General features: G+C 41.1%; 8 protein-coding genes across 14 annotated transcripts; 3 read left to right on the forward strand and 5 right to left on the reverse strand.

Annotated features, from left to right (window-relative positions):
- Nucleotides 1-10,673: 10,673 nt before the first annotated feature.
- LOC127379892 (C-type lectin domain family 1 member A-like) lies at nt 10,674-22,014 on the reverse strand. The gene is made up of 5 exons (XM_051608128.1): nt 21,882-22,014; nt 18,268-18,366; nt 16,721-16,807; nt 16,282-16,436; nt 10,674-10,762 (listed from the first exon to the last, which is right to left on the reverse strand). Exons 1-5 carry the CDS (start codon nt 22,006-22,008, stop codon nt 10,718-10,720), a joined length of 513 nt encoding a protein of 170 aa, XP_051464088.1. The 5' UTR covers nt 22,009-22,014; the 3' UTR covers nt 10,674-10,717.
- Nucleotides 22,015-24,616: 2,602 nt separating this feature from the next.
- On the reverse strand, nt 24,617-33,098 carry LOC127379887 (C-type lectin domain family 12 member B-like). Of its 2 annotated transcripts, XM_051608121.1 has the most exons (7): nt 32,907-33,098; nt 29,887-29,985; nt 29,026-29,169; nt 27,779-27,933; nt 26,208-26,323; nt 25,185-25,379; nt 24,617-25,083 (listed from the first exon to the last, which is right to left on the reverse strand). In XM_051608121.1, the coding sequence occupies exons 1-6, from the start codon at nt 32,995-32,997 to the stop codon at nt 25,214-25,216; spliced, it is 771 nt and encodes a 256-aa protein (XP_051464081.1). In that variant the 5' UTR covers nt 32,998-33,098; the 3' UTR covers nt 24,617-25,083; nt 25,185-25,213. The 2 variants fall into 2 exon arrangements, with proteins under 2 accessions (XP_051464081.1, XP_051464082.1); XM_051608122.1 differs by lacking the exon at nt 29,026-29,169.
- Nucleotides 33,099-91,191: 58,093 nt separating this feature from the next.
- DYRK4 (dual specificity tyrosine phosphorylation regulated kinase 4) lies at nt 91,192-132,602 on the reverse strand. 3 transcript variants are annotated; one of them, XM_051608082.1, is made up of 14 exons: nt 132,568-132,602; nt 125,169-125,371; nt 123,518-123,659; nt 112,405-112,540; nt 111,059-111,222; nt 110,542-110,678; nt 109,581-109,721; nt 106,921-107,059; nt 103,179-103,260; nt 100,217-100,389; nt 99,034-99,094; nt 98,339-98,468; nt 96,645-96,799; nt 91,192-96,186 (listed from the first exon to the last, which is right to left on the reverse strand). In XM_051608082.1, exons 3-14 carry the CDS (start codon nt 123,539-123,541, stop codon nt 95,951-95,953), a joined length of 1,578 nt encoding a protein of 525 aa, XP_051464042.1. In that variant the 5' UTR covers nt 123,542-123,659; nt 125,169-125,371; nt 132,568-132,602; the 3' UTR covers nt 91,192-95,950. The 3 variants fall into 3 exon arrangements, with proteins under 3 accessions (XP_051464042.1, XP_051464043.1, XP_051464044.1); XM_051608083.1 differs by lacking the exon at nt 132,568-132,602 and adding an exon at nt 132,083-132,122; XM_051608084.1 differs by lacking the exons at nt 125,169-125,371; nt 132,568-132,602 and adding an exon at nt 124,892-124,960.
- Nucleotides 132,603-141,424: 8,822 nt separating this feature from the next.
- RAD51AP1 (RAD51 associated protein 1) lies at nt 141,425-151,375 on the reverse strand. Of its 2 annotated transcripts, XM_051608113.1 has the most exons (9): nt 151,211-151,375; nt 150,438-150,487; nt 147,816-147,954; nt 146,904-147,013; nt 146,509-146,583; nt 145,649-145,798; nt 144,369-144,521; nt 142,951-143,097; nt 141,425-142,137 (listed from the first exon to the last, which is right to left on the reverse strand). In XM_051608113.1, exons 1-9 carry the CDS (start codon nt 151,315-151,317, stop codon nt 142,010-142,012), a joined length of 1,059 nt encoding a protein of 352 aa, XP_051464073.1. In that variant the 5' UTR covers nt 151,318-151,375; the 3' UTR covers nt 141,425-142,009. The 2 variants fall into 2 exon arrangements, with proteins under 2 accessions (XP_051464073.1, XP_051464074.1); XM_051608114.1 differs by lacking the exon at nt 146,509-146,583 and having other exon boundaries at nt 151,211-151,374.
- Nucleotides 151,376-151,472: 97 nt separating this feature from the next.
- C1H12orf4 (chromosome 1 C12orf4 homolog) lies at nt 151,473-174,378 on the forward strand. 2 transcript variants are annotated; one of them, XM_051608080.1, is made up of 14 exons: nt 151,473-151,548; nt 152,720-152,914; nt 153,195-153,340; nt 154,346-154,527; nt 155,760-155,859; nt 155,948-156,069; nt 158,674-158,780; nt 159,495-159,692; nt 163,194-163,322; nt 164,506-164,574; nt 166,088-166,290; nt 171,209-171,266; nt 172,452-172,519; nt 173,471-174,378. In XM_051608080.1, the coding sequence occupies exons 2-14, from the start codon at nt 152,737-152,739 to the stop codon at nt 173,561-173,563; spliced, it is 1,653 nt and encodes a 550-aa protein (XP_051464040.1). In that variant the 5' UTR covers nt 151,473-151,548; nt 152,720-152,736; the 3' UTR covers nt 173,564-174,378. The 2 variants fall into 2 exon arrangements, with proteins under 2 accessions (XP_051464040.1, XP_051464041.1); XM_051608081.1 differs by having other exon boundaries at nt 163,194-163,301.
- A 22,004-nt stretch (nt 174,379-196,382) lies between these two features.
- Nucleotides 196,383-204,124, forward strand: FGF6 (fibroblast growth factor 6). The gene is made up of 3 exons (XM_051608126.1): nt 196,383-197,032; nt 197,929-198,032; nt 200,042-204,124. Exons 1-3 carry the CDS (start codon nt 196,693-196,695, stop codon nt 200,216-200,218), a joined length of 621 nt encoding a protein of 206 aa, XP_051464086.1. The 5' UTR covers nt 196,383-196,692; the 3' UTR covers nt 200,219-204,124.
- An 18,089-nt stretch (nt 204,125-222,213) lies between these two features.
- Nucleotides 222,214-229,362, forward strand: FGF23 (fibroblast growth factor 23). The gene is made up of 3 exons (XM_051608124.1): nt 222,214-222,849; nt 224,928-225,031; nt 226,296-229,362. Exons 1-3 carry the CDS (start codon nt 222,630-222,632, stop codon nt 226,731-226,733), a joined length of 762 nt encoding a protein of 253 aa, XP_051464084.1. The 5' UTR covers nt 222,214-222,629; the 3' UTR covers nt 226,734-229,362.
- A 12,198-nt stretch (nt 229,363-241,560) lies between these two features.
- On the reverse strand, nt 241,561-256,671 carry TIGAR (TP53 induced glycolysis regulatory phosphatase). Of its 2 annotated transcripts, XM_051608119.1 has the most exons (6): nt 256,556-256,671; nt 252,499-252,536; nt 249,194-249,315; nt 245,957-246,034; nt 243,388-243,498; nt 241,561-242,984 (listed from the first exon to the last, which is right to left on the reverse strand). In XM_051608119.1, the coding sequence occupies exons 1-6, from the start codon at nt 256,585-256,587 to the stop codon at nt 242,526-242,528; spliced, it is 840 nt and encodes a 279-aa protein (XP_051464079.1). In that variant the 5' UTR covers nt 256,588-256,671; the 3' UTR covers nt 241,561-242,525. The 2 variants fall into 2 exon arrangements, with proteins under 2 accessions (XP_051464079.1, XP_051464080.1); XM_051608120.1 differs by lacking the exon at nt 249,194-249,315.
- Nucleotides 256,672-265,411: the final 8,740 nt, after the last annotated feature.

Raw genomic sequence — 265,411 nt, forward strand, 5'->3', positions numbered from 1 at the left:
TCATTGGAGACAGGGTCAGGCAGTGCTGTAAATTAACCTGTATTGGTCTGTCTGTGTCTGCCCAGATGCCGGAGTCGAAATCATTGTGCTCAATTTTCCCATTGGAAGATAAAAGCCTGGGAATGCCTTCTGCCCTATAACCTAGGGAGCTTTGGTCTCCAGCAGCCTGAGTTGGCAGAGGCTGGGAAAGCCCCCAGTAAGACAGTGCTGGATGACAGTATTCTGTGCTACCTGGTGCTCATCCTTGTTCCTGAGTTAACTGCTGGTGATACCAGTGCAATTCTTGGACTGTGTGCTCATATGAAAAATGAGCTATAGGAAATAAACCTGAAAGTTCAGGTCTCATTCCTGTCATTTTGCAAGAAGACTTAGAAATATCAGGAAATGTAGGACTCAGGCTCAGAATTTGAACTTGACAGAACTTGCTGTAAAGCAGCTTGCCACCTCCAGAGGTATACAGTGGTGGGAAGATGGTGGTTCCATCATGTTATAGTAGCCACAGGTTGATTTTTTTATATCAACCCTATTGAGAGGAAAAATCAGAATCTCTAAAATTGTCCCAAATTATTTAATTTAAAAATAAATTTCAGCTGAGTCAGTCAAAAGGCTGCCTTTCTATTTTGATAATTTTTAAAGTGTCCATAGTTTTGAAATGTGTTTATTGAATTTTTGTAATGGAGCTGGTTTATAACCTAAACCAAACGCTTTAATTCAGAAAATGCCATGATGATGACTCCTCCCTTTTTATTTGTCTTAAAGTGTTTCTAATAGGTAAAGTAACTGATGCTAACATTCCCTCTTTCACAGTCAATTTCAGTGAATTATAAATAAACAACAGCAAAAAAAAGATGGAAAATTCCTACTGGCTTTACTTGTCCAAAATGGTTTTACTTCTCAGGACAGCTACATTTTGTTATGCCTTAGTTGATGCAGCAGTGGAAAAACTTCTGCTCTCTACCAAATGGGATTCTATTCATTGACTATAACAGTTTACAGACTGTATTCTGAAGGTTTGTGGGTTTTTTTCTTGTGTGAAACTTTAATGATAGGTGAGCTGGATATGCTAGATTATCATACAATGGAAGAAAGAGAATAATAATTTACTGTCATGTGAGAGAGTGGCAAGGCTATTATCTTTGTAAATGTCTACATTTGAATTCGGCACAAGCCAGAAGATACTTCAAAGAGTCAAGTGCGCTGTGCTATCTGTTGACATAGAATCATAGAATCATAGAATCATAGAATCCTAGGGGTTGGAAGGGACCTCGAAAGATCATCTAGTCCAACCCCCCTGCCAGAGCAGGGTCACCTAGAGTACATCACACAGGAAGGCATCCAGGCGGGTTTTGAATGTCTCCAGCGAAGGAGACTCCACAACCTCTCTGGGCAGCCTGTTCCAGTGCTCTGTCACTCTTACAGTAAAAAAATTTTTCCTGATATTCATCTTAAACCTCCTATGCTCCAACTTGTATCCATTACCCCTTGTCCTATCACTGGTCTTCACTGAAAAAAGCTTAACTCCATCGTCTTGACACTCACCCTTTACATATTTGTAAACATTGATGAGGTCCCCCCTCAGTCTCCTTTTCTCCAAACTAAAGAGACCCAGCTCCCTCAGCCTTTCCTCATAAGGGAGATGTTCCACTCCCTTAATCATCCTTGTGGCTCTGCGCTGGACTCTTTCAAGCACTTCCCTGTCCTTCTTGAACTGAGGGGCCCAGAACTGGACACAATATTCCAGATGTGGCCTCACCAATGCAGAATAGAGGGGGAGGAGAACCTCTCTTGACCTACTAACCACACCCTGTCATGTGTTATGTGTTCCTCTAAGACATCTATCTTGATAGTTACTCTTGTCACATCTGATCCAGCTTTTGATTTCTCAAATCAATTTTCCATTCTGTTGCAGAATTTCACAGCTGGAATAAATATTGCTACTAGCCACCTTTTCTGTAGTATGTCTTTTTAGTAAGTCACTGTGCATAGTAGGCTCAGCAACCATCAGATACTGGGCCTTTAATGAGGCAAAGCCTCCTGCCACTTCGCTACTGTTTAAGCTGCTGTTCAAAGAGAAGACTGCATCAGAGAGAGCATCTCTCCTCTATAGCACTAGCACACAGTAGAGACCTTGGAAATATCTTAGACACAGTCAAGTTTAGGACTTTAGTTTCTGTGTGTGTTTTGTACTAATCTGAGACATTTGATGAAAATTGGACTGGAAGTCAGGGAGGGTGGAGGTATTTAGGCAAGCCTCTAATTCTGTTTGTTTCAGACATAAAGCTGTGTTTCAGAAGTCTGCAGTAGCAACAGCCAATGACTTCACTGTATCCCTTTTTAAATGAGTTTTTAGCAATATGGTAATTATCTCAACTGTGGATATGAAGAGGTAATTTAGAGGAGCAGGAACAACAGAGAATGTCACACCACACAGCTATCTCATAGTCTGGAAATGCTGTGTTCTCTAGTCTAAGCATAGGGCCTTGGCAGCATGCCTGGGATCCCAGCTCTGGCTGGTCAACAAGGGGATGCAGGTACCATGTGAATGATGGTAGGAGTTACCCATATACAGAGGTTGCTCTAACTCATGCAGGGCATGGTTGGAGGCTGCATTTTATGACCCTTGCTAACCAAAGAATCATAGAATAGTTTGGGTTGGAAGGGACCTTAAAAATCATCTAGATCTAACCCCCCTGCATTGGCAGGGACATCTTCCACTAGATCGGGTTGCTCAGAGCCCCATCCACCCTCGCCTTGAACGCTTCCAGAGATGGGGCATCCAAAACTTCCCTGGGCAACCTGTTCCAGTGTCTCACATTCCTCACAAGGAAGAATTTCCTCCTAATCTAAATCTCCCGTCTTCAAGTTTTAATCCATTGCCCCTTGTCCTCTTGCTACAAACCCTAGTAAAAAGTCATTCTCCATCTTTCCAGTAACCCGTTCAGGTTCTGGAAGACCACTGTGAGGTACCCCCAGAGCCTTCTCTTCTCCAGGCTGAATCCATTAGCCTTTCTTGTCCCACTGTCTGGGGCATGGAACACTTCCCTGTGCCCGACTGCTGAATATTCACAAGTTCAGGAACTTGTAAAGCAAGGAACAAGTTAATGGTTCTCATTGCTGCCTAGATTTTTTCATTTTGTACCCCATTTTCAAGCCTCATTGACTTGTAATTATAACTGCTTCATAATGAGCCTAGTTGCACATAATAGAAGAGCATGTGACATCCAGCAATTTCCCTGAGATGTGCAATGTACAACCTGTTACTGTGTTTGTTTGACTAATTCATAACCATAAATTTCCTTGTTATGTAGTTTATATCCATTCTTGTATTTTTACTTAAACCAAGAGAGAAAAATTTAGCCTTATAAATAAGATGATATTTTAAGTTACAATACAATAATTACTTTATCAGATGTCATATCTTTTGTTATGTGAAGCTTAAATGTTCAGAATTGTAAAACAATTCAGAACTAAGCCATTTCATGCATGCATCTTCTGCACATTACCCTTTCCCATGGCCACCTACACACATTGGGCTGTCTTCCAAATCACTCTGTGCTTTCTTCATGAAGTTCTTCTTAAGTAAGTCCTTTTGAAATGTCCTCTTCAGAAATCTTTCTCAGATCACCTACTATCAATTAAACTAGTTGACTAACGGGAGTCTCTTCTGTACTACTGAGTAAAGGGAATATTCTCAGTGAGCAATGAGTCTTTCCACTTAGCTTTGCAAGTCATGCTAACCATTTCCTTTTTGCACAGCTATCTGTGAAGTTTGGTCCTTCAAAACTAAGAGAGATGTCATCTTTACAGTCATTTGGCTGCAGAAAGCATTTTAAACTGACTAAAAGTTCAAAAGGCACCATGCAATCATAGTTTGAATTAAAATAACTGAGTTATTTCAAGTCATACAGTGCTCATAGGGAAATCTTCGGGTTTTGTTGCATACTGGAAAAGACAAAGGGTGGGGTTTTTTTATAGGCATAACTAGATTAGATTAGTTGCAGTCTGTTGTTGCCATAAAGTTTTATTAGCACACCCAGTTTTGTGTTCTTGATGTTCTGTTGTTCATAGTGATAAAAAAAATCTTGAGTCTATAATTACCTTTTTCACTTTAACACAATGTACATTAAAATTAGCGTACAAGCATTGCACCCATGCCATGTTGTTACATAACAGCCTTCAGCTCACGAGCAACTCTCAGTGCTTCTTGGCAAATAATTTCCCTGCTGTTCTCAACATCAGTATTTGTCTCAACAGATTTACTGAAGTCGTGAATGTTTTCTTCATAGTGCCTATATACCTTAAAGATACATTGTTTTGCTTACTTAGTTTTCTTACATTGCATTCAGCTGCTCTGTATTGACATACAGCTGCACAAGTAGCTCGTTTGTCAACAAAGCTCAGAGGTGCAATCTTGAATGTCACAGCTTTATGAGTTTTCTTCTTGGCATTGTCATGTTCTTTGCCCTTGTGGCACACAGTCAGTAAACCACCTGCATCATAAAACTTAAGCAAACCCAAATGGGAAAAAATGTTATTCCAGTAAGATACCAATATTCATAATTATCAGAGAAAATTGATGTGTCTCTGATTTCATGTGGAGGCAGAAGCTGCTGTCTTTAAATAGCATGCCTTATAAAGCATACTGTCTTTTTTCAAGTTGCACAGCCACATGATGAATGGAAAATGCTGCTAAATCACCTCTGTTGAGGACTGCTGTCCTCAGTAAATGCACATTAAATTATCACAGTAAATGAATCTGCATATTGGGTATTCTGTGTGAAATATGCAAGTTTTCTGAGGTTTTCAGTTTTGGTTAAAATAAGTGTTCATATTCTAGATCTAAAATCAATGTTCTAAACAGCCAAAGACAAGTCTATATCCATATGCCTGGAAAGTCAGTTATGCAAAGTTGAAATGTATATGGCACTTTATGGGTCACATCCACATTAATTCTGTTTGTTTTGTTATTTAAAAACCTCATTATTTAATCTGATATAGCTTATAACATCCTTATTTGATTCAATATAAGGCCTAGCACATATATTTCAGGCTGTGTGACCTGTAGTTCTACTAACTGTCTTTCAGACCAGTGGCCCTCAGGGCATTTGACCACCTGAGATGGAATACAAGGATGGAGAGCAGAACAACCCCCCCACAATCCATGAGGATGCAGTCAGAGATGCAGCACCTATACATAGACTCAAAAGTCTATGTGGCCAGGTGGGTTCCACCCGAGGATACTAAGAGAGCTGGCAGAGGAGATCACAGGCCTCTCTCTATCATCTGTCAACAGTCCTGGATAACACAGGAGGTCCCAAATGACTGGAGGCTTTCCAATGTGATGCTTATCTACAAGAAGGGCTCAAAGAAGGATCCTGGGAACTACAGGCATGTCAGCCTGACCTCATTACCAGGGAAAATTATAGAGAGGTTCATCTTGAGTACACTCACATGGCAAGTGCAGGATAGCCACAGGATCAGGCCCAGCCAGCATGGGTGCAGGAAAGGCAGGTCCTGCTTGACTCACCTGATCTCCTTCTATGAGCAGGTGACCCACCTGGTGGATGAAGGAAGAGCTGTGGACGTTGTCTATCTGGATTTTGGAAAGGCCTTTGACAACATCTCCCTCAGCATTCTCCTAGAGAAGCTGGTGGCTCATGGCATAGACAGGTACACTCCCTGCTGGGTGAAAAACTGGCTGGCTGGCTGCCTGGCTGAGCCCAGAGAGCTGTAGTGAATGGGGTTGGATCCAGCTGGTGGCTGGTCACCAGTGGTGTTCCCCAGGGCTCAGTTTTGGGTTCAGTCTTGTTCAATCTTTACTAATGACCTAGGTGAGGGGATGGAGTGCTTCCTAAGGAAGTTTGCAGATGATACTAAGCTGGGAGGAAGTGTCAATTTGCTTGAGGGTAGGAAGGGTCTGCAGAGAGACCTGGACAGACTGGACCAATGGGCCAAGGCCAATTGTATGAGGTTTAACAAGGCCAAGTGCCGGGTCCTGGAATTTGGTCATAACAACACCATGCAAAGCTACAGGCTTGGGGAGGAGTGGTTGGAAAGCTCCATGATGGAGAAGGACCTGGAGGTGCTGGTTGACAGCCAATTTAACAGTGTTGTGTCCAGGTGGCCAATAAGGCAAATGACATCCTGGCCTTCATCAGGAATAGAGTGGCCAGCAGGAGTAGAGAGGTGGTCGTGCCCCTGTACTCAGCACTGGTGAGGCCTCACCTCGAGTGCTGTGTGCAGTTCTGGGCCCCTCACTGCAAGAAGGATGTTGAGTTGCTGGAGCATGTCCAGAGGAGAGCTAGCAAGCTCGTGAAAGGTCTGGAGAATAAGCCCTGTGAGGAGAGGCTGACAGAACTAGATTGTTTAGTTTGAAGGAGGCTGAGGGGAGACCTCATTGCTCTCTGCAGCTACCTGAAAGGAGGTTGTAGGAGTGTGGGAGTTGGTCTCTTCTCCCAAGTGAATAATTGTAGGACGAGAGCAGATGGCCTGAAGCTGCACCAGGGGAGGTTTAGACTGGTTATTAGAAAGAATTTCTTTGCTGAAAGAGTGGCTGGGCAGTGGAACAGGCTGCCCAGGGAGGTGGTGGAGTCACCATCCCTGAAAGTGTTTAAAAGAAATACAGATATAGTGCTTAGTGACATGATTTAAGCACTGAATAGGTAAATTGGGTTATGGTAGGGGCTTTTAGGTTTTGGTTGGACTTGATGATCTTCAAGGTCCCTTCCAACCAGGATGATTCTATTGATTCTGTAACTATCGTACTTAATGTTTGTGTCACCTGTCAAGCACAGTATCTCCTTTAGTTCTTGTAACCTTTTGTTATGTCATGTCCCTCAGGTGCCTCAGAACCTCTGAGACCTGGCGTTTGAAAAGATACTTTTCATGAGGACGAAAAGCTGTGATAATGTTATGATGTTGCTGCCTGATGCTTCATCATATATTGCAAATTCACTTCTGGCAACAGCGTGCTCCCATGCAACTCTGATCCTAGTGGTACATATTGTGAGAAGGTTAGTCGATGAAAAAGCGATGGAATAAGAGATTTCCGAAGTTTAAATGCAGTTCAATCCCAGTGCCATTTTAGACCTTTGGTAACCTAATAAAAGACTAAAATAATGCAAAAAAAAGACACTTAGGAAGAACTACCCTGCACTAATCAGCCTCACTATCATGCTTATCATCTACCCCAAAAGGGGAAGCGTTGGGTTCCTTCTTATTATCTATAGTAGTTTTCCTTTTCTCTCATCCTTTTGTATCTCTATACACTAGCATCCATACATGCTCATCTACAGTAATATAAAGCCCAGTACAAACACACACCTCAAACTCTTGATGCATCCCATGTTTTCCATTCCCTTTTCTTTTAAGGTTGTTGAAAAGAAGAGGTTCAATTAATTTCACAGAAACAGTGAGAAACAGACTGGATACTACTTTCTCTATAACTAAAATTATCTGCACCACCCAGCTACAGTAAGAGCTCATTTTTCTTTCTGCAGAGCCTGGCTCACATCTTGCTGACCGTTCTGCCCAGTGTTCTGCACTCTCCACTTTTTCCAAAGGAGCGCTTGCTGATAAAGAGATGGTCCCATGTCTCCCATTACAGCTTTGCTCCTGGGCTCTTGTTGTCTTATAGCAATGTTCTACTGATTTAAAAGCATATCAGTGAAAAATGTTTTAATAGTTAAATGTGTTAAGATTCTGATTTGAAATAGAAAGAAGATCCGGGGACAGATGAGCATTAAATTCTTTAATAAATTGGCTGACTTTCACAGGGAAGGAACTTTTTTTTGTTGTTTTTTTGCTTTCTACAGACAGTGTCTGTGAACACTGATTTTCAGTATATTATTTAGTATCTTGCTGACAGTGCATTTCAAGCTGTGAGCACCGGCTTCTATGTCAAGTCCTGACATCCATGAACCCTATTTTTCCCTATCCAGCAGCTGACATTTAGGGTCCTCCCATTTTACTCTCATGGTTATCTTGTAGATAGGCAAACATGAAGCTGTCATGCTCCTTCCACTTCAGAACAGCACTGGGGGCTTATTCCTCCAATGCACCCCTGTATTCACTTCACTCCATCTTCTGAGTTGTCCATGTCTGAATGGATGTTGATGCCAACAGCTTCTCTTTAGTTCCCAAACCTTTTAAGACTTATATCGCAGGCTCTACCAAGGACTTTACTCTCACACTTAGTATACAATACTAGCCTTTATTTTCCATACAAAATGTGTTTCAAATGAATCCCTTCTCTGAACTTCCCAGTGCCATGGAAGGATTATGAACCTCCTCTGTCCCCAAAAATAGTGAGTGGATATTCCTGAACAGCCTGTGTCTTGGGCTTCCCTACATGTGTAGTCAAGAGAACTTTGATAGCCTCTGAGGTAAAAGGCAGACTGGATGAGATAATGAATTTACTTGAATTTAAAAAAAAATAGATACCATAAATGCTTCTCTCTGAAATACACCATTTTTAACAGGGGGAAAGACCTTCCCAAGCTGCTGGGGCCAAGATTTGTGCTGAGACCAAATGAAGATATGGAATAGTTCACAAAGATCTGCCACAGAAATGAAAGAAATGTCCTCTGCAAGTTATCACCATTAACCTGACTTGCCTGCAGTAACAGTGAATGCTCCCTAAGAAGTCCCACCAGACAGGCAGCAGGAAACCCAGATATTAACATTCATTTTCAAAATTAACCATCAAATAAAAGTGTATAACAGATTGCTAGGAAAAAAGAAGTTATGGGAAGAAAAAGAAGTAAAATGTGCCAGCTTAGATGCCTGCAGAGATTTGTATTTTTTCAAGTTGAATGGATTGAAACAGATGAAACACTGTACCTTAGGTGCATTGCATCTTGCACTTCCTACTGCAATAGTAAGGAATTCCAGATAGTTCAACTGGTACTTGTGCCTATAAATTAGGACTTGGTTTTACTGAGTGTAATGAATTTACTTAGTTCACAAACATCTTTCAGCACATTAAGAAAGGCATTATTTTTTTTTTTTTAACCAAGGTACTGCTTCAGTATTTCCAAATATTTTCCACTGAAACATTTAATGTTAAAGACATATTATTGTTTTGTCATTTATTTTAAAGAAAGTGTCCAAATAATAAAGCCTATACACACAGATACAAGTTACATGTATATAAGGAATAAATGCATATGTAATGCAAAACAAACACTGACATATGAAGCTTCAAGGAATGCATTCAGTGAAACTCCAACCAGAAAAGCAGAAGCATTATTTTCTTTCAAGAAGTAGGAAAAATACTTTGATAACACATGATGTGTAGTGTGTACCTTGGACTGCAGAGACCCGAAACAGTGCAGATATAATATAGTTTGAGTATTGGTTGTGTGCAGCTCTGAATGCAGCATGCGATTTTTATCCTCTCTGCTATTTGCATAGCAATGAATGTTATGGCAGCACTGAATTTATTAATGTAATATTTTAATCCAACCAGAACATTTGACTCTACTTTCCACAGAGATTGCTTCCAGGGATTCCCTGTAGTCTTCTAAAAACGGCCTTTTGTTTCTATAAATATTAATGCAAATGTGAATAGAATTTGATGGATAAAGAGAGACGTGTTCTTTCTGTATCCCTGTGCCTCAAACAGGGAAGAAAAGACTTAGAAAAGAAGGCGTGCCCAGGCAAACTGCTCTAGAAGAGGATTATGGGTGAACAGTAGTTATTGTGTGCGCAGTAAGTAATTCAAGGATGTAGTTGGACTGGTTTATGACTGACGAGTGTTAGTGTAAAATGCTGACCAAAGCTCAACAGAGGTCTGCAAGAATATGTGGTTGTCAACCTAGACAGTCATGCAAGATTCATTTCTTGACTATAGCCAATTTTTTCAAGTTGATTCCTACGCATGTATTTTTTTTTCTCTCATTTGTGAGTCTAGGAGGGAAAATGCAGGCAAACAAAAATATTTAGTCTCTAATGACCTGTTCATTTGAAATACCATTCTGAGAAAATCGTGTGACAAACAGGCAAAAATATATTTAATTATATTTAAAATTTCCAGTTCCTAAAGTTGTTATCTTACAATGGCAGATCCGACATCCCTTCTTGTAATGCTGCTTCAGGTGAGATGAAAAGGCAGTTTCTCACAGATCCAAAATTGCTTTGACAAACAGGAGGGGCTGGCATAAATAATCTGTCCATATACAGCGGCACAGAAGATGTTATCATATAACATAACCCTAGGAAATGAAAAAATATCGTTTAATGATGTTCTGGTGACATCATGTGATCTATATTTGAACCATTTGTAATCATATTGACTTGCCCCTGGAATGCAGACCCATTTTCTCCTTGAAGATATTTCATTTGTGTCAAGTGATCCTTTTGAGTTTGGTGCATGTGATCAAGCTGTACTTTGCCACCCATTGTTCCTTTTTTAGGATACAAATTTGGAACTTTATAGCAGATACCATGGTCTCTGTGCCCCTTTGTCATGACACATGTGACAAACATGGGAAAGTAAAAGGAAGCTCAAATTCATATAATTTCCTGGGGCCCATCAGATAGAACTAGAGTGGCCCTAAGGCCAAGCTTACCAGCTTGTCTCTTGTTTTGAAAAAGCTGTTCCATCCTCCCAGTACCAGCCACTTCTTTCAGATATATATGATAATCCAACCCAGTAAAAATTTGAGTCCCGTGGCAGAAAAACCTGTAGGTATGGGAAAATAATCACAACCATATTTCAAAAATAAGACTGAAGTTCCTGTATCTTCCAGCTGTGAAGGTTCTGCAAGAAAATGAGAGAGCTTTCTTAATAGGAGAAGAACATGTTGTCCTTACTTGCTTTCCATGAGGCAGTGCTAGCTGTTCTGATTATAGGATCATTCAGATAACAGTTAATTGCCACAAGACAATGGCACTGCTTTTTCAAATAAAAAAACCCCACAAACTCCAGTTTTAGCTGGTCTGCCTTTAGGTGTCTATACTGCCTTTAGATACATGCAGCTTAGCTATAGATATGAAAGTACACTTTAAGTTCCAGTTAGTGAGAGATCTGGCCAACAGTTCCGATGGAGCCTGAGAAATTACTCATCCCACCCACTGGGATTGCTACTGCATTGGTCACAACTGCCACTGATTAACTGAGTCTTAGGAAGGAGCTCTGAAGTCACAGACTGCTTACACTGTAGGTGTCTGAAATTAGGCGAGATGAATCCCAGCCTACAGGGCATAGCCTGTTGCCTAAATACAAGCCTCTAGCATCTTTTGGGATTCCTCAACCTGCCTGAGGTCTTCACATATGGCTGACAGACAAGACCCAGAACTTACGGGAGAACTTTCTGAGGCATTACGTGCAGGTCAAAGAAAAAACCACTGGGTGCCTCAGATTGCCCTAGAAACCTACTCTTAGACATCTGATTAGTTCTGCAGCAGTAGAGATTCTGGAGGATCTGAACATGTTTAGAAGTTACCCAGCACTATTGCTGCTTAGTAGCATGTTTAGGGACTGTTCTAAACCTAAAATCCACACCTGGCTCAAGATGGTCTGGCCTCAGCTTGGCTGCAGGTGCATGCATCAAGGAAAGAAGAAAAAGCAAGCACCCAGACATCTGGAATAAAACTAACCAGGGATTTATATCTCATTAAAACAAACAAACAAACAACCAACAACAACAAACAACAACAAAAAAAAAACAACAAACAAACAAACAAAACCACCACAAACTCAAATTCAGGTTTGAATTTGTGGTGTTCAGATGTCTTCCACCAGTGAACCAGGATTCTGACCTCAGGATGTCACTAAACTCAGTAACAAACCATTTCTCTAGTTTCTATTTTTTCTCTACTCATCTGATTTTCACTTAAAAAAATAATCTAAAAGGGCAGCCTTTATGCCTTAAAGTAAGAATTGAGAATCCCCATTTGAAACTGAATCCACCTGGAAAAAGAAGCAAGATTCTTCAACTAAGAAGAAAAGGAGAGTAATTGTGGTGGGTGACTCCCTTCTCAGACCTCCCCAGAAGGGCCTATTTATTGACCAGACCCATCCCACAAGGAAGTCTGCTGCCTCTCTAGGGCTTGGACTACAGATATTAAAAGGAAACTTTCTGATCTGGTGCAGCCCTCTGACTACTATCCACTGCTGGTGTTTCAGGTTGGTAGTGATGAAATTGTTACAAGGAGTCCAAGGACAATGAAGAGAAACTTCAGGGCCCTGGGACGGCTGGTTAGGGGGGTCTGGAGCACAAGTAGTGTTTGCCTCCACATCTGTTGCAAGAAAGGATGAAGAGATAAACAGGAGGAGTCTGCAGATCTATGCATGGCTACGTGACTGATGCCAAAGGCAGGGCTTTGGGCTTTTCAATCACTGGCCGCTATAGGAGACACTTGGTCTGGTGGTGGCAGGTGGGATGCACCGGCCCCAGAGGGGCAAAAGGCTTTTGGGGCAGGAGTTAGCAGGGCTCACTGACAGGGCTTTAAGCTAGATATGAAGAGGGATGGGGAGGTAACTGGGCCTGTTAGGGACAAGCCCAAGAGAAACATGCCAGGGCTTGAAGGATGGTGGACTAGGGAGGATTCTCACTCTGTTGTTTCATTTGAGGAAAAGGACAGATGTTTAGAAATCATGGAAGCACCTGAGAGGAGTCTCGTAGGAAATGGAGCCTACAGTGGAAAAAAGGTTTTGGAATCATTAGCTCATCTGAAGTGCATCTATACCAATGCACACAGTATGAGCAACAGACAGGGGAGCCTGAAGCCATGACACACCAGGAAAACGATGACATTGTGGCTATCACAGAAATGTGGTGGGATGCATCACACAACTGGAGTGCCACAATTGATGGCTACAAGCTCTTCAGGAGGGATAGAAAGGGAAGGAGAGGGGGTGGAGTGGCCCTAAATGTTAGAGAATTCTATGAGAGCTTGGAAATCAAGTATAGGCCTGATGAGGTTGAGAGTGTTTGGATTAGGTTAAGGGCCAATAAAGATGATATGGCTGTGGGAGTCTGCTATAGACCTCCCAACCAAAGCACTGAGGTGGATGAAGCTTTCTACCAGCAGTTGGGAGAAATCTCCCAGTCACTTGCGTCTGTTCTTGTGGGGGACTTTAACCTCCCAGACATCTGCTGGGAGTACAACACAGCAGAGAGGGAACATTCCAAGAGGTTCTTGAGATGTGTGGAAGATAACTTCCTCACACAGCTGATAAGTGAGCCAACCAGGGAGGGTGCCCTCCTGCTTCTGGTGAACAGGGAAGATCTTGTGGGAGAAGTAAAAGTTGGAAGCCATCTAGAGCACAGTGATCATGAGATGATTGAGTTTTTGATCCTTGGGGAAACAAGGAGAGGGTTTAGTAAAACTGCCACCTTAGACTTCCGAGGGTGAAGTTTGACCTGCTCAGAAGCCTGATTGACAAAGTCCCTTGGGAGGCTGCCTTGAAGGATAAAGGAGTCCAGGAAGGCTGGACGTCCTTCAAGAAGGAAGTTTTAGAGGCACAAGAGCAGGCTGTCCCCGTGTGCTGAAAAATCAGTAAGTGGGGTAGGAGATTAGCCTGACTAAATAGGGACCTTTGGCTGGACCTTAGGAACAAAAGGAGAGTCTGTGTCCTTTGGAAGAGGAACAGATCACTCGTGAAGTCTATAAAGATGAAGTGAACCTGTGCAGGGTGAAAATTAGGAGAGCCAAAGCACAGCTAGAGCTCAAACTGGCTAAAGCTGTTAGGGAAAATAAAAAATGTTTCATTAACAGCAAAAGGAGGATTAGGGAAAATCTCCATCCTTTATTGGATGCAGAGGGAATCTTAGTAACAAAGGATGAGGAGAAGGCTGAGGTGCTCAACACCTACTTTGCCTCAGTCTTTAGCAGGGGAACCAGCTGTTCTGTGGATACCCAGCCACATGAGCTAGGAGACAGGGAGGAGATGCAGCATGAGGTCGTCACAATTAAAGAGGAAGTGGTCAGAGACCTGCTACACCATTTATGCACACACAAGTCTGTGGGACCGGATGGGCTACATCCAAGGGTGCTGAAAGAGTTGGCAGATGTGATCGCCAGGCCACTTCCCATTATTTACCTGGAGTCCTGGCTAACTGGGGAGGTCCCAATGGACTGGAGGGTAGCAAATGTAACACCCATCTATAAGAAAGGCAGAAAGGAGGATCAGAGAAGCTATAGACCTGTCAGTCTGACCTCGGTACCAGGGAAGGTCATGGAGCAGATCATCTTGAGTGTCATTAGAAAACATATAGAGGGTAACCAGGGGATCAGGCCCAGTCAGCATGGGTTTATGAAAGGCAGGTCGTGCCTGACAAACCTGATCTCCTTCTATGACATGATGTCCCAGCTATTGGATGAGGGAAAGGCTGTGGACATTGTCTATCTGGACCTCCAAAAAGCATTTGACACGGTTCCCCATAGAACTCTCATAAAAAACCTGGCTGCTCATGGCCTGGATGAGCACATGATCTGTTGGATCAAGCACTGGCTGGACAGTTGGGCCCAAAGAGTGGTGGTCAATGGAGTCAAGTCCAGATGGGGCCAGTCACAAGTGGTGTTCCTCAGGGCTCAGTGATGGGACCATTTCTGTTTAACATCTTTATTGATAATCTTGATAAGGACATATAGAGTGTATTAGCAGTAAGTTTGCAGATGACACCAAGCTAGGCAGGAGTGTTGATCTGCATGAGGATAGGGAGGGTCTACAGAGAGACTTGGATAGATTGGATTGTTGGGCTAATGTTAATGGTCTGGGCTTCAACAAGGCCAAGTTCTGGGTCCTGCACTTGGGCCACAACAACCCCAGGTAATGCTCCAGGCCTGGGAAATTGTGGCTGGAAAGTGTCTGGCAGAAAAGGACCTGGGGGTTCTCATTGACAAGCGGCTGAACATGAGCCAGCAGTGTGCCCAGGTGGCCAAGAAAGCCAGTGGCATCCTGGCTTGTATTAGAAATGGTGTGACCAGCAGAAGGAGAGAGGTGGTTGTCCCCCTGTCCTCAGCACTGGTGAGGCCACACCTGGAGTGTTGTGTCCAGTTTTGAGCACCTCAATTCAAGAGAGATCTCGAGGTGCTGGAGCGAGTACAGAGGAGGGCAATGAAGCTGGTGAAGGGCCTAGAGAATAAATCTGATGAAGAATGATTTAAGGAGCTGGGAATGTTTAGTTTGAGGAAGAGGTGGCTGAGGGGAGACCTCATCAGTCTCTACAACTACCTGAAAGGTCATTGTAGAGAGGTTGGTGCTGGTCTCTTCTCACAGGTAATTAGCCACAGAGCAAGAGGGAATGGCTTCAAGCTGCAGCAGGGGAGGTTTAGACTGGACATTAGGAAAAATTTTTCACAGAAAGAGTGGTTAGACACCGAAATAGGCTGCCCAGGGAGGTGGTGGAGTCACCATCCCTGGATGTGTTTAAGGGTTGTTTGGATGTGGTGTTGGTGGATATGGTTTAGGGGAGAACTTTGTAGAGTAGGGATGATGGTTGGACTCAGTGATCCCAAGGGGCTTTTCCAACCTGAACAGTTCTATGATTCTATGATTCTGTGATTTCCAGGAAAGCTTCTTTCCTTTGAAATGTTTTATGTAGCAAAAAGTAAATAAGGATGTTTGGGCTTTATGTGAGATTAAAAGCTGCTGAAAAAGAGATTTCCAGATATGTGTACACAAAGGAAAATATGTTCTTGACAACAAATTACAGACTTTTTATTAGTCAGAACTCCCTCCTCTCAAATTAGTAAGACTACTTAAAATTATTAATTCCCTAAACCTTATTCAGTCATCCTGATATAATTCTCAGCTGTCTAGCCTTTGTGCCATAATTAACACCACTTAGTTAAGGTATAATGCAAGGTCAGAAAATAGCCTTGTATAAACACTTTGCACTTTAGTGCTCAATGAAGGAACCATAATGAATGGTCTACTCTCTAGAGTTCACGTAGATGGGCATTTGATGCTGTGAGACCCCAGTAACAAAACTTGTGGAAAGAGATAATAAAAACATGCATTCTGCTTGTGGGGTCTCTACTCCATGCTGCTAATATGCCCTTTGTTGTCTCTCTGGAAATGTAAGTATTAGTTAATTAAGGTATTCTATATAATGATTTATTCTATTTCTCTTATACATAATTTCAGTATTTCTCACAGAACACAATTTAAAAAGTGTTGCAAGGGTTGTCAGTCTTCTTGCAGGAAGGCTATTTGACCCAGAGAAAATGAGATACATACACTGTAAAAGACCAAACTATCTTCTGCCTGCAAGATTGCTGAAAATTAAAACATTTGACATAAAGGAATGCATGAGATTAAGACTGTACCATCTTTGCTGTGTCTTTTAGCACAAGAAGAGAGGAGTTTCGCGAGGAACAGAACTTCTGGCTCTGCTTCCACGTTTTCTTCTGCTTTGAAACGTAGAAGCAGTTGTCATCTCCACTGTTTTGCCAGCTTGCTGGACACAGAGCACATTTTGTTTCTAGAAATTAGAGAGAGTATTATGCAGACTTGCAAGGAATAGAGGGGCTTTAGCTAATGGCTTGACTTGGAAAAGAAGATTCAGGGTAGCCATGAATGAGCTAAGCTCTTGAGAGGTAAGCGACAACTTGTTTTGCATGTTGGTATACATATATCTCAAATATTGCTGCAGTTAAAACCAGATACTACTGGATCAGATATTTTCTCTGTGATTTTATAGTCTCTCAGTCAATGGGCTCTGAAAAGGGGTAATTTGTGTTTATTTACATAATTAACCACATTCACCATTTTTCTCCTTCCCTTCAAAACACAATGCTTCCCTCATTTCCTGCAGCTTCTTTCCTTCCTCAGGATCCTTGGAAACCTGAAAAACTGAAAGGCATGAAAATGCTTATCAAAGTTTGTTTTTTAAAATTGACCTTTAATTGCATCTTTAATTTCTAGCTTTTGGCATTCTTTTATTATTTTGTCTACTTCATTTCCATTTCCACCATTGTGTGAACATCATCCACATTTTCTTCACCAGTAGGTCTGTGCAGCACTGGAAAAGGTCTCCTGGGAAGGTGGACACATCTCTGCCCTTGAAGATTTTCAAAAGTAATCTGGACAAAGCTACAGATGATTTTATCTGGTGTTGGTGATAGTCCAGCTTTGAGAGGTGAGGAGGAAAGGGTGGGCGTCAGACTAGAAACCTGAAGAAGTGCCTCTGAACTAACATATCTGTGACACCAGGGATCACCCAGAGTATTTCTCCTGGGCACTTGCAACTGCTTCCCTCCTGCCAAAGACAGGCTGGGGACTCTCTGTCTCTACTGCCAAATGGAACGTGGCATCAACTTTAGTTGTTAATTGAAAAGTTTCTATGGAAAACTGCTATAATGGCTGACAAATGCACCAGTCACAATGCTTTCATGTGAGCATTGCCCTCCCCACAAAACGCAATCCAAGAAAAAGAGGCAACTGTGAAATCCTCTGTTAACAGTCACAGGGTGGCACTACTGCTTAGAGAGTGTGGATAAGAGCTGAACTTCCGGCTCTGAAAACTAAGCAGTTCAGAAACGGGTTTGGCCTAGGAGTTAAGGTTAGTCAGTGGTTAGGGCTAAGGTTAGGGTTATTGCCATTAGGGTTAAGGTTAGATGTTAGATGTTAGGGCTGAGGTTATGATTAGGATTAAGTTTAGGTTTAGAGGTTAGGTTTATGCTTAGGGTTAGGGTTAGAGATTACCTTAGTCATTAAGTTTAGACTTAGGGTTTAGGGTTTGGGTTAGTGTTAGGGCTAGTGTCAGTGTTTAGCCTTAGGGTTTGGTTTAGGATTACATTTCTGGGGATATGTTTAGGGTTATGGTCAGGAGAGTAATTAAGGGTTTGGGTTAAGTTTAGGTTAATGTTAAATTTAGGGATAGGGTTTAGTGTTATGTTTAGGGCTTGTATTAGGGGTGGTGTGACCTTCAGGTTTACGGTAACTAAAAGCGCAGATATAATAATTCTCAAGTGATCTCTACTGACACTTAATGGCAGAGGGACTGCTGTGGTTTAGAGTTATGGTCTAGAATTAGGATTAGTCAGTGATTAGGGTTAAGGTTAAGATTTTTATTAGGTTTAGTGGAACCGTTAAGGTTAACTATACATGCAGATATTAGTGATCCCAAATGACCTGTGCTAACACTCAGTGTTGGAGGGACTTCTGTGGGAGAGTTGTACTGTTGACCTTCTTGCTGTATTATTTCCACTGGGGAAACAAGGACATCAAGAACAATTTGCAGGGGAAGATGAAGCAGACGCATAGCTGGAATTCACCCCCACAGCAGCAGCTCAGGTCACCATAGTACTTACACAGGGCCAGAAGGGCTACCAGACCCATGAGCAGCAGCAGGCACAACACAAGGAAAGCAAAGGCCACCAGCTGCCATCTGGAAGATGAGGCAGAGGCTCCTGTGACAAACAGAATACCATTCAGCAATAGAATCATAGAATGGTTTAGGTTGGAAGTTGCAACCCCCCTGCATGGGCATGGACACCTCCCAACAGATCAAGCTTGCTCAGAGCCTCATACAACCTGGCCTTGAATGCTTCCAGAGAGGGGGCTTCCACAACTCCCCTGGGCAACCTGTTCCAGTGTCTCACCACCCTCACAGTGAAAAATTTCCTCCTAATGTCTAATCTAAGTCTCCCCTCTTCAAATTACCCCTTGTCCTCTCGCTTCATGTCCCTGTAAAAAGTCCCTCGCCAGCTTTTTTGTATGCCTGCTTTAGAAACAGAAGCTCTCCTCACCACAAGGTGGTATTACCTCCTTTCTGACATCACCAGTTCACCTTTTCCTGCAGAACCTTTTTTTTTTTTCATACTGGAGTTATTGCTATCACTGCTCTGAATTTCCTGCATTAATTTTGAGAAATATCTATTTATTCACTGAGAATGTTTATTAACTGAGGCTCTAGTATTTTAGAATAAAACTTCTCATGAAACAGTAAGCACAATAGATCTTGCAATTCCCATAGTCCTGGAAATAATAAAACAATTTTTAAGACTTCTCCACCTTGAAGGGGAAAAAATTACCATTTGGTTTTGGAAAATTAATTCTGGCACTTGTGATTGGGATTTCTAAATTATTGGAATGTTTCAATATTAAGCTGTGCTTTTTTTCTTCAGGATCTTTCTCCAGATTTCTCCAGATTTCCACTGTAGTTCAATATCGGAACAGGAACATAGTTCCTCAGAATATATCTGACTATCCCCTTACTGAAATATTTTCTATTATATATATGCATTTTCCCCTTTCAGAAGCAGTGCTCTGCAATTATCTGTAATACCCTTTCATACCTATTGAGAGTGTTCAGGTTATTTTAAAAGTACTATAGACATCAAATATTTTACTTGAGTCCAGTACATCAAAGCAAGCACCTCCAGGGAACTAACCTTGTTAGGTGAGAAAAGTCACCCTCTAGACATGCCCAGAAGTCCAGATAGACATAGCAACTAAATCTTGCACAGACAAAGTTAAGCAAGATGACCCTAGCCCTCAACAGATAAAGTAATTTGAAGAGACCACAGATGACACCACACTGATAAACCAGAGGGTGGGGCTTCCTTTAGAGGGACCTAAAAATCCTAGGAATGAGCTGTAAGTGCAACAGTGTTTGGGCCCAACACTGTTTACTGTCTTTAGTAGTGATCTGGACTATGGAATCAATTATATCCTGATGAAGCTTGCTGATGATACAAAACTGAGTGGGAAAGTGGAAAATTTGGAAGGGAGAGCCACCCTGCAGGGACACCCAGATAGGCTGGAAGAGTAGGCTAACAAGAACCTTGTGAACGTCAACAAGGAAAAGTGTAAGGTCTTGCACCTGGGAAAACATAATCCAGGAGAGCAGCACAGCCTGGGATCCACCTGGTTGGAGAGCAGCTCTGTGGAAAGGGACCTGGGGATCCTGGTGGCCAACAAGCTCAACATGAGTGAACAGTGTGCTGCAGGGGCAAAGCCAACAGGATGCTGGGCTGCATCAACAAGGGCATCACCAGCAGAGACATTATCCCACTCTACTCAGCACTTGTCAGGACACACCTGGAACACTGTGTTCAGTTCTGGTCCTGACTACACAAAAAAGATGTGGACAGGCTGGAGTGGGTCCAGAGAAGGGCCACAAGGATGGGAACCTGGCCATATGAGGAAAGGCAGAGAGAACTGGATTTGTTCAGCTTAAGGGAGACCTCATCATCATGTTCCAGTACTTGAAGGGTAGCTGCAAAAAGATGGAGGCTCCCTTTTACTAGGAGTCATGTGGAAAAGATGAGGGGTAATGGGTGCAAGTTACTCCTGAGGAGACTGGAATTGGACACAAGAGGAGATTTTTCACAATGAGCTCAACAAAGACAAATATATAGCCTGGCACCTGTAACAGTATAATTCCATCCACTAGAATAGATACGGGACTAACTGGTTAGAAAGTAGCTATGCTTCAGCGTCCTGGTGGACAGGCTGAATATGAGTCCTCAAGTATGCCCTATGGCAATGAAAGCTGACCAACACTGGCTTGCATTGGGAAGGTTGGAGCCAGCAGGATGAGTGAAGTGATTACTCCACTCTACCTGACATCCATGATGCCAGTTCTGGGGTATTTTGTCCAGTGTTGAGCTTCCCAGTTCACAAGACATGTCAGCTCATTGCAGAGAGTCCAGCACAGGAACACTGAGTTGGTTAGGGTCCTTTAGAGTGGCTGAAGAACCTAGGAGTGTTTAAGCCTTGAGAAGGAGTGCCTAAGAGAGGACTGATTTTCAGTCCTTTGCTGCCTAAAAGGGTTTTATAGATGGAGCTAAATAATTTTCAGAGAGACACAACAAAAGGACTCAATACAACAGTCACAAGTTGCATCAGGGAGACTTCCAGTTATATGTGAGGAAAAAAAATTCTTCCCATTCAGCACTAGAAAAAGTGAGATCTCCACCCCTGGAGGTTTCCAAAGCTCAAGTGGAAAAGGCCCTGAGCAACTTGATCAGACTTTAGACTTGCCCTTTTGAGCAAAATACTGGAAGAGATGAACTACAGAGATCCCAGCCAACCTGATTTAGTCAAAAGTCTATCTAGTTTAAATGTTCTTTGTGCATATCAAAAGGCCATTTCAAGAATTTTCTGAGATTGCCAGCCTGTTTCTTTCCAGAGAGCTCTGCCCCTATATATGCTCTATAGTATTTTATCCTCAGTTTTCTGGCTGCTGCTTTTTAACAGCTTCTCCTTCATCCTCCTTGTCAAGCTGTCATTCTCAATGGATAGCTCTGTATCTTTTCCAGACAGGACCAGAGTGATGTTAATTTAGTGTTTGTCTACTCTGCTCAACCTGCAAATAGCAGCAATGACATTTATTTCACACCTAAGCCACCTGGTGAATTTTTGAGCTGAAGCAAGTAATCATTTTATGGTCTCAGGCATTCTACAAGCACAATCTAGTTAACACGCAGCTTATTTATAGAAAAACTTTTAAGTATAAACAAATAAAAATATATACCCCTGTCAGGGCTTACATTCACTATTATGACTGATAAACAGGGCACTTTTCTGCTCCCCATAGCTGAAGAAATTGCTTAAATATCCAAGGCCTTAATTATCTGATATAGTGCCTTCCTCTCTTGTAGTGTCTTACTGTAATAAATGAGTCCTACCAAAATTTAAACAAACGAACAAACAAACAAATTTAAAAATTTGCCTTCTGTGTTGAAATAAATAGAAAACACAATTGGAGTATAGATAGGCTTCAGAAAAAAATATAGTCTGTGTTTATAAACTATAGCACAGAAGACTGCATTATGATTATTGTCTCTGCTGTTTCTATGAACATTTATCTAAGAATATACTATGAAGTTTAGAAGGATTCTAAAGCAATCAACATGACCATGCAAATTCAAGTTATTCCCTGTTGTAGATAGAAAGGCTGATTTCCATCTGTACTTACGGTCTACTGTAACATTTGAGGCTGGAGCCTTAAACGTAGAACATTTGTTGCTGCTCAAATGTCCAGAGTTAACAACTGAAGCTGAGGGTCGTAAATTTAAAGCGGTGTAACCTTCCTCGTCCTCCATTTCCAGTTTGTCACACTTTTTTCCTGCAGGAGCAGTACTTTGGGAGTAAGGGTACACTGCTGAGGTGATGGGAATGGTTCACATTTCAGCACTTCCAGTGAAACCACAAAGGAAGCTGGCTCTGGTCTGATTACTGTGTCATAGCAAAAGTGTTGAGTATTGAAAGCACATTAAGGAGTTAAAGTGGCACTGTCAAGGATGTGTGGTTTTTTTCCTGGATGTGAATATGTGGAGTCTTGGTTCCTTGCTCAAACATAACACTATTTCATTTAACTACCCACCTGATCTGGCTCTGTAAATATGGCAAACATCAGCATTTTCTACCTCTTTAAAATAAGATGCTCTAGAAATAATTGCTATTTTGAGTTAAAGTAGGAAAGATTCATGTCTCAGGGCACAAGTACAAGAGAACAGCAGCATGGAAAGCAATAGGTTGTGCTTCCATACATTGTCATTAAATAAATGAATAATGAAATTATTTTACAAAAATTCACTGAAATAAGTACTAGACGGGGAAAAGCTGAGCTGAACAGATGGTGAGGGCAGGAGTTTGGCAGGTTTCAGGTGACCAATCAGCCTGTGTCAGAGAAAGACCAGACGACACTGAGGACTTCTGCTATTGCACTGTGCAGAGAAGTCACTGTGCAGAAATGGCTTATCCAGTCCCCACTCTCCAACTCTAGCTCATTGCAGTGCCTTTCTCCACTGCTGAGCTATAGTTCTTAATTGACTTCTGTGACCCACCCTTAATCCTTAACAGAGCACTTGCCCAGGCATGATGAGTCATGTGGTCATGACTGTGTGAGTCAGAAGGAAATTGCAAGAGGAAATTCTGTGGTAGCTATTCCCGCTCTTGTGAGTAAAGTTCAGAGTCCCCCATTTGCAAAATAACATCAACAGACTGGAAACACACTATAATGACTGGGCGAGTCTTCCTGCCTTAGATTTTTTCAGAGCAGAAATATCTCTGGCTGCATTTATTTCTTGAATTATATTTTACCTGTATGAAAAGACAAGGTGTGAGGGAAAAGTTGGGAGTAAAGGGTGCCCACAGTCAGTTTTGTAACACAGAGAGGAACACAAAGAGTAGCATTCACTGTGTATTCGTGATGTATCCATAATATTCTCATAAAAACCTCATGCTAAATATGGTGCAAAAATCTCTGTCTGTTGGGCCTGAATACTGCATGTTGACACATTACCGCAAAAAGGGCTTTCCTGAAGAGAACAGTGTTAAGTGTGTCTATGTTACAGACTTTTGTTGCATGTTTCCATGAGGGTCGCACTGCAGGACAGCGTACTCCTCTCTGCCTCCTCTCTTTCTTATCTGGCGTGACTTCCCTTCCTTCCTCCCTCCCTCCCTCCACCAGTGTTACCACAATAAGCTCTCTGGAATGCAATTCACAAAGAATTCACAAGCCTCCAGAGGGTACCAAGATAGGAATTTTTGGACTTTTTTCTCAAATAAAAACATTGTTGTGGGACTGAGATATTTTATTTCAACCTGACTGTCATTGCTCTATGGAGATGTGGAGGGAGACATTTTGTTCACTGCTTGGGCTATTTTCACTATGGTTGGGTTTGTAGATCCTTGCTCAGCACAATAAATTAATAGTATGGCATTCATAGAAATATCCTAAAAATCCACGAAAGGAGGTTCTCTTCATGCCTCTGACTGAACGCTAGTGTAACTCTTGCATTAGATCAAAAGAGTAGAAAATTAGATAATGAAGACAAGAATTATAGCTAGAAAAAAAAAAAAAGAAAAATAAAAAAGAAAACTAACAGTGTCAGGAAGAATTGTAGAGCATGGAAGGGAGCTAGACATTTATAGCTAAAGCATATCTTATCCTGTGACACATGCACAAGTCCTTATAAGGACTATGAATCCCTCTGCTCCAGAGCAAATATGATTATTGATACAGTTCAGGAACACTCTGGCCCACATTCTGAGGATAACTGGATTTGTGTATTGTATACTCCAGCCTATCAGTGTATTAAAGCAGTGTCCTGGTTTGAGCCAGGATGAAGGCAATTTTCCTTATACCGTTTGTTTTGTTTTGTTTTGTTTTTCCCTTGAGAGAACTCACTTTTAACTAGCAACAAGTCTTCCAGCTAGTGGACTGATAACACTGGAAAGTTTATGTTACTGCTGAGACTTCAAGGTCACTCTGCTCTATTTGTTGAATCTGCAACCTCAAATGCTAAGGGAGCAGAAGAGTTGTATCAGCAACCCTCCCATTGGACAGTAAAATTAACCAAAGTATTCCATTCCATATATCTACATAAGGTCAGGGATCATGGAAGTCAAGCCTCTTCCTGCTTCCTCTTCCCTTCTCTTCCATCTGTGGCCAGGGCCCAGGAAGGACTCCGTCTGTCCATCACCACTGATCCCCAGGCCCGTGCATTCCTGACCCTCCTCACTCTCCCCTCAGCTCCTGTCTGCTCTGCCACTCTCTCTGGCAGCTCCAGGACATTTTGGAACTGTTCACAGCTCAGGAGATGTCATGGGAGTTGCTTGGGGGTGGGGGAAGGTAATAGGGTTTTGCACATTCCTGAACACACTTGTATATAATTGTACATATTTTATTTTATCATTGGTATTTAATTAAAGCTGTTTGGTTCAGTTTTAAATCCAAGAAGTCTTTCTCCTTATCTGTCTCCTTTTCCTACCTGGGTGGGAGGGGGAGGAGATGAAGAGCATAATTGTCACTGGTTTAATTGCTGATCCTGAGTCAAACTGTGACAAGCAGTCAGATCAATAAGATGTCAGGAATATCTCTGGAGTGAAAGTGTTTAATCCTCATAACTTTTCTTTGTTACAACTGTACAGTTACTAATCAACAAGTAGTATCAGTGGATCCTGGGAGAGGAGCAGTATCCATCCATGTTTGCCTTGCCACTGTGCTTTTTTTTTTTCCTGGCTATTACTTTGGGCCTTTTTGTCCATCACTTGTGTTGGCTAAAACTGAATAATCATTTGGCAGTTCTGGATCTGGAATGACAGTTGTGGGTTGCTCTTTCAGCCAGTCACCATGCATGTTTCCTTAGTATGAAGATATTTTTTATGTATGTCTAGAAGAGAATGAAAACAGGGTAATGTAATAGGTGTGATCCAACATATTTAAACACTAATGTGGTAGTTCTGAAAAAAAAATAAATTAATAAATGCTAACCTTGCAGGATGTCTTCTAGCTTATCAAAATCATTTTGGTCTGACAAACCAGTCCTCCTGCCAATGGTTGTTACCTCTTTGTAATTGGATGGCGGGCTTTTCACAGATATAGTTAAACGATCTCTTACATGATGTGACATATATGGTAGCTTCATAAGAATATCCACAATCTTCCGGGAAGTTTCTATCCTTTAGACTAGGAAAGAAAAATCTTCACTGGTACATCTCACCTCATTCAGATGGTTTATCCTTGGCCCTTACAAAAAGAGCTGTCTTTGCAAGAATTACTTACGTGACTTTCACAAATAATATATACCCCCAGCAAAGAAATAAAGCATTTAGTGACATCATGCACCAACTTCTAGAAGGCTGACCCTGTCCTGAACATGCCAGCAAGCACCCTCAGCAGATTCTAGGTGTGGATCCAGAACCATTTCTTGTACCTGACAATAAAAGATGCTAACTCTTGGGTATTGACTGGAGGGTTTTAGTGGCTGTTTCAACAGAAATGTTAAGAGGAGAGAGCCCAATAACTAAAAGGAATATTGGCACAGGAGGTTTGAACTCAGGAAGAAAAATATATTATATTTCTAAAATAACATGTTAAACTTCAGGGAAATTATTCTAGAGAGTAAGTGCTGTCTTATATAAAAATAAAAAAGTATTAAAATCTGCTTTTGCATGCAATGAAACACCTTTCCATCAGAGTTTTTTTCATATGTCCTCACTGAAACAAGATACAAAATACAAGAGAAATATATTACACTTCTGGTAAATCTGAAAATAAATTGTGGAAATAAACTTTCAGGGTCATTTTTTTTTTTACCCAGCCATAGTGCCTACATGACCCTCAAAGCAGTCCTGGGTGAGGCCAAGAAAAATCTGAAATGGAAAAGTGAGACCTGTAACACAGAGCAAAGTGCATAAAATTTGACTGTTCAATGTACCTTTTGTGTCAGAGAAAATGGGAGTTGTATATGGATGAGAACCAACAGTATGTCCTGAAAGAAATCTGCCCACTTACTGATACTTTTGTTCTTCTGTAAGAGTTGTGTTGTCTGCCCAATACCAGTCTCTCCGATCAGGTCTAAATATTAATCCAAGCCAGTATGTTTTTACAGGAAATTTTTTTACCAGTTCCTATGCAGAGTAAGCACAATTCAAAACAGATATTCAGGAAGACAGTAAAAATAAATACAATTATTTAATCTTGGAAGTTGAATGCATTGATGGAAATTGATTAAAGAACATAAATACCACAAATCGTTAACCTATCAGGACAAGTTCTGCCCTTAGAGGAAAAGCCTAGTATCAAAGGAGAAATTGTAATAGAGGTGTTTTTAAAGGCAGAGAAGATACATTTATACCTCTGAAGAGCAGTATCACCCCCATTAACCTGATTTAAACCCTCTGGGTAAAACACTGGCTCTTTCTCCCCCTTTTAGTCATGAATCATTCCTCTGCTGTTACTCTGTCCTTAGCATTTGTCAGCTGTGAAAAATAAGTCTCTACAGACAGCTGTTTGGTTTGCTCTATTGAACCTTCCCAGGATCTAGCATTGTTTACTTATTCCCAAAAGCTGGACTATAAGCAAGTAAAGGAGGTCTTAAAGTTAAGCATTTAGCAACATTCTGTTTTTTAAAAAACATTCTGAGCAGAATAGGTAAGAACAAATAATGTTGCCTGTCTCACTGCTGCTTCAGGAAATTCTCTGAAGATTTGTATTAGATTTTTTCTGTTGTTCTCCTTCCTTCACTTATCATTGCCACTCCCAGTGCACTTCTCTATTTTCTGTTCTTCATACCTCTCGATGCTGTGATTACCATAGCTAGAACAGAATGCACCTCACAACTTTTGCTGTCACCAGTTTGGAATGGTGGGAATAAAGCTGCTCCCATTTCCTATTGGGAGAAACTTTATGGCCTGCCACTCAGTGTGAGGGGAACTGGCATTCTTCAAGTGCTGAAGAGCAGGCAGGAGCAGCCCTGACTGCTAGCTCTTGAGACATCTTTTCTGTCTTCAGTCTTTGAATATGTCTGCTGGCATCCAGAGGTAAAAGCATTATCTATACCTGGCATTTTCTCTTCCCACCTCAGAATTTTTTTCATTTAATAAAAGGTCAGGTCAAGTTTCAGCAACTTGCTGCCAAGTGGTTTGGTTTGGATTTAAAAGATGAGATCAACATTTGTGGAAAGACATTCCACAAAATGGGGAGGACTATAGCTTGCCTATGGGGAGACCAGGTTAAAAGAGGTTTTCACACTAGTGTCTTACCAAATCCTTATACGGATATGAAATACTTGTTAAATTAGTTAAATCAATCAGCACGACAAAACAGTCATGAAGCTGTTTTTACCAGTCATCCCAGTAAGTAGCCAGCCATGGCAAGCAGAAGCAAGATGGGCTGTCTCCAACTACCAGCTGCTCGAAGGCTAACACACTGTATGGCAATGACCAGTCCTATGTCTTTGCCATGCCCGGGACAACCTGATCACTGCAGAAAAACTGCTGCTCACAGTGCCATGTGTGAATTGAGTAGCTGATAGGGTGTATGAATGTCCTCCATGTGAAACGGCATGAGAAACCAGTCCATACCTGTTTTGCTGCCTCTTTCATCAGAAGAAGAGTAGAATTTTGCTCCTGACAAAATTTGCGACTCTGTTGCCATGTCTTCTGTTCCTGGGCGTGGTAGTAACATGTATCGCCACCATCCCACTTCCAGTTTACAGGGCAGAGTACACATTTCTGGCCTGGAAAAGGAGAACCCCCACTCCGTTTCTGTGCCCAGGCTGTACCTTACAGAACATCACTATTGGCCTGTGATGACAAAATCCATCGGGACTGAGGGTGTTTGAGATATCCTCAATTGGTCAAAATCCCACTGTGGTCTGAGAACATTCAGGAAATTAAGAAGATGAAAACTGACTCATACCCCTGTCTCACATTCTTTTAACACTGGGAGGGCGTTCATGCCTTGCAAATGGGATTTATTTTGCCTAATTTTATTAGTCTGCAAAGGTGATACAAGTGAACCCATCTGGATTCACACTTTAGTCAATGGACAGAAGAAGATGTAACTCACTCATTCTTTTTCTGTCATTTCAGGTGTGTATCTTGCGAGGAAACAGATTGTATCCTTGCATGCAAATTTCTCTTAATTGACTAAAAGGGAGACCTAAATAGTTAGCTTGTCTATAGAACAGTATCTGGACATATGAAATCCCATTGCTCAACAGTCACAACAATGCCCCTACTCCTCAGATTATAATTTCTGAAAATAACTAATTCTCTGTCTGACTTATTGTCCAATGTCATTTAAACAACCAAGCTGCAGCCAGCTGATTTCAGAAACAACCCTGCACTGGACACAGTCAAGAGATAGTGGGGATGAACCCAGAATAAACTTAGTCTGGGAGATTCCTGTCTTGCCTGGTGTCAGTACTGCTGTTCACATAAAGTGAAGTAAGATGTTTACTTCTCAGGCCACTCTTAGGTCGTCTATTAGATGCAGATGAGCATCTCATAGAGATCCATGAACTAGTGCTGATGGGAAATGGCATATCCAGAAGGCATCCCACAAAACCCTTTTATTATGGAAATTAAATCCTGACACCCTGGTACCACTGCCAGACCCCAAACCAGTGCAACTATGGCCAGGCTGGGTGCCTCCTCTCCAGGTGCTGCATGAGGCAGACATGCTCACTGCCTACTTTCTAGGTGGTCACACCTGAGAAGACACAGGCTCATCAGAGGTGTCCGACCTGAGTAGACACAGAAGGCACATCTCATTTCCTTTTTTGCCACATTTAATTACAAGCTTTCATCAAAAGTTGTTAATTTACCATTATTTTTAAGGCTTTTCTCCCCTTCCAAGCAGAGCTGATTTCCTATTGCTTGCAGCATATTTGAGAAATTTGCATGCAGCTCATTCTTTGTCATGTTGAGGTCTCTAAGCTGTGTCATGTAGTCCTTGGGAATCTGGAAAACTGAAATTGACAGTAAGGCATTTTGCCGTTTTCCAGTGCTGTCCTTCAGAAAGGGTGGGGTGCAGATAAGGAATGACTTAGCATATCATTAAGGGCTAATAAACCATTTGAGATAAATATTATTCCTCCCTGAACAATTGCATGTACAGACTGCTGAGATGGAGAATATCTGCATAGCGAATTTCTTATTGTTTGGCTGTGAGTGAACAACAAAATGAAAGTGTCACTTTTAATCATGTGTTTCCATTGTGTGTCTTTCTCTTATATGGGTTTCCAAGCTTTTATTTTTTCCTAAAAATGTGAATTTCAGCTCTGGGTCACAGTGGAATTGCTACTGATGGGACTTAATGGGCACAACCTGTTTACCCGGACACAAATTTTTTCCCTTCCCTCCGATCCAGCATTATCAAAGAGGAATTAACTCCACCATTAGGCAGTACAGGGGGATTGTGGATAAAGGGCTTAGGAGACCAGACAATGGCATCCAGAGCAATCAGTGAATCTCCTACTCCACCCCTTCCCAGCTGCCCTCCGTGTTGCTAATTTCTATCCTTATCACATCTAGAGGAGGACAGTGATGCTGTGGTAAGGGAAAATACCTGGTTTGCCTGGTTGCCTGTTCTCAGCTGAACCAGAAATTGCACCTGAAGTGGATGTCAGTCTTGTGCTACTCAGTAGCTTGAGCCCCACAGCAAACAGAAATGCATTGGTACTTACAGAAAACTGCCAGGATCACCAGCACCATCAGCAATGCCAGGCACATAATGGACAAAATCAGGACTACTGGCTGGCAAGAGCAGGATGAAGTGGGAGGCCCTGGGAGGAATTCAGTCATGAAATGCATTGTGATACAAAGGGAATGGTGAACACATTATATCACAGCCCTCTTTGCGGTGCATTGGTGAATAAATAATTGCTTTTACTTTATGGTTGTATATTGCTGTTGTAGGGTCTCTGCACACAGCAAAAGATGCCAAAACAAAGTAAGAGAGTGAGGAATCTTTGTGGAGAATGTGAGCAGCCTTGGTCATTTCAAAGGCCATAAACCGTGGCAAGAAAGATATGAAGAAAGCAAGATATAGCAAGATCTAAACAGTTGGTAGCTTAAAACTAAAAACAAATACACACTGTATTGTTAGTGGTAATTTGTGATGCATGGCATATATCGGTGGTAACCTGGTTAATTAGAGTGCTATATTTAAGTCTGGTACTTTATGGTAGTTTGAAATTTCTAGCTAGGAATTCACAGAGGATTTTTCTGTAATAAGCATTGCAGCTTAGGTACAGAAATAAGCCCTCAAAGAGGAGGAAAGGGAAATTGTTAGTCTAAAAAAAGGAAAGGGGTTTTTTAAATCAGGAAGTGAATTGTTGAAGGAAAACTGAAATGTGGAAACTGCAGTGGACCTCTTCTACAAATAACTTGTAGCCAGCTTCTGTGCTGAAGCAATCCTGGGCAGAACCTTGTGCAAGACCTCACTCTATAGAAACTGAAGCTGATGAATATTCAGGAGAAAAAAGATCAAGCAACAGATGTTGTCTGGAACTGGGACACAGATCACTACTGGCTTAACTGGTGGAGCTCCATGGGGTTTCTGTTCACCTAGTCCCCAAGGTACTCAAGGTTCCTCTGTTTTGAAGCTCTACCACTTGGTAGCATCAGCCACTAACCCTAGTTTAGTATTGCTATAAATTTGCTGAATACATTTGTTGGACTAGATGATCTTTCGAGGTCCCTTTCAACCCCTAGGCTTCTATGATTCTATGAATACACACACTCTGTGATTTTTCAGGTTGTTGATTAAGATATTAAACAATATGCACTCAGTACCAACCCCTGAGGGTCTCCTGAGAGATTCTGCCATTACTTACTTTCCTTTGAGCCTGGTAGTTCAGTTTTCAATGCACCTAATAGTCCACCATCCAACCCACTAACTTTCTCAGCTTTAAAATGACAATAATGTAAGAGACACTGAAAGAAGTCTTGCTAAATATATATTACACGAGTCACTCTTCTTGCACCTACATTTCATCACAGAATGCAACCCCAGTTCACGGAAGTGCTCTAACTGCTCGGTATTTGCGTAAAAGTCAAATACCCAGACCCTACATGAAGAGAAAGACCTTGTCCCTTGAATTATTTTCCAAAGTCTGATCTCATAGACATGCAACAGATACACTCTTAGATAAAACCTGCACAGGAGAATCATATACCTTGTAGATTCTAATAAGACTTAAGGATGCTTACACATGGATATTTTTAATGTCAAAGTGCTTCTGTACGTGCTCTGAAGCTGTGTATTAGGTGCCTGGAGAGCTTCAGTAACAAAACTTTGACTCCCTAAGGCAGGCTGCTAAATGGACTCATATGAATTGGAGCTAAAGAGCAAAAAAAATAATTGTTCCTACCCCTACGAAGTCACAGCCCCAAGCTAAAGACCAAAAGCACTATAGTCCACACTTCCCAGAGCTTTTAGATGAGAAGAGACGAAGATTTTGTATTTTGAAAGTGAGATTTTATAAGCAAATAAAAAAATATTCCCTGGGCACCAATATGAATCAAGATGAAGCAGTAGTTTTAACTTCAGCTGTTTTAATTAAACTATTGGCCAAAGCATTTCTTTAAGTAATGTTTCCCTTCACTGTGCTTTGTAACCTCTCACTACTGCTGCTACATGTAGCGCAGCTGAAGGGACCTCAGGCTTGGTCTTTATTCCTGTCTAGTACTCCCATGGTCCTAGAATGATTATATTGAATTATTTGAGTTGTTTCAATCTGATGTTTGTGAAATAGTGTGCCCTCTCAGAATCACGGTTTCTCATCACAAAATATGCGTTGTCTACCCTGGGACATAAAAGCAGGACATCTGGAGTCATATGAGGATACTGGTGTAATTGGATGTTATAGGAAAGAAGCCCAGAGCTTAAGACAAAGACGGATCAGATTTTTATTAATTTTGTTGTTGTTCTTGTTTGTGGTGTTGTGTTTTTAGTTTGTTTGGTTTTTAGCTCCTAGAACTTTGAACATTTGGCAGTGTTCAAAACCATAACTTAACATAACCATGTTCAATAAACATACGTTCAAAAAGCATAACAATGTTTGAAACCACAGAATTCTCCTGATAATTCCTTCTATTTAGAAGTTGTCCTCGTGTTTGTAAACACCACAACAGCTAGTACTTTCTATGTTCTTTATTCCAATGAGTTGCACCTCTCAAATCTAGAGCTCATCTCTACAGGCACTTCTAAACAATTAACAGAAATTAAGTAAATTTAATTTAAAATGAGTACATAAAATACAGTATTTAAAATGCATTCAGTTCCTTAACAGATACAATAATTTCAGAGACCTATGCCTTAATTCAGGCTAGAACTTTAGAAGTGAGATAAAGGGAGTCAGTTAAAACTAATTCAGTTGTAAGCTTAAATGTAAGTGCATGGAAAAATTAAATGGAGCCAATTCACATTAAAAATTAGTTCAAGTTAATACTTTTGAGGCTTAGACAATTAGTAGCTTATAATATGCTTTTCTGTGAAATAACATAACTATTTTAGTTATACCTTCAAACTCTAAAAAGTTCAGGCAAATGACAGCAACAAAAAACAGGGCACATTGATAACTAGTATAACTTTTCTGAGAGTAAGGAAGGTAACAAAGGCCCCGGAGCATATAATTGAAAGTATTTCCTGTCCCATCTACTTTAGCAATAAGAAATCAAAAAAGCTTCATAGATACTGCACCTTTTTCCTTAGTATCTTCAGGCTCTGTGATATTATGCAGTGCATGGCTGTTTCCAAATTTCAGATTAGCATATGTTATTTCTTCTGTCATAGCTGGTAAAAAGCATCAGAACAAAAAGGTAGAAAAAAAATCTAGCATTTGCAGCTAGTAAGCTAGGAAGAAAATCTACTTCTTTCTGGGGTTTCTTTCAATATTGGCAGGCTGAAATGAAGCAGTACAGACAACAAGATACGTCTGAGCTTCCTCAATCACATTACTTCCACAAAGGCAGATTTACCAGACTCTTGTGAGTCTATTGGTCACTGCATTCCTCTGGAGAAAAGCCCATCTTTGTTATCGTGGTAGGGCACTGCTTTGCTGGACTATTGCTATTATCCAAAGAACTGTCCAGGGGAAATTTTTTAACATGTTTAAGTATCGTAAATGGAATAACTGAGACCATGAGACGATCTTCTAGAGCAAGAGCAAAATATTCAGTGGATGATGAAATGCCAGTGATTCTACCTGGACTAGACAGGCACACTGGCACACTCCTTAATGAAAACAGGATCAGGAGATTATATTATTTGAGGAATTTTTCTCCCCTCTTAATGATATTTTTAAACACTTCCACAGTTGTGTAACCTGCATGATGAAAGCAGGATGTCTGCAGTTTCTGGTAAAATTCATGCAACTTAGTAAAAATGATTAATGGAACAGAAAGAGAGAAGACCCCAGAGAGACCTCGTAGCAGCCTTCCAGTATCTGAAGGGGACCTACAGGAAAGCTGGGTAGGGACTTTTTACAGGGGCTTATAGCAAGAGAACCAGGGGTAGTGGATTAAAATGTGGAGAGTAGAGATTTAGGTCAGACATTACAAGGAAATTCTTCACTATGAGGGTCGTAAGACACTGGAACAGGCTGCCCAGTGAAGTTGTGGAAGCCTTATCACTGGAAGCATTCAAAGGCAGGTTGAACGGGGCTTTGAGCATCCTGGTCTAGTGGGGGGTGCCCCTGCCCATGCAGGGTGGGGGTGGAACTAGGTGATTTTTAAGATCCCTTCAAGCCAAACCACTCTATGATTCTCTGATGTCCTGATTCTATGATTATCACCTAAGTGATTAATGGTAATGGGCTAGAGGCTTACGTACACTATTCTACCCTGTGTTAGAAGCATAAAGTATTATAAAAATGAGCAGGAGTATAGACTAATCCTCCTTTGTGCTTCTGGGCTTGCATAACTGGGACTTAGGCATTCATTTTCTGTTTTGATGAGAAAATTGACCAAATGTCATTCTTTATATTAGTGCTAAAATCAATATGACTAGTCTAAATTGGCAAAAGAAATTTAGATTATTAAAATACTGCATCAGCTATGTAGCTGGAACATAAAAAAATACATTTAATACAAAATATCCAAAAACCAGGCAAAGTTTCCAGAAACCAAACTCTACTATAAATCAGCCTGATTAGTTTTTTTGTTGTTTTTGTTTTAGTTTTGTTTGTTTTTATTTTTTATTTTATTTGGGGGGGGGGTTGTGTGGGGTTTTTTTGTGTTGTGTTTTTTTTAACTCCACAAGTGTGTTGGTTGAGGGAAGTGTCATTGGTAAAACGTATTTATTTCTAAATACCTGAAGTGACTCATGAGCTTTGTGCACCAAAATAATTCTGGAGCTTTTGAAAGTTGCCACTTAGGCACTGACTCAAAGGATTTCAACTTTCAGAGGCTCTTCATTGAGTTAAAGGAGACAAGCCAGCACCCAACACCTGTGAAAGTTGTAACATTTTCATATAACATGCAAGCATTCAGAAAACAAGCATCTGTATAATAATACCCCTTTTATTTATTTGTTGCCTATTGAAACTAAATGTTGGACTATTGCTCCAGACAATCGAAAATTCTACTCATTTAATGTTACGGTTTGACTGACAATCAGCAATTAAACCAGCGACAATAATGCTCTTGATCCCCTCCCCCAGGTAGGGAAAGGAGAGAGATAACAAGGAGAGAGACTTCCGGATTGGAAACTAAACCACACAGCTTTAATTAAACACTATTGACAAAAGAAAATATGTATAACTATATACAAATGTGTACAGGAATGTGCAAAACTCTATTGCCTCCCCCTACCCCCAGCAACTCCCACGGCATCTCCTGAGCTGTTTTGAAATGTCCTGGAGCTGCCAGAGAGAGCAGCAGAGCAGACAGGAGCTGAGGGCAGGGACAGGAGGGTCAGGAGCACAGGAGCTTAGGAATCAACGGTGATGGATAGACGGAGCCCTCCCTGGACGCCAGCCATGGACAGAAGAGACGGGAAGAAGAAGCAGGAAAGAATTTGATTTCCCTGATCTCTGACTTTACACTGAGCTTACGTAGATATATGGAGTCTGGCCAATTTTGCAGTCCGTCTAGTTAGACATACAAGTCTTCTGCCTCAGTAGCCTCTGTGGTGGCAGAGCAAAGAAGCAACCTTGGAGTCTCAGCAGTAACATAAATATTCCAGTGTTATCACTTCACTAGGTGGAAAACTTGCTGCTAGTTAAAAGATAGTTTACTTAAGGAAAAAAAAAAAAATCAGTAAAAGGAAAGTTGGCTTCATCTTGGCTCAAACCGGGATAAAACCATACGTGAGGTCTAAAATGAAGAAAGCAAGATAAGGCTCTAACAGAAAATCTATATAATTATCCTGCTGTAGTATGACCATTTGTCAGCTGACAAATGCTGTCCCTTCTCCATTTCTTAACTGATCCTTATACAGAGTGAGAAAAGTTCTGGCTGTTTGAAGTATTAAAAAATGGTCTAAATGTGAGGGTTTCAATGGTTGTTTCATCTAGGTGGCTGACTAGAAGAAACTTCTGGACTTACAGGAAGAAGCCCTTGCTGTTCATTTAGCTGATATATAATTTGTTGTGCTACATCACCAAAAGTCATGAGGATTGTCCACTAGTTGGAAGTGCTGAAGGTAAATTGGAGAAAGATTTCTTGACTGAATCTAAAACATAGACTGTTTCTCATTTGTTGTAAGCAAATATAGCTACAGTTAATTCTGCTGAAAGTTTTATGGAACAGAAAAATCAAAATGGGGTGAAATTCAATAATGCAAATGGTAGGGCCACATATTTGGGAACTGTCAGCCAGGGCTGAAAAATAGAAGGACCTGAGTATAATAATATTCCCTGTGAGTTGTGTGGAACTAGGAACATACCATATCTGTTAAGATCTCACACCAGTTACATAGAAAACGTGTCTAGATAAGAGGCAGTGAAATTTAAGTGCTGGTACCTAAAGCAGTAGTGACAACACACCCTCAGAATACCCTGCATAATTTTTTTGATCACCAGGTTTTAAGAATGTTCTGATCTGTTTGGAACAGGTGAAGAGAAGGGCTGTAAAAACAGTTGGATATTGTTTCTCTCATACTTCAGGAGACTAAATTATCTTGGATTGTTTATCCTTGCTGGTTAAAGGCAACTAAGATTATTGCAGGAGAGTGCTGAAGAGTATCTGCCTAGGAGCAAAGGATTTATAACCTAGTTTATGAATATTTGAAAGATATAAGTTAGAACAAAAATCTCTTACACAGGTTAAGTGAGATTCTGTAATGCTTTCAGATAGGAGTGTCCACTATAATTCGGCCCTCCATGTAAGCTGATTTTACACTTCCAACATTCTGTTTGGAAAAACAGACCTTTACCAAAATATAGGTTGATAGCCATACATAAGGTTCATTAACTGCAGCTTTGAAATGCCTCAGACCCCACAGAGCTGTCAGAGTTGGAAGGGACCTCTGAACACCCCCTAGTCTAACCCCCCTGCTAGGGCAGGATCCCCTACAGTAGATCACACAGGAACATGTCCAGATGGGCTATGAATGTGTCCAGAGAGGGAGACTCCACAAAAAGGTAATAAGTGATGGAGAAAACATAATTAAGGAGGGAAAAGGAAAGAGCAATCAGTTTGAGAACTCTGGTGCTAATTGGTCCTGGAGCTCATAATCAATTTCAGCGTAGCTCAACTTTAACATGGATGTAAGAGGGCTTCATGTTGGTACAAAGACCTGCAAAAGAGAAAGTTAAAGCATTTTAAAAACTGAAAATCTTAGAAGACATTATGTGCAGATCAATTAAAGAGCATGTGTTTATCTGGGATAAAAGTCATTTAATTAATTGCTTTAGTGAAATTACTGATTCCAGAGAATCTCTTTGTATTGTAGCAACGTTGTGACTAAAAAAAAAAAAAAGCTCAGATCTTTATGCACATTACTGCCTAGTCAGGGGTAGTTCATAAGAAGATACCAGTACAATGGGGAATCTCTTCCAGTTGTCCCTGATAGGAGGGAAAAAGAAGTAGTTTTGGGTTTTAAGATTAAGAAGCTAGAAGTGGGAGGGGATTAATCATCTGAAAGCATGAAGATCAAGATTTAACATAGGGGAGATAATGAACTTCACATTAAGCAGCTGTCACAAGACAGACACACAGAAGGCACCTGGATACTGGATGTCATATAAACAAATCTGTTGACCTTAGACTGACACTGCTTTTTATTGACATAAGAAAAGATGTAATTGTAAATCATAGTTTGGCTAGAGAATTGATGACAGGAGGAACAGTGCCACATGCTCTTCAAAACCAAATCAATGCAAATACAGACTTAAGTATCACGTGCATACTTGGCTTTCGAAGTTGAGTAATGTTGCATGCTCACTGGGCAGCAGAGGATTGACATTTCTTCAACTCATTCAGTCCAAACTTCATAAAGTTACTACATTTACTCTTTCTTACAAAAAGATTTTAGATATACATTTTATTTTTTTTTCTCTTCACTCTTTCTCTAGAGGATTGATTGTTACAGTTCCATTCAGAAGAGATGGTTTCACATTTTCTTTCAAATAAAGCTGAATTTGCAAATCTATTTTCTCGCATCAGACGCACTTGTCCTCCTCTTTTACACTGGGCACACATAGACAGCAGGGTGGTGCAGAATTTTCCAACTAACACCAGTCCCACTCACTTTCTGGAAGCAGTTACATTCAGTGTTTTGCATGTACACTGCAGTTACAAGGGGAGAATTCTATAAGGTTATGACAAGCCCACTTACTATACCATAGCTACCTTTTGTAGAGCATCTCAGATGTCCCTGCATTGTCCCAAAATGCCCAGCATAGCTGCATGTGATGAATCTAGACAGTAGATGTAGCCACAAGTTATAAAATAAAAACATCAAATAGTGTCCATTTGCCATGCAGAACATGACATATATTGAAAGAGGATCTGAGACATTCAAATTCTCGGTTAATAAGGATCTAAGTTGTTCCTGTTTAGTTTGCATCAGAGAAATTGCAGGAAGCTCAGTGGAAATACGAGCAGCTTTCAGCAGTGAAACCTTGGGTTTTCCAGAAAAATGAGTAATAAGTAATTACTTGTTTCTCTTCTATGTCCCCACTTTACATTTGCATAACACTTAAAGACTAAGAGTACTTTCTAAGTCATTACTTCACCTGAGATGAAGTACAAACAATCCACCCCACGATACAAAACCTCTTTTATTGTTTAGTGTCTTAAAAGCAAGCAGATGTGGAGCCAGAGCCCCAGCTTCCATTTCACTTACGCAAATACCCTCATCAATAGTTTCAGACTATTTTGATAGTCTGGGATCTCAGGAAATTCTACTGTAATCTGGTAAATGCTTACCCATGACACATTTATCAAACCCACTCTGACAAAACACATTGTTTTAAAAAACCACATATCTCTGAATAGTACTTCAAATGTCTCTGTTTGGAAATTTCAGAGTAATTTGCCTATACAGCCTTCTACTCTTCCAAGGCATATTCAACTCTTCAAGCTTTAGGTTTGCAAGTGATGTTATTTCTTAGAATTTTCACTGGCAACAGACAGCTTGTAGTGTGGTTGTAGCATATGCTGTAACATTTCATGTTGAATTGATGGAACATTTTTCTGATATTGCTCATTTTCTGTAATAACAAAGATAAGGTAGTATTAAGCATTGTAACACTGATAATGAGAACAGAAAACAGCACACTGTTCAGTCCTTGCAAGATCTTTGTTACAGATAGGCCAATAGTAAACTAACTAGTATGCTGTCAGCATCATCTTTCTAGAACAGATTTTAGCCCTGCTTATGAAAAATGAAGTATTACAACCTCATATGGCATGAAACAATTGAAATACCATCAATTTTTCTTTATTTAGAAAGTGTAACATATTTAGACATCCTTGAAAAACACCTGCTGTGTCTAAATTATGAAAATAGGGCACAAACATAGCAAGGCAGGCAAAAAAAATAATCTAAAAGACTACCAAAGGCAATAAAAATTAATAATTTATCTTTCATCAAAAACAACAGGAATAGGAAGCCTGTTAGAGAATCCACATGGACACATCAGAAGAAGGATAGAAGGTAAGGTTAAGAAGAATACAGGAGCAGTATAAAATTTACTCTCTATTGTTTTCATTACTCTAATAAGTATTAAATATTACTGTATTTAAATGAACCATTTGATATTAAAAATTTATCTCTCTCAAAAAAACCCAACCCAACAATGCAATTCTGATGCAGTAATTATATTGTTGCCATTCTGAACTAGCTCAAAATCTTGAACCAATAATGTAACTATTTAACGTAAAATTTTGTTATTACAGGCCTTTGTCTTAAGGAACCAAGAGCACATATGTCACTTGAACACAAGAGAAAATGTGTGTCAGGGAGTCCTGTAAAGGGTAAAAATAATTTTTCGTTTAGTAGAAAAAATTGTCCTTATCTTCATTATTTTCCTTGTTCCCTTATTTATACTGTTCTACTTTAGGTGGAGATAGGCAGGCTGATGCAAAGGACTTTAAAACAGGCAAACAGTAGTTGAATTGAAATAGAGAAACAGATTTGAGAGCTTCCTTTCTGAAGTGTCAGGATGTCAAATTTTTTATTCTATTACCAAGAAAATTAATCTGAATCAGTTCCCTTCAGATTCTAAATAACCTCTCACTCCCTATGGTTAAAGGAGTTCATTTGGGTTTCATGTCTATTTGTGGTTGGTTTGTGTTTTTTTAAAGAGAACATCAGTCCCTACACTAGCCCACTCAACCATCTCCCATTTCATGTGAGCCCCTTGTTTTCACCCTTTTGGAAATATCCAGACCTTGTAAGTCAAGGGTCTATTTTGCAATCACAGGAAAGCCAGGCTTGAGGCCTTAGAACATTGTTCCTTTTCCTGTTCTGGGATGATTCTTGCCAATAGAGATATGCTCCATTTCACAGGGTGAAATGCTCAGGGTGAAATTGCAGTTGGTCCATGTGCCAGAGAAGACTCCCACTGCTAATTCTATAGCATCAGCCAGAACTGAGTCAGAACAGGCACGTGAGAGCTACAGCTCCCAAGTTGAATGGCCTGATGAGCCACTACCAAGCAAACAAAGACAGGTGGACTACCACATGCAGCTAACCAGGCAATTTGATAATGAAAACTATAATTGAAAACACTGCAAAGACTAGATCTTCTCACAGATAAGTTTAGAATTGATTAATGCAGTTTTACAGGCTGCTAGTGGTTCAGGAGAATCAGCAGTTTAAAGACATAAGAGATACCATATGAAGTGATGTCATCCCCATTTGTATTTTAAGACCTTATTTTCCCAGTCCTTTGAGTAATAGCTCGAACACATGCCTTACAACTCCAAGACTTCCATTTAGTTCTAGTTTACTAGGTGTATTACTTAGTATAACAGGCTTACAGGCTGCTGAAAACTCACTCCTGGTGATATGAAACCCCTGCAGTAGCTACGTGTATCCACAATGACACTCACTGTAATTTTGCAAGGACAGCACTCCGTGAGCTAATCTGTAAGCAACAGGAAGGTGAAGAAGCCTTCAGGAGTGACTCTTCAGGTAGCAAAATAATGACTTTATATTCCTCCCCATTCTGCCTTTAAGAACCAGTCATTCTTGCAGGGACCAAGGACCAAAGACTCTGCAGCTCAAATCACTTTGTGTGTCCATGTCACTTTTCTCAATGAATGGGATCACTCTATTCCCTTTAAGAATTCACATTTTTCAGGATATGGAACCTTTGTAACCTTAGGTACTACAAAACCCTGAGAGGATTTTACAAGCCTTCCACCCCTGTGTACCTTCATGCAACACCACTGCCACAAGTACAGCTCACATGCTGATCCCCTGCCCATTTAGCTAACACCTCACCTTCTGGATATCGTCTGCACTACTAGATCACTAGGCTCTCATGACCTGGTTCATAGTTTCTCCACCCTGCATAGACAGCAGTTCATCACAGGGAACTACTTGGAATGAACCAACTTGTTCCCTCCAGGGAGAAACCTAAGTACCATTCTGGAGACAGCTGATGGCAGGAAGAACTACTGATGGTCATGGTGGATTGGACCAGAGCAGGGTATGTCCCATTTAGCTTTGTCAGTAGGCCTTGCACTTCCAGTCACCCCCACAGACAACAGCTGGTAAGGAGAGAGATGGGGAAGTGTACTCAGGAGACAGAGGAGACAGACTGGTGGCACTTTGGTGGGGATGACCCTAGGCAAATCTCCTGGAAGCACCCTGGGGTAAGCCTTGGGCAAGTGATGTATCAGGGAGACCAGGAACCACCTGAAGATCTCCTCAGAAAGACCATGGCACCTGCAACCTCCCTACCATGTACCTGTGGAGAGATCTGGTTTTCCAGGCAGCAGGCAAAGCTCGTCAGTCAGAAGAGGAGGGAAGCACATGTTTTCCTGTAGCAGTACATGGACACAGTAGTCTCTGTAAACTATCTACTTCTCTGTTAGTTACTGCCCCTGAAGGGAACTGTTGGCCTGCGGGGAGCCACCAGGCTTGATGAGCTGCTCCTCCCTGTGTGGCCCCTGGCAGCTGAGGAAAGCCAAGGGAGCCCCATGGAGATCCCAGTGGAGCAGCTAGGTAGACTAGGCAGACTCCCAGGGGACCTGGGCCAGTTCCTATGACTGCTACTGTGGGGAAGCACCCAGGACTGGTCTGGTGGGGAGGGACACAGTAGGGCCAGGTTGGAGGTGTGGTGGCTACTGGGGGGGTGATCTGTGCCCTCTGTGGGTCTTTTGCATGGCTGAGGGGGTGGGACCTTTTGGAGATGATGTTTCCCTGAGCTGTGACCTGGCACCTGGCCCCTGCACCAGCAGGCCCTGGCACAACAAAGTGAGGCTCATGTAGGAGGGGGAGGCCACTCTCATGATGGGGCACCAGTGTCCTGAGAATCCTAGCAAGTGCTTTTACTCATTCTGAAAACATGCACTGTATTAAATCAGATTTTGGAAATGGCAATCTTCTTTTTTCCTTAAAAGATGGAGGTAGCACTGGCAACAGGCTCCCACCTTTCCCATAAGTCTGTGGAAACCATAGTGCTGTAGGTGAACTACCTGCAGAAGGCCTGCAGGTGTTCATCCTCTCCCTAACTTTTCTTGGTGTAGCAGCAGTTTTTCTGCTGCAAATTGCTCCTAACCCATTGGATCTGGGATTTGACTGCTGAAGGATATTAATACAGTATTTGGGTTTAAATAATTGCTGAGATCCAGGAGATAGAATGATAGCGTATCTGTATAAGGCATATATGTGATACATCTTGTGCCAGTATTATTTTGATCCAAGAGATATTGCCCCCTCTCTGAGTGACTGATGGAACTGAGTCACAACAAGATTTAAAGTTGGGAGCTAAGATTTAAGAAAAATTTGCATTTCAGTTGGCTTTTAGTTTCTCAAGCCTAAGGAGTATAGGCTGCTCTTCTGAAGGCATTCTGGAGTCAATCTTTCCTTTTTCAGGCAGGAGTCAAAATGTCAGATGCAGGCTGGCATCTCTGTAATCCTTGTTGATCTGCCATGCTCATTAGCAACACTTAACCAGAACATCCTAATTTTCGTGCATTCAAACGTTGTCACTAACTGTCTAGGGCAACTCAGAAAGATTCAGATTGGACTCCTGCTCCTGTTCAGCCGCCTGTCAGTTAACGCCCCCAGGTCCCTCTCTGCTGGGCAGCTCTCCAGCCACTCCTCCCCAAGCCTGTGGTGCCGCTGGGGGTTGATGTGGCTGAAGTGCAGGACCCAACATTTGGCCTCATTGAAACTTGTGCCATTGGCCTTGGTCCATTGATCCAGCCTGTCCAGATCCCCCTGCAGAGCCTCCCTACCCTCAAGCAGATTGAAACTCCCACTCAACTTGGCATTGTCTGCAAACTTGTAGAGGGTGCACTCTAGCCCTTCACCCAGATCATTGATAAAGATATTGAACAAAACTGGCCCAGTTTGTGGAGGCACACAAGGGGAAGCATCAGCTGTTTTGTGTGGCTTAAACTTGTAATAGAATTGCAGCTTTCAGATGTGAGTCCCTGGTGGAAATTTGGTTGTTGAGATTAAGCACTTTTTCATATTTGTGTGCATGGCCATGGATTCCACTCATTATCTCATACTCACTGTCCCAGTTTTGGCTGGGATAGAGCTAATTCTCTTCTTAATAGCTAGAACAGTGTTACAGTTTAGACTTAGTATGGAACTTGATATGAGAAGAATGTTGGCAATACACTGATGTCCCTAATTGTTGCTCAGAAATCAAGGACTTTTCAACTTCCATGCTTTGCTAGGGTGTGAGTGCACAAGAGGCTGGGAGGGAGCATAGCAATGAGTCCAAAAGGCCAATTGGATATTTGATATCATGCAACATCATGCTCAGTGTATAGATGAGAGGTGACCAGAAAGTTCTCTCTTTCTTACTGAATTACATGTTTAAAATTTTCTCTCCTCTGAGAGCAATTGTCAGGGATGGGCCAGGCATTGGTCAGCAGATGGAGAGCAGTTGCACTGTGCATAACTTCTTTCTGTATTCTTCTTTTTTAGTAGTCGTAGTATGACTATGACTATGACTATTATTCCAAGTTATTACATTATTTGTATCTCAACCCACAAATATCTTACCTTTACTCTTCCTATTCTGTCCCCAGCTCCCCAGGAAGCAAGGGAGAGTAAGCAAGTGACTGCATGGTATTTAGCTGCCTGCTGGGTTAAAACCGCATTCAGAAATGCCAAGACGTGTGTCCAGGCAATCTGGGAAGGAATAATAGCATCTCAGGGGAGAGGTGTCAGCAGCTGCTGAGTTCTCATCATGTCCCTAGGGTTTCTTCTTGACTGGAAATCACTATTAAATGAGTTATTTTTGTCTCTTTTGCATCTGAACGTAAGTAGAAATTTACTGAGATCTTTTGCCTGACGATCCTCTCTTGCCCCTTGCAAATCTCTGGAAAAATTGCTGAGTCCCAGTGTTCTTTATTTTCCTAATTGAGTAGGAAATTTTTTTGCTTCAAGTATTTTTTTCTCCACTCTTTGGCATCTTTGCAGCTTTGAATTGCTGCTGTTCTTGTCTGGTTATTTGAATGACAACTTTCTGCACCAGTTAAGGCATACCACGTCTCATTTTTACCAGTTAATGCATGCCGACTCTCATTTTGCTCTTCATAGAGATGTCTTTTCATCCATTTTTCCCTTCATATGCCATTCAGACCAAATTTCTGATACAATGATCACCAGTTTAATGCAGTACTTGCCTCAGAAAAATACATAAAGCAAACATGGTGTGCTTTTCATTGATGTGGATGCCAACTATAGAAAGCTCATATGTAGAGGACCTGTAAACAGATGTGTAACATACTCAAAAACTACTGTTTTCTGGAAAAAAATATTTATTGTGACATAGCATTTGAACCAGCAGGACTTTATACTTAGAAACACATCCTATGGTTAGCAATTCTTAATTATTTTAAAAACACACTATGGTATAGCATAATAATATAGTAAGTTTCGGAAACTAAAGCTTCTTACCAGAATGTTATCAAACAGAAACTGAATGCAGTATGAAATATGCTGACTTTTAAACCAAGGTACAATACACCATAGCTAATCAGTGGAAAATTTTTATTTATATAAGACCAGGAGTGAATGAAAGATAAAACAGAAACTGAACTTTTAAGACAAGCATTTTCTGTATCCCTATGTCATGCTTATAACTGCTTGTAGCACAGATACCAGTAAAATTTGTAGGACACCAGGATCTCCTAATGGAAACGGAGGGCTTTAGATAGTCTCAGTGTTGACCTGCTGCCACCTTCTGGTCATAGAATACACTTAGGTTGGAAAAAACCTTAAAAGATCCATCTAGTCCAACATTCAGTCTAACACTGCCAAGCCCACCACTAACCCATGTCTTTAAGCACCACACCTATCCATCTTTTTACATCTCCAGGGATGGTGACTCAACGTCTTCCGGGAGCAGCCTGTTCCAATTCTTGACAACCCTTTCAGTGAAGAAATACTTCCTAATGTCCTGTCTAAACCCGTCCAGGTGGCCAAGAAGGCCAACAGCATCCTGGCCTGCATCAGAAATAGTGCGGCCAGCAGGAGTAGGGAAGAGATCATGTCTCTGTGCTCAACACTAGTGAGGCCACACCTCGAGTACTGTGTTCAGTTTTGGGCCCCTCACTGCAACAAATACATGGAGGTGCTGGAGTGAGTCCAGAGAAGAGCAGCCAAGCCAGTGAAAGGTATAGAGAACAAGTCTTATGAGCAGAAGCTGAGTGAACTGGGACCATTTAGTCTGGAGGAGTCTCAGGAGAGATCTCATTGCTCTCTACAGCTACCTGAAAGGAGTTTGTAGTGAGGTGGGGGTTGGCTGCTTCTCCCAAGTGAATAACAATAGGACTAGAGGAAGTGGCCTAAAGTTGTGATAGGGGAGGTTTTAGACTATGGCACTGGAATGGGCTGCCCAAGGAGGTGGTTGAGTCACCATCCCTGGAGGTCTTTAAAAAAACAGGTACATGTGACACTTCAGGACATGCTCTAGTGGGCATTGTGGTTTGTTTTTTTTCTGGGTTGACGTTGGACTTGGTGATCTTAGAGGTCTTTTCCAACTATGATGATTCTGTGATTCTGGCAGAACTTGGGGCCATTCTGCTGCTCACCAGGGGCTCTGCTGCTTACTGGTGGTTTGCATCAGGATGTCACTGAAGGACTACCAAAACTTGTACATCACAGTGACTATTATCCACTCCTGCTGTTTTCTATGGGTACCAGTGTACACTCAGAAGCAAGATGAAGACCATGAAGAAAGATTATAGAGCTCTAGGAGCAGCAGTGGAGGACTTGGGATGGCAGATAGTCTTTCCATCAATCCTCCTTCCTTGACCACGAGCAGCCAGCATCACCTGCTCTGCAGCTCTCCTCTTCTGCTACAGCAGCAGAAGGATCCAGGCTTTACCTGTGTCTCTCACCTGCCTATCCACCTAGGGACCCTCAGCAGGTTTGTACTGCCCGTGCGTAGGGGAAAGCACCTTGTCACTTGTCCGCTCTTATGTCAGTCATAATTATAACCCTTGTACTGTTTACAGACACATGCACAAATGCGCCTTCACCTTCATTCCAACAGCAGCTGGTCAGGAACAAAAGCTCAGCTTGTGCCAGTGTTAGACTGAATCAAAAAAGTGTTGCTGTGGTTGGGATTGCTAAACATTTTTGCACCCTCCACCCACCTTGAAGGCTCTGTGCCCACATCCTCCGTTGACTGGGCAGTCCCACACTTAATGGTTCTCCTCCAGTGCCTCAGACAGTGTAAACAAGCCTCCTGGTTTGGAGATGACTGCTTCTTACCATCCCCGCCATGCTTGAGAAAGAGTGCTGTTCTTCTCACGTCACATAGAATGAGGACAAACCTGTGGTGAGGACTGAGATCCACTGAGACAACTGGGCCACCAGCAGAAACATTGTAAGCAGTGATGGGGCTTGGAGTGGAGCACGCACAGCACTGGGGTCCTTGCAGCCTCTGGCATGACTGAGATGGCACAAAAAGATCCCAACCACAGCCGGGAGCTCCTCTGAGGAGTAACTCCTGCAGGAAGCCCAAGGGGTCCTCTTACAGACCCCACGGGCAAGTGGCCAGCCCCACCCCAGCAGAGCCCCAGCCAGAAAGAGAGGAGGAGAACCCACACCCGGGAGAATCCTATCACATGGGCAAGGGGCTGACGGAGGACCTGATCCTCTGCGGTCAGTGTCAGGTGGCACCTTTATCCCAGCATGGCTGTGAGAAGGCTGGCAAAATAGCAGGCAAATACCAAAACACAGGCATGCATCCTGAGCTATGTCTCCATGGGCTTTTCCCCACTGCGGCAGTACTGGGTGTCAGTGCTTAAACAAAATTCTCAACTGACAGCATGCCCTGTCCCACTGGGAGAGAGGCAGTTGCTGTCTCCTGCCTGACACCTGCATGGCACATTCCAGGCACTGCGTGGCATTGCCAAGGCTTTTATTGTACGTACCTTTAGGCCACAGAGCTGGGTTTGGCTGAAACAAAGCAGGAACCAAACTCTGACTTCAAATAGTTAACTGCTTGTAGAGTGTAAATCTCTCATCTGGGCCTACTGCTAGTGAGATGTAAAAGCCTTTTGTGTGAGCTTATCTGTTGTTTTAGGGAAGAAATACAAGGGTCCTTGAAGAAGAAAGAAGCCATTCTACTGAGACTAGGGATGCCTGCTGCAGCCAATTCTACTGCGAGTAAGCACGGATAAACAGGAGAAGAGACAGAACTTAGTCAAAGGTTCCTGTGAGGAAGACTCAAGGATGAAGTAAAAGACCCCCAAGATACCCTAATGGACTTAACAGGCATGTGATAATGGGTGGACACTTATGTAAATGAATTCTCGGGAAACTAATGAATATGTAAATTGTTTCTTAGAAATATTACACAGAATTAAGTATCAGCTGTATATATATATCTCTCTCACCTTACCCTGTAAGGCGCGCACATTTTTGGAGGAGCTATCCCCTGTGTGTCCGACGCCGTGAATAAAGATACTGACTGAACGGTACTTAGACTGTTGGGTGAACTTTCTTTGTTTCAGTTTGGCACCCCAGATGGGACACTCTCTGCTTGGCTGCTGGACCCGTTGAGGACAGGACTCCCTTGGGTGCCCCTGGGGATTTCCCCAATGGGACTCCTCACCTCAATTGGATCACTGGGGGGGCAGACAAGGACCATCTGGCAAAAAGGTATTATTTCATTTTACTCTGTTCTGTTCTGAGACCAGTCATCTGTTCTGGGTGCTATCCATAAGTCATAAGGGAACTTGTGCAGGATAGTGTATGTGGGATAGCTAGCACCCCGGTGTACATCTGGTTTGGTACATCACAATTGTGTGCTTCTGTTTCAGTGTATCACAAAGGTGTACTTCTGCTTCAGTGCTCCACTGCAACACAGTGGTGTGCTGCCAGTACACAGTGGTGTGCTTCTGTTTCGGTATTGACATGAATTTGGATTGTGCACTGGATGTGTGAGTGAGTGAGTGAGACGTAGCTGCGCTGCGAAGCAAGTGTGGAGTTCTGATCCACGGTTCTGTAGTCCCACAAGGGGCACGGCTGGAGACAAATGAAGCAAAAGATTTAGTTCTGTCTTAAAGCCAAATCTGTCTACTGTAATTGTGTTTGTGAGCCATAACTGTGTTTGTGTAAAAGTGGGATCCCCTGTCTTTGTGGTGTGAGTGAGTGGAAAACGGCTGGAGAAACAGTGTGACTTTAATATCTAATGGGTAACGGTGATGATGGTTTTACCTACCCATAACAGAACTAGGTTTTGAGTGTGCAAAATGACTAGTGGAATTACGTAGTTAAGAATCTGAATCCAGATTGGATAGATATAGATCTGATGCTGGATGCCTTAACAGAAACAGAGAAGCAAGTGGTCGTAAGTACAGCTAAAACCCATGTCCAGGCACAAATAAATTCCTGAATGTTGGCAGGACCTGTAGATACATATATTCCAACAACTGATCCAGGGTGGGAAGCCAAGGTAGCAGGGGAGTATGAAATGTTAAAAGGCTATCAAGGGTGGATCAAATGTGGATTTGAGTGAGCTATACCTAAAGCTATAAATTGGGCTAATTTATATTCGCTGAAACAGAGACAAACTGAAACACCTCCGAGTTTCTTGATCGGCTGAGAATGGCAATGCAGAAATACACTGCTCTTGATCCATCCTCTGAGGATGGGAGAGAGCAATTGGCTTCTCTGCTTCTGGGACAGTCAGCAAAGAATATAAGTAAGAAACTACAGAAAATTAAATAACCAGATGTTTGGAAAAAATAATGGAAGAAGCATGGAGAGTGTATAGGAATAGAAAGGGAGATGTAGTAGAACAAAATCAGGTGCCTTCAGGAAAGGAAAAAGGAGTGACTCTGAGGGGAAGAGGGAATCAGCATCAGCCCCTGAGGTCAGATCAGCGTGCATATTGCAGAGAAACAGGACATTGGAAAAGAGATTAGTCTAGGTGTGGAACCCCCCAGATGGCATGGCTATGGCTGCTGCACAATGACGGGGACCTGGGGAATCTACGTTAGCGGATCCACTGGTTAAAGTAAAGCTGGGGAAAAAGGGACAAGAAGCAGAATTTTTGGTTGACACTGGTGCCTCGTTTCCTGTATTAAACCAAGAATTAATACCAAAAGATCAGGATTGTGTGACTGTAATGGGAGCTACTGGCCGACAAGAGAAGGCATTTTTTTCTGCAGCCTCTGAAATATAAATTAGGGAAGCATGTGGGCATTCATAAATTTTTATACTTGCCAGGATATTAATAATTTTTTATACATGCCAGGATCACCTAAACCATTGTTGGGTCGAGACCTGTTGGAGCAACTAGGGACAAAAGTAGTATTTGATAAAGGGAAAATTGAACGGAGAGTTGGAGAGGATCAGCTAATTGAAATCCTAAGTCTAGCCCTAATACACACCTCAGCTAAGTCAAATTTGCCTGAAGAAATAATAAATCAAGTGTATCCTGGAGTACGGGCATCTGAGGTCCCAGGGAAGGCAAAGAATGCAGCCCCAGTAGTAGTAAATTGAGATCAGCCCATGAAAATAAAACAGTATCCATTAAGATTGGAGGATCGAAAAGGGATAAAGAAAATTATTGACAAATTTCTAAAGTATAAACTATTGACTGAATGTGAATCAGAATATAATACTCCCATTCTACCAATATGGAAAACAGATAGCAAAAGTTACAGGTTAGTGCAGGATTTAAGAGCAATAAACAAAATCACTGAGGATATACATCCAGTGGTGGCCAACCTGTATACTTCGCTAACCAAACTTAAAGATGATCTGATTTGGTTTACTGTTCTGGATTTAAAGGATGCCTTCTTCTGCCTGAGTCTAGCTAGAGAGAGCCAGCATCTGTTTGCATTTGAATGGGAAAACCCTGATTCAGGAAGGAAATCTCAGCTGACGTGGACAGTGTTGCCACAAGGATTTAAGAACAGTCCTACTATTTTTGGAAATCAATTAGCAAGGCAACTTGAGAGTTGGGAACCTCCAGACCCAGGAGGAAAGTTACTCCAGTATGTGGATGATATACTATTAGCCACTAGAACAGAAGAAAGCTGCATGAACCGGATTGTGAGTCTGTTGAACTTCCTGGGTCTTAACAGATATCGAGTCTCTCACTAGAAAGCCCAGCTGATACAAGTCATCTATTTGGGATATGAGGTTTCCAGAGGATGAAGTACATTGGGAAAGGACCGAAAAGAAGTCATCTGCCCAACACCCCTGCCTCAAAAGGTAAAAGAACTGCAAACATTCTTGGGAATGACAGATTGGTGTCAACTCTGGATCTATAACTATGGAATTTTAGTAAAACCACTGTATGAATTGATAAAAAGGAGTCAGTTCAAATTGGTATGGACTGGTGGGACACGAAGGGCATTCCAGCAGCTCAAACAAGAGCTAATGAGAGCCCCTGCACTGGGACTGCCTGACATCTCAAGGCCCTTCACGGAAAGGACACAGTGGAGAAGATGAAGATGATGAAGTAAATGACCACCAAGACCACCAAAAGCCAAAGTGTGCATGTGTGTGTAAGGTAGGACAGTATGCTAATGATTTCTTGGAAAGCCATGAATCTGCTGGAGGGTAAGAAGCTGCAGAGGGACCTGGACAGGCTGGGTTGATGGGCCGAGGCCAATGGCATGAAATTCAACAAGACCAAGTGCAGGGTCCTTCACTTTGACCACAATAACCCCAGGCAGAGCTACAGACTGGGGGAAGAGTGGCTGGAGAGCTGCCCAGCAGAGAGGGACCTGCCTGGTTGACAACCAGTTGAGCATGAACCAGCAGCGTGTTCTTCTCCCAGGCAACTCATGACAGGATGAGAGGGCATGGCCTGAAGCTGCACCAAGGGGAGGTTTAGGTTGGATATTAGGAAGCACTTCCTCACACAGAGGGTGATTAGACATTGGAATGGACTTCGTAGGGAAGTGGTGGAGGCACCATCCCTGGATGTGTTCAAGGAGAGGCTGGATGTGGCACTTAGTGCCATGGTCTAGCCTATGTAGTGGTGTTAGGTCATAGGCTGGACTTGATGATCTTAAAGTTCTTTTCCAGCCTTGGTGATTCTGTGATTCTGTGGTAACTGTGTCTGTCCTTTAATATCACAAACACTGAGATATTTTTGAGGCATTAGCTCACTTCTGTGGGATTCCATGTTTCTAGGAAATTAAAAAATGTAATTTAGGTGAAAACTCACCAAATATCTTTGTTATTCCTTCCTCAGTAAACGATTGGGTGAAGCCTGGTGAAACAAAGAAAGACTCAAAAATAGCTGGAAACATTTTAGAACAAAATTACTAAATTTGTCTTAGTTACATCTGTTATATGTTTCATATTTTTTTCCTCAATGAGAGGAAATGAACTATGGGAAATTTTGCCTATGAATTTATTTGTGAACAGTTAGTTTCCAGTTACACCATTCCTCTGGGAAGAGGCATGATTTCTATTACTCGAGTCTAATGATCTATACTTAGGTGACAGTATGCATTGTTTCAATCAATCTTGCAAAGACCACAATAGGATCAAATCAAATATATCCCATTTCTAGAATACTGTCTTGCTTTTCTTGAGCATTTTTAAAGACTTTAAACTACTCTAGATACTATTTTCACCTAATTTAAAACCTAAACCAAAGTAAAACAAGACTCAGTACATGTCTAAAATTCTCCCTAGAGAGCTTGTGGTCTGGATGCCCATTCCTTCTACAGCTGGTTAAGGGGAAAACAAACTCACCAGTATCTTCCGTGGTTTTGTCCTCCAGGGAGGAAGCTGTGATATCTGACAAAGATAATTATGAGAAATAATTAAGTAACTCCTGTATACTGAGAGGGCATAAACACTTTCTGGAAATTTTACTCTTCACAACACTTAGCATGTATCTGAATAGCCCAGTCCTCTCTGTTGTCTTGAAAGACCTTCAGCTGTGGGTCCCTAAGAGCTGTTTTGATCTCAGGCATACACAGTGATGAGACCAGCTGACTTTTCCATCACTGCTTTCCAACAGTATCTTGGGTCTCCACGCTGACTTGTTTTATCATAGAACCATAGAAAGGTTTGGGCTGGAAGGCAGCTTTACAAGTCAGCTAGTCCAACATGCCTGCAATGAGCAGGGAGATCTTCAACTACATCAGGTTGCCCAGAGCCCCATCCAACCAGATCAGAACCGCTTTCAGCAACTGGTACATGTGCTAGAAAAAGTTCCTGTGCAGATTTCATCTTAGAAGAACAGGACTTAGCTATTGCATTATTTACCTCAACTGAGGGGGAGATGGATCGCATCAGGCAGCCTCTGTTGATGGGGATGCCAGGGAAAGGTCCCTAGCAAAAGCACAGTAAGAGTAGGAGACCTCCCAGCCATGCTTGTCTGGGGAAAGCTGCTCTACGCAAACAAAACACATCCTGCTGGGTGGACTGCAGGCCCTCTCCTCCCTGCCACCACACGCACCGGCGAGGCTGCTGGCCACACACCACCCTGCGCCACCCAAGTGGCCTCAGGCGGGCTCTCCGGGCTCCCACGGAGCGGCCGTACCGCCTTCGCCCAGCCCGCAGGGACGGTCCTGGTGCAGCGCTGGGGAAAGCCAACAGTGGAGCCAGCCTGGCCAGCAGGAGCAAGGCTTCGCTCGCCATGCAGCCTACCCTGGGCGGGAGCAGCACAACACCACCCCGCCGATACCTGAGGGGCAGCCGGGCGGGCAGATACCAGGCTGAGCGTGCACTTTCCTGCATTTTAAAGGCAGTGGAAATTCCCCTCTTTCACCTGGCTGGCAAGGGCGAAGCCCCGGGGCAGCGCTCCGCTCTCTCCAGAGCCGTGTCTCCCCCGGGCCGAGGGCAGGGCCCTTATGAAGCACAAGACTGGCAACTCTGGCAGCACGTATGACCTTATAACCTCAGCTTGGGAGGATGTGTTAAGTTTTCTGGATGAATCCACACAGATGACCACCTTTGGAGAACAACCTTCAAATTCTCTTCATCAGGAGGGAGTTGTCTTTCTGCTGTGGGAAAAGGAACTGCTAGAAATCAAGTGATTTATCTTTAGCAGCAATAACATACTTTTTACACGTGGTAGATTTTGCCTGCATGAGACACACATATGGTGATTAAAATGTATTAATTACAGGCTAGATGTTCTTCAGAAGACACCTTTTCCTGGTCTAGACAGGGTGAGGTGGTAGTTATGTGGTCATAAATGTCAGACCTGGGCCCTGCATGGTTAAAGAGCAGTACAGAGTTGTGCACAAGGTCATATTTCTGGTGAACCAACCTGGGACAGCATTTAAGCTGGTGCTTTTTTCCAACTGTGAAAGATAATATTAGATAATGACTGATCTGGCACCAAGCCCAGTAGTACAAAGTTGAGCCTTCAATATTTGTAATCAGTTTCAAACAGCATGAAGTAAGGATATTTTGATGTGGCCTCAGGGCAGATTTGCTGTGATGCCAAAGCCTGGTCTCGGTTTCTTTGCATACCAGAAAGTATCTCTTCTTCCTGCTTGGTGACAGGCTGCAAGGACAATTTTCTTAAGTCTTAGGAAAAGAAAGAAACCCTGAAAACACTGGATTAACTACATGGAAATTCTGAAGAGTTTTGATGGAAATCCAACATCAGGAGATACTAGTAAACAGCAGTATCTGCAGAAAAACACAACTTCAAACTGGAATCTAACAGACCCTATGCAAACTCTGTTGTGGAATACCACAAATTACTCAGCACAGCCTGTATGAGAGAGGGCGTGGACTTCAGCCACTGTGCACCATTTGTTTGCCCAGGTCATTAGTATTGTTAGGATGAAAAATAATCTCAAACTATCCCTGAGAGCAACCAGGCTGATGAAACAGAGCTGATCAGGTGAAGTGGCTCCACCAGCCAGGAAGTAACTAGAGCTCAGCTGGGATCTACAAGAACCTGCTGCACACCTGTCCATCCATCATCTGTAGCTTTCTGTCTGCCAGGAGCCATCAGCCAGGAAATACTTCCCATTGCAGAGGTGCTAAATAGGTTATAAAAACTGCCAAACTCCTCCAAATTCAGTGACCTCAGTTGCACAGTCTGCCCGCAGAGCTTCGGATTGAAATTTGTTAAACTTGCCTTAAAGGCTGAAGTGCATTGCTAAAACCACAGACCAGTGTTCCAAATTCTCAGTTACCAGTAAAAAAACCCAGTCACCTTGGTTTTAGTTGACTTCCCATTTTAAGCAGAGTACTTTCCCTCCTTCAGAGTCACTAGGCAGTGTATGGATGTTTCTCAGCCAGTTACCTACGTAATGCAAACAGATGCCTTTCAGATGCTTGGACCTGCCACCTGCCACTGAAATTCCTGGAGATCTTTCTGCAGCAACTGGAGACCTAGTTATCTGCAGTGAGTGAACCAGCGATGATCTCTAATTGGTCCTGAAATACCTGTATTTGCATATGCAGCATCTCAGTGGATGGGTGTTCAGTTTGTCTCCTGGCTCTGAAGTGAAGAGTTTCTGCTTGGTAGAGCCTCTGTGCCAGGAACTAATGACTGCTGCTGTTTCACATCCCTTTTCAATAATCTGCTATTATCGAACAAGCTACAGATGTAAAATGGCATCTGTTTACTTCTCTAAGTCTGCAGAATTTTTCTTGCTTTCAGATAAAGCTGCAACTGATTAATTTGGACTGGTAATTTAATTTGGTTGTAGGGGTTATCTGAGAGTCTAATGTGAGAGAATCTTCCAGCTAAAATCAGATCATGTTAGGGAAGCACAACAACATGCAGATCCGTTTCAGGTCAAAATGTCACCTGCCACCTCTTCTATTCTTATCTCTGATTTATAAACTTATTTCTCCATGGGTATCTGAAAACCTAGATTTATCCCAGAGCAACTAACAAAGAAAAGGATAATCTCAAGAAAAATATAAACATTTTATTCTACTGTTCCTTTGGTGCTCTGCTCTGTGGGGCAAGGATTCTGTCTCTAGGCCATACTTAGCAGAGCAGTATCCTTCTTCATGAGAACAGCTCAGAGGTGTTACAGTCATACTGTTACTAAATGTTACTTCTAGTCTGACTAACATAAGAACAAACACCAGAATGCCAAGTGGTTTAGTAAATATATTTCTTGATTTCTGATGCATATACTATAAAAACGTGGTACATTATGAACGGCAACAATATGGCTTCTGTAGAGATAAGCTTAGATACAGGGAACAATTCTAGAAATAATTGTTATACAGACACGTTCTGCTCAGCATAGCCAAGTCATTGATATCACGCTGCCCCAGAGGAGTTATAACATAACTTATGAGAGCTGAGTATAATATAAAAACAGACAGCAAAATAGTCATTACAAACAAATGCATTTGAACCTAAGGTGGCTTAGTCCAGTGGGGGACTCAGGCTTAACTGAAGCTACAGCATTTAGGAAGAAAACAAAACAAAACAAATACAAAATTAATTTCTACCCTAAGACAGAAACAATATGTTGTATCTCTGTGAGATACTCTTCTGCACAAGTATATCTGTATGATTTGATTCAGGCTAATGGGGAGGTGAGACTGAGAATTTTACACTAAATGAATATAGTTTTTTGCACCTTCAATACCTCTTTCATACAAATCCTACTAAAGGCTGCCAGGAGAAAAAATCACATCCAAACTTGGTCCTCATAAAAAAGTTCAGTGCAACGTTTCACATTCCCTGTTTTAACCATTAATTTTTGCACTTGGACATATGGAATCAAAAACCTTATCTATACTGCAAATAACTGCAAAATCAAGTCAGGTGTGAATTCAAAGTGATGTCTCAAACCAGTTCACCTGGTCAGTTGTGTTGTCTAGACAAGACCCAAATCCAACTTCTCATGCCACAGTTCAAATCCATGCCTTCATACATGCACCGATATAATTGGATAGTTGCTGGTATTACAGGATTAAGCAAATTCCAAATAGAAGTAATAGTATATGTTCTGTCCATACATGGAGAGGTTAGAGGCGTAATGGAGATCCTGGAAGACATAGCTGAAGAGTGATCAGATTGATGGCGTGTCTTCTTTCATGAAGATCTCTTCAGAGAAAATAATGTAAAAGTAAACAAGCATTATGTCTTTTTTCATTGAAGAAGCAGAGGCTTTTCAAGTTATCTACAAATGAAAGAGACAAAAGCTAACTGAGATAGAGCATCTTACTGAAGTTCATCTTGCTGTGAGTGCCCTATGAGCAGAGAGGACACCCATATGCTATGAGGACATGGCAAGACATGCTGTGCCTCAGGGTGGAGGGTTGGTAGTGCAAAGTATGACTAGTGACCCACTCAGTGACAGAGGCACTGGTTCTGGACACGGTGTCTTCAGCACAGGAAGTGACAGCTTCCCAGGAAAGCAACCTGAAGGAGTGATTAAACACACATTGTAGCTCTACAAGAAGCACTAGATGTGGATGAGAAGGTTTTTTCTGAAGTCCTGTTCATTGCTATCCCTAGTCCAAGTTGGACAACAGTTTTCCTGGTTTCCTTCAAATTCCAGACTGAACAACACAGCTTGCCTATCACTTCACCAGTTCACTGTCAATCCTGGCCCGCTCTGTTAGGTGGTTCTGATTCTGTCAAAGCTGCTGAGTATTCAGACATCCTGCATTGAGTTCATCATGCATCCATGGTCAGGAACAACATGTTATCTAGTGTGACCGTGAATTGCTGGCTGGTTAAATTTGTGATGGTAACTTTATTATTTAGTTTGACAAGTTTCCTTCTACCTCCTCTGAGAAATGCGAATGTATTACATGAGAAATACAAACATGGTTAAAAATGGCTTACCCTCTATGTCAGCAGGAAGCCCAGGCCTTCCTCAGAGGTGGTGACATTTCACCGCCAAGAGGACGACAGTGATGAGCAGAATCACTGCAGTGAAGTACAGGGCAACAGCAACATAATACCAGCACGAGTTCTCCAAGCAGGTCACTGCCAAAGGATCAAGGGAGAGGGGGCTCACCACAGACAGAAGTAAATTTTTGTTCTGAGTTATGGAAGTATGCATAATCATTTTAGTTAGGCCTTCAGCAAGAATATTTTACACTGTGTGCTATAGATCTAGCACATGTGCAAAGCAAACAGCAATTTTATGAGGATATCCTCGGTATGCTGTAGACGCAACTGAAAACATTCTGGAGTTGTTTCAGCTAAATGTATCTGTAGAAGTTAAATCATAGAATCATAGAACTAGTCAGGTTGGAATAGCATAGTGGGGTAGTTATTAATATGGAATAGTTCCAGCATCTTGTTTTGGAAAGAGTTTTCTTAACCAAAAATCAAATTTCTGAAAACTGGGAAGCTAAGGGTCATAGGATTTTAGTTACTAACTGCAAATAAAACTTTTATATATCTATATAGGTTTATATGTGTGTATATATATAAACCTGTATATATGTATGTTTAGGGAAATCACATTTTCAGGATCAGAAGAACCCTTTTCCCAGACAGTATCAGTTTTTATCATCATAGCTGTTGAGAAGATGCCTAAAAATGTGACCCCTCATCCTCTGGGGGTGACACTGCTGTGTCAACATTTTGCCATGCAGTTTGCCTGCTACTCCCGCACAGTGCTGCCAGTACTTCTTGCTCTGGAATATATCCTGCCTTTCCCTTGGAGAATAGCTTACAGTGGTCATCCTCTCATGGGTTATTTTCTTGAGGTTACACAATTGAAGAGCAACAAGGAAATCTTAAAGTCCACATTCAGGCTTTAAAAAAAAGTTTGATAGGTAATTCTAGAGACTCTTTCTCCAGATTCTCATCCTTTAAAAGCACAACAAAGAATCATGTTTTTAATTAGTCATTAAATCCCTGCCTCTATCATTTTTGCTCCTACTACAATCCTGTCATCAGCTGTGTTCTTTTGGTCCTCATTCCTTAACACTTTCCAGGTTGATATGTACGGCAAAAAAAACCCTAACGCAAACCAGAATTAGAACTAACACTTGACTTGTAGTTTTAAAGAGGTTTCAGTGAAGAATGTGAAGGGACATGGCTCACCTATAGCATTTATCCATATTTATTTACTAGCAGCTGGAAAGGTTTGAAGGTCTTTTAATTTTCCTAGATCATATAAAATCTCTTTGGGTACCTACCCCTATGCAACTCCTCCATTATAGGTAAATTTGTCATTGTGATGGTATACGAAGAGGATAAAATATAAAATGTGAAGTGTCCTGCAGTGTTGCAGTACCTGTATGTGTAGTCTCAGGCGTGCTGTTGGGTCTGTCAGATTGCTGTATCACATTCGCCTCTGCATAGGTTACTGGATTACCTATAGAGACAAAAAGTGCTTCTATTAGAGAACCTGCCCAAGGCCAGCCCTAACCATTCTCACTGTGTCTAGCACCCTGCAGCATCAGACCTTCTCTGAGAAAGTGGGAAGAGTGAGAACATGAAGAGGTTGTTTTCGTTTTTTAGAAACTTGCATGTCGCTGAATGAATGTGTCCAAAATAAATTGCAAAAAAAAGTTCATGCAAATAATCATCCTGTTGTGCAGTTTCTCAAAGAAATAAGAATAATGTTTTTAAGTTATTAAATTTTAGAAGTTTTTTAAAACCCTCTACATGCCTGAAGATTATCACACTGAACTACTCTATTATTCTATTTTTTCTTATTATTCCATCTCTTATACACACATGCATGCATTCTGTCAATCGTTAAGCAGACGTTTATTAATGTCAGCTTTTTTACTTCTCAAAAAACATTTCATCTTAGTGAATTCAGATCTTGCACATGGTGGGTACAAGATGTGCCTGTTTCCTGCTGTTCCTTCTTTCACAAAGAGAAAAACAGTTCCTGTTATGTGTATGCATGGAGCAGAGACAAGGTATTTTTCAATCACTTATGAAGTAAACATAATTTTTAACAAGTCATAGTAAAGCACCAAATGCGAAACATTATGCAAAATATAAAAATACAATTTTCATTTCCTCCATAGATTTTTTTTTCTTCAAGTTCATTCTTCCAAGTTTTAAATGAGGTTTTAATTAATGGTTGGTCATCACCACTGCAGACAGAGCACAGGTTTTCAGTACAAACCATTAATTCCGTTTTCTCTACAAAAAGGGGAAAGGAAAACCTGTCAGTAGTTAATTCGCAGCCAGAATAGTACAAAAAAAGCTGTTTCCCACCCCACCACCCCACAACCACCCCGCCGACGCGTTTTAAGTGACAGAAGACAGAAAGTTGGGGTGAGAAGAATTAACAATAGACTTATATGAATCTTTGCTAACTTGTTAATTTATGACCATTCTCACTTGGCAGCAGAGGAGTTCCTCTCATACATCAGCGCCCTGGACACATTCTTGCCATGACTAAGAACCATTTGCAAGGGAAGCTTTCTGTATTTGACACAGAGGTGGCATGTCTGCTCTAATTGCAGCAGCCTTCTTCTTCACTGAGAAGAGCCACCCATTCTTCTGAGTTTGGAAATTCCCATTTCACAAACCAAGGCAACGAAGCAGGTCTTTTTCTCAATGTGAACATTTATGGGTTTTGTTGTAATGAGGTCTAGAAGGCACAAGGAACAACTGCTTTCTTCTCTGTTTCTTCCAAGTGTTCTTCGTGTTTCTTCATGCTCCTTCCCGACTTTTTTTCCTTTTGTCAGCTGCTCATCAGGATAAAGATTTTCTTGTACTCAGATACCTGTTTTTGAGATCTATTTTGCAAAAACCTGCTCCTCTATCATTACACTTAATCTGGATGCCTTTACAGATGTCAGGAACAACTCTTTGTTACATGCTTGTGTCTCAGAGCATGAACATGTTCTCTCTGAAAAACTACCTAACATCTCCAGACTACTTGGAGAGTAGTCTAATTGGCCTACATTAATTTCACCAGCCTAAGACATGGCTGCACTGAAGAACTGCCTTGAGACAGAAATAAATAAATATAAAATAAAATAAATAATAAAATAAAATAAAAATAAAATAAAAAATAAATAAAAATAAATAAAATCAAATAAAAATAAATAAAAAAAATAATAATAAAATAAATTTAAAAAACCAAGATGGCTTTTCTGTTAGTGGGAGACATTCCTTCCCAGTGCAAGAGGCCTGTGGCAAGCACTCCAGGACTTTCCATAGCACTGTGTCACATTAGGCTTTCAAAGGTGACATAGCAAAGATCAGCACACATGATGGAGGCTGCTGGAAATCTCCCTGTTCCACTGTCTGGTGGTCAGCCAGCAGAAAATCCTCATATGCCCTGGTAAAAACTAACATGGTTGTGACAGTCATGACAACCACAAAAAAAAAAGTGTTTTCACTGTGTGCAAAAAGGTTTTGGGGACTAATGTGGGACATAAAAAATGTTGTCATGGTGGGTTTCCCCAAAGGCATGGGATTGCCCGACAGACTGCACATTCCATGCTTTTCCAGCCTCAGCAGGGGAAAATTCCCATCTGCTGCACTATCAGCAGTGCTTGATGACCTGGGTAGATTCACTATCAATAATTCAGGCTGGGCTGGAAAGGGAACTGACTATGAAGTTTCCAGGAGCAGCCATTCTCTTTCCCAAGAAACGGGGTTTGCTCAGATTGCTTTGCTTTAGCACAAAGAGCATAAGCATTGCTCTCTTTCTCCATGGAGGCCTTCCCTACACTTGTCTATTATTATGTATGGATGCTTACACTGGCCATCTGCATAACAGGAAAGGTCTGTTTCACTATCATTGGAAATGCAATTCATCAATGGCCAATGCTAGATGGAAAGCTCTTGAGCTTTACAGGCAAAGATGATGTTTAGGTACCTGACCTCTATTAGGTGGAGCTGCATCATCATAGGCAGTGCTTTCAAATTCATATACTTAAGGGTATGTCCAGAAGACATCTCACTGCCCAGAGGGTCTCCACAGGACTATTGTCCCAAATCAGCAATACTGTACAATCTGAAAAGCTCCTGGTGAAGAGCAGCCAGCAGCAAGACGACTACAGATGTAATAAGGTGGGGACCTGCCCAGTGACACAGTTTCTCCTCCATCTTGCAATATTAAATTCACAGATGGATTGTGAGGGTGGGAGGGAGAGGGAAAGCAGGGAGTGACAGGACATTCCTAACTGACTCCAGAAGCTTTTGGTGGGTGTAGCAGCAGTAGAAAGGAAGCAAGAATCTGAATTTTTATATAAACTGCAACACACTGCCGTGTTGGTTGCTTGCTTTGCATGTTTTGCCTCACTCCCCAGGAGCTACTTACATCATATTTGCTTGCTGATAGTGTATGAAATAAGATAGGCTTTTTCTTAAGAGAGAAACCAAACAGATTTTCCCTTAAGTGCCATGAGGAAGATGAGCAAGTGCAAATTTCAGCAGTGTAAAATAATAGGACAAGTCCAGGATTGTGGAGATTAAAAGCCCTATCCACTACATGCGAAAACACAAAGAAGCAGAACAGGGCTGAAGGGAGAGGAGAAATGGGGTGCAGCCTAGCCAGGGCACAGACATAGTGGCCATGAGGTAGCAGACCAAAGATTGAACTATGAATCAGGTACAACAGCATAAACTTGAAAGTCTGTAACAAAAAAATGCGCAAGGGAGGGGCAGTATGAAAGTGTTTTTCTTTCTTGACCTAGGCTATTTTCCTATCTCACAGAAGCAACTCTGGCCTTTTCCAAGTCTTGCTGTATCAATGATGCAATGTAAAATATGCATGGATTAGACAGCAACTGCTTCCTTTGGGCTTTTTCAGGCAGATGAGTGACAGCCAATTTAACTGCTCTGAACTCAGTGTGGCATGGCAAATACCAAGCTTCTGCCTGAAGAAAGCAACCTCCTGAAGTGAGCTGCTGAGATCTGCCTTAGACTTATGAAAATCACCAAATCAAAACCATTTTGAGCACCAAGCATTCTCAATCCCTGTCACGTTGAATGCAGCATTTTTCTTGTGCGGCAGCCAAGGTGTCAGAACAGCGATGGGCAGAAGATGAGGACCACAGTTTCCTGCAGTCGTGCTCTCAACTATAAGAGCAACAGAGCACATGTAGAAATCAAAGATAGAGATTATAAAAATGTGTAATATAAATTTATATATATAAGGACACACACACAAATTAATTCTATGGACAGGTGTTTTTCACTGACAATATTAACAGGTGGCAAATTCAAGATTGATGTAAAGTATTTCTTGATACTAGAATCAGTCTGTAGAAGTCATTGTCTTAGAATGTTTTTAAAGTAAAGTATTTATTAGGACATGAAAAGGGATGCAAGATTCAAAGAAATGACAATAATATAGATATGGCAATTGAGAACATTTTTCAAAAAAAACGATGAAAGGGTAAACAACATGCTGTCATACTGTAAAACACAAAAAAAGCAATTTGCCTGAAATTTGGTTACTTAATTAGCTCCATAATTGGCCATCAACATTTTTTAGACAGTGTTTCCAAGCACCTCATCCTGGAGACTTTTAGACATATGTTATTTGGTTAGAGGGTGTCATGGTTTAAGGGTCTCAGGATAGCTTCAAGCAGCAATTTCTAAGCATAATTCATTGAAGTGTATTAAAAGCAGTGTGAAAGCACTTAATTCTATAAACTGTAACTGGAAAATTAAAGGATAGATTCAGGTGAGGAAACAAACAGAAAAAATTAGATCTCAAATTTTCAAACATTTTGTATAGATGATTGTACTGGGCATGTGTGGGCATCTCCAACAAGCACTCGAGGGGTAGTTCTACACTAGGGTACTGAAAATTGTCCTAGCAATGCATCTCTCCTAAGTGACAAACTAAGGGACAAACAGAGGTAACATCATACCTGCACAGACGCTTTTAGTACTGTGTCCCAAGAAGCGAATCTAAAAAACCTTATTTTTATAGAATGAATGATGCTTTGCTTGCATATTCAGGACACATTTTTCTTTCAGTAACTTCTGAATATTATAATTTAAAATATATTCTCCATATTTAATTGTCTTATAACTAGTGAAGATCTATTTTTTATCAGAATCTAAAAAATATAACTTGAAGTATTTGTTTTAAAAATGTTACTTATTTCCTACTTGCATGCATTAATGGATTTTTTTTGCAGTTTATTTGTTGAAAATAAAGCAAGCAGGAAAGCAAGCAAGCAAGCAAGCAAGAAATGCATGGTAACTGCAAATGAGTTTCCAGTATTTAATACAGATAATACAAATATCTTCAATGTCTGATAATTAAGGAGTTTCATTTCAGCCATACTGCTGAAATTCATTCTTCTGCTTGGATTCAGTATTCCTTCTATTAATAAACATGTAACATGTAATAAATAGAAGTGGATATTAATAGTTACAAAAATGCTTTCAACATGACTTCAGCTTCTTATGAATGCTTCAATTTAAGAAAGAATGAAAATTTTAAGAACATGTCACTAAGCAAAAGAAAAGTAACTGATATTAAGATGACCGCTTTTTACCTGTATCTGAAGTTTGTGAAATAAACCGCACTCTCTCCTTGCGAAATAACTCTGCATAAACCACCTCACTTGCCATTTTGAAAAGATGTCTTCTGATCTGCTATCAAAATGGACTCATTGAAGAAGTAGTTCCCCGTACTACATCCTTTCTGCCCCCTTCCCCCCCCGCCACACCACATTAAGTCAAAAGATATGTTTAGATGTCTGTAAAATGAAAGGAAATGAGATACTTTTTTTTTTTTTTCAAATTTAAATTCTCACCTTGTAGCTTTTGATAAAAAGATTTTGTTCTTAGCCTCTTCTGTTGGTGTATTTTCTGTTAAAAACAGTATGGTTGCGATATGCTCAAACCAACCAGACATTAAAACATACTTCAAGAGAAAGCACAGATCATTATTGTTAAATTGCTTCTCTTTGTAATGATCTGATCACTTCCTCTTAAGCTTCATTAGTTTAGGGTTGAAACCAGAAAGCAATGGAGGCAATATCTGACTTTGCTGAAACATCTCTTTTCAAGACTTTGGAGAGAAAATTTTTCTTTTTAAGATTAATTTCAAATTAATTGCAAAAACTATTTTAATTATTTTTATGTATTTCATATGGAATAAAATTAATTTTTAAAGTTGGATTTGAAATAAAATGTTACAATTAGGCACACTTTCTTTTTGTCTCCAGATTTTCCTCCATATAGGAATTTTTTGGTGTTATGGTAACTTAAAATTATGCTGAACTGAATTCTTCTCCCAGAGGAACTTCTGCTCTTTGACCAGCTCTAGACCACATGCTAATCCTCATAGCCCAGGGACATTACTAAGCTCAGTATTAAACCACAGCTGAGTCTGACTTGTGACTGCTCTGCATGTTGGTTATCAAATGTTCTCACTAAAGGCAGACAACATGCTTGCTTTTTGTTTTTTTTAAGTTAGTAGTAGTTAGTTGTAGTTAGTTCAATATGAAGCCAATGTAATTATCATGGTAGTAAGTAATGAAGTTCAATGTTTTGTCTTCTTGGGACCATTCATGGAAGAGTGCAGGTGTCTCCATCATATACCACACTAATAGCTCACCCGTGTCATGCACAAACACCACTGTGCCACCATGCTCCTCATCTGGGTGCTACAAGCAAATGCATGAGCTCTGCTCTTGCTCAAGCTTAGGCACATGTCTCAAGATCTTTGGCTAAACAGACCATGAAGGTGGTGTCAGGTCAAGCAGCACGCTAGCAAAGCTCGGCAGGAAGTCAGGAATGTCTAGCTCCAACAGCTCCCTCCCAAGGGCAGCAGCTATCCAGCCAGCCAAGACTGATCTGTTTTGATTTCTTGCATTTCTGCATATATGCCTGCTCTGTCTCAGGAACTGAAGCACTGATATAACTCCTATTTAAAGGAAATATTCTGGTTTAGGTCAAAAGAAACAGCTCTTTCATTTTTTTTTTATTTTTTTTTTACTCTGGAAATAGATAATAGTACATTGTTGTCCCTGCACTGGGGCAGAGTGGGCATTGAAAAATCTTTGGAAATACTTTCTCAACTTTTTCGAATTATTTTTTTTTTCATGGTTTTGGACTCCTCACTATGGATAAAAGAAATATAATTTATGTTCAAAACAAGTAAAAACTTGTGTATATAAAACTTCAGGAATATAAGCCACTGTATCACTTTCAGTAATCCACTTTTGAACATAAGGTGATGAGCTGACTAAAGCTAACTAAGAAAAATACAGGCACTGAGAATAAATTAAAATAATATTTGGCTTTGTTGGAGTTTTTTTGTTTGCTTGGTTTGTTTTTGCTGGGTTTTTTGTTTGTTTTGTTTTGTTTTGTTTTGTTTTGTTTTTAAGCAATCTATGTGAGGTGACAGGTGCAAACATAGTATGCCTCGGAAATGTCACAAGGGCGGAGGCCCTTCAATCTCAAAATTAGCCACCACTTCCCCTAAGAATTACGTTTTCCTAGAAGAGGAATATGAAAATAGTTTTATTATTGTTTCTGACTGATATGTCTCTTAAGAATGTAATCAAAAGTATTTGTCAGAGTTTGACTCAAAATCATGGACAAACCAGGACAGTATTGTAAAGTTTTTTAGACTATCAGCAACTTGATTTTTTCTCTCACACATACTCCAGGAAAACATGTAAGACCAAAAGTCATTCTTTTCATAGTAATCAAGTCAAGAGAAGTGTTAATGCATGAACTTTCTCTCTTTAGTGCCTTACTAACTTATCTTGATTCTTAGTAAAAGCAACTCCAGCCCAGGTGTGGCGGTTGACAAAATTTCTAGGAAAATATATTAATGAAATTTTTAGTAGACAAACTGAAAGCCCTAATACTGCTGTGTTGTTTTTGCAGAAAACATTATAGCAGCTTCTTCTTCTCCTCCTCTTTCTCAATTTCTTTTTATGGCAGGGTAACCCACCTAGTTGATCAAGGGAAGCCAGTGGATGTAATATTTCTGGACTTCAGTAAAGCTTTTGATACTGTCTCACAGTATTCTCTTGGCCAGAATGTCCAGCACACAGCTGGACACATGTACCATATGATGGGTGAACAACTGGCTCACAGGTTGAGCACAAAGAGTGAGAGTGAATGGGGTAACATCAGGATGGCAACTGGTCACTAGTGGGGTCCTGCAGGGCTCCATCCTAGGCCCAGTCCTCTTCAACATCTTCATCAATGATTTATATGTAGGACTCGAAGGAATTCTAAGTAAGTTTGCTGATGATGCAAAGCTGGGAGGAGCTTTTGACTCCCTTGAGGGCAGGCAGGCCTTGCAGAGAGACCTCAACACGTTAGAGAGATGGGCAGTCACCAGCCACATGAAGTTTAACAAGGGCAAGTGCCACATTCTGCACCAGGGACGGGGCAACCCAGCTGGTAAATACAGACTAGGCGACAAGTGGCTGGAGAGCAGCACGGAGGAGAGGGACCTGGGGGTCCTGGTTGATGGCAAACTGAGTATGAGCCAGCAGTGTGCCCTGGCAGCCAGGAGGGCCAACCATGTCCTGGAGTGCTTCAAGCAGAGCATTGCCAGCTGGTCGAGAAGGTGATTGTCCCACTCTCTTCTGCACTGGTGCAGCCTCACCTTGAATACTGCGTGCAATTTTGGGCACCACGATATAAAAAGGACATCAAGCTATTGGAAAGTGTCCAAAGGAGAGCCACGAGGATGGTGAAGGGTCTGGATGGGAAGTATCATGAGGAGTGGCTGAGGTCACTTGGATTATTCAGCTTGGAGAAGAGGAGGCTGAAAGGTGACCTCATTGCAGTCTATGGCTTCCTCACGAGGGGAAGAGATGGGGCAGGTCCTGATCTCTTTACTCCTGTGACCAAAGACAGGACCTGGGGAAATGGCAGGGAGCTGAATCAGGGCAGGTTTAGTTCAGATATCATGAAGAGATTTTTCACCCAGAGGGTGACTGAGCACTGGAACAAGCTCCGCAGGAAAGTGGTCACAGCACCAAGCCTGCCTGAGTTCAGGAAGTGTTTGGATAATGCTCTCAGGTACATGGTGTGATTCTAGAGGTGCCCTACAAAGGGACAGGAGTTGGACTTGATGATCCTGATGGGACCCTTCCAACTCAGCATATTTTATGATTCTTCTCCTTCTTCTTTCTTCTTTGGTATCTTTTTGATTGTATAATTTGTAATGGGTATTAGTTACGTATTAAGGATTTGAAAGTAAAAAAAAATAATTCTACAATGAATAAAGCCCATTACGTTTCAGGGGATGCTATCCTTCTGTTTCAATCAACTAGAGCCTGAGTGGCTCCAGTAGCTTAGAAGAAGGCATGTGCCATAAATGCCAGAAAACACCAAAAGTGAACCTGCTGAGAAAGGCAGGTACTCCTACTTTTCCCTGTAATTTTGTTTGTTTGCTAATACTGCCCTAGACAGATATTTTCCTGCGGTATCCCGAAAAACATGCACAGAGGTGTTAAAGACAATGAATCAGCTGAACAACCACTTTCCTCTCTCTGTCCTCCACTCTGACACCTGCCCTAGATGTGACATTCTTGGTCTGGACAAGTCCTTTGGGGACTTCAAGTCATGGAGAGGTGGATAGTCCATCTGACTGAGTTACACATTTATTCTGATTCACATCTTCAAGATAGGCACAGCAATTTTGCCTTTCTCTGTTAGATAGCTCAGTCTGCCTGCCCCCTTAGTTTGGGACACCACCTAAGGAAACTTCTTGAGGTTGAGTGACCTCATCTTTGATGAATGATATATTCCTTCTAGTTATATCTATTAGTGAGCCTTGCCCCTGTTGGGAAAGTGATTCCAGGTACCCAGGTATCCCTCCCACCTGAGTGGGAGGCTTTCCCTTCTGTCTGAGTGTGTACATGTGGGATTATTATTTTTTTATTATTATTGTTATTGTTATTGTTATCCATGTTAAGATTATCTATGTTAAAACTAGTCAAAAAGGCTCAGAAATTCTTAAGTAGGTGTCATGTAGTGCATTAATATTCCCGACCAACATCTGAATCTGTGGTATTACTTTTGATTGATTGGAGGGCTAACTAGCATTGATTAGAATAAATACTCATTCCTATTAAGCTCCTTTGTGGTTTTGGGTGCCTCTGTCACACCATGATGATGAATGTCCCACACAAGCCATGTCCTGAAAAGAGATGGTCTTAATGAGACAGAAGTGATGTACACAAACACCTCTATGAAAACATCAGTGCCATCCTGTGGTTTGGTGGACTCTGAGATGTGAGGAGCAGTAGGGACACTCTGATTAGGGAAAGGGGACAAAGGAGTCAGCATGAGGCAGAATTAGGAGAAACAAAGGTATGGGAACAAAGTGGGACATGCTATCGCATATAGCAATTGATATGGCAGTGATAGAGTGTGAGCAGCTGCCCTAAAATTTTAGAGGCTCTGAGGGAAAACACATCACTGGTATTGTAGTATAGGATACTCGGTCCTTGGAGTCACTGGTCTCTCACTACTAGAGAGGAAGCTTAGACTTAAAAATCAGGCTACGTGCCTACTTCTACTGGCTTCTCTAATGTTAAGTGAGAACTATGCCTGGGGTCTGATTCTCCAACTTCCTATCTCTTTTCATAGAATCATCAAATCATTTTGGTTGGAAAAGACATTTAAGTTCATCAAGTCCAACTGCTAACCTGTAACAGAGAGAGCACCAACTAGAAATAAACTGTGGGTTAAAGAACTTGTTCTGTGACATGGTAGGTACTGCAAATGGAAAGCCTGTGTGAGCACACAGAGGAGACGGGTGATTTATCCAGACTGTAGACATTTCTAATGCCGATTCCCAAGGCTTCAGCTTCAACTTCGTACCAATGCTCCTGCCAGTCAGCCCTGATGCAGCTGCAAGGCAGTGGATGCGACTGGCAGTGCTCAACTCAGCCCTGGCACAGAGACAATAGAAACTGCCCATATGTATACACAGCCTCCACTTCCTGCAGCAAACATTTTCATACCACTCAGAGTCTTAAAGGTTGCTGAAACCACAGTGTTATTTGCTGGTAGCTCAAATCAGGTAATCTATAAGCTTCCTCAAACACTAATTGCATTGTTTTTCTTAGAATCACCCACCATTAAGAGCAAGGCTACTAAATGTGGACCTAATTCTCAGGAAGAAGCAGCCTGCTTAGGAAACATAACACGTTACTCCAGGCTGCTTTGAAGAAGGCAAATTGAGATGGGACTTGCAGAAGCAGTTCAAAGGCAGAGTAAGGGACTGTATGGAAATAGATGGTGTCAGCCTCCAACTTGTGACACAAGGAGATCTGCCTGTGATCATAGTGCTAGCAGAGAAGAATAGTTTTTGAACTTGTGAACACAAGGCTACAAAAGCATTTGTAACCCAGTAAGAAGTGCTTCAGGAGCTAGTACATTGAAACATTTGCAAAATTTCTTTGCGCTCGTTTTTATTCTGACTGTATGAGAGCATTGACAATCTATTAAAGCACCTTTACTGTCCTTTGATCTGTATCATAAAGTCTCTGAGTAGCTTCCTGCTTCTTTACACAGCGTCAATACCCCTTACAGTAATTTTGACCTTAATTTACATGAAACATGTTTTGAAGTAGAATTTTGAGAAATGTGGTTTTACAACTTGTCATACTGTAACAATGTGGACAATGCCATTAAAATATTTACAAAAATAAGTGTTGTTATGTTGCAGACTTATTTGAGTTTATTTTCCCAACACATCTGAATGATCACAAACCACTCAGATCTACTAAAAACACAGTTGTTTTTAGGCATGCCAAGATATTTCTCACACATAAAGCCCAAACAATTGTGTAATCAGAAACTCTGAGTTCTTGTGGTTCAGGATTTTCACAGAATTTTCATAGTTTACAGGAGTTATGTCATTGACCTAACACAATATTCTAGCGTCTAGAAATTGGAGTCTGGCTTTCTCGCTAGGAGAATGAAATAGTATCAAAAGGATCTATTCAAAGAGGAGCCTGTGATCACCAGTTCTCACCAGCATTGCTGAACACCTTTTGTTCCTACTGATCTGAGACGCAGCAGTAGAAGGTCACCGATGTGAGCAGTGGTGCAGAGCTTGCTCTACACTGTCTTTTAAATATACTGAGTATCTGTGCTGGTGCCTTGCTCAAGCCAAAAGCATTGTGGAGCAACCCAGCTACTACAGAAGATAAGACCTCAGCTGTGCCTTTCACCTCAGAGCTCAGATGAGTGCTCTGTTCATAGCTGCACCTTTGTGTCTTCCCTGCCTTTCCAATAACATGACTGTCCTCTGCTGGTGTGGGACTAAAATCTTGGTAATAGCTTAGCAGATATGGCTAAGAGATCACCACCCATCATGCATAGTATTATTGGTTTATCCTTCTTGGGGTCCTCCATGCTTCTCCATTTTCCTTCTGCATTCATCTCTTTTTGTAGAACTACCTAATAAGCCTTGACGAGGTAAAATCACCAACTTGTCATACATTTCTATGGTACTCACTGTTCTGGGACAACACTGCTGCAATACACAAAATTAATAGTAATGCCATCTTTGGCAGAGTAATGTAAAAAATCCCAGATCCTTGAAAATACTTCAACACAAAGAGCTGCTCAAATATGACTATTTTCACAGAATGACAGAATGTTAGGGGTTAGAAGGGACTTCTGGAGATCATTGTGACCAACCCCTCTGCCAGAGCAGGCTTACCTAGGACAGGTCACACAGAAATGCATCCAGACAGGTCTTGAAAGTCTCCAGAGGAGACTCCACAACCTCTCTGGGCAGCCTGTTCCAGTGCTCTGTAACCCTTACAGTATTACCTCATGTGGAGGTGGAATTTCCTGTGTTCTAGTTTGCACCCATTGCTTCTTGTCCTGTTACTGGGCATGACTGAAAAGAAACTGGCCCCTCCTTCTTGACACCCACCCTTCAGATATTTAAATACATTAATAAGATCTCCTCTCAGTCTTCACTTCTCTAAACTAAACAGCCCCAGATCTCTCAGCCTTTCCTCATAAGTCAGGTGTTCCAGTCCCTTAATCATCCTTGTAGCCCTCTGTTGGACTCTTTCAAGTAAATCCTTGTCCCTCTTGAACTGGGAAGCCCAGAACTGGACACAGTACTCTACAAGTGAGGTCTCACCAGGGCAGAGTAGAGAGGGAAGAGAACATTCCTGGACCTGCTGGACACACTCTTCTTAATGCACCCCAGGATACCATTGGCCTTCTTGGCCACAAGGACACATTGCTGCTCCATGGATAACTTGCTGTCCACCAGGACTCCAAGGTCCTTCTCCATGGAGCTGCTTTCCAGCAGGTCAGCTCCTAACCTGTACTGGTGCATGTTGTTATTGCTCCCCAGGTGCAGGACTCTACACTTATTCTTGTTTTGCTGAATGACCCCACAGCCTTCCAGTGAATCAGCAAATCCTCCTAGTTTCATATGATCAGCAAACTTGCTGAGGGTACACTCTGTCCCCTCATCCAGATCATCAGTGAAGATGTTGAACAGGACTAGACCCAGCACTGATCCCTGGGGGACTCCACTAGTTACAGCTGGAGTCTGCACCATTGATCACTACCCTCTGGGCTCTATTATTTAGCCAGTTCTCAATCCATCTCACTACATCCATTGGTCTCCCTGCATCTACCCATTTGGTCACAACATGACAGAAGGCTACCAGGTTAGTCAAATAAGATTTCCCATTGGTATATCCATACTGGCTACTCCTGATAACCTTCTTTTCCATGTGCTTAGAGATGACCTCCAGAATTAGCTGCTCCAACATTTTTCCAGACATGGAGGTGAGGCTGACTGGTCTGTAGTTTCCTGGATCATCCTTCTTGCCCTTTTTGAAGACTAGAGTGACATTGGCTTTCTTCCAGTCCTCAGGTACCTCTCCTGTTTTCTGGGATCTTTCAAAAATTACGGAGAGTGGTAGAGAAACATCAGCCAGCTCTCTCAGCACTTGTGGGTGCATCTCATTGGGGCCCATGGATTTGTGTATATTCAGTTTACCGAACTGATCTCTGACCCAATCCTCATTGATCAGTGAAGAATCTTCTTTAGTCCAGGCCTTCTCTCTTACATCCAGGGTCTGGGATTCACGAGGGCTGGTCTAAGGAGTAAAGACTGAAGCACAGAAGGTATTCAGTAATTCTGCCTTCTCTGCATCCTCTGTTATCAGGGGTCCCACCTCATTCAGCAGCTGGCCCACATTTTCCCTATTCGTCCTTTTAGCACTGATATATTTGAGGAAGCCCTTCTTGTTCTCTTTTACTTCCTTTGCCTGGACTAGTTCTAAGAGGGCCTTCCTTGTTGCCTTCTTACTTACCCTGATAGTGTTCCTGTAGTTCTCCCAAGTGACAAGTCCCTTCTTCCACAAACTGTAAATTCTTTCTTCCATGTGCCTTTTTTCAGGAGCTCCTTGCTCATCCATATAGGTCTCCTTCCTCCTCTATCCAATTTTTTTACTCAGGAATGCACCTATCTTGACCTTGGAGGAAGTGACATTGGAAAATTAACCAGCTCTCTTGGGCCCCCCCTACCTTCTAGAGTCTTAGCCCACAGGATTCCTGCAAGTAGATCTTTGAAGAGTACAAAGTTAGCCCTCTGGAAGTCCAGGGTAGTAATCCTACTTATTGCCCTGCTTCTTTCTTCCTTGTAAAACACTAACCTCTACCATGTCATGATCACTGTCACCAAGGCTGTCCCCAACCTTAATGTCTCCAACTAGACCTTCTTTATTGTTAATACAAGGTGCACTAGTGCACCTCTCCTTGTTGGTTCTTCCACTACCCGCATCAGGAATACGGACTTTAGTATGAATGTTAATCATCTGTATCGTTACTGGATGTGTATGCATATATGCATCAATTGCTTGGTAATTTTATTTTCTTTGGGAGGTGTTATTGTGCGTAGCCTGAAGGACTGTTTTTCTTCTCCTTGGGTGGATTTTCTGCAATCTTTATGTGCAGATATATATTTTAGTTCTACTCCTAATATTTAAAAACCGCTTTGAGAGTGTGTAAAGTGGATTTAGTACAAGTCTCCACAGGCAACTGTGTTTTTGATTTGACTATTTTCTGCCCAGTTGAAGCTATTCATGTGACTCTGTTTTTCAGGCTTTGGTGGTTGCTACTGTTCTTCATCCTGTGCACTTCCTCAGAAGAACTAATTCTAAATCTGATATACTTTCCCTGACCTACCCAGGATTAGTGGTGATTTTATGCAAAGATCTGTGGCCTAGGATCATTTCCCTTTTGGTGAATCACATTTTAGCGCCACAGGGTCTGGTATCCAGTGTGGGTTTTTTTTAACAGAGACAGTTTTTTACAGATTAAGGTATATAAGCACACACATTTGACTTTTTCCTGTCAATCATATTTGTGACACATGGCAATGAGTGTGGTTGCACTTTTCTGAAAGATCCAAAATATAAATGTGTTAACCTTCACTTGTGGCTGCAGGGAAGACCAGTGCATGGCAAGGCTTTGAAGTGTCTCCTTGTGCACAAGCAGGACTATGAATGTGTGGGTAATATATACGTGTCTATGAGAGACAGGATCTGTTTGTGATCATACCTGTCGCCGAGGTTGGACTCACATCACCTAACAGTGGCTGCGTGAAAGTGAACCATCTGGTATGAGCAAGGCACTTGTAAGGGTTCAAAAACAAAAACAAGGGGGGTTGAGCGGTTAACACCACCCCCCCCCCCCTTGTCTTTACTGGATACCTCTCAAGGCCGCCCCGCGGAGTGTCCGCACTTCCGCTCAAAAAAGGGAATGAAGACACGGAGTGAGGGGTTTCCAGTCGCTGTTGTTCTATTACACAGAGAAGGGGTGTACAAATGTAAATATGATGCAAGCCACGGAGAGGGTGCAAAAGACAGGGGCTCGGGCGCTCCTCAGCTGCCCCCGTCTTGGTCGGCGCGGCGGGGCCCGGCTCGGTCCCCGCTCCTCCCGGCTCGGTCCCCGCTCCTCCCGGCTCCTCCCGGCTCGGTCCGCGCTCCTCCCGGCTCCTCTCGGCTCGGTCCCCGCTCCTCCCGGCTCGGTCCGCGCTCCTCCCGGCTCCTCCCGGCTCGGTCCCCGCTCCTCCTCGCTCCTCCCGGCTCTGTCCCCGCTCCTCCCGGCTCCTCCCGGCTCGGTCCGCGCTCCTCCCGGCTCCTCCCAGCTCGGTCCCCGCTCCTCCCGGCTCGGTCCCCGCTCCTCCCGGCTCGGTCTCCGCTCCTCCCCGCTCGGCCGGGCTGGGCTGGGCTCCGGTGGCTGGAGGCAGAGGCACGGCCCGGCCCGAGTGGCTCTTCCTTTCGTCTTTAGGAGCAGGAAGGGAATCTCAGCTCTCTGCTCTTAAAAGACCGATAGGATTTCAGCCTTCAGCTCCCTCGGATTCCACGAAGATCTGGCAGTAAAACAGCCATCTCCCATAAGGCAGGAGCAGCAGCGGAGCGGCGTGCCCACAGCTATCAGTGGTTTCCTCTCTCATTTCAAGAGAGCCAGAAGCCCCCCGCGCTGTCCGGTGACTTCTATCCCAACTTGGGAATGAATGTGCTAAGCTTGGCAAGGTGGCTAGAGGGAGCCTGGAAGAGTCCCTTTGACTAGAAATTCAGGCAGCTTAAGATAAATGAGAAAAATCCCATCCGCCATTCCTACAAGAAGCTGGGGATGACATTCCTGCCTGGATCCCTTGTTTTTAGCTCTCTGACGTTCTGAAATGTCTGCAGCTCGTTCACACATGCTTGGTGTTGTTGAGGATCCACTGCAAGATGTGGTTTGTACTTTGCCATATCCAATGACAAGGTAGAAATAGTCGGGAAAGTGTCCTATAATAAACCTGAATGGAAACAGAAAGTCAGATTTAGTTGCATTCCTGACCTAGCTGGATGCAATGTCATCAGTATCACGTCCATGAAAGACAGAGTAACACCTGGCCATGCTGCTAAGCTGTATTATTGTCAATGGGATTAGAAACTGCCTTTTTAGAATCTCACTCCCAGTCCTTAATTTTCTTCCCCAGACCTCAACAGAAGGATATGAACTATTATTTCCTATCCAGAGACCTTCCCCTTCTTTGGTTGCCTCCATTCATTGTTGCTGACACCACATTCTCTCTCTTCCATGCCTTGTACCACCTTTCTTTCCCCACTGGACTCCATATAATCAGATTCCTCCCTCCCCACCAGAAGTGCTGCTGTGTACTCTCTTGACATCCTGATGTGACATGCCTCTGTTCTCATGTGACTTACAGGCTCCATTTGGCTTGTCACAGGGATGTGCTAAAGCACCTGAATTGCTACAGATTGCAGTCCCTGATCTTGCCTGGACTCCCTGTTGTTGGCTCTGAGGTGTGGGGTTTGGTATTTTGTTTTTACTTGTTATTTTTGTTGGGTTTTTTTTACAGTTTACAGAAATTGCATCGCAGTGACTTCCTTCAATAAGCTTACATGTCTTTGCTATGTTCCACATTGTTATTCCCCTTCCACTTTTCCTCACCCTTAGAGTTTGTGAGATCAAGTAAGTAGTAATGACCTGCTGATTGTGAAGTGAGATAATGCTAGAAGGAAAACAATGATAATACATTAAAATTACATTTTCCTCACCAGAGGTCCAGAGAAAGCTAAGTAGCCAACAAAGAATGTACAGAGTGCATCCAGCTGCACCATCTCTTCCCACAGCTTCAGAGGCAGAATTTTTCAATTTTTATTTAATCTCATCTCTCTTCCTGGGAGTTCTTAAGGATAGACTAAATAGAATAATCAAAGAATCAGAGATTCAGAGAATCATAGAACGGTTAAGGTTGGAAGGGACCTTAAAGATCCTCAGGTTCCAACCCCCCTGCTATAAGCAGGGACACCTCACACTAGATCAGGCTGCACAAAGCCTCATCCAACCTGGCCTTAAACACTTCCAGGGAGGGGCTTCCACAACATCCTTGTGCAACCAATTCTAGCACCTTACTATCCTCATGGTGAAGAATTTCTTCCTGATGTCTAACCTAAATCTACCCTCCTTCTGTTTAAAACCATTACCCCAATAATTCATCTGTGATACCATTAAAGCTACACATTGTTGTTAGCTAGGTCTAGCTAGTGGAGACACTTTTCTATTCTGACTGTGACAGGAAAGCCTTTTCAGTTTTCATCAAGGCAATGGCTTTCACAGATAAGTGTCTGTTTGACTTGCTTTATCTTGCTTTATGTGCTAAATGTCTTTAAAACGTAAGTCACCTAGGCAGAGACCATGTTCCTTCCCATGGGAGTATGCTTGGGGAGAGAAGCTTTCAAATGCGAGACTTAACCACCAAGATGCGTCTTCCTGTGAAGGTGCTTGCTGCTATACGGTGTACATGGCTAGCAGCATATTATAGGCACCCAAAGGCATCTAACGTGAGAAGACAAGTGTAACCAGTCAGTCCTTTGGCATTCAGCTCAAGCCACCCTAGAAGCAGCTGCATTAACTTAGATCTCGCCAGTTCTTCCCTGTTTCCAGTGGTCACCAGGTCTGAACCTATGTCAGTACCTTCTTTACGGGACACATTCCAGTCATTTTTTTTCTGCATTTGAAAAAAGAATTAGCATTTTCCCCCATTTTTTTCCCAGGGTTGAGGGCAGCCTGCAGGAGAGAACAGATGTGGAAAAACCAATGTTCACAATAACAAAAGGATGTCATTACAAAATAAATATATGAGAGTAGGTTAAAAACAGAAAAGTACCTGTGCTGTCCTGCTTAAAATTTTCAAAAGACCACCTGGGTTCCTTTCCAGTCTCTGTAGCTAATACCAGCCCAGGAGTCACTAGGCATGAGTCAGAAAAGCAGACTCACATATAACATTATCCAGCTTTTTAAAGCTTTGGTTGAAAGATAAAGAGATGTTATCAAGGCACAAAACAGCTTTCAGTTTTCAAGTCTTATTTGCCTGCTGCAAAATACAGTCATAGAGCTGCTGCTGAAGAAAGAACATTTCTCTCCTTTGCCAGGCAGGGTACTGGGAGGAATAGATGGTGGGACTTGGAAAGGGTGATATGATTCAGGGAGACAGGGACTGTGTGGTATAGTTTTGTTGGTTATCCAGCAGCTGCTAAGCCGCAGAAGGGAGTTACACTTAGTACACACACATTGATCCATCGTGAGCACTGGATATGCTGTGATACTAAAGGGAACGTCATATTCATGTCCATTCACCAAGCTCCAGGCTACCCTGCACTATCATGAGAAAGTAATCGATTCTTCCCTTCAAGGCAATCTTAATAGCTTTCTGAAAGCTGTTTTTGGCATGACAGAGGATTACCTACATTGTGCCTCTTCATAGGTGGTGGAGAATGTTTTTGAGTCAGGTGGGCTGATTGCAGTTAAATTGTCTGGAAATAAGAATACAATTTCTGCTTTAAATGGCTGACTGTTTTGCCATACACTGTCAGAGCTTTTCTGGACCTCTTTGACCCACACCATTACCCCACACAGAACACCTACTCCTCTCCTTTTTACTCCACCATTGAAAAAAGCCACAAAACAAACCCAAAACTGTAGTACCATTCTATGGAGCAGATTTCCAAATATCCTAACTAAAAATTAACAAAAAATGCTGGAAGCTTCTCCCTCAGACTAAACGAGACAACAGTGTTCATTTTAGGTTTTAAAGCAGATAGACATGCTGAAGAGGCCTTGATTTCCCTCTTTCTTCTGACACAGTGGTTGTGAGGTCTTTGTGCTCCAAAGGAGGCTTCTGAGGGCCACAAGGCTGATGAAGGGTTTAGAGGAGCAGCTAAAGGCACTTTTGGTCTGTTCAGCCTGGAGAAGAGGAGACTGAGGGGAGACCTCATTGCAGCTTACTGCTTCCTTACTAGGGAAGGAGGAGGAGTAGGTGCTGACCTCTTTTCTCTGTTGACCAACAATAAAACCCAAGGGAATGGTAGAAAGAGGTGCAGTGGAAGGTTTAGGTAGGAGATTCTTCACCCAGAGGGTGGTGGAGCACTGGAATAGGCTCCCCAGGGAAGCAGTAATGGCACTGAGCCTGCAATATTCAAGAAGCATTTGGACAACGCCCTCAGCAACATGGTATGAACTTTAGGGTTGTCCTGTTCTGAGGCAGGAGTTGGACTGGGTGATCCAGGCTGTCTGAGGAGGTGGTTGAGCCACCATCCCTGGAGACATCTAAAGAGACAGATGTGGTGCCAGGGGACAGGGTTTAGTGGTGGATGTGGCAGAGTTAGGGTAGTGGTTAGACTAAATGATCTTGAAAGTCTTTTCCAACCACAGTGATACTGTGATTCTGTGATACTGTGACTCCCAGAAAAAGTGATGGTGGAGGATTACAGTTTCATTTTTGTTATCTGATTACAAGCTAGAGTACACAAATCTGTCATAGAGAAAAAGGGGAAAAAAGAGTTTTGAGAGGGTGAAGAAAGTAGCTGAGGTTTCAGATGAAATTTTGTTGTTTACTGAACAAGTTAATGTGATATTCACATATTTTTCATTTCTTTTCAGGGCTTTGTTTTTATCAGTTTAGAAACTCCCTCAAGAGTTTAGATCCTGTTGAAAGTATGGAGTTCAGGAACTGCTCACATTCAACAGGCTAAAGGAGGATTATGATTTTCCAGCTGGTTCTGTTAGCTGGAACATCATAAGAAATCTTGATTTTCTTCCAGCTTCCCTGTTTAGGAAACATCAGCTTTCCAGACACAGTTGCCTGTGCCACAAATGGGTATTACTGATGCAGATGACTAGAAGTTACTAAATTGTCTATAGTAAAGTTTAAGGAGGTATTTTTAAGGTTATTTGAAGTTGAATAATGAAAGGATTAATAGTAACAGGAAAGAGACATTAAGCTAAAAGTGGTATGGATAGAATTCTTATACTTGAAAGCAGAACTGATAAATTCCTTTTAAAAGGTAATATATAAAATGAGAAGAAAGATTGTATTAAAGAAAGTTTTAAGAAAGTTGTACCAATACAACATGGAGCATGAAAGAACTGACATCCCTGCAGACTTCACACTAGAGGCAAATGATAAAAGAAACAGAATATTTAAGGAAAAACCTTGTTTACAGGCAGTAAACTCAAAAATAAGATGAGGAAAAAAAACCTGGAGTGGCAGTTAGACTAGGTGACAATCTATTCTGATACTGATATTAAAACTACCTAACATAATTTTAAAGCATTTATTTATGTGAAAATTATAAATTAATTAATACTGGTACGCATTACAAAATTGACCACCACCACACTGATTCTCCTACTTGATGGAAATCAATTTACAACATATAAATGGTGGATCAAGCTTTTCTCCTGGAACACTGTCACCTTTAAGTTTGAAATCTGCCTGAGAGATTCAGACAGCAGCATTACTGAAAATGGTTCCAAGGAGCCGAATCCTAACAAAACAACTATGTGTTATTTTCTTGCTGGAGCAATTTAACACTGAATTTTTTTTTCATGAGTTAGTCATATGCTAATTGCAAACATCAAGGCTTTCTTTGACTTTACTGAATCTCTAGAGCAACAAGGAAAAATAAAACAGAAAAATCAGTTTCAAATTGTATGCTTTTCACGCATATAAGCATTTATATGCATATATCTTGAGGCTGGTTGTCAGTTCCTGTTTTCAGAAAAGAGCAAAGTTTAATTCATATGAAGGAGCATTTGAAACAATGTCAGAACTGCCTGTTCTTAGAAAAACAGCTCACTTTTTTGCATACTAGCAGATATTTTCTTTCAAGAAAAAAGAAAATAATATGACACCACTATAAAAAATAATACAAATTTCTGGTCAGATTTCACTGAATAAAATTGCTTTAATTTTCATGAACAGAAATGGAAAATGCCTTCTGTCCTGCAAAGCTCTTGTATGATAGAGCAATATCAAGAGATGATAGTTAATTTAAGCAAACTGTTGGTCAACAATGGTGTATTTGGCAAAACAAAGCTGTACAGAAAACTCATGTAAAATTAAAACTTAGAAATAAAACAGTCAAAATAGGAACATTTTTCATTTGGAGTACAAGTAAAAACTTCATGCTATTGAAGTTAAAAACCAATTTGACTTAGCTTATCAAGTCGATCAAGTTTCTTATGAGTAGTTTTTCAGTTCACTGAGGCAGTACTGAACCCAGCAAAATAACTGTAACTGAAGCCAACCCTGAATCAACGTCTAATGAACTCTCATTCAACTCCTGATTTAAAGCTCTATCAAATGTTCATAATTTCATTTTGTTATGTTGTGTTGGTTTGTTTTAGTTTCTAAATTTTGTTCTTCCTGTGATAGTTTGCATTTTATTAAGGCCCAAGCACTATCAGGCATCTTTCCTTTGCTCTTTGCTGTGAAAAAGAAAAAAAACCCAATTCCTTCCCCTAACCCTATTTTTTAAGTTCCACGGATAAAGGATTTTGGCATGTTTTCACATGTGCATGTGTGGGTAGGTGGCAAACTCTGGATCTCAAGTATGATTGAATGTGGAAACTTCTTAAGTCTGCTGAACTGTCAAAGGCTGAAAAGAAAAAAGCAACCACATCTGAAATTTAAAAATTACTCTTTGAAAATGTTCAAAGGAAAGTACTGTGTGGCTATATTAAGATTTGTGGGTTTTTTTCTAGTGGAGATAAGAATGCTTCTTTCTAAAATATGTGTATATATATATAGTACACTTCAAAGATGGTTACAAGTTCAGTGATACATATGCAAAGAGACCTGGTACTAGGCTTTTATTTGAGTAAGGTGCAAATTCCTTTAAGTTTTGACTTAGCTACCTCTTTTGAATGAGCTTTTTTCATATTTATTTAAAGGTTTTTGGTGTCATGGACATTTTGGTGACAAGATACAAGTTAATCACCTTGAAATATTGTCATAGATAGCAATCATAATACTAATAGGTGTTAACTAATCTTGACTTGTTTCTTCAAAGCATTTGTAAAATAAATTATTTATCGTTTGAACATTGTCCGTTTTTTGAGTTTTGACTTTTTTTCTTCGGGAATTTTAAACTTTCAAACCATTCAACTCTTTTATGAATTTTCTCTTTTGGCCAGGACTCACAACTCTTTCAATTTAGGCAAAGCCCTTTAGTGCTTTACTTTCAGACTAGGTTTTAAGTAACTTTTAAAATTACTAAGAGCAAGCTGGCAGGGCCTGAAGGTTGTAAGTAACTCTTAAAATGAGGAACAGGAAGCTGACAGAGGCTAAAGAGAAGTTTAGGAGATATTATCATTACATGTGTCTTCAAAACCACTGTGTCCTCAGGAGAAGGAAAGGTTGGAGTGTAGAAATAGTCAAGCAGAAAGTGCAAACAGAAAACTACTCTTAATAGCACACAATAAACTCTCCTTCACACTTGCACCTTAAAAAATGAAAAGTAGACCTTATAATAATTCCCCCCCACACTTTTTTTTTTTTTGTAAAAAAAAACCTACATGGAGACCCTACCTGTGCATTTTTAATGGCACTGGCCCTCACTTTTCATTTCCTTCAATCTCTTTGAGGCTTTGATGCTCCATGGCACTCTTTCAAAATATGTGGGAAGGAAGAATACAAAGCAAGTTCAGTGCAGACCAATTGACCTACCTTGGACATCAGTGACTTGCTGTAACCTGGTCCTAGCTGATTCAGGCGAGTTCAAGTCAGCATTAACAAGACTTTTGGATGTTCTTTCTCCCTCTTTTTGCTTTTTCCACTCACTGCTGTTTTTTAAATGGTACTCTGGACTGAGAACAACTCATAGCTGCCTCCCCTTCCTAACCTTCAGGTGGTAGTTCTTTCCTCTTTCTGTCATACGGAAACTCTTACTGAGAATGGAAGTGTACTTCTAGTTGAACTTTTGATAGTAGTGTGTGAAGCGTAAGGCTGTGACCTTGAGGCAGTCACATTTGTTGGGGAAGTAGTTTTGGGATTAGTAGTATTCTGAGTTTCCTGATTTTGACACCCTTCCTCCCCTCCCTCTACTTTGTATTTGGAAAAGACAAGATTTATTACATTAAATGGAAAGGAGAAGAAAAGTTCAGAGGTTCAGAAGTCAGGCCCAGGAAGCAGAGTGAAGCTTTCAGGGTGGATACATGGCACATCATGGTGAGCAGCACTGCAGAACCCAGAATGCAACGCTCTCAGAAACAGACATCTGAAAGCACAATACACGTGCCTCTGGTGTACTCAGCACTGCTGAAACAGGTCCTGCCACACTTCAGGTCTCTGTCATGTGTCTGCAGCTCTTCTAAGACAGAACCAAGCCGACTTGGTGTGTCCTGAGTAATGTGAGTTTTGTGCAGCTCAGAAACATGTTCTTCCCCTCTGTAGGAAACTTCTGATGACAAACAGAGATTCATAGAGTGGGATTAGTCCAGACTGTTTCAGGAAGGGGTGAAGCATGCTTATTATGCAAAGGCAGCAACTAGAATAGATTAGTCTAAACAAGAAAAGGTCTAGGCTTTCCAGACTTTTAATTCCTGCGTGACTAATGCTTTCACAGAGCAGGAGAAGGCAGCTATATAGACATCATGCTGTCAATCATTGTTAGAGGGAATCAATCAAAGATCAAAGTAGCATTTGCCAGTTGAAAATGGCAGATTTAGTTTTTGAGCTGATGGCAGATGTAATTTTCCAAAAGAAGCCAGATCACCCAGCCTTATCTGCTGATTGACAGCAGGCTCTATTCAAGGCAGCAGTGCCCTCACAGCCCAGAGGGCAAACTGCATCCCAGGGGGATATTAAACACTGCATCACCAGCTGGACAAAGATGGGATTATCCTGCTGTATTTAGCATTGGTGCTGCCCTGTCATGGTTTAACCCCAGCAAGGAACTAAGCTCCACACAGCCCTCACTCAGTCCCTCCTCCAGTGGAATGGGGGAGAGAATCAGAAGGGTAAAAGTGAGAAAACTCGTGGGTTGAGGTGGACATTTTCATAGGCAAAGCAAAAGCTGTGCATGCAAGCAAAGCAAAACAAGGATTCCATTCACCACTCCCACGGGCAGGCAGGTGTTCAACCATCTCCAGGAAAGCAGGGCTCCATCACATGTAATGGTTACTTGGGAAAACAAAATGCCATCACTCTGAATGTCCCCACTTCCTCCTTCTTCCCCCAGTTTTTAATGTCATATGGTATGGAATATCCCTGCAGTCACTTGGGGTCAGCTGCAATCCCTGCTGTGTCCCCTCCCAGCTTCTTAAAATTATTGAATCATAGAATCGTAGAATACTAGGTTGGAAGGGATGCCAAGAATTATCTGGTCCAACCTTTCTTGGCAAATGCACAGTCTAGACAAGATGGCCCAACATCCTGTCCAGATGAATCTTAAAAGTGACCACTTTTAGGGAATCCACCACTTGCCTGGGGAGATAATTCCAATGGATAGAATAATGGAATTCCAGGTTGAAAGGGACCTTCTTGTGCAGCCTCAGCCTACTTGCTGACAGGGCAATGTGAGAAGCAGAAAAGGCCTTGATGCTGTGCCACTCCTTCAGCAATTACTCCAGAAACAGCAGAAGCAAAGCCCAAGGCAACAACACATACAGGGTCTCTTTCCCAGCCACCCACTGGGGGCTGGCACAGATTAACAGGAAGGCCTGCCTATAGTCTCAAATGATTCTTGTAAAATCACTCCCCACTTTTGTTTCCACTTCTGTAAAATGACAGCAAATACCATGGTGGCATTCTTCATCATCTGTCATAAGGTGAGAAGCCTCGTGGGATTATTAGGCTCTCAGGACTTCATCCTGACCCTTCATACACCTGTTTCTCCATCAGCTACTCCATCCTTTCCACTCCACTCCTTTTTTCTCATTATGGCCACATTTCCCTGACATTTTCCCTAACACTCCCACTAGTATCATAGCAAGAAGATGTGCTCAGCCTGTGCATCAGGCAAGATGCATCTAATAGAAGAAGGTATAACTATCTGTGTTTCTAAGGTTAGTTTTAGTTCTTCCTGAATGGGAGCCCAGTCCAGTTGACTCTTACTGTCCTGAAGGTTGCACTGAACAGAATATGAAAGGATTTCATGCAGAAGCTCATTTCTAATAAGCATGTAGATAAGGTCTGAGACTTGCATCCTGAAGACAATTTTTTGTCAGACAACAGCTGAGCATTACCCAGCAGGTAACAAGTCAAAATTGCTGTAGTGGATTTCTAGTCGGACATCCTGAGGGTCTCAAGGTGTCCCTATGGAAATTGCAGCTTCATCTGGAAACTGGTAAGACTAAAGAGGAAGAGAAGGAATAAAATTATATTAATATGTTTTTTAATAACATTTCTCTGTTGTTTTTTTTTTTCCTTAATTGAAGACTTACAAAAAGGAAGGTTTTATTTTCTTTCATTTCTGAATATTTATTCAGACATTGTTAGAAATTAAAATGTTATGGGAAATTCTGCCAGTTCCATTTCTTTTCCTTCAAAATTAGAGCAAGGAAGAATTTTCAAAATTATTTTCCATTTATCCTTTTGATTGGTTTAAGGTTTATGTTATAATTCATATTAAATGTTATAGCACATGTACACTCTTTCAGCGAATTTCATATCAGTATTGGTACTGAATAATATAAAGTCTGAATAAAATTAGTATAAGGTTTTTGCCTAAAATATATGTTCTTCCCCTTTCCATCCCCATGTGCATGCATGCTATAGAAATACATAATACATTTTGCTCTGAAAGGCAAGTTGACCATCACAAGATAGATGGTAAAATTTGTGCAGCGCTGACTGCTAACTAAGCTACTCAGCCAGAAGCACCAGTTTCACTGAACTTTGAATTTTGCTCTGCTAAAAAAGAGGCAGAGCCAGTAGAAAAAAAAGCAGAAAGTAGGTAAACTTCTTTCTGTTATGCAAGACTAGAAGAAGGAGAATTTTGTGAAATTAAGGGCAACATTATCCGAAGGTAGGATGAAAGCCTTTCTGTGTGACATATTAAACTTGTTTAATGCAGGTATGATAATAACACACATACATACACATGCAGAGTATTGACACCTACACAGAAATGGCCAGCATCACCTGGTGGAGCAGAAGTAGAGTCCAGTATGAGGGAACTTCCCCGGTTTTGTTTTCAAAACAAGAAACTGGAAGGGAATGGGCCCTGCAGACTCACCTCTCCTCCAACAGCCCAGCCCACAAGCACCTGAGAGCACAGGGCAAGATCTGGATTGGCTCCCTAGCAATCATCTGTGCCACTGGGTAACACGCTGGCATTGCCACAAGCATAAACAAGAATGTGATGAGCCAAGGTTATGTTGTGGGGTATTATGACTGTAACCAAGAGAAGGAGTGAAAAAAAAGTTATTGTCAACCCCCCTCCCTTTCTGCTTCTCCGGGCAGCGGTCGCGGGGCAGCCCCCCCCCTTCCCTCTCGGCTCCTCTGGGCAGCGGTGCTGGGGCTCCAGGCAGGTCCAGGTGCTGCAGCAGGGTCTCCTCCCGGGCAGGCAGAGAGCAAAGCCTGCGGATCTTGCCCTCTTTTAATAGATCAGAAATCACTGTTTGAGAAAGTACCAGTGTTCAAATTAGCCAATTAGCACTGGCCAGGTATGTACTCTGTCAGAGGCATCTTTCACATATTGTCCCTTTTTCTGCCAGTTATCATAACCCTTATGCTGTTTTTCTTGCTGCGGACTTATCTGGTAGAGCAAGAGGCCTGTTTCATTCTGTCCTTGGCTAAATTAGTAAAAAGACGCCACTCTTGCTTTGCTGGCTTGAAAGGCATTTTGTTTAGTCTTATGTGGGGGGAGAGAAGATGGACTGTTCCCCACAATCACCTGTTTTCTGGAGTCACAAGCACAACATGATAGCAATATCCCCATATATCTTTTCATAAAAATAGTGCCCCTTTTTACTCCAGAATATTGCCCACACTGATCAGCAGATGCTGCTGTGTCTTGAGTGAGTGCTGACTGTGTGGGCTGATGCTGTTTAAAGAAGGAAGGTGTTAATGCAATACCACACCGAGCTGGTTCTTTTGGACTCCATTTGAAAAGGATGGCACATGTACCATGAAGTGATGCTAATAATGGGCTCCAATTCTCCTGGTAAATCCTTATAGCCGACACTGAGATAGTGTGTATTACATTTTCTGAGCTCTTAGACAGACTTGTCACAAAGCATTTAGATATATTCCCATTATTTCTCTTCTCTATGATACCATGTAGTTCCCACAAAACTAAGATGAGAATCAGTAAATGTCACCACTATATTACAGCTAATTTTTGGGGTCTACATGGATAATAGACCTGTATACATACATGCCTGAGTTACTTATGTTGCAATACAATAGCACCACAGCCTGCGTTTAGCTACTAAAACTCTAGTCGAGGGAACAAGAATACCCCCTCACCACGCTCACAAATTGTTACTGAGACCAATGTTTAGTTTACGAATCAACCGGTTTATTAAGGGTTAATACAAACTGAGGGACCAAGGTTCAGGAGAGGCAGCCTAGGTATATATCAGGAAAATAATTCAAAGGTACTGTGGTCTTATTGAATGTGCACTCCAAGGCAGAGATGTGGAATGGAGTAAAAGGGTAGGAGTTGAGCCCTGCAGGAAAGTTAGAGTGTGTGTGTGTTTGTGTGTGTTGTGTGTGTTGTGTGTGTTTGTGTGTGTGTTTGTGTGTGTGTGTGTGTGTGTGTGTGTGCGCACGCGTGTACCCTTCCGTGGCGTGCTGCTCCCGGGATGCGGCTGTCAGGGCTCGGCCGAGGGGAGACCTCATTGCTCTATACAACTACCTGAACTATACAACTAACTGAACTATACAACCACCTGAAAGGAGGTTGTAGGGAGGTGGGAGTTGGCCTCATCTCCCAAGCGAATAATGACAGGATGGGAGGAAATGGCCTGAAGCTGCGCCAGGGGAGGTTTAGACTGGACATTAGACAAGATATTAGAAAGAATTTCTTTATCTAAGCGGTGGTTGGACAGTGGAACAGACTGCCCAGAGAGGTGGTGGAGTCACCATCCCTGGAAATATTTAAAAGAAATATGGATACAGTGCTTAGCGACATGATTTAAACACTGAACGGGTAAATTAGGCTGTGGTAGGGAATTTAGGTTATGGCTGGACTTGATGACTCTCAAGGTCCCTTCCAACCAGGATGATTCTATGATTCTACGATGATTCCATGAATTCACCACTGGGACAACTGGCCACTAACCAGCAAGTGGGGCTCATTCAGTACCATGTACAGAACCACCCAAAACACCATGACGGGAACCTTAGGAAGCAAGTAGCTGTGCTCAAAGGGCTCTGATTTTTGCAAGGAAACCGTGTATATATAGGGGAGTTCAAGTGTATGAGTCACACAGTTTGTAACATGAAAAATTCACCATGAGTTAAAGGCAACTGAATTAAATGTGAGATATTTTCTAAGAGTAATGTTATACAAATGCAACAAAAACCCTACCAAAAGACAGTTTAAAAAGTGATGTTAAACAAATGGATATACAAAACAACAAAAAATATTTAAAAGTATTATTAAAAAAATGCAAATATAAAACATCCAAAACCATTTTCTAAAAGTAATGTTGAACAAATGCACTTCAAAAAACAACGAAACACAGTTTTTAAAAGTGATATTCAGGACTGCAACTTGAAATGAGCTGCTTGTTATACCTTTGTTTGAGTTACCTTTATCTGATCATTAATTTTTTGCTTCTCACATTTGATTTAGTTGCCTTTACCCAGTCTTTTTTGTGTTACAAATCATGTGACTCCTACACTCCCCTATATATACACCCAGTTTCCTTGCAGAAAGAAGTAAATAAGCCCTGTTGAAAAATAGAGGTGGTTCGATAGTAAAATATTTTGGGCATACCAAAGCTTCTACTTTAAATCTTATGTTCTCCATGCCACCTAGAAAATGGGCCTGGTTGAGGATGCTAAGCTTTTGTAGAAACTACAATCTAACCAATGCCTTTAGCAGCCTTAGGCACAGTGAATAAGACAGATAATGTGTGACTGAGATCATCAAATGCAATTATTAGCTGGTAAAAAGGCACAGAACCATGCAACAGTTGCATTCTATCTTTTCGTCTATATAATTGATAAAGATGCTAAAAAGAAGTGTTCCCAGCACTGAGCCCTGAGGAACCCCACTTATGACCAGCCACCAGCTGTATTTAACTCCATTCACCACCACTCTCTGGGCCTGGCCGTCCAGCCAGTGCTTTACCCAGCAGAGCGTGTGCCCATCCAAGCCATGAGCAGCCAGGTTTTTTTCAACAGAATGCTGTGGGAGACAGTGTCAAAGGCCTCATGGAAGTTCATATAGACAACATCCACAGCCTTTCCCTCATTGAACAACTTTTTTAAAATACTCCATTAAAAAAAAAAAAAAGTCACAGTTTTAGAAATGTGGAAAGTAATGCAACTTTCATCTCATATATCACAAGCCGTCAAAACTGAATATCTAGTCAAAGGCATTTATTTATGTTGCTTTAATGAAGGAGCCTAGATTAACCTACACCAAACAACTCTCTTTTAAATTACTTAAGTGACATGGAATGAATCCAAAATGCAGCATTTCTATACCTTTTAAACGTCTTCTCATTTTTTTAGTATAAATCTAATCACTCATTTTGATACATTAATTCTTATCCCCCCATACTCAAACTCAGTGTGAAAAACCTCAAAATCTTGCTGAAGATTAGCTATGAGACTTTGAGGGAAGGATTCAGTTTGAGAACAACCTGACTAGATACATAGAGCTCTGAATGTATACAGGTGCATCCCTACTCATAAGCTGTCAGTGGAACCCTGAATTAGGAGACCTCATTCAGTTGCTCACACACAGGTGCCTAGTGCTGTTTGAGATGCCCACTTGTACTTCAGCCAGCCTCACCAGCTGCTCCAAGTGGGCATGGGTTTCCTGCCATACCTGTCCCAGCTCTGTCAGGTCTATGTGGATAACCAGTCATTAGGCTATCTAAAATAGCTGTTCATGCATACGTTAAGACAGGAGATTCATGCCTGCAGTTACAATAAAGAGTCTGGACAACAGATTTACATCTAGTCAAAATAAGGGATTAATGAGGAAGAAAGGCAGCATTTTACAAACAGCTATTTAAACCAGTGTTCATGTGTAAGGTTAGTCATAGGACCCAACAACTAATACTTTTGACACCTGCTGCAGTGGATGATAGATACAAAACTGAATATTGCTGTTAAATTGGTTAAAATTACCATTTTCTGTCTTTATCCTTCTTTTTTTCAGAGTGTTAAGCATCACTGTTCTGCAGCTATGCTCAGACTAAGATTAAATTCTGCTTTTGTCTTTACTTTTTATATTTGTCTGGGGGGAATATGGGAATTATGTAAATATGCTAATCTTATTTTAGAGCAAAACGGTGGGAAGACCACTGCCTATTAGGCAGTATATGAAGCAATGGTAAAACAGTAGAGTTGGTCACTTATTTTTCAAATTAAATACTTTTCTCCATAAATGTGGATGTACTGAAACCACAGCTTTTCACAGACATACTACACTGCCAACAGTTTGGCAGGGAGACCTTACAGTTCCAAGTGGAATTAGGGACTGGGGAAAAAAAAAAAAAAAGAGAGAGAGAGAAAAAGAAACAATTGCCCAAGTGAGCTAATAAGAAAGAACATTTGGTATGTTGATATCCAGCTTCTGAACCGTGTGTTGTGGTATTTGGAGCAAGGCTTGAAGCTGAATCCTGTATCTCAAGTGCAGGCAGCTCAACTCTGTGCCTCATGCCCCAAACAAGGTTTGTTTGACAGAACCTGTTACAGTGCTTGCAATTATAATATTCCTTACTTTCTGGACAAAGCATATTGGTATGGTGTGAATGTGCAGATCAGTGGTATAATAGCTTATCTGGATAAAAGGGCAGAATCAAGGCTGCATTAGAAAATTCACTAACTTTTCATCCTGCTTCTCAGAAATTCAGGTTTCAAGTATTTGTCACACTTCTTGTCCCTCCCCATCTCCATCCTTCCCAATGCCTGTGTCCTCTGGAACACCTTAAGACAATGCAGGATTACTTTCATTTGGGAAATGCACTATGTTGCATTCTGTAGCACTATGAGCTGCTACAGTTCAGATTGCTGTGGTGCACAGTACTATATCATACTGAGATGGGTGTTACTCTCTGAGAAGCCATTGTATGGTATGTTGTTATATTATGGTCTCCATTTGAAGTCAAATTAACCAGCAGGTTTAAAAATTACTGGAGACAGATACCCAGACAGATGCTCTAAGAAAGTAATAATATGAACCTTTGGTAGTCAGGCTAAAAATACCCCTGCTTCTTTGATATCCTTCCTTTTCTATGTTTGGATTTTTCCCAGATCCTCTAGGTTTCAAAAAACTGTAGACTTACTTGCCTTTTGTCACACATCTGCAGGAGTGCTTCTACCAAATCATATGGGGAGGGCACAGCAAGAAGCAGAGGGGACAGAGACTCCTCAGTGAGTGAAGCACGCAGTCCCAAAGGAAAGGTGCTGGCAGAGATTTTTTTCATGAGCTGTCTTGTGAAAGGACTTCACCTTTGCTTGACAGAATTTCTCAGAGTGAAAAGCTCTACCTTTTTTTTCACAGGCTGAAATACTCGGATGCTCAGAAGAAAACTGAGAGTAGAGAGGTGATAATTCAATTTATATTAAATTATTTGCAAAGTGGGCTGGGAGTGAAAGAGACAGTACAAGAGCATATGAGGGATATTTAGGGAGGAGGGAATTGTAGAACTGTAGTTCTTTTGCTCACTTTCTCTTCCCAAGCTTCAAAGGGGTGAAAATAGTACTGTTGAAGGCAGTAGGTCTTGGGTAAAGGACTTTTGGAACAGATACAAACAATACAGTATCTAAATAGTAATTTTGTTGACAGGCTTGTAATTTGAAAGCTAAGAGCACTGGGAAGAATAGAGTGTCAAAGATGACCATTTTCTAGGCTTACAAATTGGCTTTTGCGTTCTCACATAACAAATAGGAGGGCACATACACACCTATGGCCACAGAAATTTATGCCTGCTGATAAACCCTTGCACTGTAGACCAGGAGTAATCAGGAGAGTCTCTGCGTGCGGAAGTCACAGACCTGGGCAAGTAGCAAAAAATACTCATTTCTAGCAGGAAGAGGTTGTTTGAAAATAGGCATGGAATAGTGAAAGTGGAAAAAGTCGCCTACCACAAGACTCCAGCCATGCCCCAGGAAGCTGAAATCCTCACACAAAAAACACACAGGATCCCACTAAATAAATTATCAGTTATTATTGCTTGTTTCTTCCTAGCAGAAGCAACAATTCACTCAATGATCAACCTTTTGCATGGACTAGGAGTTTTAATGTGTTTAAATGATGAAGAGTGACTGCAACAACTTTTTTAGATTTCTTGCGCAATCTGGTTCTTTTTATATAATCTGCATTACATCCACCCAATACAGTGCAGTGCCAAAAGGATGCTGGTGCTAACACAAAGGAACTCCAATCCTCCAATCAAATAAATTACAAGACAGGATGTTTTCTTGGAAATAATTCTTAGTGCTTTGTCTATTCAATACTCCTGTTAAACAAGTGATTGTTTCTCACAGCATGCAAATAATATCCTTGGAGCATGAGCTTACATACCTGACAGTTTGGCAAGATTTCTTTCTAAGAGCTTCAATCTTCCTAGATTTTCCTGTCACAAATTACTGTAATTCTTCAATCTGATTGGCCTACCAATAATTTTCCTGTAGCAATTCTGCTTTAAAAAATAGATAAATATGGAAACAATGTGACCAATCTCTTAATTTCTCTATTAAGTCTCTCTGCAGATTGAAAAATTCAAATGGCTTAATCCCATTCAGTCTGACAAACATTAACTTTTTTTTTTTCTCATATATAGATAGTAAATGTTTGATATGTAGATAAAACCCAGCATTACAAGTAATATATACTCCTGGTTAGCACCTTGCCCCAGGGCAGATGATCCCTGCTCATTCTCACAGATGTTACAGAAGTCACAGAGTGTTATATGCACATCCTGCATTGTGAAATCAAAACAAGGGCAGGGCAGGGCATGGCAAGCTGCAAAATCTCTGTTTTAGATTTTTTGTACTTTGTTCTGAGAGCTTCTTAGCTGCATTGATTTAGTGAAGCAATTGCTACTTTTTAAAGTGTACTACAGACATGCTGCTGCACTCTCATGGCTCAGGTCTACCCTTACATAACATACAGGGCTTTTTTGTTTTGTTTTGTTATTTGGGTTGAGGTATAAACCTGAAATCCCAGGTCAAGATACAACATTCTAGATATAAACAAGGACCCCCACCTTTGCACATTTTTTATATGAAATGTATATGGTGGACTTCCTATTCTTATGTAGTAGGGGTGCTAAAGAAGAGCCATTAGTAATGCATTCCAAATGGAAGAGAGGCAACCTGTAGTGACACTAGATGGCATTGGAACATTAATGAAGCAACACCTCACAACCAGTTGCACCTCTATGTTACGGAATTGGGATTGTAGTGTTTCAAGATGGTTGCAGATGATACCTTTATTAACCCTGAGTAAAAGAACTAACTTCAGGATGCAGCATGAGGAAAAGCATGGTGCGGCTGTTAGAATCTCCATTATCAGGTCTGGGCTCCAGCAGTGACTGTACATGTTTGACTTATAGCAATTATATTTAGGCAGCATCCTAGGAAGGTGGCAAAGTGCAACAGTGCTGGTTTCTGCAACTTCTCTTCAACACAACACAATTTCCCAGCACTTTCCCATACCATGATGTCCCTTCTAGCCTTACACCTCAAATCAGCTGTAAAATGCCCAGGTCTGTATGTCCCACACTCCTTAATGGCTTTCATTTGGCTCAGCTCCTGGGCAAGGGCCACCACATCCTTACAGTGATATAGAAACATGCAGGTGCTCCCTGGACAGCCAGTGCTCTCATTGGTCTCAGTGGGCCAGCAGAACTTACTATAACCACATTCTCCTGCCTTTCTCAAAGTGGTAACACTAACAGGGTTTCACTTCCCTTGTCAACTGTAGCATAACAGAAGCAAAATACTTTTGAGAACACTGTTCCTCTGTCTACCTCAGCTAATATCTGTTAATAAATTGAGGAGCTCAGGGGAAGAGGACACCAACTGGAAGACAGGCAGGCCAATGTGCTGAGACAGAAAGAAAGCAGCTACCTAATTCTCTTGCCAAATGTGGATAAAAACTGGCACATCATACAGAAAGAGCCCATGATGCATGGTTTGGGCTTCTCAATTAAGTAAACCAATCACTAAGAGTCTCTTTTCTCTCTGAGTCTGCTCTGTTACCAGTCTGCAGGTGGCTCAAGCAGAGTGGGAGTCAAAAGATTCTTCTCAACATTTTGAAAGCTGTTCTTTTACAGCATGGAGAAGCGGATGCTACCTCTGTATGATGAATTGACTTCTTTCTGCAGAGGAATGTGAAAGCAGAAGATGGGCTAGATCTTTCTGCCAAGTAATTTCTATTTAATCCTATCATCTCTGAAAAAAATACAATGGTTATCTAAAAGAGCCCTCATTAGGAAAGATATTGAATACGAAAATTACTGTGGAGGCTGAAGGAATTAAAAAGTAACAGAAGGTCAGCAAAGAAGACAGGTAATACATGGCACCCAACTAGCCACAGTAAAATACCATCCATCTGCCTTCTGAGAACAGCAGGATAGTCAAACTGAATTGCAGTTTCAGTTGGCTTTATCACTTTTCCCTCAACTTTATGAATGCCTTGAAAAACCCATCAGAATATAACATGAGAACATGGTGCTGCTTACTAGCAAAAGCTATTGAAATGTATTAATTGTGAAGAAAATGCAACTCCAGCACACAAGCCCATACATTAAATAAGGTTTCTGGCTTCATTAGGACTAAGCAGCACTAATGAGAGCAGCTTAATATAACTGATCCCAAACTTTACCTCTGAGGTAGAGCAGACAAATACACAAGCGCACAATTATGAGAAGACAAGTATTTTAACATGCAGCAGCCTAAGCAGTCAAGTGAATGTACTACAACAGAGATGGAAAATGAACAACTGAATCAAAACTTTATAGTTCCAAGAATATAAGGATCTGACATTTTATGTCAAGTGGTATCAGAATAAGTACTTTTGCTGGTTTTAGTCCACATTGAACACCTGTTCTTAAACATAAACCCTTCGCTTTTTATTTTCTGTGTTACTTGCAAATAATCAGCCCAAATCTTTTCCAAATACCTGCAAAAACCTATCTGAATATTTCCTAAAAACTGATGGTTTGTTCAGCTCCTCCAAGGGGTGGGACTCCTCTGTGAAATGTGATAAGGGCTCTACCCACACTCAACAAGATGCTCAACCACCCTGATCACCAAAACAGCAGCGCATAACAGAACTCACTTTTCCCAGTATATCATTCTGGTGATAAATAGGATCTTCTCACAGACTCCAGGAGGGTTCAGCTGCAAAGGAGTCTCTCTGAAGCCAGAGAAACAGATAGTTCTGGTACTGCAACCTGGCTTGCTGGTCAGTAGTGCTTGCATCAGAGCAGGATAGTATTTGATAGTATTTACCCTTGTAATTCGCTGCTCAGTTACACTCAAAAGTGAGCTATTACCCTGCTGGCTCTTTCATCTTCCAGGCATTTCTTCACCAGTCTCAGGATTTGCCTGAAGCCAAGAAGGTGGTCCCAATGCATTGTGCTGTCCTTTTTCTCTGAGATGACTGTTACCATTAATCACAGAATATTAGGCGTTGGAAGGGACCTGTGAAGATCATCGAGTCCAAGTCCCCTGCCAGAGCAGGATTAACTTTCTATTCAGTAGGACAGCACACCTGCTATAGGGCTTTTTTAATGCAGTCACCTCTGTACCCTGTCTGATGGCTTGTTTATTCACTGTTAGAATTGTGTGAGGATCATTTTGATGTCCTTTGGGTTTTCCTTTTACACAAAGAGCCTGTGCGAGTTTGCTGTTATGGTGAGTCTTAACACCTGTGAACCACTATTTCTCTTGGGATTAACTGCTGTTACAGTAGAGGCTGCATTTTGTAGGACAATTTCCTCATTATTTCTTTTTATCTTGTGGCACTATCTATAAGCCACGGTAAAGTATAAGACTCATAACGGGGTGGGTACTTTACAGATGCAATGAAACTACAGTCTATTGTCCAAAGAGCTAAATGTTTAAATTAATTAAACATATAAATCATAGGGCTCACAGAAATCTGGGTTTTTTTCAGAGTATTAAGTTAAGCTTCCCATGGACGACTATTTCCTGAATCAAAGCAGCTTCCTTTAATCCATCCTCCTTGTTGATAGGAATATTGAGTGGAGATCTTGCAGAAGTAAGCCCAGAATACCAGTCTTCTGTGTTGCTGCTAAAGAGCTAAAGAGCATAATTTACATTTCTAAATCTGCTGTGTGACAATGTTTCCTATTTAGTGCTTCACTATAAAAAAGAGAGAGAGAGAGAAGGAGGAAAGCGAAGATGCTGGGTTTGATTTATCTTATTATTTACACAAAAGTAAATGCAGTGATCCTCTCCATGAAATATTCCTGATTTACCCTGAAATAAGTGAAAGGACTCGAGATTCTTCAAACAATGCATTTCTTCTTTTAGCTCCAGGAAAATCTAAAATTTGAATGTCTGTTGTAACATCAAGAATAAGCCACCTCTACAGTCTCCATTTTATTGCTGCCAGTTTTGAAGTATCTCTGATGACAACAAGGATGTAGATGAGGAAAAGGAATTGTTTTCAAATTCTGTTTTGGTTGCCTGGACTATTTCAGGGTAAAATGAACATTAAAGATACTTACAATGTGCACAGCCCATATACAGCTTATTTTCCTGAGTACAAAGAATACCTACAAAATATACCACGTGTGCAACTGAACCAATCATCACATGTGCTGTCTGTTACTTAATTGGTGGGAAAAAATGAGAATTTTTTGGAAGAGCTGTTTCACCAATGTGTTCTGCTTGATCATTTTTTATACATTCTTCCATTTGGGTCTCCAAGTGTTTCTCTGGAATAACACATTTCCTTGTATCCTGCACATCATTTTCTGTTGTGCCTATTAAGGGCACAGTGGGAGTCAGTCTTTCAGCCAGTTCACATTCCACTTCGTAGGCTGTATCTTTCCAGCTATCTCCTGTAATAATAAATAAAATGATGGTGTAATACTGCACACTTTTAGCAGCAGACATACACAAGATAGCCACAAATTCACAAAAAAAACCAAACCAAACCAAACAAAAACACAAGAAACCAAACAGTTGAAATTTTTCTCTGGAATCTTACAGTTCTTTTGCTCAGGAAGTGTAGTGCATGACGGTGTGGTATCAGACACCGTAACTATTTTTCTGTCAATAGGGAAAAGATAATTCTATTTGAATCTTTAGTACTGCTGTTCTTGCTGGCAGCAGCTACAAAACATAAGCAATGGGTTTCTACAGAAATGAGAAATAGTGGCTCTATCCACCACATTCCAGTGACCACCTGCACATTGTGTACTGTCACCTCACATTACTCAGACAGATGATATCAAATGTAAAGAAATACTAAACACTAACACGAAAACACATATTTCTCCAGGTAGCACATGCTTACGAGTATTGTCTTTTTTCTTTTCTGTTGTACAGAAAAAGTCATCACTTAGCTTCACTGAAGTCTGTGTTTTCTGTTTTGTTCTGTATATTTTTGGTTCCTGGATCCATGCATGCTTCAGGGCTTCATCAGGAGTCATGCGCAGGGCAGGTTCCCACCTTAAATCCATGGTAGACAAATAGTTGCTTAACTGAAAGTTTAAGCCAAAAGATGCAGTATGGTCTTCAGAAAGTCATGTCATGAAGACATTTTAGGAAACATAAGAATTTTAACTGAAAACAAGCAAAAATCTTGTGTGACATTCTCCATCCTAAACTTTTTATTACCTGCAATACTGTGTGCGTTACTGATCAAACCTGCTGCAGCATCAAGCCATTTTTGTTATGTAGTTCATGGTGTTATCAGGGTAGGAACCCTACTGAATATTTATTTCAAGGTTTTCACATTCTGGAAGCTCCAAGAAAGGGAACATAAATGAGAATGGGCAATTCATTAAAAGATATATCTTCCTTAATTTACTAACATAATCACCAATAAAGAAGAACCACAGAGATGTGATGAGGACTCAGTAGTTGACATCCATTGCCCTCTACAGGAATTTAATGTGCAGTTAAATTAGGACATATACAGTCTTTAGACAGATCTTTTATAACTCTTAGGAATCACCCACTGTTTGGGCATAGTCCTTCACATCAGCACTTAGCTGACTTCAGTCTCCATAAATGTTAGGCAAGGTAGCCAAACCTGGTCTGTTTTTCCTTGTATTTTGGAATAAATATATGTTTGTTTTCCTTTTGGGCCAACAGGCAAATAAATGGCACACATTATATTCTGCAGCCTTGTTGCCATGCAGTTGCTGCGAGCTTTGAGATTTTCCACTGCTGGTCACCTGTGCTGTGGTCTCACCAGAGTGCAGGCTTCCTGGCTGTAACACACTCTCCAGTTTTACTAGTGGAAGCAGTGTCCTGGGTACACTGGCCTTTGTTACTAATACATGCCATTCTTTCACCCCCTGTTCTGCTATTTCCTCCAGTGTTTAAACACACATACATTTCCAGTTGCACTGCTTTCACATAAATCCCAGTCTTTCTGTTACTAATCTCTACATCAGTTGCAGACTACTTCATTATGATTTGTTTAAACTCAGTGCTGGTTAGAACTGTAGAGAAATAATTTTTTTTAAAAAAACAAAACAACAAACAAACTCTTGTCATCACAAGAGTTGAGTGATTTTTTTGGGGATCTGATGTTTTCGTCTGCAAAAAGGTATATACAAGTTGAACAAAACTATTTGTGAAGTCATGGCAAATGTATCAGGGTGCTTTGGGCAAACACAGATTGGCAACTGAAAAAGACAAAATAGTTAAATTATTTTTGTCTTTAAATGAATTTTCATTTCAGATCTTAGATATGATAATGTCAGTTCTCTTTTGCACCTTGGACTAATGCCATCTAGTAATTTTAGTTATCCAAATGGTATTGTAAAGAAAAACCAAACCAAAACCAACAACAACAAAAATAAAAAATAAAAAACTCCAAGCCCCCAAGGCACACCCCCCCTCCACGAAAAAAACAACACTAAAAAAACCCAAACAAACCAAAAAAATTCCACCAGATACAAAGATTTTAAAGACACAAGAGAATGAAAGCAAAGCCAAAATTAGCCTGCTGCATACAAGTCAAAACCATCAACTCACATCAGACATCCTTTCAGAAAGTCCAAGAAACCAGCATCATGGGTTTTCAGCACTGTACTTAGATCCTTAGAGTCTGGGCATCTCTTTTTTCCCTTGCTGTTAGTTATGGATTTAGGAAAACCTTTGGAATCTTGAAAGAAAAAAATACATACTCAAAAAAATTACGTTAAAAATCCTCACCAAATCTTTAAGAGTTGCAAAAACAGTAACCATATCCATCCCACTAACTCCAGTTTTGCTCTATTGTATTGATAGTCTGCCAACATTGTGACAAACAGTATCTTTTACTTTCTAAAGACTGCATCCTACATTGTGGGTTTTTTTGTTCATTTTGTGTAATTTCCAAAACCAAATTAGAGGTATTAGAGGAATGAACTTTACGTGAAGTAGTTCCCAAAGTCCACTGCTTTCCTTTCAGCAATTTTATTTTAAGGAATGCCAGCAGAATGGATTTTCCAATCCTCTCCCTATCACCTTGGCAATGAGAGGCCCATATGACATGAAAAATACAGCAACAGGTTCGTTTGTAGTCTTCGTGTTACCCATTTGCTTATTTTCAATACCTCTTCCTGAAAAAAGCCTTGTCAGCTAAGATGCAGCTAAGGTTCTCTGACCCTCCTCTCTACCAGTGATATTAACTAGTGATTAACTAGCAGGGAGAAATTCTGCAAGGACAAGCAATCAGGAGCAGTTACCAAAGAACGTTCGCTTTCTTGATGCAGCCTGGATAAAATCAGCTGGTGGAAGACCCAATACCTTCAACATAGAAAATGAATTCATGGTGTTACTCATTTCACAAGCGTACATAACAACTGTTAGGAGAGGTCAGGTATTTCGCCCTCCTCCATCTGTAGCACTTTACTATGAAACATCTACAAACCATTTCCTCTTTCACCATTTGTTATGGAAGGAATTAAGGGATTCCTTAGAGAGTTCTTAAATAGAAAATGTAACCTTACAAGGGATGACACTGGGTCTTCACTACCACAGAAGACTCTAAGAACAAGCATCTCTGTTAATGATACATGGAGAAGTCCACATGGAGAGATGCTGTTTTTGAAAAATCTTATATAAGCAGGGCACTAGAAGGATCAGAACTTGGGGCTGGGTTCAACATTGCAGTTCACTGACTGGTATGGAGCAACTACATAACTTGCTTTCATGGCCCAGTTTTGAATTTTCTCTAACATTTACACAGGGTGGGTGATCTGAGGTAGGAGATGTCAAAGTACCTTCCTAAAACTCTTTGAAAACAAGTTAGAAAGATGACAGAGACAAACTCCTTGGTAGGAGCAGACAGTTTAAGAATGAACAATATCCACAAATGCTGGTTGAAGAAGTTCAAAGTGACTATTATGAAAAAGTTTTTCAACAGGAGAACAGAGTACCAGTTGAGCAGGTCACCCAGAGAGTTTATACTCAAGCTTTTGATGTTTTCAAGATTTGCTAGACAATGACACAGCTGACTACTCAAATGCAAGCAAAAATCTCTCCCTCAGCTGGAGTTTGGACTAAAGAGATCCTATACAACCAATACATATTTGATTTCTAAGAGAAGAGGAGCCTGTTATAATTTGGATTGCTTTTCCTTCTCCTTAGATATGCTTATTCTGTTCTAACTTCTCCATACAAATTCTAGCTAGATTAAAAATGTTTCCTTCAGAAGACAGCGAGTGTACAAAGCACTGTTTGGCACATGAAACAAAAATAACTGTTTTGCATTAGAAGCCATCCTTTCAAAGAGCCCTCTGGCTCTAATAAACCTCCCTCTTAATGGCAAGCCCACAGCCAATTATCTTTCATTATCTCTTGAGACTTCTTTGTTGCTGGCAGTTTATCAAATGAGTATGCAATTCAAAAGACAATCCCAAAAGTTACCTCCATGATGCAGGCAAGTTGGTCAACTTCATTTTCCCCTGGAAACAGTGGGTAGCCTGTGTAAAGCTCAGCTATAATACAGCCTAAGCTCCACATATCAACAGCCATAGCATAAGGATGACCAAGAATCACTTCAGGCGAGCGATAAAACCGGCTCTGAACATAGGTGTACACTGTATCAAAACAGAAAATTAGACAAGAAGCAAAATATAACTGGGACAGAACTGTGGATTCCAGATTTCACAGAAAAGTGAAGTACATGTCCAGGCATCATATAGGTACTTTACCCACTAGCTGCCATTAAGGGCACAGGCTTTGAAAAACCTTTCTAATCCCATCCTAAAATCAATGGGTGGTATGCCTTCCCATAGTGGAAATTGTTCTTCAACAAGTTTCACGGGAAGAAATTACTCTACTAATGCTGTGATTCAGCTTCCTCCCTGTTCATTTTCCTATTTAGAGATCTTAGCCTTGCATCAATCAACAGTTCTCAATTATTACAGACTTGCACTGTATGAAATACTGGTTTCACTGACACCTAGGGGACATCCCTTGCTCCCTTCTGATTTCCCTATTAATGCATTCTAGCTCCAGAGCAGATGTCAAAAGATCTCATTCCAAGGTTGGGACCCGTCATACTGAGTAGACTACTTTTACCATTTTACCAAGTTATCACTTAAGCAACCGAATGTGATTACAGCATGAAAACTCTGTTATTTTCTTTTTCCTATCTCTCTGATGGTCACTTTGCTTATATTTCTGCACTTCTTTACATCTACATATATTTAACATCTTTCAGGAAGAAAAGTGCCCTGAAAAATAAGTGTTGTGCAACCTGTGATTTCAATAAATCTGTACAGTTATAGAGTGTCAAGGTGGCAACATGTGCCCTTGTGCATTTGACCAAAAGATTTTTGTCATTATTCAGTAAAGCATTTGACACTGTCTCCCACAACATTCTCATAGATAAACTAAGGAACTGATCTTTATGATCAGGTAGTGAGGTGGATCATGACCTGTTCGAAAGGAAGAAATCAGGGAGTTGTGGTCAATGGGACAGAATCTAGTTGGAGGTCTGTGACTAGTGGAGTCCCTCAGGGGTCGGTACTGGGACTGGTACTATTCAATATTTTCATCAACGACCTGAATGAGGGAACAGAGTGTGCCCTCAGCAAGTTTGCTGATGACACTAAACTGGGAGGAGTGGCTGACACACCAGAAGGCTGTGCTGCCACTCAACGAGACCTAGACAGGCTGGAGAGCTGGGCAGGGAGAAACTTGAAACAAAGGCAAGTGTAGAGTCTTGCATCTGGGGAAGAACAACCCCATGTACCAGTACAGGCTGGGGGCTGACCTGCTGGAGAGCAGTGTAGGTGAAAGGGACCTGGGGGTCCTGGTGGACAGGAGGATGACCATGAGCCAGCAGTGTGCCCTTGTGCCCAAGAAGGCCAATTGCATCCTGGGGTGCATTAGAAAGGGTGTGGTTAGTAGGTCAAGGGAGGTTCTCCTCCCCCTCTATTCTGCCTTGGTGAGGCCACATTTGAAATATTGTGTCCAGTTCTGGGCCCCTCAGCTCAAGAAGGACAAGGAACTGCTTGAAACAGTCCAGCACAGAGCCACAAAGATGATGAAGGGAGTGGAACATCTCCCTGATGAGGAAAGGCTGAGGGAGCTGGGTCTCTTTAGCTTGGAGGAGACTGAGGGTTTACAACGTTTACAACGTTTACAAATATGTAAAGGGTGAGTGTCAGGACGATGGAGCCAGGCTTTTTTTAGTGATGTCTAGTGATAGCACAAGGGGCAATGGGTGCAAACTGGAGCATAGGAGGTTCCAAGTAAACATCAGAAAAAACTTCTTTACTGTGAGAGTGACAGAGCCCTGGGACAGGCTGCCCAGAGAGGTTGTGGAGTCTCCTTCTCTGGAGACATTCAAAACCCACCTGGACACGTTCTTGTGTGATGTACTCTAGGTGACCCTGCTCTGGCAGGGGGGTTGGACTAGATGATCTTTTGAGGTCCCTTCCAACCCCTAGGATTCTGTGATTGTGTGATTCTGTGATCTTTCCTTTCACTTGTTTCACTTTCAATCTGTTACTCTGCAAATATTTAAGGCTGCATCTCATATTACATTCTACTCAAACACCAGCAAGCCTAAAATTATTCTGCACTCCAACAAAACAAGGGTGTAAATCTAATGGTCTGAATCCTAAAATATAGATGAACAGGTTTGGCTCAACTTAAGTATCAATCCTTCCTAGGAAAAATAATGACCCATTTAAGACCAGTTCTGTTTTTCCAAGTTAATAAAATGCAGTCCAGATTTCTTTCTTGGGTTTTGTTTTTTGTTATTGTGCTTGGTTGTTTTTTGTTAACAGATGATATTTGCATTCCTAATGATGATATCATTCTTTCCTTACAATATATCTACTAATTTTAAGATTTATTATTAGGTGAATTTTTATACATTCACTTCTCCTTTACAAATTTTGTTCTTGTTATCTCCTGCACATGTTACTTAAATCTTTGATTAAAAAAATACCAAACTGAACTTAGACTTTCTAAACTAAAAGCATAGTTCCCACTACTCCCATTGCATTAATCCAAAAAGTATCAATTATATTTTAAGCATCCCACTGAGAAAGGCTCTCTGGACCTGATAAACTCCTTGTTAAGTATTTGGATTATGCTCGTAAGTCTATTTCAGCCAACCACTCTTGCAAATGCCACTCTGATTTCAACAGGAGTTGAGGAACTTACCAGGTTTGGGACAAAGAAAAAGTGTGATAATAGGTTACTTTTGTCCTGCCAGTATTTGTTCCACAACCAGTGCTGAGCAGTTCATCAGATTCTAATTAGGCACATAGATCACTATATTACCTCAATCAAAGAAACAGTTTTTGCAGATTACTTAACATTATGAAAGCTTATTGAGAAATTACATCAACTTGACTTTTCTGCAAACCTCTTTGGTGTTCATAGCAGCTTGATCCAAAATCAATAACTTTTACTGAAGCTTGGCCTTTGTGGTACAATAGTATGTTCTCCTAAAGAGGAAGAAAAACCACAGGGTAAAAAGGGAAAGTTACATTAAATTAGTGAGCACTTTAGAAAATAAGCAACACATAATGCATTTGGTTTACACTTAACTGCATAATAAAAGCTTCAAAATACAACTTCCTTGAGAATGCATTTGCTAAGTAAGTATCCAATATGCAATTAACCAAGAAGAGGGAAGTTTTGTAAAGGTTCCCCAGGTTGCAGGTTAGCTAGGCAGGGACACTACTCTCTCTTATACAACCCCAGCTGCTGCACTGTGCAGTGTGTGGTGCTGTCTACGCATCAGGCAGTGAGACTGCTTGCCCTGGGAGCAGAGTGAGTTCCCCAAAACTCATTGTTGTTAATCCAGTAACAGGCAAACTGCATCTGGTTGCACGCTGTGCTAAATTAACCAGAACCATCCTTTCGTAATCACAGAAAGCCCCTCCAGAGAAATCACAGAAAGCTGCACTTCACAGTTCTTCCCTCCACTACTTTCAGCTTTCTCCAGACTCTCTGTAAGCATCTCTCTCTCCACCTCATGATGTGTGATGCAGAGATCCCAAGGTTGTGATGAATGAACATGATAGGGCCCTATAGATTATTACCTGGCTGCAGATGGGTACAGCTCTGTGTGCCTACAGTTCCAGCTTAAGAAGTGATTCTTTAACAGCTAGCTCAGGAATATTTGCACTGATGAAGAAACAAACATAACCTATTAGCTCATTTCTGCAGAGCTGAATTTTACCCTCATTAAAAATCTGCCTAAATTAAGAATTTCCTTTTATTTCCTTTCTGATCATACAATCTTTTTCACTTCTCAGCAGAAATATGGCTACCTTTATAAACCAGTTTTAAAGTGATTATACATCAAAGCTTTGAAGGACTGAGCAGTTTCCAGCATAATGCCAAATAATGACAAAGTAGTTTATTGGGTAGTTAGTGGACTCATAAGGAAATACTGTGCGTGCCAGAAGGAAGAAGCTGCTATTGATGACAGTCAAGACAAGAACTGACTTCCACTTCACTTCTACAGACAGCTGAAAGTAGCCTCAAAATCACAGGCCCTGGTTCTCATGGGGAATTTCAGTTACCCTGACATTTTCTGGAAAGTCTACACAGCCAGGCGTGCACAATCCATGAGGTTCCTGCAGTGCATTGATGATAACTTCATGAGAAAGCTGGTGGAGGAGCCAGCAAGGAGAGGAGTACTGGTGGACCTTGTACTGACAAATAAGGAGGGATGTGAAGGATGGTGGTAGTCTTGGCTGCAGTGACCATGAGATGGTGGAGTTCAGGATCATGTGCAGTATCCATAGAGCAACAAGCAGGATCACAACCCTGGACTTCAGGTTAGAAGACTTTAACCACTTCAGGGATCTGCCTGGTAGGGTACCATGGGATAAAGATCCAGATGGGAGAGGAGCCCAAGAAAGCTGTTCAATATTCAAGAATCACCTCCTCCAAGCCCAGAATAAATGCATCCCAACAAAGAGGAAGGCAGGCAAGAATGCCAGAAGGCCTGCATGGATGAACAAGGAGCTTTTGGACACACTCAGATGTAAAAAGAAAAGTCTACAGAGCATGGAAGCAAGAACAGGTAGCCTGGTAGAAGTACAAAGATGTCCAAAATGCCAGGGATCACATTAGGACAACCAACACCCAGATTAAATCGGGCCATGGACATCAAGGGTAACAAGAAAAGCTTCTACAGGAACGTCAGTGATAAAAGGAAGACTAGGGAAAACATGGGCTCTCTCCAGAAGGAAACAGGAGACCTGGTCATGCAGGATATGGAGAAGGCTGAGGTGCTCAAATACTTTTTTCCCTCCGTCTTCACTGGTAAGGGCTCTGGCCACACCACCCAGGTTGCAGAAGGCAAAGTCTGGGACAGGGAGAAGGGCAGGTTTGAGACTTCTAAAGAACCTGAAAGTGCACAAGTCCATGGGACCTGATGAGATCCATCTATGACTGCCAAGGAAACTGGCAGGTAAAGTTGCTAAGCCACTAGCCATCATATTTGAAAAGATGTGGCAGTCCAATGAAGCTGCCATTGACTGGAAAATGAGAAACATGATGCCCATTTTCAAGAAGGGAAAAAAGAAAGACCCTGGGAAATACAGGCCAGTTGTTCTCACCTCTGTGCCAAGCAAGATCATGGAGCAGATCCTCCTGAAGGCTCTGCTAAGGCACATGGAAAAGGTGGAGGTGGTTGGTGGCAACCAGCATGGCTTCACAGAGGGCAAATCGTGCCAAACAAACATAGTGGCCTTCTACAATGGGGGCACAGCATTGGTGGACAATGAGAGAGCAACTGACATCATCTACCAGGCCTAGTGCAAAGCGTCCAGTGTTGTCCTACACAACACCCTGGTTTCTTTTTCAAATTGGAAAGATATTGATTTGACGGATGGACCACTTGGTGGATAAATAATTGACTGGCTGATCACAATCAAAGAGTTGTGATCAACAGCTTGATGTCCAAACAGAGAGCAGTGACAAGTGGAGTTCCTCAAGGGTCAGTACTGGTACCAGTGCTGTTTAACATCTTTGCCAGTGACACAGAGAGTGGAACTGAGTGCACCCTCAGCAAGTTTGCTGACAACACCAAGCTGTGTGTTGAGGTCGACACACTGGAAGGGAGAGATGCCATCCAGAGGGACTTTGGCAGGCTTGAGAGGTGGACCCATGCCAATCTCATGAAGTCCAACAAGGCCAAGCCCAAGGTCCTGCACACAGGTTGGGAAATCCCAAGCACAAATACAGGTTGTGCAGAAAATGGATTGAGAACAGCCCTGAGGAGAAGGACTTGGGGGTGCTGGCTGATGAAAAGCTGCCAATGTGCACTTGCAGCCCAGAAAGCCAACTGTGTCCTGGGCTGCATCGAAAGAAGTGTGGCCAGCAGGTCAGAGGAGGAGATTCTCCCATTTTACTCAGCTCTCGTGAGACCCCACCTGGAGTACTGTGTCCAGTTCTGGAGCCCTCAACACAAGGGGGACACGGAGCTGTTGGAGGAAGTCCAGAGGAGGGCCATGAAGATGATCAGAGGGCTGGAGCCCCTCTCCTATGCAGACAGACTGAGAGAGTTGGGGCTGTTCAGCCTGGAGAAGAGAAGGCTCCAGGGAAGCCTTATAGCAGCCTTCCAGTACCTGAAACCTTCACTTCCCATTTCAAATTGGTCTGGCAAAGATGTTGGCAAGACAATGGGTAGAGGCAGTATGTGACTCTTTAGACTTGTGAGAACTCTCAGAAAATTGCAAAAATTTGGCTTAAGGAGAAGGGAAATATTTCATCTAGCATGAATACATAGCAGATGTAGCAGATACAGTGGCAAGAATTGCATCACAGTCTGTCTTGTGAATATCTCCTTGCATTATGATGTCCCTAATATTGAACTACTTAATTGCACAAGTAGTTTTTTTCTTTCTCCAAGCAAAAAATCATTACATGAATTTGATTCATATTTGCATACATGTTGGCAGTGATTGAACTGAATTAACGGAAAGAATCACTTGATTCTGGTATTAACAGTCTGAAATAAACTATAGCTTCTGTACAACTACCCTACTGGGTTGTAAGGATTCTTCTGAGAGTTCCTCTTGATCAATAAAAAATAGGCTGAAGCTCATTCTGTACAGAATAACAGGTTATGAAATTACTGTACTTACAGGCTTCAAATCACAGTGAATTATTCTTTCCTGGTAGAGCACTTGTAAACATCTCAGCACACACAGAGTGAAGTGTCGAATTAAAGACAAACTGAAACCTTGGAAATTGTTCTTTTTGATCAACTCATACAAATTTATTCTGTGGCAGTGGAAGAAGACAGAAAGCAGAAAAGAGATCAGAGAACATATTTTTAAAGGCATTATTTGTTTACAGTGCATAAGAGAGTATTGAGCTTGTCTTCCTACATGAGGGAGGACACATGCAGTGGAAAGTGACTTAGATATTTTCCTCCTTGAGAATGCTGTTCTGCATGTGATATACACAAACATCTCCCTATGCCTCCAGATCTAAAGAAGACATAACATCAGTGGGCTTCTGTGCCTGCTAAAGTCAGCACTGTTACACAGCTGTGCTGATTTTCACCAAGAATAACTATTATTCAAGAGCTCACAGTAAAAGATTTTCTACAGTCTCCTTTCACTCTCATTTGTCTTTGTTTTGGCACTTTGTGTAAATCCTCTTAAACTAAAAAGTCCTTTTATCAGCAATAAATCTTTCTAGATATATACCCCCATAAATTCAGGTATTTTTAGGTTTTTATATCCCTTCTGTCACCATCATACCATAGCTCCTTCCATTTGGCATTAAATGATGTTTCCAACTTCTGCTGAGTGTGGCTGACGTCGTGTGAAGTCTGCCCTGAGTCATTGAGGCCACCACCAGCCCCAACAGCCTTTCCCAGTGGTTTGGGGTTCCTCCACCTGCCCAGGACCGCATGTCACCCCGGGGCCATCAGCCTCTGCCACAGAAATGGTCTCCAGCTCTCCATGGCCCTGATACAGGCCTCACCAAGCCAGGCCCACCTATAGCCCTGCATCCTGGCCCAGCCTCAGCCTGTCCCTGTCCCCAGGGAGGTGCCTGATGCTCTGAGCTGGGGCTGCTCCGACGTCCCCCAGTTGCCCTGCTCCTGGCTGCCAGGCCCTTCCCTAATGGACTCAAGGGAGCTGCTGGTGTCAGAGCCCTGAGGAGCCCCCAGCCTGACAAGTACTGATTGCTTCATTTATGGGCATGCTTGAGGAGTAAATGGTCACAGAGATGGTGGTTCGCCTTCAGTGAAGGGAACGACAGGCATATCCTCAGCAATGTGATCTCAAGAAGTGTCCGCAGCAGGACCTCACACATCTGCAAGGACATAAAGAACAGCTGCTTTCTGCTTTCCCTGCCTGTGCATCCACTGATGTCCCGTAAAGCCCATTCCTTCAGAAGTAAATGAAGTTACCAGGACTTGATGGAAAAGAATTTTCACAAATGAAGGGGTTTTAAACATATTTTAGAAACACTGTATTCACTATATTTTAGAAGCAATAAAAATTTCACCAGATAATTATTTTTATATGACAACCAGTCTTCTATAAAGAGTTGAACATAGTGGCTACCCCATGAACATTTCCCCACAAGTTTTCATAGTAGCTTTCTGAAAAGACTGGTCTGTGTCTTCTCTGGAGAGAAGAAGTCAACACTCATCCTGCGTGTTTGTGAGTGACAGACTCAGATGCAGCAGCAGACTGGATTTATGTCTCTTTGAGATCAAACCTTCCATAGCATGATGAATCTTCAGCAAGGGCTATAACATGTGCAGCAATGGGGGGTTTACTTTGAGGAATGGGACACTGTGGGCAATCTCCATAATTCCAGTTTGATGCCCTGATTGCAAGGAGATGTGTCTCCCCCTTTACTCCACTCTCATGAGACCTCACCTGGAGTACTGTGCCCAGTTCTGTAGCCCCCAACACAGGAAAGACATAGAGCTGTTGAAGTGAGTCCAGAGGAGGACCAAAAAGATGATCAGATGGCTGGAGCCCTTCTCCTATGGAGACAGGCTGAGACTTGGGATTATTCAGCCTGGATAAGAGAAGGCTCCAGGGAAGCCTTATAGTGGCCTTTCAGTACCTGAAAGTGGCTACAGGAAAGCTGGGGAGGCGCTTTTTGCAAGGGCACATAGTGAGAGGCAAAGGGGGAATGCATTAAAACTGGAAGAGGGGAGGTTTAGATTAGACATTAGGAGGAGATTCTTTAGTGTGATGGTGGTGAGACACTGGAACATGTTGTCCAGGGAAGCTGTGGATGCCCCATTCCTGGAAGAGTTCAAGGCCAGATTGGACAGGGTTTTGAGCAACCTGGTCTAGTAGGAGGTGTCCCTGCCCATGAAGGGGGGTTGGATCTAGATAATCTTTGAGGTCCCTTCCAACCCAAGCCATTCTATGACTCTATGATTCTATATCCTAAAGTTTACTAGTCCTGAACCCATTGGTTTGTTTGTTTGTTTGTTTGTTTTTGTTGGTTGGTTTGTTTGTTTTGTTTTGGTGGTTTTTTTTTGTTTGTTTTGTTTTATTTTGTTTTGTTTTTTTCAGGAAAGAAAACTTCAATACACAGCACAGAAGGGATAGATGATGTCATTGCCCATGTGAAGTCTGGACAAGGCCTTTTTCCATTCACCTTTGGTGATCAAAGTTCAGTTATGTAGTCTGTATTTAGACAGTATCCCTTTCTTGTTACATTAAAAGCTGCAAATTCTTCTGAGTAAGATGGAAATTAGAGCTTGTAAGACACAAGATCTACAATGCTCCTTAAGAGCTGTGCAAAGGAAAATATACTTTACCCCAGCAGTTCAAAGGAAATACAGAAGTGATTGCGAAAGTAGAAGTATTCCTTCATGTGGATGATATTATGAGTATCATCTTTGTCCTTCTTCAGGAGAGCATCAAGGATCTTCACTTCTACCAAAGCCTGGCTGTGAAATCTGAAATATCACATGACATAGGAATGATATCAAACACCACAATCTCACTGTAAACTCAACATGTGGGACAGTGGTTAAAAATTTACTATTCACCCCAATGAACTACTGTAACTGATTCACTGTGGTTATTTCCTAGTCTAAATATACTGGTCTTACATAACATTTAAGAGTCAGTATTTTGACTTGCCTGAAAAAAAGTTTAGTGAAAAAGTTTCAAATTAGCATTTAGAGTAAAATCCTAGTTTTTTCAAAGTCCACAGGAAGGTTTCCTGAATCAGGCCATATTTCACACTTACCGCAATAAGACAGTCAGTTTTGAAAAGCATCTTTACACTTATTGTTCACTGAGGGAGAAAACTGAAAAGCTAAAACTCAGTTGCTGGAGCATCAGTCTCATCTGCTTCACTGACTTTGTTTCAAGCAAAACCCAACTAAAATTTTGTAACCAGTCACATAACAAGAAGAGGTTGCTTAGGGTATTATTGTAGAGTTCATGTTAAAATGATTCTCTGGAGCCTCCCAGTGTATTCCTGTGGTTTTGGAGTCTTGAGAGGGATTGTAGGCTCTCAGTCATGCAGGGTTGGTTACCTGGGCTGAGATAGATTGAGACCTCCTTGTAAGTCTGGAAAAATTGTGTATGTTTTCATAGACTGTGTCTCCACTGAGTCCAGGCCAATTCCAAGTCCCTGACATCACCTTTCCTCACTCTATTCTCACCGTGTTTAAAGAAAACCAGAATACAGGGGGGTTGATTTTGCTTTGTTCACATTAACTCAGACTGTCTATGCAAAAAAGAGCTGGCTGTACTCAGATGTCTCACCTTTTCTTATTCCTTATTATTTTCAATGCCACTAATTCATTTGTTTTATGATCCAAACATTTAGCCACCTGCCCAAATGACCCTTTCCCAATCACCTCCAACACTTCATATCGGTATGCAATATGGTCATGTAAAACCTTGAAAAGAAAACAAATAGTTCAGATTCAAATAGTATGACAAAGATCAGGCTTTAAAGTAGTTCATATACATGAGTCTACACACAAATCATGCTGGAATATTAGCAAATGAAATCTACATTAAAGAAGGATGACAGAGAAAATAACAAGAGCATGATCCTTTAATCCACCTACCTTGCAACAGTCCTGAACAAGATGCAAAGTGGGTCTCTCTTTAGGGTTCTCTTCTGGGATTTAAAGTGATTGGTACTGATGTTTTAACTATGTGCATATTTATATTCTAGAAACAGCATTTCTCTTGCATTGATCACTTAAGAGTTGGCAGACAGTAACTACAAACTTACTGAGCTGAAAATGAATACCACAGTTTTTCCACTTACCTTTAAGTAGGAACCATGCTCATCATCATAACAATTATTATTCTGGGTTTCAGGCAAACCTTCAATCTTTTTAGCTTCCAGCCCAAGAAACCATAGCTCTGTATAATTGAAAATTTCTTTTTGCTCATAAACAGTTAACTGGTTTCTAAAATTTTTCAAGGCTTCTACATCAGAAAACAAGAATATAAAAGCAAAAATTAATAAAATGTCAGAAACCTGATGGTAAATTGCTTTTATAGTGGAACATTTTACAATATAGCATGCCACTTTGAACAGGAGGCTGACTGTCCCTTCCAACTGACTGGTCCCTTCAAACAAGCATTTCTATGAGTTTACAATATTGACATTTTGCACAAATTTATGTTTGTTTTTCTTACAGTAGTACTTTGAACAGAGCATTCATCATCTCTCAGCAAGACTTTTAAGACATCTGAGGTAAAAATTATTTTATTCTGAGCAAAGTTCTGTACCTAGATGATTTTGAAAATTCCATCTGTTGTCTATCTGCTTCAGCTAGCTTCATAGCTTACATTAAAAAATAATATGTTTTGATTTTAATTGATAAAATGGCAGTAAGCTTTAGTTAACCAAATCTTTCGAATTTTTTATAGAAAATGTCAAGTTCAGATGCATGAGGTTAGGAATGAAATGGGACCCAAATCTGAAGTTCTCCTAGCTCTGATTCTTCCTGCAAAGAAGCATTTCAGCTACCCTAACACCTCCACTTACATGATTTAAATCTAGATAAATAGTCAGACGGTAGCATTACAAACCCATGTGTTTTCTAGACATGCATGTTTCTAGGTGTTTGTTAAACAGTGGCAGATCTCCATCCACTAATGCAGGGATGCTAAATATTTTCAAGGCAAAAGGCCACTGTTTGTTGTTGGGTTTTTTCCTAGACTTCTTCTAAAAGTAGATTAACTATGCCATAAACTTTCTAGATATGAGAACTCCCAAAATGCAACTTAGACCACACAGATAAAACGTGACACAGCTACAAGCAAGTGGGAAAAGTGTTTAGCACTGTAATAGAATACTGCTGTTACCTTTGTGACCCGTCATACTCTTAGACAAATATATATTCTTTTGTAGAATGTGGACTTCTCTCATTTATGTATTTGTGTCAGTCTATTCATCTTCCTAATGCATACATCCCCAAATTGGATTTTTAGAAACCACTGAGCCTGTCAATATTCCTTTCCTCCAAGTTGTTTTTATTTTAATACTTCAGCAGCCATTTAGCATAGGGCCTCTGGTCCCTGAGTATCCTGACTGCATGCACTCCTCATCTGTACAGGCAGCCTGTTGCTCCAGCCTTTTTAGCATGTTCTGTTACAGTCTACCTGAAGCTGTCATAGGCAGTTTGACACTGATGCTGGTGCTTTCCAGTTCTGATGGTTTTGTCTGGCTTCTGGTATCACTTTCAGGAAGACTGTCTGGAAGGTTAAATTGGGAAAAATCGCCTCGAGTTCCATTTTCCTGCCAAACAAAACCAAACCAAAACAAAAAGGTAAACTTTGTTTTCAGAAAATTTCATGAACATTCAGCTGATCTTCAATTCTATAAAAATGTACAAAAATCAATTAAAATGCTACATTAAAAAAAAAAAAAAGCTGCAAGATATTTCTTTTGGATTTGTTGAGTGATCTCTATGATATTCTAGACTAGAATGCCCTACTTACCCAGAGAGCAAATTCTGCCAGTAGAACTAAAGGATCATGGAAAGATAAATCTCTGAAAGCAAGAAAGAAGTTCATCTTCCATGTTCATTCAATATGTGGGCTCTCACTTTGTATAAATTCTACAAACTGCTGTGCTTTCATTAACCGCGGGTAAGTGGGCACATCCATTGGTGACTTGAAATTACTTGTGAAGCCCCCAGGACTGCAGGGACACCAGCTTGGGTCTGCACATATGCACATAAATCACAGAAAGATCAAGATTGGTATGAAAAGGGAATGAATGGCCTGGTGTGGAAGCACTAGAAGGAGGAAATTGCAGAAGAAAAAGATACAGAGATGTCACCTGTATCAGCCAGTCACCAAGATCTCCCAGCACATGCAGATTGTCACTGTACCCAGAATTAGAACAAAACAAAGGACAGACTACAGAATCAAGCTACAAAGCGATGATGGAAGGTTGGAGATAAAAGAGAGCTAGATAAGGAGTCAGAAAACAGTGTCCTCTGGGATAAAGATGTAGGAGCCCAGGTCATGTTCTCTTCAGTCCCTTCATTGAGGGGAAAAGACTCAGCTGGAAACAATGGATGCAATAGATCAATACCTGGCTGAAGCTATGGCTGCTACGAACATAGGAGGAACAAGAACTGCTAAGCAGAAATAGGATCCATCTGACAAAGCAAGGAAAGGGTATCTGCAAACAGATTTGCTAACCTAGTGAAAATGGCTTTTGATTAGGCACATAATGAAAAACTCATAATAAACTAAAGGCCCTATCAGGCCTTATGGGGTAATTCAGTCACCTCAGTATCTATTGAAGTAGCAAAGGCATTCTAGGAGATTTCTGGACTGTGTTCTTAATGCAGGTGATCCAAGATGCACTGGACCTGTTATCCACACACAAGAACAATTGATTGAGGCTGTGAAGGTCAACAGAAGGGCAGCTTGGTTGAATTGACCATTTGATTGTGGAACTTAAAATCCTAAGAGAAGGGACTAAGATAAGCAGTAGAACTACAAACCCTGATCTTCAGGAAAGCAACTTTTGGTTTGTTCATGGATTTTCTCATCATAAATGCATGGAAGACTGCCCTGGAAGGCAAAGGAAATCTGGAGAGCTCACTGATCTTCAAAGTAAACGTCTTTAACACACAAGAATAGTCCATTCCAATACGGAGAAAGTTGAGCAAAGATTGCTGAAGGTCAGCATGTATGACGAGGGGACTCGTGACCAGACAGAAATATAGTAAGAAGCACAAAAAAGGTAAGGACAGGGATGGGTTATCTGGGATATATGCAAGAGACACTACCTGAACATGCAGGTATGTTTAGGAAAGCCAAAGCTCTGCTGAAATTGCAGCTAGAAAGGGATGTGAAAAACAGTATAAACAGTATCTGTAAGTACATCACCAGCAAAAAAGGAGGGCTAAAGAAAATGTGAATGCACTGCCCAGTGGAACTCGGAACCGAGTGACCGAGGATTTGGAAAAGAACAAGGTACTCAATTGTTTTCATTGGTAAGTTTTGCTAAGTCTAGAAGTAGTGTTTGTGTAAAGAATTATCTGCACTAGAGGAAGATATCTAGGGCTCACTTAAGTAGTTGAGTAACTAAGTCTGCAGAACCAGAGGGAATGCACCTGAGGGTGTGGAAGGTGCTGGCCAATGTCACTGCTAGGCAGCTTGCTATCATCTTTGAAAGTCAATGACCATCGAGCACTGTTCCTGACCATTTGGAAAAGGCAAACATCACACCTATCTTCAAAAAGGGCAAGAAGAAAGCTTCAGGAAAATACAGGCTGGTCAGCCTTACCTAATTTCCTGGAACAAGTCCTCTTGGAAGCCATTTCCAACCAAATGAAACACAATAAGTTATTTTGGAACACTCAGTATGGATTTCCCAACATATGTTGTGAGCAGATGGTATCTGAACAACTTGACAGCTTCATCACCGATGAAGTGGTTGGCTTGGTCAATGAGAGAAAAGCAGTGGATGGTGTATACTTGACTACAACAAGACCTGTGACACTGTCTCCCACTATATGATTGAAGTCCAAAGAGTGAGATATTAACTGGATAAATAGATCATAATGTGAGTGGAAAATAGGCTAGATGGTCATGTTCCAAGGTTTGTGATCAATGGTAGTTTTTTACTGGTGGCATTCCTCAGGGACCAAAACTAATCTAAGTATAGGTTAGTGTCTTTGTTAATGACCTGGACAATGTATGGGTACATCCTCTCAAATCTACACACCATAGCAAGGCTGCAATCTAAAGGGACTTCAGCAGGCTGGTAAAAGGGGCTGTGGGTATCTTCTAAAGTTAAAGACAAAGGTTAAGTCTTGCACCTGGAACACAATATACCCATGCAACAGGACAGGCAGAAAGGATGCAGCTTTGCCTGACAACAACCTGAACATGAGTTAGCAGCATGCTTTTGTAGCAAAGAAGGCCAAACACATGCTAGGCTGTATGAGCAATAGGATAGCCAGCAGGGTGAGAAAAGTGATCTGTCCCTCTACTCAGCACTTGTGAGGCCATGCTGGGAGTACTGTGTCTGGGATTTCCAGTACAAGAAAGACAGTGACCAACAGGAGCTAATTCAGTGGAGAGGTCAGGAGATAGTCAGGAGTCTGGAGCACATGATGTGCTAGGGGAGGCTCCAGGAAATACATGAACCTGCAGAAGAGGAAGCTTCAGGAGTGATCTTACTGCTGTCTAGTTACTTGAAAGGATGGTATAGACAAACCAAAGCCACAGTCTTCTCAGAGGCACGTGGTCCTAGGACAAGATGGGTATGTGGTAATGTACACAAGTTGCAACACAGGAAGTGCTGATTAAATATTAGGAGAAATATTTTTTACCATGAGAGTGGTTCACTATTGTAACAGGTTTTTCTAAGAAGTTGTGGACTCTTGAGCCTTTCAGATATACAGAACCCTGTGCAATCTTCTCCAAGTTTTCTCTGCTAGGAGTGGGAAGCTGGGTTAGATGTCTTCTGGAGGTCCCTTCCAACCAAAATTTTTGCTTAATTTATTTATAATTCCTCACCCTTTCAGAAAGGCCTGATGACTCACAGAAGTGAGACAGGATGGAGACACAAATATAAGTCTCTCTCAGTGTCAGAAGGGTGCAAAAGCCGTATTAAAAAAACAGCAGATGGTTGCCAAATAAGAAGAATCCAGGCAATGTGATATGGACTAACCAGTGGGCAATAGTAGTCAGAGAATCACAGAATCATAGAATCAAAGAATGTGTGGGGTTGGAAGGGACCTTTAGAGGCCATCTACTCCAGCCCTCCCTGCAGTGCACAGGGACCTTTTTAACTAGATCAGCTTGCTCAGAGCCTTGTCAAATCTGTCCTTGAATGTTTCCAGGGATGAAACCCTGGGCAACCTGCTCCAATGCTTCACCACCCTCATTGTAAAGAACTTTTTCCTAATGTCTAGCCTAAATCTACCCTGTTTTAGTTTAAGACCATTGTCCCTTGTTCTATCACTACACGCCCTCACAAACAGTCCTTCCCCATCTTTTCTGTAGGTCCCCTTCATGTACTGGAAGGCTGCTATAAGGTCTCCCTGGAGCCTTCTCTTCTCCAGGCTGAATAGCCCCAACTTTCTCAGCCTGTCTTCATAGGAGAGGTGCTCCAGCCCTCTGGTCATCTTCATGGCCCTCTTCTTGACTCCCTCCAACAGCTCCATGTCCCTCTTGTGTTGAGGGCTCCAGAACAGGACACAGTACTCCAAGTGGTGTCTTACAGGGAGGAGTAAAAGGGCAGAATCACCTCCCTGGCCCTGCTGGTCACACAGATTTTGATGCAGCCCAGGATGTGATCGGCCCTCTGGGCCAAACAATCATATGTTTGGTCATATCCAACCTTTCATCCGCTAGTACCACCTTTCTGCAGGGCTGCTCTGTACTGCATCATTCCCTAACTTGTATTGATAACAAGGATTGCTCCTACCCAGGTGCAGCACCCCTCTCCACTGGACACCAAGCCATTAGTGTCAATCGATGGCTTGATGCCCAGATGTCCATCCGCTGGATGTGACCATCCAGCCAATTCCTTATCCACTGAACATGTTGCGGGAGACTGTGTCAAAGGTCTTGCAGAAGTCCAGATAGGTGACATCCACTGCTTTTCCCTTGTCCACTGATGCAGTCACTCAATTGTAGAAAGCCACTAGGTTGGTCAGGCAGGACTTGCCCTTAGTAAAGCCATGCTGGCTATCTCAAATCCACAACATCCTTGCAAGAAGTCCTGACTGGTACTACTTGGATACATATATCTTGGTGCTTGTGAGCTTTGGGTTAATAATATGTAAGTGCGAGTGAAAATGGGTTTTTGCACAGAAAATAAAATGGGAGGATGGTCCATTTTCAGATGCAAAGCTTGATAATTGGCTTTTGTAGGAGCTAAGTGCAGGTTTGACTTAGGAAGGCCAAAGAATTAAGCTTTAAAGAAAATGTAAATTATTTTTGAGACATTCTACTTCATCAATCATGCTACTTTGCATCTTGTAGCTTCATTCAATGGTACACACACATCCCTAACCAAATTAAATTATTTGTAGTAGTAGCAAGCAGCCAATTTCAAAGTCGTAGTATCTGAGAAGACCTTTGACTTCAAAAACAAAATGCATTATGTCGGGACTTGCAGTGCAGGAGATCTGAAAAGCCTTCATATTGGAGCTCTGTAGAACCTGTTAAGTTTCTCAATATAGAAACTCCATTGAAGCAGAGGGAAGGTGAAAAAAACCATGTTCAGGGTAGTGGTGGTGAATAGTGCAGGTCCCTGATTTTGAGGAGAGAAGCAGCAAAGGAAGAGGAGTACAGATAGGGGATGGCCATAACATTCATGAAAAAGTGAGGAAGGAGGAATGCCAAAAGTGAAGATGACTTCAAAAACTTCCTGCCATGTTTGGTATCCATTAAAATGTCTGGAGAAACACAACAGCATGCTGGTAGGAAATGTATGTATTTGACTTTTTGTAGTTCTTCCTCTTTTACCTCTCTAACTACAGCTGAAAACAGAAACTGATGTAAATGCTGACACTAATATATTTCTCTCTTCCCACACACAAACACACTTCTGACACTTTGACACTAACACTGCTGCCTTCAGCAGTACTTAGAGAGAAGTGAACCAGGCAAACACAAGATGTCTAGGAGCCTTATAACTCACCTGAAAAGAGGGAAGGACATTCTGCAAGCTCTTATTTGTTATCTGAGGCAAGCTGCTTTCAAAGGAGGGAGGGTCTGCAGTGCCTGCAACCAAACCATTCAGATGGTTTGGTTGCTTGACCTTCAGATGAGGGAGAGAACACCACGACTGACTTTCTAAATAAAAAGCATAAGTAGATCTTACATAACAGCCTAGCAAGCAATTCTGTGTAACACTAGAAAGCAGGGATTTAAAACCTTGGAAACATGTCATGATTCTGTTCTGACACATAATGGCAAAAGGAAAAGAGCACATGCTCTCTGGCAGCTACCAGTTTTACTAATGGGCAGGAGGAGGTTGTCCAAAACAGTCAGGCAGCCTGGCACATTTTAGGGCATGAAAATTTCCTCACAAAAGCAGCTTCATCCAGCATCAGTGCAGTGACTGCTTCAGCAGGAAAAGGTGGTTGGGCTTGGAAACTGAACAGACATTTCAGGCAGCTGGACTCCCTTGAGTGCAGAAAATAAAGCATATGTAGGGTAATAAGCAGGCACAAAGAGTAAGTGGCAGGCAACATCATTAGCTATTCCCAGTTGTAGAAGAGGAACTGGGACTGGACTGCTGCCAAACACCAGCAGTGGAAATAGTGTGTGGGGGGGCTCTTCCCTGCACTGGTTTCTCAATATTTCCTTCCCCATTATTTACCACACATGCTTTAAAGTAATTTGTTTAAGAATGTAGTTTTATAATGTTAGGACCTCTAATATTTTTAGACATCTAAAGTGAGAGAAATCACACTCATAATGTTACTGAATTGACTAAATTTTAATTATTTACAAGGCTTAGGCCTGGTCAGGCCTGACCAAGAAGAGGCTTTTAGGAGAAACTAAGGAAATACTAGAAGAAAAACTAAGGAAACTAGGAGAAACAAAGGAATCATTTTGGGAAGGGGAGTGGGTGATCATGTTTTACTTCAATAGTCACAGAAACCACATGTACTAGACAAGTAGCTAAGGTCTAGCGTTACATAAAGAGCAAGATATTATGCTTAAGCAGCTACTTTGGAAGGAATAAAACAATTATAAATTCTGAAGCTATCACACAGTGGCCAAGGTCATAATAACCAGTTATGCTGCTTGAATATCTCCTTTCCTCATCCCAACCTCCTTTGAATATCAGGGACTACAATCAATAGGGTGACCAATGTTTTTTGTTAAAAACGAATATATATGAAGTTATGTAACTTGAAGGGGCCAATCAGTGCAAAGGTTAAGCTTAATGAATAAAGAAAAGTAAGCACTATATGCATTTTTATGCTAAATAATTTAAACAATAGAAATTGAATATATAAAAACCTGTTGATTATAATGCAACTCAGGACACACTAGGAAGAGTTATCCCCCATATCCTCACATGCTAATAAAGAAGTGTCTGCTTATCTACATCACATTGGTGTTGATAAGTTATTTCCCCCATATTTGGTGACAATATCAACAGAGAAAATTTTTGAGGTAAAGTATTTGGCAAACAACAAAATATTATTTGAAATAGATGTGGAATAAATCAACAATGTGCTTTTGAATAAAGAACAAGGTCTAGAGAGCGAAAGCTGCAAGCCATATAAGCCTGTGCAATTTCTGTCATCGGGAAGGAGAGAAACTAGTTTGTCAAGCTTTTGAAAAAAAAGGAGCGGTTTGGTATTTTATTAAAAAATAAAAGAAACAAAACTCTGAATCCAACCAGCTTGAATTAATAAGTTTTCTTTTCCAATACTAGAGAAAATTCTTTACAACCTTAGGACTGAGATTCCAGGAGACTTTTCATGAAAGCTTCAAGAAACAGAAGTGGCTGGGCAAAAGAAATGTCTCAAATGCTACTGAACAGCTAGTAAAAATTAAGTACTCACAGGCACACAGGACAGTGTTATGGTTTGGGCCCAACATGACAACAAACAGCCCCATGGCTGCTCACTCACCTCCCCCCCTCACACACACTCTGCGATGAAGAGGACAAAGCTGATGGGTTGAGACAAAGGACAAGGAGGGTTCTTCACCGATAAAGGTCCCGGGCAAAACAGACTCAAATTGGGGAAAAAATAATACTTTAATTTCACACTGATCACACACACCCAGGACACAGACACACACAGAGCAGGGCTTGCATATGTTACCCCATCTTCCCAGGCCCAAATCCCTTTGTTCCCGGTTTCTCTCCCTCCTTCCCCCCAGCAGCACAGGGGGACAGGGGATGGGGTTTAGACTCAGTTCACAGGCTGGTGGTTCCTGCTGCTCCTTCCTCCTCAGGAAGAAGGATTCCTCACAGTCCTGCCCTGCTTCCCCACAGGGTCCCTCCCATGGCAGAGAGTCCTCTACGAACCTCCCCTTCATGAGTCCTTCCTATGAGGTCCGGAGCAAACTGCTCCAGTGTGGGCTTCCCACAGAGTCACAGGCTGGTTTGGGAACAGTCATCTCCCCTGGTGCCTGGGTCTTCCAAAGCTGCATCATCAGAGTCCACTGGCAGCAAATCCAAGTCAATCCAATTACTTTTTAAAGACCTTTATCGCAGACTTCAGTTAATCCACATGAGAATATGTATGCATACTGAAGGAGCAGGCTTAATGCCTTTTGTAGTGGCTACTGCCCTAAAACATCTGCCATGATGCAGCCTAACCATGCTGAAAGGGACTCTCTCTGATCCTGAAAGAAGAAGGAACAACTCAGATTGGATCGCTGCGTCTGTGCCAACACTCTCTCTCTCTCTCTATATATATATATATAAGCTGTAATGTGTGAAGGATGCTTGTGTACAAATTGATCCATGCACACACATTGACATCAAGATATCGAAGGCACACTCGCGCTGCTACAAAGGTGCAGATACATGTACAATGCCTCTGATACATCCTGCTCTGTAAGCATGGAATAGGTGCTTAGAGAGGCTGTGGGATCTCTGTCCTTGGAGATGAGGTTAGATTAGAGACCTCTAGAAAACACTTCCACAATAAACAATGAAAGCATCTGAAGGGGAGAGCTGGGGAGGGACTTTTTGCAGGGGCTTGTAGTGAGAGGACCAAGGGGTAATGGATTAAAACTTGGAAAGGGGAGATTTAGATTAGGCATTAGGAGGAAATTCTTCACTCTGAGGGGGGTGAGACGCTGGAACAGGTTGCCCAGAGAAGTTGTGGATGCCCCATCCCTGGAAGTGTTCAAGGCCAGGTTGGACAGGATTCTGAGCAACCTTATCTAGTGGGAGGTTTCCCTGCCAATGCAGAGGGTATTGTTCTAGATGACCTTTAAGACTCCTTCCAAACCATTTTATGATTCTATGATTCTAAGTACAAATCTACCTGATCACATGAAGAAAATCCTGCCCTTCAACATGCAGGTTCAACTGTCTCACCGTCAACCATGAAGACACCTCTAAAGCTGGGCAGACCAGTTATAAACTACCCTTCAGACAACTGTACTGTTAGTGTCCATAGCAGGTATTTTCTCTTTATTTCAAAAGTCAAGGAGGAAAAAAAAATAAAACCAAACTAAAACAAAAAAATCCCCCACAAATAAATAAGCCCTCCTGCAAGCTTAAAGGGTAAACTTCAGATTCAGAATAAACTGGGAACAACAGCTCTTGGTTTAACCTTATTATGCTAACTGGGTACTGTTTGAGAGGAAAGGTCATGGGTATCTGTGAAGTAAAGGAGTGTATTAGGAAGGCAAAAGGAAATAAGACCTGTCTTTGCAGGACATAGTAATTCCCATCATTGGAACTGGAGATGAGCTAGCCAGGGGTAAGGGATTATGTGCTGTAAATCCAAACCATCCCCAGAGCCCATACAACAAATGACCCCAGAAGAAAACCACTGGATTATTTTATCCTACATATGAATATCTTAGAGCATGATACACTTGGCCCGGTGCACCCAATGTCTTTGTGGTTACTATCCTCCAGTGTGAACTTACATAGATGACCTGTGGAAAACCCAGTGCCAGAATATTTTTACAGGCAAGCACTTCACATGCAAACTACGTCTCCTGCATTTCAAGGGAGAATCACATTTGTTATGAAGATGAGTCTGGGATCCACATTCATGATTCTGCTAGACATATGAACCCAGGTCTTAACATGACTGTTAAGCTCGGTGCATATTACACATTTTCCCACACTCTACCAGTACTTTACTCCTAGACTAGCTTTATTTTTTAGTTTCTGAAGCTGATGAAAATACTACACTCCTTTTAGAGAGAGTTTCTTAACCACTTTGTGCTTTTCTAACTACAAGTCAATGCAACACCCTGATTTTAGAAACAGCTATCACTGAAAATCGAAGATAGAGCAGACTTTGCATACTTCTACAGAGTCTTCACTCCAAAATGACAGAGTATTTCTTTTAAAAGGTTATGCAGTGATGTCTGTATTACTAAATATAAAGTTTAAAGTATTTACTAGCAGAGCACAAGCAATTCACTATATGTCTTTAAAACTCAGCAAGAGCTAAGGAAGCAGATGAGTGAGCACCAAAAAGGTGCAGCTAGAATTTGGAATCCATCTAAATTCATTCACCAGGGAAAGACTGGCAGGATTTTAGAGATTCACATTTCTCCTTCACATTGCAAAAGTAAAATCAGTCTATAAGCCCATAGGTGTGCCTTTTTCAATCATGGAAATTTCTGATTCTCTTTGTCTCTCTTTCTCAAAACCTTCCTATTAAGGTTTTATATTTCTTCAGCTCTCTTTTGGCCATTTATTAAAACACTTGCAAATCAATAATAGATCAATCCACATAACATTCCCCCAAATAGGTAAATAGAATAATCTTTGGAAATAATCAGAGGAAGAACTTTTCTGTGCCCACAACATTTCTGCCAGTGGCTGAATGGGGAACAGGTGGATTGATCAGTTAGTCCTCAACAGTGACTTATTTGATGGTCTTCATACAGGTGACTCATCAGCTGCTGCTCCAGCAAAACCAGGTACATCCAGTATGGGATCTACAGTGAAGTTGTTGTGACTGGTTTAATTCCAGCAGATGCACTCTAAAGAAAAATTGCAGCAACTGTTAACTACTCCATTTCCCTCCTGGTTCTCCTACTCCTGTAGCATTCAGCCTGTCCTACAGATCCAATGTTGCACTTAAAACCCAAACTATCATATCCTGCTATTCCAGCCCTTCAAATCATGTGTTATTGGTCATTGCCTTGTTAATTCCAATTATCACTCAAGAAACAGAACAATATCCTCATTTACTACCTAGTTTGCAGTCATAAGGAGTATTAGGTACTGAACATACAGCATTCCGCAAAATCAGAAATTGTGACACATTTTAATAATTCCCAAAATGCTAGCTTATTTTTTTCAGTTCCCTGTAGACCAGAGAAATCAGAAATTAATTAGAATTTTAGAAGTTAAAAAATACATAACTATATAAAATATAGACTCCATTGTCTCCTCATTTAAATGGGTATGTTCTCTCTGTCCTTTATCAAAACTGAAGAAAGCCTGTAGAACATATAGAGAGGATGCAATCTAGCTGTTAAATCATGCAGTATATTAAAAATCCATAGCAAATGCAGTTTCACTCACTCAAAATACAGTAGAAACATAAAATATTTTCCCCACCTTGTCAACTATTTCTGTCAGCATAACTGCAAGAGCTGTTAACTGCAGGATAGAGGTTGTTTACTCCATGCAGCAAATGCATTTCAGGAAGCTCGCCTTCATCTAGTCGGACCACTGCAGGATCAGTTTCATACACAGTACCCTGATCAGAAAAAATATGGATAACCCTTCTGCTTAGCTTCAAATTTAAATTTTTATCCCAGAAATATGCCAGTGACTATTAGCTGCTTTAGTATTGGTGGCCATCTGTTCCCTTTCTCAGTCTCCTTCTAGCCAAATATAATTTTCCATATTTATCATGGCAAGTCAGTAATAAGAAAGACAAATATAACAGGATTGGCTGTTCTCCTTGCTGTCTCAGTCTGTTCTTTCTCACTGAGATCATGTGCTTGTGAAACCAAAAAAACACTTGAACTTGTATTTTTTCAGAATTTGTCACACCGATCTTGCTATACAGAGGGTAAAATCTATTCACCAAGATTGCCAGCCTGGAAAAATGAAAATAAATTAATACCTCAATGATTGATTTCCCATTGGACATTATATTTAATTTTCTGAAGATCAAACTGGCAACTTGGTCTGTGGTTCTTGTTGGCATCAGTGCAAACCTGCTCTGTCTTGTGAGATAATGAGGTTATCATTTTGGTGTGCACAGTGAGACAGAGCTTAGCTGCCATCCTGTCTTTCTTTTTTCCCTTTCTCCTCCTTCATACAGCTAAGGAATGGCATGGTCCCTGCTGGTCTTAAATCTGTTGACAACCCAGAACTACTTTCACTCAGAAACCAGAGTAAAAAGAAGAAATATATCATCACCCACAGAAGCTATTCTAAGAGGCTGCCGCTTTTACTGATGCTCCTGGAATAAGCATCACTTTTCACAGTGTGGTCAAAGGACAAAAAGCTATTCCTTTGCATTCATGGCAGTCCAAGCAATGCCCTTGGCTAATATAACTTCTGGGATGCACCATCCTAAAAGGCACATCACTGCCACTTCCATCACTGTCCCGAACAGAATGGACGGCAGATGAGGTGTATATGCACCAATCGAGATTTACTGCATATGACGTTGGGGTCTTAACTCTTCAGGGTGCAAGGCACAAGTACAGCAAACTTGTAGGGAAACTGGGACATTGAAACAGAAGTGTTGTTTGAATGAAAAGGGTATCTTAGCAGTGAATTTTGCTACTTATAGTTAAATAAACCAACAAAGGTTAACCATTAAAATGCTGGCAACTTACTTATTATGAAATTCTATACTAGGCCTAGAATATTAATTATCACTCTTAAAGGATTCTGCAGTCTTAAACTTAATGATAAAGATTACTTAACATTAAGCTTACTAATAAAGACAGTGAAAGAGTTAATAACTCTCACCCTTGCCAGGCCACAGCTGAATGGATTGTAATTCTCAAGAATTAGTCTCTCTGGCACGTGTCCCTGCTGGAGAGGAGAAGATCCAGCAACCTTCTGGGAAAGTGTACGGAAGTCCTCCCGATCAAAAATGGGCCCAGGCTTTTATAGAATAAAGCGGATTGACTGCTGTCATTTAACCATTAGCCATAACTCCAACATCTCTCATTGGAGAATAAAAGGAAAACAGTAGAATAAAACATGAAGGCCCTGTTCCCACCAAGCAAATGCTTTTGTTTACCTGTTTGTTCTTACTTTATCTCCATTTCAGGGCTAGTTGTGGCTGGGCTTGGCTCCGTGTTCTTCAACACCAGAGCGCAGCTGGTGTTATGAACATCAACTTGGCCTCTGTTTGTATCGTTCAAGGATGTTACCAGCTCAGAGTTTGCTAGGCCATTTCCTTTCTCATGGGAGTCTTTCCAGTTCAGGCCTGGGCCTGCGAAACTGAGAGACAAAAGCAGTTGAATTATAGAGTAAAATTGAGGCAGGCGTATTGAGAGATGGAGCGTCCTGCTACAATCACTCACACTTTTCCATTTTCCCAAGCTTAGCAACTCTCTAGTCAACAAATCCTCCCCAGTATTACACCTCACGTACAAGAGAAACTTCTCATTCTTTAGCCAAATAACCACACAGAATGTCTTGCCAGCAGGGCAGGTTCAGCCCTGGGAATGCATGGAGATGTCATGTGCCGGAATACAAATAAAACAGCACAAACATGCATCAAGTATATTGAAGTTAGATCACTCCCACACAAACATGCACAGAGAACCAGGCATCTGTGAGCACACACAGCTAGTTACACTTCACCTCTTGTATCCCGCTTAGCACAAGCACATCATGTTCATCAATTAGGCTCAGCATCATTGCAAAACCATCCCTTGAGGCTCTACAAGGTGCATAATTTACTTTCTTTTTCTTTCTTTTTTTTTTTTTGCCGTTCTCAAAGACATAGACATAGCTTTAGCTCTCCTACTATAAACATAAGCTGTCTAATTAAGGTAATTCAAAGGTAATTCAGAGTTTTCAATGAGAAATGCTCCCAAGCATTTTCTCTTAGCCCTCAAAACTACTTGTAATCTTGGAATGATTGTTTCTAGCTAGTCCTGTGTCTGCTTAAAATTTAATCCTCTACGAGCCCTGACAGCCTTTTAGATATTTCATCAGCAAAACAAATGCTCACAGAAGGAACAGCTTCAGCTTGGAGTATTAAGGGAACAGACTTCAGTGATCTTTTATTCAGTATGATGTAATCTATTTTTGTACTCCTGACAGGCTCCATGGAAGAATATTTAGTCTCCATTACTTTTCTTCTAAGAATGATAAAGTGTGATTCATGTTTCATAAAGAGCAGAAAAATGCACTCAAAATCTTTGTCAAAGTAAGGGAAAGATTTTAAAAAGCAGAAGTGCAACACAAGCCTAATGACAAAAAAGACATAGTTTGTTTGGAATAAAAAAGATAAAAGAAATCTTCAAACCTGCTTTTTGTAAAAAACTAAAATGAATACAAGTTAAATTTCATACTTTTTATGTTAAAAAATCATTTTACAAACACAAATATTATTCTTTTTTCAAAATGTGTTCATGCAAAAAAAATGTTCAGGACCAGAGAGACATTGAAATAATATTCTCTCCTTATTCAATTTTTATTATGTTTTGAAATTAAAAAAAAAAAAAAATATGGGAGGGAATGAAAGAGGAGGGTGAGAAAAAAAAAAAAAAAGATGACAAAAGATAAATGCCAGGGAGTCGAAACCCCAAACTGTTTTAATTAAAACAAAACAAAAACAAACAAAAGACAAAAACAAACCAACCAAAGAAACAAATAATAAAATCTGAAGAGCATAACTTTTCTTCCAAAACAAACAGAATCTCAAAGCTTGAGAAAGATTTTAGAGAATCAGTGAAGAGTTTGTTCCACATGGCAATAAACAATAAATGGAAAGGCTTGCACTATGAAGATTATCATTAACAAATTCCACCTTTGCCTTCATATCCTGCTCCATTTTACATCAGTGAAGTGTTCTTCTGTTTCCAGAAGTCACAATGAAAGGAGGTAAGGAAAGTGATGAATAATGGAGAAACTGTATGAAAACAAATTTTGTAACTTCTAGTGGAAGATGGATTATCCCCCAGATTCTTACCCACAGTCACTAAGAACTGAGCAAGTCAACAAGGGAAATGTGAGCTTTCATTCAAGCATTTAGAAACTTGTCATGACTCCTCTAGTTTATTAAAAAAACAGCACTTATGAACCTGACAATCTAAAGGTGCCAAATAACTGATCATTTTAGTGTAGGTTGCAGTACATGCCAAATTAATTTGCAAGTGTCAGGAGGGGGAAAACTGACTGTGTTCGGGTACTTGAAAAAGTTAAATTTATTTGAGAGGAAAGGACAGACAGCTAAATGAATTTGCAAATGCTCCTTTTGGAGCTCAACAAGTGCCAGTAAACAGCAGTGACTTCACGTTATTATACTATTAGTGGAAATCCTATTGACATTTGGAAAATACATTAGGAAGTCCTGAGCCTGTGTGTAAATTTAACTTGTACCTCCTGCAAGGGCACTTGTGGAAAATTGAATGGAAATGTATCACAAATGGGAGTTGGAGTGGGGCACAGTCCAGATCTCCCCATTTCCCAGCATGCATCTTCCAACCAGGCACGTCCTTCCCCAGACCTGCTCCTGGCAGCACTGTGTTTGGCAAAAGGCAGAGTGAGCAAGCCTGGAAGACCTCCTTGATTCACCTCTGTGTTGATGTTCTTCATTGGCTGACTGGCCTAAAAAGATACTTCTCAGTGCCTGGACGCTATGGGAAATTCCTGGGATTTAGGCTGCAGTCTGCATTTCACCTGCTGTTATTAATCCAAGCAGTCAACCGTGATCTGAATAGCATGTGAGTATGGCAACACCTCTGTGGGGGTGACCTGAGTTAATTATCAGTCTGAGGCAGTGATTCAGTAGCTTATTTCAGAACACAGATAATTTGAAGTATGGAAGTGGTTCTTTGTACTTCAACGGTGAGTGCTTAACATCTTTGCTAGATCCAGGTACTGACACAATCTCAGTAAATATGCTGAATTTTAATACATTAACATCACTGTATTAAAGATAGATGTACCAAAAAGGCCCTAAGAATATTTCCTACTGCGAATTCAAATAAAAGATTTTAAGTATATAATTTGCCTTGCTTTCTCTTTGGAGAGGAGGAACGTGTTAGAAATCATGCCCTGGTGGCATTCCAAGTAACTTCCCTATTGTTTGGGGGAAACATTTCAATATTTAGTATTTTAATAATGCTTCAGGTACATTATACATTATATATATACATATACAAATTATATATACATATATATATACATATACATTATAAAAATACACAGAATATTAGGGAGAATCAAAGAAGAACTAATTTGTTAACCATTACATATTATCATACAGAGAACAACTAGGGTTGAAGTAGATTACCTCAACAAGTGTCTTCCAACTTAAGCACTTCAGTGACTTTAATATTTCAGTATCACTGCTGACTATACACACAGAAGTTGTGCTGACTTGTCTTCTTAATGATGTTACCACAGTCATGTCTCACACTTTGGACAATAACACTTATCTTCTTACCCTGTGTCAAAGACACCCTGTACATGTGAAACTACAGAGTGTACAATAATGAAATCAAAAGAGTAGTAAATCCTATCACAGGTTAACAAAATAATTTTTTTTTCTCATAAATCCTTTTTCTCTTACAGAGAGATGCACAGAAAACATGATTAGTGGACAGAGGAGGTACCACAGTGCTGGTTAACATGTCTCAGGAATGATAGGGATCAAAATTTGGGAGTTAGGCACAGTTCCCACTTAGGAACAGGCTGGCTGTGATGTGTGGAGGACAGAATGCTTCACATCACTTCACTAACACCTTTTCCCACTCTCTCAGGAGCAGCTGGAAAAATATGACTCCAAATTTCTTTGGCAAGAAAAATGAATCAAAGCAAATGAAAAAAAAAGAGAAGGAAGAAGGAGCTGATCTCAAGGGAGACAAACTTGCTTATGCTCAGAAGTGTACACAGTTCAGCACAGTTCAGAAGCATACACAGAGAAAATACACTCTATTATTACTTATTATTACAACCTCACTGGGACCAATGAAGATACATAGCACAGGGGTGAGAAATGAGGAGAATCAGATTTTCATTATACAATCACATCCGGAAGAGGTGGAATATCTATTCCATATAGACCATGACTTTTCTTTAAAACGTTGTTTCAAAGCTATTCAGTGCTATATCTGTATCTTGCCAATGTAGATGTTCCCAGGAACTCTGGCAGCTCTCCACGTTTCAGTTCCTCTGCAAGCAGCCTAAATTCAGCCAGCTCTTAGCGAAAATATCACATCTGCCTTGGCTTTATGGGCATGCCTTCCCCTTCCTAGAGAAGGCTATGGGCCATGGTGTCTGCCCAACACTGGCTGCAGGGACCTCTCGTTATTGTTCGGGAAACCCCAGCACGGTGTTGTACACTGATAGAGGGTCCTTGAAAGGCTGGAAGGGTCAGTATTCCTGCCCACTTCCTGTCACAATCTATGAAAGCCAAGAGAGCCAGAAGCTGATCCTTTCTCCCTTCCTGCTCCTTTCCCCCTGTCAGGGCTGCTGCTGGTTCCTTCAGTTTCCCATGTGCTTGCTCCAGAATCCAACTGCATCGGGTGCTGGGAGGAGCCGTGGGTCTCTCCCCTGGAGCAGCCCTGCTTGTCCCATATCCCTGCCATCATCAAGATCGGTTTTGTATATAAATACTTACCTGATATTTCCCCACGTTTTACCCTTTTTCCTTGTGTTATAGCAAATTTTTTTCTAGTTTAAATTTCCAAAGTTTAAGTCTTAACTTCTTTATTCCTCTTCTATCTTCCCTTGGGAGGGTGGATGGGGGTGACAGCAATTCTGTCATCTGTTTTTTTGGGGTTTACCTTTAATATTTAAAGCAGAACACCTGTAACAAGGGCAGATGGAATGGGTGAGGGCAGGCAGGCAAGGGCAAGGAGTGCTAAGACCCATCCACGTGACAGGAAAATGAGCTCCAAAGTGTTCACTTCAGGATCTTTTTCTCAAGCATACCAGCTGGTCTGCCTCTTCAAAACCTCCAATGGCTCCATGGTTACTTTTGCACAGCCATGTGAATACAGCCAAAGAGAGCATCTTTTACAAGAGATTTGAATTCTACCTAAAACCACTAAAGAACTAGGTCGTTGTTGTTGTTGTTATTATTATTATTCTGCTAGGTCTTCATATACATGGGCACAGAGCTTCAGTATTCATCATGTCCTAATGAAAATCGATGCCTTTTATGTAAGATGTGACTAAATTAAATGAATGCTGAAGTAGTCAAGGACAAGTAGAATAATTCTAATGGCTACAGATTATATAAAACTCTCATACAACCTTTATATAACCTTTACATATAAAGTTTAATGTTCCAATATCTGTTAAAGCCAGAGTTACACATAATCAAGCACACTATACACTGGATGCAGTGATTGTCATCAATTTCAATAGAATTTCTATGGATGAGGTGCTCTAGTCTTTTACTGTATTTCCAAAACTGCTTAGAAGATTTCAGAATGCAATAATTTCCTTTGGAGCTCTCCAGGTTATGGGATTTAAATAGGGGGTCTGGGAAATAAAGCAGGTTACCAAAATTGTTCATGCTGAAGTTTGAAAACTTATAACAAAGCATAACTAAGTGTGATTTGTCACTGTAAATGGGGAAATAAGAAAATCTGATTTTTCAACTAATAATCCTTAAGGGCATTTTAACAAAAGTCTTAGGACACTACTGCAGGAAGCAAGAAACTCTGCACCTTTAATTGGTGTAATTCTATTGTCTCGCTACATTTGAGACCAAAACAGTTTTCATTGTCAAAGGCACTTTTGTCCTCTTGCCATAACCTGATTAAACAAAGGCATATTTCATGCTCAGCCAAACTCTTCTACATTGAAGAGGAGGCTCGGCCACCCTAAAAGGCAACTATTCCATTCAGTTGGCTCCCTCTTAAACACAGATACCCCAGCATGCCAGTAGAAATTACCCATCTTGTTAAAAAAAAAAAACAACCAAGTGCAAAATATCACAGATCTCTACATAAGATCGCAGGTCTCTACATGTCAAACAGTGAGCACACAACAATGCCTTGTTTTCAGTTTTGCCTAGGGTATCCACCATTGATCAGCCCAGAATTGGTCCATTCAGTGAATTCTGCTGGGCTTTTCCAAGATCACCAGGAAATAATTTATTAAAAAATAAAAAAATAAATTACTATATTTGTTATTACAGGGTATTATCCTCGAAAGACCTAGCTAAAAGCCTCCTGAACCAAGGCTGATCACCAATTAGTTGGCTGTGAAGCAAACTTCAAAATTCTGGACTTGGTAACCTAAATCATGTTGTTCTTAAGAATGAGTTTCCTGAATTGAGTTGGTTGAAATTCAGTGTCATGTTCTCACACCACATCATGTCCTATTGGGATGTGTTATCACAGATAAAATGCCAAATGCAGAAGAAACTGTAAATATCCAACACTGCTATTGTCTGCTCTCCCCCATCATGGGTTTAATTAACACACACGTCAAAAAACATGACTCTCTCATACACCAAACTGACATTTAGAATTAATAGCAGCACTCTGGATAGGTCCTGACTGAGAGCAACTGAGAACAAGGAAATGTCCCAGGTGCCTCTCCATGCATTCTGAGACAGACTGCAGCAGGAGCACCGTAGTTTCATGAGCATTTTCAACCAGCAGTGTGGGTAGAAAGGGGCTGTAAGGGTTATGCCCCTTACTACAAAAAAAGATATGTCTCACATAAAACTATTTCAACGTATAAGGGCGACTAAATGGCCATCATTCCTGCACGGTGCCTCTGGCACCCGGAACCGTCCAGACTCGAGACGCTGGCTCCTTGCTGAAGGGGTCTGTCTACCCCCCTTCCTGTGGGTGGTCTGTTCTGCCCCGGGACTCAGGATTGACTGGGACAGGGCTGGCGTGCAGATGGGATAATGCACGGGGCATCTGGAACTCACTGTAACCTAAAGAGAAGTCACCGGACAGCACGGGACGGGGGGCTTCTGCCTCTGTGAAAAAGGAGAGTGGAACTCACCGGTAGCCTAGGAGCCCACTATTGCACTGCGGCCTGCCAGATCTTCGCGGGATCCCAGGGGCGGAGTAAAGGCTGAAATCTCACTGTTCTTTCAAGAACAGAGAGCTGAGACCCCTGCCTGCAGCCGAGGGCAGCGCCGGGCAGAGCCAGGAGCAGCAGCAGCAGCAGCAGCCCCGCAGCAGCAGCAGCCCCGCAGCAGCAGCAGCAGCCCCGCAGCAGCCCCGCAGCAGCAGCAGCCCCGCAGCAGCAGCAGCAGCAGCAGCAGCAGCAGCAGCCCCGCAGCAGCCCCGCAGCAGCAGCAGCCGTAGCCGAGCCGAGCCCAGCGCCGGGCCCAGCCGGGACCGCCGCCCCTCGGGAGCCCCGCGGAGCGTGTCTGTGCCCTCCAGCCCAGGAGCCGCCGCTGCTGCCACCTGCAACGCCTAAGAGCCCCATCCGCAAGCCTTCGCTGCTTTTCTCCCTCTACAGAATTCGCTCCCCATACTCACACGCACAACGGCGACCCCAACGGGGGGGAACTGCGACGCGTTGTAAATCGCCTCCTTTTAACATAATCTTCTTAATAACAATCTTCACCTCGTCAGTGGCTTGTACTATAGTTATATATTTGTACATCTCTGTTTTGTTTATAAAGTATCAACACGTATAAACCCTCCCACTCCGTGTCCTCATTCCCTTTTTGAGCAGAGGTGCGTACTGCTCGTGGGGTAGGGGGGGTCGGCTTCGGCAGGTACCAACTAAAACCTAAGGGGGAGGGGTTGTTCCGTTGTTAAACCCTTAGAGGAGCTAGGGGAGCAGGATGGGAAGTCCGCTTCTCCCTTTGCTATTTATTCTTAATCCTCATCTGTCCCCTTCTTCACGCCAGCACACACGTTCATTAAGTCCCACAATAAACTGGGTCAAAAAAGAACGGGTTAAAATTAAACCAGCAAAGCAAACTCAAACTTAGTTTTAACCTGCATCAGTCTTCTTCCAGTTCACCGTCCTGTGGCAGAAATGTTCCCTGAAATTAAAGACAATTGGTCAGGGCAGCAAGGGTCATGGAGGTATTTGAGTGACTTTTTCAGCAGCGGCTGTCAGTTTATGCTTCCTTGCCACGCTGATGGAGCCACTTTCTTGGCAACACCTCTGTTGTGCTTTGACTGCCATTACTGTCTGATGTTAAACTGGGAGTTTAGAAATATCTCAGTAAGCTGCAGCCTCTTTTGCTGGTATTTTTAAAAGTGGCATAATGGATATTTTCAATTCCTAAATGCTTGTGGTCTCCAAAGCAGCCATAGCAGGTGAGAAAGACAGATGTCATGAGAAAATAAATAAATAAAAAAATATATATACTGTTTAATAGCTAGTGAATAACTCTTACCCGTTAATTCTGTGTCCACCTAAAACCTTTCACCCCTATATTATTTTAAAATGGACTTTTATTAAATATTGAAATGCTATCTCTCTTGTGAATACATTTGGAAGCAATAAAAGCTTGTGTCCTTTGTCTGTAGATCTGTGATGCCCAGCATGTATTAGCTGAAGTTAAAACTCTTAATTCTTACTTAATTTTGAAATGACTATACATCATGTTGTATATAGCAGGAACTTGTTTAGCTTCTTGTTTCTTAAGGTTTTTTCCTTTCTTGTTCCATAAGACTTAGCTATTCACTAGGAAGGTCCACACAAGCATTAGTATTTCCAGCAATCAGTTCACTGGATGACTAAATTAACAGATCTAAATCTGTGCCTAAATGCTAACGCTAATTAAAATAATAACTGTCAACACTCAAGCAGAGGCTATTAGTCTAAAGAAAAGGAGGCTGAAAGGACATGGTAGAGAAGTAGGTGCTGGTCTCTTCTCATAAATAAATAGTGATAGCACAAGAGGGAACAGCCTAAAGCTGCACCAGCAGAGGTTTAGGCTGAACATTAGGAAAAATATTTTCTCTGGAAGGGTTGTCAGGCATTGGAATAGGCTGTCCAGAGGGGTGGTTGTGTCACTGATGTGTTTAAAAGTCATCTAGATGTGGTGCTTGTGGCTATAGGTTAGGGCTGAACATTGCAGAGTAGGGTTGGACTTGATCTTAAAAGTCTTTTCCAACCTAAATGATTCAGTGATTCTGTTTTTACTGTCCACGATCAACATAATCAGAATTTGAATAATTAATCAGGACTTGAGTAATCCAGCTAAAGTAAAATCACAAGTAGCACCAAAAAGACATAACAATATTGTGAAATTAGCTCTGTATCCCACATTTAATGACTTATTACTGAAAATGAACTGACAACATCAGGAATACTGTCACTACTGGAGTTCAAGTAAGACCAAGGCAGCTGCAGTGTCAGTGTTTTAGACACCTGTGAAACTGCTGATACGTGGAAGTTGTCCCTTATGTCAAATTTGATTGGAACAATCATTTAGAAAAAAAAAGCTGCAATACTGAATTTTTATCTCATTCTATTGCTGCCTCCACAATTCTCTCATTGACTGATTCCCCAGCTTTCATTGTCATTTAAAACAAACAAAAACACTACATGTTGCATATGGATCATCACTCTGCTTGTAGTCCTCCAGCAAAACAATACTTCCAATTCCCTTTTTAATAATTCAAGTCATGTAACATGTGGCAAACCATGGCTTACTACCATAGGCTAAACTTATAATTTTTTTATTTAATTTTTTTTTGGGATGAGAGGATTATTTGAGAATCTCCTGTTACTACTGTCACTTTGTGCTTTCACACAGGGACCCCACAGTTAGCAGTTTCCCTGGTCAATAGACTTCTGAATCCCCTTCAGTCATCAAGGAGGCAGATCAACACAACACATCTTTGAAAACTTCCGACAGTCTTTGGGCAACAACAGTAGAAGGTGGTCCACAACATGTTGGCTGTGTCACAGAGGAGGATAGGAAGTGCCATGTACAGAAGAACATGGAGTGCCAGACTGTGAAGGAGACTGGGAGCCACCTGCTGTGCTCTTCTGAACATCCAACACAGGCAAAACCAGGGGAGAAGTGCCTTCTTGAGGCAGCAATGAAATGTACATTAAAGCTTGCAGCTGAATGAAATAATGCAGGAAATGCCTACTATGCATTATTACTTCATCTATGAAAATGTATTAGAGTAAAACTGTGTCATTGATATACTTTGACAAAAGGTAAAATAATTAATGCATGTTAAATTTCAATTTGCTTTTCTATGCTAGATAGTTTCAATTAAAATAGATAGTTGGAAATTAGAATACCTTTTTTTCTCTGTCATGTTCAAAGCTGCAAAAAACATCAGGGTACTAGTACTCTAATGAAATGTAATATTTTATTTATTAAGTCATAATTGCATTTTTTATAAAACACCTGTGTTCAAGGAATCAAAGACATAAAATACAGAAAAAAATTACCTTCAAATAGGTGTATATTTGTTTTCTATGGAAATTAGACTTGAATCTCATTTAGAATTCTAAGACTCACTGCCACTGGATAATCAAATGCTAGGCTGTTGATAACTGAGAAGCACCAGTCACTGCTGATACCAACACAGTATAGATACCTGAATGTCTGCATTCTTTCTTTGCCTTCTGCCAAAATACCATATACGCTCGAAGAATCTGCAGCAGACCTGAGGAACAGTTAATGACACTGGCCACTACCACCTCGTAGTTTCACTGTCTTGTTTTTATCTTTTTTTCTTAATTTCACTGTAGTGCATTATTTTTGTTTACATCCTCTGGTACTCACTTGTCATCCAACTCTTTGATATGTGTACACTTCACAAATACAAATGTTAACCATATACCTCTGCTGTACTGGAAGAATAATTTAATTTACTGCCCTCTAATGTTGATTTTCAACACTTACAAGCTTCTGCATTCAAAGAAACATGCATCTATCTTCTGACATTTCTGCTGAGGTGGGCTTCACAAAGCATTTGTAAAAGAACTACCTGATTATAACTCTCTAGAATCCTTTTGGTTAATGAATCCTGCAAAACTAACAATAAAAGGAAGATTTACACAGATTTAGTGGAAGTGAAAAAAAAAAAGTGAGATACTCCAGTAAGATCTCTCATCTGTTTAACAAAGGAAACAGAAAGATAATTTGTTATCTTTGGCTCTAGTTTACATTATGGTCTATCTCCAAGTACATAAATATAATCTTTCTTTCATGTTTGATCAGTTCTACTGTCTCATATTTCAGATAATTTCTTTATTCTTCAGAGTCTTCAAATTTTTAATGATTCCATAAATATGCTTACCTTGGCCCAAAGGACTATAATTAGAAAAAGAATTTGGTGAGAGGAATTGATCTGCCTGAATACTAGATTGATGTTTAAATATACTAAGGAGCATGAAGATCCCATCTTTTCCACACAAGGACAATTAGTCAAGCTCCAAGTCTTTTTGTGCTCATATTCAGTTAAGGCTAAGGAAAACTAACCTTTAACTTAGAAATTAGAGTTAGCTCCAAAAGTAATTAAAAATTTATTATTTTTTTTTTAATGGTGGGGAAAAAAAGGTTAAGAAAATTAAATTTCAGATTTTCAGTATCCCAAACATATGGGAACAACATATGCTCAAAATCTTTTGTTTAAAATGTACATGAATATAATGAATATTTGGTGTGTGAAGAGTGAAGGACTCAGCACAGCAGAAACAGCCTTAATTCAAATAAAATCTGTTTTTTTCATAGCTTTTTGGCTTCCTCTCAAGAGAACAATGCCACACATGAGTGGAGACAGACCAATAATTCTTTGAAGTAGCAGGACAAACTGTTTTAAAATGCAAAGATCAGGTTTCTGCACAAGAGGATTACAGGAAGTGTACAGTGTTTTTTCATCTTTGTGGTTTGCACTGATATGCTGTTACTAGTTCATTCGGCAAAAGCAAGTAAAGACAACAAAAGTGACCAAAAATGAAAGAAAGATGGCGTCTGTCTAGAGATGGTGCATCTTGTAACTTAAACCTATCCCCTCCATCAAAAATTAAAGAGCAGTGTAGGGAAGAGCAGCCCATGTATGTAATTTCTGATGCAACTGATCTCAGGAAATGGCATTTAGGCATTATTGTTCCTATTAAAATAACAATGGGAAAAGGTTTGTTTCCCTTATTGAATCCCATAGCTCTGAATAAGCATTACATTACACCTTTATTATTTATTTACACCAAAGATACAGGATTCCCCATTGACAGAATATCTAAGAATAACCAATACAGACCAGGAAAATGAAGGCTGGGTTTCAGCCCTCAGCCCTTTTGAATCTTATAATGAACTATTCACAAGCTGGGAGTTTCTCAATCAGAAGTAAATTCACGGTTTTTTTTCAGAAATATTGAAAGTTGAAATAATGATTTTTTGCCTCATGATGCTAACATGATTAATAATGTAGCGAGAGCAAACAGACAATGAAACTGCAAGCAAAAATTAGTGAGAAGCTATTAATGTTTCGCAAAGGCATGGATTGAAAAGGATGGTAGCAGCATGTTTATTTGACTAAATACTTAGTGGTAGCTAATGGTTTTTCATATTTCATAGCAATATTAAACATATCATCCTCTGCACCTGCCATATTGTACAAGATAATGCTAAAGAACAGAAGTGATTGCTCACTGAGAAGTGCTGATGAGTTAAGTTGCATTCATTTCTCAGCTGCACGATTTTTATATTCTCCCATGCTGCTTTTTTTTTTTTTTTTTTTTTTTTTCAGACATGTTACCAGAAAACGGGAGGGTAAAACAGAGAAATACAAAAGAAAAAGTCAGACTGATAAAAAACACACTAAAGCAACATCCATGAGTTGGTTAACATTTTGAGGAAGAATTTTACTGCACATGGGAGATTCAAACAATATGACAAAATGTACACACAAGAAGCTTTAATTCTCTTGAAGGCAACAAGATGCCTTCCAGAGGAATCTAGAGAGACTAGAGCATTGGGCAATCATTAATGGCATGAAACTTAACACGAACAAATACCCGATTCTGCATCTGTGATGGACTAATGCTGGGCACAAATATAAATTGGTATAGCACCCCGCAGAGGGACCTGTGGGTGCTGGTCGACAGCAGGGTCAACAGTTGCAATCTATTTAGAGGTGGTGTGGCCTCACCTCAAGCACTGTACAGTTCTAGGCCTCACCATTTAAGGATCTTCAGGTCCTTGAATGCATCCAGAGGAGAGCAACAAAGCTGGTGACAGAACTGGAGTGCATGTCCTATGACTAGCAGCCAAGGGTTTATCTCGTTTGAAGAAAATGGGGCTGAGGAGTGACCTCATTTCCCTCTACAGCTTCCTCAGGAGGGGTAGAGGAAAGTGCTGGTCTCTGCTCTCTGGTATTCAGCAGTAGGACATGTGGGAATGGCTCAGAGCTTCACCAGGGATGGTTTAGAAGCATTTCTTTACCAAGAAGCATGGTCAAACACTGGAACAGACTTCCTAGACGTGGTCGATGTCTCGTGTCTGTCAGCATTTCAGAGGCATTTGGACAATGCCCTTAACATGCTTAAAAATTTAGTCAGCCCTGAAGTGGTCAGGCAGTTGGACTACATGATCACTGTAGGCCCCTTCCAACTGAAGTAGCCAATTGAGTTCTGTTCTATTCATTCAGATGCTTGGAGGTTCCAAATATGTCTGTTCCAGGTCTGTTCAAATACCCTGTGCCCAACTAAATCAGGAGGGCCAATTCCTGCTCCCGCCCTATACCCTATTTGGAAATTATCCTTTAAATAATGCTCTGCATTAATTATGAAGAATCTCAACTCTACAGTGAAAACCTTAATGCATTAAAGGTACTGCTAAACCAGTTCTTCGGAGTAGCTGTGGCAAAGCATTGATATTAATTTGCAACCTGTCATGCATGGATGAAGACACGTGCAATGCCCAGTCAGTCACCATTGTCTAAAAGAGCCACTCTGTGGCTCAGAGGGTGAAGAGGTGCTGTCAGTGTCCCCAGACACACAGCAGCACTTAACTTTGTAGGTTTCTGCTGATCTTGTTTGTCTGGCAATTTCCTCCTCTATTTTTGTGGCATAATCAGTACTCAGAGAATAGGAAGTGAGAGATGCACTGATGACATTAAATGCCTGGAGGTACATAAATCTGCTTTATGAATATTCAAAGAAATTTTACACTGCCATGTGCCTATGTTTTAGCCATTTTCACCTCTTGGTTTCAACTCTTGACCTATGTATCAGTCTTAGAGCACAGTGTCTTCAGGCTGGTGGAAATCTGAATGCTTTTGTGATGCATCCCTGTTCTATGTTGCAAACCTACACGCCCATCAGTACAGCAAGCAAACTGTTCACACAGCTTTCAACTATTGTGAAGTCAATTCTTTAAAAATATTTTTTTTATTCATACCTCAAAAACCAGCAAGTATGTGAAAACTAAACTCTGACATACAAACTGGTACAGTGTCTTATTGCTTCACAAATCAAAATAATAATGCATTTCACATCATACCATTGTGAAACTATTGGACAATTCTATGTGGTGTTTTAAAATTTAGAGCAATGAGGAAACTGTAAATGTTCTTCTTAAGTAAAAAAAAAAATAGTTTTCCAAGTTTGAAAGCAGATGGAATAACACAGACCTCTCTGTTACTAACTTTTACTAATAGAAAAAAAATTCGGCTGCTTTTGACCATGTTCTTTAATAACCTAGAACACAAAAGTAATGTTTTCTAAAAATAATCTGCACGTACCAGCTATACCTTTTATTAAGGTCAAGTTCAGAGTAGCTTTGAAATATGCAATCCAAAACACTTACTAATTCCCTTTCAAAGACCTTACTTTTTTTTACTTTTTTCTTTTTCTTTTTTCATTGCCTATGTGGAATTTTCACTCAGAAAAAAAAAAAGTATAGAAATACTGGAAAATCCTCATAAACTGGAAACCCTTACAAACTTAAGAAGGGGTTCTAACACAGGTGAAAGATTGAAAAATTACATCATTTTTGAAAGAGGAACACAAATCTCAAATGCACATTTTGTGAAGAACCAAAAAAATGGGATGAGGGGGCAGATGAAAGGGGGTTACTAAATCTTCCAGCTCTAGGAAGCTGGAAGTACCATATTAAGAAAATACTTTGCATTGTTACATAGTAAGAACCCTGTAGTAAGAAAAGGCACAACCACAGGAAATCTGTACTTATCCCTGAAAAAATTGTAAAAGCAAAACACATCATGACAGTTTTAATTTCAACAGAGACCTGGTGACTGCAATGCAGTGAAGGACCATACAGCTGTTCATTAATGCTTCTAGTGGAAAGTAAAGAACTGAACTAGTGACTCCTGAAGGGGGGCAATGGATGAGGATGCTGCAACAAACCATGCCAGGGCTCAAGGCCCTGTGCTTCCCTCTTTGCTCCAGCTGCATATCCACTGTGCAACTCAGAATGGGGCTACTTAAGGAAGCACAAAGAGAGGGAACCAAGAAGAGGAATAACACAACTTATGTATTACATATTAGTTGTCACAAACATTACTGTTGGATACCTACCTTTCTTCCTGTGGGTGCTTCTGCTTTACTCTTGCTTGGAAGCAGTTTCAAGCTCATCAATGGCAAACTTCTGGTTTTTTTTGGTGTGCCATTTTAGCAAGTAAGACAACTCATGAATGAATCAGACAAGCACTAGACACAGCAGGCATGTACCTTCCTCCTAAACTCATTTAGCCCTGCTCACTGGACCACACTCCACTTTGGGCTACATGATTTCGTGCCAGGTGTCAGACATCCAAAATGTGGATGATGTGAGGTTTTATGTCACGATGGCCATGTTCCTTGTTTCTGATAAACAGATATTCATCCACAGATTTCTTCTAATTCCTTTCATAGGGCAATAGGCACATTGTTTTTACTAAATACACTTTTATGAGTATCTTATTTTAATAATCTAAGTACTACATAGTTTAGAAGTTTTTTGGCTTACCATTGTTTCACTTTAGGCAGCACCATGCTTTTGTCTGTGTAACTACTCTGAAGAGGGCTATATCTTCCTTTGCTAGTGCAATTCACTCAGTCATGACCAGATCCCTTATGTAATACAGGGCCAAACACATCTGCTGTGTCATCTGACATAGTGAACATGCTTAGGCAGGAAATTATTTACACTGTGGACTAACAAGTTTGAAAGCTCAGTCCCGTTATTCAGTAACTATCATTTCAATGCTTTACAAATACCTCTAACTATGTATGGTATCATAGTCTTCAACGCAGACCAAGAAGCGCGCAAAGCAAACTCCTCACCGTCTGAGTCTGGCTAATGCTCTTGACTTCCAATAACATTATGCACATACAGAAATATTTGCAGGACTGTAGCCAAAATTTAGAAGTTATTTTCAAATTTAATTAAGTCAATTCATATGGTAAATGGTACTATACAAAATATTTTATTTTGATTATTTTTTAAAATACAACATCCCAAAAAACATTTCTTATATCTTTAATACATAAAAATTTATTAAAATTGACATGGTAAGACATGCAAACATTAATAGGTTTTGAAAGAGTGGTGACAAACTTTCCAAGGGGGTAGAGAGTGATACATTCACTCTTAAAAGAAAAATTGTTCAAATTGTTACTTTCACTTGTGTTAAGAATAGATTTGAGATATTGAATTCTCTAACTGACATAGTGCTGTCTAGACTATTTTAATGCCAGGAGTTTAGATTATCAGAGAATTCCAATTATTACAAACCCAGACCTCTGAGTATAATACATCACAAAGCTGGTGACTCAGATGTCACCTCGACTAAATAATGTTATTATTTAGTAGCACTTAAGGATGCCCAGCATTTTGCAGAATAAAAACTTGTGATAGTATTAGCCATGTACATAAAAACAGTCCTCTAAGATGGACAATGCCACAAAGCTTTATCTGCCCATCTTCCATTTACAAGCAAAACACTTTCTGAAGTCTTCTCCTTCGTGTGGCGCGTTGTCACTGACCACTTAGCTGCTGGTAGCACTGGGATGCAGTGGTTTGACTCTTGCTAGTCTGGAGAGGCCAAGTCTAAGACACTGAGTTGGTGACTTAACAGAACCATATTTCATAGAGTTATTACTGCTACCTGATGCAGCTGAAAATAATTGTACAACAAAATGCAGGTGTAAGAAGTGTAGAGGGAAAAAAAAAAAGAATAATGTAACTGTTGTATTTTTATAGTTTTCACAGCATAACAAAAAAAGTATTCTAAAAACATTGCAAAGAGTTCTGAACAACATACCACAGAAGCATGTGAAAATCAGCATACTCAAGCAGGAATCTATCTGGGAACCAATGCAGCAAGTACAGTGCACAGTAGTAAGTAACCAGGAACACACTCCATTAGCACATAAAAACTGTCCCCAGTGTACTGTGCATTTGCAAGTGCTCCACAGAAAAATGCAATTTAACACAATTCCAAGTGGGAAAAGAAGGTCTGAGAGAAAGGAGCCAAACAGAGAGCAACATGCACAGAAGAGAAGTAAATGCAAAAGAAGAACAAAGAAAGAGGCAAGGGTCAGCAGCAGTATACTCAAACACCTTAAGAATATAAAGCTTCTAAGCATTTGTTTTACTAAAGCAATTATAACATTCCAAATTTTTTCTAGTATTGTTTGTTTAGAATAGATACTAATGTAGCACATCCCAGAGATAAAGCTCTTATGAAGAGAGAAATGGCCACAAGATAATCTCTTGATTAAGATTTCATCCACGCTCTGGAAAATATTTTACTAACAGCTTTTTTTTTTTTTTTTTCTCCCTTTTAAAAAAATTAAATCTAAGATCAAAATAATATGTTTCCTTATAAGAGGGCAGAGCACTGTTTATTTGTTTGCTTGCTTTCAGGAGAGATTGCTAAATACTTGTCAACTAATGTATCTGCTTATAGTTACAATCTTACATTTACCTGGTGGTATCCATTTAGGCCTCTTGACTGTTACAGGACTCGATGTATGTAAAGGCCTCCCAACTGGTTCTGAAGAATCGGACATAATTTTTTGTGTTGGCTCAGATTTTTGTTCCATTATCCAGGAAGGAGACACTACAGGTGATACTTAATTGAAAAATAAAAGTGACCTTAGAAAGACAGTCTTTAGCAGAGACATCATCATGCTGCATAAGATGGTAGATCATCGTACAGCACAGACTCTCTGCATTGAGTGAAATAATGAGCATGTTTCTAGATTGTCACATTTTTCTAAAGAGTATATACCTGTCAGTCCTGTTATACTCTGGAATTTCAATCCTGATTTGAAAATAAGAAGTGTAACTATTTCTTTTGTAAGACCTGCCAGATACCAAATTTCTAAGAGGGAAGAAGCTTCTGTCTGTTACACAAAGCAAACCATTACTTGTCATAAGTAAACCTAATTTTAGACTAAATTACGTAGTGTATATTCAGGCCTGATATTAAAACACTGTCCTGGTTTGAGCCAGGATGAAGCCAATTTTCCTTTTATTGATTTTTTTTTTTTTTCCTTCAGTGAGCTCTTTTAACTAGCAGCAAGTTTTCCAGCTAGTGGACTGATAATGCTGGAATGTTTATGTGATTGCCAGGACTTGGAGGTGACTTCGCTGCACTGTTGAATCTGCACCCTCAGAGGCTACCAAAGAGTTGTCGTATCTGCAGCCCCTCCATAGGGAGGAGTGGACTAGATGGACAGCAAAATTGACCAAAGTATTCCATTCCATATATGTACATAAACTTGGTGTAAGGTCATGGAAGTGAACTTCCTTCCTGCTTCTTCTTCCCTTCTCTTCTGTTCGTGGCCAGCATCCAAAGAGGACTCCATCCATCACTGTTGATCCCCAGGCCTGTGCATTCCTGACCCTCCTAACTACCCTCAGCTTCTGTCTGCTCTGCTGCTCTCTCTGGCAGCTCTGGAACATTTTGGAGCTCAGTAGAGTGGCATGCAGATTTAATGTTTTTTGCCAAGTCGTTTGTAGAACTAGGATTTTTTAGCTAACCTTGAATTAAAAATCAATACATGCAACTGCAACAGGAGGCTCCAAGTTTTAAATATATTTTTTTAAATCCTCAGATCAATCATTGTTATTTAACCTCTTCATAAAAGCTAGAAAAAAAATAAAATTAAATAAACTGTCTATTCAGTTTTGTCTGCTTTTATTGTAAAGGGTGTTAATTTAACATAGGGCATATTTTTGTTTCAGCAGTTTTTTTTCTACTCTCCTTTTACTCTGGATATAGTAATTTTCAACATAACCCTGCACAGTGTTTTAGCCAAATTTATCTATTCCTTCAGTGAAAGTAAAAGTAACTTTTATAATAAAGAAATCTATTTAAAATGCATAGTACAAACTTACCTGTAGTGTTAATCTCAGATTTGGGATTTTTTTTCTCTCTTTCAGATGGCATCTTTTGTTTCGTTTTCTTTTTATTTCCTTTGGCTTTCTTTTTTTCCATAGCAAAGTCTTCATCATCACCTTCACTATAATTTGAATCTTCTGACTCCTCACCTACAGCAAAGAAAAAGCATCTAATCTCTTCACAGGAAATACAATTTGCTATTATTCCAGAGCCTTCTAACCACACTCTGCACATAAAGAACCAGGGTATCTTAAGGATATGGTAAAACAAATTTGCATATATTTATATGCTGATCTGAATAAGAATTAGCCTCCAATATTTACAGAATTCTTGCTCTGTACTTTAATATGGAATGCCCTGGTATAAATGGCATACAATAATTATTTTAACAGCAGAATTACCAACATCCCATGTGTGCAAGATGAAAAAGATGAAATTATTTGGCAACGCTTCTGATTTTTACATATTCTTAGTCATTACTATATAAAGTGGAAAAACACTGTTTCTAAGTTCAGCTGTAAGAAAGATTTTATAAATTTATTATTTAAAAAACCCCATACATTGGTAAATATGAAAAATAGTTCTCTATCAAACAAATATCTGAATTATATCCCTGATATTGTATTAGTTCACTGAAAATTCTAGAAATATTTTTCAATAAACTTTGCAGTAAGAAATAAAAGAATGGATACAGACATGTCAGCCATTGATGAACGAGAGACGTCTATCATAGTTGCCAGGCATTCAATATTGGGCTGCTACCAGAAACAGAGTATGAAGCTAGGTTGACCTCCAATCGGACACAGCACAGTTTTCTAAGAGTTGAGAATCAGACGATAGAAAGAGGGGAAGCTAAGTATTTATTTTTTTTAAGCAGCTTAAAGCCAGTACTGAAAGCACTAACACCTGACACTACTCCAGAGTCAGTTTTCATGCAAACCCCAGACAACTGGAAAAGTGAACAGGGGATCTTTAAAGAGAAGAAACTGTGCTGGACAAAGAGGGTAGAAGAAATTTGTTCTGATATACTGCAGCAAATGCAAAGAAGCAGTATATTTTTTTTCCAGTTAGGGAAACTGTATGAATAATTGCTAGGGTTTAGATTTAGTGCCAAAGTGCAATTGAGATGTCACTAGCATTAAAAGATAATGCTTCGGTAAAGCAGGGAGAAGGAAGATACAGTAGAAGCAAGAAGCATTTCACTAAAAATATAAACTAAATGTAAGGCATGACATTCAAAACACATCTAAGGAGAGGGGTTTTATAGAGAACTTACTGGGTACAGACTCTGGCTCAGAGTCAGTAGCATGCTCTCCATCATCACTGTCAACGGTCAGGAACTTCTGATGTGCTGGAACTTTAGATGCTGCTGTCCTTTGGCTACAGTAAGCCTTAAATTCATCACCATCCATAACCTGATTTAGACCTAGAAAACAGAAGGAGGTCTATATAATAAATAAATTCACAGTAAATATATTCTCCTACTCAAAAAGAAGCAGGTATTTGAGTCCCCAGAGTATATTTTTGTGATTTTGAAGTATACTATACAGAAGCATATCATCAGCACTTGCTTTCATGAGATTCTCATTTTACTCTTTTAACTGACCAAACTGTACTTTCTGGTTATGATATATATATATATATCATAATATATATATATATCATATATATATATATATATATATATATAAAATACGATACCAATATTTCTCTGCAATCAAGCTGAGGAAAGGACAGAAGACCAAAATAAAACTGGAAAAATGAAAACATTTTCAGTCGCACAGCAATGATCATGTTTACTTGATGCGTGGGCATTATGGAGCCATTGAAGAGTGGAGGGTAAGTGTAACTTCTTGAAGAAGTAAATAAACTCAGCATCTCAAAACAGCACATCTGTTGCTTTTTCCAACTCATTTTTCTCATCTCCTTCAGCAATTCACAGGTTTTCCCATTTTAAGACTGGGACCAAATTTTTAAAGAATAATTGATGCATACTTCATTCTTCAGTCTTAAATAAACTCTTTTTTTCCACATAAGTGAAAAACAGAAACTAACGGAAGCAAAGAAGAGATAAGGTACTTAAATGTATCTTGAAGCACTGTTTCTGAAAAAAACAAGAATATGAGAACATCTTACATAAAAGTTCCCTGTCTACACTGCAGTTGGAAAAAGCAGGTCTCCCATGTACATCTTCTGATTCAATATTCTTTCCTGTTTTAGGATCCAGAAAACAAACAATATAAAATATCACTATACAAAAATGAGATTATAAAAATTTAACATATTAAGAAATTAAAATAGCTAACAATTTATTTGTCTCTAATCAAACTTTATGTTTGCAAGATCTTAAAAAAGTTTTCCACAAAAAACCCCATGAACATAAGAAGACAGGCACTATTTAAAAACTCCTATTTCCTTATCATGAAATCTTGAAATAAAACACAACTTTCAATCCATTTCACTGCAAAACATAGTAAGTCCTGTTCCAATTCACTACATATAAAGAGTGTTGCACTGAGCTATAAAATAACCTTGCTCTTCTGAATTTTGCACCTCAAGGATATTTGCAGATTTTTCTTTGAGGGATAAGGCTAAGGCAACTTCTAAACCTCTTTGATAAAGTTTGTCATCCAAGGATATCCTGGAAAAAAAAAATCAAAAAACATGCTAAATGATGAAACAATTACATGAGTGTTACAGATATATTTCTGACTCACTGAACTTAAAAAATTCCAGTAGTTCTGAAAAGATTAATATTTCAATACATACTTTTAGCATATCATATTATGAATATTTCTGCCTGAAAAGATTTAAACGAAGTACACACTAATATTTAAAGTATGCTATACTTAAAAGTATTATGATATGAAAACATTGTGTGTGTGTGTCTATATATATGAACGAGTAATTAGCACAGAAAAAGATTCTTACATTTGTTTGGAATACCACACTGAAATGTAATATTTGTGCACAACTCTACCACCATAATAATTAGATTTGTGTTTTCATTGACACTGACTTTATATTTTCTATCAAGCTTTAAATATGTTCTTTTTTAAGGATTCAAACTTGTCTGTGTATTTCTCAGTCTTAGGAGTCCCCTGGTAACTCCGAATTTTTTATTATTTTGCACTGTAAATATATCAAGATAAGATTAGACACATAAACCTGTTTCTGCACCTGTGCAGGCCACTTGCTGGAGTTTTGTAACAAGATAAGACATAGCTCACTACCAAACTCCAGCAAGTTTCCCCGTCTCTGTGCATAAGTACATTATCCCTGATTTGTAACTATAACAATAAAGCTGAAGATCTTTATTACACTGGTATGTTAGTTGTTTATTCTCAGCTTATTAAAGCTCTAGGGGAAAAAAAAAGGCAAACCAAATACTTTTACTGAAATCTAGTTTTACACGGAATTGACCACATTTCAACAATTCTTACCTTTTAGTAGGTGTCTGCTTTTGTGAACTACTCAATTCAAGTGGCTTTTTTTGCTTCTCTTTTTTCTCCTTCTTTGGGTCCTTGAGCTGTGTTCTTGATTTTTTGCTTGAAGGTGCAGCTATATACGCAAAGTCTTCATCTGTTTGGGAAACAGCAACAACCTTTAATGCGGTTTCCTATACTCTTCCATATGTCCAAAAGAAGTAATCCGATTTAATTTCATCACACACTGAAAATATAACAAAGATAACCTTTTCTGAAATTAATTCCATTTCTAAAGAACACAAATATACTATTCTTAAATGAAAATTTAACAAGATCTCTTTTGCATATACTTTTATTCAAGAGGAAATTACTTCAATTTTTATTACTATATGGCAATAAAACTTCAATGTCCAATGTGTTACCAGATTTTTAAGAACTAGAAGTTCACCTTTTGATACAGTCAACAGCAATCAATGATAAAACTCTTTAAATTATGGTTCTTGGTGTTTTGGGAATTGTTTCCCTATTAAAAAAAAAGTCAGCTCCTCCTCTTTTTCTACCATTTTTATATTGCCTTTTCCAAATACAATGCATTTCTCCAATTTTCAAGGAAAATTAGAGGGCCTGAAAACTGCATTTCTTCCAGCTGAAGATGCTGCATATCATAGTGCAAAATAAGGAAAAAACCATTATCTTCAGTATTCTCTATATGATAGAGAACCTTAGATAATTGTTTCTGAAAATTTAGTTTTCTTTAATATTACAAATGATCCTGTACAAGCTAAGAAAAGTCATCTATCACATTTAACCCAAGTATTTGCATTAATCCATATGATTCGTGTGAGACCTTCAAAATTATTTAATTTTGGCCTCCCCTTTCCAATAATTCAAACTGTTGCCTGGATCCCGCAAACAGAATGGGAAAGAAAAAACCAAAACCACAAACATTAAAGCAACCAAATTCTGTGAGAACAATGTGTAACACCCATTGGGGCTTAGAAGTAAGGGAGGACTGTCGTGAAAACAAATACCCTAACCTGGTCATGTAGGATATGGAGAAGACTGATGTACTGAATGAATTTTTTGCCTCAGTCTTCACTGGTAAGGGCTCTGGCAACACCACCCAGGTTGCAGAAGACAAAGGCAGGGACTGGGGGAAGGAAGATCCATCCACTGGAGGAGAAAAGCAAGTTTAAGACTATCTAAAGAACATGAAAATCCACAAGTCTACGGGACCTGATGAGATCCATCTAGAGCTCCTGAGGGAAAAGGTGGATAAAGCTGCAAAGCCACTTTCCATCATATTTGAAAAGTCATGGCAGTCTGGTGAAGTTCCCACTGACTGGAAAAGGGGAAACATAACTCCCATTTTCAAGAAGGAAAAAAAAGAAAGATCCGAGGAACTACAGGCCAGTTGTTCTCACCTGTGTGCCAAGCAAGATCATGCAGCAGATCCTCCTGAAGGCTCTGCTAAGGCACATGGAAAAGGTGGAGGTGGTTGGTGGCAACCAGCATGGCTTCACAGAGGGCAAATCGTGCCAGACAAATGCAGTGGCCTTCTACAATGGGGTCACAGCATTGGTGGACAATGAGAGCAACTGACATCATCTACCAGACCTAGTGCAAAGCATTCAATACTGTCCCCTGCACCTGAGTTGGGGCAATCCCAAGCACAAACACAGGTTGCGCTGAGAATGGATCAAGAACAGCCCCAAGGAAAAGGACTTGGGGGCGTTGGCTGATGAGAAGCTCAAAAAGAGCCAGCAACGTGCACCTCTGCAGCCCAGAAAGCCAACTGTGTCCTGGGATGCATCAAAATCAGTGTGACGAGCAGGTCAAGGGAGGTGGTTCTGTCCCTCTACTCTGCTCTGGTGAGACTGTACCTGGAATAGTGTCCAGCTCTGGAGCCCTCATCACAAGAGGGACATGGAGCTGTTGGAGGGAGTCCAGAGGAGGGCTATGAAGATGATCCAAGGGCTGAAGCACCTCTCCTATGCAGACAGGCTGAGAGAGTTGGGATTTTTTAGTCTGAAAAGAAGGCTTCAGCCAGATCTCATAGTGGCCTTTCAGTACTTGAGGGGGGCCTACAGGAAAGCTGGGGGGGGGGGGGGGAACTTTTTACAAGAGCACATAGCAAGAGGACAAGGGGTAATGGCTTTAAACTAGAAGAGGGTAGATTTATATTAGCTATTAGGTAGAAATTCTTAACTGTGAAGATGGTGAGACACTGGAACAGGCTGCCCAGGGAAGTTTCAGATACCTCCTCCTTGGAAGTGTTCAAGTCAAGGCTGGATGGGGTTTTGAGCAACCTGGCCTATTGGGAGGTGTCCCACTAGATGATCTTCAAGGTCCCTTCCAACCCTGTGATCATCAGGAGGACATGGAGCAACCAATTACCACTGAAAACTGAGGCAGGGAAACAGATTTTCCCGCAGCTAGGCACAATGTACTCTGTTGTTATTCTCTGTCTTACAGCCGTCATACTCTTGTTGAATTACAATATTTAATAGTGTGCCCAGATCACTTCAGTGAAATCACTAACAGCCTTCTCAGTGAAATAATTCACCAAAAAACCTCATGATATTTTGGGTGGTTCCAGTAGCATTTGGCATTTTTGTATAAGAATACCCCACTTACCATCATCTCCTAAATCCCCAAATTGAGAATAATCAACGGTTTTCTTGTTCCTATGGGGGGGGAAAAAAAAAATCAAACACAAAACAAAACAAACAACAACAACAAAAAAAAACGCACAACACAAAACATACCGCATTAATCCTTTCAGATTGAGCATCTGAACTTGCTAACACTTGATGTTTGTCTCCATTTTACAAAAAACTGCAACGCATGCTCAAATGTATGTACAGCCAGCGCTGCTGCACACAGTATCAGGATGAGATTTTTTAAAATCTTAAGACAAGTGCTTTTTGCTGGTCTCGTTGTGGAGACCCTCCTCACGTACACACCGTCTCAGAGCAACCACCGTGCAACTAAAATGACTTATCGCCTGGGTCGCCTTCAGGCACTTGAAATCTGCTCTGCGCGCCACCTCCCCGTCTGTTTCTGAGGTGGCGCCGCTGACGGGTGTTCTCCGACCCAGAGGGGGACACAGGCACCTCTTCCGAGCTCACCCCTCCGCCGGGGATCCGCCGGGGATCCGCCGGCCGGGGAGCGCTCTGCGCGGGGCGCAGCGGCCGCGCTGCCCGCCTCAGGTAGAAGCCCCCCCGATCGAAGCAAGGAAACGGGTCAGGGAACACTGCGCCGGACCCTCCTCAAGCCCCGCACTAGGGCAGGCCACGGGAGAAGCGCTGTCTGCAGGCGCAGAGCCCCGACGGGCCCCGCCAGCGCGGCGAGGGGCGGGAGGGCCCGGCCGCCCTGCCCGCTCAGGCTTTCTAGGAAACCGCCCGCACCCGAAGCGGCGGGCCCCGGCACCCGCGCCCTGCTCGCAGCGCCTCCCGCACCGCCCCACGCACGGCCTCCCGCACCGCCTCCCGCAGCGCCGCGCCGGCCAGGCCATCTCCGGTAACGGCGCTCTCGGCCCGTTCCCTCCCTCTTCCAGCGCTGGCTCGGCAGATTCGCTACAAAGCTGTGGGGGGGGGGGGGGAGGGGGGTGTGACGAATCTGCGGCGGCGAAGGCGGAGGTTCTCACGGGGAGGCGGGAACCACCCGCCGCCGCCGCCGCCGCCGCCGCCGCGGTGCTCGGCTCCGCTGCGGGACCCGCCGCGACCCCCTGCCCGCCCGCCCGCAGGTGAGGGAGGAGGAGGAGGAGGAGGAGGATGCCCCTCCCGCTCCGCGCGGCGGGGGAAGCGGCGCCGGGGCTCGTGTTTTGCCCCGGGGTTTTGGAGCTTTCCTGGGCGGGTGAGGGGAGGGGAGGGGATCTTGCAGGCCTTGCCCTCCCGCCGCCAGCCTCCCTTCCGCTTTCCTTTCAGTAGCGGGAGCAAGTGCTTCCCGCAGGCTTCTCCCGGCGGGTGGCGGGGCGGAGGGCACCAGCGCCGGCCTCGGAAGGGGGGGTCTGGCCATCTCTGGTGGGGCCGGGCGGCTGCTCGGCTGCGCTGGCCTCAGAGACAAGTTGTTAATTATTCTTGTGAAGCGGTTTGTGACTGACTCGTTGAATCCGTTTCCAACCTGCAGATTTGTTCACCAAAAAAAAAAAACCGCCAAAAAACACGAACAGCAAACCCAGCCTCTAAGCTGGTCCCATGAATGTTGCATTGGAAACACACTTTTTCTTTCATTTTATGCATATCTTCTCCTTTAAACAGTGTTTTTTAGCACTGGGGAGATTTTAACTGGAGTAATGTGTACGGCTTTGCAGGTAATGTTCATAAAGGAGGGATGTAAATTAACAGAGGGAAAAATATGTGTGCTCCCAGCCTGTGTTTTCATCCTGTAGGCAGTTCTCTTGCTTTTCTTTTGGCTTATTGTAATTGTATTCTTTAGAAATAACGACTGCTTCTTGTAAAGCAGGCTACAAAATGAGGAAGTAAGCTTTTTCCAAAAATCATCGCAAGCTTCGCTCCTTCCCCCAAGTCTACCACCTGCAGAAAGGAGGAAATAAAATCCCAGTGAAATAAAATCCCAGTGCAGTGAAGGGTTTCAGATTTTGGGACATGCATGTCAGCAGTTACAGTGTGTCAGTTAAAGTTTGCTATTTAGGATAATTCCTTATGTACTGATTCTGCCTTTAAGTCAGGAGGCTTGTACTGTAATTTGTAAGACTAAATACCCAAATTCAATTACAGTTTGGAAGCATTCATTCTTTTGGAAACTCTTCTCAGTGCTTCAGTTCTGACCTTTATATTTGGAAGTCAAAATTGAGTATTGGTGAAAAATTTTAGAAAGCGTTAATTGTTTTTAGTTAGCATTTTTTATTTACAGTTTTACAAGAATGTAACTCGCTATTTTCATTGCTAATGCAGAAAATCAACCCAAGAATATGAAGCCTAATAAAGGAAAGACCTGCACTAGGGAACAAGACTTCGTTTACAATTTCAATGCTGGAAATCAACATTTAGTGCTCACTGTGCCTCTCAGCTTCCCTGTACAAGAGAATATTAGTCATTTGCATGGACGTCTAATGCTTCTGCACAATCTGCCGTGCTTTATAGAAGATGGTAAGGATTGATTTCTTAAATTAGTGTCATATGTCTGTGTCCATAAGTGTCTTGCAACCTGCTTTGAGAGACCAACAAAAAAGGTATTTACTAGAATGGTCTTGAAAAAATTGATTTTAAAACAGCAAAACATTCAAGAAAATTATTGTCAGTACTAGCAAGTAAGGTGCCCAAGTAACAGGTTTTCAGAAGAAACTGTTATTTGTATGTTTACCAGGTGAGTATTGATACTTCTGGTGATACGTTTTGTTGATGGACTATTCCCTTCTTGTTATAATAGACCTGAAGCAATCTCTTACTAAGTTCATAGAAGAGGAAACTATAAAAGATTATGACAGAGAAGATGAAATAGCTCTGGAAGCAGTGAAATCAGGACAAGTAGACATTAACCAGCTGGCAGATACTTGGGCTAAAGCCTATAAAGAGGTAAGATTAAGGCTGAAAAGTTAATATTTAGGACATGCTTTGTGAGAGTGTGTGTGCATGTACAGACATTGTCACATCTGTGAAGATGCAAAATTATACAGAAATTAACTTTTACTGATAAATTCGTACAGTTTTTTCTTTTCATCTGAAAGTAATCGCTAAGTCTTCATCCTACAAGTTCTCAGGCAGGTTTTTCCTGAATAAAGTCAAAAGATAAAAAATTGAGAGGTGAATAGTTGGTGATATTATAACAAAAATAGACCTAAGGGTTATAGTGCATTAAAACCAAAGCAAGAGATAGTAAAGTGGTACTCCTATCCTAAATCTCAAAAATAGCAATGGAGACTCCTAAGAGAAAGTATATAGTTGGAAGAGGCTTTTGGGCTCATTTTTGGAATTCATGTGATGATTTTTCATTATTTAGTGTGATAAGGCTCTAGCTGGAGTAATGCATGCAGTTTTGCATGTGATCTTCAAAATAGAGGAATGTAAAAGAACTGGAAGAGTCCTAGCAAAGAGGAGAAAAATAATGACAGGAGAAAAATAATTTGAGGAAGAGGTTATAGGAATCTTTAGGCCATTATTTCTTCAGTTGAAACTATATTTCTTAAATCTGTGTTACTTGTTAAATTCTGGTGATGTCAGAGATTAGTCCTTTCTAGCAAAACTTTATTTGCTTAGCTGGTGCTTTGGGCCCTATCTAAAATTCATCAATTTCAAGTATTATTATGGATACTGTTCTACTGAAGTTGGTGATGGCTGAAAACTGGTAATTCCTCATTACAGGCAAAACCTTAATGTTTCTGCTTTTCTTGCTTTGAAAGAGAAGGAATATGGGAAGACAAAAAATGTTAAGCAGAATACAGAAAGCTCAAATTAGGAAAGATAAGTCATGTATGTTGAAGCAACAGTGTGCATGCCTACTTGAGTTTGCCCCACCGTTGTGAGGGATCTTTATATGTCCTAAAAGGTACAATATGCTTTAAAATCTCTTACAATTTTTAGACAATGTTAGAATATGCAAAACCTGAAGAAACCAGCTGGGATGAAGATTTTGCTGATGTTTATCATGATCTGATACATTCTTCAGCTTCTGAAATGTTGTTAAACCTGGAACACAATTATTTTGTTAGTATCTCAGAATTAATAAGTGAAAGAGATGTGGAACTGAAAAAACTACGGGAAAGGTATTCCCTGTTTTTTTGTTTTTCTCTTCTGTTGTATCAAATAGGGGGTCATAGGCCTGGGTGTCTGCAACTTGTAAGGCAGTGTATAGACTTGTATCTGTCTCTGTAAGCCCTATTTTAGTTTTGTATTTCCTTTTTTAAAGTTATATAGTACTTAGCTTATATTATTGGGGTCAACTGTTGTATATTCTCCTTAGTTACTGAAAATAATAAAAGCTAAGGCCATTAAAGTAATATAGGGTTTGGTTTCCATTGTTCTATCCACACTGTAAGTGGTATAGCAACCTAAAGTGCTTGGGATATCCAGAAAATAAAGTACATGTGCGTACCATGTTTTGCCTTTGTTATAATGTATTTTTAATGAAAAATTGGAAGGTCCACCAGGTGAGATGATGAGCAAAAGACTTGAACCAACTTAAAAATTTGGGGTTAAGTGTTGCCAATAATATGTTAAAACTTTTTGCTGTTTATTGACCCTTCTCAAGTATGCATGTATAAGAAAGCACTTAATCCTACAATCAAGAAGCTCCATCTGTTGGTGGCAGCTGAGACTATCCCAGATGAGCACAGGTGTTGTTTTGGTTGCACAGGAGGTGACTTGGAATCACTGACCCTCACCTCTGACTTGTTTTGTGAATATTCATTGCTAAGTCTGTGCTAGGGTAAATTGATTCCTTGCTGAAGAAAGGGCTGAATGTGAATGACTACCTGAACCCAGGGGTTAAGACAACTAAGGAGGGACAAGGTATTGGATGAACTGGTGGTAGCAGGACAGACTTTCAACTCCAGGTCCCCTTGTTGAATGTCGTTTGAGCTGGAAGCTCATCTAGCTCTTAAAAATAGATGTGTTTAGCCTACCCTGGTGTTTACCTGTCCGCATCATCTGTGGTTGGGGCAGGAGGAAAGCAAGGGATGGGAGTAGGTCCATTTCAAAAACTTGTAGTGACAAGTGGAGTGCTGTATTAGAGTATCTGGAGATACTGTCATACCTTCTTTTGAACATCTGTGAAGGTGGACTTTAAATGTATGAATTCCAATTCTGAAACGAGGAGATGAACAAATAAGGAGTGACATGTCTTTCAGTGATGTGTTCATTTGTCTCTCTGCTTGTGACAAGCATTGACCAGCTGACTGATACAACTGACTATTGTATCAGTATCAACAGCAATGAGTGTTCTGCCAGTTTGTTTGAAGTGTTGCTTCCTGTGAATCTACATTTGCTTCTCTTTCAGACAAGGAGCAGAAATGGATAAGGTGATGCAGGAGCTAGGGAAATCACTAACAGACCAAGATGTGAATTCATTAGCGGCTCAGCATTTTGAATCTCAGCAGGTAAACAAAGAGCAATGAACTAGAATACATTGTGCAAATAATTGTCTTAAAACCTAAGACACTAAAATTATCACTGTTGTCTTGTTAGGATTTGGAAAACAAATGGACCAATGAATTAAAACAGTCTACTGCTATCCAGAAGCAGGAATATCAGGAGTGGGTGATAAAGCTTCATCAGGACCTAAAGAATCCCAACAGCAGCTCAGTCAGGTATTTCATTCTTCTGTGATGCTTGCTTCCATCTTTAATAGTTCAAAGGACTTTCTTTTATATAATCTTTATTTCAGGTTAACCATTTATATAGGATAATCAAAGAGAAACAAATGCAAATCATTGTAATTAAATATTTACACTTTTAGGAGTTTCTTTGTTGTGTAATTAACCTTTCAGTACCAGAAAGTATTCTAATGCACTAACCTGCAACTTCAGCTGAGTGGAGTTTCCTTCTATTCTGCTTTTATTTACAATGTTTATCTTTAGCAGTATTTTACAAGGCTCTCTGTTACCACTTAAGGATATTCTGCTGAATAATTGTAGCTTAACAAATGGTAACAGTATCACAATTTTAAAATAATAAGCTTGTTTGTTTTATGTGTATGTCACTGGACAGTTAAAAAAAGAAAGCATTTTTTTACTGTGAATGCTTGTGGTGAGAGATGAATGAAAAGCTTCTGATTGAGGAAACAGCAGGGAATTCAGCATTTGTGACTTGGGGAGATCCTTATTCTTTATCATTAGTAACCATCACCTTTTCTATTAATAAGAAACAAGAAGGAGTAAAACCTGATGCTTTCTAATGCCTCGTGTCAGTAGAAGAGACTGTCTGAGTAGATTTAGGTGGATGCAGTAAGGAATTTATGGGAAACACAACACCTATGAACAAAGTGGATGCCAGTGGTAACAGGAGATAGGCATGGATCAAAATGAATCAAACACTTCATCATTTTCTCTTTAGTGTTTCCTTTTGGGATAAGGAAACCAAGTGTATGGGACATGAGAGAAGAGAGAGAGGAGGGGAATTATGCTGGAAGGTGATACTGTAGGTTTAGATTTCTCACTGCTTTCTTCAGGGTTTTGTTGTCTGTGAATTTATGTTTTGGAAGCCTTTTACAGTTTTCAGGTTAGTCGCAGGGTGTCCTAGGACTGCACACCTCACAGGCAAGCTAGCCTCTTTCTAACCTAGGGACCACATAAAATATGTTTGCAGTAGTGACGGTCTGCTCAAGCTCTAAGCCCAATCCTAAATATTTTTCTATATAATTTTCATGTTAGCTTTGTTATTTATTTCCATGAGGCTTTAAAGATAGTGAAAATACAAATGCTATTGATACTTATCACAGAATCCTAGAATGCCAAGTTGGAAGAGCCCTCAGGGATCATCTGGTCCAACCTTTCTTATCACTCTGAACCTCTTATGTTCTGGCCTTGTACTACTGTAAAGTAAGACCAAGGTGTGAAGTTGCTTACTGCTGAAAACTAGAAGAAATGGACTGCTAGAGGTCCAGAGGCAAGTACCTCTTAGGGAGAGTAAGGGTGCTTTGGCTTCATAATCTTGGATGCTTATAACAGATGTGAAGCAATAGTATTTTAATAATTGCTCACATACACTAGCAGAAAGTGTAATATCTTTGCCTGGGTTTAGTCCCGAAAACTACAAGTCCCTACTGGATTTGAAAAGAGTGCATAGGTAGTCTATAGTAGGGCAACTGAAGCTTAAAGAGAGAGAGAGAAAAAAAATTGTTACACACAGATAGACAAAGGGTATGTATAGACACACACATATATATCTTTATGCATCTAGTTGCTTATGTGTGTGTGTATATTTTATTAACGGTATATCTCAGTTCTGCCTAATCACTAGGCATTTGCAATTAGTGGAATTACTTGTAAGTTTATAAAACAATCCTTTGGAAAACACCTTTGAAGATTAGGCACTTTGAAAACAAAGGAACTTTTCATGCACAAACATCCATACTGTAAGTGGCATAGGAACCTAAAGTGCTTGGGATACCTAGACAATAAAGTTTATGTGCGTACCATGTTTTGCCTTTGTTATAATGTATTTTTAATGAAAAACTGGAAGTTCCACCGGGTGAGATGATGAGCAAAAGACTCAAACCAACTTAAGATCAGAAACTACTGAATTTGAAATTTAGGGAAGTCTATGTGGGATCCTGTTACCGAGTAAGCTAGAGTAGCTGCAGGTGGCTGCTTTGTCCACAAGAGGGAACACGTAGAATGCAGAGGTTTGTATTTCTTTTTGTGATGAAATAGGTTCATTTTCTTTCATGTAGCAGAACATGCTTTCACTTATTGTCAGAGAGTAGAATTTAGGAAAGAAATTAAAACTGATCTCTAAAATCTTTTCTGCTAGTTTGAACACTGGAGCATTTGATTTCGCTTTTTTTAGCCTCCCATTTTGTCTGTGGAAAACAGAAATGTTTTGTCTAGTAAATTCATAAATAGAGTTTTGGCTATTTTGAGAAGAATTAATATTTTTTTATTTTTCTCCTGTGTTCTTATGTTATAACTAGGTATTGTGATTTATTTTTATTTCTCAATCTCATAATGCTTTACAAATGAGCTAGGTATCAAATCTAGCAGTGTCTAACAGTGGAGTCTACTCTTCCTGCTGGTGTGCACCTGGAGTATTGCATGCCAGTAAGGCAAAACTTCAGGTGAGTGTAGTTAATTCAAAGGGATTTAGTCTCTTGGTTTCCACAGACTAACTGCAAAAACTTTGGTTAGCTTTGACAAAATATTACTTGAACAAAAATTAGGATAAAATTTTCAGTATGTTTCTCACTATTTTAGTGATGAAATTAAGGTTCAGCCCAGCCAACTGAGAGAATCTGTAGAAGGACATGGAAGAATTTATGAAGAGCAAAGGCTGTTAGAAGAAAGTTTTACTATTCACTTGGGTAAGTAAGGTAAACTGACACAGAAACCAAACATAGTAACAGATGGTACTATATAACCTATTTAAGCTATGTGTTATTTGCAGTATTAACTTGTCAATGTTTATAATATATACAGTTTGTAATTGTTTCTCATTTACTCTTTACATAATGTAAGAGAAGTACACTATGGTATAAACTGTATTAAACAGTATCTACCTACCTGGAAAATATTTAATGGAAACCATACTAGAAGCAAGTTTTTATCCACTCTTGCAAGGTGTCTATGGTAGAAAAGCACACTAACATCAAAACACATAGCAGTTAAAAATTATATTTTAACTTTTCTTATCTTTGATAAGAAAATGTGGGTATTGGATTCAATTCCCACAATAGAGTAACAGAAAAATAGGTGCTTAAAACTTCTTATTTATGCAGTAGAGACTTCTTATATGCTCTGTTTTGACTGCATTAGTATTTAATCCATAGCCTTATCATAAGGAACAAGGGTCATATCAGGTATGGATGAGCCTTGCTTTGTGACATAATGTGAAAATATTGTGGGTTTTACTCTTTACTTTGTAAATTGCTGCTGTCTGTGTAAAACTGAACACATGATTAAGAACCTCCTTTGGGTATTTCTTCCATGAAACATAGGGGAGCACCCTTGCATTTTAATAATACTCTTTAAGTTTCCTATTTTACTGTATGTATTAAAATAATTTACATTCTGTACAGGAGCTCAGTTGAAGACCATGCATAACTTGAGACTACTGAGAGCTGATATGCTGGATTTCTGTAAACATAAGCGCAATCATCGAAGTGGAGTAAAACTTCACAGACTTCAGACTGCCATGTCTCTCTATTCAGCTTCTCTCTGTGGCCTGGTTTTATTGGTAGATAATCGTATCAGTTCATATAGTGGCATCAAAAGAGGTGAGTCCTTTGACGGGATGTACTGTGTCAGTGAAAACAAATGCCTCTTAAAAACTTGCTGTCTTCTCTCATAAAAAAAATTCACTTTAAAATTAAAATTTACTGAAGACCCTAATATTTTCGACATGGTATTGCGAAAGAGTAACAAATGTAAAAAGAGATGTGGATGAGGATGGGGGACAGACGTAAGTTCTGTTACCATGTTATCTCTTCTCTGTTGTACATTTTGTGTTTGAGTAAGGAACACGTTAGAGTGAACACTTCAGTATTGATTTCCCTGCCTTAGACTGGCTTCTTATCAGTAGAGGATTCTGACTCCTATAGCTTAGCATACTGAAACCGGTTGGCAAAGATGAAAATGAAATATGGTAAGATTTTAAATTGAGAAGCAAATGTATAAAAATACCATATACTTTAGATATCCAGTGCTCTATGAATTCCATTAAAAAATAACAGTAGGAATATTACTTACCTACTTGTATCAAAGTTAACCAATTAAATGTGTTCATTCTTGTTCCAGTTGTGGTCACTGAGGCTTTTTCTGAACCACATTATTGACTTTCCCACCTTCATCTTACATTTGAAATTTCTTTTTAACCAGAACTGCTGTTACTTGTCATTATTATGGTGTGCTGTAAACAAACAAACAAACAATCCAAACTTTGGTGGTTGATATTCTCTGAAAACAGTGTGTGGAATCAGGCTTGTAGCAAGAAGGAGAGAGAAGTGTACCAGTAAAAATTGCTGTTGCATTTGTGCTGTTTATGGTTTCCAGGTTATTTAATTCTGACTGTATTATTTCATACTTGTACTCATTTTTCAGATACTTTTTAAACTGCTTAAATACCTAAATTAGTAACAATAAGCAAAGATTTATTCTTATACTAAATCTTAAATGATAAGAGAAGACAGACATTTAAGTAATACTGTCCAATACAATACTGCATCTTCTAGCTAGCAATTAGATCTTCCAGCCACAAGGGAAAATAAGGGATTGTGAAATATAATCCTCTCTATTTTTTTATTTCTTTGAGTTCCAAAGGGACAGCAGTGTGTCCAACAGTACCCTGGCTTGTATCAGGAATGGTGTGGCCGGCAGGACTAGAGAAGTGATTGTGATCCTGTGCTTGGCACTTGTGAGGCGGCACCTGAATATTGTGTTCAGTTTTGGGCCCCACACCACAAGAAAGACATTGAGGTGCTGGAGCAAGTCCAGAGAAGGGCAATGAAGTTGGTGAAGGGTCTAGAGAAGTTTTACAAGTTGCAGCTGAGGGAGCACTCTGAAGTGGAGGAGGCTGAAGGGAGACCTCTACAGCTACCTGAGAGGAAGTTGTAGTGAGGTGGGGGTTAGTCTCTTCTCCCCAGTAACAAGCAACAGGACAAGAGGAAGTCATACAATCAGAATGGTTTGGGGTGGAAAAGACCTTCTAAGGTCCTTTCAATGAACTCTTTAATGAACTCTTCCAAGGAGAGGGCATCCACAACTTCCCTGGGCAGCCTGTTCCAGTGTCTCACCATCTTCACAGTTAAGAATTTCTACCTAATAGCTTATATAAATCTACCCTCTTCCAGTTTAAAGCCATTATCCCTTGTCCTCTTGCTATGTGCCCTTGTAAAAAGTCTCTCTCCAGCTTTCCTATAGGCCCCTTGAAGTACTTGAAGGCCGCTGTGAGATCTGCCTGAAGCCTTCTCTTCTCCAGGCTGAGCAATCCCAACTCTCTCAGCCTGTCTCCATAGGAGAGGTGCTCCAGCCCTCTGATCATCTTTGTAGCCCTTCTCTAGACTGTCTCGAACAGCTCCATGTCCTTCCTATGTTGGGGGCTCCAGAGCTGGATGCAATACTCCAGGTAGAATCTCACAAGAACAGAGTAGAGGGGTGGACCTGCTGGCCACACTTCTTTTGATGCAGCTTTTGTTAACCCCCTGGCATCGGCTCACAACAGCAGCCCAGGACACAGTTGGCTTTCTGGGCTGCAGAAGTGCACATTCTGGCTCATGCTGAGTTTTTCGTCAGCCAACACCCCCAAATCCTTTTCCGCAGGGTTGTTTTTGATGCATTCTCCGCCCAACCTGTGTTTGTGCTGGGGACTGCCCCAACCCAGGTCTTACTGAATTTAATGAGGTTGGCATTTGCCCACAGTTTGAAGCCTGTCAAGTTCTCTCTGGATGGCATCCCTCCCTTCCAGCGTGTTGACCTCACCACACAAGTGGTGCAAGAGGATGCACTTGACCCCACTATCCATGTTGCCAGCAAAGATGTTAAACAGCACCAGTTCCTTATCCTCGAATTCTTTAAACATCAAGTGATCCATCCATCGAATCTCTTATCTTTCCAATTTAGGGACCAGGATATTGTGCAGGACAGCATTGAACGCTTTGCGCAAGGCCAGGTAGATGATGTCAGTTGTCTGACAAATCTCCTTGCCCACCAATGCTGTGACCCCATTGTAGAAGGCCACTGCGTTTGTCTGGCACGATTTGCCCTCTGTGAAGCCATGCTGGTTGCCACCAACTACCTCTGCCTTTTCCATGTGCCTTAGCAGAGCCTTCAGGAGGATCTGCTCCATGATCTTGCTAGGCACAGAGGTGAGTCTGACTAGCCTGTATTTCCCCAGGGTCTTTCTTTTTTTCCTTCTTGAAAATGGTGGTTGTTTTCCATTCTCCAGTCAGTGGGAGCTTCATTGGACTGCCATGTCTTTTCAAATATGATGGAAAGTGGCTTTGCAACTTCATCTCCCAGTTCCCTCAGGAGCTGCAGATGGATCTCATCAGGTCCCATGGATTTGTGCACTTTCAGGTTCTTTAGAAGTCTCGAACCTGCCCTTCTCCTCCAGTGGGTGGATCATTCTTCTCCCTGTCCTAGACTTTACCTTCTGCAACCTGGGTGGTGTGGCCAGAGCCCTTACCAGTGAAGACTGAAGGGAAAAAAAGTATTTGAGCACCTCAGCCTTCTCCATATCCTGCATGACCAGGTCTCCTGTTTCCTTCTGGAGAGAGCCCATGTTTTCCGTAGTCTTCTTTTCATCACAGACGTTCCTGTAGAAGCTTTTCTTGTTACCCTTGATGTCCGTGGCCCGATTTAATCTGGGTGTTGGTTCTCCTAATGTGATCCCTGGCTTTTTGGACATCTTTGTACTTCTACCAGGCTACCTGTTCTTGCTTCTACCCTCTGAAGACTTTCTTTTTACATCTGAGTGTGTCTAGGAGCTCCTTGTTCATCCATAGGCCTTCTAGCATTCTTGCCTGCCTTATTTTGAAGGTTTTTTATCTGAGTGTCTTTGTTTGAACAGAACAGCACTCCAAGTTGATTATTTTTTTTCCCCCAATTGATTTCTTTCAGAAAATATTTTATCTCTGCCTTAATTTTTTGGAACTTAAAGAGCAGTACAGTAAGACTTTGTCTGGTTTTGAGGGGTCTTGCATGAGCAGTAGAATTATGTAATGTTGCTAAGCACAGCCTTATGATATGAGTTTTAATGTGTTATGGGGTTTTTTTCCTAGATTTTGCAACTGTTTGCCAAGAATGCACTGATTTCCATTTTCCTGGAATTCAAGAACAGCTTGGAATTGTCCAGAAGGTTGTACTGAAGGCCAGAGCACAGTGTAGCAGTAAGTCGAAAAGACATCATGGTCAGTGACAACCAAAATTGCTTTCCTTGAAATAGAATAATGGGCAGCTGAATGTTTATGGTTTATGGGCAAGTTAATTTCACTTTGCTTCAGTTATCTGATCTATAAAATGGAATGTTCTAGTTTATCAATAAACTCTGAGAAGTCTACATTAAATTCTTTCTTCACAGACAGCATGTTCACATGATGTCTTTGCTGCCATAACAGACATACCTTACTACAAAAAAAAAGTGTGAATCCTTCAGTTCTGTTCACGCTTTGACAACACGGGGCTGTGTGTGGGGCCGTTGTGCTTTCCTCTGCAGTTTAAACTGCCTGTAGCAACACAGACTTGACTTTTTAATTTCTATTTAAATGTAAAGCTTTAAAAATTGTGGAAGAGGATTTACAACTTTTTCCCTTCCTTATAAGTGAACACTAAAAACTGAAAAATAAATAGACTAAGTCTGTCCAAATCCTTGTGAATGGCTTACTTTGCAGTTAGATTTACAAATGAGTGTGGAATTTTCTGACCACATGTTAAGGCAGCACTTGCACATCATGAAACTTTGTTTTCTTTGCAGAGAACTACATATGTGGTTTAAATACGTCAGTAACATGAATAGATTCATAAGAGTACGTGGAGAAACAAGTTTTCTTAGGAATCTGTGTATTGCTGTAGTCTTGAAAGTACTGAAAGCTCTTTTTATACTGCTGATTTATGTAAATATTAAAAAAAAATCTTGTAATACTAGGAAGAAATTTGTTTTGAATAGCTACATTATTTAAAAAGCAATCACAAGGTACTACATAGTTGTGGGGGCAATTTGGAAAGTTTAGTAGTATGTTTTAGAATATTGTGTTTTCTTTTGTCCAAATGAAGAGGTATCATAGGATGATTAAATAAGAAAGCTAAGGATTTACTGCTTAGGTGTAGTGACTACTGTATGGGATCCTGCTCTTAGCGGAGGCTTTGGACTAGATAATCTTCAGGGGTCCAACCCTGACCGCTCTGTGACTCTGTGATGTGAGATGGGATTCAGTTCAGTGTCTACTGAAGACAGTAAAAACACTTCCTGTCAATCTCCCTGCTTTTTGGGGACTTGATGATAAAAATTACATTATCTCAGTACATCAAACATTCACACCAAAGCATAATTAATAGATGATATGTTTAATATCCTTGCTATGCATTTCTATACAGAAAACAAAAGTAGCGGAAATGAAGATAAATTAAAGAATATTGAACGAAACCAGTCAAATATTTTGCCAGGTGAGTTCTGTTGCATTTTCCACTCTTCTTAAAGCAAATTGTGTTTTATAGATACACATTTTTAGCTCTACAGTCAAAGATAAATTATAAAGTAACCTCAAGTTGACCTCAATCAGAGGAGAAGGATGTTCTTGTGGCTACAGCAGAGAACTGGGTGTCAGGACATCTGGTTTCTATTCCCAGCTTTGCCACTGCATCATGTGACTTGGGCAAATCACTTTAAGTCCTCTATGCCTAAAATTTCTTTTTTGAATTTGAGGGTGAAAAAAGACCTCTGAGCATCTTGGGGAAAAGATGAAATTTAAATACTAGCAAGTAATTTTATTTTTGGAAATAATTATATATATGTCACTGTTGTGATATGGTAAAGCATTTTGAAGTGTATTTTTTAACTTTGAGAATGTACAAGTCCATTTCTCTCAAAGAGGAAGCATCTTCTGTATATGTTGTGAATTTTAGTAAGGAAAACTTACGTGGAATTTGAAGAGGAATACACAGTTAGAGGAATGAGGAGTTAAATCCATACAACCCATGGTTGAATAAATTGTTTTCATGATTGTCTTAGTTCTTGCTAGTATAAGTGGATTATAAATCAACGTGGGTCCTGAACAGGTAAATCCAGGTGAATCTTGCTGCAGTGGCTTGTGTATTACTGCTCTTAGTCAGTGTTGAGGATTACTAGCTCCTTATCAGTCACCAGAAAGGAATACATACCTGTTCTTCAGCTGTCCCAGTACAAAGGTAGTATCTTAAATTAAATGACCAGTAGATTTAAGTAGATTTAAAGAAAGATGCCTACCTGTTACTGAAACAGCAGGGGTATTGCATATCTGCTTTTCTGTTGACTCTACTATAGACTTTTGATCTCCAGCAGAAAGATAAGATGGAGTGACATGCATTTCACTGTTCCTTGCTCTTTCTCTACCTTTGGTAATTAATACCAAGTCTAAAAATACCCTCAACAAGATATCTTGTTAACTTTTGAAAACAGCTCCGTAACTTATCTTCCCATTACTATGAATGATTTTAAATTTTAATGATCACTGAAACCTTTGTTTTCCAGTACATATCTCAGTTGTTATGTAACCCACTATCTCTTTCCACAGGCTTTTTGAATTCTTTATTTTAACCCATCCATTTTTGGTCTTTCTGCCTCCCACATCTGTCTGCAATTCAGTGCTTACATTATATGTTTTGAGTATTACACCTCCTCTGTGTTTGTTTTTCTGTTTCATGCTATGTATAGATCATATCCGCCTGTGTTGGCACTGCTACTTCTTACTACACCAGGTGTCTGTGATGCCAGTGAAACCCATCAAAGCAGGGAAGTGTGTGTAGGATGAATGTAGAACAATGATACTCCAAGAGATTTTAGATCAGTTGGTTTCTAACTTTTTTAATCTCTTTATGTTTGTGTTCTGATCTCTGTTGTATATTTGTATTTGCTTTTTGTCTTTACTGACCCTGACCGCTACCTTGGTATCTTGCCTTCTTGTTTTTTATTACTCTGTAGGAGAATTCTATATTACACGCCATTCAAATCTTTCTGAAATTCATGTTGCTTTTCACCTCTGTGTGGATGACAATGTACGATCTGGTAACATAACTGCTCGGGATCCTGCAATCATGGGACTCAGAAACATTCTCAAAGTTTGCTGCACACACGACATTACTACCATTAGCATTCCTCTTCTATTGGTGCACGATATGTCAGAGGTAAGTAAATATAAAGGTTTGTTTTGGTTTTGTCTTCTAGGATGCAAGAAAAATTATTTTTGCAAAGGTTGTGTTTCATGCTGGTTTAAGCCAAATGAGACAGTTTATCCTAACCACATACTCCTACCACATCGTTGTGCTCTCTGCCCATGCAGGGGGCTTGGAACTAGATGATCTTTAAGGTCCCTTCCAAATCAATCCATTCTATGATTTCTATATCACGACCCAAATTAAGGAACTGAAGCAGTTAAAAACATTTCAGCCAGCTGAATCACTTTGACTTTTTATTCTTACCTTGCATTTTGGAGACTTCACTTCCTTGAGCCACCTCATTGCGCAGTTGCACAATTGTTAATGAAAGATGGGACTACATGCCTGGAAGTCTTCTACCAACGGCTCTTTGTGTAGAAGCTATGCCTTCAGAGTTGCTGGTGTGATAGTGATACCAGATGCCCAGTTTTAACTGTTCCTAGTTAGAAAACCTTAAAATGTAAGTTGTATGAACAGCAAAACTAGCAAAGCTTGGGTTAGAGTTCTGTATCCCTAAACATCACCAAACCACACACAGCAGCAACCAGATTTCACCATTGTTCTAAACTGTCTCCTTCTTTGCTTAATCACTTGCATCCATAGTATCTGTCCCTGTTTTCCTATCTAAGGCCCCCAAATACCAGCTGGACAAGAAGCGGCATATTGTTGAGCCTCTTTGTAGATACAAGTGTGCTTTCTTACTCTGCTGAGCTGTTATGTTCTCTTCTTCCATGGGACACTAATGTGTAGAGCTGTTTTTTTGCTCCACTGGAAGTTTTCCAGGTGTGTAGTAATCTAGTATTGTTGACAACCTCTTTCATCTGTCACATCTGCCTCACAGGAGACTAGGAGAGAAGAAAAATGTGGTGGGGAGCCAGGGAGAGCAGCAGAACAGGCAGTACAGCCATTTGCCACACCTCCTTAAGAGGTGGAAAGTCTATAAAGAAATGAGAAAAATAAGGTAAAGCTGCCATTACTGATGCTCTTGCATGGATTATTATAGCCTGTTGTGTTTTTAAAAAAATCCCTTGGATCTTTCTTTTTAAAATTTCACTACTGCCTTCCCTTCTTTGAAAGACAAAGGCTCAGCAGTGGTTTACCTTTAACAGTGACTTTTTTTCTAACAATTTGATTGGAACACTGTAACATTGGCCCCCTTTTTGCAAGATCAGAGTCCATTGTGAAAGTGCAAGCAATGCAAAAGTTAAAAATATCCAATAATAAAGGTTCTGAAATACATATTTTCATACATAAAAGAAGACTTTTAGGAACAGATTGTATTATTTCTGAATTTTTTCATATCTGGCATTTGACTTTTTTTGGGCACAAACGCAAGTAATCAACTTGCAGGACAGCAGCCTGGGTTACTCATGGGACCTAGTTACTGTGTTTCATAAATGTATTGATATTTTTTCTTAATCAAGTTGCCATCTGACTATATATATATTTTTTTAATTAAACCATGTTAGTTTTAGTTTTTATTTGCTTATCTGTATTTTAAAATACAAATAAATAGAAGACCAAGTGTGCAACGTGCTTGGAGAGCGTTGTTACTTGTATGCATGAAACTGAAGAATTACCTTCTTGTGTAGAGCTGGGTTCTTAAAAGGTCCTGGTAAAACAATTGACCTTTTATATTAAGCTTTCAGTCTTTGCAGAATAAGCAGAAAGGGACCTATGTGATTAAGTGTATGTTTAGCCAAAACTGCATTGTGTGAATTGCATTAGCAGCATTGCTTATTACAGTGCTTTGCAGCTGGCTGACCTCATTTGAAACACACAGATATCTAACTTGTTGTTGAGGGAAGAGTGAATAATAAGAGATCGCTGAAAGTTAACCTGAACTTAGTGCCTTCAGCAGCCCCAGTTTTGAATCTGCGTTTACCACCTACATAAAAACATTTTTGTAAAGTGGTTAACCAGGAGCACAGCTGCAGAGTTGTTTGCTTGCTTCACTGTGACAGGCATTCATCATGAGTTTTCTCCGTGCTTTTCCCAAAGGTTTCTTCTTTTATGGACGGAAGAATTGTGTTTATAACCTCACAGAAGTAATCAGTGTAGGGATCTCAATGAACCCATGACATTTTGTTATTATTGGACCTTCATATAAAGATAATTTCACTTTTTTTCTAAGAAAGAAAATAGGAATTATGTTTTCCTTAGTTTTTCTTATGACAAGAACAACAAGAACAGATTTCTCTGTAGTTATTGTTAAGTTAATCCAAAGAAAGTTGGTTTGGTATTTGAAAAATGCAAACGCAGACAAGTTCAAATTCAGGACAACTGAGACATTACTGTCTGATCACTGTTCTAAATCTAATACAAACTGATATCTAATCTGGGGAATGAAAAGGCTTCAATAGCATGGTGTCACTAAAAATGCTAGACTTGGCACACTTCCTTGGCATTTTCAACATAGGAAACACTGCTGCTCTCCACACAGCAACACTAAGAAAAATGTTACTCTTCAGGGATCTCAGACACCTGTCTATTATGTAAGTTAAGACAAAATAATGTTTTGAAAAAAGGTAGAAATGAAGAAAGTAAAAATTTCATAACAAATGTTTATGCATATAGAGAAATTATTGATGGGGTGGTTATCCTCAAATATTTTTCCTCCCAGTTTCCTGCCTTTAATATATAGCTGCTCATACAGTGTTTGGGATGTGCACAGAGATGCTTTGAGTAAACATCTTGATCATTCTTAACTTACTAATACTAACCATGGAAATTTGGTTTGATATCTTGTTCCCACCAGACATTTATGGATTTCAGAGTTTTCATTACCTGGTTATGACATCGTTCTGTAAAAGGTGCAAGCCCTTAGTTTTCTAAAAGTGGCAGCCCCATGTGTAGTGAGTCTGTCACAAATTTGTTTGAATAAAACGGTTTGCAGCATATTTTTCTAATCAGAGAGATTGGTGTGTTTTGGGTTTTTTTTAATAAGCAGAAGACATATGAATTTGACAACAAATAACTGCATCTTTAGAAGTAAGTGTGGTCTCTGCTGGTGAACAAAACCCGAAGTCCCAGGTGGTTTTTTACTTGCTTGAATGCTATTAACCAAAACTTACTATAGGAGAGGAGCTGTTTGCCTGTGTATTTATACTGCACTGTATTTTGAATTGATACTTACCTGATCCATCATCTTTTCCACAACTGCTACTTAATTTGAATATAGAGAAAAATCCTAATTATAATTGAATCGCTAGTGCATCTTATTCAGTTCTTGTGGCTTGCACACAGTGACATTCTGGATTCAACCTGTTATTTCCCTGAGTGCCCACAAGATTTAACATTTATGTTCCTCTGAAGTAGTCCAAGGAATAGTGTCATATCCTGCTGTTTGAATCAGTCCTTTTAAAGCTTATTTCCCATTATTGATTATGTAAGGTATTCCTGAGTTACTTTCAGAGCAACAGGACATTTTTTTTTAGACACTCATTTTTTACCTAAGTGAACACAGTGATCAGAACTAAAAATAAGCACCTATATTACTTGTGACAGAAAGCACACATAGGCAGATAAATTGTAACAGGCCAAGTATTTCTTCCAAAAAGCTTACAAAGGGGAAAGAAAAAAGTCCAGCATTGTTCTGAGTAATGTGTTGTAGACCCTAAAAGCATCGTCTATTGATGCAGTTACTTACATCATGGAAGAAAGTTTTCTGAAAAAGTAATTTCTATCTTATGCTGGTTTTAACACATTATGTATTTTGGGGATAGCAGGAGATACTCCAACCTAAGTAGGAACTTTGGCTTTCACTAGTTGTTTAGTGCAGCCACACCCAGCATACGGCTTCGGTGTTATCAGTTGGCATTCTTAGATAACCTTGTTTCTCATTTAATTAATTCTGAAAGTAAGATCTTTGAAAATGACAGATTGCACAGTGTTTGGCATTGCAAAATAAAGGCTGGCTTTACTGAATAGAAAACTATGTAAAGTGTAAATTTGGAAAGGCACATAGAATGATACATTTGTTTCTGCGTGTGTATTCCTGTAATCAGACTAGGAGGTGCTTGTTTTAATGTTGAAGAGTATATCAGAACAAATAGGTACTGTTTCCTTTCTGAGAAGTGTTTACAGTGACAGTCATTCTGTCTCTGACTAGAAATATCCACTTTGTAGTGTACAACTGAAGAATGTTTAATGTACTAAAGCATTTAAACTGTTACTTAAATTATTTAGACAAGTGCTTGTAGCCATGTTTAATATATCTGTGGTTTTCATATGCCACCTTGGTGTTTAACTTTAGGTAAGAATTTGTTACCTGTTTACATATGTAAACTCCTCCATCAGATGAAGATGGATTTTCTTTCTTTTGACTCTTAACACAAAGGCATCTTGAGGGGTGAAGGGCTTCTTCCAGTTCCAGTATTGGAAAGATTTTACTGCAGGTGGTGGATACGCTGATAAAACTTTACCCGAATCATCATGAACGCCTAAGAATCATCAGCTGCTTCTTCTATAACGTGGCCAGGAGCCTAACTGTGGCTACCTGAAGCACAAATCCGACAGTTACCCACTGAATATTATATGTTTTTCTGAAGCTCCACAGGGGAATTAAACAGACCCGTGTCCAATTAAATTAACAGAGTTGTCAACAGTATTTTTATTCAACATCTCAGCTTAAAAATTATATATTGTTTTGCCACTGGACTCTCCTACCAATAAGTTGCAGTGCTTTTATGGTCACCTATAAGGTACATACCACCTGCTAGATTTACTCTGGAAAACTGAATCCCTCTTCATGGCCTTTAATGTTGCTTGAATACCTGATGGGAAAATGTGGTTCTATGGCAAAAATGCATTATTTTTAGTAAATTCCTTGCTGCTCTTGTTGGTTAGATCCATTGGGCATTGAGGCTTTTCATTTACTAATTTTTAGGAAATGACCATTCCATGGTGCTTGAAGAGGGCAGAGCTTGTTTTCAAGTGCATCAAAGGTATGTTAGTGAATGCTGCAGATGTTTTCTTTATGTTGACTTTGAGATCCAGCCTTAGCTCAGGCTGTATATTTTCACCTATACAGATGTTTTTCAATGATTCGTTGTTTGCTAAAACATACACTTATACTATCACTTGAAAATTCTTGACTGTTGTACCAGGAAATAGTCTCGCACACAGAATGGAGACGAAAATGTTATGAAATTATGTTTACAACTTAAATGTAGAAGAAAAAGCCTTTATTGCTGCTTTGAGCAATCTCTGAAGAAGGGCAAGAGCTGGTGGTTCTTTACAGTATGATTTCCACTGTATTTTGTATTTTGATTGCCTCAAGCAATGAGGACTCCCCACATGTTTCCAAGACTAGTTTATACACTAATTCATCTCTTCTGCAAAGTCATGATGACTCAGCTTGGTTTTCCGTCTTCCAAGTGATATTATTTACATCATCCTTGTGTGTTGCACTTAAGTACTTGAACCAGTTATTTAGAGTATTTAAAATGTTAGTAGTGCTAATGTTCTTACTATTACCTGCTCAAGGAACCTCTTCCTATTATGACCTTTAGTAATTCAGTGTGGAATACCATCCACATAGCCACTTCTATTAAAGAGTTATTTTTTGAGTACCTTTATTTGCCACTAACATGTTCCTGTGGCCCTTGTGGTTCATTTCTGTGGAAATACTAGCATAGAAATGCCATAGTCTAACTTGAGCAATAAAGGAGTACTTAACTTTTTCCATGTAAGTCCAGGTAGTTTCTCTCACTGCCAGACTGTCCGTGTACTTTTGGCAGTGAGCTTGTACTCTTTCACATGGAAGTGATCAGATCAGAGCTGAAGGAAGGAGCTATTTCTCAATGAAAAAAGCAAGCCATTGAAAGGACTCGTGCATATCTGGAGAAACCTCTCACTTCGGCTGGCTAGCTCTCTGCTGTACAATAGGAGTAATATTCTGCTCTTCAAGGGTATATTGATTTTCTCCATGCCTTCTCATTAGATTTTCCAGTTAAAGCAGATTTCAGTCAGGAGTTTGGCCAAGTCTGATTAAATGTGATTAATGACATCCCTAGTTAAGGCAGCTAAAATCCTACTGGTGTATGAAAACTCCCTCACTGCTTGATAATGGTATAATTAATGGGGGAGATTGCATATGTAATGCTTATAGTATGAGTGCTGCTTTCTAGGTTTCATGATGGAGATGGCCTCATGGGATGGAGGAATTTCTCGGACTGTACAATTCTTGGTACCACAGGTAGGTTAAACCAAATTCCTATTCAACGTAAGACTGTTGGAACAAGAAATTAAATGTCAGCAGATCTAGTTTTGATTTCTTTGCTATGTCCTGTTCTTTTTGTATGAGCTTAACTTAATCACTGTGGCTTTGGTCACTTGCCTATAGAACAGGAAAAAGAAGGGTTTATATTTTTTTATATCCTGTAGTATCTTCTGAGGATGCTGAAATTTAAAATTGGGAAGTTCACCTTTACAAACAGTGAATTCATCGCCTTTGAAAAAGATACTTTTTATGCTATTATTTGCTCTGAAGAAATGGGCTAACCTTGCATTACTTAAGTTCAGGCCTTTATTGGTCATATTGTCTAACAATATGCACTGAGTTCAGTCATGCTTCCACATTAACTCATGACTCTAGGTAATTGAAATTAGTGGTAATAAAGATTCTGAAATTACTGAATTTGGAGTTCTAGCTTATCTTCAGAAATAGGGTATTTTCTGAAAGTGACTAGCACTAAGTGTTATTTGTTCTAAAAAGTGGTACTGGAAGTAATACAAAAAATCAGTCGTATTAGGAAAGAAATTCCATGTATTTCTTGACAAAGTAGTAAACAGCTGAGCAAGGAGAAAGCCAAGAATTAACTAAGTAGTGAAGCTGAATGTAATTCAGGAATTCAGTGAGCAGGAGTCCTGTAGATAAGAAACAGCACTGTCCTGCTTGTCCTAGGCAGAAATAATCCATTACTGGAACAAGAAGTCTACTGGGAAAAGATGATGTAACAAATATACAAACAGTATTTTTAGGTCAGTCTTTTCCTTTTGATTAAATTAAATAGAACTTTAACATATAGTCGGAAAATAACAGTTCTCTTAAATGTCAAGAAACAAAAGTGAGAGAGACTTATTTATTCCAAACTACAGAAAAAAGTCAAAGCTTACTGGTGTATTTTTTAAACTTTTTTTTTCCTAGACAATTTCTGAGGAAATGTTTTACCAACTGAGTAATATGCTTCCACAAATCTTCAGAGTATCCTCTACTTTGACTCTGACCTCTAAGCACTGAATTTTGTGAAGCATTAAGATGTATTCTGTTGATAAAGGAGGAGATTACAGAGATTCTGGAATGGAGTGTCTCTTCTGAGAGATGATGACCACGAAGTGGTATTTGTTGCAGTTTCAAGACCTATGTTGTCCTAATAAAATATAAATGCTGTCTGTACTTGGGTGTTAGTTGATTTTTGTATCTTGCTTTCAGTTTCAGCAGATTATTAAAGTTGAATTCCTCAGCTTTATCTGAAAGAGATTCAGTGTGACTTACTGTATGTAATCTACAGAAATATATGTGATTCTCATACTTAAGTAGAGCTTACAGTAGGAAAAGGATCTTCTGGGTGGGCTTCAGGTTGTTGAGTTCCAAAAATGTATTCTGAATTTGCTCAGTGATGTTTAAAAAAATATCAGTAATGTCAGCTTTCTTCTTAGGATAATTTTGACGTAACTAGTCACAGTTGTCTTTCCAGGGTCACAGGGATCACAAAATAAAATGTATTACTGCTTCCCTTTACCATTTTACTGTTACAAAATGAAAGACATGAAACAAGCATTTAACCTGCTGCATTTTGTAAATCAAGGAAATGTTTAAAACAAACCCAACAAATTAATATCCCTGCGACAATAATAAGAAATTTTAATTGCTTTTTCTTTTCTTTTTTTTTTTTTTTTTTTACTATGTAACTTTTCCCTTTATTTCAAGATTTCATATTGACAAGTCTATCACATGACCAACTTAATAAGAACAAGATAGTGTTCTGGACTCTGTACAGGTATGTTTTACTGCTTATTGATTATTGTTTTATGATTAAACAGTCTAATTGGGAATGCTGGAGAGACATCTCAGGATGCAGCTATGAAATTTCTTGAGATAAATTTGAATCCAGTCTGGAAAAAAAAAAAAAGCCCCCTGCCTCCTGGCGATGCCAGTGGAGGGGAAGTTGGGAACTGTTTTCCTCCCATCTTGGACGGTCAAGCTTTTTGAACTGAGCTATGGGCCCAGGTGACTGGAAGCAATTCTTCAGCGCAGACACTGGCCACAGGGAAACTGGAATTCCCGGGGCTGTCCGAAGAGTCAGGCTCACAGTAAAGCAGCTGGAGTGGTAGAGGTCCCAAGTAGGTTCCTGAAGTCCACAGTTCTGTTACATAGGAAGCAAAGGGATCCTGGGAGAGCTGGCTTTGAATCTGACATCTCTATGTATTGCTGAAATCCTGCACTTGAAGTCTGGAGATCCTGGAAACCAACTAAGAAACAAATTTTTTTTGTGTGTGTGTGTGCTTTTTAAAAAAATAACTTTAGTTATTAGTATTATTATTATCATAATTGAGTTTGATGCATGTGAAGATTGCAAAGATCTGTTCTGGGGAAACTGTGCAATTTTAAATTCTCATAGCCAAAGGAGTATCTGTCAGCTTGGGATATTTATAAAGCCACCATGCAATTAACAAACTCGGCTTAGTATTTTTATTGAGTCCTGTGTGCTGTACAGAAGCCATCTAAGTGAACCAGCAAATGTCTATTGCTGAACTGTCAAATGGCTTCATTTCCTCTGCCAGCAACTTCTAAAGAAGAATCATGCAACTAATGTCACCTAAGTTGGTGTTCTAGAAAAGAAGGATCATCTAGAAGAAGCTGGATTAATCCTGTTAGAGCTCATTTTACATGGCTGTCCTTAAGCTGAAATCAAACTCTGGTCCCAGAAAAGCTAGTGATCTAACCACTGTTCTGTTTGTGAAAGGTGCAGTAGCAGAAGTATTCCTTTTTATAAGTTGTGTGACTTATCTGTGTTTTGAAAGGGTCTGTTACATACTCGCTATTTTATTTTTTTTTCTGCAGGCAGTACATCTACCAGGAGTAACCAGTGGAACATTAAAAATTCTGAAGCAAATAATCTTGCCTCTTACACTTTCAGATTCCTTGTTAATAAAAAATATGCAGCAGGTGTCCCTGATTATACCAGGGAGGTTGAAATCTAGTGACCTTTAAGGTCTCTTCCAACCTTAACCTGTAGTGGTGAGGTTTTGGAAAATTAAGGTGGTTGGAATGTCATGGGAAAACTATTAGTTCTGCTTAAAATTGTACTTAAGCCTGGCCCTTGTGAATGCTGAATTGGCCTGCCAAGCTGAATCTTTCTGGGATGGACTCTTGATATAACATCTATTATTGCCATTTTCCATATCTATTCCCAAGGAAGTAGTACTAATAGCAGATTTTTAGCTGTCTTCGTCAAAAAACAGAATACAGGGATGGGGTGACCTAAAGTGTACGTTCTGTTTGATATGTGCCCTGGCAACTGTACAGAACAGTGGAATACAGACTGCAATTTATGAAGTAAAGCCACATGAGAATCCTGTTTGGGTCATGAGAAGCTATTTGAGATTAAGAGGAAAATTACTCAATAGGCATGAGGTTTTCTATTTGTATATGCAGTGCAGCATTCTTTGGAAGGATGACAGTATTTAATGTCTTGAAAATACTGCATAAAATTGTACATGTAGCTTGTATTGAATAAATAGTCCTTGCCACTAAAGAAATGAGGAGTCACTGCCATAATATAGCTTTTTTTAACCTGCTCATGATGACTGGAATAAACTGCAGGTTCCCTTTACAGAATCTGAACTGAGGGTATTACAAGAAAAAAGAATTGTAGAAAGTCTCAGTTTGTCGAGGACACAGCTAACTGACCTTCAGCCTCTTCTCTTGATCTATATGTTCTGTGTCCATTTGCTTACATGGTGGCTGATGACAAACAGAAGGAGAAGATTGCAGACAGTTGGGCAACAGATTTACAGACCTTATCCTGACCAGACTGCTTTTACCCAGTTGCAGTTCCAGAAATTTCACTGTTGGTAGATGTCACTGCTCAGAGAGGCAAGAATTGTATCTGGGGTCTTTCCCTCTGCAGTAGTTCACTCTGGATAGCAGAATCTTAAGTTAATGAAGCACAGCTGAAAGGTGTTATTTTATAACTTTTCCCATTGTGCATGAGAAGTGAAGCCACAGGAGGTGGCAGGGGGAATATAATTTAGAGGAGGAAATTATTACTAAGATTATACAAGTTCTAACCCATTTCTGTTACTTCTGTGAGCTTAGAAGTTAATAAATTCATTTGATCTGTACCTCATTGTCCCATCATTAGAGGAAAGTTTAATTTTTGCTGGTGTAGTATTTTGAGCATTAGCCTGGAATGGCACATTTGCTCTTATTTCTTGCCTGTACTATAAAAAAATACAGAGCTGTTCCCTGGTATTCACAGCAAGTCACAAATGAAAAGATACTATCTTGTATCTTTGCCTCATGGAGGTTTCAGGACAGACCATCAGGGCTGCATAAAAATAAATCTATTGCTTCATACCATATGCTGGATGTGGTAGAAGTCAGCAGCAGCCACAGAATTGTGTTCCCGTGGGACCACAGAATTATAAGAACATATTATTATGCACGAGTACAAACAACCTTCTTTCTGGTTGTGTAAATTCAAGGACTTTTTGCTATAATAACACTTAAAGACTAAGTTGCAATCTGAGCCCAATGTTTAGAGGCAAGTGGAACAAAGCAAACACACATCACAAAGAGCAGCACTCAGACCAGCCACCACAGTCATCAGAAGCAAGGCAGTGATGGACTGAGTACCCTGGTAAAACTTGATACACTTGAGGGAGGGAAGGGTCTACCTCCTGCAACAGGGTGGAATTCTGTAGGTGAAGGAGTCCTTAGTCTCCTTCAGATTCTGTCCTGTAGCGGCTTAAGCTATTAGTTATCAAAATTACTTTGGAAAGCTGGACTAAACCTGGAAGGCAAAAAGTCTAGCAGTCACAAGTAGCATTGGCCAGCAGGTGGGATCAGTTCTCCTGCCATAAGCTGTTGCTTCCACTTGTGCTTGCTGACAAAACAGGCAGCTCTGGCAAAACAAGCTCAAAACTTGCAGGCCCAGCAGGGTAATGCCCCTCCATTGTAGTGTGATGCCAAATGTGGCTCTAAGTCCCCTCGAATAGAATAGCAAACTGAAATGTGGTGTTGAACATGCTGAGCAAGTGCCCAAATGGGAGAGCTTTTATACTAACTTAGGAGCTTTGTATGATGGCAGTGTTTGCCAGCATAGATATCACAGAGTTAGCACATCTGTTGGAGCACGTGTAGAGAAGACAACCTAAATCTGGTGCCGATACACTTGTGTACTTGCATGACCATCGGATCCAGACAGATATGGTTTGTTCCCAGTTGACTTAATGTGTTGATCAGTTTTAAATCTGCATGAAAGGCATATGCCATAGAGAAAAACTCTATTCCTTCCAGACATGGTTTCTGTGAAAGACAAAAACTTGGAGGAAGAAATCCTTTAGTTAAATTAATTCAGGTTTGGATAAGAGGTATAGAGAGTCCAGTGCTACATGACATTGCCAGGTCTTTCCTAATGGCCATTGGTTCATTTATAATAGTGCCAAATATCATCAGAGCATCTCTGAGACCTAGTGGTTTCAGCAGGTGTTCAAGATCCTTGGCCCCCATGCAGGACTGCACCCTATACATATATGGGAGTGTCTTGAACTAGGAAGTTACCACAGTTGAAGCTGGTTTGTTTGTCTCCCAAAAGTCTTATTTTAAGTGCCTTGAACTGAACCATAACAGCTCCTGCCCGGCATAAATTATAATCCTTCAACATGATCAGTACTCACTCATGCAAGTCATTTATAGTGACTGTTCCAACTTTGTTCCAAATAACACTTTTAAATCCCATCAGAAATAGCAACACTCCAGGGGCCTGCTTCCTTCCACTGCTCCTTGTGTGTGCAGCATCCACATTATCAGTCTTTTTCATGCCTGTTTCCACAGCGGAAATTCTACAAGCTCAAGCCAGCCAAGCCTCCTTTTTTGAGAAATGAGTCTTTCCTCTCTCACCAATAAAAGGTGGAAATTGCAGTGAGTCAGTGACAGGAGCTTGGCCCCAAGCTTGACCAGCTACACAAGAGGATGTGAGTCTTTCTGTTGAGCAGTTGTTTGGAAACCACTGCCTGACCACCAGTTGCTATCTTGGATATGATTTTAGCCATTCTGGGTAATTCTCCCTGCCCATGGAAGCGATTCTTTCTTTCAAGAAATTATGGGCAAGTCTTGCAGGCTGATGTTGCTACATGCAAAATGGTACACATCACTCTTGCGTCGATAACTAGTCCTGCTCAGCTCTCTTTATGGAGCCTTCCTGTTAAGAAACACAAACTGCAGATAAAAATACGTTGCTGGCAATTGCTGCATCTTTCCGAGGTTCGCTTGATTTCTAAACCTTCAAAATAATTCAGGGAAGTGCTGCCTAACAGTGAAGGATAGTGTGCTTTCCTTGGTGCAGATGCTTTTACTAGTGCCAGTTTCTGCTGTTTCAGTAGATGGAACTGCTGTGCAAATAGGGCCACCACTTCTTCAGCTCTCTCATTAATAATGGACAGTCTCTGGCACTCTGAAGGAAGGCAGAGTTTCCCGTAACACATTTCCTATTTGTTGTGTTTCTGAATCACTTGGTAGCTGGCTGTTATCATGAGTCCCAACAGAGATGACAATGTGCTTTGCTGAGTGATGGATGCAGCACTGAACATGAGCAGCATAAAATACCTGGATATTCAGCCTGTGGCTCACTTGAGTGACCACAGTGGTACGGAAGGCAAAGCTCTATGTTCTGATTACTGTAGCCTTAATGAAAGTTAGCTGCCTCGCTATGAAGCAACCAACACCCAGGGAAGTCAAACTCCCTGTCTTTCAAATTATGCAATCCTCTAAAACTCCTGTCATTGGATTGAACCATTTATTCTGCTAAGTTGATTTTTAAATGGAAAGGCTCATGTGATTAAATGAAATATGGTTGATAGTGGCACAGAACACAGGCAGCAGACTTGGAGAGTTTTTGTTGTTAGCACTGAAACTACAAACTGTGGGCTAGACAATGGTAGGTTAAATTATTAAGAGATAAAATATAGTTGATCAGGAAGACTTTACAGGCTGGGAACATTATCAGGTTATAGAAAAGTTAAAAAATTTAAAGTCACCTGGGCATTAAAAATCACCTGCACAGTGGATGGGATCTACTGTCACACAGAGATGGGAGCAACCTTCATTCCTGTGAAATGGAGAGGCCATTCCTCATTCCCCTAGCTTTCTCTCCAGCCTTAGGTGTGCTCACCAGAGGTACCTTGAGCAGAAAGGAAGCTTGCTTATTGCTTTTGTCTTTGTTAGTTGGTTGTTTTTAATGTTTCATTTACCATTTGCAGGACATGAAGTTCTGTGAGAACAGAGCCCATTGCATGCTTCAAGTCCTAATGCAAAGGCTACTGGGATTAGTAAAAATTAAAAATTATTTCTCAAGAGCACTGGAGATCTCCAGATCAAATCCTGGGAGATTCAATCCTAGAATTATTAAATGGATTTCTGTCTGACCAGACTTTCCTCACAACCTTGGATTTCTATGCCTCTGTAGCCAAAAGCACCAGCAATCATGGATGTTCAGACCATCACGGTCTGCAGTGGGTTAAGTCACGTGCCCAAACTGATAAGGCCTCAGAAAAAAATACCAGCACACACAGGTCAGTTGAAGCTAATTACTTATAATTGCAGTGCCATACCAGAAAATAGACCAAGGGTCTTCCAGGCAGAAAAGAAAAACATAGTGAAGACAACAAAGTTCTCTGCTGAACAACTGAATAATGCAGAAAAAATAAAATACTCTGTTCAAGAGGGTGACTCAGACCAACACTAAGACAATACTTACAAGTAACTTTTTCTTGACGTGATGCAAGTGAGGGATGAAGCTGGAAATTAATCTTCCAAGACATCTCCTGGAAATTATCTGCCTGTCTCTTTAAATTTCTTTGCTCTATAAAGACCACTGTCAAGACATTTTACACTGAAACTACAGAATTTGAAAAGCTAAGTCACAAAAAAGGGAAAAAATTAATATACTTTTACACATTTCATTCACATCAGTAATACTATTCAGGTGCCTTTGATTTCACAAGATATGGTCCCTAGCAGAAAAAGGGAAAGGTCTGAACAATTAAAAAAATACAGACAGAAATAAAGAGGAAAAACAATTGCAAAAGGTTTTTGCAATAAATTGAATCAGATGCTATCCAGTGTATTCAAAAGATCACCCTAGTCAGAGAATTATTCTTAGCCCTGTAGTAATCATCATATGTTAAGTTAGATGGATATTTCTCTACAGCTGGAAATACAGCATGAAGGTCAGTCACAACTTGATCTTTTCTGGAGTTGGCAAGAGTCCCACTTCAAGTGAGAGGTTAGACTAGATGACTTCCAGAAGTCCCTTCCAACCATCATTCCTATGACAGCATGATCTCACACCTATATTGCCACTAGAAGGACTGTGTTAGTTCTTAAGAAATCTTTGGGATGTGCAGAGCTTATTAAAGGTATTAATGTATAAAGGGTTCAAAGGAAGAGGCTCTCAGTCATGTTGGTTCTTCATCTGTGTACAGCAGATTTTAGACAAAAGTAAATCTTACTTCCGCTTACAGTAGGAAATAATTTGCTGGAAGCAGACACCATTTTCTAGTTTTTCTTCTCCCTGTATTTATTTTACAGTAAGTAGGTATTTATTGACAAGGAGGGTCAACCCTGTTGTCTGGGTGTGAAATGTACCAGGTGAGTCAGCTGGCAAGGCTCTCCCCATCACTGAGTGGGTTTACTGCCTGCAGGGGTGTGGGACTCCTGCCAGTAGCAGAGGCTTGCCAACTAGCTGTTGGAGTGGCTGTAATCAGCTAGGGGGGATGAGAGTCAGCTACTGGAGGGAATGTGGCACCTGGGAGTCAGCTGCTGGGAAGGCAACTGGAGAGGCGTGTTGGTGTACGCTTGGGTGTAAGGTGACGGGGAAGCATGGGATCCAGGGGCCAGATACTGGAGACACTCAACATGTCAGTCCACTTATAGGGGGGAGCCACAGGGCATCTGTGTGTCTGTGTGGGTGTGCAAGGAGGTCTGCAGTACTCAGGGGCTCATATGTCCAAGTGCCAGCAGCAGGGGAGGTTGAAGATGGCAGGGGAGTTAGGGGATAGACTGAATGTCTGAAAGTACATCAGCTACTGGAGGGATACATATAGCATGTATCTATATGTGAATGTGTATGTATATGTGTGTTTATGTGTATGTACACACACATACATGCACATATATTTTCCACCAATGGCCTTTCATCCCATTCAGTCAGGAAAGGTAACAGGATGAGACCATGACACCGTTTGCATTTGTCTGAGTGCTGTGTTGTCTGCCTGTGTTGATCTGTAGGACTGGTCACAGAGGTATGTATGTATGTATGCATGTATGTATGTATGTATGTATGTATGTATGTCTATATTGTGCATACATGTGCAATACTCAGCCTTGCTATCTAGACCTGGCAGTATGGAACTGTAGTAGCATCCACTAGATTCCATAGCCCCCAGTGCTCTGAAATCCTCTGACTCCTAAAAGCTCTGACATAATTTGGTGCTATTACAGAAGATCCAGCCCATCTGTCTCACACCTAAAATAAATCAGACCCATCGTATACACAAAATGCAAAAACAAGGTGAACTACAATGTTGCAGAACTGTGTGGGGCCCTAATTCAGAAAACAAATATTAGTCTAACTGCAGACATATCAAGTACACCAAGACTTAAAGTTCTGCTCATATTTAAGTACCCTTTTAATAAAATTTTATTACTATAGGGAGCCATCTTTGTGACTAAGTTCACAGTCAAGGGTGTTATTCCTAACTCTACTTGAATCCACAATAGACTCAGCATGCAATAGTGCTTCCAGCCCAGGTTAGGTGTCTTTTCGAATGTATGGACTAAACTTCACACACAGCTTTCAGACAGACTGGTGACACACTTGTCATGCAGTGAGGACACACACTCCATCCACATATTTTCTGGCTTCTGGGACATGCGCCAAGATTGGTGGTTTCTTTTTCATTCATCCCTTGTTCTGGCCAAGCCTGGCTTCTTAACACAACCTTTTCTCTTCATGGTCAGGACATTGCTGGATTTTGACATCTTCAGGCCCAAGTGGGCCTATAATCTGATTTTTCTCCTTCAAAGAGATTGATACACTCATATGTTCTGGAAATTCACACAGAGGACATCTGCCATGACAGAAAAGAGCAGGCTGACCATCCTTCCTCTTTGTTGCTTAACCTCACAAAGGGCTTTGGGGTTACAAATACAGACATGAGAGAAGGTCCAGTGGCCTTTGCAGGCACCCTTCAAGGTAAACCCTTCAAAGCATTCCCTTTAAACTACAAAAGATGGTGCTTCCATAGTCTGCTGCCTGCTGTCATTCCTGGGTGAATAATGTTTCTCTGCTGCTGTAAGCCTGAGCAGGCTCCGGATTCAGCCCATGGCAAATAAAGTGCTACAGTGCTGGGCATGTGTGTGGGAGTGAATGCATCCAGAGTGGGAAGGGGCTTTACCTAGGAAGGCTGGAAAAGCAGAGGAGCTCTGAACACTTCTTGTTCTCTAGTTGCAGCTCTGCCTGTTGAGAGGGTAACTGCCTGCAGCTGCCCATTCTGCCTGACTTCCACTCTGCTGAAAGTTGCAGCCTCCACTGGGTGAAATGCTCCCCAAAATACTCCCTGAGACTCTGTAGGCAAAATGAAGTGGGTCAGAAGAGCTCCTTGGTTGTCCTGTACAAACTGACTCACCTCTGTTTGAGTGAACAGCAGCAGCAACGAGCAGCAGTAGGTGACAATCTTTCAGCTGATGTCATGGCAGTGAGAAGAACACTCAGTCAAGTCTGAGGTGTTTATTTAAGCAGGGCAGCTGAGACAGCACCCTAATTCCTGTGAGAGTATGTAAAGAAAAAGAAAAAGAAAAAGAAAAAGAAAAAGAAAAAGAAAAAGAAAAAGAAAAAGAAAAAGAAAAAGGAGCCTTTGGAAAGATCCTGACTGCCCTTCCCATTCAGCAGAGTTTTCATTTCCCTTACCCACAAAAAAACAGCATCAAGAACATGGCAGTGCAGGCTGTATACAATACATGCTGGATCCATGCCATTTGTGTATTATCTTCTGCATTTTTATGGGAAGAGGTGCATTCATTTGTGCCTTTAGGGAAGCTCAGGCTATGCACATAAGGGAAGGCTCTCTCCTGGCTATCCGAACAGCAAGAAATGTCTTCCTTTTCGAGTTTCCAAACGGGCAGCTTCAGCAGGATATTCAAGCGCTTTCTAAAAGCCAAGTCCACATGTCTGAAGATCAACACATCTCAGAAATAGGGGTACTTGGAATCACAAATCATTTGGGAGAGAGAGCCTTGGTCTGCAGGCTATACAATACCACACTATAAGGGCACAATCTGCCTCTTTCCCTGTGGTCTGCTCACACCAATGGCAGTGTTTGCGATCATGAGTAGTTCCATAGAGAAGCATTCTACCCTGTCATAACTGCCTGCTGAGTTACCTACTTGCTGCATAAACCATCTTAATTTTTACAATGGAGTCATACACAGGCCAGACCTGCTGGACACTTAGAAAAACAAAGCAGAACAAGAACAATGGTGGAAAACACTAAGCAACCAAAGAGAGGTAAGGATGGGTCACACTGGAGATGGCAACGGGCTTCAGCAGGAGATGGTGTATTTGTGTGAAAGAGACAGTAATAACAGAATCACACATACAACAATCTAGGACCCATTAACATGCACTCACGTGACCAGTTCTTAAACCAGTTTCTCAAGGTGGATTTTATTGTGCCATGAGCCCAATTATTTTTCACAACATTATTTTCATGAGAGGTCATTGCACATTACATTACAGCATTCCCATGCCTTCAGGCTTTTTGTAACAATAGGAGAAATGGTGGGCTGGAGAAGACAGCTGGGTTTGCACATGGTATATGTCAGTTTACTTAAGCAGAACCATTTCATTGCTGCTGGAGGAATGCAGCAAAAGGTCAGTGCTGAAACTCCACTGAAGTAAGTTGAGCACACATTTCAGCTGCGAACACATGCTCACTACTTGTTTGATCAAAAAGCAAAACTCAAGAGTTCTGCTACGAGCTTGCCTTGACCCTGCTCCATTCCGCCTGTCCAGTGTGCATCAGACTCGCCATTGTTTAATCCTGCATGCAATATGCATTCTGGTTAAAGGATGTTTGGAATAGTTGCATGTTGTCACGGTTTGACTCAGGATCGGCAGTTAACCCAGTGACAATAATGCTCTCAATGCCCTCCCCCTCCCTCCAAGTAAGGAAGGAGAGAGAATAAGGAGAGAGATTTCCCGGACTGAAAACTGAACTAGACAGCTTTAGTTAAATACTAATGATGAAAGAAAATATGTACAATCATATACAAGTGTGTTCAGGAGTGTCCAAAACCCTATTGTCAGCCCCCACCACCAGTAACTCCCACGACACTCTCCTGAGCTGTGAACAGTCCTGAAATGTCCCAGAGCTGCTGGAGAGAGCGGCAGAGCAGACAGGAGCTGAGGGGAGAGTGATGAGGGTAAGGAATCCACAGGCCTGGGGATCAGTGGTGATGCATAGACAGAATATTCGCTGGATGCTGGCCATGAATGAAAGAAGAACCAGGAAGGATGATCTCTGACCTTACACGAGCTTACCGTTCTGTCCACTCCTCCCTATGGGAGGGCTGCAGACATGACTCTTCTGCTCCCTGTAGCATCTCCGGCAGCAGAGCAAAGCAACCTTGGCATCTCAGCAGTAACAAACACTCCAGTCTTATCAGCACACTAGCTGGAAAACTGAGAGTCAAGAGAGCTTCTAAAGGAAAAAAAAAATCAGTAAAAGAAAAACTGGCTTCACCCTGGCTCAATCCAGGACACATATCATCATTAGTAGTGTAATCTTAAACTGGGCCCATGCTTATGGAGGAGTGCATGATAGTATGGAGAGGACTGTCAAGAGCAGAGGTGTTACATGAATGTATGAAATGTGTGGTTTTACTTAGACATGTGTGCCCATCACAACCTGACCCTGTAGAAATGAGACTCATCTTTGCAGGTGAAAAATAAACTCACCATTATTGTTCAACTCTTGCATTCTCCTTGCCTATGTCATCTTTAATCTAGAGTCTGCCTGATTTGGTCAGTGTCAGAGGAAGAATTCTGTGGTAGCAAAATACACAAAGAAGCTGCACCAACTTAATTTGGCTGTTAAAAATTGCAGAAGTGAAGCTCTTATTGCTACAAGAGCTTTTGGCTGATTTAGAACATGCCCTCATAGCATAATTTGATAAAAATAAGACTCTGACTTACTAATAGAACAAATTACTTAGGTTTTATCTTTAACGGCAGTCACTGTTAAAGCTATAACTGGTTTTCAGACTATTTTATTAATCTGATCTTGATCTTCCGTATGTTAAAAGCCATCACAACAAATACCTTAGAAAGAAATTCCTGACAAAGAAAGAACAAGGCGGATGCAGCCTTAAACGCAAAGCTTTTATTTTGTGCTCAGATTTGCTATTTTTTATATCAGAGTAAGTATCAGAAATTATTATTTCAAGACAAGGAAGGAAGCAGTCTTGAAATAGAGAAACTTGCAAACCTCTTGTCATATTTGGAGGGAGAGCACCGATGTTCTACTTACTCACAGCCAGCTCTTCAACAGCTCCCAGACTTCAGTGTGAAAAATGGCACTAGTATTGATGCACTGGGAGCAGAAGATATTTTGGCACAGAGAAGTGGCTTCCTTCCTAGAAAAGGGACTTGAAGGCTTTAAAACTATTACCCAATGGCCACTGTAATCAACCAGATTAAAACTGGGTTTACTGATCTCACCTTGTATTTGGTTGTGCCTTTAGGGGAAAGCATCAGTCAGTTTAAATGTATTATACAGTCATGGATTAGTAGCAAAACATCTAGAATCATACAGAGATTAAAAAGAGGGTATTAAAAATATGAGGTTAAGGAATGAGGTCTTCTCTGGCAAAAACCCAACCCCTTTTTTCGAATATCCTTTTTACTATGGGTGCTATGTGGGATGACCACGTAGTATAAAATCACAATGAACAATGAGTTGGGGAGTGGAAACCAGATGCTGCATAAATTTAGTAGGCACTTGAGGAAGAAACCATGACTAGCACCAGATTAGCTTAAATCTTAAAACTACTTTTACATGTGCCTATATTTACTACTGTGTCAGGCCAGTTCAGCAATCTGCAGCAGCATGTGCCTAATTTTGAGTGCACAAACAGTCCCAGGTTCCACAGAAGCCAATGACCACAGACTCCAAAAGTGCAACTTGCTAAAAGTCAGGTACTGGTTGATCCTAACCACCTGCCGTATATCTTTGGTCCTTGATTTTGTAAGTCACAGTATTTACCAGCTGTCTATTCTCCATAGAGTTTTCCGTGTTTGCTCTGTACCTTATCCATTTATATTTTTTCCTGTGTGCTGCAGATCTGATGTGCCCCTCACAATTTCCAAGGTAAATTTTCTCACATATACCTGCAAAATTCCTTCCAGTCTCTTTTAGTGACTTTGAATACCACATCATCATCTTTCTGTCTCAAAATAATGTGATTTTGCTATTTTTCCTTTTTCTCCATTTCCTAGACAGATACTTTTCTCTGCTATGAACTTTGTCTTTGGATTAATTTCTGGTGCCAACAGAGCTTTAGCCACCTATCTAGGTAGCTTTCTGAGACTGCAGCCTGCAGCTTTACTAGACATCTGGTGATGACAACAGAATATAGTGTTACGTGCACATTTTCAATAAGGGAATGAAAAATCTTTGTCCAGTTCTGGGCCCCTCAGTTCAAGAAGGACAAGGAACTGCTTGAAAGAGTCCAGTGCAGAGCCACGAAGATGATGAAGGGAGTGGAACATCTCCCTTATGAGGAAAGGCTGAGGGAGCTGGGCCTCTTCAGCTTGGAGAAGAGGAGACTGAGGGGCGACCTCATCAGTGTTTACAAATATGTAAGGGGTGAGTGTCAAGACGATGGAGCCAGGTTTTTTTCAGTGATGTCCAGTGACAGGACAAGGGGCAATGGGTGCAAACTGGAACATAGGAGGTTCCATGTAAACATCAGAAAAAACTCCTTTACTGTGAGAGTGACAGAGCCCTGGGACAGGCTGCCCAGAGAGGTTGTGGAGTCTCCTTCACTGGAGACATTCAAAACCTGCCTGGACACGTTCCTGTGTGATGTGCTCTGGGTGATCCTTCTCTGGCAGGGGGGTTGAACTGGATGATCTTTCGAGGTCCCTTCCAACCCCTAAGATTATGTGAATCTTGATTCTGTGACTCTACTGTTACTCTTACAGATCCAGTTTAACCTCAGGTCCCTACTTATCAGTCATGGAAATCAACTTATTTATACTGAATAACAAATAAATAAAACTCCGCTACCTATTTGTAGAGGTTCTTATAAAGAGCAACATGAAAGGAAAACACCAGCTCCATCTTTAAGCTAAAATGGCATTTTGGTGTAATAAAAAAGTTCAAGCTGACAGCTGCCTGATTCAATCCCAGGGATTGGAGGAAAAATATTGAATCCTTTGGGCAATTTTAAGGACAAATTTCTATAAGGAAAAAGCATTTACATTTAAGAGTGGTGCAGCACCAGAATGGGCAAGCAGAGAGGGTATGGAATCTCCTGTCTTTGAGAACACTGTTTCAGAGCCCTGAGTGCACCAGGTGACTGTAATTGCTCCACGCAGCCCCATCTATGTCCTCCAAACTGTATCCTCTGCACATTGCTCCAGGAGCTCCCTGTGGAGCTGCCCTGTTCTTGCCACTGTCTGATGAAGTCAAGGATTTGACTGGGCAACCTGCCCTTGCTTTGGAGTTAACACTGCTTGGAACAGGAGGTTGAACTGGAGGAACTTCCCCAGGTTCCTTCTAACGTAAATCTTTCTGTATCTCTGATTCACTGGTTACTCACTGAGTTAGGGAATCAGAGAGGAGATTAAAGGTGAAGGGCAGGAGAAGACATTATGGATTCTTCAGTACACTGACAGTCTGAATTTCCTCCTTGTACGAGCTATTACATGGTTGCTCTTTTTGTACATTCAATACCATGATGGACACAATGCAGAGCAATGTTGAAATGCTCAAGGAAGAAAAAAGGTATTTCTGTTACAGGCAGGATAAGGCTGAGTCTGCAAAACCTGCCATGAGTATGACAGGGACAGAAAAAGGGAGCTGGAATCCCATGGCTTCTACAATTTAATTTCAGAACAATAAAGGATTTGGAGAATCTATTTTTCTTGCTCTGGTTCCACAAAATATTCAGAGCATGACTCAGCTTTTCGGAAGTGGCTGGTGGTAGGACTTGCATCCCTGAATTCCTGCTAGCCAGGTAGCCCTAGGGAGCCTCATCACATGGAAAGTACATGTAGCTGATGACAGAAGCCAGGGATTTCCAAAACCCTGCATGGGTCACTCAGTCTAGAAAAAGTTCTCCCAAGTGCAGATCTGGATGCAAGAAGGGTGAGGATGAAGCATATTGTGCAGCCACTCTCCACTCACCCTTATGTGGCTGGGAATGTTCAAATGCTCTAGCACAAAACAAAAGAACAGGGTCTTTGAAACACCCATCACTCCCAAAAATATCCAGGATACTGAGACACCTGCCTGATGCAGGTATGTGTGAAGAGTCTGCAGAGCTCTGGATGGAGCTTATGGATTTGAGGTTGCTGTTCAAACTCTGATTGAGAAACGTGTCTGTGCCACTGGGACAGAGGTACAAGAGGCTTCCAAGCAGATACTGTCACTGCAGATGCTGCTGTATCCAATGCCAGCCTACACACCTTTACTTGCAGTCTGCTCCATTGCCTTTGAGGCAAGATTTACCTCCACAGTAAAAAACTTCAATAATGGTGTCTCCATGTGTTTCAGCTCCTGTGAAACACAGACCTTGTCGATGAAGATACTGGAGTCCTGAAAGAGCTTCAGCTCACCCTGAAGAAGATGCCTCCCAGCTGGTGAGCTCTGCCAGTTACTGGGCTCCTTGACTATATTAACTAGATCCCCATGGACTGTACTAGAAGCTATCCTCAGTGCACATGGGCCCATTGAAATATAGGTACCTTTTACACTGGTGTCTGAATACAAAGCAGTTTCCCACCCTTAGTCTCCTAAAGAACACTTTTTCCAGAACCAGGCTGTGCTCTACTCTCCTCTTGTGGTTGGAGGCCCTGCATATTGACCCCTTCCCCTTGCTCTGTAGTTTTCATCAGCAGATAGAAACATCTGTTATGCTCTGATTCAAATCTTGTATTCCACTTAAAGAATAAATCATACTCCCTAAGTACCAGGGAACTGAGGATTTTCATTTTTACCCCTCAGGTAGCCATGGTCAGGATTCAGGGATGCAGTATCTATCTGCCCCACATCTTCCTACCTTCTCTTGCCCCACCAACACAGCATAAGGAATGGGAAAAGCATGGAGGAAGAGGGCAGGAGGACATGTCAAAGACAGGATCCTTTCTGTGGAAATCGAACAATGGCTATTAAAGCTGGATTAAAAGCTCTAGACCCTCAGTGTTGCCTGCCCTGCAGGAAAAAAGCTTGACAAAACCAGGAAAGATTTCAAATGACTGCATGAAGGCTCAGGATTCAGAATTCTCTGAAGTCTGAGGAGGGATTATGGCCAATAGATGAAGAACTGACATGGAATAGCAAGTTAATGGGACACAACAAAAGGCAGACACAGTTGCCTGGCAAATGGCAGAAACTAACATTTAATTCTATACTGAATGCCAGCAAATTAACTGAATTGCTTCCACAGTCAGGAGTCACCCAGAGATCTGGCCAGCTGGCCTCTTGGACAAAATCTCATAATCACCACCAGCAATACCAAGCTATTTTTGCTTTCCTATTAATAATGCTACCTAAATGGGGCATTTAGCATACCTGCTCTCACAGTCTCTATTTCTGCTGCAATGAGAAAACCATACATGTAACAAACTGAAATCAAATTAAATTTGTTCCATGTCATTCCACTCTTCTAATAGATAACACTGAAGAGTTCTCTGTGGGGGTTAGTGGCTGTCACTTCTATTTTTTAAAGCTCAGTGTTTTGCCCTGGGACTGCCTGTCCTTGCAGAATAGGAACAGCTGAGGAGGTGATGAGAGAGGCAGTGTGGGCTGATGTGCAGAACCCCAAGGCTTGCTGGGGAGTCACTGCTCTGTCTTATGACAGTCATTTCAACCTCTGTAGGATATTCAGAGGCAGACATGGCCATCTCAGAACAGTTCTTGGGGAGATTTTATTGTATCACAAATGGAGGAAGACCAAGAAAATCAGCTGCACTAAAATACATCTCTCACTGGCACCACAAAATGATTTTTCTGCACTTCCAGAAAGCTCCAAATCTCCAGATCTCCTTCAATCTGCACTAGCAAGAGCTCCACAGGGCAGCCAGTGCAATCACCAGCAACTTGGGCTGTTCCCCTTCTGACTCACTGCCAGATGCAGGCTATAGAGGCTACCTTCTTCTCCCAGACCCTAGATTAGAAGAGAAGTTGAGACACAATTTCATTGCCCAGAGAGTTTCCTTCCTCTGGGTTTTTATGCCAAGCTTTAACCAGGCATAAGCCTAGGACAGCTCTTGTGCAGAAAAGCATGAAGATAAAGGACATAAATTCTGCTCTGTTACATCATGGTGAATTGCAAACAGCTCTGCTGCAAGAAGGAGTTAGTGGTCTTGCCATTAGGAGAAAGAGTTGCCCATAATCTGTCTGTGCAAAAACACTGGAAATTTACTCTGTGTCCCTATGAACTAGCTTCTGTGATAATTCCCCAGGAGAAAAAAATGGCTATGTTTGATGTATCTGTTTGACATACTCTTTTCAGAATATGAATTGAGCATGAATAAGCAAACAAAGATTTTTTCGAAGCAAGCTAGCTTTCTCCCCCACCCCTTCTTTCCTCCAAAAAAAATAATAGCAGGAATATGTTCTGTCGTTTTTGCCTGCCTGTAGGAAATTAGCATGTGAAAACTCAGTGACAGCCCTTATGGCAGAATGAGAAGATAATTATTTTAAATTCCTTTCTACGTTGTTTAACTTACCCATTATTTTACCCATGTACGCACATGCACCCACATGCATGTGCCAAAGTAGCCTGTGTGGATACAGAGGATGAGGGGGGCCCTCTGCTAAATCTTCACTATGTATTTTAGGTTCCTTTTCACTGGTGATGACAATCTAGGTTTGAACAGGTCTATTATATGCTTTAGGAATCAACAATTGTAACGAGGTGATACTTTTGCTTCAGCAGCTTGCTTGCTTCAGCCTCCAAGAATCTTAGGCAAGGTTGCTGTCCATCGTCTTCATTCATTTCGGGTACCTGTGTGGCTACAAATCTGCCTCTCTGTTAGAGACAGGAGAAGGAAAAGGAATAACAAATTCAGTGTGCTGAAATTGTCATCCTCTGTTTAATTGTCTGTGCTGTGACCCTAGTCCAATTCAGTCTTGATGCCAACAATGCACTCCTCAGCTTCTACCAGTTTTATGTCTATTAGTCAAGCCCTTGGACAGCCATACAGGACATCCCTGCAACCACTGCTCTAATATTTTTTTCTACTGCTTTCATACTGTGATTCATATTTCATTCAGAACAGTCCTAGTATTTGTGTTACAAATCTTTACATGCTAGCCAAAAAAGCCTGTTATCCAGAGCCTATAATCCAGGCCCTGCAAGCCAGAGACCTGACACAGCAGTCAGTTTTGTCACCTGGAAACCTCCCTTGTCCTCTGTTCTACCAGCAGCCTGGGTCTTCAGCACTGGCAAGATGAACCATTTTAGTCTGTCCTTCTGTGTTTGAATGAAGGCTTGCTCTTTCCAGGCCTTAAAATAGGAAGACATTTTAAAGAGATTTGAAAATGGAACGTAGGACCCTAAGTCATCATGCATTTTTTAAAGATGTGCTTTTCATCTATATCATGTTACTGCTCAGCTGCATGGCTTTTCCTAGACTATCTGAAAGTGGATCTGTACTGCTGTGTTCCAAAGGGGGGTTATTTTAATATTGTGCTAAAATATAGACAATGAAAACATGTTACTTGAATTAGGCAGTAAGCACTGTCATCCTGGGTCTCAAGATTTTGAGTAAGCAGAGGTTGATTGCTGATGTAATCTTTGTAAATTTTTACCATTTTGGAGGTCACAGGTCACATCAATGCTATTGATGCCTCCCTTGATGCCTTCCAAATTTCACTGGGCAAGTGAAGCCAGGACAACATGATGCCTGAAAATCAAAAGTTTACAGGGTTTTTTCTGTAAACAGTTCTTTCATGGACCAAGAGGACAAGTTAAACGAGGCTGAGTCATTTTTTTTAGAGGAGACACAGCTTACTTAATTAAATCAGAAGCTCTAGAATTTACATGGCAGTTTGTCTTCAGGCCACTTTGCTAATACACATAGGATCAGCAACCTGCTGGCCAGAGGTCAGGCTACAGAATGGTTCAAAACTCATTTCAGCTCCAATGCTGGATTTCTGAGCAGTACAAGACTACACCTCATCTTCCAGCTGCACACCATTTAGTCTTAGGCCAGTTACCAAGATTCTTGGTCTTACAAGGGCCAGATGTCCCAGTGAAATCACAGGTTTTAGCTATTTGTTTTGGTTTCCAAATCAAGCAAGAGAAGTCCTGATTTTTGCAAGCAAGCAAGCAGTCTAGCCACCCTTTCCATACAATATGCTGTCCTCTCTACCTGCTCAGCAAGACACTGCAGGTGGGAGGCTATCCCCAGATCTTGCTATCCTGGCCCACCACAGCTCTCAGCAGTCACTTTCCAGCAAGGCTGACTAAAAGCCAAAGCAATTCATCCCACAGAATGGGCAGAATTTATCCCCATTTTTTGTATTATCGTCTAGTATTCATTCTAGGATTGCAAGTACCCAGGACGCCACAGGGTGCATCCCAGAAAGTGTTCCTTTGACTTGGGCTGTAACTTGTTGGGGATCTGCAGTGACAGATGTGCCAGCATAAGTTAGAGAAGCTCTTTTAGGCCATACCTTGGCCTTCTATGAGAAACCCAACAAAAGAGACACAAAGATGCAAAGGTGATCCAAAACCGGTGATAGAAAGGCAGCTCTGCACCCTCCTCCCTCAACCCATGAAACCACCAAATGCTGTTTTGCTTGCTGATGGACAACTGTATTCTGGTTTCCCTCCTAGGACACTGGTCATGAGGAAACTGCAAAATTACACTAGCAACATTCTCCTAAGGGAAAAAAAAGTCAATAGGCAAGAAAATATTACAATGCATATTTCAAAGACAGCGATAGAACTGAGATTAGGCAATGTTTCCAGGAGTCACAAGCACTGGGAATGGGCAGGTGTTCAGACTGTAGCATAAGACAACCCAGGATGTCAGTGCTCCATCCCTATAACAGTGCTTCCTGGACTTTGTTTCCCACCAGTTCTGGCCTCTCATAAAGACTGTGGCTATGTTCTGGTTTGGTTTGGTGGTGTTTTTGATATTGGGGGAAGGGTCACAGGAGTGGCTCTGGTAAGAAGCTGAGAAGCTCCCTCTGCTTGAAAACCAGCAAAGGAGCCATTAGAGGGACAATAGATGCGCCTCTGCCATTAACATACGAAAGAACTGAGATAACAGCTGAGCAGAGAAGAGCTGTGCTGGAGGAGGAGAACTGTGCTGGTGGTTGGTGGGGAAGAAGGTGCCCAAGCAGAAGTTTCCCTGCAACCCATGGCGAGATGGCAGCTGTGCCCCTGCACTCATGGGGGAACATGGTGAAATACTCCCTGAAGGTTCCAGGAAGGGTGAACTTGGCCACTGGGCTTGGATGTTGTGGCCAGTGGGCTCTGATTGCACAGCTGTGGAAGACCCTGGGGCCAGGGGAGGTGGCTGTTCCCGAAGCAGCCCCTGACTCTGTGGGAAGCCCAGGCTGGAGCAGCTCCGGACCTCGTGGGAAGGACTCATGAAGGAGAGGTTGGGGGAGGACTCTCTGCCATGGGAGGGACCCCGTGGGGAAGCAGGGCAGGACTGTAAGGAATCCTTCTTCCTGAGGAGGAAGGAGCAGCAGGAACCACCAGCCTGTGAAGTGACTCTAAACCCCATCCCCTGTCCCCCTGTGCCGCTGAGGGGAAGGAGGGAGAGAAACCGGGAACAAAGGGATTTGGGCCCGGGAAGAAGGGAGGGCTGGGGTAACATATGCAAGCCCTGCTCTGTGTGTGTCTGTGTCCTGGGTGGGTGTGATGAGTGTGAAATTAAATTGTTATTTTTTGACTGAGTCTGTTTTGCCTGGGACCTTAATCGGTGAAGAACCCTCCTTGTCCTTTGTCTCAACCCATGGGCTTTGTCCTCCTCATCCCAGAGTGTGTGTGAGGTGGGGGGGAGTTGAGTGAGTGGCCATGGGGCTGTTGCTTTGCTGTCGTGTTGGGCCCAGACCACGACAAGCTATGATGAGGTGTAAATACTAGAATTATTCCTTCCTAAAAATTGTATCTGTACTTTGCATAGCTGAAAAATCGTGAGATGAAATAGAAGGTAGGAGAGAAGGTCTGAAAATCTTTGTTGTGAGTAAAAGGCAAGAAGATACTCTGAGTGCTGTTTCAACAAAGGCAGAGAGGCTTTGAAATGCCACCTGGCACAAGCTGGTGTCTAGTCCAGTGGTTCCCAAACGTTTTATAGCTGAGCCTGTTATAACAGAATAAACAGTATTTTATATGTCACTGAATCTAACTGCTCACCTGCCTCCAGGCTGCCATCATCTCCCCTTGGCTTCTCCTGGAGTGTCTGTAGTAGCTAAGGCCTCACATTACACCCCTCATAATGTGAAACTTCATGTCAGGCCAGGTGTGCTCAGTTCAATTACACTTCCAGGCATTCTCCTTACTAACGTGCAGGCATCTCAAATGACATAGACCACACAAGTTCTGTGGTGTGGAAAGCTGATAAACACTTTGGCAAAAATATCTGCATGAATCTTAGCCATTTCCCTCCTTTTGTTAATAAGTCCAGTGAAAATAATTAAGATAAAAATCTAATGTCTTGCACTCCAAAAATGCTGGAACAGCATCAGTGCAAATGGAAGGAGAGAAAAATTAAGATGCTCATAAATTATTACAAAACAAGAGAATATTTGGGCTTGGGGAAAACAGTGACACAGTAGGGAGATGTGGCCATTTCCCTTTTCCCTCTTATTTAATGTATTACCAATGCCTTTGTCTTGCAAACACAAGTACAGCTGCACCCCTGCAAGAGGCACACACCCTCCCCAAATATATGTGATCATTTGGAAGTCACCTCAGTGAAAAACATGAACGTTTAAGGACATATCAATGTCCCCAGCTGCGTGTAGCAGCAAGATCAGTGCTCCGTTCTTCATGGTCTGCTCAGAAGAATTGCTGCTGCAAGCAGCAGAAATGTGATTGTATAAAAACAGCAGGAGCAGGCCCTGGGGCTTCTTCTCCCTTTTATCATGGCTTACCCCTCTGTTAACCAGCCAGAAGCTCTCCTTTGAGAGGTACAGACAAGCTGTTAAGAGTATGGGCTGCTATAGTAAGAAGTGCCTTGGATTTGCTGGGTATATACCAAAAAAAAGCAATGGCAACTTCAAGCCAAATCTCCCCAGATATTGACCTGCCCTCATATACAGCCAGTGATCCTGCCACCAAGGAAGTGACTGCAAAATTTTCATTGCTCACTGATGAGGCCCAGAACTGTTTTTACACCTTCTTCTCTAAATAAGGGAGCTGCCTGTGAGGCCTCTGACTGCCTGACCAATTTGACTCCTTTGCTTTCAGCAGCCAATGAAACCCCACTCCTACCTCCAGTCTTGGGTGACAGAATTCATCAAAGCTCAGCCAGCCTGGGAGGACAGCAGGTTAGTGTTACAGCCGTGGCAGGCTTACCTTTGGCAAGCTGTTGATGTCAGAGTGATGATGTGGGGAGGGACAATCTCTGCACTATAAAGATGGGTCAATCGAATATAAACTGGGGCTGACCAGCAGAGAGAAGGATCTACAAAACATGGTCCCCGCCAGTTTGAGTCCTGCTGGCCTGTCTCTGCTTCCAACCCAACTGCTATTGGGCTTCAGTTTCATGTCAGCAATCTCTATTTGCTTTCCAAAAATAAGCCTCTGCCAGCATGCTGAAGAGAGAAAAACTAGAAGGGCGGTATTTTTAGGGCCATTAATTCTGACCACGTGCCCAGGAGGTGAACCGGATGGCCACTGCACAAAGACTTCTCATCACTATGTTCTGCGAAGCCAGCGTTCACCGGACGTTGCCTGCCTTCTTTCTCCTGGGTTTTCTTGCTGGGATTGCTTCAACACATCCAGTTGTAAGCAGAACCAATGGCACATTACTGGAAAGAGGATGGCAATCTCTGTTGTCCAGGTCCATTGCTGGGATGTCAGGGGACAAGTCAGATGTGAACTGGGAGAGTGACTATTTGCTAGGAATCAAGAGGCAGCGGAGGCTTTACTGCAACGTGGGCATCGGGTTTCACCTTCAAATCCTCCCAGATGGAAGGATAAGCGGAGTTCACAATGAAAACCAATACAGTGAGTTGCATCCAGAAATGAAATGGAATAGATGTCACTTGATTGCTGTGAACTCGCGTAATTACCCTTCAGAGAATGCAAATGTTATTACTTGATATTATTAATCTGTGCTACATCTGTTGCCTTTTTAAAGTCTCTGGGATCAATAAACATTTGAATCCTTCAGGCTGAAGCATGTCACAAATGCTTAGACAGATTTAGGTACAATTTATTTTTACTCTGCTTTACCGCAGAAATGAGAAAAGACAAATCAGGCTGAAAACTCTCTGCTGCATTTGCTCACTCCTGTGATCTTTTCATTGAATTCGAGAGTTGTTGCTGAGCTAAGAGTGCATGATTTTTTAATATTAGTAGACTAGCACTTTTGGGACAGTCAGTCATGGAAGGGGCTTGCTTTTCCTGTTTTGCTTTCTCTTATGGGTACTGTTCCATAGCTGTAAGATTAAAAGAAAAACATTAGCCCTATGGATTTGAGTTTCCTGTACAGGGCGGTTACTAAAATCTTTTGCAGCTAGGATATCATAGGGGACTTCAAAATGCAAGCCACTTTTCTCTAAAACTCAGTAACAAACACTCTGTAATTGTAGTATATTAAAAAAAGTAAATAAATTACTTATTAGAAAGCCCAAGAATTTGACAGATCAAAAAAGTCTGTCAGAACAAAAGGATTATATAGCATGTGGCTACAATTGCAGAATTATTTTAAAATCCCATAGCACGTAAGGAAAAAAATAAAAAATTCTGTGTGCTTTTATTATAGTGGACTAAGGAGATAATTCTAATAATGAAAATGTGACATGTTCATTAGGGTTTTTAAATAAATCGATTATATCTGAGTTGCCCCTGATGAGCTAAAAAATCTGTGATATCATTTTATTGAACTTCTTGTCTTCCAGGTCTCTTTGAAATATCCACCGTAAAGAGAGGTGTTGTTAGCCTGTTTGGTGTGAAAAGTGCTCTCTTCATTGCAATGAACAACAAGGGAAAGCTATATGGAACAGTGAGTATAAGTGCAAATAGTTTTTCAAGGTTTAAGCAAAGGTTGCAATGGTTTTGCTTGTTTGTTTGTTTGTTTGTTTTACCTCCTGGAAACCTCTGATTACAAGCAGAGAAAATAGCTTTTCAATTACAAGGAGCCTGCCCAGTCACCAGTGTTATTTAGTGCGACAAGCAACGTGGCTGTTAAAGGTCTGTTATTTTAAAACTTTCCTCAGGGAGCAGCCTAGGAAAATCAATGTATTCTGCAAATAGTATGGGTTAAATATATGGCCTGTTCTAAGGGCTGAAAATGCATTCTAGTAAGATTGAAAACTGTTGATTCTCTTTTTCATTGCATTATTGGAAAAGCAAAAGGGTGTGCTCTGGAAAAAACCCTTAGGAGGTAAAGCGCGTGTATGTCCCTGAGTGTGTGTGTGTGTGATTGCATGCACATGTGTGTGCCTACAGGTGAGTGTAGGAGAGGGACAATTAGAGCTACCTATACTAGCTGCCATTAGAAAAATCATGACCACAGGTATCCCCCTACCAAAAAAGATCCCACTATGAAGAATAAATAGGAAGTCTACCCTACAAAGTCAGCATACGTGCCTGGGGTTATTTTTGTGAGATCAGTCCCAAAGGGTGAGAAAACAATAATGGCTATTAACAGTGGTGTGCAAGTCATACTGAAACACTCCACCACCATTCTCCTCTAGAAAGTGCTAGCTGTGCCATCTAAACGCAATTTAAACTCTGAGCAAGGCACCTCTAGCCTCAACATTCAGGTGCTGTTTAGGAAGCATGTTTGAAAGAACCTAGCTCTGAGCCAAAACAGTGCATCTCAAAGTAATGAATGGCACTGATTGCATTCATCTTCTGGTGTCAAGAAACAACAAAGCCATTTCCTTTGAAACAGCCCTAAATGCAACAAAGCATTTCAGTTACTTAATAAAACACCATATGTTGTGAAGGACGAAGGACGGTAGCTATTACTAATCCAACAGATACCTTCTCACACAGAGGGGGGTATTTTAAGGTTCAAGTCTGATTTCAAGCACCTAAAAAGCACCACAATCCCAGCTGCTTTGCTTGACCAGGTCTTTCTAAAGAAATGCAGGGTCTGACTTCAGAGCTGCCTTTGATTTTTTTTCGCTGGTTCAATCAGTCTTGCTTATTTTCAAAGACATTTTTAAAAGCTGTAAGAGATGTGAATTTCTTCTCTCACAATGCAATTGCTAAGTTAAACTCTTACACATTTTGAATAATATCTTACAAATTTTGGACAAAGATGTCCAAATGGAACAGCAATGGTGTTGTCTCATGTGCCAGACATTTGATGTCAGGGAATTATTCTACGTTCTCTTTTAATTTCCTCAGTGCTCTGTGTTTGTCTTCTGCTTTTCCTTGCATCTCCTCTCACAGATAGCTTGCTCACATTGGATTTATATGATTCAATATGAAGAAATATAAACCTTTCCTGCTGCATGTCTCACTATCAGTTAAATATAATATCAGTAATGACTTAAATAAAAAAAGAAGAAATGTAGGCATCTTTTTCAAATGCCTTATTCAAGCAAATAGCTCTCCCTGAACATTGCTGTTTGTAAGAGAATTGAGAGTTTTGACAGCCAGCATATCATTCTCTTATAAATCTCTTACAGAGGAGATACAGAGATACATCATGTGGGCAAAGGGCATGATGCTGACTGAAACCATTGCTTGCAAATAAAATTATGAAATACATTGTTTATGATGAATTAACTTGATCTGTCACAGGAAGCACGCAGTCCATTATCTGGACAGGTGGCATCTGAGTTCATCTGACACCAAAGTAGCACTGAGGAGTGAGATTTATTGTTGGATGCAGTCACTCTGACAACACCTGTTGCATGCTGCAACAAGTTATTCTGTAAAAATGCCCATCAGAAAAATGGCTCTTATATTCATTAAAGTATTTATGTATTTATGTATTTATGTATTTATTTATTGCTCCTCCATTGTCCTCCCCCCGTCCCCCTTCCTATTCTTTAGGCTGTTTTCCAAGATGAGTGCAAATTCAAAGAAACCTTGCTGCCCAATAACTACAATGCATATGAATCAAATGTTTACTGTGGTGCTTACATTGCACTCAGTAAACATGGGAGGGTGAAGAGAGGAAACAAGGTTTCTCCTGCTATGACAGTAACCCACTTTTTACCAAGAATATGAACATGAGCAAAGTAGAAGATTAAATCCCAGGAAAAACTGTTTCATTTTGCACATGGGAATAATCTCCCAGGTAAAGTATTTATACTGTTCATTGAAAAAAAATCTACATATGTATGTGTATATTTGGTTAAAATATTTGTACTAGATTCATCACATAGCATATGTAATATGATGCTGCTTCTCTTATACCCTGTACAAATTTTACACAGCTGTGTGCCTCCTTTGGTGCTTAACAGAGAAAAATACAAACTGGAGAGCAATGGAAAAAAAGGATTTGGAAGATAAAGAATGGCTGTGGATATTAATCTAATTAATCATAGGTTATTTATTAATTAACATTAATTACCTCAGATAATAATCTTTCTTAGAGAGCTGTTTACATATCTTGGGCCAAATCATCACATGACTGTGCTTCACCAGAACTTCAAGCAGTTCACTCCAGCTGAATATCTGCCTGCATGTCCCCTTCTACACACTGTGTCCTGTCTTGTAAAGTCCTCAATCTATTTTGATCATTAGGGTGCCAATTCCACAACCATTTCTACACAAGTAAACTGTCTACCCTGAGAGCCCCTCTGACTGAAGGGATTATCCAGGGTCTCCTCACATGGACTTGTTGGCAAAATGAAGACTTACAATCAATTTCCCTTAGGAAGGGCCCTAGGCTAAATCACAGCTGGATCCCAAATGCAAAATATAGTTGGAGCTTAGGATTTTAAATATCACCCCCTTGGCATTTTGCGAGCTTAGTTTAGACTCACCTTAAATATAGATGTGTATATCTTTAATATAAATACATGTGTGTATATATAGCCATGATATGTGTAAGCACATAGCCATGCAAGTACATACTTTCAATCAATTGGTTATCCCAGTCTCTGGATGTCCAAGTGCCTTTGTATGTGTACACACGTAAAAGAACACACATATTTAAAGGCACTGTGTTTCATTCAGGCAGAATCTTGATAATCTGTAAGAACTAGAGCTGGTCTCCAGGATGCATTTTATAAAATGCCTGAAATTTATTGAAGCTCCCGGCAAAGGTCTATTTTAGAAAACTTAATTTATTCTGTTTTCTGCTTGAAGTGTATTTGGTTCTTTATCATACCTCACTGAGGTATGATGAGGACAGAGGATTAAGGTTTATACAAGCATGTCTTCCTGGATTGAAACAGAGGAATTTATGCTATAATTCCAATTTCTATCACTTGCAAAGCACTGATTTCAAAGAGAACACAGCAAGCTGTATGAAATACTCTCCAAAGCTCTCCTAGAAGCCTTGCATATGGTGCATAACCTTGCTTCACTATTTTGACAACCTTTTTCCAGATCGCAAATGAAGCTACATTCTCTGTGCCTTTGAAAGAGTATTTTAAGAGGCCCTAAGTCAATAGTCACTATAAATGTCAGTTATGAGAAGCCTTGGGATTCCTGAATTGATGGCGTGTTCCTAAATTTGAAACTAGATTCAATGCAATGTCAGAGCATGAGCATTTTCAGCATAGATGGACCATGTTGGTGCAGAAGCGAACATCTGAGTGCAAGATTATCTCCCACATCCAGCCAAAATGTGGCTGTGTCCAGCCTTGACATGCCATTCTATTTGCAGGGGATGTCTATTCATGATGAATTTGAGCCTTCTGACATGCCTGAAAAACAGTGTCAGGGCCAGATCCTCAGCTGGAGTAAACCAGTCTAGTAAGACTACTAGTTTATAGCTGCAGAAGATTTGGCCCAAAGAGCGTATCTACAAGGATACATCTACAGTCACACTTTCTGAAAAATTATGAAGACAATTGGTTTGTGAACAAGATAGAGTTTTCTAGTTCCTTTTGTGTGATTTAGAGTTGAATGTATTTTGCTCAAATCTAAGTGATGACAACAGTGTAAATTAAGAGGGGGAAAAAAAAAAAAAAGAGTGGAATACAGCTTACAGTACATGAGTGGGACACTTTGGACATAGCAAAGGAAAGTTGTTACTTTGCATTTTCTCGTCTCATAGTATGCAGAGAGAAGCCAAGCTGGCACACCTCATTCATCCACAATGTGTACAGCAGCTTGATTTGAATTTGATGAGAAAAAGCAGTATGTTTTGAGGGGGGGGAGTGGGTCAGAAGAAAGTTTGGAAGATGTCAGACAGTTACATCGACCTAAAGTCCTTCAAGGTACAGACGGGAAGACAGTTGTGTTGAAATACATTAGCTGGCAACTTGTATCCTTGTGGTATATTCCTAATGATCTTTGAAGTTTGAAAAAGAATGGAAGAGTACGTGGACATAGAAGAAGTCACAGTTTGAATGTTGACACACAAGTTTGTTTCTGAGTACAGCTTAAACCAGTGTCCTTAGGATAGGATGAAGTCTGTTCCCTCTTAAGCCAGTGTAGTCTAGAATTATTCATTGTTGCCAGTACTCATAAATCATAGGATAACTGGCATAAACTGTGAGAATCAGACTTGCTGACTCCATTTTGCACATACTGGTCAACAGTGAGAGCAAACCATAGACCAGGTCACAAGAAGTGTTTGGAAGCAGCCTGCTAGGTTGAGCTTGTTCTTAAGAACCTCAGACCCTTGCAGAGGCAGTTTTGATGGGCATTTGAAAAGCCCCCTCAGTCACTCTGCCGAGTTACTCTTTACACCTCTGCTTTTTCCTTATTATATATCAATGCCAGCCAGATTAACACTGAGTTCAATTTTTAAATCAAAAAAGGTCTCCAAGGGCCAGGAATCCTGACTAATATGAATTGTGTCATTGTCAGAAGTGAAAATGAAAGATGACATTGTCAGGAGTTCTAATTGTGGCAGGAAACCCCTCCAGCACAGTAGAGCACTGAGGCCTTGTGGAGTTTTAGACTAGATGGATATGATACTTTGAGAAAGGAACTTCTTAAGTGAATGCATGGCTACATTCAAAAGAGGAATCAAGGCACTCGTTGACACATTGCTACAGACTTGCAAGCAGTCTAGGGGCAGCTCACAGTAGTAGAATGTACTTTGGCAGGTGTGCAAGAAGTTCTGTAACTTGCTTGGGAAATGGCCTGATCCTGTATTGCATCATACTTGATTAGCACAGGAGAAGGAGGATCTAGGCAGACCACCACTCATTCTGCACATGGCAGGATAAAACTGTTGAGCTGGCACAGAGGAAAAAGGAAAAGAAAAAAATCTGTAATGAGAATGTACATGTTACAGAGCCTATGGAGACAATATGGGCATAGTCTGGTAAACTCTGAAGCGTCACTTTCTTTGAAAGAATATTTCCATGAATATGTGACTACATACAGAAAACTCATGAAAGTAAAAGAGTTTCCCAAATGAGAGACAAGTTAGGAATGCAGTGGTCCCTTTGAAAGCTTGTCTCATGGTCTCACTGAGTCATTAAACGGGCCACAAGTTTTGAAAGCATTGATATGAATGTCCCACACCAGCCTGTCTTGCCCATATTTCACACATGGGATTCTCCTGTGGAGTTAATACTATTTTAAAGGTTTCTTCTATAGGCAAATTGCATAATAATTTAAGTTCTAATCCACCTTGATTAGAAAACAGTCTTGACTGGAAAAGTATTATGTACTTAAATAATCTAAGCTTCCCCAGCTATGCAGAGATGAAGACACACACAATGGAAAAGCAGAGTAATTTTTGTATACCTCACTAACTATTGCAATTCCAAGATTTTATTTTGCACAGTAAATAGTGCCAAAGTTCTCACATTTATTTATTTTTTTCACTACAATATACCTCATATTCTGACTCAATATGGACTCACAATTGAGGCTGTAAATTTGCCAGAAATACAAAACTGTCCAATCAATTGTTTGTGAAATTGCTTCTATTTTTATATGTATGTGCTGCGCACAATAGTTTACTGTATTAATGAAATAAACTTTTATACGTTTTTCACAGTGTTTGACTCCAAATCCGTCTTACAATTTTTTTTTCCTTTCTTCAGACCACTGCATTAACACCATCTCACCCCCACCACACACCGTTTTTATTCATCTCTAGAAATAGAGAGGATGTATTGATACACTTAAAATTGTGATATAATTTTGTGTTCTTCAGATTTCATGCCTGGGAAGTCATAAGAGAGTTGTACTTGTTATAGAGAATCTGGGAGTTTCATAGAAGAGAAGGAAAATAAAACTGAAATCTGATTAAAGATGAGCTGTCATAGTCACCTGTCTAAAATCCAATGTTTCTTACCTGGGGAGGTTCCAGAGCTGTTCTCTTGGTAATGCTCTTCAGCGTGTAACTGCCAGTGCATATCCCTCGCCTTATTAAATAAGAAATTTGTTTTTTTGTTGGGTTTGGTTTTTTTAGTTGGTTGGTTTTGATTTTGGTGGTTTTGGTGTTTTTTTTTTAATGGCATTTTCTTCTTGTGTGGAACTCATTTGGGAGAGCAGCTTCCTGGAACCTCCCCGGAAAGCTGGGGAGGCACTTTTTACAAGGGCATGTTAGTAAGACAACAAGGGGTAATGGCTTACAACTGGAAGAGGGGAGATTTAGGTTAGACATTAGGAAGAAATTCTTTACTGTGAGGGTGGTGAGACACTGGAACAGGTTTGCCCAGAGAAGCTGTGGCTGCCCCCTCCCTGGAAGTGTTCAAGGCCAGGTTGGATGGGGCTTTGAGCAACCTGGTCTAGTGGAAGGTGTCCCTGCCCATGCAAGTGTTTGGAACTACATGCTCTTTAAGGTCCCTTCCAACCCAAAACACTCTATGATTCTGTGATCTCAGGGGCGTGTTGCCTCACTGTGCCTTGAAGTTGAACACTTTGGAAACTGTTACATTTCAGTGATTTGGTAATACTTTAATTCCATCCCTCCACTCCCAAGCTGTCACTTAGACCTTCTGTTATGTGACTGCAGACCTCTTTCAGTATGGGGACCCAAACTAACGTGGGTTTAGAAATCAATAGTTGAGAATCTGACTCCTGCTTTTTTGTTCAAGTTGTTTAACCCATACCAGCATGATATCGCCAAGCGGACAGGTCTTCATGTCTCTGATTGCTGGTGACTCTTCTCAGGAGTATAAGAACATCAGCACCCCCATGCTGGTTAACCACCATTCTCAACACATGCGTTTGTGTTTTGGACACCTACACTCCCCCAGAATAATTCCTTTTGCTTAGAGTCATCATAAATGCTTGCATATCATTGCTCTGCATCTGTGCCACATTTCACCTGAGAGAGGGCTGCATTTCACTGGTGGGTTAAACAATGCTTCTGCATGCTGTGGAATTGCCTTGTTCACAGCTCTGAAGACCAGCCACTGTAGGTGGAAATGGGAACTGGAGAAGATATGCAGCCCACATGCATTGAGTGGAAACAACAGGACAAACCAGCAGCTGATGTAAACCAACCTAACCCCAGCAAAACAGAAACATAAATGATCTGGTAAGGAGTCATCTACTGAGGCTGGGAAAAAGCAACATGTGGTCAGCTCCCAAGGCACCCTCTCAGACACAGGATAGTTTCTGCTCCCTGTGTTGCAGTTTTCTCTTTGAAAGGTGATGCTGCCCAGATGCCCCGAGAGACAAGCACCACTCCCATGCTCCCTTCCCACTCTGTGCTCTCCGCTCAGGGCGTTTGGAGGACAAGAGATGGTGGCTAAGCCCCAAACCTCTGTGAAGAGCAGGAAAAATTTTGGCTGAACTTCGCTTGGTTTACATAATTTTCTGCCTCCTCCCAGGTAATTTGAACTTAATGGTGTACCTGTTCCTACAGGTATAGCTGTGACGCAGTAATCTGACCCTTCTCGTCATCACATTGACTTGGATTTCCATCTCAGTAGCTCTCCACTGCTTACCACAGGCTCTGTTCCCAAGACTATAAAGCTGTGAGATGCTTGTTAAGGAAAAATAAGTTTTAATAGACATGGGAAAATGCAATTTAAACAAAAAAATAATCAAATTGCTTAAAAAGGGAGCTCTCCTAGCTCCCTGCACTAATGCTGACCCTCTTCTTTTTCTCTGATCTGTCACTGAAAATATAACTGTGGCTCTGAAAAGTCTCTCCCTGTGCCCAGACTACAGCAGAGGAGTATCCCAGAGTGTCCCTTCTCTCCCCCCTCCCTCAAGCCACGATGCCCTCTGTGTCCCCTGGCTTGAAGCCATTGGCAGAGATCCATAATCTGCCCACTTACTCAGGCTTTGGCTTCTCTGATGATCAACCATCTCTACAAGGCAGCAGGTGCGGTTTTCATTAGCTCCAGGAGCCTGGGTTGTCAGTAACTCTTGATAGAGATGCCAGCCCTGAGCTGGCTGAAGGTTACAGTGTAAGCAGCGCAGGTGAAAGCAGGCAGCGCTACACCCTCCTGAAACCAGCAAAAATTGCTCAGCAATGGTAGGAAGTTAAAAATAAATAAATAAATGTAAAAAAAGTATGGAAGAGCAGGAAATTCTTACTGTTCAAAGAAAGCTAAGGCCTACATAAGTGTTGCCTTTTGATCACAGAATCAGAAGTAATTAGTCTGGAAGGGGAGTTTGCATGAGGAAGAATCCCCTCTATCCACTCTCTCCAACAACCCCTGAGGTGCCCTCATGATTCATTAAGCTCTGGATGAACCTCTGGATAGCAACTTAAAAGAGTTCAATCTCAGAAAAATATCTTCACAGGGTCACCAGCACAGTTCGTGCTTTGCTGGAAGGCTGTTTAAGTGCTGGCAGCACCTTCCTATTGAGCCTTGACACAAGCCACCTCTGTATTGTGCACTGAGCAGAAAATTACTTTTTTACTGAGACTCATCCCTACCAACAAAGAGAAGACATCAGAAGGATTCAGTCCCCTGATGGAAAAATGAAAAATAATTTCTTTCAGCTCAGGGGTGCATGGCTACCAGTTGTAGGTACACAGGATTTGGAGGAGTACACAGATAGAACAACCGTGGCTTCAATGCAACCCCAGCCCACATTTTGGGAACAGAGCAGCAGCAGCACTACTCTGAAATGTGAATGCCATGTTAACACCTGATAGGAACAGGTAGAAAGACTCTGACCTCCTGAGGCTGATTACTGCACTTTTACAAAAATTGGCTCTTATTATTATTGCCCTCTGGTGGCTATTTTCTTATTTAGCAGCTAGATGTCCAAGGCGGAACCGACAAGGTACTGTGGGCCTGGGCACACAGGGAAAAGGAGGCTGTCACCTCATGGCTGTGATCGGTTATAGACCTCAGGTGCCTCCATGTGTTCTTGATAAGCAATTTTTCTTAGCACTAGGCAGGTAACTTGGTTATGAAAACTACTTTGCTTTTACTCCATATTTTTCAATCTGAAGATTTCACAAACAACTTTCCCGAACACGTTCCCAAAGATTTTTGCAAACATAAAACCTGAGCTTATGCCTCAAAAGCAGTGCCACATGGAATACCTTAAAGGACATAAAATGACAAGGCTCATTGAATCCTGCTGCTGCTCCCCGTGACAACTATGGCAGGAACTACTGTGTAGCAGCATGGAGCACCTTGAGCAGGAAAGCAGAAGGCAATATACTTTTCCAAATTGCATTGAATTTTAAAACATGTTAACATTATTTGCCTGTCACCTCTCTGATCATATTATTAAATGTTGCTCTGTGGGCCCATAAGCAGCCACAAATGATGGGGTCTCATCCATCCATCCATCCATCCATCCATCCATCCATCCATCCATCCATCCACCCATCCCCCCAAGGATCAGGGCAGTCCTGGGGCAGCCAGAGGTGCCTGTGGTGCAGGCAGGAATCAAAATACAGGGCAGGGTGGAGGGGGTACACGAAACAGAAGGGGGGAAAAAAACCAGGAGGGGTCACTCATACACTTAGAAACATCGTTAAGAAACTTACGGAACAGTGAATTACTTCACCAGCAAATCTAGAGCATCATACAAATGCTGTAGCTGCTTCTCCATCCCCTAGCATGGTTTTTCTAGAAGAGAAGCAGCTGCTGTACCAGAGTTTCACAAAAAAAAAATGTAGCCAGGACTACTCTTAAAGAAAAAAAAAACACAACAGGCTTTCAATTAAATAAAACCCCCATTTTATTTATTTTATGTGTTGTAAGAAAATATAATAAAAATCTCCCTAGTTTGAACAATAGATAAGTGAGTTATCTTAGTGTTAACATACTTTTCTGCCTTTTGACTGGGCAGTAACAGGCTGACACATCTTGAGACCAAAGGGCCTGCCTGTACATTATGTACATAAATGTCATCTGACATGTAGTCAGTTATAAGGAGGGTAGGAAACAAGTTCAGGCTTGCCCAGTATATTTAATCTGAGCCTCCAGTCCAGTCTCTGTGAGTTTCTCTGCAACGTCTCAACACTGATCCTAGGAGTGTGAGAAGGAGTCAGGAAGCAGTGTTGAAATCTCACAGGGACCTGAGGACCTAATTGCCTACTGGACCATATCTCCTTATTGAAACTTGGTGTTGCACAGAGGAGACTGAAGTGTGGACATCACAGGGTCTCCAGCAGCTCTGGAAAGCTTGTCTTTTAGGAACTCAATAAGAAGCCACAGCAAAGCTGAGAGCTGGGCCCAGTTTGTGTGTCAGCTAAACTCAGCCTTGCAGAAGGCCAGGCCCACAAACTTGAGAAAAGGTGGGCCCATTCTTTTTTAAACCAGTCTGGTGGGGACAGAGCCATGTGTGGAAATCAGAACTTCTTAATAGCACAGTCAAGGTCAGCAATAAAGAAGCAGGGTATGCTCAAGCAATATTTCCTTTCGGAAAGAGAGAAAAGGAGGGGTCCCAGAACAAAACATCCAGGGAGATGGGACTGAAGAATGGAGAGGAAAGGAAAAAAAGACAGAATGACTGCCTGACAAAAACACGAATGAAAGCACCAGACAGATTTTTTTCTAATTCCTATGTCTTTAAAAAAATTGTGCCTGACTGCAAAACGAATGCAGTGTGAAGCAGGTGTTGTCTGAACAGTGGCCATGGTGCATAGCCCTTCTTGCTGAGCTTTGGGCAGCCAGGGAGGCCAGCCAGGCCTGCTCTGTCTCTGCCAGGAGAGCTGCCAGCTGCACAATCCCCCCAGCCCTCACACTGTTCCCCAGGGAAGGGCTCAGGTCTTCCCCAGACATAAGAGGAGACCCATAAAGCTGTTCTCAGGCACTGGCCCTACCAGCTCACCCAAGGAACCAACCTTCCCCACAACATCAAGCCCACAAGCTTGGCCTTAATTATTAACCTCAACAGCCCAGATCAGCCTCACCTGGCACCTCCTGGAATGAAATAATTGGCAATATGAGGGAGAAGTTAGCACAAACTTTCACAGTTCTGTACAACCTTTCTGATTCTGAAACTGGAGGAGAAAGACAACTATGGAAAAAGGTTCACACAGGGGGTCTGCAATTTCAGAGACAGCAGGGATGCTGGACTGGTGCTTGGTAGTCACAGGCTTTGTTCTCAGCTTTACCCCAGGATTCCTGTGTGACTGTGGAAAAAGCACTAATGTTCTCCGCACTATGTCTTGTATGCAGGGGACGCTGCAAAACTGGCAATGTAGGAAATTAAGTTAGCCATGTGTGCTGTACTGGGACAATGCTGACAAATGGAAAGTGGGCAAATTCCTGAGCAATGTATTTTTCACCTCCTAATAATATCATTCCCATCTTCTGTATGTTGCCTTCCATGTAGTGAAACTGCAGCCAGATTTGCCCCCTTGTCTTCTCCAGGCTGGACCAACCCCACTCTTAAGATCCTCTCCTTATACATCAGGTGCCGCAGTCTACGCACGTGTCAGTGGCCCCTCTCTGGACTTCCTCCAGCTTGTTAATGTCTCTCTTACAAAGTGGAGGCCAAAACCACACAGCACCAGATGTGGCCTCACAAAAATGGAAATAAATGCTTCCTTCGATCTGTTGGCTATGGTTTTGCTAATGCAACCCCATATGCCATTTTTTTTTAATGGTTGCATTGATAATCTTTCTTACATGACAAAGTCTCAGAGGGTAAGGAGTGGCAAAGGCAGAGAGGCTATAACCTGGGTATTCCCCCTCCAGCCTCTCCAGGGAACCACCAGCCATTAATTTAAGACAGTTTTGTGTAAGAGCATTACAATGGGGTGAGGTTGTTGTCTGGATTTCATAAAGTGATTTGCAAACAAATTAAAATATTGTGAAACAAACCAGTCCCTATGGAGCTTAGCAATGCTTTACTCCATTCCCCCTGTTGCTGAGGAAAGCAGATGATATTCAGCATCTTTGACAGACATTTAGAGGCCATGATCTAAAGGTGTCTCAGTGACTTCAGACTACTGGTCAGTACTGGCTATGTAACTTAAGATAAACTCATAGAAGGAAATAAACAGTCCCAATCTCATTTACATTAGCTTTTTTATTTTATTTTTTATTTTTTACTTCTGGCATTTACTGAAGCCACTATGCTCTGCAGCAGTTTAAGCAATGGAGGACAGAATTCAGTCCCAGGCGTCTAACTACAGATGACTTTGTTCCTTGGAAAAAAGACCCAACTGCAAGCTCTTGCACCTCGTTTGTAATCACAAGTGACTCAGCAGAAGCCAAGAGGACATTTGATTTCCCTATCAGAATGCAGGAGTGAAGGAGGAAGTAAGAATGTCTTCCAGCTGTTGGGTAACTGAGGGGGGGAGTGAGGCTAAGACAAACAGTGTGGGAATCTCTAGGTTTAATATAAGTAATGCAAACTGGGATTACAGTTAACTGCAGTGACCAATCCTGGCTGATTAAATAGCTGTCATTGGAAAAAAACCCTAAACCCAAAGTCAAGTATGCAGCCACAAGTGGAGATTTCATTTTTCTCTACAGCCAAGTTCTGCATCTAGCTCAACCCCAAAGCATGTTTGCTTTGGACATCATAGTGTGCTGAAAAGTATTTGGCCAAAATTCAAGGGGCCAATAAGTCCAGATGAGCTGAACAAGCTGTGTTCTTGGATCAAGAGATGTGAAGATATTATTCAATCTTTAATTGTACGCATGGATAATATTGTTGGTTAATTTTTATTACAGGGTGTGGACCAAAATGCTTTGATCAGGACTAAATTTCTGTCCCATAAATTAACTGGTTGCAATTCACAATTTTACTGCGTGCTTGTGGTTTCATAGACCCAAGCTCACAGCACTAGAATAGCTCTTCCATGGACAATGCAACCATACCCACTTACATCAGATGAGAAATCATTAGTGATAATGTACAAACCAAGAGAGATGTTTGCAATGATGTCTGTTTCAGGACTATCTAGATAAAAGCATCTATTTTTTTCTTAAATATTTGTTGTGAGATTTGATCTATCCTGAGTCATTTCAGGTGATCAGAGCCTGTTTTTTTTTCCTGGAGTAACTCTGTGTGTGACCTGGGCCCAGGGCTCACCAAGCCATCACAAATCTTTCAGTTTATTGAAGAGGCAATAGATCTGCTGCTAAAATATAAGGTAGTTCTGATAACTAGCATAGGTGTCATTCAGTGAGATAATATTTTTTCAGTAGCACCTTAACTGACTCAGTTATCCAGTGAGGGACAAGTTAGCTTATAATCACCACAGAGTGAAAATACAAGCTACAAAATAGTGAACACATGACCTTGACTCTTGGGAATGCTTTCAGGCAGCCAGGCATTTGGATCTCAGGCTGAGCTGATGGAAACAACAAGCAGAACAAGCAACTTATTTGACTCTGACCTCATGATCTTGCCTGATTTGGTCCACAGTTCCTTAATGAAATGATGTTAAGTACTTCTGCACTTTATATAACCATGTAGCTAACCCTATACAAAAGCACTAACTCTCGGTGCTAGACTAACAGCAATACTGGGAAATGAGAAACTTTACCATTAAAAAGAGTTTTTCCCAAAATAAAACAGTCAGTCAGCTTACTTTCAGCTGCCTTGCAGTGTAATACAATAGGAGATAAATACGTGTACTGATTTTCTTGTTGAAGTTGTGTATGTGGCTCCTCAGTATTCCTAAGGGCCTAGAGGACACAATAGGAGAAAGAATATGCTTTTTTAAACAAGACACACTGCCTGGGGAGGCAGGCCAGCAGAACTGGGTGTACCAGTGATGGACAAACTGTATTACAGGGCAGAGTTCAGAATCTAGGCAGACAAGCTGCAGCCCTTCTGTGCCAGCTCACCAGGAAACAACACTTTGCAAAGGCAATGACTAGAGCAATAGAAAATGTAGGGAAGGGAAGGGGACATGTATGGACTGTGTATGGGTGCCACATTCTGCAAATCTTGAACAAATCTGTAGTCATTGTGTTGCAGATTCTAAAGAGAAACTTGCAGATTTCAAAAGACAACAGGATAATACGAAATAGGGCTTATTTTCTACTCCCCTATAACAATCAACATGCAGGTCTACCAGCCATTTGGGTGAATGTGAAGTTTCTTATTTATGAAATTTCTTAGGTGTGTTCATGTTCTGTACAACTTCAGTTTATGCTGAGCTGGTCATCAGCTGTCATGAAGGTGTCAACTTTAATTAATTTCCATGCTTTTCCCAGAAGTGGAGACTGAGTGAATGAACCATGGAGCAAGAGGTCTTGAAATGACACCAGTGTCAATGAGACATAGTCATCTTCAGTCTAGGCAGGTGGCCTAGCCAGCCTCTGGCATGTAAAAAGGTTCACTAGGGCTATGGAAAGCATAATAAAGAAGATTATTTTTTAATAGAAAAAAATAAAGAAAGAAAGAAGAAAAATCCTTAGTATTCATTTTTTAAGTTTAAAACCCAAAATGTCAGCCAGCAAATCTTTGCTTTTGGGAAAATGAGCAGTCTGATGAGAGTCCAAATCCTCAGTAAAGACAACAAAAACAGCCTGCTTGTCTTCTCTGAAAGGAGAATACGTTTCCCAACCAGCCTTGGCATGACACCAGCTTGTGCCAGCTGTGGAAGTGGCCAAAGATCAGTAGGGCTCAGGTGCAAGAGCAGTGTCCCAGCAGCTGATGAACCTGTGCATCCAGGGCTTAATGTGTCACTCAAGTTCCTCCTTAACAGCAGTGTGACAGGCTGAGAAAGCAACATGAAGAGCTATTGTATCTGCAACACACAAAGAAATATTGTAGCTTCAAATCTATCTGAAAAACCATTCTGTGATGGAAAATCTTAATCAGGGGCAGAGTTCAAGACATGTCTTTGCCAGATCTCCATTCAATTTAATAAATCCTTGTCTTTGTGCTCCAGGTGCTCCCTTCACAGAAATACTTCAACAAACATAACCCAGCTTCTGAGCAAAGCTAATCTAACACATGCAATTGTACTGAAGCAATTCTAACCATATCAGTCACATGCCATGTTATTACTTTCCCACAGCAGAAGGGTCCTTGGCTGATGATGAGGTTGTTTGCATATTTTGTCTTAACAGTTTCACTGCATTCCCTCCTCCCTCTTTGCATTTTTCATTCTCCATTTCTTTAACTTAAGCCTTTTTATTTCTTCTTCTGAGGGACAGGATTGAGTGAAACTTGTGAACCCAGAAGACTGGAGTAAGATTAAAACTAAGCTAGAACAAAGTTTACTATCTAGTCTCATCTTCTGTCTAACAAGAGAAAATAATCCTATTAGTTTATTGAAAACTGCCACTGAATGCAGTGGCCTATATTGCCATACTCAGTGTCATAGAATGAGAGAAAGACTGAGGTGGGAAGGGGCTCCTGGAGGTTTCTAGTCCAAGCTGAGATAACAGCAGCACAAACTCCCAGCTTGCACTCAAGTTTTGAATTTCTCCAAGGCTGTGGGATACAGCCTCTCTGGGTATCTGCTTGACCACTTTCAGGGGAAGAATTTTTAACTTCTCTCCAACTCAAATTTCCTTTGTTGCAACTTGTGACCATAGTATATTTTGCCCTAAATTACTGATACTTACAGTCTTAACGAAGTTTAATATGCAGGTTTTGTACAGAAAGTGTACATTACTGTGAGAGTGACAGAGCACTGGAACAGGCTGCCCAGAGAGGTTGTGGAGTCTCCTTCACTGGAGACATTCAAAACCCGCCTGGACGCCTTCCTGTGTGATGTGCTCTGGGGGACCCTGCTCTGGCAGGGGGGTTGGACTAGATGATCTTTCCAGGTCCCTTCCAACCCCTAGGATTCTGTGTATGATTACAGAGAGCACCTTGTTTGGAACAAAGCACTATCCATGGAGGTGGCTGGAAACAAATTCACTCACTGTTTTCCTTTTTTTAAATTATTTTTCTGACTAAGGTAAAACTATGTTTCATATTGTGCTCCTGCTTTATTAGTTTAAATTCCTCCTTGTTTCATTGCTGTTCATTCTCTGTTTGGTTTGCAAACGCTACTCGGAAATAGTTCGTGGCATTTCCAATCTGTTTGTCAGAATCTTTTTTAGTAGGGGTGTATCTTTTAAATCTTGCAAGGCTGTTTTTTGTTTCTTTACATCTGAAACCAAAACAATGCTGGACTGGTTCATTTCTTAAATCTTTTCTTCAGAAAAAAATCAGAACTTGCATGATCACTAAAACTCAGGTGCAAAGTTGTGGAGGTACACTGGTGAGATTAGACTTCCATCTAGATCAGATATTATTGCTGTAAAGCTGAAAAATTAAGAGTTATGGGTAACATACTGAATTTTTCCTCCAAAAATAAGATCTGGAAAAATATAATAAGAAAACTATCATTAAAAAAAAAAAAGTATTTTAAAATTTTTGCTTCTGCTTATAAGGCTGCCATCTCGATCTGTCCTAGCCCCCTCTGGTACAGGCATGCATTTCTCAAGAGTAAACTTATACAGCAGCTTAGAAACCAAGAATCCTTCAAAGACTGCAAGCAGTTTGCCATGCTAGAAGACTACAACACCAGACTCCAACCTAAGTGCCACCAACTCCTACAAGTTTTTATGAGAGACAGGGAGTTCATACATCTAAAGAAACACACTATTTCAGTAGCATTTGGTCGTGAGGGTTTGGATTCAATACAGTGGCCATAATCAAACATCAAACATGATAAGAACATAAAGAAATTTAACTTCCCTTCAACCCTGAGCACTCAAATGCTTGTTTCAAGTCTGAAAAATGGAACATGAAAAGAAGGCTTCCCCAAGAGCACTTTTCTACTTACATTGATTGTGTTTCCATTGATTGTGTTTCCATTGCTAAGAAGACCTGAACAGAAGTGAAAGACAGCAGAGCCTCTGTGGGCAGCATGCTTCACAAACAGCTAAACACCAGTATTTAAGCTTGAGTGTACCCAAGGGGAGTCTTCTAGAGGCTGCTTTTTATCCTTTCACTCCCTTCCCCTGAAGATGAAAGGGAATATACTGTATCTTACTGTTTGTTGGGGTTTGGTGTTTTGTTTTGTTTTTTTAAAGGAACATTTTACTGGTTCTTGGCCTACCCAGTGTTATTGCCTACAGAGACACTTCAGCTGCTGATTCAGCTGCTGTATGCCCCTGAGGAGGCCTGCCAGGGCACTGCTGGCTGTAGGTGTCCTCTGCTGGCTCTGCCACCCCAGGAGCTACACCCCAAACCACAGCGAACCCATTGGGCAAAAGCTGCCTGGCACATGTTGAACATCCTTCTCATCTCAAGTCTGACAGGCTAAAGAGTATTTGTTTATACCTCATTAGGGAAGATAGAAGACAATGGAGATGCACCCAGGGAAGAAAGAAGGGTTATGCAGTGAAACCAGGGATGGGCAAGGGCTGCAGGTTCTTTCTGTTGGACATGTGGGTTTTATTTTACAGAGGGTGGACTGAAGTGAATCAGGGTTGGGATCTAGCAGCAAGAGCAATACTCAAAGCCCAGAGAAAACACGCGGAGATCTCCATGTGAGAGCTCAGACTGAGGTGGGCCGTCTGGTTTTGAGGAGAAAGAACACCTAGAAGTAGATACAAGTATGTGTGTGGGAGCAGAATTAACTTGAAACTATTTCACTGTTATAGTATCTTAGATGAAATTACAAGTTGTACACCAAGGGATGAAATTATGTGGTTCTAAATGTATATACATATTTTAAGTCACAGATTATCAGGAGAACTTGATACCACAAGACAGTGAGAAAGGGCATTTGGTTCAACTACCTGCATTGCTCAAGCAATGACCTCAGTTTATTCATATACAAAGAGTAGCAGCTATCATAGCCACAAATTAAAAGAAGTCTGTCTTTGTGCCCTCTTCCTTCACTTCTTGGTGTACCCCCTCACATTTATACCTCCCATGCCCCCCACTTACCTCTATGCTGTGACCCACCCTCAGATTCCCACCAATTTTTCTCATTTGTCTCACCCTAGGGCAAGGACATCTACCTACCACCAAGGATTCTGGATGTTCTGTGGGGTTGGTTGTGTCCAGGCGCTGACATGAGCTGCAGGAGAAGCAGGTCGCCACATGTGAAAGGGGTTTCCCATCCCCAGAAAAAGATGCCCATGACCTGGGAGACTCCATTTCAATAAACTAGAAGTATCTCTTGAGAAATAGAGGGTATCAGCAGCTCTAATCACATTTTGTAACTGTTCTCTATTCCACAATACCTAAAAATATTCTTACCCTTCAAAATGACAGAAACACTCTGTTCAGAAAGTACAGCCTTTTAGGGACTGGTTCTGCTTTGACTGGGAGCTCTGCCAAGGATTTCAGCTGGAGGAGGAATGAGGCCCTTCATTTCAGTTAGAGGAAAACAACACAAACATGGTGCACTTGGGCCACAACAACCCCAGGCAATGCTCCAGGCTTGGGGAAGTGTGGCTGGAAAGTGTCTGGCAGAAAAGGACCTGGGGGTTCTCATTGACAAGTGGCTGAACATGAGCCAGCAGTGTGCCCAGGTGGCCAAGAAAGCCAATGGCATCCTGGCTTGTCTTAGAAATGGTGTGACCAGCAGAAGCAGAGAGGTGATTGTCCCCCTGTCCTCAGCACTGGTGAGGCCACACCTGGACTGTTGTGTCCAGTTTTGGGCACCTCAATTCAAGAGAGATCTTGAAGTGCTGGAGCGAGTACAGAGGAGGGCAAGGAAGCTGGTGAAGGGCCTAGAGAATAAATCTTATGCAGAACAATTGAAGGAGCTGGGAATGTTTAGTTTGAGGAAGAGGAGGCTGAGGGGAAACCTCATCAGTCTCTACAACTGCCTGAAAGGTCACTGTAGAGAGGTTGGTGCTGGTCTCTTTTCACAGGTAATTAGTGACAGAACAAGAGGGAATGGCTTCAAGCTGCCACAGGGGAGATTTAGACTGGACATTAGTGAAAAAAAATTCACAGAAAGAGTGGTCAGACACTGGAATAGGCTGCCGAGGGAGGTGATGGAGTCACCATCCCTATTGGTGGATATGGTTTAGGGGAGAACTTTGTAGAGTAGGGATGATGATTGGACTTGGTGATCCCAAGGGTCTTTCCCAACATGAATGGTTCTAAGATTCGATGATTCTATGAGACACATACCAGCAGAGAAGTCTGATTTCTTATCTGCCTCCTCAGAATACAATGAAATATTGAGGCTTTCTCTTTCTGCATGTCTTTGTTGCATTAAATTTTGAAAGCACATAATTTCTAAAGCTGCTGCTAAAAAGCTGTCCCCCCACCCCTTTTAGGACAAGTCTTTTAGGACAAGTCTTTAGACTTCCTTTTAGGAACCAGAGCTGAAAGTTTATGCCCCTCTTCTGTCTACCTGGAAAGAAAAGTGCCAAGAAGAAAAGACAGACACTTCTCAGGAAGACCATACATCCTGCATCCTGCAGAGAAAGGCATTGAGGAAGCTAGTCTAGCAGTCTCACTGTCTGAGCTGTCTGTGCAGGTGACTTAGCACTTCTGAAACTGAACATGGATTTTCAAAATGTCTGCTATGTAGAGAAATGGGGGGGTGGGGTGGTGGGGTGGTGTGAGCAGTAGAAGACCCAAAACAATATATTTTGCAAGAACATTGCAGAAACTGCTTGTATATGCTGCGGTCCCAGATCTAGTGGGCTGTGCTTACCTCATTTGTTTCACGTAGGTGAGTCTAGCCAGGATGTTTTCTTTAGTCGTGGGCAGTGTGACAAGAATGGGACATCCAAATAAGGTCACTCAGGATGTGTTTAACAACACCGGGTAAAGTTTGTGGCAAAGGCTCATGCAGACACATGCACACAGAGCATCCACTGTACATACCGTTGACTTAGTGCGTCATTATTCCTAGAATAACTTCTGGAGAGGCACTCCACCCTTGTATTTCCAACGCTGAAGATGTGATTGCCCCAGAGCCAGTTATTACAGTGATTTTAAGGAAGAGGAGGGAGAGGAAAGGGCCCCTGATTTCTCTGACCTCTTTGAAGAGAGGCAGTGCAAAGAAAATTGTTAAAAGCAGCGGTAGTTTCAAATCTGTCCACCCTAACTGCCTTGTTATCTTTGAAACGGGAAAGCAAAAGGCTTCCTGAGGCCATCCCAGAAAATCAGATTGCACAGTGTTCTGCAAAAGGCCAAGCCACACACTTGTTTACATGTAAGTCAATATGCTTTATTAAGCAACACTATTACAGTTGCTCCTACACAGTGAAAGATAGTCCAACACTGTGAGGGTACGTGCATTTTTACTCGTAGGAGAATCCTGGAAGGCAACCTGATGATATTGAGTAGGAAAATAGTTTTTTTAACCTTTTTCATGGTGCATACTGCACTTCCAAGGCATCTACAAAAGGTCAACTGAGGGCAAATCACTTGTAGTAACTTAAATTTGCTGTAAAAAAACTGTCTTTTCCTTGTAAGTCCTCTGAAGTTGACTGAAGTGATAAGCAATAAAAGAAAGGAGTTACTTTGATATCAGTTGGACAAGGCACGAAATACAGTTGCTGAGATCAGGGATTTACAAATTTGAAATAGTAACTTTTGATCAAAAAATTACCTAAAGCAGTTAAAATGAGGCAAAATCAGGTCTCAGGCTGCTCACATGAACCTAACTCAGTTACTTTTGTGTACAGTTTTGGGTATAAATTGCAGTTAAATTATCATATTTAAATAAATTACAGAACTTTCAACAGAACATTTCCTTCATTTCTCACAGAAAGTTACTATGTCAATTTACAGATATTCAGTGGTTTGTATCTCATTTTTGCTGTGTGTCCTGGGCTAGCACTCCCAGCACACCTGGTACCAGTGAGGAACAAGCATCTCAGTCATTGTTACACTTGAGGCACCTGGCCCAGCTGACTGCCCAGACTAACCAACTGAGCCAGACCTGTGCTGCCTCTGAAGCAAGGAGCAAGGAGGCAGACAGAGCATGCCTGGGATAAAGGCATGGCAGAGAGAGGGAGGGGAATGAGACCTACTGAGGATCAAAGCATCAATTATTTTCTCAAAGAAATATCAGCCTGCAAGGAGGGCCTGTCTTGTCCATGTTTTCCTTTCAACCTTACTCTGAAGTGAGAATTTCTTCACTTTACCTTTGTGGTTCCCAACATTCACCATGGATGGTACTTCTGCATTGTCTCCCAACTGCCTTTGAAGGAAAGCCCTGTGCCACTGTGGCACCTGACACTGGCTGTGTAGCATCTCTGCAAGGGGAAGCAGGAAATGTGGCCATCCTGACTGCAGAAGAGTCTGCATTCAGTCCTAAGGCATAGGTCAGCTCTGTCCTTTTCCATCACTGTGTCCAGTTCCACATGTGCTCATATTGCTTTTTTCACAGCACCCATTTTCCCTCCTATCTGCTTAAAAGTGCAGGCTTCTCCAGAGAAGAACTTAAACTATTTCCATGTTTGACCAAAACTTAGCACTAGCTGAATTATTCATTTGGACTAAGGTAGCAGTTAAAGAAGAACAGCAGCTCTGAGTTTGTTGAAATATTTTTGGCCTTCAAATTCAATTTCATTGTTTTCTTCCCTCTAAGCCAAGCGAAATATGTAAGATTCTGCAGCTAATTCTTTACTGAGAACTGAGAAAATTTGTCTCAATTTGTCAAAAATCTCAGAACAATACAGTGATCTAAAAAAGCACTATCAACATACGTGGTAAAAGTTGCAGAAATATCATTACTACTGATGCAGCAGCATGAAAATACAAGAGAACAAAGATTGTCATCACTTCTATTAGACTAACAGGCACAGCTGAAAAAGTAATCAAGCATTCATACACCTGGTTACTTCATCAGTAACTGAACAGGTGGGAGAAGGTAAGTAAGTGGCATACCAACAGAAGGAATAATGGATCAGCATGAAATAAAAAAGAAAAAAACCACATTTATAGATTTAAAGCAAACAAATAAAACGCCTATGAAATGACAAAATTTGCATTATTATCCTCACAAGCAGAGGCTTAAATAAATTTACTTTAGCCCAGAAGCTTAAACAGAACTCAACAGAGTCTGGAGTTTTGCTGATCCTATGGGAAAATTTTGAAAATGCCAGACCTGTGAAAAGTAGTCTTTGCTTTTTCAACATATAAAAAAATAAAACAGCCACCCACAACTGGCATGTGCAAAAATGAGGGTTGAATAAACTTTTTCAAACATGTGAGAACCACTTCTCTACACCTAAGACACTGGAGAGAGATTGGATCAGTGCATAATGGCAAGCACAGAAAAATTTAATTATGAATATGCAATATCATACCAGAAAACCTGCATTCACAAAAGAATCACAACAAATTCCAAGAGGACACACTATCCTATAAATTTGTAAATGTATCTGGGGCTACAAATCCACATTTCCATGGTAGTCTAGTGAAAGGGAGCAAAAGGAGAACAAACCAACCAAACAACAATAACCAGAAAAAGCAGCTAAACTTTTGTTTTAGTAGCCAAATGAAAAATATTGGTGGATAATTTCAATGATATGAGATACATCAGTTTAAAAAAGAGAAGGAAAAAATAACCCTCCTTTCCTTCCATGCTATATTTTAAATGAAAGTAAAGCATTTCTTATGTTATAACCAGCAAAACCTCTGTAGCCTACATTGCCTCTCAGTGAAGACAGCTTTCTCAGTCTGCTCAGTTTAAGATATGACCCTTATGCAGTTTGGCTAAAAAATGCTGCAATTTACACAGGTGTATATACACTGATGCAAGACTCTTGGTTTACACAGGTGTGAAAGAAGAATCTGGCAGAGTTTTACCAATTTTAACCAATTAAAAAAACCCCAAACAAACAAAAAAACAGATCAACTTTAACAGTTGGCTACAGTTGTTATCAATCCATAATCTGTTTGGTGCTCATGGCATTGCTCCACAGCTTGTTAATGAAACTCAGAATTTTGCATGCTGCGTCCAACTAGAGACTGTAACTGAACCTAAAACTGCTAAAATTCAAATCCTCAGGTTTCATTTTAAAATACATATATTAGTTTATTGTTTTGTGCTCTTTCCAGTTCTGTATTCATTTTTGAAAGAAACCTTAACACAGTCTAGTTTTATAACCTGTTATTCCTATATCGTTGCTTTATCCTTACACGCAGTGTCCCATTACTACAGCATTTTCATACAATAAATGGAACTGTATTTTTTCAAATCAGAAAACTTGTTTGTAAAGCCTCAGAACACTGGCAGGACAACTGAAAAGCAAAATCCTGGAACACTTTTTTAACATTACTGTCCGTTTATTAATTTTCAGCTTGGTCATGTCCCTTTGTAATTATTCCAAGCTTGCTTGCTGTACCTGAAGGAGTAAAAATATGCCACTATGAGTGATTTCAGGTTTGTTTCAGATCCTGGATCTACTGGCCCTGCTAACCTGTATGACTGTCTAAAAGACTGCCATGCAGGAACAAACATGCAGTTTTAAAGTGTTTTACAGGTAATTTTCAGCTGTTTGGCCAACTTTAAATTATTTAGTTGACTCAGAATTAAACAGGAGAAATAAAAGGGACAGCTTATTCGAAGTGGGTTGTGCCCATATCAAATTTGCTTTGCTTAAATGGAATGACACAAATACCAGCCCAAGAGGCTCACTGCTAAACTTGCACCATAATGAAGGGGGAATCAGGCCCAGGACAAGCTAATATCAGCTTTTGGTACGTTTGAAAAGTATTTTAGCGGTATTTGATGTCCCCACTAAATCAGAATGTAGTTTGGAAATTGAGAGGAGAGGTGGGAATCTGAATGAATGTATCTGAGAACAAAAGGTAATGCAGGTCATTCCCCTCGGTAAAAGCAAAGTGTAGTGGATTGCTCTTCCTGGATCTAACAGTAGGGGCGTGGGAAGCTCTCAGATGTCACAGGGCTGTAGATAACATTTGAACATATGATTAGCTTTTGTGAGCTGTCTTTAGAAACCTTATATTTTTTTCCCCCCGCACCTTAGCCAGAGATCCTTCCCTTGAGGTTTTGGGACACTTATAATGTTGCTTTGACAAAAATCAAGGATGTGGAGAAGTTTTTCCTGTGTGATGTCACTTTGCTGCCCTTTATAAGCCTCTGCAGAAGAGAAGGGAACCTATCTGAGGATTCACAGTCCAGACACAGGAGACCAAGGGGAAGCGAGAAGCAGGGAGGGGTATCGAGCTGCAGGTACGGACCAATCTCTAGGAACAGGGAGCCATGCTGCAGACTGGTCCCCACAGCTGCCTGGGCTACACGCTGCTGCTCTGCAGCCTGAAGACTGTGCTTGCCTTTCCCAACTCCTCTCCACTGCTGAGTCCCAGCTGGGGGAATGGAGACCGCCTGATGCACCTCTACACAGATACAGAGAAGAACAGCTTCCATCTCCAAATCCATGCTGATGGCTACATTGATGGTGCTCCTCACCAAACCATTTACAGTAAGTAGCTTACTATGGACCCACAGTCTGCATGGGAGCTGGGTTGCTACAGATCTATAGAAAAATCCCTTCTTCTCATTAGGCAAGCAGACAGAGGAGTATAGATATGGGATGGAAAATACACAGAAGTATTATCCTCCTTTTATTTAACTAATAAAAATCACTCCAGAGAAATCTAGTGGATGAGGAATTTCATTCCTCACCTGAGAGAAATCCTATCATTCCTCTGATACTGTGAAAGTAAATATTACCTGAATTATCCTTCATTTAATTATTTTATCTCCACGTTCTTGTGGAACTTCCTATTAGAGTCTAGCGATAACATCCCCTATAGCTACTTCTCATTGCAGTGACAATATTGCCAAAGGAACTGCACCCAGGGAACTCACCACAGTCTCTGATAACATCTGTAAAATCTTTATTTTGGGATAGAGAGCTGATAACTACTAAAACTAGATCAGGTCCTTCCAAATAAGCCAATACATCTCTGCATCAGAAATTGGTTTGTGAAACATGCTTTGGATTTGTGTCTTTAATCTAGGGGCATGGCAGAAACTCAACTTTGTGTAGAACATCAGTAAATGAGTATGCAACAGTCAATTAAACAGTGGGGAACTATGAAATACCAGACTTTCCTAAAAGAAGTGCTAAGCCTCTGGAGTAACCATTCGCTACTGTAATTAAAAGGCTCTCAGATTGTGTCATCATAGTTAATTTTCATGGAAAACTAAGGTATTCTTCTTCCTTTGCTGAACACCTGGTCCAAAGACTATGTTTAGTAGAAAAGTCAGGATTTTTTAAGTCTTAAGGTTCTTTCATAGCATTTCAAAAGTACTTCTCTTTTGGCAGCCCTCAAATCACAAGTAGTCAGGCATCACAGAGTTATTGTTATTATTGCTACATAGCATCCTCTTAATCTACTAAATGTTTTTGCATAAGTATATAAGGAGCAAAGGACATTTTTTAAAGTTATTATTTAATTAAGAAGAAAAATTCTCAAGTTCTGCTTTTTTAAATTTTTGAAGGGGGAATTACCAATGAAACCCTTCTAGGGATGTTTGCACTCTCTTGTTGTTAGTCTTCCTGTACATTTAAGGGTTTTATAAAATTAATTTTAGGCATATTGGTCAAGAACCAGTGCGATGTCCTAAAGAACAAAATGACATGTTTTGCCCATATCTGCGATGAAGCAAATTCACCAATATTTGGAATAGTGCAGCAGGTAGGGTGGAAATCAGACAGTCTCATGAAAAGGAGGGCAACAGAGTCTCTGCCAGGTCACCATGGTACCACTGAGATGCCAGATAAAGGAGAGCTGTGAAGTCCAGGGCTCCAATAACCCCCTACAGCAGCACAGGCTGTAAGGAGGCTGGATGTGTCAACCAGCCATCCTGGTTAAAACCTGAAGGTTACAGCAGGCATTGAGTCAAACATAAGTCAGCAGCACCTTCACTTTGAGAGGAAAGCTAACTACCTGCTGTGGTCAGCAGATCAGGGAAAGTTATTCTTCCCACTTTACCAGGTCCCAGTGAAACTGTTCTTGGAGTTCCAAGTTCAAGATGGATGTGGAGAAACTGGAGCTGGTCTGGTAGAGGGTTTTCAGGATGGTCAGAGGCCTTGAGCACAATCCACCAGGAAAGGCTGAGGCACCTGGACTTCTTTAGTATAGCAAAAAGGAGGTTAATAATAATCTAATAACATAGGGCAGTCACAAAGATGAGTGAGACAAAATCCCCTTGGTAGTGGCTGATGACAGTACTAAGGATAATGGCCCCAGACTGTGGTTTGTGACTTCAGAGGGCATGTTAGGGGAAAAAAAAAATGTATTTGAGAGGTTAGTGCAGCACTGAAACAGGGCACCCGGTGAGGTGGTGGCATCTCCATCTTGAGAGCATTCCAAGGCTCAGACAGACAAAGCCAGGGATAAATGGATCTAGGTTGGGCAATAGCCCCAGTTAATGTAGGAGATTGGTTCTGACCCCAAATGACACTTCCAGACAGAGCAACTGTGGATCTGTAAGGCAACTGTGCAGTGTCAAACTGGGTCCTGCATTTGACATTTTTGTTTTTCTAAACAGGTGCCCTAATGATCAAGTCGGAGGGTGCTGGCTCAGTGATCATCATAGGTGTGAAGAGCGGACGCTATCTGTGTATGGACATGAAAGGAACTATTTTTGGTTCAGTAAGTAAGCTTTGCTAAGACTCAAGACTGAAAGGCAAATGCAGTCTGCTACTGTGGTGCTTATTTCCTCAGCTAGAGCAAATCTGTATAGCTACAGTAGGAGGTTGAAGATTTAAGCAAGCTGAGCACCTACTATTTAGGGTTAAACTTTCCTTTCTTCTTTGGTTGCATTGAGTTGTACAGCTGATAAAGAGCGTGAGTTCCTGCTTGGGTAAATGAGGGCAGAATGAGACCCAGTGTTGGACTGATCTGAATTCCTGCTGTAGCCTGGAGCCACATATTGGGAGTAGCTCAAACAATGCAGCCCTCTGAAAGAATCACAGAATAATTTCTGTTGGAAAAGACATTTAAGATCATTGAGTCCAACCTGTAACCTAGCACACTGCCAAGTCCACCACTAAACTATGTCCCTGAGCACCACATCTGCATGTCTTAAATACTTCTGGGGATGATGAATCCACCACTTCCCTGGGTAGCCTGTTCCAAAGCTTGACAACTCCCATGAAGAATTTTTTTCCTAATACCCAATCTAAATATCCCCTGGCACAAGTTGAGGACATTTCTTCTCATCTTATCGCTTGTTACTTGGGAGAAGAGGCCAACACCCACCTCACTATGACCTCCTTTCAGGTGGTTGTAGAGAGCAATAAGGTCTCGCCTCAGCCTCCTTTTCTGCAGGCTAAATGCAGTTCATTCAGCTGATCTTAATGAGATTTGTTTTCCAGACCCTTCCGCAGCTTCCTTGCCCTTCTCTGGATTTGCTCCAGCTCCTCAATGTCCTTCGTATAATGATGGGCCCAAAACTGAACATGGTACTTGAGGTGCAGCTCCACCAGAGCTGAGTACAGCGGGACAGTCACTTCCCTAGTCCTGCTGGACACGCTATTCCTGATACAAGCCAGGATGCTATTTGCCTTCTTGGCCACATGGGCACACTGCTGGCTCATGTTAAGCCGGCTGTCAACCAACACCCCCAGGTCCTTGCCGGCCGTGCACCTTTCTAGCCACTCTGCCCCAAGCCTGTGGTGTTGCATGGGGTTATTGTGACCCAGGTAACAATATCATCATTATAATATCTTTGCTGAAAACATGGGCATGCATCTCAGATCTACATTTGACTGAGCTTGAGATGTCTGAGTTACAGAGCTAACAGATAAGAAAAGACAAGACCTGCTGCAGGAGCTCTTCCCTCTTTCCTTCTTTAATTGGTACTTGGCATTCACCAAACCCCTCTGCTCACAGGTGTCATATCGTTTTCCCTCAGCATTACTTCAGCCAAGAGGACTGCGTGTTCAACCACAGGACACTGGAAAATGGCTATGATGTGTACCAGTCTCCCAAAACCAACTTCCTAATTAGCTTAGGCAGAGTGAAACAAGCCTTCTTCCCTGGTATGAATCCACCACCGTACTCCCAGTTTTTGTCCAGAAGAAATGAAATCCCTTTGTTTCGGTTTAACACACTGGAGCCCCACAGAAATACTCGAAGTGCTGATATTGATCCAACAGACCCTCACCAGATCCTGGTCCCACAGAGGAAGATCTCCACGTTCAGATCTCAGCTGCAGCAGCAAGCAGACTTTGCTCACGTGCCCAGAGAACCCGTGAGAATCAACCAGAATGACGTGGTCAACCCAGATGACCCACATGCTATGATGGATGCCAGGAGGTACGCAAGTCCTCGCTTCTATATTACAAGCTAACTGGGGCCCCACCGCTTGCAAGCTGAAGACATGGGTGAATACAACAGACCAAAGGAACTGTCTAGCACATTCAATCTGATTTCTATCTCTCAAAATGGTTATTGGAAATGTGAAAGATATTGGAAAAATTCTTGATTTCGAATTTTTTTCCTTAATAGGTAACAGTTTACTGAAAAAACAAGTTGGACATTTTCTAGTTGGGGCAGTTTTACTGCAAAGAAGATACATTTTTGAAAAGAATAATACAAACCAAGCATTTTAGGGTCTGAGCCACCATTAGTATGAATCAGTGAAAAAAAAAGAAATCACTTGAATGAAAAAAAGAAATTGATGCTACGGTACTGAAAGACCTGGAGCATCCGAGATTCCAACACAGGAAGGGGATCTTCTTACTAGCACCATCCCTGGCAAGCACAGTAGACAAACTGACTGATGGTGTGTTGTATTATTACATAAAACTTACTATATATGTTTTTACATGTTAAGATTAGCACTTCAGTCTCTTTTCATACCCACACAAGTGAAAAAACAATCTCCTATCCCAGAAGCCACACACACAGAGAACTGAAGTAAGTGACAGGAGAAGAGGACAGGATCAAATGGTATTGTGTAGAAAATGCAGCTTCTGACACTTATTGAATCCCAGCTGAAGTCTGGGGGGGGAAAAAAAGAGGACAGCCTCACTGTTCCTCTCAAATCATGCTCCATCACACTTCTATATTCACGAAATTCTAGCATCACAATATGGAAATATAACATAGAGACACTCATTAATTTTGCGTATTTTCAATGCAGAAAAAATAACCAGGATTACTAATAATCAACAGTGTGTTAAACAAGATGGTTTGCTTTGCACACTGCTGAAATTAGAGGGGAAAAAACTGCAAAAGATTATGTCCTATAGGTGTCAAACTATCAGTAACTCCTGAAGACTCTAATTTAATGAGGGAAAATCAGGTTTGTATTCAGAAAAGGAGAATCTAAGTCTAGCATCCATGTTTCTATTTAGTTCTGAGTAGATATCAGATGCTTTATACTAGTCAGAGTGAAATTATTTTAGTATTGCTCATGAGATCTACATTGTTGACAAGACCTTTTCTCTAGATTGGCGTACGTTATGGGCAAGTTTACTTATCAGAATCTAACCTCCATATATACATCTGCAGTCTATAAATTTTTAGTTAAGATTATATATCTGCAGAGCAGAACTTTTTATTTCAATTTAGGTGTCAAATTGTCAGCTGGTAGAATTCAGTACAGCTTGATTGGTTTTAATGGACCTAAATTAATTTCCACAAGGACTCTGAAAATTGTGAACAAATTTAGCTGTTTTTCTGCCTTCTTTCTTCTCGTGTTCATTTGATCTTCCTGTAATCTTAAATCTCTGTGGTTTTTAAAAAATTATTTCTGATGTACTGTGCAGAAATCAATAGCTAGGTACTGGTGAGCTGCAGAAGAATCTGGTGTGGCAGATATTTGAGAAGAGCTTTTTATTTTGATCTGAGTAAGTTTTCTGCATGTCAAGATGCAGATCCTTCTGTTTTGTTTATTTATTTGATTTAACAGCCTGACAGCAGTCTGAAAATGTTACATTTGTCCAAAGTCTGCTCATAGCAATAATGCAAAAGCCATTAGTTTAGATTCTGGTCCTATTATTTTTGCTGCCTCTTGAAGTAATTCACCGAAGCCACTGAAGTTACAGCAGTGTAACTAAATCAAAATAAGCCCCCCTGTGCTCCTTATTTCTATCAAAATTGTTCTGGATTTATAACAGGGTCTGTCCTACTGACAGCATTTAATTATTTATATATATATATATATACACACACATATATATATATACATGATACCTGTTTATTTACAACATCCAGAAAGTGACATAGAATAGTCATAGGGCCTGATTCTGCTATTAGAATAGTTCTTCTACATGGAGTGATTCCCAATTCATGTAAGTTCTTAGGAGTACAGGACAAGCCAAATGATTATTAATAGAAGAAGAGTTCTGCCTCATAATTTCTCGTTTTTCATAATCTAAACTCATAATGGTTTGATCAGTTTCAAAAGGAAACAAGTGATTCTATCAGATTCAGGAGAATTGTGAGGCAGGCAGCTAGCTGTGTGTTTTCTTGCTTATTAAAAACACAGCAAGACTTTTTACCTTCCTGTCTATACGGTGGAGAGGTGTGATTTTATTTATGTGGTCTAGTTCAATAGTTTTACTTGATTCCCGTACCATACTTCTTGGCTTTTGCTCATTGAGAACTCTGGACTGCAATTACATAAGTAAAGTTTTCATTTTGCATAAAATAGAACTAAGTAAGAAGGGTTGCTCACTCCACCAATAGCCAGGGGATTTAGTCCCTAAGCCAAGAGTGAATGCACAATGAATTTTGCATCAAAAATGTTTAACTATAGAGAACTGTGTTGACATATCAGAGGAATTAATTCTTCAAAGGAGATGCTGGCCATCACCAGCTAGTAAGAAAGCATTACTTATTTATAGTGCAATATTTATTTATTTATTTGAGTGGGTCTTAAGTCCTGCAGAATATTTATAAATATTTATAACAATGTATTACAGAGACTGCTTCCTTTTATAAATGTACCAATAAACTTTTCCTTCTCTCTACATGGTGGATTTTGCATTGTCTGTTGGGCCTCCCATTCCCAAAGGACTTGAGTGAACAAACGGTACTAGCTGTCTGTGAAAATCTGTGTGTCCCACAATTGCTTGTGATTTTCAGACTCATAGGCTGCAGCTTTGTACATGTTTCATGCACCACAACCACAAAATTTCTGTGAAAGATGATGGATTAATTAAAAAAAAAAAAAAAGCATCAGAAGGTCTAGACTGACCATAAAGGAATTGTCACCTTTCTTGGGAAACTTCTTCTGCAACCTAAATGCAATGGAAAACCACTGGTCTATCAGTTCAGTCCTGCTGGGAAATATTTGTGATCCTGGCTCTAAGACATTAAAGATACTTGGTAAATTACCACTACTGCTCATCTACTGCTGCTCGTACAAAATACTCCAACTCCATTCCCAGAGCTATGGTAAGGCTCTGTTTTGCAGCAGACATGTCACAGATTGGACAAGTTGCAGATACCATCCTCACAGTTCTTTCCTGCAATGGTCCTCAAACCCACCAAGACCCAGCAGAAAGCTGCAAAATGGCAAGTGCCCATGGGTCTGACAGATTATCTCCCTTCACCTCACTACAGATAGCCTATAGAGCTCTGTGGCAGTCATTAGCATCATTTACATCTGATATGGTGCCAATACCAAGAGAAGTGTCATATTACCACCAGGTACCACAGTGCTGTTGCACTTTGTCGGCAAGAGATGCCAAGGTATCATTAAAAAATCAGATGGTATCAGTTAGTTTCCTACACACCTGAAATGTCAGTGCTGCCTTGGGACTCTTCAAACTCACCCACAGGGAAAGAAGAAAGAAACATGCTGCAGAGAAACTGTGGCCCCAGAAACCATCTCTGCAAACTCTCTCTCTTTCCAAGAGCAGGACAAACACAAAACTGCATTCAGTTGTTGTCATTCCTTGTCCAGCAAGCTTGCTCTTTTGTTAACTGAAACCAGAAACGGATCATAGAATCATAGAATGGTTAAGGTTGGAAGGGAGCTTAAAGATCATCAGGTTCCTATCTCCCTGTATGGGCAGGGACACCTCACACTAGACCAGGTTGCACAAGCCTCATCCAACCTGGCCTTGAACACCTCCAGGGAGGAGGCTTCCACAATCCCCCTGGACAGCCTGTCATGATGAAGAATTGCTTCCTAATACCTAACCTACCCTCTCTCAGTTTAAAACCATTACCATTACCCCTTATCCTATCACTACATTCTCTGGTGAAAACCCTGTACTGCTCATCTGGTTGACAGAACTATACTAGAACAGGCTCACATACCTAGTCACAGAATGGTTTGGGTTGGAAGGGGCCTTAAGAGATTGTGCAGTTGCACTCCCCCTGCATGGACACGACACCTCGCAATAGACCAGGTTGCTCAAAGTCAAATCCCACTTGCCCTTGAACACTTCCAGGGAGGGGGCATCCAAAACCTCCCTGGGCAACCTGTGCCAGTGTCTCACCACCCTCACAGTGAAGCATTTCCTCCTAATGTCTAACCTTAATTTTCCCATCTTCTAGTTTTAATCCATTACCCCTTGTTCTCTCACTACAAGCCCTTGCAAAAATCCCTCCTGAGATTTCCTATAGCCTCTTCAGGTACTGGAAGGCCACTAGAATGTCTCCCCAGGGCCTTCTCTTCTCCAGGCTGAACAGCCCCAATGCTCTCAGCCTGTCTTTGTAGCAGGGTGCTCCAGCCCTTTGATCATCTTCATGGCTCTTCTTTTCTCAGATGTTAAATGCTGAGAGGAACAATCCAGAGACTGTTGTTTTATGTATCATAAAATATTACTAGAAATTATTCTGGGAAATCACTCCATGGGGTAACCCAAATGAAACACCAAGAATCTGTAAGGTACCTTAGCACAGCACTGAAGGCAACAGCATGGATGATAATAGTAAAGGACAATCAATGATATCCAGATTGCCTGTTCCAGTTTTCTTTCTGAAAGTAGCTACCTCCTAAAAAAGGCACTTGATCCCCATCTTTAGGCCAAAGTAATTCTGGGAAGTATAACTGAAAATCGAAGTGACTCTTTTTCTGTAAAAAAGTCTGTAAATAGTGTCATTGAAGAACAGTACTTGAGTAGCAGTGTGGAGACTCCTGAGTACATCTCAAAAGGCTTAACTGGGCCTTGTATACTTATCTACTAAATGTAGAAAGCTTTATCATCTAATTATCTAAGCCCACATTTGTTCAGAGGATGAAGAGAAAGCTGGACTGCATGTAAACTGTTCCCTGTATGTACATACAGGGTTCCATGTACATACATGGAACATTTTTTTTGTAAAAACATTTTTCAATTTTCATTTTTCAGGTAAAATGAAATTAAAGAGACAGTAGAATCAGGTGCATTGGCCTTTTTCTGGTAAAATGTGTCCACAAAGTGAGGAGAGAAAAACAACTGCCGTGAACAAAGTTCCAGGTAGACATCACCCATCTGTGTTTCTTCCCAATACAACTGTAAAATTGTGGTGGCATTACTGTAACAGTTCTGTGTGAGCTGTAGTAGATTTGTCTTTATGTATTTTACAGAAAGAAAAAATGAGGCCAGGAACCAGGGCAGTGTCTACGCCAGTAGAGCAAACCCCATACCCCATATTTGGGGTGCAGGCTTACCAGCCTTCTTAGAAATAGGGGTCTGCCCAGCATAGGCCATGTCTGGACACAGGTACCTTCCAGCAAAAGTTTTAGCTCTCCAAGACCCTTTTGGACATGAGCTACCTTCTTGTGGTTCCTTCCTTCCTTTTGAAGTTCCATCCGTGCTTTCTTTCCAAAACTAGATACAGAGAAGGTCATTCTGTTCCACTTCAGGCTTAGCCTCTCACTGGTCAGCTCATCATGTTGTCCCATGTAAAAAGCAGCTTTAAATCAAACATAACTTCCAGCGTACAAAGAAGAGGCTCAGAGCCTAACTTTGTTTTGAGTTCCTACAAAACCAGGGACCTGCAGCCCCTGTCCTAGAGGAAGTGACAGCGTGGAGCAGGAGGGAGCCCTGCTGCTCACCCTCCATATCACTCACTGTGAGGTGCCCTGCAGGAAAAGCCAGAACTCTTCATACCCCCATTGCTGCTGATACAGAGCCCCACTGGTGTGCAGAAATTCTCCTGGCCACCCACACTGGACAGCATTAAAGTGCTCTAAGCAGGAGCATGCAAATGTGTGACTATGCACTTTTTCATGTCTTAATATGTAAGAGAGAACAAAACTTTTCCCCAGTTTCCCTTATGGTCATTCATGATGCTTATATTGCTTCTCAATTCACCAGCTCCTTCAAGACATGTCCTATACTTGTGATTTGTATAGATTTTTATCCCTTATGTGCAAGTCAGTTAAAATTGTTGTGTTACAAGCTCGAAATAATTTATGGCACTTTCATAGGCCTTGCATTATTCTGAGTGCTTTTTGGACACATTTGCAGGACAGGATCCCATGTACCACTGCAGTGTACTTTATGTTACCTCTAACTGCAGAAAAATGCTCTCACCTGTCTGGGGCATCCAGGAACCTGCCCTGCTACCAGCCATATGGCTACACAGGGTGGAACCACCTGGGACTCAAGTTCTCTCTTGCTTCTTCACAGGGCTGATGTGATGCTAACAGACAAGGAAGTAAAAAAAGAAAAAGAAAAGGGAGAGGCTGAGAAATGGCAGCTGAGCATCGAATTTGCACATGGCATGACACATAGATCAGGAACTTGCTGAAGCATGAGGCTTTCAAGTTGTATTGGGTTCAGAGCACAGAAAAACTGGGAGAGGGGGAAGAGGAAGACCCAACTCTCTTAACCTTTCCTCATATGGTAAATGCTCCAGTCCCTTCATCATCTTGGTGGCCCTGTGCTGGACTCTCTCCAGTAGTTCCTTGTCCTCCGTGAACTGTGGAGCCCAGAACTGTACACAATACTCTAGATGAGGCTTCACCAGGGCAGAGTAGAGGGGGAAGATGACCTCCCTCAGCCTGCTGGCCATACGTTTCCTAATGCACCCCAGAATGGCATTGACCCTCTTGGCTATGAGGGCACACTTTTGGCTCATGGTCAGCCTGTTGCCCACCATTACTCCCAGGTCTTTTTCCCCAGAGCTGCTTTCCAACAAGTCAGCCCCTAACCTGTACTTGTGTATGGGGTTGTTCTTCCCCAGATGGAGCACTCTACACTTGCCCTTATTGAACTTCATTAGGTTTCTCCCCACCCACTCTCCAACCTTTCCAAGTCACACAGGATGGCAGCACAGCCTTCTGCCGTGTTGGCCAATCCACCTAGTTTTGTATCATCAGGGAACTTGATACACTCTATCCCTTTGTCCAGGTCACTGATGAATGTATTGAACAGGACTGGACCCAGTACTGACCCCTGGGGAAGACTACCAGTCACAGGCCTCCAGCTGGACTCAGCCCCACTGTCCACAACTCTCTGGGTCTGTCTTTCAGCTGGTTCCTAATCCATCTCACTACCCAATTGTCCAATCCACGTTTCTCAGGTCTGGCTGTAAGGATGCCATGGGAGACAGTGCTGAAAGCCTTCATGAGGTCAAGGACAACCACATCAACTTGTCTATCCATCTAGTTATGCCATCACAAAAGCCTATCAGATTGGTCAAGCATGACTTCCCCTTGGTGAATCCATCTTTACTACTCCTGATAACCCTCCTCTCTGGTCAACATGCTTTGAGATAGCACTAAAAATAAGCTGTTCCATCACCTTTGCAGGAATGGAGGTAAGGCTGACTGGCCTATAGCTACCTGGGTCCTCCTTGCCTTTTTTGAAGATTGGGGTGATGCTGGCTTTCCTCCGGTCCTCAGGCACCTCTCCTGTTCTCCAGGACTTTTCAAAGATTATGGAGAGCAGTTTAGCAATGACTTCTGCCAGCTCCCTCAGCACCCACAGGTGCATTCCATCAGGGCCCATGGATTTGTGAATGTTCAGTTTACTTCACTGATCCCTAACCCAGTCCTCTACTTTTGCTGGACTTCCTCTGTGACCTTGATGGTGTGGGATTCCTGAAGATCAGCCTTAGCAGTGAAGAGAGAGGCAAGGAAGGCATTCAGTAACACTGCCTTCTCTGTACCCACCGTCACTAGGGCACCAACTTCATTCAGCAGAGGGTTCACATTCCCTTTAGACTTCCTTTTTCCTCCAATGTACTTGAAGAAACCTCCCTCACCAGGTTTAATTCTACTCTGATGACATTCTTGTATTCTTCCGAAGTGGTCTGCCCTTTCTTCCATATTCTATAAAATTCTTTCTTCCACTTGGGCTTATTCAGTAGCTCCCTGCTCAACCATGCAGGTCTCCTGGCTTTTTTACTTGTTTTCTTACACTTTGGGATGCTCCAATTTTAGGGACCACTTATGAACTCTGGTTTAAGAAGCTGGTGGATAGGACTACCTGTCCCACTCCAAGATCAACTCAGCTGAGAACAATCCAGGAGATAAGAGTCAAGCTGAGGCCTATATGGTTCTTTGTATTTTGACTCCATCTAGGACAAACGATGCACGTCTAGAAGAAAATCACAAGATATAATTGCTGATGCATGGTGTGGTGCAAAATTCTTCTAAGTTATTGAGCACAGAGAAGGAATTAAGCTGATAAGCCAGAGGGAAAAGTAATTAGAAGGTAAAAATAAGAATTAAAATTAGTATTTTGAGCTGTTTCACATAGTTGGGGATGAATCTGGACCTACTTAGAGCAAAATCCAAATGCACAAAAAAAATCCATGTTGTGAACTCAACAATATGTTAAAAAACTAACATCTGCAGTAGAGGCTCAGCTTCCTGTAATGGATATACCAGAATAAATAAGGCAAAATTGTACTTCTAGTTTTGCATTAAAGAATTATCTTTGAAGGAAAAAATTTAACTGGCCAGCTCCTGTTGCCTGGATGTGGGTTTAGAATCTCAATAGCCTGATGCCTTGATGTAACCTTCTACTTTTCCTTAGGAGATCCTCACATGGCTTTTGGCTGCTGAAGATGCAAGGACAAGGGGCAGAGGGGACTCAGCTGGCCTCTTCAAGAGCCTCCAGCTGTTCTTACTATTGCTAGATTTCACCTCATTGCAAATCATGCAGTTTTATAAATGATGTAGTTATACAAACTGCTTTTCAGTAATTACCATGTAATCCTGTTTGATAACATCAGCAGACAGGAATGGTGTCCAAAGCCCAGAATGAAAAGGCTTTTGCAAAATACCAATCGGCCCGTCAGTTTTCCTGTCGCAAGGGCTAGGCTGTTGGTGGACTTGCCAGCACAAGCTCAAAGGTTGTTAATACTTCAGGCAGAACAAGGAAGCACTAAGTACCTTCCAGCACAAGCCTCACCTCCTGAGCATTAGTCAATAAGACCATATTAAGTCAATAATACTCAGGTTATTCTCCTATTCTCCTCCTTTGCTGTTTTCAACAATAATCTTCACCTTATAGTAGATATTCTTGTTACTGGTATCAAAAGTGTGTGAGCTTGCAGTCTTGTAGTAGCAGGTTTCATGACATGACTTTAACTTCTCTCCTCAAATTCATAATTTCTTGCTCTGCATGGGATTCTAACCTATGCAGTTATTGGTGATGCTTCCTCACTAGCATTTTCATATTTCTATATTTTTATTCAAAGTTAATAAAAAAAAAATAAACCGGCCCATGAGGAACTTAAATATTAACTTCACTCCAGATCAGTGCTTGAACTTGGACATTACTACTTACTCATATGCCCATAAATTGCATGCATATCTACTTCACTTGTTTTTTTTCCTAGTAATATTTATCTTTTCCAGCTGAAAATTCACCTAAATCATATGCCATCATTTTCCTTTACCTAGACATCAGATATATAGTCAAAGAACTATCAGTTTAGTCTAGGGTGAACTACTTATGGCAAAAACTCTTTTAATTATATTGCAGGTTTCCTTTACCTCTCTTGTGTGTAATTACATTCTCTTTCAGAATTTCTTCTAAACCCCTGAATGTTATTAAGGTCAAATTAACAGTTCTGTAAGATTAGTTTGTCCTCTGTTCTCAAATAAATGATATTTTATTTCCTCTTCTCTCGTCATATGGTTCCACGCCCAACTTGACCGATTTATTTAAAATACTTGCTCATGGATGTGTAATTTTAGATGTGCTTGCAGAATTCTGGGATAAAGACCAGTCATTTCCCCTGAGAGAAGCATATTAAATTCTCTAATTCTTGGCTTTACATATGGTATTTTCCCTATTCTCATTCCCATTATCCATCCTCTTTTACCCTTGTGTTTTTAATACTGCTGTAAATAAAGTAATTAATTTTGGGGATTTAATTTTAAGACTATTTAATCTCTCTTCCATCCACACACTGATACTCTTTTCTTTGTTTTCAGTTTTGATATATACATACCTCAGTAAGTTTTTGCTACTTGTTTTAATTTCTTTTGCAAATTCTCACAATTTCTTATCTAAGATTCAATGTTCTATATGATATACCTCTTTCTGCTTCATATAGGCTCTCTTTCCAGAATCAGTAACTCCTTCTGAGATGATTATTGATCTAACTGGGACTAGAGACCCTCTCTGTAATATATGCCTGTTTGGGATGTAACTTCTAGATAATTTTTAAATCTCTGATTTAAAAAAGTAAAGCTTTCCCCCCCTTTCTTCGATATTAAGTCCACTTAAGACCTTAAATATAGCTTAATTACACTAATTTTGTCATTCTTAAGTATAGCTGACCTCAATAAACTAATCTTGTGTTTCTTAAGTATTGCTGAACTTATTAAACTGATTTTGTAATTCTTGCCCTTCTTAAATAAAAACTTTTTTACCTCAACACTTCACTGATGTAAATTCACTTTTCAATAGCTATGTCTTCCAAAATATACTCATGATTTATCACAGCCAAGTCTGATGCATCACCCCTCTTCTGTTTAGCAATGGGTTGATCAACAAAGTGGGTGCCAGAGGGAAAGAATATCACATCCAATGATGCCCCAAAAGGGATTCTCCCACACCTCAAGCGCATTCCTTTAGCGACCAGTAATTTCCTATTCATGATTTCTGTTATTATCCTGGTTTCCTCCTGTGCCCATATTCTCAGGGTCTCTGTTGTTGTTCTCTGATTGTGCTCTCAGAAGCCCCGCTACCAGCTGCTGGTGTTCAGGTAGGAAATTCATAGACTCACACAAGGCTCCTTCCTGCATGCCAGGAAATCCCAGAGGTGTTTGCAAGTGACACTAGAGCAATCTCAGCACAGGTAAATCCTGAACAGCATTGGATTTACCATGCACAAACAGATCACCCACACAGAGGGTTTTCCATGTCTGTGGATGTCAGGAAAACAGCTGTGCAGTTGATTTGTGCTCATGCAACTGCCCTTTGCCTGGGATTACTATATATCCAAAAACCTCAGGCTCATGGCCAAAGCTCTCACAAGAGCGACATATCTGGGGAAAATCTAACATATTTTAGGTCCAGGCATGTGGGCTGTGGATCTGAGGCAGTCTCATGAAATACCAAAAGCTTGGATAGGGAATGCATCTCATCTAAATTTTGTGCTTAAAAAAAAAGCGGGGGAGAACCTCTCCTCCTATTGCAAAGACAGGGCTATGTCTGGAAGACACAAACCCAACAGAGAACTGTGGGAATAGAGCAAATATCTTTAAAAGGGGCTGACACTTTAGAGAGAGGAAAATGTGATACTACCAGAACACTCTGCCGAAGTGCACGCCTGGTGACTGCCAGACATTCACAAGATCTGCCAGGAGATGCTGCTGGTGGAGCCAACGCTGAGGAACAAGTGTGATAACATGCTGGGAACTTTTAACTCCTCTTCTTCTGCCCTGTCACCTTTTCCAAATCAAGCTCAGCCTGTTAAATATTTATGACTTTATCAAAGGAGGTCTCAACACCCTTACCTTTTGTAGCATCACTTTGGAGCAGAATACCACCGGACTCTTCAGCTAAAGAAAACATTAGCTTAGAAAGGAGAGGACCAAGTTTCTCCTTGATGTTCTCCACAGAATACCATTTTTCTATTGTTCAGCTGAAAAAGTCTGCCAAGACAGCTTTTGTTATACCTTCACCAGTTTAAAGTATAATTTTGAAATATACATTGGTTCTCTCAGATTTGACTACAGGTCGTTATGCGGGCAAGCTGGGATGTTTCTAACATTTATTTTGGCATTATTTTCCCACAAAAGTATTCAAAAGGAATGTACCTTTTCTTATCACTTGAAATTCTCACCATCTTGGTAATGTGTTTAACAGCTTCCTCTGCTTTTCTAGCCTCTCTTTTACCTTGGCAGCTACTACTGAAAATCCACTGTGTAGTTAGGGCCTTGTCTCCTGCTGCTAATTAGAGATCAACATTTCACAAGGACAAAAATATTAATTGCCCATGACTGAGTAATCCCTCAAATATTTATGTTCTGCTACTATTCCTTACAGAACCATCTATAACTGCAGCTCTTTTTTCCCATGATCCAAATAAACTGTATGGAATTACTGTATAAATGTACAAGAATCACTTTATTGAAAGAGCAAGAAGAAATATCTAATCTCAGCATTGATTCAAAGACTTTTAAAAAAAGACCAGTACTATACAAAGACTTAAAGAAAAAAGGTTTCCAATTAACTTCAGAAGCTTCCAAAATTACTGATGTACATTTTAATGCATAGAGAAGCTTACATCTGATATAACAAAGGTGAAAGAAAAAGTGTAACTCCACTAGGGCACATGATGAGGTGACCTAGGCCAGTATTCTGTCTCCTTCAATGTCAAGGGTAAATACAGGGGGAAAGAATACAAAAAGGCAACTGCAGAACATGTGTGGCTACTTTTACTCCTCCTGCTACTGGCAGATATGTTTGCACCAGTTTATTGTGTTTTACACAGTCTTAACTAGGAGATTCAGGCTCATAAGTTTTTAACTGAAAAATGTTACTTCATTAGAGCTGTTTAGAAACCTCACCCCATGGTATTTTTCATGGTGGGACATGACGATACCTTCTGCTTGCCCTATGTAAGAGTTGACACAAGATGAAAGAACTTAACAATAACTTGAATGTAACAATCATAAAGACAGGTTTCTTAGGGTGGGTCTAAATTTTAACCACCTACAAATACATTAAAGAAGGTAAAGCACATTATAGAGGGAGAGTAAAAAAAATCCCTACGGGAAGAGTGCTAACCAGGAAGTGGAAAAGCATTCAACAAATAAGTACATTCCTTTAAGATATTTACCTCATCAGCAATTAAAAAATGCTAATTAAGCTGCTTGAGTACAGGCAAGTGAGAAAAAGAAGCTTTTAAAACTAAGGGAAGCACTATAGGCAGTGTGAAATAACTGACAAGTTACTGACTTAGGGGAAAGTGCATTAGGTCTCCACTTGTTTTCTAGCTGATGAAGGATGCACATTTTCAACTTGGTTACTCTGGTTCCAAGAAGTATTAATTGAATGACTGACCAAACTCAGGGCATGGCAATTACAGAAAAGTTCAAGCTATTTAAAGCACCAAGAGGACCGTTTTCCTGCTATGGAATCAGCCCTCCTGGAATAAACAGGCATTACCAGGGACAGGCAAATTAAGACTGAACTCCCTTCCCAATCCTCTGCCATTAACTCTGCTAGCACTCATAATTAAAACCTTCCTATCTTATTTGGCCGTGCTCATCAGTTTAGTATTCAGGAGCCCCCTGGGAGAATGTATTTCACAAGCTCAAGGAATCTGTGCAAAAGCCTATGTTCCCATTTTTCCTTCCTGTGGATGCAAATTGTATCCTTTATTTTATAAAGAATGAATTATTTGTGAAAAAGAGCTATGGACACTTTCAAACAAAAGTCTTGAGCAGTTACTCAAGCTACCACTGTCACCTGTACTTGTGATTTGAAACAGGCCTCTTTTAATTTCACAAACACAAACTTACTGTTTGGATGGTAATCATGCATAATGTCAGTTACAGTTGGCTTCCAAGGCTATTTCCGTTTGGGTGTGTTTCTCAAAAAAAAAAAAAAATATTAATTGTGACTGAATTTTAAAATTTATTTCTAATAACACTGAAACGCTTTATTTAAGAAAATCTTTGTTTTGAACTAAAATTGGTTGTATATAAAATAAAAGCTAAAAAACCTCAAAATAAAGCCAACTTGACCAAAGCTTGTTTTTATGTTAGTGAGAAATCTTAAGTTTCCCAGGACTATGATTTCACATTTGCTGGACTTGTGCCCTAGTAACAAAACTTTACCCAGAACCACCTGTAATTTATGAACCACCTCATCTAGGGGAGGAGCCATAATTAAATGGCTTTCCTGGGTATCTGTGAAGAAACAACAGGAAACCAGCTGATCAGTAAGTAACAAGCTTAGCCTAATGATCCACAAGTTCAGTATAAAACTCCAGTTTAAATTAACCAACACAACTTACAGGCATTCAGTCCTTCACTGTAAGAGGTTGAAAGACCTGTCCTTGCTGACACCATTTGCTAGTACCTGTTTCTTATATGTCAGGTAAGATGCTTTCCTCTCCATGAACGAGTTTTCAGACAGAGCAGCAGATGGTTTCATGGTTATTTGCTAGATCAACCAGACCTGCTGTATTTAAAAAGCCTCACGTTCATTTCCAGGCTGTGGAGAACACTACCTTAGAAGCCTACCTCTGGTTACTACAGGGCTCAACACTTCCTACTTCATCCTCTACATTTTAGAAGTATTAGTATTGGGTGAACAGCACAGAGAATGGAAGCAAGCCCCAGTTCTGTCTTGAAGTAGGAATCAAGAGAACTTTCCTACTTAATTCAGTCCTGGGAATGGAAGAAGCAAAGTACAGTCACTAGTCAGACTAAATAATTCTGTTGCTGTTTTTCAGTAGGGCTCCAGCTAAGTATAGGTACCTGCCTGTTCAAGGAAACAACAGAAACTTCATTTTCCTCCTAAAACCCAACTCTCTGCTTCAAGGCAAAGACGCAAAATAGTTTAAAGTACACAGGATAGCTTATTTTTTAACATTACAAAAAATCAAAACTTCAGTTGAACAGTTAATTCTGTACAGTTGCAAGCAATTTAAGTCTGTCCTTAACATCAGGGGCTCTTCCAGGTAACAGTCAGGGCAGCACTGATCCATCAGCCCTACAAAGGGCTCTTTTTCATACTACAAGACCAGGCTGGGGTTACAGAGTAATATTAACAAATGTTTTGAACTCAAAAGAAATGCAGGCAAAATGAAGTTTTATTCAGGAGCCTTTAATTTTAATTTTTTTTTTAAACAGGCTTAAAATACACAAATGAAGTAAAAGTATGTGAATATTATAAATAATATAAATCAGATAAGCTTACACAGTAACACTACAAACACCCCAGTGGGGCAAGAATGCAGTACTAACAGCAACTACAAGCAATCATCAAGCAATCAAACTTGCCTAATTCTAGGCAAAAAAACTCATCCATCAAGTGTACGACTGTAATTGACAGTAGGATTCTAGTAGGGCGTAACTCTCCCTATTGATAAGCTTCCTTTTCAGAAGAGAGTGTCAAATATGTGCACATGAGGTTCCTCATACTGCTTACAGTTCAAAATAAATATTTTTACAGTGCTCTTCAAAACGCTCCTGCGAGGTAGGGTGTATCATCATCCCCAAAAGAGATTTGTCAAGAGTCTCACAGCTATTTAGCATCAGAGCCAGGAACACGTCCCCTGACACGGCACCAAACCTCTTCCACTAGGCAATGCTCCCTTTTAGGTTATACGATTGCATTCAAAAAAGTTATTTTAAGATACCACCTATGTTTTATATTACAATATATCATTTTGTAATAAAACAAGAATACAGTATAGCTCATCTTTGAGATACCATTCCTCTCCCCACCCCAACTCTTTTGCCTGGAGATAAACAAAATAATTAGAGCTAATGAAGTTTTTAAAAATATGCACTGTAGAGGCAGATATGCAAGTGACTGGAAGTATTATGTTTCTGTTCATAAAGAACATTTGTGTTATTTCTCTAGTGCCAATTTATATCAGGCACTAGAACCATGCAAATCAGTTATTTTTAAATGGAAAGCAGTTGCGTATCTTCAGTTCTGCAGTTTAGCGTCAATAAATCCAGCCAATCTTGGTAATTACTACAGATACATATCCCAAGCTTAGGAGAAGTGCAATCTAAAACCACGCCCCCCTACGAAGAGTATCAAAACACTTTAGGAGCTACACATTCAGCTCCCACATCCACTAAGTGAGAGTCTTGATTAAGACAAACACATGTGATTTCAGGCTTTAATAAATTTCCATTTTCAAGTTTTATAATGAAGTGACTAACTCCTGTATTGGGACTGACAGAGGACAACTGAGACTTTGTTAAATTTGCTGGCAAAGTACAGTTGAGGTCTGAAACAAAATAACCAATCCAGTTTCTCATGTAGGCTCCATGACTCACTACTAATATGTTGGCATCTAGTATTTTAGAAGCTCCACTGTTATCAGAGCTAAGTTCTGCTTCACTGCAGTGGTTTGTCCAAGGGTAAACTAACTGTTCTTCAGATGTTCCCGAGCTTCTGCTTGCCACACCATGCGTGTCTTGCTCTTTCTGTTCCAATTCAACAGCTAGCTGACACAGAAATTCAAAAAAATCCTTTGCACGTTCTCTTACCTAAATAAGAAAGGTCAGAAAATTACACTGTGAAGAATACAAGAGACTTAAGCTTTCAAAAATAATCTGAGGTACAACTATGTCAGTTTATCACCGACAAGTCTCAGAAATCAATGATGAGTTACTGAATGCTGTAAAGACTGCTGTGCCTCCCAAAGCCAAGGCTGAGAACAACTGCCATCACTCTTCTGAAAATGAGAACTTCATGAGGAGTCAAGCTCAAAATCAGTATTTTAGTTCTTAAGTGATTCCCTACTTGGCAAAAGGGTCAAGTAGTGTTTTTAGCTTAGAACAACCTTTGGTTGGGCTAAGCTCCCAGTAAGATGTTCCTAAGTATGCAACAGCTGCATCTGCACTGAGAAAATGGCCTAGAAAGTAGGACACAAATAAATAAATACCATACTTCATCCAGTGTTTCTCCTCCAGAGGGCGTGTATGAAGGACATTGCTCTCCAGCAGCCTTTGCCATAGCCTTGAGGTCAGTCAAAGGCCTTCCTTCTGCAACACCGTATTTCTGTAAGAGGCATGTACAGCAGGTTTAGTAAGATACATCAACTTGGCAGTACTGCTTCCAACACTAACATCTCTTAACAGCTTTGCTTTCTTGGATTCTCAAGTGTAATGTGCAGGCTTAGCTACCTTTTTCATTTTATCCCAATATTGGGGGAGGAGCTATCTTTATATACACTACTTAAGTTAAAATTATATATAAAAAGTATATATTTATATGCTGGGTAGAGATATTAATTATGAGCAACATCTCACTAAAAGTATTAATACTCATGACACTATCTTCAGCCTGATCTCTGCCTTGAGAATTCTTCCTGCATTCTTGACACTCATTCTTAGCATACAAAATTCAAGTGTCTTCGTAACTGAGGTTACATTGCAAACATCTCAGTACGTGGCTGCTCACACAAGGATAAACTCCATTTGCTTTTCATTTGCAGAAAGACTACAGAGAATTATTTTTCACAAGTAAGGAACAAATAATCTCCCTACAGACCCCTGAAGTTTCCACAACAGAGGAGTCCACTTTAAAACCAGAATTTTTGAAAAAGGAAAAAAAAAAAAAAAAGACGATAACAAAAAAACACAAATACTTATTAAAAATAAAGAATAAGGCCTTCTTTCATTTTTTCAGGACACATTACTGCTGTGAACAGTGTTTTCAGAAAATGAGAAAAGTAAAAAAAAATCTTAAAAATATATGCTTATGGACTCAAGAGAACATGCAATTAACACATGTATTCCTGAGACATCCACATGCAAGGCCCATATGAGAAACAGTCATAAGAACCCACGTATACCAGCTTGTTATCCTGGATCACTAAAAGTCACATTATAAAACGTAGTAACTATAATCTGCAATGTATTGTACAAGCATTACCATTTTTGACCTTGAACATCTTTCCAGGGCACATGTCTAACAATGGTAAAACAGACTAATACTTCTCCCACTGAATAGTAATACTACACTATCAGTAACAGGTGCTATATGTATTCAAATTAAAAGCTTTGGTCTTTTCTTGGAATGTCTGAAGACAGTAAAAACACTGCATTTATGGTGAGCATTTAGAGAAAGTAAGAGCTGACACTTTACTGTCAAGCACTCAGTTACACACATTTCAGAAGTCCAGATGTTGAGAACTGGGACAAAGACATATACTCATTACTGAGGCTTTTTTGACTTCTATGTTACTACCTACTTGCTGTGGATACGCAAATGTCATAATAACTAATTTATTACAGTCTTCAGAATTTAATAGTACTGAAACACTGACTTCAGTCTCTCAATTCCTTTCCCTAAAGCAAAATATTGGCAATTTAAGAACGCTAAGAAAGACATGAAGAACTAAGTGCTCTTAAACTGCTGAAAATTAAATCTTAATGATTTTTCCAGACTTCTGTCATGGAAGCAAGGTATGAGAGAATAAAACTTTCTTCATAGGGTCAACCACATAAGTTATTTTAAAGGACTTTGCTTCTTTTAATGCAATTTAAATTTAATTCCAGTTATCCAGAGTAAATCTGTGGCCCGCAGACACTATACCGACATTTCTATATATGCATACAAACACCATGAAAGGGGAAAAAACATAACAGAGACTCAAGATTATTCTTTCTAAAATTCTGTACCATGACCCATAACATTTTCAAAAACAGCAGGTGGTAAAGCAACTAAAAAAGACTGTGAAGCATTTAACTTCCTGGTTTCAGGGGAAAAACTGGAATTTCTGACAGAAAAAGAAGATCCAAATAGGAAATACTACAGTTGTGTTCTGCTCCTTAAACATTTATTTGCCTGATGGAAATATGACATTCCACTTTTGATTTTGTAGCATTTCCTTATTTAAATTTCAGCAGACACTCTCCATGTAGCATCTGAAGAGTGATTCATATTAGCAGAAACAGCCAGCATCTGAGTTTATTCTGATCAAGACATACTTAAAAACAGACAGGAAGTACAATTTTGCCTGTTATCTGGCAGAGAGGCTAACCAGGAAAGCAGACTCCTCCATAGACAGCAGAAAGTTTTTCAGTAGTCTTTGAGCAAATGAAAAAGTATAAACAGCTAAAAAGTCAACATCGAATTGTGCCATCAAGCTTGATAAAGTAGGGAGAGGGAGTATCTTTAACACTCCACATATGGGTTTAGCAAACAGAGCTAAGCTTTTAATTACATTTAAGATAAGCAAGGTAAGATTTACAGGTAGAGGGAATTAAATTATTAGAGTACCACAGTCAACAGCTCTAATCACTAAATTTTGGCTTTGATTCGTAACTCTACAGTCAGGCAAAGGTTTCATAGTACCTGATGAGAGGAGTTCAGTTTTCAGTGATTAAAAACTTCAAACAGTGCTATCCACCATTAAATCTGCCATTTAATAAGCCAAGATATCCATCAGCAATAAGTTCCATTTTCAAATTGTTCAGTGTTCAATACTAAACCAAACTCTTTTGGTACTTACTCTCTCTCGAAGTCTTGCATCATACTTGATTTCCAAATCTTTACAAAACTTATTTTTTTCTAGAATTGTGGCAGCAGTCTAAAAAAGTGAACAGACAGTCACATCAATGAGTTGCTTTCTCAGAGGATACAGCCAGACCATCTTACAACATAAGAGCCAAAGCGAATCACATTAGTAGAAACAAAACAACTCAAACAAAAAAGATTAAATTTTTTTAGCTGGTAGTGTCTGACCATAAAAGGCAGAAAACCTGCAATCTTCTGGAAGTTCTTTTACAAGTCAAAGTTCAGTACATTTGAAGACACTTAGCACCCATAAAAGGTGGACAAGACACACAGCAACAGCAGGATTTAGTGGGACAAAAGCCACATCTCTCATGTACACTGCTACTCATAAAGCAATCACACTGACACACTCTTAACATGTACTCTGAGAGTCAGACTCACAAGCAGTATGTTCCTAAAAACTGATGAGTTAATCCAACTGCAAAAAACATGAATGTGTAAAAACTAAGAAGCCACTTAACCAGAAAGCAATTTAATACACCTCAGAAATTAAACACTGCCTAATACAGGCTCTAGCATGTTGGATATTAAACAGCTGACTGACCATCACAGCCAACAAAGGGAACCAGAAGAATGCTGAAGTGCTACTGCTCCTACATGCACCAAAATGTAAAGCTGTACTGCATTGACACAGAGCTGTGACCAGTAGTATCAGCTGGAAATCTTGTGCAAATGTCCACAGCCAATCAAACCAATGAAAGTAATTCAAATAACTCATTTCGAAAAGCCTCCTTTATGTTGGGAAATAATAACCAGCCTTGTTGCACTATCAAGATTTTATGACATATTTAATGTATTGCTTAGGAAAAGTTTTATATTGCAACTCTAAATACTTATCATACAATGTAAAAATTCAGATAGGGTTGAATCTATTTCCTTGTATATATAAACAGTACAGTTAATTCAATCATTATATCCTGAAATTTCTCCAGGACTGATACCTTGTTTGGTACATAGAATAGAAAACATTCACCTACTGAGCACTAATACATACCCTGAACTGCAAACAAAAATGAAGTTTCATTTAATATGCTGAAACCAAAATCGTTCTGAAGAAGCGATTAACCTCCTCACACCTTTCCTACACCATCCATTACTAGAATACTAGCATGCTCCAGAAACATTACCACTTTACATGTGGAAAAAACTCAAAAGATTTTCACTCAGTCTCCTCAGGGCTCAGCCTGTCCCAGTACCAAACCTATACCTTGACTACCACTAAAGTTTTGTCCCAACAGCATGAGCATCTCACAGTGGGCCTCATATTCCCCCACAGGCTTTGGTGTTAGGCTCTGTTAAGCTTAAAAATCTTAAGGAGTTATGCTCAGTTCACACCACATCCCAGTATGCCCAGCTAGTCTTTTTTTATTTTCACACTGCAGGTCTGCCTGCTTTCTTCTACAGTGCCAGTTTCTGGAGCTAGTCTTTGACCCTGCCCTCCTAGGCTTATTCTCTCCAGGAGGCTTCCCTGCGAAGCCTCTCTCTGCATTTCCCGTACCCGCACACTGCATCTTTTTCTTCTCAGTATTGCTATCCAGCTAGTACAACTCTTTTTGCACACATCCCTGTTTTCCCCTGTCCTGTGCAGATCTCAATGTCCAGCCGTGAACCACAGGCAGCAGTGAGAAGACTGCATACCACTCTTGGCTCCATCAACCAGTACACACCCTGACTACAGCTGATTCAAAAGACATTGCAAGGAAAAGTAAACTTCATCACTAGTAGTTTGTTTTTTTAGCTCTCTTTTGCAAAGGAACTTGCACATTCCTCTTATACATGAGCTACAAAATGACAGCACAGTAAAGGACACTTCTTCATAGGCTTGCAGCTGCTAAAAAAGGGAGTTCCAAGCAAATGGGAACTGCAGCTTTACACCTTTGGGAAAGCTTCCGCAAGTCTAGATAGCCTGTCAAACAAATGGCAAAACATATTTCCTTTATGTAAAGGACAAATTCAGGTCTTTTTTCTATGTTATGAGAGTGCAAACGCTTCTCGTGGAAAAGGCTGTCTCTAATACGAGGAAAAAAATTACCTACCTCACTTAAGCAGCTGAGCATTCAAAATCAATTGCCTTAAGGCAGGCACATGACAGAGTGTTATGAACATTATAAAGCACTATTACTGTTTTTAAATATACTCGCCGACATTCACACACTTGAAGGAAGTGACTTGTCAGGCAGTTACTAAGCATTTCAAAAATATCTGATTATTGCACTCCTCCCTCTCTAGTTTGCTTTCTGTCTAAGCTGAGCTGCTAGAACAGTTTTATGGAACTGTGCTGCAAAACTGATGAGCAATGCTGATGATGTATGTTTTAAGAAAAAAAATAATGAGATTTATGCTGGATTTTGCTGATATACAGCAAGGTTTCACAGACTTTTGTGGCAGGACAACAGAGCAAAAAACCACCAACTAGCAGGGCTCTCAAGAATCATTCAGCATTTTCATTTCCATGTTTCCTGAAATCACACTATCAGTAACAGCAGAGAGCAGTAAGGACAGGGCTTCTACAGGACACATGACCCTCCTAGAATAGCTAATCTATGCCTCTACCTTTCAAAGTTCTGCTTCCGCCATTTTTTGAGCATTTTGTAGTCTTGCACACAAAAGCACATGTAATGTCATTCAGTATTTAATGCTTTTTTCCTCTTTAATTAACCTATCAAAATAGTATATCAAGGTGAAATGTGTGCAATCATGTTCCTGCAAAATCCAACCTCTTTGCACATTTAATGATCCTCCTTCTGACTTCACAGCAAAACTTCCTATTGCCTGTATTGGTCTGCATACAAGACAGCACAATATCACAGCCAATTTGTTTTATTTCTTCAAAGAAAAACTGACTGCAGTCTGTGTTACCTCCACATCCTGATTAACCTTTTAGCACATGCACACCTAAAATAACACCCAATCCATGGGAACAACACTGCATAGCATCCTGCAAAGCAAGCTTCCCAAAGCCCTTCATCGCTTCCTAACCGAGCTGTTCTCATTGATATTTCCCTATTCATAGTGGCCTTCTTGAATTCTACACAATTCACACTGCAGTTTCAAGTCCACCAAAATAGTTTTTGGCTCTCTTGCCACTGTATTATTTCTGCACCATCAATAGCAAATTAACACCAAATTCCGATGCTAATATTTAAATTCACTTGCATCAAAAAGCACTTGCCTGCTTTGCTCGAAGTAGGTCACTTGAAAAGACATGAGTAAACTTCACATTACTGAGAAACAAACCAGCAGCATCTGCTTGTCTGAAACCAGTTGCAGAGAGCGGCTCATCCACTCCTTGACCTACAAAATAAAAACCCATCATGATATGCAAATTTTCAATCATCTAGTCAACGAACAGGCATGGCATCAAGGAAGAATCTACGCATTTATAATAAATGCTTCTCCTTCAGTAAAGCCAGCCCTTAGTAAAAGTCACTGCTCCTCTGGTTTTCCCTAATCTCAGTCTCACAAATTGTATGAAAAAAGGGAGTACAGGCTAGGAAGACAGAAGAATCATTATTGATGATACTTATACTAATGTTTACATATAACAAATTGAAACATAAAAGAGGCCAACATTTTCTAAATGTGAGTAGTCAGTTCAAATCACTTCTCCTTTTTAGAGTGCTCACTGGTAGGCTTCCTGCAAGAGAAGACTCAACTGAAACTCTACAAAGAGATTTGTTGGCTGTAAATCAGAAAAAAGACAAAATAATTAACATACTGTTGTTGATACTGAAATACATCTATTGAAAAAGCATGCGCACCAGGAGAGTGAAGTCCTAACAACTATGAAATGCCTGCTCCTTCTCATTCCCTAACATTTACAATGCCTTAAAAAAATGAGGCAACAACAAGGGATTCTGTGTAATGCAGAAAGCAGCACACACTCTTTGCCAAAGAGAGTTTCACAAGAATTTTACAGCTGATACAATCTGGTGATGTCTCTTCCTCTGCCCTACTCCATCTTGAACATTGACATAATGCTCATGGAGCTGCATTGTGAGCACATTGATGGAACAAACCTAGCTGAAAAGCAGCAACCCTTCCCAAAACTGTTTTCAGCCAGTGGAGTCTGTGAAACTAACTGGTCACAGAGCTCTAGGATAGCACTGAGAAAACCAATAATTTGGTAACCCAGCTTGGATAAAACAGGTGTGCCCCTGTCACATCTCAGAGGCTGTAGGAGAACCAAGAACTGTGACAGGGAAACAAACCTTAAACAAATTGCTGTGTCCACTATTCTATCATCTATTTTACCCTTGTGGGAAGTCAAAGCCAAGAGTGTGGAATTCTCATCAGATCCAGAACAAAACCAATTTTCATCAAGAGAATACGCAGTCATCTACATGCTTTCAATAGCAAAAGACCCCAAGTTCTGGACTTCTCGTGTCCTGCCTAAGCACCTCATCTATAATTCAACATGTGAGACCTCAGACTCCACCATGCTCATATAGGTCTTACTACTCTTTAAACACAAGGCAATGTTCACTTGTTGCACTGGAGAGGAACATGCTACATGTCATTTGACACAGAGGGCTGGGAATTTAAAAAACATCATTGGTACTTTTAAGAACATAAAGCAGAGGAATATTCTTTATTACTTCATTATGAACAGAGAGCCATGTTGCAAGAACTGTAAATTGCAATGTCAAAACAGAGGCTGGAAAACCTGAAAGCATGATTCTTCCTCACAGCACATAGCGTTGTATAAAGTTTATGACTTCAGTATACAACCTTACTAGGTTCCTAATAGTGGTTGTCGTGATTTAGGCCTAACACAACAACAAAGAAACAGCCACGTGGCCGCTCACTCAACTCTCCCCACACACAGACACAGAGTGGGATGAGGAGGACAAACCCAACCAGAAGCTGATGGGTTGAGACAAAGGACAAGGAGGGTTCTTCACCGATTAAGGTCCCGGGCAAAACAGACTCACCTTGGGGAAAAAATAGTAATTTAATTTCACACTCATCACACACACCCAGGACACAGACACACACAGGGCAGGGCTTGCATATGTTACCCCACCCATCCCTTCTTCCCGGGCCCAAATCCCTTTGTTCCTGGTTTCTCTCCCTCCTTCCCCCCAGTGCCACAGGGGCACAGGGGATGGGGTTTAGAGTCACTTCACAGGCTGGTGGGTCCTGCTGCTCCATCCTCCTCAGGAAGAAGGATTCCTTACAGTCCTGCCCTGCTTCCTCATGGGGTCCCTCCCATGGCAGAGAGTCCTCCACCAACCTCTCCTTCATGAGTCCTTCCCACGAGGTCCAGAGCTGCTCCAGCCTGGGCTTCCCACAGAGTCAGGGGCTGCTTCGGGAACAGCCACCTCCCTTGGTGCCAGCGTCTTCCACAGCTGCATCATCAGAGTTCACTGGCCACAAAATCCAGGTCCACTGACCAAGTTCACCCTTCCTGGCACCCCCAAAGAATGCTCCACCATGTTCCACCATGTTCCACCATGAGTGCAGGGGGACAGCTGCCATCTTGCCATGGGTTGCAAGGAAACTTCTGCTTGGGCACCTTCTTCCTCACCAACCAGCAGCACCGCTCTCCTTCCCCGGCACAGCTGTTCTTCCTTAAGTGCTCGCTCTGCTCAGGACTTATATCAGCTCCTTGGTATGTTAATTGCAGAGGCACATCTTCCTCTAATGGCTGGTTCTGGAGGAGGGGGAGCTTCTCAGCTTCTTACTGGAGCCACTCCTGTGGCCCTTCCCCCACTACCAAAAATCCTACCAAACCAAACCAGCACAGTGGTGACCCTCCATTTTCCTACAGCAGACATCCAAGCAGCTCAGCATTTTCAGTTCTGGTTGTACAGGTCAGCAGACACCAAGGTGAAGCCTGGTTTTAAATGTTTTTTTCTAAAGACCTCCTTCCCTAAGCTGGGATTGAACAATTCAAGCATTTAAAGCATCTTCACTTTTCATTATTCCTTGCTCTATTGTAGCCTTTTTTTTGCAAGCCACACATTACCTTCCTAAGGCAACAGCCTCCTTCACATGACCTTTTTCACCCTTCTTACCACCACTATGATATGCACAAGCACCTGGCTGGTTCTTACCAGAGCTGCAGCTCTCACCAGAAGCCCTTCTTGTCACCCAGAAGCACTTTCCCTGGGCTTCATGCTACTGAGATTTAATATAGTGCTATGGGACACTCTCACATCCTTAATAACAGGTGCTGCTATCACTTTATTTGATTACGGGTAATTTTTTCCCTATTTAGAAAATTAAACTATTACAATACTCCTGTTGATACCAGACATGCATCACTACTTGTTGATACTCTGTGGAGACTGACTTAGGATCTTCATTGTTCTCCTAAGCCATCAAGCTAATGTCTTGGCTTACAAATAAAGTCTCTTAAGGTTTACAATATTATTCTGTATTAATACTCAGCAGTTGGTTACAGAATTTCACATTTTGCAGGAAAGCATAGTTTTCCATGTCTAACAAGGTAACAGAATAACTGACACTAACCTTGCAGTATCTTGTCCTTGTTGTATCTTGTTTCTCCACTGAAAGAGATTATGAACAAAAAAAAAAGTCACAAGTCACAATAATTTTACTATTAGATAGCAGCAGAAGACAGCAGAGTCTGAATATGAAAATGAGATACAATACAGCACAACCACTTTTCAAAAAGATGTATTTGAAGACTTTACAATAAACCAAAAACTTTTCAAGTAGTCAGTAACAATCTTGCTGGCAATACTTACTAAGACAAACCTACCTGGAATAAAATGAAGTAACTTCTTACATTTATCGTAAATGCATTATAATTCATCTATTACAGTTACATCTCCATGCTAAAGAGAGGTAAGTTGCAGAAAGACTCTGGAGCCCTCTTATAAAAAGTGTGTGCTAGCTAACTGGACCTCTGTGCTTTAGAGGGAAGCCAATTTAAAAATCTATCAAACATGGCAGCAGAGCAGGCTGCATACCTTGAAGTAACACAGGATTAAGAAGCCAGAGCTGTACAAAAACTGCTATAATGAACATCACCTTCTTTAGGAATTGGAATATTCTATCTTGAAAACTATAACTGAAGGCATTCCAAGAAAAGAGTGACTAAAACCACATGCAGTTTTATTCAGGAGGGAAAATTTAACAACTAAACTTGACACGAATAAAATTAAGCATGCTGACTCTGCTGAGACTCCTCGCATGAATTAAATTTCACATGCTTAAGTTTTAGCTGTACTCAGGCCACTGTACTGTGCTGCGTGGTTTTTATACAGGGAGCTATCAACACTGCTGTGCAGAAGTCTTTAAGATGAGCCCCAAGTAGGTAACTGATGACAGAACGCCAGTACTCTCAAGACAAAACACTATTTTAATATGGTTTACACTCTTTCCTGCACAGAGGGCAAATGAATTGCCAGACTGTGTTCTTCAGGCTCTACCCACTTCCTGACAGCTACTTCCAACCTCCTGAGGAAAATGCAGCAGGCTGGATGGAATTCATCTTGCTGGTCATCAGTTGAGGTGAGGGAAAAAGAGCAGAATGTGCAGCTTTCCAAGTAGCACTGAGATAGCACAGCTTACACATGCACAGCGTGACAGACTGCTGGTGAATGAACTGGGATCTTTCTGAAGTATCTGTAAGGGTCCCACCTGAGGAATACAAACCATTTTAGGCTCACATATTTTCCAGCTGATGTAAAAGTTAGGCTGCAACTACAGCACCAAATCAACAGACCCAGGTCTTTCTGGGAAACCAAGAGGAACTCTTAACAGGATGAAAAACAGGAGGGAAAACAAACAAAAAGTCATTGCTCTAATTGCACCAATCAAGTATTATACTGTATTATGCTAAAGAAGAAAAAAAAGCTTAGTCTTCATAAACAGTAAACTGTCAGCTGCAGGAAGTTGGAGCGACTTAGTAGCTTGATAGTAAAACTGACCTCAACAATTTAACTAAGTCACAAACACCAATGCTTTAACATTTCACAGTAGAAACATCAAGACTGCCAATCCTGAATGACCTCTCTAGCTCACTACAGAGCTGGTAGGAGAAAGGTCTTATAAGCAGTTCCCTACGAGTTCACAAATAGAGCTTACTAATGTTATGTATAACCCTGTACTGCTCATCTGGTTAACAGAACTATACTAGAACAGGCTCACATACCTAGTCACAGAATGGTTTGGGTTGGAAGGGGCCTTAAGAGATTGTGCAGTTACACTCCCCCTGCATGGACATGACACCTCGCAATAGACCAGGTTGCTCAAAGTCAAATCCCACTTGCCCTTGAACACTTCCAGGGAGGAAGCATCCAAAACCTCCCTGGGCAACCTGTGCCAGTGTCTCACCACCCTCACAGTGAAGCATTTCCTCCTAATGTCTAACCTTAATTTTCCCGTCTTCTAGTTTTAAACCATTACCTCTTGTCCTCTCACTACAAGCCCTTGCAAAAATCCCTCCTGAGATTTCCTATAGCCTCTTCAGGTACTGGAAGGCCACTAGAATGTCTCCCCAGAGCCTTGTCTTCTCCAGGCTGAGCAGCCTCTGTCATAGGAATCACAGAATAGTCATGGTTGTAAAGGACCTCTTAGATCCCTGAGTCCTACCATGAAAAACCAACCAACCAAACAACAAAAACAAACACACAAAACCCGTAGCACACAACCTTGGTGACTAGAGCAAACCCTGAAGTTCCTCATTTCCACGTTTCTTAAATACATCCAAGGATGTTGACCCCACCATCTCCCTGGGCAGGCTGTTCCAGTGCCTGATCACTCTTTCAGTAAAGAGATTTTTCCCCATTTCCAACCTAAACCTCCCTTGTCACAACTTCAGACCATTTCCTCTAGTCCTGTCATTATTCGCTTGGGAGATGAGGCCAACTCCCACCTCCCTACAACCTCCTTCCAGGTAGTTGTAGAGGGCAGTGAAGTCTCCTCTCAGCCTCCTCTTCTTCAAACTAAACACCCAGAGTTCCTTCAGCTGCTCCTTGTATGACTTGTTCTCTAGGCCCTTTGTCAGCTTGGTAGCTCCCCTCTGGACACGCTCCAGCACCTCAATGTCCTTCTTACAGTGAGGGGCCCAGAACTGCACACAGTACTTGAGGTGAGTGCCAAGTACAGGGGCATGATCACCTCCTTACTCCTGCTGGCCACGCTATTACTGTTGCAGGCCAGGATGCTGTTGGCCTTCTTGGCCACCTGGGCACACTGCTGGCTCATGTTAAGCCAGCTGTCCACCAGCATCCTCAGGTCCTTCTCTGCCAGGCAACCCTACAGCCACTCCTCCCCAGGCCTGCAGCATTGCTTGGGGTTGTTGTGACCAAAATGCAGCACTCAGCACTAGGCCTTGCTGAATTTCATACAATTGGCCTTGGCCCATTGATCCAGCCTGTCCAGGTCCCTCTGTAGAGCCATCCTACTCTCAAAGATGTTGAATGAGACTGGCCCCAAAACCGAGCACTGAAGGACACCACTGGTGACTGGCACCAACTAGATTTGACCCTGTTTACTGTAACTCCCTGGGCCCAGTCATTCAGTTTTTTACCCACTTTTATCTACGCCATGATTTTCCAGAATGCTGTCAAAGGCATTACCAAAGTCCAGGCAGACAACGACCACAGCCTTCCCCTCAGTCACATGGTCACAGAAAGAGATCAGGTTGGTCAAGCAAGACCTCCCTTTCATAAACCCACCCTGGCTGGCCCTGATCCTCTGGCTGCCCTGCACTTGCTGTGTGAGTTCACTCAAGATGAGCCTCTCCATGATCTTTCCTGGCACTGAGGTCAGGCTGACAAGCCTGTGGTTCCCCAGATCCTCCTTCTGGCTCTTCCTGTAGATGGCTGTCACATTACCTACCCTCCAGTTACCTGGGACCTCCCCTGTTGACCAGAATTATTTAGAAACGATGGAGAGAGGCTTGGCGAGCTCCCCTGCCAGCTCCCTCCATACCCGTGGGTGGATCCCATCAGGCCCCAGGGGCTTTGCGAGTCCAGGCGCAGAAGCAGATCATTAGCTACTTCCCCCTGGGTTACTGGGGGGGTTGTTCTGCTCTCCAACTTTATCTTCCAGCTCAGGTGCCTGAACACCCAGGGAGCTCCAGCCCTCTGATCATCTTCACAGTCCTCGCCTGGACTCTTCAGGATCTCCGTGTCCCTCTCGTGCTGGGGGCTCCAGCACTGGACACGGTGGGGTCTCACAAGGAGCCAGGGAGAACCACCCCTGCCGGCACTCGCCAGGCCTGGTCACACCAAGCGCAGTAACCAGAAGGCCCCTGCGGGCCCAGGGCCCCCCCGCTGCCCGGTTCCCACAGAGCGCGGGCTCCGCGCCTCCCAGCCAGGCCGCCCGCGCTTTCCCCCCACTCCCGTCGCGCCGCACGCCCGGCGGGACAGGCCCCTGCCCCCCGGGGGAGCCGCGCTCGCCTGACGGGCCGCCCAGCCAGCGGGGCGGGAACTCCGCTGACGTGACGGCCGGTGCCGGCGCCGGCAGGGGAAGGAAGGGGCGGGCGGGCAGCGGGGACGCGGGCGCAGGGCACGGCTGGGCTGGGGGTGCGGTGCGGTGCAGCGGTACTCACTGCCGGACGACGGTCAGCCCAAAGCGAACCATGGCGTGGCCTCCTGCCCGCACTGCGGAGCCCGGCGCCCGGAGCCCCGCTGCCCCGCGCCTACCGCTGGCGTCAGGGCCCCGCCCCGCCCCGGCACGGCGGGGGAGAAAGGCATGGGGGGGGGGACGAGGGGGAGGGAAGAGGAAGGGGGGGAGGAGGAGGAGGAAGGGAGAGAGAGGGGGAGGGAGGAGAGAGGGAGGAGAAGGAGGAAGAGGTGGCGGGTGCGGGGAGGAGGTAGCGGCAGGGGCGGGGGGTGTTGCTGTCCCCGCATCGTTCCTCGCTGCGGCTGCTCCCGGGATAAACCATTCCCGGGTCCGGCCGTTCCCGGGGCTTCCGCTCGTGCGGGCGAGAGCGTCTCTGGGGCTGCTTCGCTGAGAAAGGGCGGGTTGTGTTTCGCAAGTCAGACGCGCGGCTGCGGCTCCGGCTGCGGCTCGGCCGGTGAGCGCAGCTGAGGAGCCGATTCCTGCCGGGGCTTTCTCGGCAAGGTGGCTGCAGCCGCTCCGAGAGCCCGGCGCGGCGCCGGGCAGGGGCTCAGGCTTGGTTCCTTGCCCGCTTGCCTGACGGATGGTGGCCTTTCCCGGTATCTGGAGCTGCAGCTCAGGCAGTCATCCTCTTTACTATTTGGCAGAGGCTGGGGAGAGATGCAAGTTCTGCTTGCGTTTGATAGAAAGAAGGTGGGTCGAGGAGGGGCGGGACTGCAGCTCAGTGTGGCTGCTGGTGTGGAATATGCACCAGCCAGCCCTAAACGCGCATTTTTAAAAAATTAAAGGGGAGATATGCCGAGTTTGATGCATTTTTAAGGTCTCACGCTACATGTTGAGAACGGGTCATATGAGGAGCAGCTGAGGGGTCTGGGGTTATTTAGCCTGGACAAAAGGAGGCTGAGGGGAGACTGGCTCTCTACGATTACCTGAAAGGAGCTTGTAGTGAGGTGGGGGTTGGTTTCTTCTCCCAAAAAGCGATAGAACAAGAGGAAAAGGCCTAGAGTTGTGCCAGGGAAAGTTTAGATTGGATAGTAGGAAAAAATTATTCACATAAAGGGTTGTCAAGCTTTGGAACAGGCTGCCCAGGGAGAGTATGGTGGAGTCACCATACCTGGAAGTATTTAAAAGACATGTAGATGTGGTGCTTAGGGACATGGTTTAGCACTTGGCAGTGCTAGGTTAATGGTTGTGCTTAATGATCTTAATCACAGTATCACCAAGGCTGGAAAAGACCTCTGAGATCGTCAAGTCCAGCCTATGACCTAACACCACCACACTGGCTAGACCATGGCACTAAGTGCCACATCCAGCCTCTCCTTGAACACCTCCAGGGATGGTGCCTTCACCACTGCCCTGGGCAGTCCATTCCAATGTCTAATCAGCCTCTCCATGAGGAAGTGCTTCCTAATATCCAACCTAAACCTCCCCTGGCACAGCTTCAGGCCGTGCCCTCTTGTCTTGTTGCTAGTTGCCTGGGAGAAGAGCCCAGCCCCCACTTGACTACAGCCGCCCTTCAGGTAGTTGAAAAGAGTGATGAAGTCCCCTGAGTCTCCTCTTCTTCAAGCTTAAAGGGCTTTTCCGACCAAAATGATTCTGTGTTCTTGCTTTACAATTATAATCAGATGGCTGTCAGCTTAAAACTCTAGTTTTCATGTAATCTCATGATTCTGAGACCAGAGACTTGAGTAAGTTCACCACATTGCACAATATGTAGTACTTGGTGATGTTCAGTCTTGTTACATCAACTAACTTAAGATCACTAATTGGCAACATGACTTTGCTCTGAATAGCATCAATAGTTGGATAAATTACACTAGTTACAAGTCTTGGAAGCCAAATCACACTCTGAGTTATCATCAGCAAAGATGGGAACATGCAATGGTTTCACATGAGCTGTTTACAAGGCAAAGTAGCGTGTGGTGTAGGCATCCAGAATGCAGACATCCACAGCCAGCTGGGGCCATGCTGGCCTCATGCAGCAGAATTCCAGAGCCATTTTCTGAAAAATGGGACAGTTGTTTGTAATTTTCTTCACGTCCTGTTTACCAACATAATTTCAGCATCTGGGACTTAGGTAGGAGATTAGTGGAATACAGTTTTGGGATCCATAGTCCTGGGATGGGTAAGATTCATATTAAGACTGTTGCTGAGGAGTTTGTTGAACAGAGGCCACTTTTGCTCCACATAATGTTATACTTGGGGGGGGGGGGAACCACCACAAAAAAAAACCCCAGAGGAATTAGGGGAGTTGAGAGGAAGGGGAAAAGCAAAGCAACCACCTACACAGTCTGTATCACACTGATGTTTTCAAACTCAGGAGTAAAGCTGGTATCTGAGGTAGATACAATAGATCAGCTCTTCTATTCTGCCTAGCAGTGTTTTTCCTGTGCCAGCTGACAGCACTTGTGGGTAGATACAAGATGTGTTCAAGGCCAGGTTGGGTTGGTCTCTGAGAAACCTGGTCTAGTGAGAGGTGTCTGTGCCAATGCAGAGTGTTTGGATCTAGATGATCTTTGAAGTCCCTTCCATCCCAAACCATTCTATGATTCTATGTTGATTTTGGAGTTCATACTTGTTGCCTGTGCTTTACTTGCTGTGTAAGGGGATTCTTCCTTCAGTTGCTAGGGTCTGATATTCAAACTCTCAGTTTCCCTGTCAGTGAAAAAGCAAAGAAAAAAAAAAAAAAAAAAAGTCTTACAAAAGTATACATTTCTTTCGCTCTTCCTTCTCCACTTGCCATTTTTGACATTTCAGGGGGGGAAGTACATCTTGGCAACTGCAAGGACACAGCATAGATGTTTTCCTGAACACAGAAGTACAACATCCAGCTCAGGAAAGGTCCTGCTGGACAGAAATGCTAAGCATTCAAAACAGTTTGTGTTTTAGGAAATTAACCATAAACAATTGGTTATTTAGTGTGTTATTGATGTAGAATACAGTACATATTTTATGGTTGCAAAAAGCAAGTAAAGAAATGGGAAAATCGAGGCTGAACAAAAATATCCAGAGAGCTATAATACAGTAGTTAATAAGATAGCATTTAAAATTAGTATTTTAATCATTTTGCTGCTGGTAATTTCTACTAGACAGTGAGAGCAATGACCCAATTACTATTATTAAATTATAGCATTATAAAAATGATTGCTGGTAAAATGGACAAAGTAACAGAATAAGCAACCACAAATCATCCTTTTTCCCTCAGATAGCTGAAGTTTTATGGATTGTAGACAATCCCATTAACCAGAATATTAGTTAAATAACTGTATTTCCTTTAGGATTTCACAACCAAATTGAATAAATGCTATCTGAAAATCAGATACATTATTTTGGGTTGTCCAGAGATCTGACCTGACTTTGCAAGTGGTTTGTGCTGTAACACTAAACACATTCTAAATGAAGACCAAAATAATTTGTTTCATTTGTTAGTAGTTTAAATCAGATGCTAAATTAAATATTTAATGCCACAATGGGTCTGTTTTGTTTCCTTTCTCTATCTTCCTTTGGCAGTGTGGCACAACCCTGTATTTCTGCAGTGCCTCTCCTCCCCAGATTTCCGACGTGACATTTTCGAAGGGTGAGAGCAGTGACATGTCTGGCCTCTAAATGAGCCAGTGCCAAATGACTCAGCTCTGACCTGTTTCTGTTGTGTCACCATTAAAAACTACTGTGTTTTCCTATGGTGGCTAGACCCCAGCTGTGTTTCAAGCATGTTTTAGAAGGACAAGAAACACTGCTAGCATCTATAGTTTTAAAAGTGCATGGTTTGGTACAGGTCCCTTTGGAAAAGTGACAGCCCTTCAGGCAGTTTTAAAGACATTTTGAAATCACAGTTTGGGTTTGTGAGGAAACAGCTCCAAAGGCCTTCAGCCGACTTGCAGCCTCCTGGTTTGGCTACTAGATCATGTTTCCCTTTTTCATTGTTCAGTCTTTTTATCTTTCCTCCTGTCTCTTTCATCTTTATGGCACATACACATTTTTTCCTGGGCATTAAAATTCTGATTTTTCATCTCTTCCCCCTCAGTAATTTCTTTGATCTGCAGTAGCACATTGTATCAGTTTGTGTTCATGAGCCTCTTTTTCAAGATGACCCATTGAAACAAAGTGTTTATGAAGTGTAACTGCTAACAGGAGCACTATTCCTCATCAGATGAGGAGAAGTATTATTGAGAAAGTAATCTTAGGAAGAAAAATAAAATATTTTTATATATTAAATTATAAAATATTAAACTCAAATCTAGTAAATTCATTATAATATGGATGGCATATCACTAAGATCAGACAATATCATAAATCCAGGGAGAGTTATCTACTCTTCATGAAACAACAGTTGGCATCTAGCAGCACAAAACTGAAATTAGCTGGGATACATTCCCTGCAGCCCACTTGGCATTTGAAATGGGATCTTTCTTCCTGCCCTTACAAGTACATCAGCCCAGCAGAAACCTAAGATTAATTTATACAGTTGTTTTTTTTTCCTTGCCTGCTCCCTCTTCCTGTATAATATGCCTCTAAAGAATGTGTTAGCACAAAGAAATTAATAACTTTATGATACCCAAACACAGATTGTGCTGTGTCCAGTTCTCCTACTGGACAGGCTGGAGAATACAGTTAGGTAATACCTTTGCAGCAACTACAGCTATTGCTTTCACGAAAAAAAAAAAAAAAAAAGAAAGAAAGAAAAAAAAAAGAAAAAAAGGGAAAGTGTTTAATTATTTTTAAGTTGGTTTTCAGGGTGGCACACTGTCTGCAAACAGGGAGAAGAGCCAGTCCCTGGTGGCTGTCCTGCTGAACCAAAACCCTTTCCTGCTTCTGCAGCAGCACTTGAGAACCAGTTGCCCAAGCACCCAAGTGCAAAAGTTCAAGTCGCGGCTGCAGGGTTTCTGGTTGATGAAGGCGTTCAGGTGAGCTGTCAGAGAAGTTAAATGTTTTATTATTACAGAAGGCTAGGAAACCCTAGGCAGCTCCTGGAGGAGCTCCAGAAACAGCTGCAGCAGTAGGAGTTACGTTACCGTCATCTAGTGGTTCTACTGCAGCCTGCACCCTCGCTTTTCACGGTCCAGTTAGTTCCCGTTCAACAGGCTTTGCATTTCAGTTAGATTACATACGTAGTCTTTTGCTCCGGTGCTGCTAGCCATCAAGGAGCATCATATAAAAATCTCACGCATTTCTGTTGCAAGTTTCAATAACTTTAGGCTGAGCCTTAACACCTAAAGTTGGGGAACTAGTACTGATAGGGCACTCCAGAAAGATCAGTGCTTTGTAGTGTGGCAAATCTAAGGAATCAACATATAAAATTTATTGGAGAAGCAAAGAGGTAGAACTTGAGTAAGCTGAAAAAATTGGGGGAAATCACTTTTATTCAGGGGTCCTGAATTCATTCCTCATCCTCCAGCTGGTTATGTCCCACTTGCAGTTTTGTTCAAGTTCTGAAAACCCTAGTCCTTAGGAAGGTCAAGCTATTGCTCCTCAAGGATGCTTGCTAGTCTCCTGCCAGATGAACCAGTTTTGGTCTAGGAAGTGTTATCAAGTAATCTGAGGAGCTGCAGCCCCAAACGTGACCTCTGTCTTTTCTTCACTTCTCTGTCCTAATACTTCATGTAGTTTCTGCATGTTTTATTTTTGAAAAGCTCAAATAACATCCCGGTTTATTTTTAGAGAAAACTCAATAGTAAGAGCTATCAACACAGAGGGACAGACATTTAAGGAGACAGATGTTTTCCCCTTTTTATTTTCCTTTTCTCACTGTCCTTGCATCAGCTCCTTTCTCTGTCTCTAGCAGGTTGCAGCAGAACTCAGACCAGCCCCTTGTGCCAGGCATATTGCCTACAGAGCTAAGTGTAAATACCTCAGCTTTACTCACCTTACCTTGTGAACTTAACAGGTCTTGATTTAACATATCCACCACTGGGGAATGTGCTTCCCCACAGTGTACCTGAAGCCCACGCTGAGCGCTGACCTGACAGTCTCCCCAAGAAGTGTCTGTACTAATACCCCCACAATTTTCACCGTTGTCCTATGGCAGCATCAGCAGTAACACCAGATGCTACCTGCCCTTTTTGGTGTAAAAACATTGTGGTACCTGTGCCTCAGTAGCTCCACACACCTGAAATGCAAATCACCTTTGATAACACTTCTAACTGTATCATTATATTAAGAACAACAAAAGAGTGTGGGGGTTTTTTGAAACTTCAGGGAGGTGCAAAGTAAGCATGGTACAGCCAGCTTTCTGCAAAGATCAAAGGGGATCCCCAAAGTATTTTAAAATAATCTTTTCCTTAATTGGGAGAAATTATTCAGTGTGGTGTGGGGGGCAAAGATGCAGAGCATAGCCTGCTTCCCTTTATGTCAGCTGGCTGGCAGGCTTCAATTTGCAGCCAGCACAGAGAAGGTTCCAATACTATAACAACTGAATGCAACTGCTCTATGTTTATGCCTGCAAGTAACTACAGAAGGGTGTGAAAGTATATCAGCAATAGGCACCTGCACACGCAAAGCCATACTCTTTCCTGGCCTGCTTCTTCCCCGTGAAAAATAAGATTAAAATACACTTTTTCAGCCTTATTATCTACATTGCCATTGCCACGTGTCTGCTAGAGCATGCAAGGTGCCCTTTTTCCCACTTGCTCTTTACCCATGGGACATTCAAGTTCCTGTATATTTGACAAGGCTTGTCATTTGTGCATCCTCCTGTGCATCCTTCCAGGCAGAGCATGGAAGACTGGTGGGCTCTGACTGCAGACAGTGGGCTTCAGTGACCTAGGGAGTCCTGTGTGCTGATTTAATAGGCATGCACTTAATGCTCAGGGGTTAACACAGTCTTAAGAAAGATGGGCTCCATACCTCTCACGCCTCTTGGCAGCTAAATCTTGACTTTTCCTGCTGAGAAAATGAAATTACTTGGCCAGACTTTGCAGAAACTCCACCTGCCTTTCCATCAGCTTCGTATTTATTGATGAGACTGGTAATTCACAGTATGAGGCAAGAACGAACTGGAGCTGGTGGAAAAATTATTAAACCTATTAAAAGTCAACAGCAGAGCTCTCACTGTCTTCAACAGGGATAGAATTTCATTCTGCTTGTGCTGGCTGCATTAGATTTGTAGAGCTCTTTGCTTCTTTACAGTAGCACAGAATGAAGAGTGGCTACATAGTTCATGGGCAAATTAAAAAATACAGCAATTGCAATAGAAGTGTTTGAAGAGACTCCTGAAACAAGCATTAAGGATGCCTTATTTGAAACAAAAAGGAAAATTCCCTGCTTAGAAAGATAAACTGCATTTCTAGTCCCTACAGAAAGATTTTGGGAAATACAAAATAAATCTAACTCAATTACTGAAATTGGAAACACGGAGCAATTGTGTGGTGTTTTTCTCTTCTGAAATATTAGATTTCTTCTCTTTGCCTTCAGTTTTCTTAAACATAAAAGTCAGTTCAGCATGCATTTATTTTAAAGCATGATTTTGCTATGTTGTCCCTCCTTAAAATCCCCAGGCTGTCCTTATGTAAAGTATAGGATCACGATGGGCAGAAATTGTTTGCAGATGGTAAGGAGACAACAATACAAAGTGGTTTCACAGGCCACATTATAATGGAACTTAACCCCATTGTATGTGGCTTCTCAGCATTTAGCCAGCTTTCTTCAAAGGAAAAGAACAGGCTGTTGTCCAATTAATTTAAATTTTAGCTTCTCTGCCTTATATCCACTATTTCTGAAAACATATATTTATTTCAACAACAACAGAAAATCACCCCTTTGAGCTTTACACCACAAAAGGAAGGTGTAAGACAACCCTTCTAATTTCCAGTTCTTCATAGGGTCACAGAGATACCTATGAAATGCTGCAGATCACTGGTCATGCTGTTAAACAGTGACTTCTGATTCTTTAAAATTTCTACCTTGGTGCAGAAAATCTGCGAAATATGAGGCTCACAGGTAACTTTCCAGGGAAGTTTTGATACTTTGCCTAAAGCCACAGCTCCCAAGTTTGTGTGATTACAACTAGAAAGGTCTTTATCTCCTGACTCACAACCTTATGATTTAGCTTGTATTTCCTATCCAGTCCTTGATTTTTTTTCTATTTTCTTTTTGTTTGGGTTTTTTTCTTTCTTTTCTCTTCTCTGGTTTTGGCTGTATTATTCACTTGATGATGGTGTTACATTTTCCCTAAAGTGTCTGCCCAAATACCTCTTCTTTATTCTTTGGTGCCTCTTTGCTCTCCCCAAGGCTGCCCAAAGGCCTCAAACTCAAGTGGAGAAGACTGCTACTGCGTGGCAGTGAAGGAGAGACACAGAAGTCAGGCCAAGTATGTCACAGAAGAGACTGGTCACTTCACAGCAAGCATCCATGGGCAGGAGATGTAGAAGAGGGTGAGGGTGAGCATCCCACCTCCTGGGCTCAAGCTGAGCAAAGAGACTGGGCACATAGATGCTTGTTTCTTCCCACCGGCTTCACCACAAAGCCTTCTCCTTTTACTCAGTTCATCAAAAGCTTTTAGAAAGAAAAACAATGGAATTTTTGCAGTAGCCTTTTAAATGCAACAAGTAACTGAGTGGAGGTTTAAATAACATTGCAATTAGTTGCAAGAATATGCATGTTGTTTACTTACAAGGACTTCTCCACCAGCTAAATTAAATTTCCACAAAATATTTTGATCCAGCAACTTACCATCTTCAGGACTTTTCTCTCCTTAAACTCACAGGACCATTTCACAGAAGAAACATGCCAGAATATGCCTATCCAGAGTGAGCTACGTTTTAGAGGAAAACTTGTTCTGTGACTGCAGCATTCAGTAGCTCACATTTTATATGCCTGTTAACACCATCTACCTAGGCTTTAGAATCAT

Source organism: Apus apus, chromosome 1, assembly GCF_020740795.1.
Source record: "Apus apus isolate bApuApu2 chromosome 1, bApuApu2.pri.cur, whole genome shotgun sequence".
Classification (NCBI taxonomy): Eukaryota; Metazoa; Chordata; class Aves; order Apodiformes; family Apodidae; genus Apus; species Apus apus.

Bases quoted from the DNA above. Each gene is read 5' to 3' on its own strand.
- LOC127379892 (XM_051608128.1), bottom strand. From the start codon at position 22,008: ATGGAGGACGAGGAAGGTTACACCGCTTTAAATTTACGACCCTCAGCT. The intron at 18,367-21,881 runs GTAAGTACAGAT...TGTTTGTCACAG, and splicing joins CTCAAATGTTACAGTAGACC to GAGCCTCTGCCTCATCTTCC. The intron at 10,763-16,281 runs GTACAGTCTTAA...ATTTTCTTGCAG, and splicing joins TAAAAGACACAGCAAAGATG to AACCTTCACAGCTGGAAGAT.
- LOC127379887 (XM_051608121.1), bottom strand. From the start codon at position 32,997: ATGACAGAAGAAATAACATATGCTAATCTGAAATTTGGAAACAGCCAT. The intron at 29,986-32,906 runs GTGCAGTATCTA...AATTCCTCCCAG, and splicing joins TGAAGATACTAAGGAAAAAG to GGCCTCCCACTTCATCCTGC. The intron at 26,324-27,778 runs GTATGGACTGGT...TACTCTGCATAG, and splicing joins TGAAAGAGGCAGCAAAACAG to GAACTGGTAAAAAAATTTCC.
- DYRK4 (XM_051608082.1), bottom strand. From the start codon at position 123,541: ATGCTGACAGAAATAGTTGACAAG. The intron at 112,541-123,517 runs GTGGGGAAAATA...TTTGTTTGGCAG, and splicing joins TGACAGAAATAGTTGACAAG to GAAAATGGAACTCGAGGCGA. The intron at 103,261-106,920 runs GTAAGTACAGTA...CTTCCTCTTTAG, and splicing joins TTCACTGTGATTTGAAGCCT to GAGAACATACTATTGTACCA.
- RAD51AP1 (XM_051608113.1), bottom strand. From the start codon at position 151,317: ATGGCCTGGCCGGCGCGGCGCTGCGGGAGGCGGTGCGGGAGGCCGTGC. The intron at 147,955-150,437 runs GTAAGTGGGGTA...TTTCCCAAACAG, and splicing joins TGGGGATTTAGGAGATGATG to ATGAAGACTTTGCGTATATA. The intron at 147,014-147,815 runs GTAAGAATTGTT...TTTTTTTTCCAG, and splicing joins AAGCAGACACCTACTAAAAG to GATATCCTTGGATGACAAAC.
- C1H12orf4 (XM_051608080.1), top strand. From the start codon at position 152,737: ATGAAGCCTAATAAAGGAAAGACCTGCACTAGGGAACAAGACTTCGTT. The intron at 152,915-153,194 runs GTAAGGATTGAT...TTGTTATAATAG, and splicing joins GCCGTGCTTTATAGAAGATG to ACCTGAAGCAATCTCTTACT. The intron at 153,341-154,345 runs GTAAGATTAAGG...TACAATTTTTAG, and splicing joins GGGCTAAAGCCTATAAAGAG to ACAATGTTAGAATATGCAAA.
- FGF6 (XM_051608126.1), top strand. From the start codon at position 196,693: ATGGCCACTGCACAAAGACTTCTCATCACTATGTTCTGCGAAGCCAGC. The intron at 197,033-197,928 runs GTGAGTTGCATC...CTTGTCTTCCAG, and splicing joins TCACAATGAAAACCAATACA to GTCTCTTTGAAATATCCACC. The intron at 198,033-200,041 runs GTGAGTATAAGT...CCTATTCTTTAG, and splicing joins AGGGAAAGCTATATGGAACA to GCTGTTTTCCAAGATGAGTG.
- FGF23 (XM_051608124.1), top strand. From the start codon at position 222,630: ATGCTGCAGACTGGTCCCCACAGCTGCCTGGGCTACACGCTGCTGCTC. The intron at 222,850-224,927 runs GTAAGTAGCTTA...TTTTCTAAACAG, and splicing joins TCCTCACCAAACCATTTACA to GTGCCCTAATGATCAAGTCG. The intron at 225,032-226,295 runs GTAAGTAAGCTT...GTTTTCCCTCAG, and splicing joins AAGGAACTATTTTTGGTTCA to CATTACTTCAGCCAAGAGGA.
- TIGAR (XM_051608119.1), bottom strand. From the start codon at position 256,587: ATGGTTCGCTTTGGGCTGACCGTCGTCCGGCA. The intron at 252,537-256,555 runs GTGAGTACCGCT...AATCTCTTTCAG, and splicing joins GGGCTGACCGTCGTCCGGCA to TGGAGAAACAAGATACAACA. The intron at 246,035-249,193 runs GCAAGTGCTTTT...TCACTTTTTTAG, and splicing joins ACCTACTTCGAGCAAAGCAG to ACTGCTGCCACAATTCTAGA.